Source organism: Corvus hawaiiensis, chromosome 17 (assembly GCF_020740725.1).
Source record: "Corvus hawaiiensis isolate bCorHaw1 chromosome 17, bCorHaw1.pri.cur, whole genome shotgun sequence".
In the NCBI taxonomy this organism is placed as follows: domain Eukaryota; kingdom Metazoa; phylum Chordata; class Aves; order Passeriformes; family Corvidae; genus Corvus; species Corvus hawaiiensis.
Genome location: NC_063229.1, coordinates 8,102,188 through 8,359,334, shown reverse-complemented (window position 1 = coordinate 8,359,334; position 257,147 = coordinate 8,102,188). Strand labels below are relative to the sequence as shown.

The 257,147-nt window shown below is 48.3% G+C and overlaps 11 protein-coding genes and 1 long non-coding RNA gene across 26 annotated transcripts; 3 read left to right on the top strand and 9 right to left on the bottom strand.

Moving 5' to 3' along the window:
* Nucleotides 1–21,238: 21,238 nt before the first annotated feature.
* CDH22 (cadherin 22) lies at nucleotides 21,239–97,953 on the bottom strand. Its single transcript, XM_048321763.1, has 12 exons — nucleotides 97,881–97,953; nucleotides 73,063–74,021; nucleotides 68,895–69,189; nucleotides 59,531–59,650; nucleotides 49,892–50,059; nucleotides 48,773–48,960; nucleotides 47,691–47,944; nucleotides 40,497–40,633; nucleotides 33,309–33,430; nucleotides 32,918–33,035; nucleotides 25,678–25,929; nucleotides 21,239–24,274 (listed from the first exon to the last, which is right to left on the bottom strand). Exons 2-12 carry the CDS (start codon nucleotides 73,285–73,287, stop codon nucleotides 23,736–23,738), a joined length of 2,418 nt encoding a protein of 805 aa, XP_048177720.1. The 5' UTR covers nucleotides 73,288–74,021; nucleotides 97,881–97,953; the 3' UTR covers nucleotides 21,239–23,735.
* A 25,609-nt stretch (nucleotides 97,954–123,562) lies between these two features.
* Nucleotides 123,563–126,639, bottom strand: LOC125334593. Its single transcript, XR_007207176.1, has 2 exons — nucleotides 125,486–126,639; nucleotides 123,563–123,971 (listed from the first exon to the last, which is right to left on the bottom strand). It is a non-coding gene; the product is annotated as an uncharacterized LOC125334593 (long non-coding RNA).
* A 1,321-nt stretch (nucleotides 126,640–127,960) lies between these two features.
* SLC35C2 (solute carrier family 35 member C2) lies at nucleotides 127,961–133,595 on the bottom strand. Of its 4 annotated transcripts, none has more exons than XM_048321599.1 (9): nucleotides 133,303–133,595; nucleotides 133,076–133,226; nucleotides 131,328–131,391; nucleotides 131,034–131,106; nucleotides 130,707–130,875; nucleotides 130,332–130,415; nucleotides 129,827–130,002; nucleotides 128,996–129,125; nucleotides 127,961–128,851 (listed from the first exon to the last, which is right to left on the bottom strand). In XM_048321599.1, the coding sequence occupies exons 1-9, from the start codon at nucleotides 133,417–133,419 to the stop codon at nucleotides 128,736–128,738; spliced, it is 1,080 nt and encodes a 359-aa protein (XP_048177556.1). In that variant the 5' UTR covers nucleotides 133,420–133,595; the 3' UTR covers nucleotides 127,961–128,735. The 4 variants fall into 4 exon arrangements, with proteins under 4 accessions (XP_048177556.1, XP_048177559.1, XP_048177557.1 ...); XM_048321602.1 differs by having other exon boundaries at nucleotides 129,938–130,002; XM_048321600.1 differs by lacking the exon at nucleotides 130,332–130,415.
* A 92-nt stretch (nucleotides 133,596–133,687) lies between these two features.
* ELMO2 (engulfment and cell motility 2) lies at nucleotides 133,688–153,642 on the bottom strand. 8 transcript variants are annotated; one of them, XM_048321596.1, is made up of 22 exons: nucleotides 153,389–153,642; nucleotides 149,143–149,268; nucleotides 148,968–149,008; nucleotides 148,378–148,450; nucleotides 148,020–148,070; nucleotides 146,880–147,061; nucleotides 145,808–145,907; nucleotides 145,461–145,612; nucleotides 142,694–142,772; nucleotides 142,052–142,090; nucleotides 139,166–139,216; nucleotides 138,721–138,843; nucleotides 137,959–138,093; nucleotides 137,425–137,529; nucleotides 137,237–137,345; nucleotides 136,475–136,611; nucleotides 135,989–136,152; nucleotides 135,794–135,906; nucleotides 135,379–135,486; nucleotides 134,969–135,045; nucleotides 134,568–134,645; nucleotides 133,688–134,042 (listed from the first exon to the last, which is right to left on the bottom strand). In XM_048321596.1, exons 2-22 carry the CDS (start codon nucleotides 149,218–149,220, stop codon nucleotides 133,842–133,844), a joined length of 2,196 nt encoding a protein of 731 aa, XP_048177553.1. In that variant the 5' UTR covers nucleotides 149,221–149,268; nucleotides 153,389–153,642; the 3' UTR covers nucleotides 133,688–133,841. The 8 variants fall into 8 exon arrangements, with proteins under 8 accessions (XP_048177553.1, XP_048177548.1, XP_048177552.1 ...); XM_048321591.1 differs by having other exon boundaries at nucleotides 134,969–135,051; nucleotides 153,389–153,640; XM_048321595.1 differs by having other exon boundaries at nucleotides 134,969–135,051; nucleotides 142,052–142,087; nucleotides 153,389–153,640.
* Nucleotides 153,643–153,735: 93 nt separating this feature from the next.
* On the top strand, nucleotides 153,736–156,181 carry SNRPB (small nuclear ribonucleoprotein polypeptides B and B1). Its single transcript, XM_048322271.1, has 7 exons — nucleotides 153,736–153,854; nucleotides 153,961–154,112; nucleotides 154,478–154,589; nucleotides 154,841–154,993; nucleotides 155,353–155,491; nucleotides 155,654–155,779; nucleotides 155,995–156,181. Exons 1-7 carry the CDS (start codon nucleotides 153,852–153,854, stop codon nucleotides 156,030–156,032), a joined length of 723 nt encoding a protein of 240 aa, XP_048178228.1. The 5' UTR covers nucleotides 153,736–153,851; the 3' UTR covers nucleotides 156,033–156,181.
* Nucleotides 156,182–156,608: 427 nt separating this feature from the next.
* DDX27 (DEAD-box helicase 27) lies at nucleotides 156,609–163,009 on the bottom strand. Of its 2 annotated transcripts, XM_048321883.1 has the most exons (22): nucleotides 162,858–163,009; nucleotides 162,638–162,772; nucleotides 162,476–162,535; nucleotides 162,058–162,208; nucleotides 161,642–161,688; nucleotides 161,398–161,484; nucleotides 160,545–160,650; nucleotides 160,288–160,461; nucleotides 159,826–159,976; nucleotides 159,577–159,676; nucleotides 159,326–159,467; nucleotides 159,098–159,251; nucleotides 158,902–158,983; nucleotides 158,649–158,826; nucleotides 158,405–158,511; nucleotides 158,124–158,229; nucleotides 157,932–158,026; nucleotides 157,705–157,831; nucleotides 157,384–157,468; nucleotides 157,115–157,189; nucleotides 156,786–156,825; nucleotides 156,609–156,702 (listed from the first exon to the last, which is right to left on the bottom strand). In XM_048321883.1, the coding sequence occupies exons 1-21, from the start codon at nucleotides 162,951–162,953 to the stop codon at nucleotides 156,810–156,812; spliced, it is 2,274 nt and encodes a 757-aa protein (XP_048177840.1). In that variant the 5' UTR covers nucleotides 162,954–163,009; the 3' UTR covers nucleotides 156,609–156,702; nucleotides 156,786–156,809. The 2 variants fall into 2 exon arrangements, with proteins under 2 accessions (XP_048177840.1, XP_048177839.1); XM_048321882.1 differs by having other exon boundaries at nucleotides 156,609–156,825.
* Nucleotides 163,010–163,079: 70 nt separating this feature from the next.
* On the top strand, nucleotides 163,080–176,516 carry ZNFX1 (zinc finger NFX1-type containing 1). Its single transcript, XM_048321881.1, has 13 exons — nucleotides 163,080–163,536; nucleotides 164,222–166,207; nucleotides 167,003–167,134; nucleotides 167,558–167,703; nucleotides 167,902–168,045; nucleotides 168,503–168,620; nucleotides 168,859–169,094; nucleotides 169,205–169,344; nucleotides 169,669–169,823; nucleotides 170,470–170,615; nucleotides 170,972–171,082; nucleotides 171,804–171,899; nucleotides 173,987–176,516. Exons 1-13 carry the CDS (start codon nucleotides 163,482–163,484, stop codon nucleotides 176,411–176,413), a joined length of 5,892 nt encoding a protein of 1,963 aa, XP_048177838.1. The 5' UTR covers nucleotides 163,080–163,481; the 3' UTR covers nucleotides 176,414–176,516.
* A 388-nt stretch (nucleotides 176,517–176,904) lies between these two features.
* On the top strand, nucleotides 176,905–182,960 carry CCNDBP1 (cyclin D1 binding protein 1). Of its 2 annotated transcripts, XR_007207251.1 has the most exons (12): nucleotides 176,905–177,011; nucleotides 177,103–177,162; nucleotides 177,828–177,907; nucleotides 178,517–178,598; nucleotides 179,062–179,158; nucleotides 179,407–179,480; nucleotides 179,771–179,847; nucleotides 180,478–180,731; nucleotides 181,122–181,182; nucleotides 181,381–181,493; nucleotides 182,155–182,201; nucleotides 182,570–182,614. XR_007207251.1 is itself a non-coding variant. In XM_048321987.1 (11 exons), the coding sequence occupies exons 1-11, from the start codon at nucleotides 176,945–176,947 to the stop codon at nucleotides 182,676–182,678; spliced, it is 1,008 nt and encodes a 335-aa protein (XP_048177944.1). In that variant the 5' UTR covers nucleotides 176,907–176,944; the 3' UTR covers nucleotides 182,679–182,960. The 2 variants fall into 2 exon arrangements, 1 of the variants encoding a protein (XP_048177944.1); XM_048321987.1 differs by lacking the exon at nucleotides 181,381–181,493 and having other exon boundaries at nucleotides 176,907–177,011; nucleotides 182,570–182,960.
* Nucleotides 182,961–183,436: 476 nt separating this feature from the next.
* Nucleotides 183,437–191,398, bottom strand: EPB42 (erythrocyte membrane protein band 4.2). The gene is made up of 13 exons (XM_048321986.1): nucleotides 191,256–191,398; nucleotides 190,460–190,645; nucleotides 189,547–189,777; nucleotides 188,891–189,009; nucleotides 188,069–188,191; nucleotides 187,528–187,702; nucleotides 187,027–187,165; nucleotides 186,536–186,639; nucleotides 185,981–186,223; nucleotides 184,826–185,146; nucleotides 184,218–184,378; nucleotides 183,844–183,977; nucleotides 183,437–183,700 (listed from the first exon to the last, which is right to left on the bottom strand). The coding sequence occupies exons 1-13, from the start codon at nucleotides 191,263–191,265 to the stop codon at nucleotides 183,550–183,552; spliced, it is 2,097 nt and encodes a 698-aa protein (XP_048177943.1). The 5' UTR covers nucleotides 191,266–191,398; the 3' UTR covers nucleotides 183,437–183,549.
* A 4,204-nt stretch (nucleotides 191,399–195,602) lies between these two features.
* On the bottom strand, nucleotides 195,603–209,691 carry LOC125335005 (protein-glutamine gamma-glutamyltransferase 6-like). Its single transcript, XM_048322262.1, has 13 exons — nucleotides 209,549–209,691; nucleotides 206,684–206,857; nucleotides 206,090–206,323; nucleotides 205,464–205,582; nucleotides 204,169–204,297; nucleotides 202,790–202,967; nucleotides 201,834–201,969; nucleotides 201,337–201,440; nucleotides 200,312–200,554; nucleotides 199,438–199,764; nucleotides 198,311–198,468; nucleotides 196,467–196,600; nucleotides 195,603–196,164 (listed from the first exon to the last, which is right to left on the bottom strand). Exons 1-13 carry the CDS (start codon nucleotides 209,553–209,555, stop codon nucleotides 196,011–196,013), a joined length of 2,097 nt encoding a protein of 698 aa, XP_048178219.1. The 5' UTR covers nucleotides 209,556–209,691; the 3' UTR covers nucleotides 195,603–196,010.
* A 2,046-nt stretch (nucleotides 209,692–211,737) lies between these two features.
* LOC125335006 (protein-glutamine gamma-glutamyltransferase 6-like) lies at nucleotides 211,738–226,050 on the bottom strand. Of its 2 annotated transcripts, XM_048322264.1 has the most exons (15): nucleotides 225,985–226,050; nucleotides 225,568–225,770; nucleotides 224,450–224,564; nucleotides 222,358–222,531; nucleotides 221,916–222,155; nucleotides 218,099–218,217; nucleotides 217,711–217,836; nucleotides 217,377–217,557; nucleotides 217,002–217,137; nucleotides 216,524–216,627; nucleotides 216,187–216,429; nucleotides 215,208–215,525; nucleotides 214,091–214,254; nucleotides 213,299–213,423; nucleotides 211,738–212,236 (listed from the first exon to the last, which is right to left on the bottom strand). In XM_048322264.1, exons 3-15 carry the CDS (start codon nucleotides 224,454–224,456, stop codon nucleotides 212,086–212,088), a joined length of 2,088 nt encoding a protein of 695 aa, XP_048178221.1. In that variant the 5' UTR covers nucleotides 224,457–224,564; nucleotides 225,568–225,770; nucleotides 225,985–226,050; the 3' UTR covers nucleotides 211,738–212,085. The 2 variants fall into 2 exon arrangements, with proteins under 2 accessions (XP_048178221.1, XP_048178220.1); XM_048322263.1 differs by lacking the exon at nucleotides 225,985–226,050 and having other exon boundaries at nucleotides 225,568–225,953.
* Nucleotides 226,051–228,169: 2,119 nt separating this feature from the next.
* LOC125335014 (protein-glutamine gamma-glutamyltransferase E-like) lies at nucleotides 228,170–244,974 on the bottom strand. Of its 2 annotated transcripts, none has more exons than XM_048322274.1 (13): nucleotides 244,868–244,974; nucleotides 237,290–237,457; nucleotides 236,748–236,981; nucleotides 236,088–236,206; nucleotides 235,470–235,598; nucleotides 234,368–234,545; nucleotides 234,074–234,209; nucleotides 233,058–233,161; nucleotides 232,346–232,591; nucleotides 231,101–231,406; nucleotides 230,286–230,443; nucleotides 229,946–230,079; nucleotides 228,170–228,556 (listed from the first exon to the last, which is right to left on the bottom strand). In XM_048322274.1, exons 1-13 carry the CDS (start codon nucleotides 244,872–244,874, stop codon nucleotides 228,409–228,411), a joined length of 2,067 nt encoding a protein of 688 aa, XP_048178231.1. In that variant the 5' UTR covers nucleotides 244,875–244,974; the 3' UTR covers nucleotides 228,170–228,408. The 2 variants fall into 2 exon arrangements, with proteins under 2 accessions (XP_048178231.1, XP_048178230.1); XM_048322273.1 differs by lacking the exon at nucleotides 244,868–244,974 and adding an exon at nucleotides 239,175–239,261.
* Nucleotides 244,975–257,147: the final 12,173 nt, after the last annotated feature.

The window sequence follows — 257,147 nt, the reverse complement described above, 5'->3', positions numbered from 1 at the left end:
GGGGCCAGGCAGCCCCATGGGCAGCAGCAGGCAGGGGCACTGTGCTGTGGTCTCCAGCTTTGGGGCAGTGCCTGTCAGCAGGGCAAGCTGTGCCCACCTTGAACAGTGCCAGCTGCTGATGCTGCCAGGAGCCAGCCTGTGGCATGGCAAAGCTGCCTTTTTGCCTGCTACTTGCTTGGGTCAGGGCTCGAGAGCTGCCCAGGGAGAAGCAAAAAGAGGCAAAATGCCTGGGGTGTGGCTCAGGCAGTCCCAGCCCCTCCACTTGCCCCAGAACCTGCACCAGCACTGGCTGCATGACTCCTGTTGAAAGAATCCCACCTGCCTGCGGTCCATGGGGGGCAAAGGGTCAGAGCTGCCCTGTCCCAGGGGTGGCTGCCATGGGACATGAGACTTTGGTGGGGCTGCCATTTCCAGAGGTGGCAGATGGCAGGATGTGCTGATGCTGGGATGTTTTTCGCCATCTGTTGGGTCTAATTGACTTCCTGCAGAAGTTCTTAAAAAAATTAAACCAGTTGCAAGAAGAAAATTGTTAATTAAAAGGCCTTTTGATTAGATAGACAAATATTTACCAATTATGACTGACCCCCGGCCACTCTATTTTTTGTTTGCAAACTCCACAATCAGCAGTTATCTCAGCAATTACGCCTGTGCCAGCGATTCCCTCGTGTAATGCCTCCCCTGGGGGGGGTCCCTGAGTGGTGGGGAGGCCAGTGAGAGGAGGGGGCCCAGTAGTCACAAGGAAGGGGTGAGCTGCCCACTGTGCCCCGGGCATGGCCACGCACCACCCCACCCACACCCCGCTGGTGTTATAGGTGCCCTGTTCTGGCCATGGTGGTTTTTGGTGGCAGCATCCTCTCCTGTGTCCAGTGCCTGTCCCCAGGCAGGCAATTTAGGCTCATGCCACACCATAACGTGAGGGAACATGACTCCCAGCAGAAAAGCTGTTTGTGTTTTTGGGTGAGACTGAGCACACAGCAGGGCTTCTGGCTGACCCCAGTGCCTTGGGACAGGGACACCCTATGCCCAGAGGCTGCAGGACAGGGAACCTGTGCCTGTCCTTTTGTTTGCCCATCTCATGCCAATGGGTCCTGGACAAATCCCATTGCCCACGAAGGGGCCAGGCTAATGTGACCACAGCCTGTGGCACACCAGTTCCCCTCTCTGCAGAGGGCACTGGTGTGGTCACACTGCACCAGGGGATGTGCTGGGAGGGAGTCCTGAGGTGCAGCACCAGCCACACACTCCCAGGGCAGGACGTGGGTTTTAATGTGGTACAAAATTGATGGATGATTCTGAGCAAGTGAATGTTCAGTGTAAATTACCCATGTTAGGCTCCAATCCGTGGCTAATTCATTAGACACACGTTTCTACACAAAAATAAAAAGCCTTCTGCATGCATTGTTCACCAAATGCTCTGAAAAAAAGATGTGGGGAGGCGAGGTAGTCTCTTGACCCACTGTTGAGGTTAAATCCTAATTCTCAGCCTCTCTGCTTCTGCTGCCAGGAGTGGGAACAGCTCCAGCTCAGCCTTTCAGGGAAGTGCTGCCAGCGCCTGCCTGCCCCAGAGCCTGCTCGGCCATGGGGCTCAGAACCCCTCAGAGCACGGAGGCGATGGAGATGAGTGCACAGCATGGCACTGAGAGCACTGGCTGCCAGCTCTTCAGGGAGAACAAACCCTGGGCATCAGACCCGGCAGAGTGCCAGGATAGCTGTGAAGGCACATTCCCATGATGTAGCACCATTTAGAGTCTTATTAATGGAGTGGGAAGGCTAATTGTGATTAAAGTAACAGTGGTGCTAAACAGATAATTCTGCCCTGAATGGCAAGATAGATTTTTTTAAAAAATGAATGAAAAAGGAAAAGATAGAGTAACCAATCTTTAAAAATACAGAGATCAGTAAGTGAGGATTCATTTTTTTTATTAGCACAGGGCTCTCGGGGGAGGCATGTGTCTGCATCCCCAGTGCCCGAGACTGCTCAGCTCATAATAAATGGCACACTGGCGATGCTGGGCCTGCCCGCTGCATTGCCATGGCTACTGCACTCTGCCTCTGCAGAAACTAAATATTGAACAGAGAGCAGGTGTGCCAAGGATCCCAGCCTCCCACACCACTAGCACCATCCCTGTGGGCAGCTGGTCCCCCAGGAGGGAGAGGTTGGCCGGGGACCACCGGTCAGTCTAGGAGGCGACCATCCCTGTCCCAGCCTTCTGGCTGCAGGAGCCTTGACACCTGAGCCAAGGGCAGGCACAGGCCAAGCCTTGGGCAATGGGATCAGCAGGGACCCTTCTCCAGGGAACTTAAAATTACTGCCTGAATGGAGCAGCACTCCTTTTCTCGCCAGCTGCTGCAAGGAGAGCCCACACAGGACCAACACTCAGCAGGCTGTCGGAGCAGGACCCTTCCAGAACCAGGGATCCTCATCCCTGCACTGGCCACAGAGAATATGTGACAGGGACATCCCATGTCCAGCCTCCCTGCAGGGCTTGGCTCCTGATTTCAGCAGATCCCAGGAACCCAGCAGACACCCTGTGGCTCCTTCTCCCCGCAGTGACTGGCGCAGGAGGCAGCAGGAAGGAGTGTACGTATCAGGATGCTGGAGGTTATTGCTTTCATTAATAGCTGTGTGAGAGTGCTTGAGGTGAGCTAGGCAGGAGCAGAGCCCACGTCTCAGAACTGCTCCTGCCTGCTAACAGCCTTCGCCTCCCTTTTGCATTCCAAGGGCTCCCCAGGGCCAGTCTTTGCCCAGCGGCTACCAGACTTCTGCCCCCTGGGTGCCCCTGGGTGTTTTGCACCCCACTGCTCTCCCACCCCCACTGTGCATTTCTGCTCACCCCTCTAAATATTCTAATACTGTAAAAGATCCATCAGAAACCTTCCACTCCAGAGGGATATATATTATCTAAATTTGATAAGACAACTTAATTTCTCTCCGTGTCTGTTACTGGCGATAAAACTGGGAGACTTTTATGACCCGGAGTCCTCTGTAAGATTGTCAGGAACTTATTATACAAGGTATAACTGGATTTCTCTCCACAGATGGCTCGCAGCCATGAGCTGTAACGCAATTCTGCAGCACATTTGGTAGAATAAATGCAAAGAGCTTGTTACAGGGAGTTAGATAAGAGAGACGGGAACACGGCTCTCGCAGGCTAATTCGGCATCTGATCTGCCTTTTTCTCACTGTGAAGGACGACTTGGAAAAGTGCATTTCACACTGAGGAAGGAGCCAAGCCCTTCCCAGAGCCACCTGGGATTGGTGCAGCAGCCAGCACAGTGCACTAAGAGGGACAGCACCCAGCGTGTCACGGCAGAGCTGCTGCCCTGGCCCTTTGTGCATGCCACTGCTGTGTCCCCAGTGCCAGCAGGTGCCTTGCCACGTGGCATGAGGGCCAGCAGGTCCCTCTCAGAAGCCCTCATGGCAGGCTCATCCGTTATAGTTATCACACAGCCCATTCAGGCTCTGACCAGATAAAGACTGGTGATTTTTTATTTACTGATTTTTTATTTCAGCATCCTGCAGGCAGGATGCCATGCAGCACACTCATTTATCTCAATTTGCTCCCTCCCACCTCCCATCCCTAATTTTTCAGCAGAGCCTTGGAGGTGAAAGCCTTATCTCTGTGGCTCTCCTGCACATGGAAAGCAATCATGGCCTCTCCTTGTAGGGGCCCTGGTGGGGCTATTTGCTGTTGGGGCAGTAGCTTTGTGGACTGGAAATGAGACAAATCTCTCTGCAGCTGCTCATGGCCCTGGGCTGGGGTAGACCCTGCACTGCTGTGTGGGGCTGCAGTGGGGCACATGTGTGGGGCTGCAAGAGCTCCCAGTCACGCATCGGCTCTCCAGTGAGCATCCCCAAACAAGAAATGCTTTCCCAAGCTCAGACCATGTTAGAGCAAATGGGAATTGCTGAAACCATCAGGTGGTGACAGCATGCTCCTCTTGTAGCACCCATTCCCCTGCAGTCCCACTGGCTGCAATCCCTGGAGTGGACAGAGCAGACCTGTGCACCCTCCTGCAGGCAGCACCCCGGTGTCACGCTGTCCCCAGAGCGGAGGTTTGCCTGTGCCCTGCCCGTCCCTGCACCACTGCCAGAGCCCCTACAACCATTTGATAAAGCAGAGCTGCTCCCTGGCCCTCGGGCCCCAGGGAATGGCAGAGTCAGGAGCCCAGCTTGGGGCAGAGGCTGCAGCCCAGCATGGCCACATTAATGCTGGGCGAAACATGTTGTTATGTGCATCAGGTTTTGTAATGGAACATGTTTAAAATTCAATAGAAAGAAAGATTAAAAAATAAGTTTCTTATCTAGAGGAGCCATAGAGCCAGTGAGGAAATTATGAATGTCTCGTTGTCCAAGGTTAAAGAGTGAGAGCTGAGGCATGAAAAGGCAGGAGATAAGATGAAATGTTTTCTGTTCAAATGAATGGGCTCCACTCTGCTCCCTAATAAACGATCAGTGTCAATATGACAAATTAATTCTGCATTGAGCTCCACTCAGGGCTCAATGTGTGCAGGGTGGGGAGGGTCCCAGCCACAGCCTCCACTGCCAGACCTATGCCAAGCCAGCCCTGCACAATCTACTGCTCCAGGAGGGTGGTGCAGGAGAGGCCCCATGTCCCTGGCTCTGCTGCCCCTCTCCACGAGGAGGGGATGGGATGCCCTGAGCCCCAGCTGTGTGCTGCAGCCACCCGTGGGCTGGGCTCCAACTGGGAATACTTTAGCCATGGGCAGAGAGGGGGCCACGCAGGACCCCAAGGACAAGGGGACAGGGATGACGCATCCTGGACTGGCAGCTGCGGTGGCTGCAGCAGAGCTGTGCCAGCACGAGGAGCTGCTGGCAGAGCAGCCAGGTGACCCCACGGAAGAGACTGGACCTTTTAAAAGAGACAGTGACAAATGAAGCTCCGTTCCACTTGAGGCACAGAGGAAGGGGACAGGGAAGTGCTTCCAGGAGCTGCAAGCTGAAGGTCACCCAGGAGCCAGATGAAGCTGCCATGGGGCAAGGGGGGTCCAGGAGGGGACAGTGCAGGACAGGAAGGTGCAAGAAGACTGGGACAGTGGATGTGGCACCTGATGGACAGTGCCAGAGGTGCAGACAGTGCTGGGAGGAGAGGGCAGGGAAGAGCTGACCCCACTCTGGGAGCAGGGGGCCTGTGGATGATGCTCCTCAGCACTGTGGTACATACCTGGGGCTATGCCAGCCCTGGCCAGGGTGGCCCAGCCAGACCCACTGTGGTCCTGGCAAAGCCCCCACACCAGTAAGTGATGCTGCTGATGGGGACTTGTTTTCCACTGCAGAGCAGGAACCCAGGGAGGGGAACACTGTTCCTCAGGGTAGGATCCAGGCTGTGTGGCCAGGCAAAGCCCGATGAACCAGCCACTAGCCCTGACACTTTCAAGGCACCATTCCTGCCAGAGAGCAGCCTCCAGCCAAGCCCTGGAGCTGCACCACACAGGGCAGGAGAAAGCCAGCCGTGCCAGGCCAGCAGGTGCCAGCGGAGGCAGGGCCGTAACAGCAGCTGTTATTACCCACAGGAGATCCTTAGTGCAAGACATACTCCTGCAGAAGACAAATCACAGCCGACACACAACACTGTTACTCTGTGTTTATCTCCAGCTGCCTGAGGGCAAGAGCAGGTGAAGTTACAGGAAACGTGGGGTGTCTGGAGCTTAGCATTGCTGCAGCCCTGGGTGGATCCACAGCCCTGTCTGCACTGGAATCACTCACAGCCGGCCTCTGTCCAACTGGCCAGGCACAGGCAGGGACAGAGCAGAGCCCTTGAGCTGGGGAGGCATCTTCATCACTACTGTGGGGCTGGACTTGCTTCTTTTAGTGCTCCTGCCTTGGAACCCAGCTGTCCAAGGAGGATTCCCGTGCCATTGTGCTGCCCTGGCCCCAGCACCGTGGCTGGCATGGGAACAGGGCACTGCAGCAGCCAGGCTGTAGGACCTGCTCTGGGAAGGGTTAACAGCCTTCCACACTGACACTGGAGCTGGAATGGAAAGAGTATCTCAACAGCTGAGATTAAAACAAGAAAATGAGTATAGAAATTATGTTTGTTAAAGCGAAATAGCTAATATAATCCTCAAAGGATTTTTCCTTTTGACTTAAAAAAAATCTAATATCTTCATTTCCATACCTTTTTTAAGCTAATTTGTGGAAAATTAAAATGGTGAACCCACAAAGGCTGCAGTTTAATTGAATCTTGCATCAGCCCTTGGTGAGCAGTCTCTCTTGGATTCCTTGATTAGTTCCCTCCATTAAATCATTTTTGCATCGTTTAGCTGAGATACTGTCTTCTGGCGGGTCTGGGACTCAGGGACCTGGATAACTTAGTCTCCATCTGAGCAGATGTAAAATGACATGCCATGCTCTGGAGAACTGTCTTATTTGGCCTCCCGCATCTGTGGGACTCGCTCCTGTGCCTTGCTGCCAGGGCAGACAGCAAGCATGGGCTGCCCTCAGCACCAGGCCTGGCTGGGGCACAGCACATCCCCAGACACCAGGCACAGCTTCAGGGACTGGAGTGAGCTCGGTGGTGGCAGGATGAGGAGCAGAGGGAGCAGTGCTTGGCACTAGACAGCTTAGAGTGGCTGCACTCACCTGGCTGTGGGAGACGTGGGGTGCAGTAGGGACCACAATGTGACATCCTGGCAGGGGCAGTCCTTCCTCTCTGCCCACCTGGAATGCCCTGAGCACGTGCTGCAGGCACCAGCCCCGGTGGAGCACCAGTCCTTAGCATGGGCAAGCACACAGGATGTGGCCTCAGTGCTGGCAACCACTGAAGTTCTCTCTCTCTCTGCTGAATCCCCTCTTTTTAAGCGTGGATCAATTATACCTATCATGGATGGCTCTTAATTTGGAGCATTTACAGCCTCCCTGTCCCATGGCACAACATGACAGGGGGCCACTCAGTCTCTCTGGAGGCACTGGCAGCAGCTGCACACCAGGACAGCTGGCCTGGCTCTGGGCCCGGTGAGCCGTGTTCCAGCCCTGCCAGTCTCCTGACCCCGTTGCACTCGGACTGGTGGGTGCTGGATGAGCCAGCTCTCCCTTCTACATCCCCTGTGCAACTCTGGCACCTCTCACTGCCCCAGCAGTGGCACAGGAGTGTTCTGATGGCCTTGTCAGGCTATCATGTCCCATAGATTAAAACAGATTTATATAAAGTCCTTTTCACCCCATTAGATTACTCTGGATTAACCTTGATCTCAGTAATAGATGCTATAAATGTAAGTCCCACTCAGGGGGATTTTATCCATATGTTCTTGGAAGGCAGAAGTAGATAAATTCTTAGAGAAGGTCTTACTGAGCGATTAGAAAGATTTAACCTCTTCAGAGCCAGCTGGAGCCGTGTGCCCCTCTGCAGGGCGAGTGCTCAGCCCCACCTCCTCAGGCAGTGCCCCCCAGACCCATCACCCCCAGACCTACGCCGTCTCTCAGGGGTGGGGACACAGCATGTTGTGCTATGTGACCTGACACCCTGCTGCTGCATGGGGCTGCTCTGTAAAGCCTGGACTCTGCACCCACCCGAGAGTTCCCCTGCAGTCATCTGGAGGGGCTAGTGGCCACCAGCACCTGAGCTGTGCTCATGAGCTCTGCATGGCCCCTTCAGAGCCAAGGGCTGCCTGATGCTGCTGCCCCTGATTTATGGCCTGTGCTTTCCTTGAGAGCTTTGTGCTTTTCCGTCAACAGAAGGGCCAAGCCTGTTGGACAGAGCCAGCTGCAGCCCTTCAGAGTTTTGTGGCTGAGAAACAGTTAATGCAAGGAGGGATGAAGGCAGGACAAGGAAATTCAAGCAGCTGTTCCAGCAGAGGAGGGAGGGAGCCAGCACATTGCACTACCCAGCACACGTAGGTGTGGCCTGAAGGGGTGGCAGCAACCAAAATTAATTCCCCATCCCCTCCTGCTGCTGATATTAAATTGCTCTAAGCGCAGGCTGGAGCCAGAGCCAAGCTCAGCTCTTCCAGGAGTCTGACCAGCAAGTTGCCTTCTGCTTGCTGATCAGAGAAGCACCTAATGGAGGAAGAAGAATTTGGCACTGGGCTGGGCTGCAGAGAACTGTCCCTGCTGGAAGCTGCTGTGATCATGCAGCCCGTGCAGGAGAGAGGAACAGGCTGTTGACAGCAGACACAGTAATGAAGAGGAGTCAGCTCTGTGGAGCAGGGCGGTGCTGCAGAGCCACGACATTCAGGGTGCTTTGTGAACACTCCCGGGGTTCCCTGGTGGGGGCTGCAGTGCTGCAGCAGATTGGAGCTGGTGGAAGGGTTTGACTTCAGCGTTAATCACTGACTGCCTATCAGGCTCCTGGCAGGGCTGGGCAGTGGCAGGAAGGGGCTGCAGTTTCACCTGTTCACTCCCGACCCAAGGTGCTTTTCCTTGCTGGGGCATGGGGAGACAGCCCTGATGGACACAGCCCTCTCAGTGCTGCCCACCCACCAGGTTGCATGGGCAGCCTGGACTGCAAATCTGTACTGCAAGGGCACCACTCCCTGGGCTGGGGGGAGGCAGGGAGGTTACCCAGACCTGCCTGCACACATGGTGGATGTACAGGAGGACCTACACTGTTAGCAAAGTTTGATGCAAATATGCGTGGTCAGCAGGTCCCTGCGGCCGGGGCTGCACCTGATGAGCTGAGGCACAGGGACAGACAAGCCAATCCAGCTGGCATGAGCAGAGCTCTCTTCAAGGCAGCAGGCACTGCATCCCCTGCCCTCAAGGGCTGGTGTGTTCATTACTGCAGTGACCTTGCTGCCCCCCTCCCACCAGTGGCCATAGCCACACATATCCCCAGGGAGGGGAAGCCCCATGTCCCTTGGATCAGCCAGGACCTTTCCTGTGCTGGCTCTGCAGGGCCATGTCCTTCCCACATACCACAGGGGCCCTGACCAGGATCTTTGAACAATGACTTTTGCCATGGGAAGAAGCACCAGCCAAGTGATTGCTCCTCATAACCATCAGTGGGACCCGGGCTGATGCCAGCAGCTGTGGAAGGCATCACTCTCAGCAGTCTGCCCTGACCTGCTGCACAGCACTGCAGCACTGGCCCTGCCTTAGTGCTGCTGCCATTGTGAATCTGCAGAGCACCTGTGTGCAGCGCAGCAGGCACCTTGTTCCCTGTCCTGAGGCATGACTCTCTCTGCGGGCTGTGCCGAACTCCATCTCTCTTCCCTGCTGACCCAGCTACTTTGCATGCTCAGCTGAGCCTGCCCCTGACTCTGCCCACACCCCTTGTACTGCCAGCCTGCCCAGATCCCTGTTCTTCCTGGCTCAGGAGCCTCCTTCACGCTGCCACTTGCTGGGCCTCTCCTCAGAATGTGGCTGCCATGGCTACAATTTACAAAGGGCTGGGGAGTGCCAGCTCCTGTGTGGAGCTGGTGGAAGCCCCCTGTGCTCTTGAGACACCCCAATCCACTGGTGCTGACAAAGCGGGGTGGCTATGGGCAGCACAGGGGCTACCTGGATCCCAGCTCGCAGGGAGCAGCTGGAGCAGAGCAAGCACAGAAGCAGCCTCCTTCCTGCACCACCACTGGGGCACCAGCCACGGGGAGCACAGGGAGCCCCGGCCATGCACACCACGGTCCCAGCCTGTGCTCTCCCCAGCCACTGCTGCGAGGTGCCGGGGTCTGTCCTGCTGTGCCCCCCCTCCCAGGGGGCCAGGAGGTCTTACCGAGACGTACAGAAATTCTGCCTGCTGCCATGAGCTGTCACCTCCGATTCTGCTGAATATTTAAAAACCGCCTGAATCTGAAGTGACAAATCCATCATTGACCATCTGCCACTCTGCACGGTCACCCTGCAGCAGTCCCTGACATTTCCAGCTCTGCCCTGACACGAGCCAGTAACTCGGAGATGGAAGGCATCAGCCTCAGCAGGCTGACAGGCGCTGCCCCCCGCCCGCCCCAGGCCCCTTGGCAGCCCACGCACAGGGACAGCCGGGGTACAGGGCCCCTCCTGCCCTTCCCTGGCACAGACTCGGTGTCCGTCTGCTGCTGCTGCCGAGCACACGGCTCCACGCATGCTGACCCCTCTGCCAGCACAGTCTGGGGGACAGAGCCAACGGGACACCCTGCTGAGGGCACGGCCATCCCCAAAGCTGGCTGTGAGCATCCCCCTGCCATCCCTCAGAGAGGTGCTGTCCCTGGGGACAGGGATTGCTGGCAGCCCCACGGGCAGCACTGAGCCCCCCTGCACCTGTACCAGAGGTTCCCCCAGCAGAGCTGAGCGAGTGGGGCTCCATTGTGGCCCCCCAGAAGCCTGTCCCTTCCTGGGGCTGCACAGGAGTCCTGCCACATCGCCATGGCCAGGCAGGGCAGCCAGGCTGCCTCATCCTCTGCACAAGGGCTAGGGCAGATGACTGCTTGGGCATGAGAGACAGCCCGTTCCTGGGCCCCCTCCTATTCCTTGACTGTGCCTGTCCTATGTACATCAGGCAGGACAGCGTGGGATGGGATGGTGCAGGAAACAGGCTGCTTTGAGGCAGTCATTCCCAAAACAAGTGCACGTGTTCATTGCCACACATCCCCTTGGCAGCACAACAACTGCACTCTCTGCTTGGCTGTGGCTGGTTCTGCAAGGTGAGTCCACGCTCAGCCATCCCTCCCTGCCCCACAGGGACCGGTCTGGGGGTCCCCCTCTGAGAGGTGGTCTCCCCTATGGCTGCTCCCCATACAGGATGCATACAGGATGCAGGAGGAGTGTTACAACTACCCACTTTCCAGCAAGGCTGCTGCACCCTTCACACCTGGTTTGGGGACCCGTGGGTGGCACTGCTCATTTGGACTCTAAGCCAGTGGCAGTTCAGGCTCCAGCATGGAGCAGGGGAGGCCCAGGAGCTCTTCTGGAGACAGGGATGCTCTGGGAAGGCAGCATGGCTCTTACACCCTGTGACCCCAAGAAGGGCCAACAGCTCCTGTCTGCAGAGCTGCTCCTGGCAGCTCTCCATAGAGGAACTGTACTAGCAAGGCCACAGAGCTCCTCACCAGCTCTCCTGTGTCCACAGTAGCTCAAGGGGAAGGTTGTGGGGCCAGGTGCCAGGAGACCCCACGGGGGATGCTGTGGGCCATGGCCCTACACCTCCCGTTTGGCTCAGACCCGAGCAGAGACAGCCGGGCTGCGGGAGAGCTCCCGCCAGCCATTCGCTCCGTACTTGTAGCTGGCACAGAGCTGCAATTTACAATCAACCTGCTGTTTGAGCTAATTGTGCTGTAATTGCTGAGCTGTGCTCCCTCCTGTTCCACCAGTGAGCTGCAGTTCTCACACTTCTCTTGGCAAGCTGGCCCATCCACGGTCAGCCCCGGCGCTCAGCTCGCGTGCTTCCACCCCAGCCATGCCCCAGGCAGAGGCAGCTTTCCTCTCACTCCTCTGCCAGCAAGCACCACCCCGTGCTTGGCAGCTGCTGGTCTCTCTACGAGCCCTCACTGGAAGCAGCTGCCAGAGGGCACAGGATGACCAGGACCACGGTGCCGTGGTACACGTGGATGGGCAGGCATCTTGCCAGTGTTTCCTTTAGATTGGATAAAACGTGGGCAATCAGAGGAGCAGAGCAGGCTGTGCCTGGGTTCGGGGAGCGGCTGGATAGGGCCTGGGGTCCCATTGTCCCGTTTCGAGGCAATGAGCTGATGAGCACTAGGGAAGGGAGGTGCCAGGTCATCAATTGTAATTAAGGGACACTGTCACTGGCGAGGTTGGGCTGGTTCCCAGCAGCTCCTGTCACTCCCCCGTGCTGACACCGCAAAACTTGTACATCCTCTGTGCTATTTAAAAATCCCGTCTTTAATAACTCGGAGACATCAGGAACCTGGACGACAGGCACAGGGGGATGTCAGACACCAAGGGGACAAGCGCAAGGGGAAAGCAATTCCATGGGGAGCAGGGGGTGCTGCAGGCAGTCCCAGCCCCACGTGAACAAGCGGGCCCCGGGCTCAGTGTCCCCTCCAGGCTCAGAGCCCCCGGGCTTGCTGCCCCGGGGCTTGGTGCCCTCCGCTGTGCCCTGGGGTGGCCCCCGGGACTGGTGCAGGGTCGTGGTGGGGCAGAGCTGGGAGAACTGCAGGCAGCACCGCAGGTAGCACCGCAAGCTCTCGCCGCTGCAGGCGGCGTGTGCGCAATCAGCGCTAATCAGGTCGCTCACTAATTGCGGGGCCTCCCGCAGGGTGGAGAGGGCTGGGGGGCGCGGAGGGGGGCGGTCCCGCCCTCCCCATCCCTTCTCCTGTCCGGGGCAGGTGTCACATCTCTTGTCAAAGGCATCTATGGAGAGTGGGTGTTAAACACTCACAAAGGCGTTGGGATTCTTTCAAGTGAGAAGGGTTTGAAAAGGCAATTTTTCTGAGAAAATTTGTCCCTCTTCACATCCCAACAGTTTTTCTCCAAGGACACTGTACCACTGTGTTTTTCCCACAAAGAGTCACTTGTGGTCCCAGAAGTGGGCAGCCTCATCCTGCTTGCCGGGTGTCCATCCTGGCTGCCTGGTGTCCCCACGGGATTCCCAGCTGGGAGGCAGAGGAGGTCGGCTCGGCACTGACCCTCCTGGCAGGGAGTCCTGCCCAGCACACCTGGCTTGGCAGGATGTCTGCAGCTTGTCCTCATCATGGGTTTGTGCCTTCAAACCCATCCCCACCTGACAGGCTGGGGCCTAAGTAAATTCCCACCATAATCACACTGAGAGCTATCAAACTATCTAATTTAATTTCTTTGTGAAAATAAATAGCTAAAGTGGCCCTAGGTACATGCATAAATACTTCAGCTTTATGTTGGGCCTGTTATTACTTCTCCCAGCTCGTGCAGTTGTAATGCACACTTAATAAGTACATATTTATTGCGTGTCTCGTCCTGGTGGAAGAGTAGAGAATTTTTGCTGAATAAGCAGGAAAACAGCTTAGTCTGTAATAAAAAAGGGAGGGAGTTAAACAAAAATATGCTGGGTAATTAATGATTGGGCTTTGAATGGCCATAATTTTTTATTAAGCAAGTATGCAAATACGGCGTAAGTGGCTGTGTTAGTATTCAATGGCTTTTTTTCAAATATTGATGGCTGATCTCTGGTAGCACTGTCTCTCTTTTCTTCCTGCCTGTGTGCACGATGATGAGCTAACGTGAGCATTCCTACATGTCCATGTGGGAATCTGGGAGCACGGACCCAGGGAGGTGTGCTGCTCCTGTGCAGCCCTGGGCAGCTCCGTTGGTCCACACACCCACTCATCTCCCTCCTGCCTGCTGCCAGCCGCTGGCTTGGTCTCCGCTGCTTTCTTTGCCTCCCCGATCCGTTTGTTGCACGCTTCATTAATCCTGATAAATGTGTGGGTTAGTGCTGGGAGAAGCAGCTCCAGGGATGCTGCCTCCATAGAGCTCCCTGCGCTCCGCTCCCGCTCCGAAAGGTCGGTGCTGGCACTCATCAGGCAGCCCCTCCACCAGCCCTGGGACAGTGTCCTGCTGTGCAGCTGGCACCTGTGGCTGCGGAGCAGGGAGAGCAGGAGACAGGCACAGGGAGAGGGATACTGGGCCCCAGTCCTGTGGAGCAGATATGTCCCATGCAGAGCTGCTCTGTCCTCAAGCACCCAGCACTGCAGCCATGCAAGCCAGGATGGGCATGCAGGTGATGTAAAGTTACTGAGCTGTGGTCAAAACATCGCTCCTCTAGGTACCAGCAACTGCTGTGTCCTGTGCAGACCCTGAGTCACAGCGGGGCAGCACGAGGGGTGACACAGGCTCCATGGGTAGCTGGCTGCCCCTTCTCTATGAGGAGGGTTCCAAGGGTGCATGTGGCTGTCCCGGGGCTGCCGAGGCAGGAGGGGATATGGCAGCACTATGGGTGTCCCAGCCACAGGGGCCAATCCAGATTTTGGGACTGTTGATGCTGTGACACAAGGGAGCCCTGGAGATCCCAGGGGCTGCCCATGAAGAGCACCAGGAGGTGACTCCCTGAATGAGTTCTGCTGCTCTGTGGTCAGAGAAGTTGGCTTGGTGGAGCGGTTTTTGACATGCCACATGAGCAGACCCTGAGTCCCTCTTCCCATCAGAGCAGCAAGGCAGGGAAAGACACCAGCCAGTGAGGACAGCCAGGCTGCAGGATGTGACAGGGCCATGGCAATGCTGGCAAACAGCAAGCTGATCTTCCCATTAGCCCTCATTAGCACGTGGCTAAAAGACAACACGAGTTTAAATTAAGAAGACATCACAATGGTCCCAACTGTGTTACTGCTGTGCTCGGGAAGAGCCCGACAGCTGCTATTTAATACACCTTCATGATCTGTCAGGGCACACACGCGCTGCACAGCGCAGCGTCTGCCTCAGCACACACATGCTTCTGCATGGCTGCACACCTCCACACGCAGACAGCACCTGCCTCTGCACGTGCCCAGGGCCCTGTGCATGTGTGTGCCGGGGCAGGACAGCCATGCTCAGTCCTGCTGTCCAGGACGTGTCCCTGGGGCAGGAGGTGGTTCCTCCATCACCAGAACACCTTGCTGTGTCTCCATGTGTGTCTCTGTGCTGGGCAATGGGTGAGCCCCTGGTTGCCTTTGTGTGTGGCCACGACACACCTCTCTTGCACTGTGCACTCCTGAGCCTAGGGAGCCAGAAGGAGCCTGTGGAGCTGAAGAGCATCCAGGGTCAGGATGATGGGTGTGAGCTGCCAGGGGAATGGCGTCAATCCGGGGTTGCTGCTCCCAGCATGGCAAAGTGGGATATCAGCACTCCATATTTACACTGCACATTCCCAGCGTGATGCCTGCTAATGACTCCCACTGGCACGGGGGAGCTGGTGGCTGTCATGAGAAGGAAGGAAAGAAAATCTTGTTTGTGGGCATGAAGGGAGCCAGACCGTGTGATGGGAGCTGTAGGGGGCTGATGCTGAAGGTGTGAGCTTGCCCCTCTCAACAGGGACAGAGCAACCTGCTGGTGTCCCACATGCATATCCCACACGGGTGAGACTTGCCTGCAAGCTCATCTGCCAGCCCACAGCTCATTCCTGATGGCCTGCAGGAGCCCAGATCAAAGATTGCACCTGCCCTTTGTGCCAGGACTTGCAGAAGGGCTGGAGTGGTCTGACTGGTGAACAGAATGGGTGGCAGGTACTACACCATGGTGGGACTCACACCAGGTCCTACCAGCCCTGCCAGGTGAGTGAGGAAAGCTGTGCTCAGGGACAGGTTGTGCTTTCAAGGCCACAGCAGCAACAAGCATTCTCAGCCATGGATTGTGAATTTCCCACACATTTAGTGACAGTATTGGAAATGCATTTGAGTACATTAAGCTATTTCAGATAGCATTAACTGTGCTGGCCATGTGCTGTCACAGTGAGACCTGCAGGTGCTGCCCTGGGCAGCTCTGGAAACTTCAGCAGATTGGGAAGTGGTGGGCACTGACAGCCAGGAACTGCTCCTGAGTCACTGAGATCACTGGGCTCCTCTGCCCATGTGCCAGGTTCTCCCCATACATCCATACGTGGCAGTGCCCCAGGCAGGAGCCAGGCACTGCCCCAGGCAGGAGCCAGGCACTGCTCATGGCCCATAAAGGCAAGGTCTGGAGCCTGATGGTCTGCACTCACCTCGCTGCAGGGAGCAGCCCAGACCCCAGCCCTGGGAGGATGGCCTGCCAATGCAGCAGAGAAATTAGTGCGGGGACAAGGCTCAGGTGCCCCTTCATGTCTAAGATTGTGAGTGGGACAATGAGAGGTCATCTCCCAGGGCCCCCTCACTGGAGGAGCAGAAAGCTGCAGCACAGAGCTCAGGGCAGACCTGCTGCCTCAATTATTTATAGGTACCATGGGTAGAACATGTTTTAATGACATTTGTGCTGGAGCTCAGCAGTGCGGATCCGCACAGAGCCAAAAGGAATATGTCAGAGGCTTTATGGCCGGTAAAAGCAGAGTGTCAATCACAGTGGCATGCTCACCTCAGCCCCTGGATCCGCTCCCCCTGCCCTGCGGAGAGCCTGCTGCCGTGATGGATTGATGGGCAAACCCACAGACACACCGGCATAAGTCACCGGGCTTTTTTTATGGGTAAATCACAAGTAATAAGCTTTCTCAGTAGAATTAGAATGACATCCTGGAAAATTATGCTCTGGTTTTACAGCATATGATGGAAAGGCAACAGAGTCTTTGGAAGGGGATGCCTGTCCAACCATCAGGCAGCCATGGCTCGAGGCTGGGCATGGATGAAGCAAGCCTGGCAGGTACAAACTCGAGCAGGAGATGAGAGGGACAGGAGAGACCTGGGAATGTGATCTCTGCTGGACTGCACCAGCTCTGCACATAAGACCCATCCTGGGCGCCAAAGGCCCTGGATGATGGCTGGGTGCTGCTGTGCATGGGCAGTGCTGGCTGTGTGCAGCCCTGGATGGGACAGCCTGGCAAGGAGCACAACTGCCTCTGGATCCCAGCGATGTCTGTGGTGACAGGAAAGGGATGCGTCTCTGCCTAACCTTGTAATCTTGCAGCCAACTTCTCTCTGCAGCTGGTGGGCTAGGGGTCCACAGGTCAGGGCCCTGGCAACCAGACCTGGAAGCAGATCAGATTCCAAATCAAGCCATCTGGACACAACATGCTCCTGCACCTCCAGTGGCTTCCCAGAGAAGAACCTAGGACACAGAGCCGTGACGCTGAAGCACCTCCAGCTCACCAGTGTGTTTGACAGCATGCCTTGTGCTGGGATTTAAAGACAATTGGTCCTTGTGTCTCTTTGCATTTCTGCTCGCAGAGTGTCATTTTCTTCAGAAAATGCTCTTTTGCAATTACTGTGAATTACACATGAAAAGCAAGCAACCACATATTGATTGGAGCCCAAGAAAAGCACCAGAGCCATTTAGAGTAGATTAACTTTTTCTGGAAAACGGTTTCACAGTTATTTAAAAAGATTAATCAGTTCATTTTAGGTCATTTACCATTGTTTCTATGGCCTAGCCTGGAATATCCCTCTCTCCATTGTGGACAGAGCTGATGCCTTCTCCAGAGGAGGAGTGCCAGGAGGAGGAAGGAGGGGTGCAAGAAGACTGTGCTGCTGTCTGGGTCCCTGTGGCACAGCAGGTGCTGCACCATTGCTGCCTCAGGGCAGGGCACAGGGGAACCCTCCTCAGCCAACCCAAATACCTGCCTGCTCCATGCCAGGTGCAGCCAAAGAACAGGAGAGCAGCATTCCTGGGATACATCCTGGGTTATCGCTTGTGCACCCTCACTCTCCTCCTGCTCCCCATGCCAGCACGTTGCAGGCAGAGCAGGCTCCTGCCCTGGAGTATTTCAAAGCATTTTTTTCCTCAGGAAGAAAGCATTGAAGTCAAATGGCTCCTGTGGTGGAATACTTCCCAAATGTCAACACAATCTGTGCTACATTACGGGTAAATGTGATAATCTTAACGCCTGGCTTCTTAATGTCAGTGGCACTGAAGTCTGATGGATTGACAGACAGCCAGAATGACACGCAGTCATAGCTGATAAGGGCTCTCTCCGGGGAAATCACAGCTTTTTAAAGATGTTGGCAGCTACGAGCAAGTACCTTTTTATTTAAAAGGATTACAAGCATTGATTGCACTTCCTGTTTTCTTTTTATCACATTCCTGCACCAAGTGAAGCTTGTGCTGCGAGCTGAGCTTTTCAGACAATTATTCTGGAATAATGAAGGCGTGTCATGTTGCCTGTAATGAGTGTTTTCAATGCCTAATTTGCGTGCAGTGTGAAGGGATTTCAACAGCTGCCTGGCTCCTGGCTAAAGGTGAGTGACTCCTGACCGCGGTGGAGGCGACTGCGGACTGGCTCTGCCGGGGTGGATGGCAACGCGTGCTTCCCCCAGCAGAAGAGGGATTAAAACTCCATGAATTACCGTGGTTCAAACACAAGCTAAGGGGATGTGTTCTGCTTAGAAATGGCTGGTGGCTGTTCCCCCAGTGAACAGCTGGACCAATTCATGCTCACCTGAGCATCTCCTCCACAGCAGCGAGGGAAGGAGATGAAAAATGGATGCCTATAAACCTGCAGTGTAGCTGGACAGGGCAGTTAACAACCCCGAGCCACAAACACTTGCTGTCACTGACTACAGATGAGGGATGTCTAAGAATCACCACTTGGCCTCCCAAGCACGGCCGATGGGCACACGCAGCAGCAGCAGAGGTGGGTGGATGGTGTGACTCACTGCACAGCCCAGAGGAAGCAAACCCCAAGGCACTAGGCTCCTGCTCCTGCTTTTACCCTTTCTTGCTGCCCGATGTCATGATGTTAAATGCCAGATTTGACCCCTCCCAACTGGGTTCCAGTGTTGGGGAGGGCAGGTGGGATGGGATGGGCCATGGGAAAGCCAGGGCTGTGTGATTGCTGTGTGGGAAGCCCTGGTTGTGCTTTGCTGTCTATCCCAGCTACTTCAGATCTGCTGACCCATGCTGGATTCATCTTTGCAAAGTCCAAGGTACTTCCCTAAAAATTTGAAGAACAGTCATTAAATCCACACTCATCTGGAAAGGGATTGTGAGGCTGGAAAAAGCCCAAGCTGGGATGTGTGCGTGACAGATGATGGCCAGCCTGGCTGCTCAGCATGGCACCAGCATCCCAAGAGGACATAGTCCCACTGGCAGCAGGAACACCAGCTCTCCACCACACTGCCCTGGCTGCTCAGCAAGGTGAGGGGTGGTTTCAGCCCTACTGACTGCCCAGAAGCACAATTCCAGGGCCAAGCGAAATTCAATGATTTTGTTTCTCTCCAACTCCTCTGGCTGTGGTGACAGAGCCGTGACAGCTGCCTGGAAACACAGCTCCGTTCCCACCAGTGAGCAGGGAGCAAGAACTGCTGCTGCCAAACACAAAGCCAGGTCATCTCCAGGTATGGGGAACACTCCTGGGATGGGCTGGGAGGCAGCAGAGCCACAGCAAGTAGAGAGCACAAACAGGAGTTCTGTGGCACAGCAAGAGAGCCCTGACAAGACAGAGCTGCTGCCTGCACAGGGCAGAGATGTGAAACAGATTTTGCTGAGCAGGGAGAGTCTGACACCAACCCTGAAGGAAGCTCAAGGGCTTGGTAAATGAAAGGACATAGGGAGATGGGATATTAGCTATGGTGGAGGTGGTTAAAGGAGTCAGCTTCCTGGTGATAAAGCAGCTTCCTCAGAGGATATGGGGGGAGAAGGGATCACCTTCCAGAGCAAGACATCGCCAGTGGGAACGGGAGGTAGAGGTTGATACAGCCTTGCTACATTCCGTTACCAGAGATGGATTTTCCTCCAGGGGGTGAAGGTATCACTGCCCTTTTTTCACTTCCCGTTAACGATCCCAGCAGATCACATCCATCTTCTGCAAATACCTCTCTAGAGGAGGCCTGGACACCTTGCCTTCTGGAGCTTGCCATGGCTCAGTGCAGGCATTGGAGGTGACTGATGCAGCCTCCCTGCGCTAGGGATGGGAAAGGGGCTGCAGCAGCCAGTGGTTGACGGGACACAGTGGCACCAGCCCTGTAGGACCCGTTCAGAATGTGACAGTGGCAAGGGCCACTGTCCTCGGCCAGTACTGCCAGTAGACAGCTACAGGTCACTTCCCATGTGATGAGAACCATCATCTGCAGGCAAGGACTGGCTTCTCCTCCTGCGGAAGGAGGAGGAGAGAGACCTTACCCTGCTCTGCAATGAGGCAGTTGTGCAACTGCTGGAGAGAGAGAAGCTGCTATAGGAAAATTTCCTCAGAAGGGGCTGTGTTGAGGAGGCATGGAGCTATTCAAGCATGTTCACAGATGCTTCTGCAATCAAAGCTCTCAATAATCCTCCTCTTTTGTAGTGAAGGGTCTGGTTCTGACTGGCAATTTGTTGCTTTAAGCTCTCTCCATTTCCCCACAGTACACAAGAAGCAAATCCTCCTGCACAGCACAGGCTCATCACTCAATGCCAGGCACTTGTCACCTCCAGTGCAACGAGCACAGTGACTGCAGACACCTCCTCCTCCTCAATGTGGAGTTCCCAGAATACTCCAGGCCCCAGCCTCTAGAGACCCAAAGTGCCTGAAGTGGGACAGCAGGACTTGGAGAGCTGCTGCTGGATGAAGAGTTCTTGTTGCCAAGGGCCTGGGCTGGAAACCTGGGTGCAAACACTCAGCAATGCTCAGCTCTCTGCAAACAGCAACGGGCTGAGTGTCCAGATCTGCCAGAGCAGGCGGCTGTGAGCACAGTGCTGACAGACTTGCTGTGAGGGGGCAATTAATGGTGATGCTGGCAGAAAAGCTTCCTCAAGGCTGGCAGCTGTAGAGGCATTCATTGTAAGTGTGAGAAGGAAAACCACACGCACATTGAGGTCTGGCAGCACACCTTGTGCCTCTGGAAAACCCTCCGGCCTCAAGACTTCCCCCTTCTGTCACAGCATCCCACTAACTGCTATCATCAAAGGTCACCAGATGCTTCTTCCATAACATTTAGTGAATAGTCAAGGGAGCAGGACGGAGTGGAGGCAGGGGGATGGTGAAGGATAAGGAAACACTCAAATACCTGGGGGAACAATAATCCTGTTTTGGAGCCAGGACTGCAAGATGCTGTTTAAATGACTGTTGCTTTATGGAGCAGTTTAAAGTCTGCCTGTTCTATCTGCTGACCTACACTCAGGCCACCACTGAGTTCAGCCATGTCCCCTCTCTCCGTGCCTGCTCCATCCCTCCATGGTGTGCCATTGTCACACTGATGGGTGCTGGAGCATTTGCAGCCACCTCAGTGAGGCTTCCCAGGCCATCAAGGAAACCACCAGCAACTGATTTCGCTGTGATCAGTCCAGAATGTCATTTATTTACATCATATCAGTATTAAAACTGAGTTTGAAGGAAGGCTTTTCAGCTGCTGCCAGTGGCTGAACGCTGCTGTAACACACAGCATCACCAAAATGAGAATGGGTCAGCTACCAAAGCTGTTGACAACGCCCAGCTACACTGAAGCAAAGAAGAATTATAAAATCCTGGAATAGTTTGGGCTGCTCAAAGCACAACCCAACTTTCTCCTGAAAGGATAGAGAAAACCAAGGGCATTTTTTTTCAGTTTTCTTCAAATTCAGAGAGAAAAAATGACCCTTCTCTTGAAGAAGCTTTTTCTGATGAGCATTTCAATGAAAAATGGGAAGAAGCAAGAGATCCTGCCAGTGGGAGCATGCTGCGGGCGGGGGTTGGCTGTGCCACGACTCATCCTGCTTCAGGCAGCCACCCAGCCCCTCGGGGAAGGCACCAACGGGACCACAATGACGGGGCAACGTAACGAAAGGAAAAAGGACAAAAAAGGCACATAAGACTCAGGCTAGACGACAAGGAAATAATTTATTTCCAGGGCCCAGAAAGACCTTGAAAAAATAACAAGGGCGAGGAAATCAACCTTCTAATTTCATTTGGGTAGAGAAACAGAACCGAAGTGACTCCATCAGACACGGTGGCAGCTGCCGGCTCCTCCTGCGGGGGCGGGCAGGGGGTGCGGGCAGCGCGGCGCGGCCGGACCGCTCGGCACCGCGCTCCTCCCGTATTTACACGTGGGATAGGAACTAAAACGCAAGCGTGCGTGCATGTGCGCCGGGGAGCACGGGCCGGGCAGGGATGGGGGAGAACCCGCTGGGAGGGTTGCTAAACACGTACCCTGTCAGACCCCATCTCCTAGGACAGAGCCCTGCTATTGCACAACACTTGGCTGGAGGAAGGGCCAGTGCCGGAGGGGCCCGGGCACGGCTCTGCAGCCCAGAGGGAAAACACGAACACGTTCCTGAGGAAAGAGAGGGCTTTCTCCGTTCTCCTGCTTGGAGGTGCGGGGTGTCACCTGCTTGAGATGGCGTGGCCAGAGCTGGCACTCGAGGGCCCTGCTGTGTCCCCAGCATCATCACAGTGAACCAGCAGCACGCTGGGCACAGGTGCCAGCCACAGCACCCATCGCCTCCTCGGCAGGACCAGAGAGGCCCTGAGGAGCGAGGAGCTCCTGGTGCCAGTATGAGCCAAGCTGGGGCTCTGCACAGGGGCCGTGGTGGCAGTGGGCAGGAGCAGCCGAGGGCAGGCACTGTGGCAAAGACAGGTCCTGTCCCTCTCTGCTGCCGGGTCTCGTGCTGCAGCCAAAGGACCAACGCCAGCAGCCGGGAAGCAACACACAGTAAAAAAATGGACACGCATGTACATTTACAGTTAAACCGTCTCCGAGGAGAGAAAACAGTGCCTGTGGTTAAACTAAAAGGACAAACCCAATGACAAGCCCAGGATGTGTCAGGCCTTGGGAGACTGTATCGGTTACCTATCAATGATATAACTGATTTTTTCCCAACATGAACAGATAAGGAGCTGCACCAGCCAGGACGGCCTGAGATGCTGTGTGAGGACATCACGCTACAGGCTGTTCAGTTTTCTCTGTGGTAGTTGGCGGGCTGGGAAGGTACTGGGCACCCAGTGCTTTCCTCCAGCATCATCTGCAGCCTGAGGAGCAATGGCACATCCCACTGGCACCTTCCTGACCTGCCTCCCAAACCCAGGGATTACATGCAAAAGCAGTCCCACAGGGAGCTCATGCTGGTTTGCTGCAGGATACTGTGCCAGGGTGGGGACACCGTGGGTACCCCGAGGTGCCACAGACCTGCTGCCCAGCCTGCAGCCAGCTCAGCCCCAGAGCAGTGCCAGCAGGTTCTGGCCTCACACATGCCTCCTGGGAATGGCTGTTCTGTTGCTAATGTTGATGCTTTGCTGCCAGCTGGGTGCAAGCAGGAATTATTCCTCCCAGCCAGGGGCTGGGGTTCTCCTGCACCCTGCAGCAAGGTCCTCCATGGGATGCAGCTCTCCCCCATCCACTGTGGACCAGGGAGCACTGATGTCCTTACACCATTTGGTGACAGCCAGTGCCTGGCTGGGAGCCCTGCAAACCCCAGATCCTGTGTGAGGAGCTGGCAGAGCCCACCTGGGGGTGCTGCTCTGGGCCCCTCCAACAGCGCGCCCCAGCTGCTCTGTGGCTCAGGCCACAGCATCGCACCTCGGTGACAGGTGGGACCATCCCTGTCTGTCACTGGGGCTGTGGGGCACACCAGGACTCCACAGACAATGTCTGCTCTGCAGGGAGTGTTGGGGATCCCCTTCATATCACCAGCACGTCTGTGATCGCAAGACAGGGGTGAAGCAATTGCTGCACTGGAGGGAAGCCTGGTTTAAGGTGAGCGGGCATTCTGTGCAGGATGTGATCCCAGCGTGGCATCCTCCCTCCAACACCATGCCGGCAGCCGAGAGGCCCACGGGGAGCAGCGAGAAGGAAGACTTCAAAAAGCAAGTAAACTTAGGAGGGGAAAATCTGAACAGAAGTTAAAAGCTTGTTTCCCTCTGCAAGGAAAGCTCTTAAAGAAATCAAAGCTCTTTAAATGCTCTGACTCAAGTGACAAAAACAATTTAGACAACAAAAGGCTCCCGGTTTGCTTTTCCTCTCCTGGATGGGGATCACCGAACAGATCTATTTAAATGATAATTTGTGGGGGAGAAACCCTCTCCAAACCCTCTTGAATTAGATTTTCTCCTTCTTAAGTTAATGCGTAGTGCTTTAATGGAGACTGGCTTTGAGGAGCTGAGGACACCCCAGTGGCTCCTCTGGGCTCCTCAGCCTCCCCCTGTGGGTGTAGAGCCCACCCGAGCCGGAGGCAGCTGCAGAGGAGCAGTAGCCCGGTGCCCACGGCGCTGCCTCTTGCCGGCAGCCAGTCTGGCCCAGGGGCACACGATTCCCGAGCGGCAGCTCCCGGCGTGGAGCCCCAGTCCAGGAGGCGCCCGGAGCCCGCGGGGTTGGAGGGGCAGCTAGGACTCCTCGCTGTCCTCCTCGCCCCTGCGCCCCGCGTACAGCGCTGCCAGCTGCCGGAAACGTGGCCCCCAGCCCCCCAGGTAGGAGAAGTCCTGCTCTGAGCCGCTGGACCAGGTGTTGATGGAGCTCAGGGAGGGCACTGGGGAGTCCGAGCCCTCGAAGGCATAGGTCTGGAATGAGTCATAGGGCGGCACAGAGAGGTCCTCATCCGCCTGCTCCACCTTCCTGCAGATATAGTCTCTGAACACAGAGAAGTCCAGGTCTGGGCTCTGCACCCACTGCGGGAGGGCATGGAGCTCGGAGGCTGGGTTTCTGCCCGGGCCCCCCTCTCCTGGCCCCCCACCTCCATCACCAGCTTTGATCTCACTGAAGTCGTAGAGGCTGCGCAGGGCTGACATGTCATAGGCCTCTGTGTCCTGCTCACCACCCCCTTCATCGTTGTATTTGATGACATTGTCCCTCATGTCCTCGTCATCCTCAGAGGTCAGGTGGCTTTTGTGGTGTCGCTTCAGCGTGAGGATCAGAAGGACCAGCACTGGGAAAGGAAGAGACAGTCAGATGGGTGCAGAGTCTCAGGGAAGCTGTGCTCCTGCAGGGTGAGGACAAGCCCTGCTTGGTGGCAGGTGTGGAGGCACAGCACCTCCTGGCACTGGGAGCCCTGCCGGGATGCCAGACGGTTCCCATCAGCCAGGCTCATCAAGCGGCAGCCGTGCCACGTACTGGCTTGGAGGGAGGTTTGCCCGGGCCCCAGGGCAGACTGGGAGCTTCCTTTGCCAGAAGCGTGACCACCAGGAAGCGATGGATAAACACACAGCTGGGCAGACAAACGGATGGGTTCTGCAGAAGATGAGTAGGAAAAGGGGGTGCATGACTCACAGTAGCAGCCAAATGTTGGGTGGGTGAATGTGGAGCAGATGGCACAGAGCCTGAGCAGCGAGCTGCAGCTGTGTCCTGGATCATCATCCATTCAGCCCATCACCTTTAAAGCATCGATGTGCACTTTATTCGTTTGGGCAATTAGGCAGAAATTTGTTTGCACTGCGTTGGAAAATGAAACCAGTGTAAAGTGCACCCTGTGGGAAAGGGTTTTCTGAACAGAGATGCAGCGGTAGCCAGGGAGTGGAGCTGTGCCAAGGAGAGGAGACCTCACCAAACAATGCACTGGCTCCTGCAGGTGTCTGGACAGCCCTTAGAGCCAGCCAGGAGCCAGCCCTGGGGCCAGAGAGGGCGTTCAGCAGCTGCATCCATCAACTGTCCTGCACTAAACCTGAGGGCACTGCAACACCCCTCGCTCAGAGCCCCTTCCCACACAAGCGCACACTCCCTGTGCCCAGTGAAGCTGTGCCAGTGTGTCAGTGGCAGGCAGCAGCATTCCCAGGTACAGGTCCTGACCTGGGCAGCACTCTGCTTTGACTGCAGCCCAGCACTGCGTCCTGCCCACACACTCACACATGCTCTAACGCTGACCTTTTCAGGTAAGAGCACACCTGTGTGCCCCACATCTGCCACTCCTGCCCACGTGCTGGGAGCACACCCCCCCCTCCATCTGCTGTGAGACGCCTGCTGTCGGTACAGCATGGCAGCTGGCAAGCAGCTCTTGGCTCCTGCCCGTCCAGGCAGGGAGCGAGCCAGCAGCTCTCCAGGCTCTGCTGGGCAGCATCACACCTGCCTGGCACGGGGAGCTCTGCTCTGGCTGCCATGTGGAGCCCAGCATGCAGGAGCTGTGGCAAACATGGGAGCTTCCCCACTGGTTCCCCCCAGCAGGGGCTGAGGTTCATGCCCCCATGCTGCAGCTACCAGGGAGGAGACCGAGGCAGAGGAGCCTGCTCTGTGCCCACAGCACTGTGCTCAAGCACCTGCCTGCACACATTCATGTGATGCTGATGGAGTGGAGCTGGGACAGGACAGGAATGACCTGGGGGACAGGCAGGCACTCACCAACCAGAATGAGGACACAGACCAGCAGCGCGATGAGGGCGCCGGGGCTCAGCGTGGCTGACACGACGTAGGCTGTGCTGTTGCAGGACTGGATGGCCCCGTTGCTGTCGCAGCCGCAGACACGGATGGTCAGAGTCCCTGTGCTGCTCAGGGCTGGGGGGCCGCTGTCCACCACCAGAATGGGGAGCAGGTACACATCCTGCTCCTGGCGATTGAAGCCCACTCTCTGTGTGTGCACCGCTGCCGTGTTGTCTGCAGGGAACAAGCAAAACCGCAGCAAAGTCACCCCCACATCAGCCTGCAGGACCTGCCATGAACTCCTCCGTGCTCTGGATGAACAGCAGCTATTTCTGCACCACCTCCAGCAGCTATCTTGAGAGAGCCTAGGGCTTCCCCTTCCTCCATCTCATGGACCCAGCTCATGGCTCCCTGGCAAGGCAGCCCCTCTGCAGTCTGAGTGCCTGAACATGGCCAGCTCCACTCCAGCACGTTCCCCTTTGCCAGCAGCACCTCAGGGCCAGCCTGGCATCTCCTTTGTCACCTCATGGGAGTGGGTCTGGCACAGGAGCAGCAGCACATGATTGTCTGAACCACGCTGACAAACAACGCAGGTGGCACAGAGAGAGGGGAAAAACTTCCAAAAGACCCTCTGAGAGTGGCACAGAGTCAGAATCAGGATAAAAATCAATTGCTGACATGTACACAAGAACAGACAGGGTCTGCAGGTGGCACTGAGACTGCAAGAGCAGACACTGCTTCCAAAGCCAAGAGCCATGGGTGAATGGTCCTGCCTCAGCCAGAGGGCCAGATACCCCAATGATCCTCTGTAACTCCTGAAGGAGCAGGCAGAGCTCCTTCCAAGCCTCCCAGCCAAGTCAGGCATCCTCCTCCCCATCTGCTTACACCCTGCTGCTTCAGGGGCTCAGCTGGCACAGCACAACTCGTTAAGATCCCATTAACACAGCCACTTCACGGGATCCTCCAGGGCCCTGGTGTCAGTGATGAACCCAAGGAGCAGCTGCTGCCGACCAGGAGCAGGGAGGGAGGGCAGGGGCAGGGACTGACACTGGGATTGACTCCCTGCTCAGGGGTGCTGCAGGCTGCCAGCCAGCAGCAGCATGGGCAGGATGGGGCTGAACAGCAGGTGACAATTGCAGCCAGGTGTCACACGCCGCTGCCGACTGTCTGCAGTCTTTATCTAATAAACCATAGATTGGCCCACTCACAGCAAGGTGCTGCTGTCTACGGACTCTCCTCATCAGACCTGATTTCTGCCAGACCATCCCCTTTCTCTAGGAATCAGCTTTTCCACTGGAAAAGACATCTACTGCAACTCTGGCCCTTGGGCTGCTGCCACCACGGAAATTGCTGTATGGATTGGGTGCTGCAGGAGAGCACATGGGGCACAGTGGGGACAGGAGGAGAGCCAGGATGCAGGCATGCACTGAGTGCAGGATGGGGAAGATCCACTGGTCAGCCAGGAAGGAGATCCCAGAGGCACTGCATGGCAACTGGGGCACAGCACAGCACAGTCTCCTGTCCTGCAGGACACCTGCCACTGTGGCTGAGACTCCTGGAGCAGCACGTGGCAGCAGCACCGTGGCAACTGGGCAGAGGTGTCAGGAGGAACAGGAGGCTGAACGAAGTGTGGTGGCAGCAACATCTGAGAGCTGCCTGTGGCCTACCAAGGATGAGCTAGGAAAAAAACCTATTGTTATGCTAATCGTTTGCACAAAGGTAATGAGATCTCATTTGGTGCTGCTCCCCCCTCCTTGCTGCAGCATAGCAGGGAGATATAAATAATGTTAATGGCACCATCTCAGCAAGAGGCCAGGACTAACTCCTAGCTAGCCCAGCTAAAAGTAAGCCTCAGATACCTGGATCGAGTGGAGATAAAACCACAGGACAAAAAGGACAGACCAAAGTGCTGTAAGAGAGCAAGGCTCTGGCCACAGGCCAGGAAGGTCACCTTTGCTGTCACTGTCACACCAGTCAGGTCACTAGCCTGTGATTGGGGTCAGATCCTGGCTCAGAGGATCCCCGAGGACACAGCCCTGCACCTCCGCTGCAGCTCAGTGCAACCCTCACCCGGGGCTGATGGAACACAGCGCTTGGGAACTCTCCCAGCTGCTCTTCAGCACTGTGTAAAAGCAGGGGTAGCACCAAACCTCTCTGGAAATGCAGCAGGAGGCTGGCAACTCCCTTCTGTTTACAGCCAGCTCCAGCTCCTGTTAGCGACCTGTGACAAGGCATGCTGTATTTTTAGAAACAGTCTCTAGAAATCAAGGGGAACTGCACATACAAGTGGCAGAGCAGCAGGCACCAACCTCAGCTCAACCCAGACAGCTCAGGCAGCCCGGCACCACTGAAAAAGAAATATTGCCACCCACCAAGTCAAAATAAAGAAGCTGGTACTTAAATCTAACAGCAGCATGACAGGCAGGTCTGCTCAGAGAAACCTCGTCTCAGGAAGGGGCTGAGAGTTTGCCCCGTGACCCAAAACTTGATGCAAGGGAGTAACAAAAATCACAACTACAAGCACTATTTTAAACATCATGAAACTATGTTTTCTCTCCTGAACAGGGTGACAGGTGCCCTTCCTCCAGGAGGGAGATCCACAGAAATTTCACATGTACACCAATGAAACTGCTCACCAAGGCTAGACAGCCAGAGCCCAGCCTGGCAGGGACCACCTACCTCCAGCACCAAAATGGCTCCACCACCTGCCCATTACCCCCTGCTCCCCACCACCATGAGCTCTTCTCTGTTGGGTTGTTACTCACAGACTTCTGTGTTCCCCTCTGAGATACTCCAAAAGAAGCAGTGCTGCTGCCATATGATTGTAGTCCTTTTTATCACAGATCTGGGAAAATTTTGCCGTGATTGTGGAACATGTATGCTGGAAAATGCATCCAAAGCAACCTCCTATAAAACAATTGTCGTTCCTCTTGGTGCCGTTGTTTCTTTACATGTAGCTGACCCATGGCAGCTGCTTTGGGATGTGTTTTGGTGCAGATTTGTTTGCATTGGCACAGCCCAGGCAGCCCTGGCCTCGCAGTCCTCGTGTCTCTTCCTCCGCAGCAGCTTCCTGCCAAATCCATTTCTGGGGTGATGAGCTGAGGAGCAGAGCTTCTCAGGAGCAGCACTGGAATGTGAGCAGACGTTAATCCACAGCTTTCCTGAACAGACAAGTCTGGGTCTCCACACTTGGTTTCCTGCCCAGTGCCTGCAAAGCTGCAACTTCTGCTGCAGTCACACCATTCCAAAGGCTGTGCTGAGTGTCCTCTGATGCCCCAACCCAAGCCTTCTATTACCACTGCCTTCTTGCTGCACGAATTGACATTTTCTCCATAGGTTTCCTCTGTCACCCTCTCTCTGATCACGCAGACATTATCCTGTGTTACATCACATCACCTTGTGCGGCAGGGCAGGAGGTGGCCCCTCTGTCCACCTGAGGAGCAGGTAGGTCACCGGACAAGGCAGGAACTGATGTGAGCTGAGCACACAGACACTCATCAATACTGCCCTAAGAGGAAAGTTTAGAAGTGCAATACACTCTGGTGGGTAGCTTAACGTCACTAGGAGTAGTAAAATAATTAAGTCTCCCAGACTCCCTCTCCAAAGAGGCTCTTGGCAGCCTCAAAGACAGAACTAATAAATCCTTCTCATAACTCAATCTCAAACAGCGCTAGAAGAGCAGGAGGGATTTTGATGTCCCTTCCCTCTCCCACACTCACAGGGCCCTGTGAGCATCTGTCTTCCCCTTCTCCAGCAGCTGCTCTGCTGTACCCGAGCCTCGGAGCACCGGCTCTGGGAAGGAGCACCCAGCATCCGGCTGGGCCTGCGGGCACACTGCTGCCGGAGCTGCCTGAAGGGAGCAGACCTCCTCCAGTCCCAGCTGGTGCAGCTGGTAGAAGAAACGTCCTGTTTTTCCTTTTTGTCTCTTCCTTCTCGCGAGTTCTCTGGGTACCAGGCCACAGCACCACTGCTTCTCCTTCACTGTTTGCTCAGCCCCGAGGAGATTTGATGCTCTTTTACACACACACCCCACCCCCGCCCGGGTCAAATGAGCATCTGCACTGCTTGTGCTGAGAGGGGCATCCCTGTGGGGCTGGAGGAGGCTTCCTCTATCCTCAGGCAATCCTCAAATCCTAACATTGTGGTTTTGATTGTTAGGGTTTTCAGATCTTCTATCACCCATTACACGCTCTTAATGAGACCTGCAGAGAGTTCAGACATCTGCTTGCTGAGCCCTTGAGCCCTGGAGTCAGTAGCTCCATGTGTCACTCCACATTACCTAGCACTCCTTCCAGGTTGCCAGGCTTGAATGCTTTCTACCATCCCTTCCAACGCAATTAGCATTTCTTGGAGAACACGATTTCAGGTTTTAATTGCCTTTGATCCTGCTGTAATCAATTTTCTCAGGCCAGAAAGACCCAGCAAAAGGCGAGTTAGGAAGCAGAGGATGGTGAATGCTTTTGGAATGGCACCAGTTGGATCTTAATGTGGTCAGCTTCTCTAATTCAATATCTTCCTTTAGTCACTCCATATGATGGGCATCGTCTTCCTGGATCATTGCTGTTGTTACCACAGGTGACATTTATTCCTTGTCTGAGGAATCAGGAAGTGTGTGAGTGCTCCCTCAGACAGAGAAAACGCATGGAGAGACACCCATAAGCAGTAGTGCTGTTTCCAAAAGCCCAATTCTTGCAAACCACCTGTAACTCAGCTATGTGGTCACCTGCAGGGACACCCTTGGTTCTTGTGTCTCCAACCTGGAGCACCAGAGCCAGCTTAGCTGTGTGTGCCACACCCAGGAACCCCGGAGGGAGCCTTGACACTGCTGGCAGCTCACAGCCCCCCAGGCTCCCCCAAGCAGCCCCACCATGCCAGGTGCTCCTGCCTTGCCCAACTGCAACAGGAGTGCTCCTGAGTGGGTGCTGGTCCCCACCCTGTTGAGAACAAGTCACTTCCCGAGGTGGCTTTCTGGTGCCATGAAGGAGCCAAGTGAGGTAGGTGCAAAGCAAAAGAGAGGATTTAAGCAAGAGCTTAGCGAATCCATCTGTGCTGACATCCATCAGTGTCACTCCTTGGCTGCAAAAGCAATATTTATAAATCACGTTTCAAAACTGGCTACAAATTTGTACAAAGAAACAGATGGGCTGGTGGTAGCAGTTTGTCACCACTGATATTTATACAGAGGAGTAGAGACAAGTGCAAGAGGGGTGAATGCAGGAGAGGCAAGCAATGGGGGAACACAAGGAAGGATTCAGCAAGGACACCTGGGAGAGCAGGGGCAAAGGTGAGTGTACCCAGGGCAGTCAATGGACTGGAGAAGGGGGCAGAAATCAAAGGGAGGGAGATGGCACCAAGGCATCCCGTTAGAAATGAGGGGTGCCTCCATCTGCACAGGCAGCCACCTCCGCTTGCTGGGGAAGACAGCACTGCTCAGCAATTGGGAGGGTCTCCAAACACTCTGGGAATAACCCTGCAGCAACAACATTTGTTTTCCAAGAGCAGGAGGCGGGAGGTGATGCCAGCTTTTACTCATTTTATGCAGTGTTACACCACACAAAAATCTCGAGGGATCGTTTAGCACAAAGAATTACCCTGTGCCACAAGAGCCTCATCCCACTCAAGAGAGCAGCAGCTCCAGAGGAGATGGTGGCACACGTGTCCTGCTTCTACTGCAATGCCAGCTCTTGGGCCACTGCTGGTGGACCCCCACACAGAGCCGAGGAGCCAAGCAGCCCCCGCTAAGCCCCACACACCCCCAGCCACGTGCCCTGCCAGACGAGCAAAACAGTGCTGGTGGCTCTGGGATGGCAACCTGGCCATGGCAGACACGCTGGCCCAGAGCTGGGAGCCTCATGAGGGTCTGGGCAGGGATGGACACCCAGGTGTAGCTCAGCATGTTCAAGCACATTTTTGTAAGGTCCTTCAAAGAAAGTGGGAGAAGTTAATTGCTGAGTGTGGGGCAAAATCTTGCTGAGGATTAAAGCCTGTTTACGTCATAAGAAGCAAAGGTCTTCTGAACAGCTGCCCTGGAGCAGAGGGGGAGGGACTCAGACCAGGGACAGCTGTACTACTCAGGACACAAAGCAATATCCAGCCTGGCTACCATCACATCTGAAGCTTTTCTATTTTGACTATCCCTAATAATGCTGAACCAAACTGAGCAAGCAGGATCTTACGTCAGCAGAAGACTCCTTTGATAAGCTCAGAACAAACTAAACCAGGCTTTTGATGGATAAAGCTGCAAAAGCAGAGAAAGAAAATGGTTTCAAAAGTAAACCAAAACCAAAGAAGAATTTCAATGTGGTCTGCTGGCCTCTGTGACAAGCATATGCACATGTGGCTGGAGAAGGTCCCAGTACCTGCAGGGGACCCTGCTGTACCTACTGTTACAATGAGCACCTTAATTCACCCTAAACACGAGTCAAAAATAAGAAGCATCCTAGTAACTACTCTTCTGGATTGTTACTATCCATACAAGTGCAGCCTGACCTGACAGCCTGCAAAGCCCAACAGCAGCCAGGCTCAGCCAGCAGAACCTGCATGGCAACCTATCGCTCACAGCAGCATTGAGTCACCCAGGATGAGCCACTGAGCCCAGGGATGCAGAGAACCCCAGCTCTGCTTGGCTGCACATCCCAAAGGAGAGGATGAGCCTCAGGAAACACAGGAGCTGCACCCCAGAGCCACCACCTCACAGGGAATCAGGCTCTGCAGGCTGTGTCCCAGAGAACCCACCATGGCTGTGGGCTGGCTGCAGCATGGCCCCACTGCCTCCCAGGGCTCTTGAGCTGTTCCCATTTGTCAGGGGCACAGGGCTGGCCATCCACATGGCAGCCCCAAGATGACCCATGCTCCAGGATTTACCTTGGAGAGGGATAAATCATAATGCTCAAAATGGGAGTGTGTTCATCTATAAATCCACATCATCTCCTTGCCTGCAGGCAGGTTGGAGATTTCCCATCAAGAAAGGGACTGAGAGCCCTGAAAATACCAGAGGCTTAACCAGACAGCGTAAGAGGAGCTTTGTAGCTGCTTGCAGCAAGGAATAAAGCTGGCAGAGCCTCCTTGAGGAAGTCCCACCATTTCAGGTTGACAAGAAGCTCTGCGACATACCCGAAGCACCCAGAGCTGGCACAGAGACACCATAACCCATCTCCCTCTCGATGGCCAGAGGTGCTGCTCAGCCTGAGGGATGCTGGGCCAAGGGTACAGCAGGACTTACCCTGGATATCCAGCAAAGAGAAATGGTGGTTGTTGGTGGCCTCAGGCGCCAGCGTGAAGTAGAAACGGTGGCCGCTCTGAGGCTCATCCCGGTCCACAACACTGATTGTCTGGATCAGCTGTGGGGAGAAGGCAGAGGTGAGCACCAGTGCTGCCTCCACAGCCTCTCCCAGGGTCCCACGTGCAGGGTCCAGCCAGTGGCATCGCCGGCTGCAGCCACAGAGAGGGACGAGCCTTCGACCCTGCAGACGGGCTCAGTGGGACCAGCAGTGACTCCCAGTGTGACAGGGGCTGCACAGGAAGACTCGGGCAGAAGGGGACAGATGGGCAGGCTGGCACTGGTCCAGAGCACTGCCTGCAGCCCAAGACCAGGGCTGGGGGACACTCGCTACCTGGCCTGGCTTGGCATCCTCACACACAGCAGCTTCATAGGGTGTGGCGAGCTCAGGTGGATTGTCATTGACATCCAGGATACGGATACGGAGAGAGGCCCTGGACACCTGGGAGTGATTATCTGAAACAGAAAGAGAAGCAGAGCTTCAGGACAAAGCACCAACTGCTGCTATCAGGGAGCAAACCCCCTCATCCCCATCTGTCCAGAGGCCATTGTGGCTGCTGCCAGCTCCAAGGGTCACACAGCACTGCGCCACTGCCTGCCTGTGGCACAGACTGTCTATAGGACAGCAGCACCTGCAGAGCATGGTTCAGCCTCACTACACCCTGTAAAAGAAGCCCAACCACTGGGCTGTGTGCCAAGGACTCCTGAAACACCACCTGATCTACCCCTGGAAAACTGGAGCAGCCCAAAGCTAGTGCCAGCCACAAGGGTCAGCCATCCACTGGTGAGGATCTGTGCTGCAGCAAAACAGCATCAAGATGGGACAGAAAACTTGGATGTGAAATCACCCCCTGACCTGGATCCTGATCCATAGGTGCTCGAGACTGGCAGCAACATCTGAGGTCTGAGAAACAGAGCTGGGGATATGAAACAGCTGTGATGAACTAAGGGCACAGGTTGGTGGTGAGATCTGTCCTTCCACCTCTGCTGTGCCCAGGTGACCCAGGATCAAATGTGCCCCATTGAGGCATGAGGCTCTTGCCCAGGGTTTTTATTGCCATCAGCAACTTGAACTTAAACACAGCACCATCCGCCAGCTGGCATGAGGGGGTCACACAGTAAGATTGAGGGCAGCCCTCTCACCCTGGCTCTCACCAGCCCAGCTTCCCACAGGCAGTGGTCCTGGGGACCCCCCCCCTCCCTTGGGGTTCCCTCTGCTCGTGGGATAGGGCAGCATTTATACCTCCACTCACTGCAGCATCACTGAGCTGCACACACACTGCTGAGGGAGACGGAGCCCGTGCCATAGGATTATAAATCACTCTGGAGGGCCTGATGTTTGCTGAAGCACCTCATATATCTCCAGAAATGAGAACTCTCTCTTACTCCATCTCCTTTGTTTTACCCAGAGGCTGCACCTGTGACAGAACTAATGCTTCTCTCCACTCTCAGGCAGGAGTTCTGCTGCCTGTTTGTCTATAACATTAATACTGGCCCCAACAGATCAGGTGGGGGAGGACCCAGGGGAGAGGAGATTTAGCGCTGCTCCATAATTAGCCAGGAATCTAAGCCCCCTCCCCAGAGCTGCCTTCACCCGGTTCTCACGTTATCACTCCCTCTCACCCAGACCAGCTGCTCTGGTGATTAGATAGTTGTTTTTGGGGGAGGGAGGCAGAAGTCGTGACTAAAAGCCTGGAACTATGTGTTATTTTAAAAGGCATATCGGTGCAGTGAAATAAACTGCAACTGCTTGCAGGAAGAGAGAAAGCGGGAGGCAGCGGGGTGAGAAGGGAGCCCGGGGAGGCGGCGGGGTGTGCGCTTGATGCCCACAAAGGAGAGGAAAGAAAAAGGGTTCAGTTCCTGCTAGAAGGAGGATGACAGCATTTCATCACCCCCTCCTCAGCCCACAGGAAGATGGATAACCATCCCCGCTGCTCAGCTCTGGAGCAAGCTGGGACTACTAAGAGAAAGACAAGGAAAGGCAGAAAGAGAGGAGAGGAAGTAGAGCCTGCAGGGAGGAAGAACCCAGGACCCCAGTGCTTCCCCTTCTTAACTGTAACCCAGAGGACGAGTTCCTCCCTTAGTGCCCCACAGTGTGGGAGCCAGCTGTGAGCAGGAGCCAACCCCAGTGCTGCCGAACCCTCCCCAGGACCTGTTGGGATCATGCGTGCCAGGTCTGGACATCCAGGTGACCCTGAGCAAAGCAGCTTCTCTTCGAGACCACCTCCCACAGCCCCCTGAGGAGGGACATGATCAGTGTGTTCAGAGCCGGGCAGAAGCACGGGGCTGTGCTCTCCCCCAGCTCCAGCCGCGGCTGCCGGGAGCGCTTTGAGCCACGCACGCGAGCGGGGTCACGCACCCGCCTCGGCACAGAGCTGGGGACCCGCACCGACCCCCTCCCGAGCCAGGGCTCACGTCCTGCATCCCTGGGCACAGCTCAGAGACAGTGACCTTTCTAAATGCACCCTGTCATACAAAAGCTCTCCTCTTGCCCCTTCAAAAACTGCTGAAGCCTGAGGCTCATGCTCACTCCTGCCTCAGTGACGGGGTCAAAATTTGACGTGTCCAGGAACATCAAGGTTAGAAAGGCAACTGCTGCACTCTTGTCTACCTTTCCAGTGAGGCACACATCAGCTTCTTTTTAATTTGGCTGTACAATGTATATTTGAAGGTTTCTCAATACTTTATCAACTTCCCTCTTCCTCTGAGCCAGTACCTGGATTTACCAGTGGAAAAAATGAAAAACGGTTGGATGTATTTGAAAAAAGTTATCTTCAAAATATCTGAAATATATTTTCTGTAACAGTGCCATAAAAACTGATATTATGATGGTCAGAAGTGCGATTAAGATTGTTGGAGCACATCTGCGATGAAAGGCACAAAGCACTCAACTAACACAGGGTTGACATCTGCGAGGTCAGAAACTCTGGCCTGTGCTTTCTCTACCTGTGGGCACGCACCCAAAATTCCCCAGCACAGGAACAAAGGCTCAGCAGGCAGATCCCAGAGCCAGAAGGAGAAGCAGAGAGGGTGGATGAGGCTGTGGCGTAGGTGCTGCAGGCACCTGCCCTCTCAGGGCTCTGTGAGCAGCACCTGGCTCGTGGTTGGGGTGAGGGCAGCACGTGCTGGCTGAGGGCAACAGGAAGGGAAAAAAGCCATCTTCCATTGCAGCGTCTCTCCTCGGTATTCCAGCTCAGCTGACTGACATGCAAATTAGTTTAATTATTTCTTCTTCTAAAATAAATTATATTTTGCAGTGGCTGCAATATGTTGTGTCAGGCAAAATTACATTCAATATTTTTAAACTAATTGATGTCAGCCTTGAGAAAACCTGATTGACAGCAGTGAGAAAGCTAGGCTGCTACCTAAACGCTTTCCTAAATTAAAATTAAACATGCCGTTTTTCTGCATTTCCTTCAGGAGTTGGAAGGCTATTAATCTGAAAAGACTGAGGAAAGAGACATGGAAAATACACAGAACAAGAGGGAGATGCTGGAAGCACAGCCGTGCAGTATGGGAGCTCCAGGCTGGTGACTGGCAGCTGCCTTTGCCAACAGGGGAGGAATTATTTCAGAGCCACTGGAGCTGCCGTGTGTGGGGGACGGAGCTCTGCCCAGTGCTTCCACACTGCTGCATCTGTGGCTGCCTCAACACAGCCACCAGCGTGGCTCAGGGCATGCCAGCCAGACACCCCTGCCCCGGTGCCACGTGGCAGAACAGGCAGGGCTGGGACAGGACTGGCAGGGATGGGACAGGCAGTGCCAGGATTCTGGAGCATGAGATGGTCACAGTCCTGCTGCACGGTGACACTCAGGCCAAGAGTCAAATGCTCCAGGGGAATCTTTATCCACATCCCGGAGTATTTCCTTATTTAATTAATCATGTACGTAAGTAATCTGAACAGGACGATATTCTCCTCTTAAATATTCAGATGCAAAACACCAACTTGCCCTCTCCCTGAGTTGCAGACAGCTGAGTGCTCACAGGACTGACACCGAGCAGCCCTTGGCAACTGCTCAGCAATGCTGTAGCTCTGCAGCAAGCAGCAGCTCCCAGAGATGGATGACAGTGCTTGGTCACCCCTGCTGTGGCAGGAAAGGAGGGGACTTGTGGTTTCTGTTGTGCCAGGAACCAGCCCTTACTCCTCCAGACCCTCACACAATCTCACAATAAAGCACTTTGCATATTTACACCCAAACCTCTCCTGTGGAGCTCCAAATCCAGCACATGCCATTTGCCTTCCTCCCCACACACCCAAAAGTGCTCAGCAGCTTGTCTGGATCTGAGGAGAGCCCAGGAGACCATGGGCTGCCACATGCAGCTGGAGCACCTGGAGCAGCCCAGCTCAGGGACACTGCTGGGCACAGCATCCAACCCGCTCTTCTGTGTCAAGACCAAATTGGTACAATACTGAATTCAAAATTTTTACATTAGTAAGGAAGTCAGAAGAGGCAGGAGTGGAATTTATTCCTCACTATCTCAGCAAATTGGGAGAACAAAATGCAGAATAGAAGACTGGGACGTGCCACTCTGCTCTCCAGCCCTGATGCCACAGCTCTGGGGCACAGGGTGTGTTTGTAGCTGTTGGTGCAGCTCCTGCCTGCAAACCAGATTGCTGTGCCAAGGACAGAGCAGGGGCATGCCAGGGGTATGACTCGTCTGACAGGTGGCTGTATCAGAGGCTGGAGCTGAAAACGTGGCTCCCAGCTGAGGGGAAGCAAAGTGGAAGCAGCAGTTAAGCCAAGTAACATATAAATGGCTCTCACCTCTCCTGAGTCCTGCCCAAACTCAGCAGCATGAGAGTCATTAAACTGCATCCAAACACAATGCTCTGATTAAAGCCAGTCTCCAGCAGGAAGATTTATCATCTCAATTACCAGCAGTGGACACAGCAGTCAAGGCCTCATCATTTTACATGAGCAAAGAGGAAAACAGGAAGAGAATCACTAATATTAGCCCAAGGAAGGTAAACAGCTTGCGAGGGAGATGAAGATTTATCTGTGGGAATGCTTGGCCTGGTCCCAGGCTAGATTAGCTGAACAGCCCCCATGCTTCCTGCTGGCTGCCACGCTGCGAGGCCAAACACTCTGCTAGTCCCCGGCCAGCCAAGGCAGCTCCTGGCTGGGGTGGCAGAGCTGTCCCTTGCTCCTCATGCCAGCAGTGAGAAGCCCAGACAGCTCATGGGCACAGCTGGGCACCTTCTGCAGCTTTTCTTACTGCTGTCAGGGGCAAAAACACTCTGATACCCGCAGGTGGGACACACCCTGGACACGGTCTGTGCTGCAGCAGCAGCGGGTGCCAGACAGGGCTCTGCAGGGTCGGGGCACAGCTCCTGTTTGGAGCTGCTCGAGCCCCACAGGCTGTCTGTGGGAACAAGTGCTGCCAGTGGGGCTGGCTGTCCTTCAGTGGTCAAATCCTGCCCAGGACAGGCCCGCCAGCAGACCAGGAGGGCAGCTTGAGGAGGCCACAGGGATGCCACATCTTGTTGTGACACACTCCAGGCCAAGTGACTGGTGCCATGGGAATCAAGCGGGCCCTGGCACCATAGGAATACAGTAGGTACAGTTTCCCACCAGTCCCAATGAGCTGAGGCACCAGGCACAATCCTGGGCAGCAGGACTCCCACTTCTTGGGTTTGTTCCATTCCTCCTGCCAAATTTGCATCTCACTGAGGAAAGAGAATATATGACCACTTGCCTCTGGTGGAGTTGGTGATGTCCAACTGTGGCATCCAGCTGCACCCCATATGCCCATGGTGAGCATCACAGAGCCCTGCCAGCACCCCTGGCCCAGACACTTGTGTGCCAGGAACTGCACTGCTGGATGTGCTGATGCCAGCGTGGAGGCTCTCAGCCGCCCTGCATTCCACGCTCCCACTGCCATGGCTGATCCCACTGCACCAGGCACATCCCAACAGCTGCTGCACAGCCCCGCTCTGAAACCCCTCCATCACTCAGAAGGCTGTACCTTTACAACTGCCCTTTCTGCCAGAGGATTCAGACATAAATTGTACTTTAAATTCAATATCAGTCATTAATATTTCATGATTACAAAACGTTAAGGATAATGTCACTGGGAAGAATGTCTGGGCAGTTAAAACGGATGAGTCAGAGCTCACCATGGGAGAAGTCAGAGCACTGAAGAGTCTCCCTGGCTTTTGAAGCGATCCAGCCTGACAGGCTTCCCTGCCAGAGGGGAGCTGCAGCATTTACTGACTTGTTCTAAAATCCTAGCTATAGCGTGTAAATATTGTCCTTCTGATTCTTGTCACCTCACGTTTCCTGTGGATGCTGAGTTGTGCTGCAATGCCGCCATCCCCTCCTCCCTGCAGAGCCTCCCCATGGAGCCCCCAGTACGGGCCACAGCTCGGCTATGGGCTGCCCTCCCTGTGATGTGATCAGGCAGGGCTCACAACAGTGCCACAGCCAGACAGTGCAGGGGTCACTCCCGTCATCCAGCACAGAGCGAGACTGGGATGCACCACGGAGCCAGAGATATCCCCTCAGGGCAGTGGGGGTCTGGCCAGGGCCACTGACCTCTCCTCTCCTGGGCCATGGGGCCTATACCCTTGCCTGGCCAGAGCGGGTGGCAGGATCTGACCTCTGGGACCCAAGTTAGGCCTTGACCTGGCTCCTTGAACACGAACAGCAGCTTCAACACTCAAGAATGAGCAAAGAAACACTCACAGCAAAGCCCGGGGAAGACTCCTGCCCACAGACAGACAGGCCTTGGCACACGTCAGCAGGGGTAAGGAGGTGCTCTGCAGCCACAGCAGCTCCCTGGTACCCACTTGCAGGGCAGAGGCAGAGCACAGCAGGGCCTAGGCTACCCTGGTGACTTGCACATCCAAAATATGGAAAATTCTGAAGAATATGGCAATGCCTTTCTGTTTCCCAGCATCGTGCCTGGGACATTCTGCTTCCACAGTCCCTTCCCCCTGCTGCAGTGCCAGGACCTCCCATCCATTCCTTCTGTACCAAGCCTGCACCTCCCCAAGCACACAGAAGGCATGCAGAGCTACAAACCCAGGTGCAGGTACAATCTATGAGTCCCAAACACTGAGAGCTCTGGCAGAAGTGAGTGCTGACAGTCCCCCAGTGCCACAGGGCTGCAGCTGACAGGACATCCACGCAGGGCCCATGACTGATCTGGGGAAGGCAGGTGATGTGAGCACAGCCCCCCGGGAGCCCCCAGTGCTGCTCAGCAGGTGTGAGTGCAGGCAGTGAGCTGCGCAGGGATGACTGGCAGAGATGGTGCAGAGATAACACAAATTTGATTAGTGTTCATCAAATATACTATTCGACCATGCTCCCTTATTAATGCTCGACTCAGGAAGAGTATTTTTAGGTTGTCTAGGGAGATGTCAGACTCAGTGCTGCTGCATTTATTTTTCTTTTTTACTTCAGCGTTGATTAACACTTGTGTCTTGGCCACCCCCTGCGATAACAGCACCCATATTCCTCCTCCTGCCCCACTCCAGTTCTGCACAGACCCTGCTCCACACAGCATTCCTCCATCTCACCTGCTTCCATCGCCAGGACAGTGATGTTGTGCCACCCTGCTGTCTCCCGGTCCAGGACCTTTCCTGTCACAATAGCACCTGTTTTGGCATCGATGTCAAAGATCCTCTCAGCATCTGTGCTGCGGTCGATGGCGTACCTGTGACCAAGCAAAAGGGGGAAACCATGAGCAGCTGGATGTGCCAAGCCCACCCTTACCACCAGCCCCAGGAGTACTGGAATCTAACACCACAGGCCCTGGATCACTGCTCTCCTTGTCCTGTGCTGCTCTCCTTGTCCTGTGCTGCAGCATGGTACAGGAAGGCCTGGTTTCTACCAGGCTGCAAGCCCAGAGCCTTCCACTAAAATTAAAACGTGGCTTTTGGTGCATAAAGTGGAACTGTGCACAGACTTTGGATGAGGGGAACAACCTGCTCTGATGGGAAGCTTATGCTCTGGATAAAGAGTGCAATACAGAAATCGTGGGCTGTAACTTCACTTGTGACTCTGGGAAGCTTCAGTGCTGTAGGTTCCGGAAAAGCATGAACCAAGCTGAAAGTGGGCACCCCTGCTCGAGGAGCCCATCTCACCTACTACCCTCTCTCCTGCTCCTGCCCCTGCATCCACTCAAGTGAGAGACCCAGAAGGCAGCACACAGTAGGCTGTAAGCCAGATGTGCAGACACCTCAATTGCTAGAGCTGGCACAAAGCACAGGATCTGGACTGAACCTGTGCAACTGGTGCAGCAATCCTGGCAGCAGAGGAGGGGGCAGCAGCCAGCATCCCCCATCAACACAGCACATCATGCCAGCAGCCCCAAGATTTGCCCTATTTTGAACTTCCCAGTCCCACAAGGAACAGGCTGATGAGCTCCTCCAGCTCAGACTGTGTCCAGCTGCTCAGCAGACACCCATCACAGGCAGTTCCACTGTGCTCCTTCAGCTGCTCCAGTGCTGCCCCAAACAGCCCCTCCTGAGGGTGGAACCCATGTACTCGCTGGGCCACCTCCAGAGGACATGATTCCCACTTCTCCCCAAGGGCAACCCCACAGCTCATGAGGAGTCAGACACCAGGTTTAGTCCTGAGCCTTCACCAGGACACCACAAATCCATGTGGCATGTCCTGCATTTCCAACCATTACACATGGAATGAAGCAAGCCAACATTAAATCAGGCCACAATGAGATGTGAGCTCCTGGGGGAAAGGGCTGGAAGGAAAATCTGATCCAGCTGAGGCCCTCGAGCACAGCCGTAGCACAAATAACACAAACCACCACTGCAATCAGAATTAGAAATCCAGAAGGCCTGCAAATCACAAACAATACAGCATAATGTTATTGTGTACAGCATCTTTCACACACACTGAATCCCAGAGTGCTTCACAGAATTAAATAATACAAGACAGCAAAGAGTACAAAGGATAAATTACCAAAAGGAGGGCTGTGAATAAATTAAAGCCTTCAGTCACATGTCCAACCACAGAAGGAAGATAAATGTAGGGACAAAGCACACTGGAAAGCTGGGGAGGTAGGACTGAGAGGCCACATTGGACAGGAGCAGAGCAAGACAGGCTCCAGGCTAGCAGGAGGTTCAGGACAGGGGAAGTGCTCCACGCGCTGCAGAGCAGTTTTCCAGCTGTGGGTCCATCATCCCCATAGCTCACAGCTAAGGAACATCAGCTCACCTTCTCCATGCAAGGATGACCATAGATGGCCCTGTGCTGTTCTGCCCCATGCCCTGGGACAGCACCAGCTGCAGATGGGAGTGCCTCTGGCAGAGCCCCTGTCCATCCACACAGCTCCATCGCTGATGGAGGCACACACAAAGGCATTCCCACACTGTTTAACATGTTATACAGTACCAGATTACATTCCCTAGCTCTCTCCCTTTCACAGATGGGGAGATGAGAGAGTAAATACAACAGCACGTACTTGTAGCCAAACAAAAACATTCAAAAGTCGCTATCTAAATTGCACTTGCACCCAGCCACCATCTACTAGCACCTATGTAGCTGACTTCCTCTTCCCCCCTTGCATCTAGAGGTGATGGACATCTCTCACAAAAAGCCAGGTACAAGCTCATGTATCTCAAAACCAACTACTAGAGACTGCCTGCATTTTCTGCTCCAACTCCCAGCTGGCAGCAGAGCTTTTACAGGAACACAGCCAACTCCAAAAGGGACAGTGACACTGTCTCGGCATGTACTGCAGCCTCTCATCCACTCTCTGTTCACCCACTGCAAAGGAAAAGGAGAGGTCTGGCCACTCTGAATTGTAGAAATCAGTCTGATGCTCTGCTGGAAAGAGGAACAGAAACTGTGATGACAACACCTAATACCTTTCCAATAGCATAACTGATTTTATATAACTGCTTCCATTGTTCTCCCATATGACCCGACCTCGAACACGTCCTGCATTCCACTCCACTTTTCATACTGTTCAGTTCAAGATGGTACTTCACTCTCCCCACAGCTTCTCTGCCTTCCAAATAAGCACATGCCTGTTTTGATCACACTTCTGTCATTGCTGCATAAACAGAGACATCTGCAAAAAATATCCACACAGAAAAACCCAGTTAGTGATGGGAGACACCCTCAAGCCTGGATACATCTGACAGGGCTGCCTGCCCAACCAGAGGACAGGAGGATGGCAGGGAGTGTTCAGTGTAATGCCACTGGGAACCTGTTCTTATGCTTCTCATTGCTTTGCTGCTGAGGTTGTCTTCTGTCCCTTCTGAATGGTCTGCTACAGACACGCTGCCTGTACCCCATGGCCAGGCACAAACCAAACCACAACTCTGATGCCTTTGTCACGCCTGCTACAGAGAACTGTCATCTTCTCCCTGCCACAGGGAAGGAGACAGAGCTCAGCACACTGCCTTGGCCACATCAGCAGGGCTGACCCTGCTGCCACTCACTGTGACTGTGGAGGTGGCCAATCCAGGTGGGTCTGCAGCTCTCTGGAGATATCAAAGGCCATGGAGGCTCTGGAGCACTAGGCTGGCATGGGAGCTGGGGACTGGGGGGGTGGCGCAGGGATGTCCACCCACCCCCCCAAAGCCACAGCCATAACCTGCTCAGAGCTACAACAACAGACTTCACCTTCCAACAGCTTCCATCTCATCCCACGCTGGAGCAAGCAGCGCTTTGCTGTGCTCACTCACATCATTTTGTGCAACACAACCTTCACCACCAGTTTCTCCACTTCTACTCCAGCTTCATATTCACCCATCCCACTGAAGTCAAACGGTGCTTCTCACCTGGGAAGAGGCAGCATTTAATCCCTCGTCCTCCAGGTACTCAGGGACAGGACCTATGCTCATCTCTCCTGCAGCTGGCTGGTGCTCCGTATCTGGAACCGCAGTCCCCAGCTCTGATTGGGATGCGGACCTTGTACTCCATTTCCCTCTCTTCCTGCTGGCACTGCCTGTTGATGTGGATGTTACAAGTGACTGTTTAATTTCGACAGCTTTCTCAGTGCTCATCTTTCCCATGAATGCATTTCTCAAGCAGTTTGTTTCACTTCTCCCTCGAACACAACAAGAAGAACATTTTATGCCATGTGTTTTGTTAATAGCAAGCTTTTCAAACACTGTATGAAAAGCTTTTTGTTGTGTTTTTTTTTTCCTCCTCTCCCTTTTGTATTGAAGCAGGTTGTAGTTCTTGCTGTGCTGTTGGAGTCTACAAAATGCCCATGTCCAACACGTGTCTCCGGATTTGGTGAATGCCAAACAAGAATATCTCTAAGAACCTTAAATCCCAAGCAACATCTTCCCAGTGCTGATAAAGCCTGGAATGCACACAATCAGAGCACAGGCTCCTACTGCAGAGAGAAAAACAAAAGCCTCCCAATACAGCCTCACACACACAGACAGTCTATCACTGTATTACTTCATACAATGGCTCAGCTGAGAAAAACTGCACTATGCCCAGAAAACACACAGCTAAAGCCAAAAAGCCAACTGGAAACTAAATTTTTTTCTGAAAAGGAACAGTTCCAGCCTTTGATAGGCAAAAAAAAAAAAAAAAAAGGATGGAATAAAATAAAAAGAACCAGACCTTTAGGAGGGCATTTCCCACACTGGTACCACAGAAGGTTTTGTACCCCACAGAGGGTTCATACAGCCCTTGCCCATGCTGAGCTCAGCACAGCTCCCTGCTCACGCACTGGTGTCACTGGGAGGGTGTCCTTCTCTGAGAGGTGGGGTGATCTCCAGGCACCTCCTTGCACCCAAGCAAGCAGCTGCCAGGAGCTCTGCAGCCAATATGCAGCTGGAGTGAGGCAGGGAGGAGGTGCCTCAGGGATACCCCTTCAGTCCTCATGTCTTTGTAACAGGTCACTTCGACCCAGTCCAAATTGTGGGAAGGGATTTGTTCTCAAACCAAGTCACTGCATCCTGTGGGACACGTGGATCACCAAGACGGCAAGGGAACATCAGGCTGGAATGTGCCTCTGGCAGTTGCTTTGGGCACAGCAAGAGTCACACAGCCTTGTTCGTGCTGGCCTGGGGCTGAAAACAAAAAGCCAAGGGCACCTCCCTTCCCATTTGGCTAAAAATACCTCTCAAACCTTGTTACTGGCAGCCTGGTGTCAGCAGGACCTGGAAACCCTGACAGAGCTGATTTCTGCTCTGCTGTCTCTGGCAATCCTTGTTCTTTCCTGCCTCAAGGGGAGAGTGCATCTCAACATGACAGGAAGTTGTGGCTCCCCTATATACAGGCAGAGGCAACACACAGACCCGAGTCCAGGAGAGCAGCCACTGCAGAAGCACAGCCGTGCCTCTGCTCCCACCTCTGGCAGGTGAGGAGCAGGAAATTAAAGGGATCCACTGAACTGCAGCAACTTCAAAGGGTTCATACCAACTTCAAGGCGATGAGGATCAAATGCTGGTCATGCCATCAGGACCAGGTACTCTCTCATGTATCAGAGGTGAAGTACAAGTGCTGGCTTCTTGTGACTGCACTTCCGAGCAGCACACTTGAAACGAGAGGTGACTTACTGCCGTCTCCTGCTGATGGGTTAGTGTCACATCCTGGTGCTGCAAGGTGCTGGCATTAATGTCTGTGCACTGCTTTGAAGCTGTGAACGGCTGCCTACGCAGCAAAGTATTTTATTAAATTACCTGGCTAGCCAGAGGACAGGGAACCAGGAGAGATCCAACTGTACCTTCCTCCCAAGTTGGTGCTGCATCAGCATGACCAACATCAACCTGCAGCTCCACTTGGGTATGTGTTAAAATGGCTGTGAAGGCTCATCCTGCTGCACTGCCACTGCTCGTGACAGCAGGGACTGCCAACACAGAGGGAGTGAAGGGATGGACCAAGTCCCACAGGGAAGCATGGGGGACACAGGATGAGCTACCTGCCCGGGGATAGCTGGAGGCAGGACACGTATTTGAATGCATCAAGCCTGACAAGGGAAAACACATGGCAATTCCCAAGCTGCAGCAGATGCCTGGGAGTCCTGTTGGCTGGGTCCTTGTGTCTAAGCACGAGGCACTGCCTTGCCAGCACAGAGCTCACTGGAGGAGAGACTCCCAAAGCAAAGTTTGGGCTCTCACCATCTTGCTCCTGCCCAGTACTTGAATCCGCTTCTCTCTGGTCCAAGTCTCCACCGCCTTCTGCATAGCATAAAGAGCCTCTCTCCACTGCTTTCTTTTGGTCTGTCTGCAAACAATGCAGCAAGCTCCACAGGGAAGCAACACAAAGAACAAGAAAAAACAAGAATAAGAACAGTTCTGTCCCCAAGGTCCCTTTTCTACAATTACAGATCAGAAAATAAAATCTATATTCTGCAGCACTGCTAGAAACAGTCAAGTGAAAAAGCATGTGCACACACACAGATATGCGGACACACCACTCCTGAAGGGTGTGAGCTGACAGCCACATGCTCAGGGGCAGCAAAGAAAGAAATCAGACATGTAGCCTGACTGGAGAGGGAGCGGAGAGTCACAGGACAAGGTGAGCAGAGGTATGTTGAGAACACATTCAGCACTCAGCACCCACTAGGGTAAGTGGTGCAGCACTCATATACACAGTTCCTGGCACATCAAGGCTGATTTCATTCATATTCCCCCCAAAGTCAACTTTGAGCATCCAGCTTTGTGACACAGTACTCTCTACTAGCTGCCAGGCATCTGTAGATGGCAGCTTTCCATCTGTAAATGCATTTCTGAGCTTTCTAACCATCTCAGTCTTTGTTTCCATGAGGATCAGGAGACCCCCCTCACCCCACCATGAAACAGTGGGTCTCCCGTGGCTGCACAGCACCGAGCTCAGTGCCCCAAACAGGCACTGGGGCATCACTGAATGCAACCAAGTGCTGTAACTGAGCCCTCCCTAGCCTGTCCCCCTCCACCACACGTCCCTATCCCTGTCCTTCCTGGTCTATTGCTGTGGGGCTGACTCCCTGCAGAGCTCTCAATCCAAAGCCAATGCTGCTCCCTGGAAGGGAGTGGCTCCACGGGTGCCTGCAGCCCCGCTGGCACCTGGCACCAGAACACACATTTCAAGGAAATTTTCCACACGTTGAAGATGTTTTCTGAACACCAGATTTTCAACCCAACTGCTCGTGACTCAGGCCAGTTGGCAGGGGCAGAAGGCTGCTTTGTGCCTTAGGTAATAACAATTTAACAAGGTAACAATCTCTTTAGCCACAAATTAAATGGAAATGGGAAATGTCCTGTGCAGATAAGCTGCTGCCTGGATTATGTCCCCTGCCCAAATACAAACTCCTCTGATCTTTGATCCTATGCACACATGCACGCACACACAGCCAGGCTGTGGCTCTGCACCTCCCAAGCCTCACCTCGTCTATCACCCTTCACCACTGTCCTCCTGCCACTCCTGGTGTCTGGCCTGTGTCAGGTACCACTGCAGATAGCTCGCTGTCAGCAGTGAGGACACGCAAGCATCACCCAGCCACCTTCCCTGACACTCCCTTGCACTCACAAACCCATCACCTGTCAGTGACGTATCTGTCGCCTGCGAGACGGCTGCGCTTGCTCGTGCACAGGCTGCCACTCACCTGCCAGCTGCCTGTCCCACGAGACACTCACACACTCGGCCACACATGCAGCACTTGCCACTTTTACCTGCACTCTCCTACCTCCTCTGTCCCAGCCACGGCCACAAGCCCTCCCAGACCACATGTCCCTTGCAGGTGACCCCATGCCCACGCCTGGAAGGGGGATGCTGTCAGGTTCGGACGGCTGCTTTACCGGACAGGGTGGTTCGCTGTGTCCGGGTCCAGGGCAGTGACCACCCCCACGACAGATCCAACATGTGCATCCTCCTGCACCTCCATCAGGTTGGAGGGGGGCCGGAACTCGGGGGGCTCATCGACGTCCAGCACTGAGACGCGCACGATGGTCTGGTCCCGAAAGGTGCCCAGGTCCACGAACCGCGGGTCCACGAACTTGTTGAGGGCCTCCACCACGACAGTGTGCACTTTTTTTGACTCATAGTCAAGAGGCTGGGACAAGGAAAGAGGGTAAGCCACAGCTAGTCCAAGGTGCCCCTCTGCTGCCCCTTCCTTCACCAGAGACATCGGGGCAGTACTAAAGCCACTAAAACCACCTGCTGCCAAGCAGTGCCTCTATAGCAGCCTGGGGGCTTCTGCTTTGCTCTTCTGCCAGCAACACCCACACTGAGGGGGCAGGAGGAAGCATCCAGCCCACTCCTCTCAGGGCTCCTAACAGGGTGCCCAGGCTGTGAGCAGCCAGGATTCACTGGGAAGACAGCACAGTGTGTGCTGCACATGAGCGAGTTTTGATCATTAATCACCCCATTCTTATTTCTACAGGGGAGGCAAGCTGCATACAGTGGCCTTGAAGAACAATCATTCTTTCCTGCCTGTACCAAATATTTGCTTGATTGTTTTTGCCACCAAAAGCAGATACAGTTTAAGTGCTGCTGGTCAGGTACAGGAATTAGATGGGCATTTTTCTCCCCTAGCAAGTGCTGTCAACAACAGCTGTAAGCACTCCTCTCTGCAGTCCTATGCATGGTGCCTCCTCTGCACAGCTTGCTGCTTCACTGCCACCCCCAAGCCACCCTGGGACTCCAGCAGGCACTCTGTGCTGCCCCTTTTCAGCCTTTCCTCCCAGACAGCCCTGCATCTTGCCATCCAGGCAGAGCAAAGACAGGTCTCTCTCTGCATCAGCAGGCACCAAAATGCAACTGCTACTGCTAGAGCAGCGCTCAGAGCATTTTCTTCAACTCAGATTCAACAGCAGCAGTCCCCAAAGGAAAGGGTCCTCCTAGGGACCTGTGCCCTCCCTACTCAACCAACGCTTCTCACCTTCTGTACCGTGATGACAGCCTCTTGGGTATTGCTGTCCGTGGTGACTTTGAACATCTCCACCCCTTCCTCATCCTTCATTTGATATGTCATGTCCGTGTTCTCCCCGACGTCGGAGTCCTCTGCCTTCACCCTCCCGATGGCAGTGCCCACGGGGGCCGTTTCGACAATGCTGAACTGGTACATCTCTGGAGGAGAAATGGGTACCAGGGTCACTGCTTCTGCCTTTGAACCGCCCCCAGCCTTCACAGACCTACCTGGGGCACCTTTGGGCTGTGAGAGTTGCTCAAACCCCACCGTGTCTACAGTCCAGAATGGCCCAAGAGGAGAAGTAAATACACCAGCCAAAAACAAGGGTTGAGGGAAGGTAATTGGGGAGCACTGACATTCCAGGTGCTGTGTGAAGTAAGGGCTGATTTCTCTGCATGGACACTGCAATCAGTGCTGATTCCTTGCAAAGATTCCTTTACAATTTCTGATTTCTAGGAGATGCAGCCTGAGAGCCAAGCCTCCTCCAGCTCCTTCCCTGAGAGCTGCCAGGCCCCACAGTTGGAGTGTGCTGCAGAGCCCACTCCATGCAGCAGGATCACTCTGCACCTTGTCTGGGGAGGGTCCCAGATCAGACACCAGCACCAGCCACAGGCCATTAGCAGCAAGTTGAGAAACAGAGCTGTGCTGTGACAAGGCTGCTGCCCCTGAGCCATGTCACTGTTCTGGAACTGGGGCAAGGGTGTGCCAAGCTCTCACATAGCAGCCAGGAAGCGCCAGGCCAGCAGCCAAGTCCCTGCCCCAGCTCCCAAGGGACAGCAGCATGGTGGGTCTTGCTGGCTTCCAGCTGCTTGGAGAGGGCTCAGGAAAGGGCCAGCTCTGCTCTCCCACTATGCAAGTCATGCTTGCTTCCAGGACCTGCACTGGAGCAGGGATCTGGCACCCACTGTGCTGCCAGGCAGGAACACATTCTGACCCAGGCCCGGAGCTGGGCATGCCACGGTCCTTTGGTATGGTCACCCTGCCAGCAGCTGGAGTGGCCAGGCTGGCTCAGCCTGCAGGTTCCACCCCACCACCCACAGGGAACCAGGACATGCTCCAGTGCCCACCCTCATCGCCAGCGGGACTTACTTTGAGGGAAGCGTGGTGGGTTGTCGTTGACATCAGTGACTACGATGGTGACTGTGGTGGATCCAGACAGGCCACCCAGCTGTCCTGCCATGTCTGTTGCACGGATCACCACCTCGTAGCGGTCCTGTGTCTCACGGTCCAGGTCTGCCACGGCTGTCCGGATCACACCTGGAAACCAGCAGGACAGCTGAGCACAGGCAGGGCCCAGAGCCACAGAGAGGGTGAGGCTGGAAGGGGCCACAGGAGATTACTTTGGACAAGATCAAGACCTAAACAGGATCAGCTGGATCTCCCTCTTCACATGGTGCAGATGGCTCCAGTATTTCACCAGCCTTCATGGCCCTTCCCTGCACTCACTCTGGTATGCCCATCAGAATCATATTTGGCAGTCAGACACAGCACTTGCATCTCACCAGTGCACAGTAGAAGGGACTGTCACCTCCCTTGACTGCTGGGGACACTCTCCCCAGCCACAGCCCTGGTGCTGCTGGCTGCCTCTGCCACAGGAACACACTGCTGGCCACAAACAGCATCTGCTGAACCCCTTTGCAAGAGGTCACATAAGCAAAAGCCAATTAAGGGAAGAGAAGGGCACTGGGGAGAACAACAAGCCCAGGGGGTTGTCAGCCAGCCAGAAACATCCCAAAAATCTTCCTGAAGCCCAGGAAATGGCCACAGGCCCAACCTGCTCCCAGCAAGTCTCCTCATAAAGCATGAAAGAGTCCCAACTGCTGCTTCTCCCGTGGGCTACTGGCAGCTCCCACTGGTTTAAACCCTGGCACAGAGGAGGTTTGTGCGTCTCTCCCGGGTGACTGGGAGCTGGGTGAAAGATCTGTTGGGGTCAGAGGATTGGTGGGGGCAGGAGTCACAGGAGGGAGAGGACTCATCCTCACCCCCACCCAAATGCGGGGGCTGTGCTGGGGCCAGCCTCAAGGTCTGCTCTGTAAAAACCCAGTCTGAGTCACAAAACCCCTCTGGCACAGATCTGCAACAGCCCACTTATCCTGATCTGCTGAGCAGGAGCCAGGCTTGCTGCAGCACCCCTTATAGAACAGGGCTGTCCCCAGCCCAGGCTCCATCTCCAGGTGCCGTGGCCCAGGCACACCTGGGGGAAACCTGTGTGATCTGGAGAAAGGGAGGAGGGGCAGCACATTTCTAAAAGTCTGTCTGCACAAAACCCCTCATTTTCAAATGTCCTTCTAAGTTAAGAGACCAGAGGTGCTGAAACACATGCTCTGTGTCAGAGAATGCACTGGAGCTTAACAAAATGAATGGTATGGTAGTACTTCTTACAAAAGTAAGTCTCTTAAAAACAGTGTTTACAGGTCTCCAGTATTCATCTGGGATTGGGGAAATGACTAGGACTAAAATATAAAGGAATGTAAAACAGAAAACAAAGAGCAGTAAAAACCTGAAACCTCTGCGAATGGCAGAAATTACCACTCACCCACGACTGTTTCATTTAAATGGAAACGAAGTAGAGAAGAAACATTTTGAGGATGAAAAAAAGAAAGAAACGACTCTGCCCTGACGTGGCACGAGGGTCACGAAGGAATGAGTGCTTACATGGATACAAGGTCATTAGCACCACATTCCATTCCCTCTGTACAAGCAGCACCCCGTAACAGACAGGAATCAGCTTAAAACCCCCTCCAGCTGTTTTTTAACATTCCCACAGATTAGGACATTGTTTTATGTTTTCGTAAATCCTCTTTCTTCCAGGGTTTTCTGTTTAACTATCAGCTTTACCTCCTCCTACTGTGAACTGCAAATTCATCTCGGCTTTGTTTCACCAGTAATCCTGCCTGGTGCTAGGGACAATACTGGAGGAGGCTGCTGGAATGGGTCTCCAGTGAGGGGCCTGACCCAGAAGGAACAGGAAGCTCCTTTCTTGCTGAGCAAACAGTAGAGAATCATCCAGTGGTCTGAGCACCTTGCAATCCATTTGCTGATGTGCAGCACATCGAGCAGTGGTAGAGCATCGAAGCTCCAAGTCACCAAGAGCACAGCAGAGGGGAGAGCTGAGTTCCAGCAGGCTGCAAGGAGCCAAGATATGGCTGCAGGGATAGATCCCAAGGCTTCTGCACTCCACAGCCAGCAAGATTCCAGTTTCCCTGTTTGCTTGCCCGGTGTGGCCTCATGCACCTCCAGACAAGGGCTCACACCATGGAGGTCAGAGGCAGTCAGAAATGCCACCGAGCTGGGAGGATTAAATTCCTACCCCTCGCCCTTTGCATGACATTACAGGTGCATCAGGAGCTGGCAACACCGTTCAGGAGACATTTATCACTCCTTCCTTTCTGAAACTAGCAATTATTCCAATGATTAGCATTGCCAGGATTTATTATAAAGACATAGCCACCATTTCAGATCATCGCCATTCTCCAGATCTCGTGGATAGGCACCGTTATCACCCAGTTTCCCCTTGTTCCTCTGTCACTTCAAGTTCTGTAATTACCCGGACTCCCCTGCCTTCAGCCCCATGGATAAGGGAGCAGGTGTTCATTCTGTGATGGGGCCCAGGGTCTGCTCTGACCCCCTCATTCATCCTGGCTCTGCTCAGAGGAAGCCATTTGGCGAGGAGTCCCACTCCACTTCACGCAGAGAGGCAGAGGGGACACAGGAAAGGGAGGCAAGAACATGCCTCTGGGCACCCATCCCAGCCAGGATGGCACCCTCCCACCTGGGCAGCCGGACCAGCCCTGCACAAACACCCAGGGCTCAGGGACCAGCCCCAGCTGCTCGTGCTGACAGGCCTCTCCTGCCACTCCACTGTGAATACAAAACCGTTATTTCTAGGCAAGCACTATCTCACTGAAATTTAAGCAATTCTGTTAATTAACGGGGTCTGAAGCATTTTATAATGAAAATGATTCATGTCAGCACAATAGTGATGAATTGGGATGAGAGGGAAAAAGCTCATGCATTCACCAAGGCTGTAATGACTTAACTGAGCTGCTCGTAATGATATAGTTCATAATATGCCATGCAAGATGGGAGGAAAGTGCTCAGGCACTTCCCAGAACACCTCCAAGGTCACTCGTCCCAACGGGGAGCAAGTCCAGGCCATTTGGCACATACAGAATAGGGCAAATGTCCCCAACCAGCCCCTGTTCTTCCAGCAGCACAAGGCAGACAAAATCTCTGCCTGTGGCTGGGGTGGAGACTGATCAGAAACTCCCTCTCATGGTGTTGTGGGTCTAGTCCATCCTGGAAAACTGGGGATCTGCTGCAGACAAACTGCCCTGTGCCCCAGACCTCCAGGAGCCCCAGCAGGATTGTCACTGGGACACTATTCCCAAATTGCATGGGCCACACCAGGCCACCAGCCCAAGAGTCAGGCTGGTTTTTTCTTCTAGGCTGAGGTACTGCTCACCATTTGCTAGTAGCCATGGCAAATCAAGGTCTCCACACAAGCTATGTGCACATATGGCACTATGGGCACTGCCTTAAACACCCACCAGCAGCAAACCTGCATGGTCCCATCTTCCAGAGCCAAGATAGTCTCTGCTCCCAAAACCTGACCCCCTGGGACTCTGCAAAGAAGCTGCAAGGGATGGTGACAGACCTTCCTCAGGGCTGTACACAGAGCACAGAAAAGTTATTGCTACCATCTCCCAAGATTCACCTTCTTTCCAGATGGAAAAACTGACAAATTTTGTCTTTCCCAGACACTGCTAACAAAGTAAGAACAACCTCGAGCTCAGACTTGTCTCTCCCATTCTTGTCAGTATCTGTTATAGCTGAATAATGTGGACACATGGTGGCATACCCTCTGGTACAAGGCACATGTGGCTTTCCAGCATGATCCAGATTAATCAGTATAATTACCAGGCAAGGGGACACTTACAGCATCACATAAATGCCACTGAATCTGCTCCAACGGCAGACTCTTTTTGGGCGATAAAAACAAAGCAGGACGAAGCACTCAGCAGGTAACTGCCTTCCAGGAATCCCATCATTATGGGCTTTGCTCTGCTCTCAGGTACTTCTAGGTCAGATGTCCACATCCTCAGAGACTGTTTGGACAAGGCACCTTCCAGCTGAGGGCAGAAGGAGCAGTAAGGCAGAAAGTCATGGAGTAACAAACAGGGAGCTATCCTAAGGAGGTTCCTGGTCCATCTACAGCTCAAACCAGGCAGTCTTCAAAGGCAGATGAGATTACCCTGGGCCATAAACAATCAAATTTTTAGTATCTCCAGGGATGGAAATGCCATCATCATGGTGACAAGGCTTGTCTTCCTGCCATTTGGATCTTTTTACTGTGCAAGCCTGAGAAGAGTCTGGATCTGTCTTCTCTATCCCTCTCCTATTTAGCTGGATGAAACAGATTAATTCCTGCCAACAGCCTGGTCAGTTAGATCAAACCCATCTCTGCCTCAGGCCAGGAGTGGCAAGGCACCTGCCAAACAGACTGCAGATTCCTCACCTGTGCCCTCACCTGCCTGCAGGGACATAGAAATACCAATACATCTGCCAAGACACGAGTGCTGCTGGAAGCACACATCCTGGAAGAGGTCAGCCCTTGCAAGAAGAAGTCTTAGCCCCAAGACCCAGCACTTCAGTCACCCTCCATCCCCCCATCCTGTCCTTCAGCTCAGCGCAATTTGGGAGGCAGAAGCTAAAGGTGGTCTGAGTGAGGTATGAGGCACAAGGGTTAGGGGGTTCATGGAGCACCTAACAAGGGCTTGCTCCAGGCTGGAATCAGCCTTGCCCATGCCAGTGCAGAGACAGCACACTCACCCTTCCTTTACCCCTTCTTTTTAGCAGCTAAGTCCCTCATCATTTAACATTAATCCCCTTGGCACATTAGTAGATACACTCTAATTTCCTCAAGATGACCAAACATACAACTTGGTCCCAAATCAGCTGAAGTTCCTGCATCAGTCTGAAAAAAGAGCTGTTAATGTTCAACCTCGCTAATAAGAGGAATCCCCTTAAGTAAACGTGGCTTCTCTGAAGACTCCTGTGCCTCACACTCAGACTGCCTTGTGCCTGTGCACAGCTCTGGTGGATAAAGGACAGGGATGGGGCACAGACCTGCACAACCCTCTGGGCACACAGGACCACACACATACTGATACATGTGTGTTTCCAGGCACCAAGGAGCATTTTTAACAAACTGGCAAGAGCAGCAGAGAAATGTGTTCTGCCCCCCACCACCACATCACACAGATCAACAGCTCATCAGCCCAGCTCAGCGTGCAGCAGGCTCCCAGACACAGCTCCTCTCTCAGTCCAGCTTCACTGCCCCAGGACCAGGGCTGTGGTCTATCTCCAAACACAGCAAGGCTGGAAGGTAGGGATGAAACAACTAAGGACTGAACACAAATAACCATCAGCTTCATCCCAGCAGGCCAGTATCTCCATTCTTTTTCTCCCTGGCATAAAAAACCTCTAAGCCCTTACCAGCTCGGTCTTTGAATCAGGACACAGGCTCTAAAACTCAGGAGCTGGTTTAAGTCATCATAAATACCAGACTGCATTTCAAATACCCTCTGAGTCCTTCTGCCTTTTTCCTGCATTCAGCAGAGTGACAGATTTGAAGAACAACCTCTTCTTTACGGTAAAAAGTCAGGTTCCCTTGCACTCCCCCAAACTGACAAGCTGGCTTTTAAGGAAAACACCAAGCATCACGAAACCTGCAGTGTTACATGCTGTGGTTGCTCTGTAGCACTCAATATCCCTGCAAAGGGATGAACAAGACTGCTGGAAACAGGGGCACCAGGTTGTGGGGTGTTGGGCATTTTCAGGTTCCCTCCCAAGGAAGGCTGTGTGCAAGGGATCACAGGGAGCAGTGAGTCTCCAGCCACGCTGCCCAGGGATAAGAAAGAGCACTGCAAAGGACATGGGAACAGACATGAGCAGGCAGGCACAGCTGGCTGCCAAAAGAGAGATTTGCCCCTATAAAGGCGAATAATCTGCAGTGGTACAAAGAATGCAGAGTGATATAAAGCATCATGAAAACACAGCCCTGGGATTTAAATGCACAGATTTCTCCTCTCACGTAGATGCACTCAGAGTGCCCACACTCAGGTGCCTGTCTCTGTATCTGAAAAGTATCATCTTGAAAGATCTTGGTGAGGATGAGATTCCTGGAGCTGGAACAGGAGCTGTCACTAAACCTCCCACCCTGTGTCACTCTGGGCAGAGCTGGGCTCATGGCCCAGCAGTGGTGAGGGGGGCTCTGCTGTCAGATTAGTGCTCTCACCCAGAGCCAACACCCACCACAGCAGAAGAAGCAGCAGGGCAGAGCTGTGTGCTGGTCGCTGTGAGAGCACAGCCTCCTCAGCAGACCAGGGCAGCCACAGCACAGGCACTGCAGCTCACCTGCTGCAAGGAGCAAGGATTGGCTGCACCCCTTCTGAGTGAGGAAGGCAGCACAAAGCAGAACAAGCTTAATGCCTGCAGGCTCCTGCAACAAGCCACGGGGTTATTCTTATAGCTGGCAAGAAAACCTTGCCTCCAAAGCTTGTGCATACAAAGCTCCCCATTCACACCAAAAAAGCCAGCCTAGACCTTCAGCATGCACAGGTGAAGTTCTTGAACCTGATTTGGGGTACACAACACAAGTTTCAGTCTGTGAAACTGTCTTGGGGTGACTTTATGATGTGTATCCCATATCGCTGCCCTACGCCCAGAAATTAATTCTTGTGGCTTTCTATGCCTCTAAACTGAGCCTGAGAGGGAGAAGGAAAAACTGAGCAACACTTTTTCAAAGCAGTTTGCAGCTTGTTCAAGGTCACACAGAGATAGTGACTTTTTTTTCCCAGCTGCGGCAGGGGAGTGAGGAAGCAACCGGCTTGCTGCTCCTGGGTCAGCTTTTGGCCAGTTGTTCAGCTTCTTTTTCTCCAGAGAGAGACTGAGAGCTGAACTTTTTTTCCCTTCCCTGGAATTTCAGATTTTCTCCCTTTTCTACTGGACTGCTCCAATACCAGAGCACACCAGGAGGACTTTCCACCTAATCTCAAAGCATGAGAGTGGCTGGTGTGTATGACAGAAAGAAAAGCCCATGTGCATCAGCTGTGCTTTCTCTTCAGCATCATTCAATTCTGGAATCTTCCTGCAGCATAAATGCCATACTGCTGCTCCCACTATTGCAGTGGAGCCATTTAGATGCTTGTCTTCCTCCAAAAAGACCCGAGACACTACAGGCATTCAGGACTTACTGAGTGGCAGGACTTGGCATAGCACAGCATCCAGACGGTTTGGGTCTGCCTGTGAAAGGTCCATTGAAAACAAAATCCCAGCTGAACACTACAGCTGGTAACATCCAAGAGCAGGAGACAAAGTCAGCTACACATGGTCCATGTTCTGTACTCAAGCATGGAAACCACTTTTGTACATGCCACACCTGTGCTATGTAGGAGGGTGTGAAAAGAACACAAGACAGGGAGGGAAGAAAGAACCTGTGCTGGAAGGAGTCAGGGGCTGAGGTGGTGTGCAAGGCAGCACATGCATGCATGGACCTGCAAGGAATGGCAGAGAAGGAGGTCAAAACAAAAAAGGGAAATCAAATTGTTCTTCATTACCATATATTATAAGAAATGTAACATGCCAGGTTTTTATGGTTCTTTTTATGGCCATTAATAACAATGGTGGCTCTGAGAGCTACACTGCTGCTATGGATAATTAAATCTTATGCTCAGGGCAGAAGCTGGGCCACCCCGGGCAATCAGACCTGGATTCCCCTGTGCAGCATAAAGACTTATTCTAACAGAATAAGAGTGGGAGCAGGCTGGGGTGTGCTTGGATGGATATGATGACACTGAGTGCCCCCACAGCACTGCTGCATCCACATGGGCCAGCACTGACAAGAGGGGCACGAGGCCACAGCACAGGCTGCAGCCACAACCTGAGCGGCTGATGGGCAGAGCTGCAGCCCTGCTGTGCTGCCACACTGCCATTTGCAATTCAGACACTGCCAGAGTCAGCCCCAACACCTGTGTTAGCAGCCAGATATCCTGGAAACAGACACGCTCAAGAGGGGCCGGAGTCTTCTGCAGACTGTCAGCAGTTTTGCCTTTATGAAACACAAGCAAGTAAAACAGTAGATCAACCCCCCAGTGTACAGAACAGCCAGCTTGAGAATTAAGACACAAAAAGTCAAGGAATCAAGAAGCTTGGATTCCCAAAGTGACATTAATTCTCACCACAGTCCCACAGGGCACATTTTAGTTTATGCCTTAATACAGAGCATTAATGTGGCAGGAAGCTGAGCCTCTGCACGTCCTGGCTTGTGCAATTTGCTCCCAGTGGTCCCTCTCCATTCTAGCAGCCAGACTTCCACTCACACAAAGCTGTCTCAGATTAACAGAATCTCACGTGCACCTGAATTTTCAGTGTTTAGCCTATTGTTCCTACACACACAATATAAAACAAAGCAAATCTGGGAGAGAAGAGAGCCCAGGTGCAACAGCTCCAGACCAAGGGGTGGGTACAGCCCCAACCAGCTGCTTGCTGCCCTCTCCCCACTGCATCAGCCTCTGTCCAGCCAAAGGCATTTTCCACCACATGCCACAGTGCTGATGTCAGGTGTGTGTAGGAGCTCCCAAACTCCGAGATCTGAGCCTTCCTCCAGCAGCAGCCAGGCTGATGGCAGAGCCGGGGCTGGGACCAGCTTCCCCATGTGCACCAGAGCGTTGTGAGGAGGTGCAGGGCTTCTTGCAGATGCAGAGGCTCAGGCACACAGACCTTCTTTACACTCTCCTTACACCAGAATCTCCAAACAAATTTCACTCTGACTTACATAAAAACAGCCTCAGAAAATATCTATCAGCACAGACACAGATCAGCCTGACAGAGACTGGTACTTCAGCCCAGGGGTTGATATCAGTCCATGCCACTGTGGTTCAGCAATAGGGTGGGGAGGACTTTGCTGTCCAGTTTTCCAACACAAGCTGCAGCCCCTCAGCCTGCTTGTCCTTTGACAAATTTTCATTAAACTATGGGCACTTTACTGCATGCTTTGTGCCTTAAATATCTCTTATTAGCATTTGAGTGTCTTCCTCCTTAGCAAGCTTGTGAGGCTCCCATTAAGGGTAATGAGAGTCAAACTCCTGGGAGGCAAGGAGAATATATGCCCCAACATCTCCTGGTTATGGTCTCCTCTAACCAGTATGTCAGAGCATCATCTGCCAGGGATTTATTACAGAGGCATTTTACAACAGGCCCTATTATAAGTTATTAAGGAATGGAGCAGCTTCTACTGTTCTTTCATTAAATATTAATAGAACATTTATAAACCTATCCTTAATTTAAAGTGCTACCTTTAATCAAAGCCCTGGTGATAATGATGCAGCCTTTGGTAAGGCCCCTTTGGTAGTATTTAAACCTTCTACACTGAAGTTTTATGCGCCTGTGGGGGCATCCCTGCTCCAGGCAGAGAGGAGCTCTGGCAAGTGCAGGTGCAGACCAGGCACTCTGGGCTGGCAGCTGCAGATCCTGCCCGCTGCAGGCAGGGCATGGAGCTGGGCAGCAGCCTGAGCAGGGCTGCTGAGCTTCCTCTCCAACACCCCTGCCATGAGAATGCAGCATCAGTGGCCAGCAGGGAGGCACAGAGCTGCTGGGTCACAGCCATGCCCAGGACACACGGCCACTGTCGGGTCTCCTGCCCCAGCCCAGCTGGGTGCTGCTCACCTGTTTTACTGTCCACAGTGAAGTGCTGCTCCCCCTCCAGCACACTGTAGACTACCCGGGCACTGCTCCCATAGGTGGGGTCGTCAGCATCAGAGGCCATCACCTGCATCACAGAGGTGCCTGCAGCAGGGACAAGAAGGAAAACAGAAAGTCAGGGAGGAGTTGAGAAGAGCAACACAGATCTCAGAGCAGAGCCAAACACTGACTGCTTGCAAATGATGAGGGAAAAAAGAACAGCTAGGTGCAAATGCAGCATCACCTCCCCACCAAACACCTGAAAGTCAGGACTCCAGACACTGCTGCAAATGCCTCTGGCATGCTGCAGAGTGGCAGGAGGGACAGAAGGGACAGGATGCTGGGCCATCCTGGGGCAGGGTCTGCTCTCCAGGAGATCACTGGTGTGAACAGCTGGGAGCTTTTCTCCCAGTAGCCTTCTACTGGACCATCTAGGAAGGAGCTGGGGATATCATACTCACACCTGCCCCTCCTGTCAGCACAGAGTGACATGGTCACCTCGAGACCACAGAGAGACCACCCAGCTAGGGCCTGACCCACGCTGCAGCACCACTGGAGCCCACAGACCTGCACAGGGACAACAGCCACAGGAGAGGAAAGGCTTTCACTTGCCCAGAGCCAGACATAGCACCAGGTCCTCATGCTCTACACGTAGCAGGGCAGGAGGACTATAAATTGGATAAAAGTCCATCAAATGTCTGCAATTAAGTTATTGATTTTCAAGGCTGCCTCATTAAACTGGGCACTTCACTCCAACTGTCCCTGTGATGGCTTTAATTTGACATCATGTTCAATTTAACAAAAGCGGGACCCAGGACATGAGGGTGGGGGCAGGAGCAAGGGGGCTGAGATCTAGAGAGACAACAGAAGGCAGGAAGGAAGGGAAGCCTAACCCTACCTCTAGACACCTTGAGAAAGGAGGTAGTGTGACCAAAGCATTGTGAGGACAGGTTACCCTGTTTCATTTCTAGCACCAGACTCAGTGCATCCCTGCCCAGAGGTCAAGCCCTGGCACCAGTCAGTCAGAAGCAGCCTCTGTTCCTATGTCACACCAGGCAGATATGGAGCTGAAACCAATCCAGAGGGGGATGAGAAGCTTCAGTTCCTGGTGCCTTCCTCCTCCCTTGCCAGGAGACCACAAGCCCAGAGCCTGCAGGCAAGCCAGGGAGCTCCTGCACCAGACCTGCCCGGTCTCAGGCACAAGATGAGGCAGCACAGACAGCAGTGCTGCTGTGAGCAGCTGGGATGCACACACTGCCCCCAGTCCAGTTCACTCTGATCTCCTGGAAAGGGTGTTCACTGAGGGAAGCGAGCAGTTACCATGGTTGCTTTTCATTCTCCCTGGCAGCTTTCTCAGAGCTGCAGCTCTGCTGATAACAGGAGAATCCCCCTCATCGGTCTTCAGCAACAAGCTAGTTTGAGTCAACTTATTTATGCTTTGCTGTCTCCAGTGAAGTTATGGTGCATCCCTGCCAGGCAAGTCCAGATTTTACACCACGGCAACACTGGCTCTCTGCCTCGCAAACAACTGTTTAAGAAATACTATTGCTGCATTTCCTCCTCCTCTCCCTGGCATCACACAACTCCTTCAAGCAGGTAAGAGCCAAGGCAGATCACCCCCACACCAGCACTGCACATTCCCTTGGACAGCTTGGCATGTTCCCTTGGGAAGCTTCTGCTCAGAGAGCAAAAAAAGGGACCAGAGAAGAGAAATGACACCAGGATCTCCAAGCATCCCTCTCCCAGCTGCAGTAGAGAAGCCAGCTAGGGATGCTGGAGGTGCCAAAGTTTGAGAATCACACAAAGCAGTACCTGCCCCTGAGAACAAGAGAGGGCTCCCTCTGCACAGCCTGGCAGCAACCAACCGAGAGCCCGGTGTCCACAGCAGCACCCACTCCTGCACCTGCAGCACAGGCAGAGCCTGCTGACTTTGCACAAACATCCCATGCTCCCAGAACCACTTGGTTCCTGCCTAGGGTGAGGAGATTCAAAACTCACCCACAGGTACCCAAGCCCACAGAAGGCTCCTGGCCCACAGCTGCTGGACTCTCCCAAGAACTGGAGCAACAGGGCAGCAGATCCAGCTCCATGTCCCAGGGGTGAGCCCCATGTTTGGGACCAGAGCTTTCTGCTCTAGGGCAAGGGAAACCAAGAAGCACGAGGAGCATTGCAGCAAGACACCTTCACTCAGAGGCAGAGGATGGGGCACACTGCCCTTGGGCTGCAGCCAGCAATGCCAGAGGTGCCCTTCCCCACCTGCTCTCACAGCATCTCATTAACAGAAGAGCAACATCAGCCAGGTAGGGAACACTGAGCCCACTTTGTGCCTTGACCTGTCGCCCGCAAAGGTGCACTGCAGCCTGCTCAAGGTCACCTAAAGGGTATCAGGAATCTATCAGTTCAGCTTTCCAGCATCCTCCCCTAATCTCCACTTATCCCTTTTCCACCCCTCCCCTCCCACTCTCTTTCCATGTAAAGAGCAATGGTGTTCAGTTTCAGCTTAACCTGGTCTCCTCCTTTCTGCAGAGACAAGTTTTCCCTGGCTCCCACCCTGCTCCAATATTAGTCCCTGCTCTCCAAGCACAGCACTGCCCACAGCAAGTACAGCATGTACAGCTTTTATTTAGTTTTCTGGCACATGCCTTAGCCATAAAAGATACACTAAATAAAATCTAAACATCCATCATGTACTCTATCACCCGCCTCCCATAACCAAGAAGCCTGAGCCTGTATCCAGAGAGATAATTAGACATGTAAAATGAGATAAGACCTTGGTTCCTCCCCCGACCAGCTCACTCCGCAGATCAGAGGAAACCAACAATTTTACATAAAAATGAACAGGTCAGTAGGCATCTCTTATTCTCCCTCTGCAAAGGTGTGATCTGGCACAGCAGATCAAACGAACCCTGCTCCCCCCCAGAAGAAAGGGGGAACAAGACCCTCACTTCCAGAGCAATCCTTCCTCCAGCCTAGCTGACTCTGGCTGCCAGCCATCCTCTGGCCCCATGGGCCCTGCCTGGGCTGCCCCCATTCCACACCCTGAGCCATCCTGGAGATCTGCCAGGGACAGCAGCCAGCCCTCAGCTCTGCCAGCAGCATCCCTTCTCCGCTGTGAGCCAGGGTCAGCAGGGCAGGGAGGGGCTGCCCACACCGAGAGGTGCCCACGATGCCCCAGGAGCTGCGGGATGCAGGAGCTGTGTCTCTGCAGGGTCTTATCCCACGAGTGCAGAGCCCAGCCGGCCCAGCCACCCTGCCATGCTGAGTGTCCCCAGGGCACAGCAGCTCAGCCCAGTGCCCTGGATGGGATGGATGGGGCTCTGCAGGGCACCTATGGAATAGCAGTGCAGGTGTGTCCTGGCATCCGTGACTGCCTTCCCACAGGACCCAGAGCCTCTGGGGCCAGTCGCAGCAACCCTGCAGGAAGATGGCTGATAGCTCCAGACCACTTGCTATGCCACTCACTCCAAACACGTTTAGCTAAAAGATGTGTTGACAGGCAAACTCCAAACACATCCTCAAGCAGAGAGGCCCTGCACTGAATCCACAAGCAAGTGGCTGGGACCTGTCACTTCCCCAGGGACAGAAGTACAGCCAGGCTCTGGGCAGGCAAAGAGGCAAATGAGCAGCAGGAAAAAACAACACTTGCTAAATTTGACTGTCCCTCCTCATGGCAGCAGTCACCCTTCCGAGATGAAACCAGGAGCCTCTAGATGCTCTCCAGACCAGCTCTGGGGCTCAGTTGCCACCTTCAGCTCAGGCAGAGACCAGGGACACTTTCTGGCCATGCTGAGAGCCCTTTCTGTGTGGATCTGGCCAGCTCCAGGACAGCACTTCAGCACTTCAGTCCTGCAAAACATCAGAACCCTGCAAGGAGTGCTGTGTCACACAAAGCCACGTGCTCTGGCCTGATGCCAGCGTGCAGCACTTGCATCCCAGGGGCCTGAGTGCCATGGGGCAGGAGGCAGGTGGGATTTTATAAACAATGCAATTCACAGCTTTTGTCTGGCCCCAAACACCTGCAGTGGCTGATGCACCCCAGACACACTCAGGGAGGACATCAGGGGAAAAAAAATGAACTAGAGCAGCTTAAAAATTACTGGAGCAGAAGTGAGTTTCTTGCAATCTTGTGAACATCCTGATTTGGTAGAAAGCCAGGCCCAGAGGAGATTCACTGCAGAGCCCTCACACCCTGCAGGACCAGCCCAAGGGTGATAACCTGCCAGGGGTGCAATTGCTCAAATGTGCTACTGTGGAACTTCTTTTGGGGTGTCTGGGCAGAGAAAGCCACTGCACAAGGCACCCCACCCACTGGCATGAAGCAGGTAAACATGGTGCCATGGGGAACAAACCAAATCATTCCATGAAGAGGCCCAGGTTCCCTGCGGGGCTGCCAAATGCAGCCTGGATGAGGTGGTCTCTTGGGCAGGGCAGTGTTTGGAGCCTGTCCAATGACCTAGAGCACAGTGCAGATAGGGAAGGACTCATCTTACTAAGGACAAACAGACAGGGCAAGCCCCAGCTCCCAGCCACTTGCAGTCCCAGCAGCTTCCAGATACACACAAGTGACTTAAGCACTTTCTAGCAAGGGCAGGGGGGGAAATCAGATTGCCTGCAAGTGTTCTGGCTGCATGGTAAACAAAGTGTTTTTCTCTGCTTCCAGCATGGAGATTAAAAAATTTCTCTTCACAATAATCACTTCTGCATTCAGCCAGCTTTGTGCTGGAGTCAGGGCTTGACCCCAAGTTTCTGCCTGTACAGCCAAATCGCCTCTAATCTGGACATGGTGCTACACAGAGAAATGAGAGTGAAATGCATCAGGGGAGGAGTATGTTCTGATGAAAGCATATGCCTTTCCTGGCATGCTCCTCACTCCAGGCCCTGCCTACTCCCCAAAGACCCCACAAGTGAGCTATGGGCTGCAACACCCACCCTGTGCAACCAACAGAGCTGGCTTACAGGAGGCACAGTGTGCTGGATTTGGGCTCACGCATGAGTGCAGCAGACAGCTGTTAAGCAGACCCCAGGGAGCTCAGGAAAGGAGCCCAAAATACAGCTAATTTTAGCATCTCCCGTAACAAGGTGAAGCTCCTGCAGTTCCAAGGTAGCTGGCTGGGTCCCATCCTACATTGTTCTGCAGCTGCAGGTCTCTCCCTCTGGTACTGGATTCTGCTCAACTCTGATGTTTTGGAGAGATCCACACTGGGGTACCCACAGAGGCTGAGCCTCAGGTGCCAGCACTGATCAGCTTTCAAGCTCTTGGCCAGCAGCCTCTCCCTGAGGTGACAGGACAGCAGTGGAGCTGTGAACAGGGTTTGCAGCTCAGGCCCCATCCTGCAGACAGACTGCTCCTTGGGGTGCACAGCAGTCAGTGAAAATGCTCCCAAGCAGCCCCAGGAGCCCGTTTTCCTCAACCTGGGTGACTCCAGAGCATGGCCTCCAGCCCTGCCCCCCCCTCAGGGGGCTGAGAAGGGACCTCTCTACCCCTCTACAGCCCCAGCTGCCCTCCGTGCCAGGCCCAGGTCCAACTGCCCCTTCTGCACTCAAATGCAGCAAGCATCCCACAGCAGCTGCACTACTGCTCCTGATGCCCCAGGCCAGATCAGTTTTCTAAATAAAAGCCAGTTGCTGGTTTTGCAGCTGGTTCTGCTGTGCCAAGGGAGGCCAGATAAAGTTGTTGGGTCACCTTCCATTTTTGATGTGCTTCTTCTAAGTGCAGGATATCCCTGTGTAGAAAACAATGACTTCCCCAGCCTGGATCATAGGCTGGGGTTAGCTCCAGGCACCACCTCTGCCTTTTACAAATCCCACACTCCAGCCTTATCCTCCTGACCATCCTGCATCTGCCACTTTTGATCCATCAGATAACAACAGCAACCCCTTTCCCTTTGCAGACGTTTACAGTGAGTCTGGATGAGTTCATGGAAGACAGATACTAAAGCTGACTAAACCCCCAGAAACCACCCACAGCCAAAGAAATTTCCAAGCTGGAAACAGATGATGGCTGGGAGAATATTAAGAGGAGCATCACATGTCCTGTGTGTGCTGTTCCTCTTTCCTAAGAATGCACTCTGACCACTGCCAAGGCAAGGTCCTGGAACAAAGAGGCCTTTAGTCCACCCCCAGTCTCACAGTCTCAGGCAGCACGTACGATGTCTACCCAAACACACTGCCCTGGCCCCAGCACAGAGCAAGGGGCAGCTGTGTTGCAAAGCACTCCCAGTTACTCTGAGAGTTTGTGCAGTTCTCTCATTTGTTATTCCTTCTTAGACACTAGGAAATCAAATGACTTTCCCTCCCAATTAGTACTCCTTCATTATGCAAATAATGTCCTTTGATCTGCTCCTGCTGTCACAGAGCGGATCTGACTGTATTTGGTTTATTCCTCTTCACGCCCCAGGAAGGCACCCACCTCTGGGAGCTGGGACTCTGCTTTTGGCAGGGAATGGGGAGTGCAGCTGAGAGCTGCCTTGAGTGAGGACAAAAACCACCCAAGCACAAACCCCAGTGAGGTCTGGGGGGGAGGAAGAAGGTGTCACCCTTAACTTTTCAGGCTGGGATGCAGAGCAAAGGCTTCAGAGCAGCAGAGACAGGGAATGAGCAGCTCCCTACAGCTCCAAGCTGGAGAGCAGCCCTGCCCTTGGAATGGCCCCACCCCAGCCCCTTCCCCAGCAGAGCACAGCTGAATCCAAATGGTGCTGAGAGCACGCAGGATCACCAGCAGGTCCCCAGGCTTTGATGCTGATACACTAATAGCCAACCTTTGTACCCCTGCTTGGCCAACACCAAGCTGGGATCACCTCCAGCCACGCTCAGGAAGGCAGCAAGGCACACTCCCCATTCACTCTCATGAAAATACCCCACAGGTCTAGGGGAGATGCTCTGTCCAGCTCAGAGGCAGCAAATGTCACTATCAATACCAACCACAACAAAGCCACAAAATGATCACAGCTGCACCCAGCCTTGATGCCACAAAAGGAGCACACTCCCACACAAAAAGGGCCTGGTGGGGCATTTCCCACGAGAATATCTTGAATTTCACCTCCCTGGTCCAGCAGCTTCCCATGTCCTGCACCCTCAGCTGTTCCTACAGCATCTGGAGCTGAACTTCTTACACCAGGTCCATGACCAGCCCCATCTATCTCCCAGCTGCTGAACCTCAGAGGGTTGAGCAGAAAGCTCCTTGCCAGTTTACGCTTTCACAGGATATGTCCATCTTGTCTTTTGTGCTGCCTGTTCCTGGGCAAAGCACTGGTAAGCTGAAGGGGAAGCAGGAGGGAGCTGGGGACTTGCAGCAGCATGTGGGTCCCTCCTGCTCTTCACTCACACTGCTGGGGCCCAGGCAGCAGCACCATGGGAAGATGATGTGTGATGCCCTCCCTGGGCCATCTCCAGGGTGAGGCTCCTCTGGAGGAGCCCATACACTCCCCAGGATGGCCAGGCTGCAGAAGGCTTGAGGCTGCAGCAGGCAGGTAGCCTGGAAAGCAGAACAGGCTCTTGGCTCCAGCTCCCCTCTCTAAGCACACAGCTGGGAAATGCAGCCCACGCCGTTCACAGTACTTCTCTTTACTTTTAACTTCCGAGTATTTTAATTTGCAGGAATCGCCTTCTTTCATGTTGTGAAACCGTGTTTCTTTCTCCCTCTGATCTCCAATTTCGCATAGAAACTGTCTCCTTTGATATGTCTTGTTCACATCAGTCTGATCAGGCAGCTCCATAATTGTTAGTGATTTTCAAAGAACTGGGATCCTTGTCTAATACTCAGAGTTGAGAATTCCTTGCTTTTTAAAATGTTGTTCAAGCAAATTAGATTAATTTAATTTCTTTCTTCCCTTTGGGAACAGGATGCCTCTTGCTTTGGTGCCCACATGCTGTCTTTCATTTCTCCAGGAGCATACAGCTATAGTTCAAGGGGTCACTCTCTGACTGAGGGAAGGATTTGCGCAGGTAACTAGAAGCGAAAGGAGAGCTTGGGATGCCTCAGGACAATTTTTTCTCCATACATCAACAGAATCCAAGCAGCAGCAGCTCCTCTGGTGCAGGCAATTCCTGTACATCTGTACCTGCTAGAGGCCACGCACCAGCCTTGCAATATGCTGCACATCAACCATGGAGAGCTGGAGCTCTGTCCTGAGGCAGAGCAGACCCGAGCACCATCTCCTGCGCTCTGCTGCCAGGATGCCTCTGCAGCCAGACCTTCCTGCAGCAGCACAGCAGGACCTGGTGCTTCACCTGACTTGGCCTGTCAAGCCCCTGGTGCAGCTCGGCTGCTCCCCCTGCCCCAGGGGCTCTCTGCAGTCCCAGCACTGTTACTGTCCCCTGTGCTGACTCATCCCCTGCTGACAGTGTTGGGGTCCTGCCTGATCTTCGACGTCAGCCTTTCACAAGCTGTCTTCTACCTGGATGTAGCCTCTGGGAACAGTGATTTACAGTTCCTGCTTGCAGCACATGCTGACACACACAGCCTGCTACAGAGGTAGCAGAGAGCCCAGGGAATGGCATGGACAGAGAACAGTGTGGACAGGGAATGGTGTGGCTCTGGGCAATGCAGCACCAGCCACTCTCACACTCCAGCTGTGCTCAGCAGCATGGGAACCCAGTAACAGGAGTGAGGGCAGCTCACACATCACCTCCCTGCACCCCTCCTGATGCTTGGGTGAGCACAAAGCCAACTGTCCTGCTCATCATCCCAGCCTGGCCCCCAGAGCTTCAGTGAGGTTGATCACCAACACACTTAGAAGGGGTCTGGTGCCAAGGGGATGGGCAGCTAAGGCTTAACACAGGGAAGCCACTTCGGTCACAGGGACATGAATTCCCCAATCCCATCCAACAATGCCTGGCCCCTCAGAGAAGAACAGAGAAGGGCGTGGCAGTGCTGCATGGGGACACAAAGGGATGATGCCCAGGCAGCCCTGGGGCTCAGAAGAGCAGCAAAGCAGTGCACAGAGGATGGCCTGAGCTGGGGGAGAAGCACCACTCAGACCAATCTGAACCACAGGCAGATGTGAGCCCCTTGGCTTGTGAGGGCTTAGTCCAACCCCCCAGCATTGAGGAGGGAGTGGGCTGTACAAAGCCAGAGTCAATGCACAGCGGGCAGCTGGCACCACCACGACCCCGTCCCCAAAGCACGGCTTAGGGCTGAGACTGAGCACTCAGCCAAAGGCTGGCAATCAGCTCAGAGGATTTATCCACTTGCTTTTCTTAAGCCACCTTATTTATTTTTCCCTTTTGGTTCCCTAGCTCTGGAATCCCTGGGATTTGCAAGTAGTTTTTGTGGGGTACAGCAGGCTCAAGGCTTGACAGGAGAGAGGCACAGGTTTCCCAGCCCACATCCTCCCCTCAGCAGACCTACCGACGGGGGACAGCTCCGCCACGCTGCCGATGTAGGGCCCCTCCAGGAAGCGCGGCTCGCTGTCGTTGATGTCCTGCACCTTGATGATGAACTCTGACTCGGGCTCCAGCAGCTGGTCCGTCTGCCGGTCCCGGGCCTGCGCCCGCAGCGTGTAGAAGGTTTTCTGCTCCCGGTCCAGGCGCTCGGTGGCATGGATGTCACCTGTGATCTCATCGATGAGGAAGATGGTCCCTGCGCCCTCCCCGGAGATCGTGTACTTGATGGAGCCGTCTCCCTCATCCGAGTCTGAGTGGATCTGCCAGGGAAAGAGGGAAAGGGTGGGAGCAGGCTGGGGCCGTGCTTGTACCCAACCCTAGCCACCTGCACAAGATGCCCGTGGTCCCTGTGCGATGCCCCTCTGCTCCTGTTGGACTGGAGAACGAGAGCATCACCAGACAACTCCTGTGCACAAAGGAAGGCCCAATAAACTGGGACTTCAGGCCTGCCTTTAGGGCTCTGCAGATCACAGATTCTGCCAGTGCTCACCCCCACTACAAACCAAGAGACAAACCACATCAATAAGGGGTTAGGAGATGATGGAAAAGACAACTCAACTGCACTCCAAAAAAAGAGGCTTCCCTATGGGCAAGGACACAGGACTCCGGCAGTGTGGGATCACCTCTCCCAAGCTGCACAGGTACCTCAACATCAGCATCCATCCTCCTCTACACAACCAACTGCCCAAAGTCCATCCTCATCCACCCGCTTTGCCCCAGCCACAGCCACCCTCCATGATCTGGGCAGCTGGTGCTGACAAGTCTCCCTGCTGAAGAGCCCACACACTCGCTGCACCCCTGTGCTGGGTTTACATGGCAGGGTAACAGGGGGTCACGACATCCCATCATCATGCCCAGAGCCCCATCTGGACAAAATCTGCAAGAGAATGTGACAAATCGGCTCATGTTCAGGAGTGCAAACAGACCCTGAGGAAGATGCCTTTGCAGGCAATCTCTGCTGCTTCATTTTTTAATTAAGACAATGTTTGGAATTAGGAAAAGAAAGGATAAACAGCAGCTCCCCATGGACCAAGACCTGACTGGAATCCAGGCCAGACGTCCAGAGATAATTTTATTGGTGGCATTAAACTGAGTTACGAGGTTTTTACAATCCAGCCACTTATGAGAAATCTATTAACAGTAACTGGACAGGCAGAATGCATCTTGACAGAGAGCAGCATGGGCATTAATTGGGACAATCCATAACGGGACAGGCCCCCGGAAAGGTTTCATCAGCTGCTTTCATTTGTTTCCTACAATTTCTGCTTAGAATCAGCAAAGTCATGTCCCCCCTCCAAAAAAAGAAAAAAGCCGTCCATTAATCGGCTAATGAAATATGAAAATGTTTATGGGCCATTCAATCTTCCAAACTGCAGTTCTATAAACCACCTTTCAGACATACAGCTCTACCAGCAAGAATTTATACCAGAGCTGCCTCTTTTTTTACGATGCCTTCATTATATTTGTCTTGTTAGATACAGTTTATATATTTATTTCATGAGTGAAGGACCCACACGTTAGACAATTCAATGCATTTTGCACAACATTCACAAATTACTGCCCATGGTGACACATCTCTCAAGGCTTGCCTGGAAGGAGATCTTCACTCAGCTCACAAATAGGGCTGTGAGGCCAGCAGAGTCTGGGACCACAGTGATGGCTTTGGCTGCAAATCTGCTGGGGCAGCACCTCTTGGTATGTGCCTATGGGGTGGTCATCCTGCCCTGGCCCCCTGAAGCACCCTGCCCTGGTCTGTGGGGATGGTCATCCCAGCCTGGCCATCCAGTCCCAACCCTCCCCACTGGCTGGTGGAGAGCTTGCTGCCCACCCTCTTCACTTTATCATCCTCTCCCCAGTTCTCACTGCTACTCCGTGAGCTTTTCAGAACGAAGAAGGAGCACCAGGTACAGCACAGGTAACAGAAACCTGCATTTTTCTGCTGAACACCAGGCTCATGATTAATAATTAGGCCAGAGATAAAGCATCCAGCACCACATTGAGCTCTCAGCACATCCTCTTCACATATTTGCTCATTTCTGACTGCTCGGAGCAGACACCAGCATCCCTGCAAACCAGAATGCTAGGAAGAAAAATGGAGCCTGGGCTCAAGGGGCTGCAGAGATTGATTTACAGGGGAAGATTAAAAGAGCTAAATCTGTGCTGCTTGGCTAAACAACAACTAATGGGGGAGGGCTGGATCGCAGACTACGGAAGCCCGAGGGGAGATGCCATGGATGCGGACCACATCCCAGGGATGTTCTCTCCTCCCTGTTACAGCAGGCAGGCTTGGGGAGCACCGCGCTCCCACGCAGCCTCAGGGATCCCACCATTCCCTGGGCATGGCAGGAGACTGAAGTCACACAGCCCTGGCACACACTGGGCCCCAAGAGCCACCCCCCAAGAGGGACCACTCTGCCCTGCCTGCAGCTCAGCCCCCAAGCAAGGACAGCAGTGTCTGCAGAACTGGGACATCCAGAGGGCGGATAAAAGGCTGATCTGTCCCATTTGTTAAACAGGAAAATAGTTTCCTTGTCCTAAAAGACTACAACCAGAATTGTTACAAAGCCATTAATTACATACTAATAATTAAATAAAAATTAAATATGAACAGAGGTGCACATTCCTTATTAAAAGCAATTAAACAGAAAACAGAGATACACAAATAAAAAATGACTCCGGGGCTAGAAAAGAAAGAAAATCAAATAAAAACTAGCCCGTAATAAAGGCGCACTCTGTTTGCTCCAACTCATAAAGCCCGAGTTCATCAATTTTCTTTAAATATTAGCAACTTAATTAAATCTGCTTTTTTCCCTTTAATCCTCTCCTCTATCTAAAATAGATCTGTCCACATGCAGAAGTTTGTAACTAGTGCTGACCCCATAATTCTATTTAAAAAACCCAAAGAAATCCACATCAAACTGACAGCAGCCTCAGGGGAAATTACAGTTCAGAAGAAGGATTAGCTGGAGAACCCAGATTTTATGGAAATGGTATCGGCCCTTCAGAAAGCACATGTAGGTGTGTGAGAGGCATCCACAGAGGGCAAGCCCCAGCTACTCTGCAGGGTGCCCCAGAGCAGCAAGGCTCCGGACCCACAGACTGTGCTAGGAGGGCTGGAACACTGCTGGGGACAACAGTGTCCCAGGCGAGCACTCCATCCTCTCCCAGTGCCAGGAAAAGCCTGGTCCTGTTGGCTTTCAGCTCTGCGGAGCCACAGGCAGTGATCTCAGTGCAGGCTGCCTGTTGTTGTGAGCCAGGCAGGTGATGGGGTGGGTGACGTGGAAAGGGGCTGTAAAATGGGTGAGTTGTAGGCTTCAGTTCATTTGGAGCCGAGGCATTGCCAGGCCTAGGACAGGGCCCGGTGCCTCTGCTGCTCCCAGGGGAGCCATGAATTAGCTGTGCCTGCTCTGAGGGCGGCGGAGGAGCACGGCTTTGAGTGTCTGCTGAAACGGACACAAATCACCACTGAAATCCCTGCTGGCCCCCAGCCAAGAAACCCATTTTCAAGCTCCTCCAAGACTCACGCCCAGACGGCTGAGGCCATCAGACAGCCCTGCTGTACAAGCTCTTGGGCACTTTCCTTCAGGGTGAGCCCATGCCTCCAGCTCTAGCTGGATTGTAGTGTGTTCCTCTGACTGGTCCCAACAGCTAGCACTGCCTTCACCCATATACAAACAACACATCTTCCTGACACAGGGGGCAGCTGCTTCTCCAAAGCTCCCAGAAAAGGATAAAGCCCAGCAACCCCAAGGTGAAATGCTCCTTCAGGCTCAGGACACCAGGAGTGGAGCAGAGGTCCATGTCCAGCCTTCCCAGGAGGTCACACACCAGGGAAGTGTGGTGAGGTCCCACCTACAGACCCAGTCCTGCCCACCGTCACCTGCCAGCAGCTCCCACAGAGACAGGGCTTCTTGCACCCACCACCAGACATCACAAGAACCCAGTACACGACTGTGAGAACACAGATGTAAATCTCGGTGCGTGCTGTCCTCATCTTTGGGAGCACATTAACCTAATCGCAGTCCACAGAGTATTTCTCTAGCCATGAACAACCTTCATGTGGGCCCTCTCTCTGCTCAGCATTGCCAGCATGTCCACTCTGTCAGCCCCATGAAGACATCAGGTCAGCTTACCTTCCCCACATACAGCGGCTCTGTGCCCGTGTACTCCTCCACCACAAAGAACTGATTCCAGACCCAGCCACGCTTCACTCGCCCTCCGGCCAGCAGTGCAGGGTCCCCGGGCTCCCCTAGGCCAGGGCCCTCCACCGCCGTGTGCATGGCCCAGGACCCCAGCTCCTGGATGGTGCAGAAGAGCAGCAGCATGGTCCACGAGAAGCCCTGCAGACCCTTCGCCATGGCACTCTAGAAGGCTGCATGAGCAGGAGCTTTTGGACAGGCAGCCAGCATCCTTTAGGGAAGAGCAGGAGGAAAGTCCACACTAGCAGTGTGCGGCTGCCCGGTCAATGCAGAGCATCCCCGTCCCTGCTGCATGCCGTGCCCTGCAGCCAGAGCACTCCTGTCCCAGCGCAAGTCACATCTGTGACAAGAGGTGTCCCGGACTGCCCAATTCTGGCGTAGGAGCAGTCAGTGCTGGTGCCTTGCAGGCAGCTCCTGGGTCTCCAGAGAAGAGTATGGCAGCTGGCATTTGTCCCCAGGGACAGAGCTGCAGGGCTCTGTGCTCGGCTGCTGCCGGTCTGGCTGGGGAAGGGGGTGATGCACAGCCTGCTTCCCACCCCACCGGTGGGCAGGGAACGCCGCAGCGGCACACGGGGCACTGGCACCCACCGCTGGCATTCACAGGAGGAGGAGAGCTTTTCCACTAATGTTTTCACGGAGGACTTAAAAGGATGAGCTGCTGTGGCCAACGTCTGCCTGTCCTGTGGCAGCCTTGGACTACTGTGCGAGGGGTCTGGCAGTGCAGGTGCCCGGGCCTCATGTGCAGTTCACAAGGCCATTTGTAACTCCCATCTTGAGGAGGACGACATCCCAGTGTCTGGTGAAGGGTCTTTTGCCCAGATGATTCCAGTCACTTCCATTCTCTGCTGGTTCATGCAGGGAGGTGCGGGGCAGTCAGCAGCATCTCCAGGAGCCTGGAAAAGGCCAAGGTGTCAGAGCTGGTGTGAAAACAGGGCCCAGTGTCCCCCCTGTGCTGCTCCTGCAGCCTTGGTCAGTGTCTCCCACCCTGCCCTGCCCCGGGTGCTCCACAGCAGGACCAAGTCCTGCAGGTCCTGCCAGAGCAGGAACACAATAGGGAGGGCTGCAGAGCTCTCAGCACTGCAAACATCTGCTCCAGCAGGGACTCTGAGACCAAGGACCCTGCTGACAAGGGCACCCCCTCACCACATGGTCCTGGCTGCTGAGAGGAGTGATGTCTGTGCCAGGAGGTGTCATTGGTGCCCACACTGTTAGGAGATGTGTAGCAGCACTCCTAGCATTGCACAGCTGCCAGTGCCTGTGCAGAACCAGACCACAGCAGTCCTGCACAGGCAGACAAAGCTCATGCTGGGGGATGCCAGCCCCTGGGTGGTGCAGCCTGTCCAGACACTCCTGCAAACCTTCCCTGCAGAACCTTTCTGTCATCTCACCTCTGCAGCCACAAGCAGGAGAAGAGCATCTGTTCAAGAATTCCCCACCTGGCTGACTCTAAAGGTAACAGTTTGAAAAAGGGCTCTGTTGTAAGCTTCAAGCCACCCTCAAGGCACTAAGGGCTGAGACGTGAGACCTTTAGCCAAGGGTACATTGCATCCAGTGAGCACCTGGGGAGAAGAGGCCTGATCAGGAGATGGGGATGCAGCATCCAGCTCTCCCTGCACCAACGCCCTGAGCTTCCATCAGCGCTCTGCAATACCAGCCACAGCCTGATCTACTCATGAAACATGCACCAGTCTGCAGAATTCATCTCCTGTCAGCTGCTACTCTAAATAGGAGGCAGAAAGAGGGTGAGTGGAAAGGGAAATGATCCTGGACTAGATGTCCATCTACTCCCCATAGAAAGGGATCTGGACCATGCTTTACACAAACCCCTGCGTGAACCTAAACAGTCCCAGCTCTTCAGAGGAGGGATAGCTCCCACATATTTCTCCCACTCTTTCCCTCACTTGCCATTCCCCTGTGTGACTCCACCAATGGGGCTGTTTCCCAAAAAGGGAATGTCTGCTGCACTCTTTCATTTCTGCATTCACTTGTCTGGACAAACTCTTCCCTGAGAACCACAAGGCATCATTCCACGCTGTCTGCTCATGGTTCACAAGTTGTGTGTCACACAACGTGCCCAAATCTATTCACCAAAAGGGCTCACGCACATCCCCCCCCCCCCCCAGCTAAGATCACTCACACACACTGGCCTCTTTTGTCTATTTGTGCCTCATTTATGTGCACACACATTTCCTCCCCGTGCACACACACTATATTCCACTCACACATGCACATCAGCTGTCACATGTGCCAGCCCTGTGTGCTTCATGCTCCAAGGAAAACAGGGTCTCCAGTGTATTTTCATGTTAGCAGCCATGGTACAGAAGCACTAACATTCCTCCCCACCCCTCCTCCCTGCCAGCCCATTTATTATGAAGACATTTCCACGCCAGCCAGGTGAGGTTGTTGGCAATGCCACGACTGGGTCTTGCAGCCAGACCTCCCCACAGAGAGAGAGAAGTGCTTCCTCTCCCTGCTCCCAAAGGGCAGCTGCACTGCTGGTGAGGATCCCTATCAAACACCAGAGTATTTAACACCGGAGACTTAGGGGAGCAAGATGACCTGGAGGTGGGTGACAGACCGAGCCATCTCCTCCCATGCATAGGGTAAAGGAACTTCATGGATCAAATGCAGAGATCAGGGTCCCTGCTCTGGCCCAACAGCGCCGAGGCTGCCTGACCCACACCAGGCTCCAGAGCAAGACACTCACAAGAACAGCACATAAGCAAACGTGCTTTATCACGCTTAGGTGGGTATAGAGAAGATAAATACAACAAGGCATTGTGCACCACTGTCACAAACAGCACCTCTCGAAATTGTCATACCTAGGAGATCTGTGGTTATTTTGGAGTAGGTTACCCACACAGTGAGATATGTCAATAAACTGAACAGCACAAGCTGTGCCAGAGCAAGAGTTCCAGGTCAGCACCAAGGGCAAACAGTAAGTGTGGGAAGAACACCCTATCCAGCATCTCTGCCCTGCCACTCTGCAGCACTTCTGCAGGCAACACCTCCGGTTGTATCCAAAGTCTGAGTACAAATGAGTTGTAGCTTGTGAACTCAACTGCGAGAAAGATAATTTTAAAAAGAATCCATCTGCATGTGTTCTCAGGACAACTGTGTCAGCAGAGCCTTGGGGAGAAGCAGTCACCACCTGCTGAAGTCTCCCACTCTGCCCACCCAGCATCCTCTCCTTGCCATCCAGGAGCAGATCCATTTATAAAGTCCTGCCAGAAGCCTGACAAGGCAGCAATGCCAGTGCCAGGGAGCAGTTCTGCAACACTGAAGGCCTTCTGAACACATGGGGAGGCTGAAAGAAAGCCAGTCCAATGGAGCAAGTCCTGGCACCACAACCAACGTCAGCATCCAGGGTCTCCAACTGAGCTGGCACATGAAAGCAGCACATTCCCACTGCCTCCAGTACATAGCACTCAGAGCACACAGCTAACAGAAAGCACCAACACTGGCTCCATGACAGCAGTAGGAGCCACCTTCATTCCCCTCATCACACCATTTCACACCTTAGTGGCATCTGATTTCCTCCACAACACAACTACCCCAGCCACACACTGTAGACAGCCCTGTGCACACAGGAATGGCACTGCTCCTTGTTCAGAAATGGACACTGGGCCTTCTCTGTCAGCCTGACCAGTTACAGCACATAAATGGAAGCAGCACAATCCCAAACAGTATCAATAAACCAGTAAAAATAACAGTTTAAATGCACACACTAAAGCAAGGCAGGAAAGAGGAAGTGAGGGCAGAAGATGCTGCAGTGGGCGAGCTCCACTTGAGCAGAGCAGCTCCCTGGCTGGCAGACAAGCTGGCCCACAGTTCCCAAGGCAACTTGTTCAGCCCTGTTGCATCTGAGCACTCCACAGAGCAGATTCTGCCACGGAGAGGAGAGTCCTGCTGAGCACCCATGGGCTGGGCTGCGTTGCTGTGGGAAACACAACCTTATGTATAGAGTCTCAGCTATTATGCTGTTTTTTATATTAACCAGATTTCTCATCTGAACTCATGCGGTTTGCTGGTGACTGTCTCACGTGTCCCAAGTTCAGCTACTCTCACCTGAGCTGTTTGCGTGCTCTCCCTGTGGGCAGCAATGCAGGTGCTGTAACCCGAGTTGCCTCAGCCAGGTCCCAGACATCAAAACCCAACACACAACCTGTGGTGACCTCCAGTCACCTGCACCACAAAACGCTGACCCAGAGACACCTCTGTAGCCAGGCTCATTACCACAAACCAGATTCTTCTTCTCCAGTGACAAATTCTCAGCCTGCATCTCTTCTGTGACGGCTTCAGGGTCATGTCTCTCCTCAGTGTGCACACCCTTCTTTCCAGCTGTCACATCACAGACCTCTTCCAGAGGCTGCAAATCCAAGAGCCCCAAGTCCTGCTCATGCCCTTGCAGCAGCAGGAATCAAGGCACCCCAGAAGGTCCCATCCACAGGAACCAGGACTAGCACAATATTTATTTCCCTGTGTTATTAAAAACCTTTCACCAACGGCTGGAAGTGCCACTTCTCTCTGCCTCACGTGAGCAGCAGGGCCATAAATAACCAGTGGGAGCTGCTGCTGCAGCCAGCCCAGCCCACAGCAGCACACATGCACCCACATGGCAGCATGCCCAGCACTCACCACACCAAGCAGGTTTCCATGCTGAGGGTGAAGCACCAGACCCTCACAGCGTCCCAGGCTCAGGGTGATGTCCCCTCTCCTGCTGCTCTGCCATTCCCACTTCCCAATTATCAGCAAAATTCCCCCCTCCCCTCAAGAGCTCGTGCAGTTTGTTGGTGTGCATTTGGCACAGCTATACTGTACATCATGTTGACAGTAGAAATTACATCCTGAGCTTATGTTTTACACTGTGCTCTGTCAGAACTCACCGCAGCCCAGTGATCAGGACAAATTGAATAGCATCCCGTCCATGTCAATATTTATTTCATCTTACAAATGCAGGCTGATGCAGGAGAAAGTGGGCAGGGGGAGGGGGAAGACATGGGCAGGCAATAGCACACCAGGATAGCACTGCCCAGTACACCACAGTCCTACATCACCACCCAACACGGCGGGGCCAAGGCAGAGGAGCCCAGGGAGGACTGTCCCACCCAGAGGCCAGGGAGCATCCCTGGGAGCTCATGCAGTGCTCCCATGCACATAGCTCTTCTGGAAGGGTTGGCACACCAGTACTGTTCCTCTGAGACAAGCCCTAATAATTCATAGAAAATATAGAACTGCCCACCAGGTACCAGAAGATGCAAAGGAGGGGAAAGAGAGCCCTCTCTCCTCAACCCTAGCCTGCAGCCTCAGCAAACATGAGCTTGGATGTCCTGTTTGGCTCCTCACTCCTCCCAGCAGAGTGGTACCAGCTACCAGCACGAGCATCAGGACTGCTCCAGCTGTTCAGAACAGCCACAAGGATGCTACAAAAGCTGCTGAGGATCAAGGCAAGAGCAAGGCACTGCTTGTGCCACCCTCTAGAATGGAGAGCCACATCATGAATACCAAGCACAAGACAGGAACTTCTTAAAGCTTGGGCTTTCTTCTGCTTTTCCATGGCCCTTCCACACCCCAGAGGACACAAGGAAATGAAGGCTGCAGTAGGAGGGTTGCTGATCAGAGACAACAGCTCAGTCCCGACGCCCATGGTCCTCTTGCTGCTGGATTAGCTGCCTGCAGAATGAGTTAGAGCAGCAAGAAGTGCACAAGTTTCACACCAGCTTGTTCCCAAAACATGCAAACCTATCTGGAGACCCTTTCTAAAGAGTGGGGCCAACCTCCTGCGCTAACCAGCCCCCTCCATTCTCTGCCCAGCCCTTCCTGACCCCACTGTGCTTTTACCTGAGAGCTCGGAGGGTGTGCACTGGCTCCAGCACCATCCACACATGTCAGCTGTGTCACCTTAAGGGAACAGCTGAAGCCACGTGCAAGCACAAGAGCAGCTCTGGGGATCAAATGAGCGCCAGCTCAGTCTGCCTCCATGGGGACCCCACCTGCCTCAAATCCAAGAGCGTGGGCAGCACAGCAGCCCAGCCTCAGACAGCCCTTGCTGGGAGATGGGGCAGGAAAAAGCCTGCAATTACTCCAACAGCAATTCTTCCCCAGCGCTGCCCACAGTGCAGCACGGGGGCTGTGACCACGTCTCCTCCTGTTAAACAGGATTCAAATCTGCTTAATGCTCCCCTTCCTGGGAAAAGGAACAGGCTGGCTGGATAGAGCACACTCCCCAGATCTGTTGTATGGAGGTAATACAAGCATGGCAAGGCTGCTGCAAAGCTTTAAGATGGTTCATAATCTCCAGGCCTAGGGCTAAGACATGAACTCAGGCTCTCTGGAGCTCACTTTCTTTACTGGATATTGTAAGACAAGATGAGGCAAAGATACCTTTATTTTTCTTTTATAAACTTCTCCTCAAAATCTAGAGATGAGAGATGAGGCAGTCTTGCCAGACATAAAATACTGTCAACTCCAGGCCAGGCAGGTGTTTCACAATCAAGCTTCCAACATCCCACACGCGCTCTCTTGACAACGTACGTCAGTACCACACCAAGCCTGGACCATTGCACCTTGGCCAAGCACCCACCCCTATCCCCACAACTTCCCACAGCTCCTCTCTAGCATTCAAGAGGCACCCCGGGATTACCCCCTTGGGCTGGACAATGGAACGGCCAGGGCACTGAGCCCTCTGCCCCACAGGGAGTACTCTGAGGTTTTAAAACACCAGGGACCAAGAACACAACCTGGCTGCAGCTCCAACTTGCTCTGCATGGCTGCAGCCTCTACAAACCAGTGTCCCTGGCTGGAATACATGAACACACATCACTAATTCTGTAAGGGATGGCAGTACTGCTGAGAAAAAAGGTGTGGGATGCCCACTCACATCAAGAGAGTTGATGATCATAGCCACTGCACTGCAAGTTCCCATTCCACTGCAGATCCCATCAGTGGCATTTAAGTCTCAATGTTCACATAAAGCTGGACAAAGCACCAGAATACTGGTGCCACAGAGAACTGTAAGCTAGACAGGTTTCTGCCACTGCAAACTCTGGAACCCTCGTTGCACCCTCTACTGAAATGGATCCTGCAGAAGACAGGTTCTAACTCAGTGTCCTTTCCAGAACACCAACAAATATTGCCAATCAAGTGAGAGATGGCTAGAGATATTAACCTGGACAGCATATAGCATCACAGTGTGTACAAATGCTGGAAATCAGTGGCCAAAGGATTCAAAATTATAGAGGCTTTTGAAATAAGATACTCAAATTACTTTTATCTTTACTTACACAGTGAAAGGGCCATGTAACCAGTTACCAGATGAGCATATCCCAAGTGCAGGCCCAGACCATGCAAGGCAATGTTTGGTAGCAATCTGCCCTTTCAGCAAGTCTTCAGCCCTGGTACAGTGCACAGAAGACAGACAGACAATGATAAAATCAAGTTCTCTCACTGATGTCACCCTAGCCTCAGCTTTGACAACAGGGCAGAAAACCCTTAACCTGTAGTAAAAGTTTAGTCATGCTTATTCTTGAAGTAAAACTCTGGATTTTCTCCTTCTGCTTCCTTGGAACTATTCTCCCAGCAAGGAACTCCTTCATCTGCCTTTCTTCTCAGATAAACTTGCACACAGTCGAGAAAAGTTCTTTTTGCAGAGGAATGTGTACCTACACAATGCTCAGGTCTGTATGACTAAACATTTCTATTCTCCCTTCTTTTTAAGTTGCTTTAAGTTTAATTATTGTCCCCTTTGATGCTGCCTTGAGAAATTATAATAGAAGAATGAGGCAACTGCCAGAGAAGGAGCTATTCACAACCTTTTGACTTCTCATGTTCAGTAACCTTCTACTATCAGACACACTGGGAGGAACAGTATTTGTTAAAGCTCTTACCCAAGCATTGTTTGGAAAGAAGTATTTTCAAAGTTTAGGAGGTTTTTTTTTTTTCCTCCAAATCTTCTCTAGTCCAAGTTTCAAAGAAATTTTAATTGCAAAGAAAATCTCAACATTTGCCCTAGGGAAGAGGTTTTTACAGCCATAACGGTCTCGCTCTGCAGCAATTCTTCTCCAAATATGGAATTTTCATGCCTTGTCTACGTGAATACAATACTTTTAATTCATCTTTGAAAACAATCTCGGGGAGGAGGTGGAAGCAGGCATCATAGCATCTCTGTCACAACTTCTGGGATGGACAGAGCTCCTCCTGCTGTGGTGAGAGAGCACCAGAGCTCAGAGCAAGTAATTAATTTTAGGATCTGGAGAGAGAGCTGCATCTGAAAGTCATTCCCTTACAAACACCCTGTACAGAGTCAGAAGGTGCATTCCCAAAAGAGCTGCATCTTTTATGCTCCAGCACATCCTGAGGAGCTAGAAGTGCTCTCGTGCAGTGGGGCAGAGAACCCTCACAAGCCTCCACTGCCAGAGCTGCACGTGTGGCACAGTCCCAGGACACCCAGGGACCACCATCACTCCTCTCCTTGCCTCCTGCTGCCACTTCTTTGGGCCCTGAACACCAGCAAAAGTGACAAGAAAGGAAAGGCGTGAGCCCAAAATGGGACAGGTGGAATCAAAGCTGATGGCCCAGGCAATGGGCCATTTGTCTAGGAATTAAAGGACAAAGTAAAATAAAAAAGCACAAAATGGAATTCTTCCACTTTGACAAATGTGGAGGGAATTGGGTTCTTTTAAGCCAATGTTTGGCAGATGCATGAATTATTTATCATTCAATATTGTGTGATTAAATGGAAAATTGAAGATGTTCATAGCTCTGTCTGCAACTTTCTACCTCTTGTGAAAGATTCCCCAAATTCCTACATAGAATAACAAGTGGGTATTATAGTGAGTCAGAAAGGTTCAAAGAAACCTCCTTCAATTTGCTTCTCAAGGTTCAAGGTCACGTTCATACTCAGTCCTCTGGTGAAATAAATACTATGGCAGCACACATCACTTTCAGGAAGGTCTCTTGCTGCTGCTCACTCTTCTTCCCTATACATCTTAATCCTCTTAGCAATTTTGTCCTTGGAAATCCCTCAGTCTTCATGACAGGAGATCTGCAACCCCTCTTTTCAGAACACATGAGACTGAGGAAGTCCCTTCCCCTGGCAGCACACTGTCATTTTGAGACTAAGACCAGGCCCCCAGAGGATCCTCCACAATGAAGCTGAGAGGTTGTGAGGGAGGACAAGAGAGCAGCAAAAAACCAGGACAAGACCTGGGCGGTTGCACCTGCAGTTTTCACAGTACTTTTCTGCAGTGTAAGAAGATGATCTGGTTGTGCACAGCCTGGGTTAGAAGCTTGTACCAACTTTCTGCTGCAGATACCTCTTTGGGTGCTTTTGGTCCAAGCTAAGTGGCTTCCTCAGCACCGCAGGACAAGCCTGCAGCAATAAACAGCTGTTAGAAAGGTGGAAGAATGAGTGTAATTAGTCTCCTTAATGCCAATTTCAGCCTGATCTCTCACACTTAAGAAAACTGTTACAACGATTTTTTTTTTTTTTTCAGAGGAGCTCATTAAATAAAAATTAGAAACAAGATAGTGTAATAGGTAAGAAAATTATTTCTGCAACATCCTGCTGAAATCCAACACTGCCCTGCCTACAGACAGGCTTTTCTGGTTTGGAAGAAGATGCTCCAAACCTTCCTGCTCTCCAGGAATTCCTAAGCACCAGGAAGAAAAGAAGGAATCTGGGTACCACAGGAATTTAGGAACCCCGAAGCACAATGTTGCACAGCCTCATCCCCCAAAGAGGAAGCAAATATGCTTTGCTAAGATGCAGCACTGTGCAGAACACTCCACCACAGCTGGCAGAAATCTCTGGCAGCTGAGTCTCCAACACAGGCAGTACATTTTGGCCAAGTCTGTTTGAAAGGCAGCATCTCCAAGAGGAGCACAGCAAGGAGAGAGGTTGCCCAGATGATCAGAGCTCTGCTATGTCCCTTCCTGGGTCCCTGAGGCTGCACGTTGAGCAGAAGCAGGTCAGCAGTGAGCAGCGCTCTTGAGAACAAGCACCAGAGAAATGCAGCCCCACGGGAGGCTCTGGGTGGTCACCTGGCAGACACTCATTCAAAGCAAAGCCCACCTCCCCCTCACAAAGAACAACCAAGAGGGACCAGAGCCTCTTGCTGGGCCAGGGACGTACACACTGGAGCAGATGTGCCAGGAATCCCTCAGAGCACAGCGTTTGCCCACGAGCTGCAGATAACTGCCTTCTCCAGACTAAAAGACTGACCTCCTTGTAAGCATCTTCCAGACAACAGCAACAGGCTAAATTTTGCATTCAACCATTAATGAGTGATGCATTATTTATTTGGAATCATTTGCTTCATTCTACTAATCACATCACCACTACCAGCTCCTGACAATGAACAGTGCTCAGAGTCATGTCCCAGGAGTCAGTCGCTGCCCAGAGCAACTCAACCCGCAGCTCGGCAGCCTCAGGGCTATTTCACCTCCCCGGGAAAAACATCCAGGCTTTGCCGAAAGCTGCTCACTGCCCTGCAGACACCACAAGCCACATATCCTCTGATGGCCAGCATCTGGCACTCCTGCACACTGCCCCATGTCCAGAGGGAGCTGCTGAAACCAGCTCCTGCCCCGCAAGGGCTCACATGCAGTCAGAAGAAACCGGCACCACACTCACACTCCTCCTGCCCTGAGCCCTTCCTGCACTTTGAGCCCAACCTCCTGTCGTGGTTTAACTTCAGAACAAGGTAACCACTATGAGTTTCTGCCAAATTCACATGCCAGGCCAATGGCCCAACGTGGGCCCCACCAAGAAGCCCTCCCTGCCAGGGCAAACAGCCCCATAAAGAGGACACCCATGGAAACCAGACACCCCCAAAGCAGCACAGCCCTTTGTCCCCTCTGTGCCACAGCCCAGAACATCCTACTTCTCTCCCCACAGGCACTCCTGTGCAGGCAAAACCCACACAGCAGAGAGCACGGGCTCCTTTCCCCAGTCGAACCAGTCCTTTGGGAATGGACCAAGTCAGCATGGGAGCTCTGGAGACAGGGACAGAGAGATCACCTGTCCCAGGTCACTTGCATGCAAACAAAGAAGCATTTTAGCATCCTGTCTGGTAGGATCAAATTTTTATATCCTTCCATGCCCACTAAATTCTGTTCACAAAGACCAAGTCAAAAAAAAGGAAGTCAAAGCCTTAATAAATGCTGGAAGAGCAGAGAGCTCACACCAGCTCCTAGCCCAGCGTAGCTCAGGGATTATCTAGGCAATAGTTTATTTTTCTCTCCAGTATCATTTTCCCAGCTTGATTTCTACTGTCGCAGTATGATGGTTTCACCCCATTAGCCTTGCTTAAAAAAGTGATCCCAGGACTGTGAGTGTTATTGCCCACATAAATCAGGAGGCTTTGAATATGGAGCACCTTTAAATAAACAGCTGATGGAAGTGAAGTTCCGGGATCATTATTAATAGCTTTTCATTTCTGTGTCCGCTGTGCTGTGACATTCTTTCCCAGCAGAAAGCCTCCGCTTCCTATCCCCAGTACATCTGATCCCAGGAGTCCTCCAGTCAGAATGAATGACTGTACCTTTGTGTTAATTGCATCGCCCATTCCACAAACGGAATACTAATATTAACTAGCAAGAGGAGGAGAGTTTGCCGACCAGGAGTGATGGGACAGTTTAGAGAGAGACACACCAGTCCCACTGCCTTTTCCTGGGCTGGTCCTTCCTCCTTCCCTTGAGGAAGGGCTGATCCTGGATCTTCCAACACACACCAGTAAATGCTACAACAGGTGACAAGGTCCTGTTCCACTTCTGTCCTGTCTGATGTGCCTTGTATTGCACAGACACCAACTTTTTCTGCTCTGCTAGCAATATTATACCTCTCACAGGCCTCCTGCAAGCAGAATGATGCCACTGTCCACATTCCAAACAGCTTCAGGATGAGTCCAAAGCGATACACACTCATGGAGAAGCAGCCACCACAGAGCAACCCCAACAGTACTTACAGGTGCTGTTCAAAAATCTCATCTGGCCAGATCCAGTTTATTTTTCACCAACATGACTTGCCCAGAGAGGAATCACACTCCTCTTCCACCTTCAGCTATCAGGGACTCTCCTAAGTGCTGCAGGCAGGTACACAGCAACCAGGGGCAGACATAAGGGCAGCAACAGCTAACATCACCCACTTCCCCCTCCCACAGTGGTGAGCCTCATCTCATCAAGAGGGACCTTGGCCACCCGCTCTGGGAGTCCCTGGCTTTGCTCTCTGCTGCCAGCACTGACACACAGGTGCTCCCCGGTAGAATTCCCAAAATCTTCATGTGCAGGACCCAGAGTTGCCAGTCCTGCTGCATCAACAAATGACATCATCCCCCAGGTCTGTGGCTCAGAAGAGACACCAAATTTCTCCTTGGAAAGTGTGTTCAGGCTCTCTGAGGCACTTTGCCCAAAGAAAGAAGGAGATGATCCTGTTGACAGCCAGGTCCAACACAGTGACCAATGTAAGTGCTGGCAAAAAGGCTCCACAGTGGTCCACGGTGCCCAGGAAAAGGGCTGGCATGGGTGTTACAGCCCCTCTGCTCTTTACTGCAGAGACAATAACAGAGGGTCCTGCTGCTACAGCCCACCCCTGTCTCCTTCTACTGTTCTTGAGTCATGACCCTGCTTACAGGCTGTGCTGCTCAAAGAGAAATCACAGGGAAAGCAAACATCCCAAAACAGCCTGTTGCTGTTTGCAGGGACAGACTTTGCAACAGACATTTGCTGTATATAAACTCAAAGGGCTGCAAAGAGCAGCAAACCACAGGAACAGGTGATGGCTTTTGATTTTACTGCTTGCTCTTTTCCCAAATCCAGCTCTCAGCAAGGAGATTCGGGACACAAGCATAAATAACAGAAGGTTCACCTATGAGAAAGCTAAAGTGGAAGCATCAGAAAACTGGAGTGTGGTTGAGCAAGGCTGAAAGAGACCACTACACACAGGATGTACATTCCTTGGAGGACTTTAAGAGGGACAAAAAGTGTTAAATGTGTCTCCTGATTTCAGAGCCCTTTGCTATCTATGGTCTGAATGATGATGGACTAGCACAGCAGAGCTACGTCCTTATGACAAGTCAGCGAGCCTCTGGATAAGATTTGCAAGCCAGATAAAGTGCCAGCCTTCCTTCTGCAAGAAACTCTGACCACTTTGTCAAGTGAAGAAAAAGATTTGATTCCTCCTCTACCATCCCTCCCCTGCTGTATTTGCAGACTGTGAACCAGCATCCAGCAGCCACACAGGGCCCTCAAGCACAGGAAATACAGTGGGTATCACATATGCAAAGCAAGACAGCTCAGTGTATCACTAGAAACACTGCTTTCCAACCACCAGACTTCAGCATCCCATTGAAGCATCACCTCTCAGCAGAGGCCAAATGTGCAAATTGCAGTTGAAAGGGAGAACATTTCTGAAAGCTCGAAGCACGTGAACACAGCAGACTGGAACAGAATCTGCAAGTAGCTTCACTTTAATGTCACTACCAAACCAATGGCACAATGAAGAAGGGACAGACTGAGAGCCCTGGGAACAACCACTCTGCTCAGCACAACTGATAAAGGGAGATTAATCATCCAGTTCCTCCATCAGGCACAGTGGTTCAGGGCTTTGGTGTAAAACTCCATCAAACAAGACCAGCGTCTTCACTTCTGACATTCCTGGATGGACAGAGGACACAGCGTGAGGTTTTGCACAGGCCTTATTTCACAATCGAGCCCTTTGCCTCTGACACTCCTGGAAACAGTGAGACTGTAAGAATCCTCTCAAGCCAGCACACAGGCTTTGAAGGGTCTTTCCTCATGTATCTGCACAAAGCAGGGACCTTGGGGCCTTGTACATAGGTTCTAATGTTATTATTATCAAAAGGAATAAAGAGGGACATGGTGAAGCAAGAGGAAGCAAAGCAGCCCAGGAAACAAAGAGAGAAAGAGAGAGAGATTACAGCAGCAACAAGGAGGACAGAAAAGCAAATGGACAAAGCGCACATGAAAGAATAGAGCCAAGGAGATATATATACACATCAGCAAGCAGGATTGTGCTGGAACATGTGAGAGTGTGAGCATGCAGGAGAGGGCACAGACACTCACCCAGGCAGGTGCAGCCATTTGCAGCTCCGAGTCCTCCTGCCCCACCCCAGGATGGCAGCCTGGCATGGCTTCAGCAAGGGATCTCTCTGAGAATGCCTCAGGGCACATGCAGGACTCCCCTGACCCAACCCTGTCCACTTGGTACAACAGCCACACTGACAGTGAAAGACCCTCACAACCAAAAAAACTGATAGACACTGGCTCTGAGCACCCCTGACTCTTCCCCAAAGCAGCTCCGTGCTTGAAAGAGGGAGAACTGGCAGCACACATGTACAGACACAGCCACTTCCCTGTACAGCTTTCTCCAGCTTTGTCACCCTCACACACATTGACCCTTTGCATCCTGCTCTGGCACTACACTGCAGACCTTTGCTGGCAGTCCCTTTGTCCTCTGGGCCGCTTCACTCCTCCCTCCTCACTCCTTTCTAGCTCCTTTTATGACAGTCATGTTAGAACCCATTCACACAGCCCCAAGTCCCCAGTGCAGAGCCCACCACCCCCAATCCACGCAGTCACTTGCAAAAGTGCTGAAATCCCAAACCATTCATGCACCCGCTGTGTGCTGCCACACCGATCTCCAGACCCCCACTGCTCCAGATGGACACTGGGCTGTGTCAACCAGGAGGACTGCAGGACAGGAGGACGTGTTCCTTTGTGTCCTCCTCTCCAAACCACCACCTATCTCAGGCTGCTGGGCTGGCAGCAGCCTCAGGCAGAGTTTGGCCATTCAGAGCCAAGCAGTGTCCAGCCAAGAAGTCATTCTACCCCTCTTGCCCCTCACCTATCCCATCACACCTCACAGTGACATGACACCAAAACTCCCACCTTGAACACACAGTCACTGTGATTCCAAAACAGAAAAACAAGACACAGCTGCCCTGAGCAGGGCTGATAACAAACCTTTGAGAGGTTCAGGACCAAACCAGACACGAGCACTGCATCTGGGCAGTCCTCAGGCCCCCATGGTGGAGAACACCAAGAGCATTCACTCATGAAACAGCTTTCCTCATCTTGGTACACAGAGGCACAGAATTCTCAAACACAAAAACATATAAAACATATAAAAAAGTTACCCAAAACTCCAGGCATTGGCTAGAAGAGGACAAAGGAAAAAAAATAGCTATTTCTATATATACTTGGGAAGCACCAGACAGCATAGTGATGGACTAGATATAAAAAAGATAGAGATGAGTCTCAGTCCCAGCCTTTGATCGCTCACAAGGGAAATGCATGTGCTGCCTTCTGGAAACCAGGACCAGACATTGTGTTCTACCTCTGCCTAAGCCCAGCTCAGCTGCAGTTTAAAGAAAAGGCCTTCCAGCCTGGTGCTTCACAGTCCCTCCCTCTCGTTTCTATTTCACAGCAGCTTTTCACAACCCCAACAGTGCTTACAATAAGCAACACAGGCTCAGCTGCAGGATTTTCTCCTTCTGGGACAGCCTAAGGTTTGGAAAACGCCTCCCTAGAAGCACCAAATCTGACCGGAGCCTGTGGCCAGGAACTGAAGGGAGATGCTGAGCAGCAGCCCTGAGCAGTCACAGGTCAGACCCTGTCCTGCCAGCTCCAGCACTCCGAAGGACTGAGGGTAATTTACACCAGCTGAGTGAGCAGCTCATCACTGACACACAGTCCTGCTTACCAAGGCTTGCTTTCCAGCACTCCGTTGTTTCTCCAGCTTCTCCCAAGACACACCATGCCTGGCAGTACCCCAGGAAGTGCCATGCCTCTGTCCTGGACAGCCTGAGTGTGCCTTGGCCATCAGATCCACAGGACAGAGGCCCCATCTCCCGCTGCCCAGGTCTGACAAGGGCTCTTTGCCAAGGCATCTCCCTCAGTACAAGCACTAAAAGGTGTTTAACTGTCCTGTACTGGGTATGGCTGGGAGGGAGTTAATCAGCTTTGCTTGGTGCTGAGTTTTAGATTTGCCACCAAAACAAAACTGGTAACACACTAATATTTTAGCTATTGCCAAATAGCGTTTGCAGTGTCAAAGCCTTCTCTGCTTCTCACCATGTCCCCCACTAAATAGACTGGGGGGGGCACAACAGTTTGGGAGTGGATGACCCAGACCAACCACAAAGCTACCCCATCCCATCTAACATCATGCTCAGCAATAAAAAGGGAGAGGAGGGATCTCAGGGGGGGTTTGTCACCGTTAGCTCAGGAACTGCCTGGACATCAGTCTATGCACAGAAGGCTGTGTGTGTTTGCCTTTGCATCCCTTGTTTTCTTCCTCTCTTCTTCCACTTTCACTTATTAAACCATTTTTATCTCCACCCACACATTTTCTTGCTTTTACTCTTCCTTTCCTCTTCCCATGACCCACTTGGGAATGTGGGAGTGAGTAATTGGCTGTGTGGGGCTTAGCTGCTTACCAAGGCTATCCCACAACAGGCCCAAAACACTTGGCAGCACCATTACAGGCCATGTTCACAGCCAGAGCAGAGGAAATCAGACTGAACCCTTACAAATGCATTAACCAGAAAGCAGCAGCTGTGGCAGAGTGAGAAGCTGCCATTCTCCTTGCACAACACTTTGAGCCTCTCAGTCCTGTGATGTGAGCTCGCATCTCCAGTTCTGGAGCAGCAAAGCACCACCCCACTTCCCATCTAATCCACTAAAATACATTAGCACTCTAGGTGCAAAACCAATTAAAGCCTCAACTGATGGTTCAAACATCCTTCCCCGCCAGACACGAGTCTCCCACTGCACAAAAATGTAAACAGCTTTTTCAGAGAAAAATCCTTAAATGTTCACCTGTGGTGGCTACTCCAGCTGGGGAGGGTTCAGTGCTTGCATTCATTTCATACGTCCATTGCTTTGTAGTACCAAGGATGGGAGCAGCATCATCTGTCAGCACCACAGTCAATCCTCTAGGCAGGACTTCACAGCTCCAGCTCAAAAGCCCTTGTCTGCCTTCACTAATTGCCAAGTTCTGGGCAAGGCAAGGAGAGGCCACGTCTACATCTGCAGGGTCAGCCACAGCACCTGGTCACTCATGCCACGATCCACGGGGACTCACAGGTGCAGCCCCAGTCCTTTGCATGCCTGAGGATTGTCCCCTGCCCACAGGCCCAGCTGGCCAAGGCACTGGCACCAGCCTCTGCCATACCTGCCTCGGAGGCTGCTCCTGTTTTGCACGGCCATAGGAAGCTGGGCCAGATCAAACCCACCCAAGGGTTCACCTGAGAGATGAACCTGGGCAACAAAGCAAAGAGGAATTTGGGAAAGACACAGTCATTTCTCAGCCTCAGCGAGACGAGCAGAGCCATTACCTCGTGGAGGATCCTGGTTCTCAGCTCACCTCTCACAGCACCTTTCAGATTAATTGGTTAATTGGCTCGGCGGGCTGTGCATAGGAAAGGAGGAAGGATGGCTCCCTCTGCCGGCACCGGCCCGAGGAGGAGCCCCCCGCCCGTCCCCCGTCCCTCCGGCACCAGCCGGACCCTGGCCCTGGGCACGGCTGACCTCGCACCGCCACAACATCCGAGAGCTGCCACGGGAAGAATTCCCATCTCCTGCGGCACAGCTGAGGATGTCCAGCGAAGGGGTGCCCTGCCTTGGGACGGTATTACCGCAGCAGGAGTTATTCTGCAAAAAATACCGTGCCACTGGGAAACAGCCGGGAGGGCTGTAGCAAACGGGTGTTCAGCTGACTTTTAGAAGTTTAAGCAGGGATGTAATTTCTTAAGGACTCTGCTGATGCTCAGCTATTCCTACCTGCCATCAAAAGGTTTAGCTGTATTTCATAAGTGGGAAGGCAGCCAAGTTCAGAAAGCTGGTGAAGTCCAGCTCTCAAAGCAACCCCCTCCCTCACCTGTCCGTCCTCGACCTTCCAGACTCCAGTGGCAGGGGAAACAATTCCCTCTCCCACACAGGCACAACGCTGTCAGCAACAGCCACATGCCTAGTTGGAGCCATAACAACAGGGAAGAAAGCACATTTCCACACAGCTAAAAACACTGAATTGTGAAAATACAGAAAGATCCAAGGGTAGCTCTGGAGTTTGGTAGTGACAGAGGAGGGGACAAAGCAGTGTTCTGTCCCAAATTAACAAGATTATTTGCTCAGTGTTAGTATGTGCACAACTCAAACTGCTTCTCTCCAGAGAGGGTGATGAGGACAGGAGGAGGTGCTCAGAGCTTAGGAGCCACTTTTAATGACAAGGATTATTGGAGAAACAGCATTTTGGGGATTTGGGATTCTGGGAAGCAGCTGCAGTAGGAGCAGAGGGAGATAATCCCAGTGTGACAGACAAAGACACAAGGAAGCAGGACTGGAGAAGGGAGTGCAGCATCCCCAGGCACACACAGAAGTTACTGTCTGGCACGGAGGAACAGCCATTCCAGAGCAGGAGGCTGTCAGAACAAGGGCTTGGCCCTTCCAGCTCTCTTCCCTCCTGGGATGGCCAGACCAGGATGGCTTCTCTGGACCAGCCAAACCTTTATCTGTCCTCCCTGACTCTGGCCAACAGTGGGGCCTCAGAGCCAGAGGATCCATCTGCCTCACAGGCTCCCATCCAGGTGGTCAGTCTCCCTGGCCAGCCTGTGACCTGTGAGCAAACAGGCAGCAAGTGGCATCCAGGCTCTGCCCAGGAAGGCAGCAGAGGGGCACCGAGGGGGCAGACCCAGGCCAGCACCAAGGGGACACACGCCCCAGGGTACCCAGCTCCAACACCTCTCAGGTGGGCATGGGGCTGTTCCTAGGCTGGGCTGGGGCCTGCCTGCACACAGCTTTCAAGTGCCAGAGCACAGGGAAGGGCAGCAGTGCTCCAGAAGGAATCCAGAGACCAGCAGGTGTCACCCACAGAGGCTGCGCTGAGTCCCCAGCACAGCACTGGCGATGAAGCTGCCCCAAGCCTGTGGCTGCAGCACCCAAGAGGGGCTGTTTGCTGCACAGAACTGCACACAGCCCACGTGTGGGAATGAGCTCCCTCCTGCCAGGCCATATTGGGACCACATCACACCCTCCTGCTCTGACTCCGTTTTGCCATCAAAACCTCAGGGAAGTGCCAGCTTACCAAAGCAGCGTTCAGATCCTGTGCTTGCTCCTGCAGCTGCTGTTTCCAAATGTCTCTCTCACAGCCTTGGTTTGCAGGGTGCACACTACTACCTGTACCCACATTCACATGTAGGCTCCTGCCAAAAGGCATTCAGAGCTTTCAAGGCTCCATTTATTGCCCAAGATGTTTCTATGGCGACTCCCTTCACATCCCATCATTGGCTGCAGAAAGCTTCTGGCCATCAGCAGCTTCAGGTGAGTTGAGGGTCTCAAGCTTCAAGCTTGTTAATGCCACTGGCTACAGTCAATTGGTAAGAGATTAACAAAACCCCACCTGAATAGGCAGTGGTGAGCGAGACAGTGTCAGCAAGTGAAGAGGAGCGAGCCCATATCTCCTTCCCCTGGTGTTCTTTGAAGTACTGTAGCAGGGAGGAGCAACAAAGAGGGGCAGGGGGTATCTGCAAAAGGGTATTGGACAAAGAATTCTGCTTTCATGATTCTGTGAAGGACTTCCCAGTCAGCAAAGCTCACAGAACTGCCATAACCAAAGCACAGGACCACTTTACCCCATGCACTGACCGGCCCTGACACACCACTGGCCTAAACTGAGCTAGGATGCCCCCAGCTCTGCTCCTACAGGCACCTAGCTAAATGTTCCTACAGGGCAGCCACAAATCCGTGGCTGCTTCTGACAAGCACCAAGCCCAGCACCACCTCCATCACAGCCACAGCTTCCATCATGAGCCAGGCAGGGCCAAATTCAGCACATGTGACAGCAGTGACAGTGCAAGAAAAGCAAGGTTGCTTTGTCTGGGGAGCAGACCCTGTCCACAAGAGTGTGATAGCAGTGTTAACAGGCACTTAGCCCAGAGCCTCAGTCCTGCAGAGTGTGAGCTAAGGCATGGCTCTCTCACAAGAGATCTGAAATTAGGAAGTGCAGCACTGAGTAGAGTCAAAACTGAATGAGTTCTGCTGGTTTTTTTTCCCCAGGCTCATGGATGGCCCTGCCAGAGGGGCAAGGAAGTGAGTAAAAGCAGGACAGCAGAACAGGGCACAGCAGGCAGAGAGAAGGCAAGTGCAGATTTCCCAGACAAGAGCAGGAGGGCAGGACTGGAAACACAGAAGTGCTGCCCTTTCTTGAAGAAATGTCATTATATTGCAACGAGTATTGCAACCTTGCCTTATGTTTAGTGAGCTATCCTGAGATGGGGCACCCAGCAGAAAGGAGACACTTTCTGAAAAGCACTTTGATTTTCAGCTTGTAGGTGTAGCAGCAATGAATGATCCACTCAAATCCAGCCCTTGGGCTGGAGCAGATGGACCGGCTTTGGGCTGGAGCACAGATGGACCAGCTTTGGGCTGGCTGCTTCTCCTATGCCCAAGGGCACAACCACACCTGCTCTCAAGAAGAAAAATGCAGGGGCCTCAGCTTAGCAGGGTCTGTCCCCCACCTTTTACTCAAAGATGCCTTCTAGGGCCCCTGGGGAGAGCTACCCCCAGCTGGCACTGGCGTGCACCCTCACCACCACCGAGGCTGGGCCAGAGCAGTGCAGAAGCAGCTGAGACAGCACTCAGAAACCCAGTGTTTGAAGACAAACACCATGCCCAGCCACCAAGGCACAGGCACCCCCAGACAACCCACATGCTGTGAACAGTGTCTCCTTGTGCTCCCACCTCCCAGCAGAGTCCTGCATCCCCGTTTGCCATACACGCACCAGGAAACATCGATAGCTAAGGGAGCTCTGAGGCTGCTGGGGGCCCCACACCCCGCTGCTAGCTACCGCCTGCTCAGGCCCACCGTGTCCCACAGGCCCTCAAAGGAAAAAACAGAAGGTCCTGTAGTGCTGTCAAAGAGCTGAGATATGCATTTGCAAGAATTCCAACCACACTGCAAGAGGATCTGAGGAACAGCATCACCAAGAAGTCCCACAGCTTCTGTCAGAAAAGAAAGAACCTAGACCCTCTGCAGGCGTCCCAGTCAGCCCTGTGGGATAACAAAAGGCAGACACTGCTGGAGAAGGATCCACTTTTGCTACCCGGACATTGTCCTGCAGAACCAGTACAAAACTGCCATCAACAACCCTTCCCCAACAGGATAACACAGAACTCCCTTCTTCCTGCCACAGCACAAAGGACAGCGAAAAGAAAGAAAAATGAAAGAGATACAAAACCAGCCTAAAGTCTGGACTAGTCTCTGAAAGCAGAGTTGTTGCAAAGGATGAAACTGAAAATTACTGTAATGTGCTGTATTCCTTTTATGGACTTTGCAAATAATAGAAAGTGATGACTAAATGAAAAAGAAACTGTGAACTCACTGGGAGGATGGGTCTCTGCAGTGGCTGCCGGCAGGAGCAGAGCCCCACGTCTGAGCCCTCCACAGCTCTCCAGAGCAGAAACTAACCCACAAACTGGGCAGAACTGCAGAGACAGATGTCCCACAGAGCTGAGCAGGTAGTGGGCACCCAGCCCATGCTGGGTGAACAGCTGAGTCCAAGTCAAAACCCATACTCCAGGTCTGCAGCAATTTGCTGCCCAAATCCAGCCACAAAGTCTTGGCTTTTCTGCTGGAGTAGAGCGGGGACTTCACAAGCAAAACAGCTCACAGGGACATGCAGGCATGAGCCCTGTGAACGCTGGAGTAGCCAGAGCTCTGTGCCTTCACCTCCAGCCCAGAGCGGCCACACACAGAGCCCTGAGTGCAAAGTGACACAGGTGACCCTGCTCACTGCAGAGCAAAGAGCACACGGGTGCTGAGGGCACAGGCAGGACATTCCCAGAGCAACAAAGGATCTGAGGCAGAGCTGGTGACATCCCTCCCCATCGGGCACCCCTTCCACAAAGAAACACCATGGGATAAACTGGTGGTAGAGACAAAAGAGATCCCGAGAACAGCAAGGAGCTGTACACCGTGCCCACCTACAACCTCGGGCAAGGCATCTGGTTGGGATTCACACCCACCTCATCTCTACATGTAATTTTTCAAGACAGCAGATCACTCAAAAAGGCCTGTGCCTCGGGATATGTATGGACTTATCTGCAGAGAAGTGTCATTGCTTGTAAACCCAAACGCAGTTGCATAACCACATGGTTAAAAGATAATGACACAAATTCATACATGGCTGTATCCTTATGCACAAATTCTGTTTAGCGACATGATGTCGGAAGAACCCAAGTGTCACCACACCATTTCTTTTTCATGCTGTTTTTCTTTACTTTTAAAATATAACAACTAATTAACATGAAAAAATATGTAATTGTACTTTAAAGGAATAACGGCAGATTAAATCCTACCTGAAGTCCAGTTTTGTTTCAAAGCTTTCATGAACAATCTAATCCTTCTAACGAAATAAAGTCCATGGGTTGAAAAAGGGGTTTCAAATAAACAAACATTCCCTCTGCAATATTTGCAGCCAAATTTTACTGCTATGGGATAGTGACTATGAGGACAAAAGTAAAATTTGCTACAAATAAAGCCTTGCAAGCTCAGTATTATTTTTAATGTGCAAAAATACCCGCAAAAGTGGACCAGACAACATAAACAGAAAACGGTACATTGCGACCCTTTTATCAGAATCCTTACACACAAGAAAGAACTATGAATTTTTAAAATATGACATTGCATTTAATTCATTAAAATATCATATCTTTTGGTATGGAGCTAGGAAGAACAGGATTTTAAGTGTTATTTTTAACCCAAAGACAACCTTTTCTTTCTTGTTGTTTTTTTTTTTTTCTGGAGGCCTGCTAGCTTCTTTTGAAAAAGAGTTTTAAAACTGACCTTGTTCCAGTAGCCACTTCTCTGTCATAGGTATGAAATCACCATATCATAATATAAAGTGTCAATGCACCAAAAAGCAAAGGGCAGGGGTTTTTTTTTTAGGCAGGAACAAAGCTGGCTTTTTTACCTATGAAACAGCACATACTTTTTCTTTCATAAGCCCACCAATTTCAGCACTGTATTATTCAGCAACCGGCATTTCATACAGAGACCAAACCTCACTTGATCTGACCCTCACCTCACTGGAGCAGAGACGTACGTGAGACAAAAGTCAGCACAGAATCTGGGCCAGCTTATTCAGATTTCAGTGGGCTCTACCCTGTGCTGCTCTCAGGGTACTGTCAACATTTCAGGGAATTCATCAATGAGCAGCAGAACCACCTTTTGGCCTTGAACACAAACAAACACAGCACCAGCACGGAGAAACCGTTTCAGACTCAAAGCCAGAGAAACAATTTATTTTCAGTATTTGAAAACTGATGTACCAGGACAATGATCTCCAACCCCAATAACTGTTTGCTGCAAATACTCCTTACTCAGTGCTCTTGAAAGAGGTGGAGAGCATCCACCAGGGAAAACCATAGGGAAAACCTGGCAAAGCCCAGGCATGGAATCTATGAGTGCAGAGACTGCAGGCTTCAGCCATGCTCTGTGCATTGGGTACTCTGAAGAGACAGAAACAGGTCCCAAAGAAACAGTAATGAGCTGAGATTTCCTCAGTGGTATGCAAGACTACGTTGCAACACATGGCATTTTAACAGCACAAATACCAGCCTAGGAGCAGGGACGGAGAGGCACATCCCACCATTTATTTCCTCAGGCCATGCAAGCAAGCTCTGGAGAACCAGAGCTCTGGTGGAGCCACCCATCCTTCGTAGCCCTCTCAGGTCCAAAGGCTTCCCTGAGGTGCACTGCACTGTCTTATGAAGTTATGTCTGAACTCCTAAGCCTGCCCCTCCTTGCCGCTGCCTACACCATCACTCCTGTAACTGGTCTTGTTCATGCATAAAATGAGGTTAGATGAGAAGACAGGGCAGATTTCCCCAGACTGTGCAGGATGTTAAAACTGTCAGAAACCAAACAAAAATGAAGAGGCATCCACCGCGTCCCTCCATTCCCAGACCCACGGCCAGTGCCCGCAGGAGCCCAGATGCCACAGGGTGGGCTCCCCGGATGCCCGGCGAGAGGCACCTGGAGTGGCAGCACTGGGCCAGGGCACACCAGGGAGCAGATGCGGCTGCAGCTCTCGCTCCCAGAAGGCCTGTGCACAGCCGGTTGGGAACCACATTTTAAATGAGGAAAGTGCTAGTTTTAGAACAGTTATTTTTAGTTTGTTGTTAGAAAAAAATGTGGCTCTGTGAAGAGAGATGTTACCCGGCCGGCTCTAAGGGCTCCCGCTGGGTTCCTCAGGCATAGCAGCCACACATCCACACGCGCCCCAAGCAAAGCCCGCGCAGAATGGGCACGGAATGGGCACGAACGCTCTGGTCTCAGCGAGAGAAATGGGGAGATGGCTCTTGGGGAGGAAGGAGCCCGAAGAGCATGTTTTAAGATACCCCCGGTTAAAAAAGGAGCTGCGGCTCTCCAAGCATCGGACTGCTTTAATTGGAGGGTGTGCTCCGACCCGCCGCTGGCGGAGCCGCGCCGGAGGCATCAAACCTCTGGCTTCGCCCGCCGACACCGAGGAGACCGGGGCACCCCGGAGCGCGGGACTGCACTGCCCGAGGCGGCGGCGACCCCGGGGCCGGGCCGAGCCCGCGCTCACCCGCGGGGAGCGCCCGCCGCAGCCCCGCCGAGCGGCGGCAAAGTTTGCGGAGCGGCGAGGGACGGAGAAGTTGGGCTCCCCCGCCGTGCCCGCCCCGCCGCCCCCCGAGCCCCCGCCGGCTCTTACCTGGGGCGGTGGCCGCGGCGGCTCCCCCGCGCCGGGCGCTCGGCCTCCCGCGGCATCCTGCGCGGCAGCCGGCGGCGCGGCCCCCGCAGCCGGGCACGGAGCGGAGCGGAGCCCTGGCGCCCCGGCACGGAGCGGAGCGGAGCGGAGCCCCGGCAGCCGGGCACAGAGCGGATCTCAGCCTCGGCAGCCGGGCACGGAGCGGATCGCAGCCCCGGCAGCCGTGCACGGAGAGGAGCGGAGCCCCGGCAGCAGCGCGGAGCCCCGACCGGCCGCGGCGAGCGGAGCCGGCTGCTGGCACCGGGCGGGCAGGGCGCGAGGCGGGGCGCGGGCGGCGGGTGCGCGGCGGGGGCTGCATGTGCGGCGAGAGCCGCCTTCCTCCCCCTCGCTCCCCTCGCTCCCTGCCTGCCTCCCCTCCTTCCCCTCCTTCCGCGCCAGCCCAGCCCAGCCCAGCCCTGCCCAGCCCGGCCCGACCCGGCCCAGCCCAGCCCAGCCTCTGCTGGAGACTCTGAGAATGCAGCGCCGGGTCTGCGCCCCGGCCCGGCCCCGGGGCTTCCCCTAGAGACCCGCCCTGGGGATCCCGCCTGGCCCCGGCCCGGGGCAGCGGCCCCGCAACCCCGCGGGCTGGCGCGGCCCCCGGCGGGGCGGCGAGGCTCTGCCCGCAGCTCGGGTCCGCTCCTCATCCTGCGGTGCTCCCGCCCCGGGCGCCCGCGTCGTCTCCGCCACCCCAGTGCCGTGCCGGCCGCCCCGGAGGCGGGAGCGAGGCGCGGACAGGGGCAGGGGCACACCTGGCCACCCCCAGGTCAGGGCCAACCCTCCTGTGCCCGGTGCTGAGAACTAACTCAGTGCATGGAGCACAAGACTGAGCCGGGGTGCCAGGACATCAGACAGGTCAGGGACAGAGACCCCAGTCCACGCTTCTGCTGCCTTTGACTGGTGCCAGACATGGATGGCCCAGTGGCATCATGGCAGGAGCTCTGTCAGGGGCTCTGGGCACTGCTGAGGCTGAGGCTGGGGCTGTCAGACCCCCTCCTGCTGTGCACCAGGGTGGCCATGACGGTTAGCATCCTCAGCACCCACCTCAGGTCTTCGGTGCCTTCTCCAGAGTCTTGCTCGAAGCATGGTGGGCACTGTCCTGGCCCACCAGCACTTTGAGGGTGCAGGGGCAGAAGTGGCAACACAGCTTGTTGCCTGCAGTAGAGTCACACACCAGCAGCAGGATGCTGGGTGTACAGACCGTTCCGGGCATGATCAGGACCAGTGGAAGGTAGAAGCAGGGAAGAAGCTCAAGGCTGGTGAGACTGCAATACTACTTGGGGACCGATAAATCTGCTCTTGCAAGTCAGGTTTTAGTCACAGTGCAGGCAGACTCCAGTGGGACATTTTCCACTGCCCAGAGACTCACATCTTACCTGGAGAAAACTCTCTCCTGTGTCCACAGCATTCTCTTTTGTTTGGCCTTGGAGTTTGGCCCTGAAAGGAACACAAGAGAACAGCAGAGGAGGGAATGCTGTTTTGCTCCCTTTGTACAGCACCTTGCGTACAAGGCAAACAAATCCTCTGCTTGGCCAGTTTAGGTCAAGAAACAGTAGTAACCTGGTAGCAGGTTATCCACAAACTACCCGGATTTGGTGCTTCCTGCACAGGCAGGTGGCCTGCAGGTGAGGGAGAGGTGGGTGGAAAGCAAAAGAGAGGTTGATAACCACAGCATGGATCCAGGAGGAGTGGCTCTTCCTTTCCAGGACCAAAAGATGAGCAGGACGCAGATCCAGCAGCAGGCTCCAGCAGCTGTATTTCCCACCTTTGCACTGGCTGGCACAAGGCTTCCCACCATCCTACTACTGCGTGACTCCCACCCTAAAAGGCAAGGGGGCCCTGAAGACATCCCAGGAAATGCTCCCTTATCAGCCCCTTCAGACACAGAAGCATCTAGAAATGTCCTCAATCCCAGTGTGAGACTGAGAGACCTCCCAGCTGCAAGCACTGCTGCCAAAGTAGATCCCACTTGAGCCTGATGCTCTTGTAGGGAAAGGAGCAAAGCCTGGAGCACAGCTGCTCTACTGCTAACACAGTCTGCAAACAGAGACCGTGTGCTCAGTGCCAATCTAGCCCTAGGACAGCTGCGAGGCTCCTGAGCCGACAATGACACTGGCACTGGGAACACCAGATCCTTTCCCTGGGACAGCTAAGAGGCCACCTCTTACAGTGCAGGTGGAGTTGAGCCCACCTGGCTGAAAGCATCCTATAAGGTGGTGTGATACTGGGAGGAGATGGTCCCAGAACTTGTCTGCAGTCATGGTGCCCTTTTCCAGCCTGTTTTTGCTAAGACTCCCTTATTCTGGAGACACAGAAGATTTGTCTCTCCTACCATTGCCCTCTCCCCTGTGGCACAGCAGCTCCACACCTGATCCAGTTGAAGAAGTCCCTGCTTATCACACATGGGTTGGATTAGATGACCTCTAAAGGTCCCTTCCAACCCAAACCATTCCATGAATCAATGATTCCATGCCCTCTTGGTGCTGCCATGCAGGTGCTGATAAGGCCAGGCAGCCTGTCCCAACCCAACCCCCAGACGAGCCCTGGAGGACACTGTAACAAGGTGCTTTATGACAGTCCTTCCATGAGACCTGAAATCAGCAGTGCTCCAGAGTATGCCCAGGTGACACAGCAGCAGGGGCCAGGAACCACCGTGGGGAAGGAATGGTGGAGGATGCAAAGCAGGAGAACTAAGGACCACCCATGACATGATCACTCCTGTTGTGAGTGTGGCTCCCATGAGCAGCCTCCACAGCTGTGTCTCACAGCCTCTCACAGAAGCTGACATGTCACTTTCATGTCATGTCATGTCTTCTATTCGCAGTGACAGAAGGATAGATGGGTTTTCCTCTGACTTTGCTGCCATCCCCTTTATCTCCATGGGAATTTCGTCCTCATCTGGCTTCTCTTTTCCTCTTATTCCCATCATTGCTTTACCCCAGCATTTAAATAGCTCTTTTGTATTTTTTAGCTCTCCTCTACCTGCAGCACTGTTCCCTTACTCTGATACACTCTCCCCATCTCACTGAGCTCCAGGCCCCTTTGCTTTGCTCTCTCCCTATCTCTCCCTTTCTTTCTGCTGGTGCCTTGTTCCTTTTCTTGTTGTGATTTGTCTTCTCTGCTCTGTCCCTTTCACTCATCTATTCTCCTTATCTCTTTTTGCTTCTTCCTCTTCCTTTTCCCAGTCTTTGCACTCCCCCCCTTCCTCTGTGTGCCTTTGTCTGTAAGGAGTTGAAAGTTAAAAGCTTTTCCAACTTGATCCTGAGCAGCTTTCCCTGGTGCTTTCATCTCCAAAACACATTTGTAAAACTGCTCAGACTGAAGAGCCATGACATGAACAACTGAAGAAATATCAGAAAGAAACAGGACTCCCAACATGGAATAGAAATCTTCCTTTTCCAAAAAAATCTCTCTGTTTCACTAGCGCTGAGGTTTTCTCTCCACAGCTCCTTAAAACGCAACATAAAACCCATTTACCAAAACATAAAACCCATTTACCAAGATTTCGTTTTCCTGGCCTCATCCTCCTTCCTGGAGATTTCAGGTCTGGAGGGGGTAGACACAGCAGTGCCTGAGAGGTCCCCATCATCTGCCAAAAAGTAGCTGTGACCAACCTGTTCTCCCTCCCCCATCTCTAGCAGGTCCTGCCAGGTGTGTCAGTGCTGTATCACAAACTGCTATCCAGCGGGAAGTGCTGGTCACACCAGGAAAGGTGCTCTGGCTCTTGTCCAGCCCTGCTCCTACTCTTCCTTCATGCAAAGATGTCAGAGACCTGGCAAACTCTCCCAGCTGATGTGTCACCAGCTCCTCTCAGCTGCCAAAAGGTGTCCTTTCCTAGCTCCTTCTTGTGTTCTGTGCAAGGTCCAGCAATGCTTGTTTTGGGTATAGCAGCTGCAGACCACTTCAGGGAAATTCAGGGAATTGATGCTTTTAAGCCACTTTGCTTGGTGCTTCTGATGCCATGATGATTTTTTGCCTTTTTCTTTTATACCCCTGTTATACCTTTTTACAACTTCTGTATTCTTAGTGCTTTTTGCCTACGTTCTTGGGCTTGTTTGTCAGGCTAGGAGATATTACTGTATCCAGCAGCCATAGGGAGGAGAGGAGAGAGATCCAGCAGGCAGGAATTGTGCAGCGAGATTGATTTATTTAATTATTTTTAAAACTCTTTTATAGACTTTTTTCTTCATAGTCTAATTGGACAAAGGATCAGCCACCCCCTGGGGTAATTGGCTAGAATCCTAAAACATCCATTGTCAAAATATTTTTCTACTGTACCATAAACATAGTTCTACAAGGTCACAGGTGTTCATAGTTTACAGAACTCTGCTACTATCTTTGTGAGAAAGAAAAGTATCTCACAGGCCTAGAAAGAAGCAGGAAAATTTCTTGCTAACAGCATTTTTGTATCCACAAGGAGACTCAACATTTTAGAAGCTTCGTAGGGAGGGGTTAGTGTGCCCCAGACCCCAAGGTCCTCTCCAGAACACATTCTGTAAACCGAGATAGAACCATCCAGGGAAGGTTCCTTGGGGAGGTGGGCTCATTCGAGCCCCTCACTGGGGAATCTTTGATAGATCTGCTAATTAGTAAGACCTATAATGTTATACCAGATCTTTTGGGGGGTGCATTGTGGTGTGCATGGAGGTGCATTCGACCTGGACATGTACACCTAAGGATCCTTAAAATAAATACCAAGGTAAAATCCCTTTTTCCCTTCTAACCTCGTTTGACTCTTGATTTTAAGATTTTAGGAAAAGGCATCACTTCTGTGCAGCCTGTGCTTTGCAGGGCTCATGTGTGAGGGCAGGAGTATGGCCAATCTTACCTGTGACCAGTGGCAGGAAACTCCAGAGTTACCAGTATAGATCTGTGCTGTGTCACATGGAGCAAGCCCAAGTGCTGTCTGCTTACTTGGAAATTTGTTGCTGAGAAGCCCATGAATCTTGGCTATTCTCACAACTCTATGAGAGATTAATCTTGCTAAATCCTCCTACTCCTTCCCTATTGGAGAAACAGATTCAGCACAGGACAAGCTTTGTGACTCACCTCTCTGTTGGCAGAGCCATCTCCCATTAATCTAACTCCCTGTCTAATGTCCACATTTGGCAGGCAGGCAATCCATCTCCAGTCCAGCTCTGTCCAGGATCCAGCTCCCCTGTCAGTCAGAGCTTTCCTAATACTGGGTGCCCTGCAGGGCTTCTCCCTGGCAGGACAAGGGCAGTCTGCAGCCCACTGCCCAGGATGACAGCAGGGGACAGAATATGGGATGGATGGGCACTTGTTAGGCAAAGCACTCCCTGGCTGCAGTGGCTGCTGGGCTCAGCACTTGTCCAGCAGAGCTGTGTTCATTCCCTGACCACAACCCACCTCGTCTCAGCAGAATCAAGAGAGATGCACACAGCTCAGTCCCAATAGCCTTGCTCTTCCTGGGGGTAGGATTCAATCTGCTGCCCTCCAAAATTCACCCTGAAAGGGACTGAACACTGGGTGTCAGGACTGGCAGAGAGGGTTTTGCTCACAGAGCTGCAGCTCAGGATGGCATGAAGCTGCATGGAAGCAATTCCCCCTGCCACACTCCCTGCAGAGGGTCCCTGGGAGGTCACATTTGCTCCCACTGTGCTTTTCAGCCACTGCTTGCCAGCTGCTTGTCCTTGTCTCACACTGCCTGTCTCCTGAGGGCTGCAATGTGGGATGCCTCGTTATGTGCCCAGATTGCCTCCTGCCTTTACCTGGATGCTGCTCTGGCACAGGTTTAGGATGTACCCCACAGGCAGGTTGTACCACATGACTTTCTTCATAGCCCATGGCTATGGGAGAGGTTCTGCACCCCTTAAAAGGTCCAGCACCATGGTTCCTGCTTGAAATAGGGGCATTAGCTGAAGGCAGCAGTCCTGTGCTCACACAGGTCCTGCAGAGCTGGGGACGCTCTGTAGCCATACCATAGAGTGTGTCCACGTGAAGATGGAGGTGACACAACATGGCTGTGAGGGACACAGCCCAGCACTGCCCTGTTTGCTGGGCACACCTGAGCCAAACACCCCAAACTCTTGCCCAGAGCCATTTCTCACATGCCACCCTACTTAGTCAGCCAAATGACCCTGCCTTGCTGAGGTTCTTCTGTGCTGCTGTGGGTCTTTTTCTGGGAATGTTCCCACTGCCCCACAGATTAGGCATTGCCTGTCACCACAGCCTGGCAGCTCCCCCCCATCTTTATTCTCTCCAAGTACTGTGTCATTTGCAGACTCCACGGTGTCAGCCTTGTGATTAGATTCCAATGCCTTTATGAATAATTTGTTGCGCAATTATAAAGCAAATATTTAATTGAACTTTATGTAAAATTGCTTCTGCCTCTGAGCACTGAACCCCAGTTTTGGGATAGGGCGTTTCATGACCCCATCAGGCTCTGGGTGCCCTGTGATGAGGCAAGCAGAAAACTGCCAGGCCCCCTCCCCAGCAGCCTGTGCCTGCTTGCAACCTGCTGGGCCTGGCCCCTCAGCTGAGCCTGTGAGGTGACCATGAGGGGGTGGCTCCACAATGGCCCCAGAGACTGCTGCAGATGCACCAGCTGCAGGATTGAGGTGAGCCTCCCTTCCCTTGGGAGTGTGTCCTCAGGCACAGGCAGGAGATGTGTCTCCCTCAGCTGAGCAGCAGAATGAACCAGCTGGAGCATTCCCACAGTGTGACCAGTGCAGTGCTGGAAGAGCTTAGCATGAAGGATGTCACTGTGAAAAATGTCTTTGTGACACGTGGATGGAAGTGAGGTTTCAGCACAAAGATAAGGACAGATGCAAAGACACTGGATTATCTTCTTTCCAGTCCTTTCCCTTCCAGGACAAGACTGGAGTACTCAGGTGGAAACCTGCACTTCAGCTGACTCTTCAAGGGAGGGAATTCCTCACTGGCCATGTCTCAACAGCATGGGGCACCAGTCTGAACTGATAACAGGAGCTTTAAGACCAGAGTGCCCATCCCAGGAGAGGCTGCTCAGCACATGCAAGGGCCAGTGGTCTGTGCAGGAACACTCTGTACCGTGACATCACCCACAGGCTCAGCTGGAAGTGGCTAAATAGGAAGGGTCTGGACACACCTCGGATTGGCCATAGCATTGCCTCTGCACAGGAAAACATCTATATCAGCAAAACCAACAGAACTGGATGAAATCCTAGTTTATCATGGTCTGTAAAAGAGGCTGAAGTGCCTATTTCCAGTGAGGCGAATTTGAAATTGAAAGAGGAAAACGAGTGCATTGAAGAGATCAGAAGCTCCTTTCCAAGCGTGTATCTGGTGCAGGTAATTGCTAACTGACCTGGAGGGGCTCTTGAAATTGACCTAATGCAGCAGAATCTGCTGCTCAGAGTGGCTCCAGGGCTGGGGACAGCATGTGCTGGCACTGTCCCTGCCGTGCGCTGGCATGGGAGGACAGCTGGGCAGCGGGGGGCTACAGCATGGGAAAGGGAAGGCCTAAGGCTCCCCCCACAAGTACCTCAGCCTGGCCAGAGCATGTCCACCTGGAAGGGCCTGGTCAGCTGCTGGAAGCTGGACACTTGTCCTTGCACAGGGCAGGCCCGTTTGCAGTGATAGAGGACCCAAGGCTTGGAACCAGGCTGGAGTAGCTGTGCTGGCACACTGGGAAAGCAGGGATGGATGGGGAGTCTGGCCAGAACTTGGCAGCTGAGGCACTGGATCTGGACAAGGTGGGAACTGGAGTCCCTGGGAGGGTGCAGAATGCAGTGTGCCTTGCTGACACGAGGGTGTGGTTATTGGTTTCTCCTCAAAAGCCACAGTAAAGGATGTCAGTCCTGTGTGGGAGCCTGGGAGTGTTCCCATCCCCAGCAGCACTCTCTTGCCTCTCATCTCAGCTTGGGCAGCCCTTTTGCTCAGCTCTTGCTTTTATGGCTACAGATGAAGCAGCACAGCTTACCCTTTGGCTCCCAGCTACACGTCCCTTGCTGACAGCACACCCCAGGACCAGGTCCATTAGCTTTTGCCCCTGGCAGCTTCCCTTGCTTCCCAGCCCTTGTTCCTTTTCACTCATAGGCATTAAAGGTTCCTTTCAAGGTACACCTTTCTGCTTCCTCTGCAATCCAGACATTTCTTTAATAAATCACATCTGTACTGGCTCTGTGATGTCTATTTGGCTTTGAGCTTTCATCTCCACTGCTTGTTGTGCCCAGCGTGAAGTGCTGCCACTCTGCCTATAAAAATTGGTGGCTGGGGCAGTTATTTGTAGCAGTCATTCAAGCATTTGCTTTACTGGTCCAGGCCCAGACTGAAGAAAGGCCAATGACAAGTGCTTGGCTCTGCTACTGGGCAGGCAGACGAATTGCCCCTGCTGTGGGATATGTTCACAAAGCGCCCTCCTTTCAGTGGCACAGGGACTTATTCCAAGCTGTTTGCTCCCAAGACTTACATCTAGACACACAGCTCACCACCTAGGCATTGCAAGAGAGTGGATAACTGAAGCTATGTCCTAGATATGCAGTATTAAAAAGATAGGGCAAAGAAAATGAAGAAAGGCAGAGGCTGGGGCCATCAGGTCTGGGCTGCACCCAAGGATCTGAGCTAGATGGAAAGCTTAGGACCAGGGCTAACTGGCAGGAGGATCATCATACAGCCTCCCTTTGTCCTTCTCTCACTAGCCCACACACAGGCAGGCACACTCTCTCTCACACACACTCTTCTGCAGCCCTGAGGTCATCCAAGGGCAGAGAAAAATGGGGTTCAAAGCAATTACAATCTTCCTATAACAATGACAGGAGAACTGTGGTGCACTGAAAGTCACAGTCTGGCAGCAAAAAGCAGTGGAGAGGCTGTAAACTGGAAAACAGTTGTTTATTTCTGTTACTAGGGTGGTCCTTGGACTCACATCCCAGAAAGGAAGAGCGATGTGAGCACGTCTGGAGTACCAGCACGCTGAAGGATGTGCACTCTGGGCTGGGAAGACCACCATAATGTGGCTGGGAGGGACAAGCAAAGCCCTCCTGTACCCAAGGGAGTTGGTTCAGTGCCTATGTCTAGGAGGTGCAGCATCAGCCCCAGCTCTGTTTATCTTTCATCACACCCTGTTCCCTCTGACTCAAATCCTGCTTGGCCACCACCCCTATTAGATTAACTGGCAATATATGTGCATATGCAGCCAGTTCCCTGGCTTCGTTCACCCATGGCAGTCCCACTGCACTGAGTTTAAAGTTACACTTTCCTTGTGCTATTTATTGTCCTGCTGTTGTGACTAGCAGGCTTCTGTAAGTATATGACAGAGTTCTACAGCTTTTCCAAAGTGCAACTGCAGGAATCTGAACCTCCCAAAGACATGTTGTAAATGCATCATGTGGAGCTCCTGTGCTCACTCAGTTACCAGGATCCAAAGAATGAACCTAACTTTCTAAAAATATTACTATTTCCAAACTGTGCACTTGTGTCTTCCTACTACATTTCAAATGGTCCAGTACATATATTTTTAGAATACATTCAAATACAGTCTATCACATCCCTTGAGCACATAACTAAGTAGTCACCTGTTTAGCTGTTGTACGCCTGCTTTTCATTTTGCCAGGCATAGTGTCCTACTAACCCACCTTGGAATTGTTGTTTTCCTGGAGTTAGCTATGGCACAGTCATGGAATGGCATCTCTCAGCTGTTTTTACCACTTCAGAGTGTAAAGGCTATGAGATGCTCTTACTGGCCCAAAATCCTCCAGAGCCATGGCTATGGCTGCAGCTTTTATGAATACACATTCCGAATCACATTTTTGCAGGCTCTTACAAGGATATGGCTTAGGGCCACGTTTCTTGTAACTGTGAGTTTTCTGGGAAATACTCCTGTTTTCTGTAGCTGCTGCATATACGTTGCCAGTGATGATTTCTCCTCTGCAGTGGGTGTTCCTCTGGGTGGGCAGAGGAGCCTTCTTGCCCAGCAGACTTGTACTGTTGCAGCTTCTGGCTCTTGTGCATATGCTGGTCTTTCCTGGTGTGCTATTGCCATATGCAGAATTTCATACATTAGTCTGTGTTCACAATTCTCACAGATCCTCAGCTCCGAGGTTTTACTGCAGGTCTTTAATTCTGTCACATATTGATCGACTGTTCCTGCTTGCTTGAAAAGGATTGGAAATGTTAAAATGATTCATTGTTTTGTGGGATACACAGTCGCATTTTGTTATGTTTCTCTTACACGTTCCTTTCCTCCTCCCACCAGCAGCACAGAGACCAGGGCTTTCGTGTTAGTGCTTCTTTCATCTGCATTAATTGCTAAGTGGATCTCAAACTGCCTGACAGTTTCCGTTCTCTACTGCATCCCAGCAGGGAAGGATTTAATGCTGGACCCTGTGATACGCTTGTTAGTTCTTTCAAGAGCTCCTAGAAACCACTAAAGTTCATATTTAAATTTTGTCAGAGCCACCTTGCAGAGAGAAGTGTATGTATGAGGAAAGATTGCCTTCATTGGGGCTGAACCAGCGCTGATAAAAGTGACTTAGCTCTGAAGAGTGAATCGCAGGGAGTTAAAAATAATTTCTTAGAGTATCTTCCTGTGGCCCTTGTCCTGAGAATTAGCAACGAGCTTGGCATTCTGAAAGCTAGCCCAGAGCCCATCACTGGCAGCACAGCCCCTGGGTGTGGGAGGGAGTTCTCTGCTCCAGACCCTGTGCAGGTCAGTCAAGCAGAGGCGTGTGCTGTGCTCAGCAGAGCTGAAGGAGCCAGTCTGTCCTTCCTCTGCCAGCATCTGCAGACAATCGGCTGGTGACCCTCGAGGCACCCCCAGCAGCAGCCAGCCAAGCACCCAGCTCTCCAGCAGGGCACGTTTGCCCCTTGCCTTCCTCGCTGTGCTGCAGGGCTGCCAGGACACTCGTCCTGGTTTGGCAGTGACCCCTCCTGGCACTGCGTCCCTCCCACGGGCAGGGAGGTCAGTCCACGGCACACACAGTGACCCTCGTGCTGGTGCTGGGAGCTGCCTCGGGGCACAGCAGAAGCCTGGAAGGGCAGCTGGGTGAAAATGGGCCCTTTGCCCCTGTGGTGCCCTGGGACCCCCAATCCCCCAGGCTGCCAGGATCTGGATGGCCATGCCCAAGCAGGACCATGCCATGTGCAGAATATGGCTCCTTAGGGAATCCTTGGAATTGCCTTTGGAGAAACAGCAGCAGACTGTACCTGGGGCAGGGATGAGGAGCAGGCTACACTTGCCATTTCCTTTTCTTAAACTTCAAACGTGCCATCAGACGTAAATTATTCACTTGTAATCCCTGGTGCTGGCAGCAGCTCAGAGAGGATCCGGCTCAGGTGATAAGAAAGAGGAAAGAAAAAAGAGGAACCCATTAAATTTAAAAACCTCTGAGAGTCACAAAATCAAAAAATATATTCAGGACAGGAGCCAGGCCAGGACAGGGAAGCTGGGGACCTGACACTCACAGCTCTCTCAGTAGTGGGGTACCATGAAAGACAGGGCTTGGTGGTTCTGAGTGCTCAGCTGTGTTACCTCTTCTAACTCCTCATGGTTCTTTGTCCTGTGTCTGTGATGAAGATGGAAAGAGAAAAGAGCAGGAAACACATGCAAAGGGAGTAGAGCCATGCTGGAATGTCCAGCCCAGACTGAGAGCAGAACCCTGCTCTCCAAGGATACAGTCGGGGGATTCCCTCTCCACAGCCAGACCCCTAGCTCAATCTCCCCAGAGAAGGTGTTGAGGATCCCCAAAGTCGAGGTGTGGGAGCAGCTGTGTTACAGCGTCAGCAACACTCAGCAGCACTGTCCCCAGGGACACGACCAAAATGCCCAGAGCTGCCTTGGCTCCTGCAGCATACTTGGAAAGCTTGTTTACTTGGTCCTGATGCAGTTACCACGTTAACTGAAAACAGAGAGCAGCTTCTGGCAAGGCATGGGCTGCAGAGAGCTGGAATGAAAAGCATTTAAAATGTTTCGCTTCACCAGCCTGGCTGCCCCTGTGCCCACCAGCTTTGGTCTGCTCCTGCAGCAAGTGCTCCATCACCTCTGAAACAAACTGCATCCATCAGGGAGAAACACTCCCATCTCAGGCTTGGAAACGCATCCTGGCACAACTCCCCAGGAGCCAGCACCCCTCCCCATCTGCCAGGGACTGAGCAAGCTGCAGGCACTGGAGTGATTGCTGCTTTCCCTGTGCCGTGCAGGCAGTGGCACGGCTGCAGCCCAGCTCAGCCTCCCCAGCACAGCCAGTCCAAGCCCCACACGCCTGCAAGAGGGTCTGACTACAGGGTAGTGGACACCCACTTAGCTCAGCCCTTCTCAGAAGTTCAGGGGATAGCTCTGGGAGACACAGAGGACATGACAATGTCCTGGCTCAGTCTCAGTGGCTCTGCAGACACAGAGCTTGGCAACACCACAGGGGAGGTGTTCATTCTGAGCTCTATCCAGGCTGGTGGGCAGCTCTCCCTTCACCTCCACGTGCTGCCAGTGGCACATTGCAAATGGCTGTAGGGAGGACAAAGAGCATCAACGCTGACACAGACCATGTGTGCCAGGAGATCCCTGCCCCTGTGTTCAGTGCCCTGGCAGACCTCAGCAAGGCTGGGGGGAGGACTCAGAGAGGACTGCCCCTCACAGCAGTTGAGTGAAATGGTGGCTTTAGAGTCTCAAGGATCTCGTGCATCCTCTTGTCGCTGCACACCAACTCTCCATCCTCAGTGCTCTGGACTTAGACCCAGCCCCAGATCCAGACCCAGACTAAGCTTTGTGTCTCCAGCCTTTTGCAACAAAGCTCAAGCTGCCCGAGCCGACTCAAACCTCAGGACTCCCTGTCAGCTCCCACCTGCGTGACTGAGGTGAGAGAAGGGGCTGCAGATTCTGCAGGGGCTGCACCAACCTGGACTGGAGGAGGCAGCCTGAGACCCTGCAAGGAGATCAGCTGCACCTCCTGCCTTGGCTGCACCTCCCGTGATGGCGATGGCTGCCGGCACCTGCAGGGAGTGTGGATCACTCCTCAGAAGAGCAGCCAGATGGGAAAGGTCTGTGTGAGTCTGATAACGGCGCCTGCTTGGCTCCCCTCCCTGGCAGGCCTGCACGGGGCACACAAGTGCCTGTGTCTGGCACTCCAGGAAAGGAGGGGCCACGTGCCCCAAGACCAGGCTGGCATCTCTGCCCTTGAGAGCCCCCAGCACAGCTCCTCCCGCTGGAACATCCCCAGGGAGTTCAGAGCAAATGCTCACCCCCACGGTGAAGGGTAGGTGGGAAGTGCATCCCCTCAGTGTGCTCAGATGCTTGGCAGGCTCTGAGCCAGGCTCCTCGTGCCTGCAGCAAGCACAGAGCTGGGGGCTGGGGCTCAGAGTGCAAAGCCAGCACCTCTTCCCTAACAGGGCTCAGGGAATTTGTCCCTGTCCCAAGATTCACTGAAGGGCACACCCTTGCTGGCTCTGCACCGCCCAGGGCAGGGCAGGAGCCAAAGGCCAGGCAGGTGCTTTCCTGCACTTGGATGCCAACAGAGAAGCTGTGGATGTGAGGCGTAAAGCCAGGTAAGAGAAAAGAACAAGGCAGTGCTTGCGGCAGGAGTGCTGAAATCCACTATTAAACTACGCTCTAAACTTATTTTTAAAATTCTCTTTCCTCTGCAGATGGTGCAAACAAAGTGCCAAGTAATCTGCCCCCACTTTTCTGCACAGCAAACAAGAAGCCATCACTGCAGCAAACCAGGTGGAAGTGGGCACCTTCAGCAGCAGGCACCAGCCCCAGTTCATTCAGTCTCCACCGAAGACATCTCATCAAGCAAAGCAGCTCTACCCTACTTCACCCGTGGAACCAGCACAGCACCAGAGCAAGGCTGGGATGCCAAGCAGACTGGGGAAAGTAGGCGAGGATGGAGGATGTTTCCTGTGTGCAGAAGGGAGAGAAAGGCTTGGGAAGTCTCCTGATTCTCGGGGACCATGGAAACCACTGGCAACAGGACAAACAGCAGGGTCACTTCTAGTTCAGCAAAAGTTCACGCATGCTTCTGCATCACAGCTTGCTGCCTCAGTGCTGGCAATTCTTGGAATTTAGGTGGAGGATGAATGTGATGGCAATGATAAAACCTGGGCTTTTCAACCCATTTTCACACTCAGGGCCTGTGAGATGGGCTTGACTTGTTAGGTAGGTGAAGAGACCACAATGATGGTACCAGGGAAGGAGGCAGAAATCAAGGCAGAGAGTGATGGCTGTGATCAGTCACATGACAATCAAAACAGAACTTGGCTTTTGCTCCTGCAAATCTCTCTGCACCCTTGTTTGTTATCAGCAAATCCAGAATCAGCCTCCATCCCCTGCAGGTAGGAAAGGAGGTGAGAGGGATCAGCAAAGCATTGCAAAATTGGTTCTATTTTTGCATGCACAGAAGGAACAAAGAATTGCCCATCACCTCTGTTTCCCCCTGACAGCAGGACTAGCACTGCCTGGGCCAGCAGTGCCCAAACCCTTGGGTTGTACTGTCCTTGGCTGCAGAGGCAATACAGGCCTTTCCTTGGGCATCCTGGCACTGTAGGGCCATGAATATCCCAGGGACATTCTGGAACCACTGGCTCCTTCCTGCTGGAACCTCCCACGTCTTCCTGGCTTTTCTGGGCAACAAGGCTGCAGCTCCTGGTCTGACTCCACAGCCATGGCTGCACTCAGCTCCTGCTCTGCAGCACCTTGGAGGGCAAGAACAGCAGTCCCCTTCCCCGAGGATGGGTGCAGGGGTTACTTCTGCACCAGCCAGAGAGGCTGATGTTCCTGCCCAGGGCTGATGCCTCGGTGCTGCAGAAGCCCTGTGCTGACATCCAGACCCCAGAAGAGCTGTGAAGAGCAGCTCCCCACAGACACTGCACCCCATGGGCCCCACTCTTCCCCAGTTCTTCATGGCCTGGGGTTGTACACATCCCAGCAGCCCATCCTGCCCTGGCTGCTCGTCAGGAACAAAGCCCTCTCCCGAGCGGGCTGGGCTGCCTTGCCTGTGACTAAATATTCAGAGGCACTGTGCACTAGCCCTTTGATCAGCAATTTATCTCTCCATGCCACAAGTTTCCTGGAGCCTGGCGTTTCCGGCCCGTGCTCAGCCTAGGTCCCAGGAGCCTCGGAGACAGGTGTGAGGAATTAGCTACAGGGCCTAATGCTCTGACAGGAACCAGCACCAAAAGCAGGGGACAGAGTGTAATGTTTATTACATTTGAAGCAAAGCAAACATGTGGCCTACTTATGTATCTAGAAAGAATTAATTGGGGAGCTCCACAAAGCAGCAGATTATAAATTAGAATAATTTTCACCAACTTCAGCCCATTCATCTTGTTTCACACCAGGCCTGTCAGCTCAGCCTGACGCGGCCGAGTGCAGCCCCAGGCCCAGCTGCTGTCTGCTGGCACGGGAGGACTGTCAGCAGCCAGCCCCATGGGCACAGCCTGCCAAAACCCATGGGAAGCGTGTGGGCTTGAGCCAAGGCACACACCTTGACTGGAAACAAGCTCAGAGCCTTAAGAATAGCTCCAGGGGTGCTGAGTGCCACCAGCTGCCATCTGCAGGGGTATCCAGAGTGCTCTGCTCCAGGGAGTGGCCCAGGGACAGCAGAGGTGCTGGGCACCCACCTTTTGCTCCTCCATCCCCCTTCACTTGCTGGCAGCCTGCAGAGTGGTGAGGGCCTGGCAGGGCTGTGCACACATCTCCTTACGCATCCCACCCTGGTTAGAATTCCAGATTATGAGTCAGGCTTTCCTGATGTGACATAAGGGACAACCTCAGGCCAAGGTCAGGTGGAGAGCCCTTTGCACAGCTTAGAGGTCACTCCCAAGGACATCGCCCATGATGTGCAGGTGCCTACCAGAGCTGCTGGGAATGTAATGCTCTGCATGCCCAAGGCACTGGGGGCCTTGGACTGACACTTTGAGGAGGGGTAACAACCCCTTTGCAGACAGATTCCTGTGCAAGGAGCAGCAGGAATCACAAACTGGCAAAGCAGCTCATGTCTGAGGTCCTCCAGCTCCCCCAAAACCAGGCCCCAGGAAGGGTCCCAAGGGGCCATGTCAAAAAATGACCCTGAGGCATTTCAGGGATTCTGTCCTGGAGAAAAAAAATCACCCAGACTGTATCCCAGATGGCAAAATCTCACTGGCACCTCTGAAAGCAGTGGATGAGAATAACACTGATTTGGCCTATCCTTACAGATTCCATGGGGACAGCATGCAAAATACCATATGGATGCTGGGATCATTTTGCTCCAAAAGGTCACCTGCTGCCTTGCTGGAAGAAGTGTTAAAAGAGCCAGTGGAAATGACTGGGCAATGCCTGTAAAGCAGGATCCATCCCTGGAGATGCAGTTCAGGTCAGACCACTGCCACCATGATCTCAACTCTCCAGCCCTTCACAGTGATCAGGGGTGGACAAAACCAGAGGTGGGATCAGAGCCTCAGCACCCACCGGTGCAAATGAGAGCATTCCCAGGAAGGTGTCTGCAGGGCTCCAAGGCACAGACAGTCAAAATGTTTTCCAGAGGGAGCAGCAATATCTGTCCCAAGAGTTCTCCTAGCCTGTGTTGTGTCTCCAGGGGGGCCAGGAATAACTGCCTTGAGCATGCAGGTGTAATGCTCCTCCTAACACTCTTCCAGACTCCAACAATTTTCAATTCAAAGAGACATGTGCCAATTTGTACTTGGTCTTTTCCACAAAACTATCCAGAAGCAGGAGCTAGCATGCTGGCAAGGGCTTCAGAGATGTTTGTAACAGTCTTGTCTCAGTTGACAGGACTTGAAAAGCTTCATCCCATGGCAGGGACTCTCATCAATCTGTTTTTAGCAGCTGAAACAACCTGCACTGCCACGGGAGTTGTCAGGCTCAGGAAGCCCACCAGAGTCCACTCTGGCAAGTGGGTGTGATCAGGGTGGGCAGAGCCCTGCAGGCACCCCAGCCCAGAGGCTGCATGACCCCCACACCAGGTCCTGTCCAGCTGCCGTGTCCCTCCTGGCTCTGGCTGTGTGGAGAAGCCCAGGGCTTCCAGACAGGTTCCAGGTGAGCAGCACCTACCCCTTCACTGCTGCTCTGTCTCCTGCAATGCTCACTCCACACCCGGCCAGCTGATAATTTGTGTTAGAGTTTGTTCAAATGTCATTATTAATTAGAATAGAAACACTATTAGCAATGTTAATGTATTCCAAACCGTTCTGCACGTTGGCACCATGTGAAAGCAGCACTGGGGCTGAGACCAAGGCAGCAAAGCCAGGCCTGGGCATGGGCTGAGCCAAGCAGTGAACCAGCATTGTCCCTCCCTCAGCACTGCTCTCCCTGGTATGGCTGTCAGGAAAAGTTGGACTGAGACAGATTTGTGTCTGTGTGTGTTTGGGAATCATGACCACAGAAAGGACCCAGCATGGGAATTCTAGGACAAGAGAGGGAAACAGAGAAAGGAGCTGAGGCAGGGGCATGGGGTAGCAACAAAAACAAGTGTAAAGTGGATGAATTATTTACTGCAATAAACAATTGTGAAGTCACTTACTCTGGCTCTGTGCATCCTAAATGGGGGCTGCAGCGTTTCTCACATCTCCCTAGTGTGCTGAGTGATTTTTTTGCAATTGGATGCATGAGGCTGGGGTAATCTTATAAGAGACTCCAGAAGATCAGTTTAGTATTGATCATGTGCTGAATTTAAAGGCTTTCCACATCCATCTGCTGCTGCTCCTCAGGTGACAGCCCAGCAGAGATCTGGGTGCTCACTGGGCCCCCGCACCCCAGAGCAGCCTCATTTGGCTGCAGCCTGTGGCTGGGCTGATGCCCAGCAGCACGTGAGGCCAGGGCATCACACCAGAGCTCAGTTCAGGAGCTAGCAGAGTCACAGGGCAGCTCCCACCGAGCCTTTTGATGAAGTCCCTCAGAGGATCAGTCTGCTGGTCTGCGGAGCCAGCTGGTTGTGGATTGCAGTGGATCATAGCTCAAGCCCAAAGGGCCCCATCACAGGGTGACTTCCAGGCCAGCAAGAGCCTGGAAGAACATCAATCCTGTGCAGACAAGGTGACAAGAACAGGGACACAGAGAGGCAGAGCACAGGGAGGAGTACACATGGAATAGGACCTCTGCCCATGTCTCCGGTGTGTGCTTTGGATCTGCAGGTCTTTCAGGAACATGACTACAAAGGGTGAGCTCAGACTCCAGAGACAATGGCCTGGCAGCAGGACAGTTGCTGTGACACACCCAGAAATGTGACAGGAAGAGGGAATTCAAGCATTATGGGACTCTTGGATATATTGCATCATGATGAGGTTTTAGTTTTTCTTTTACTAATATACAGATTGCAACTCGTTACGGAGCCATGAAAGCTGTGAGCCATGTTTTCCAAATTACAACCTGCTTTACAATGCTAAAACATCAAGTGCTTTTTGCAAAACAAGAAGAGTTAAATATAGGAGAAATCTACTCATTTACTGAAATAGGAGATATGCAGGGCATGAAAACAATGACTCCTCCAGGTCCATATTTACTCAAAAAAGACCTGTATTCAAATAACTCTTATAGTAAGTCACTGGCGTACTCACAGAGGTTAAGTGGCTGAAAGTAAGGATACAACATAAAGAAGCCCTCTTTATCAGCAGAGAGAGCACATCAGGTGCTTCTTCAAAATTCTCAGGCAAAAATAAGAGTCCAAAAATCCATTTTGCAAAGCTGTCAGCTGGAGTGAAGTGGGGCTGAGCCGTTGTCAGCTATGGGCAGCTCTGCAAAGTGCTGAGACGCAACACTCATCACAGGGCAGGGCCCAGACAGGACCCCAGTGCACTGTACCTGATAGGTGCTTACATGCAGATCTTAATTCCAGACACTGATAAGGCATCCAATTCTTCTGCTGCTGTTGTTGTTGCTGCTGTTGCTTTGTTTTCAATAGCTGCAGTTAAACATTTAACCTTTACATTGATGGGATGACCTAAACATGTTTCTCCAGGCTGGTCGGCAGCAAGGCTGCCTCACAGTGAGCAGAAGGATGCCTCTTCCTTTCAGCCTGGCAAATCAATGTGCTGGGTGGCTGGCAGACTTGCAGGTGTCCCCTGCTCTGAACACATGGAAGGGCCTCAAAGGTAAGGTACAAGCATTTCTCCAGACTGCCAGGTCTAACAAAGAGATGGGCACAAACCTCCGTCTTCTTGGCAAGCAGAAGAATAGCAGCTCACAATTTGGAGGCTGGCTCTGGCTGGTTCTATCCCGTGCCTGTGGCTCTGCCAGCAGCTGAGGCACCTATTCATCATCCTAGCATTTTGGATGGCACAGAAAGAGTTACAGGAAGGAGCAGCAGAGGAACTGTGAGTTAATATGGTCCCATGATTTTTACTACTCTCAGAATATTAAATTGATAGCCTGGTACCAAAGGCCAGAAGTGTCACCTCTCAACAAGATGAAATCTATGTAGCCTGTGGACAGGGGAAAGCCACAAGATTTATAAAGGCATCCATAAAATTAACATTTGAATGAGCTTGTGGGAAAAGAGACCATGAGCTGCAGCAGCAGGTTTGCAAGTACCTGCCACCTCTGCTTTCAGAGCCCAGCAGGCGCTGTTGACTGGGTGCACCCTCCTGCACCACTGCCTGACCAAGTGGGGCCTCAGAGGTGCTCCTTTGCCAGAAGGAGATTGCCAGGAAGCTTTTGGGATTTGAGATGGGCATTTTGGTAGTGCCATGGGGAATAAGTGGCAAGGGCAGGAACCAGCCACATCCCACACCTCCTTGGGGGACCCCTCCCTGGTGCTCACAGTGGCTCAGACCCTCTCTTCACCCTCAGCTTCCTGCATGGCTCAGTGTGTGCTGTGGGGACAAGCACCCTGTCAAGGCTCCATCCCACTGTCCAGGTGCCCAAGGGCTGTCCCTCAGCACAGCAGAGACACTGGACACTCAGCATCCCAGCAGCTGTCAGGGTACACAGCTGCTCACACAGGGGTCCATTCAATGTTCTGCTACACTGCCTGTAGAGCCAGGGGCTGGGCACTTCTGGGCCTCCACCCTTCCTCTGCACAGCAAGGAAAATACTCCAGTCCTACCCAGAACTATGGCCATGGAGATGTTGGGGCACCTCTGCTCTGGAGACAGGCTGAGACAGCTGGGGTTGTCCAGCCTGGGCAAGAGAAGTTTCTGGGGAGGCCTTAGAGCCCCTTCCAGTGCCTAAAGGGGCTCTAAGAGAGATGGAAAAGAACTTTGTACAAGGGTATGAAGTGACAGAATAAAGGGGAATGGCTTCCCAGTGACAGACAGCAGGGTTAGATAGGATATTAGGAGGAAATTTTTCCCTATGAGGGTGGTAAGGCCCTGGAACAGGCTGCCCAGAGAAGCTGTGACCACCCCATCCCTGGGAGTGTTCAAAGCCTGGTTGGACAGGGCTTGGAGCAGCCTGGTCTAGTGGAAGGTGTCCATGCCCATGACAGGGTGTTGGAACAAAATTGTCCTTAAGATCCTTTCCAACCCAAGCTATTTTAGGATTCTATGGCTCCACAGACCTGCTGTCATCCCATAGCAGAGTGCTTGGGGGCCACACACTCACCCAGACCAGCCGATGCTGCGTTGCACAGCTCAGGTTTCTACCGGCGGCTGCCGTGGTGCGTGTCACAAGGGTGTGAGTGCTCAGCCACGTGTGCCGGCTGCGGGCGCACACACCTGGCGCAATCGGAGCCATTACCACGCTGCCAGCGGCGTGACTGCCGTGCAATTAAAGGAATGAAATGTTTATACAGGAATAAATCTGTGTTAATGAGCTGGATCCTGCGCCTGGCGTGACAGGCTCTGAAACGCAGCAAGGAACATGGGAGAAGGGAGAAGGGAGAAGGTTCAAATGTGCGCTGCTCCCAGCCAGCAGCCAGGCCCGGGGAGGGAAGTGGGGAGGGAAAGGGAAGCAAAGCAGGGCAGGTGGCTGATGGAGCACAGGAGCCACTGGTTCTTTGATTTCCCTTTCTGATTCCCTGACAAGGAGTCAGCAAGAGAGACCAATCCCATGTCAGGCTGGCTCAGGCTCAGGAGGTATTTGAGCTGTTTCCTTCCCTGGGAAGGGAGTTGCACCTGGCTCAAAGGTTTAGGAAGAACAGAAGCAATTTGGATGGTGGGGACATGCTGCTTTGGGCCCTTCCACCTGGATGGCCTGTTCAAAACCTTTCCTGCTCAGTCCTTTCCTGAAGGTAGCAGCAGAAGCTATGCAGGAGGAAATCCCTGTGCAGGTCATCCTTGCTCTCCTCCATTCCTCAGAAACACTGCACTAATCCCGGTCGCCTGCCTACACGGGAAGCCACGGAGACACAGAATCCAATTAGCTTGAAATCCTGCTCTGGCTCCCGCACAGCATCTCCCTCTCACAGAGCCGTGGAGCTGCAGAGATAAACAGTGCATTAGGATTCCAGTGGGGTATGGCAGGAAGGATGGCTTTGGAAGTGCAGCACCAGCCCGGAGAATGAGTGAGACACCCAAGTACCTTTCCCAAACACCTCCTTCCACCTCTGCCTCACACCAGCTCTTCATCCTCACTCAGCCTGCAGCACCATTCCTTCAGCTGAGCCTGGCTGAGCAAGGTGGGAGCTGAGGGCTGAGGCCAGAGCTGGCTGGTCCCCAGGCTGCTGTACCCACCCCAGGGACTTCATCTTTGCTGTGAGAGGAATGAGTGGCCTCCAGAGCCTCCTGGGGGTGGCCAAGATGGCATCAGGGCCAGTGCCAGGGCCCATCTCCTTACCAGGGTATCTCTGTGCCCAGAAATCCCTTGAGAACCAGCATGACAGATCACCCTTAGCTCCCTTGTCCCTCCCCCAGCAGGGAATGGCCCTGCATGGCTGGCTCTCCAGAATGATCCAGGGGACAAAGCAGGTCCAGTCCCACAGAGACAGTGGGAAAAGGGACTGAAACAGGCAATCCTCCCCTGGGGAAGCCAAGCACAGCCTTTAGCCAGGGCCAAGACGAATGCAGGGGGTACCTGTTGCTGATTCTGTGCCAGACCCTGGCTGGTCCTGTGGCAAGGAACCTTCTGGGCCTGATGCTTCCACTGCCAAGCCTGCTGTACTCACATTCCTGCTTGCACCCACTGTAAATTACCTGCTTTGCATTTTGCAGCAGCAACTTAACAGTATTAATTCATTGTGTTCTGTCTTTAACAAACACCATTATCATATCACCAGCCAGGATTATGCAAATACTGCAAAAGGAATTATTTCTCTCCCCAAAGTCACCTTGATTTATCAGTTTTAACCTAAAATGAAATAATAAGTTGCTTTGGATAAACTGTTAAACACATGACCAGACATGACCAGGAGTCTGTGATGGCCCCATAGGGCACCTGTGCCCAGCTGGTGACCCTTCACATCGACAGATGACACAGGGGCAGCTCTCTACTGGTCCCCACTGAGTGCAGGTGCACGTGGACCACGAGCTGGGGAAACAACCCCCTTGCAAAATACACCTGGGATAACTCCATGGGTCCATTCCCCAGGCACAGGGCCCTGGGGAGGACAGAGGCTGTGATAAAGTATAGAATCATAGAATCACTAAGGTTGGAAATAACCTCCAAGATCATCAAGTCCAACCTTTGACTAAAACCCACCATATCAACTAAACCATGTCCTAAGTGCCACATTGATTCACTTCTTGAATGCTTCCAGGGATGGTGACTCCATGACTTCCCTGGGCAGCCCATTCCAGTGCATGTGGGGCTGGGAACAAGGAAATTTTCCGAAGCTGCATTAAGGATTGCCCTGTGGTTGCCACTGGTCTGCCCCATCCCTGCCCCTCCTTTCTAGACCACCGCTGCAGGTTGAGCCCATGTCACACATAACAAACCAGTGTGTTCTCCCACACAGCTGTGGATGCTGCTAGGGATCAACAAACAAACCTGCATCCCACTCCAGAAATGAGCTCTGTAACAGAGCCCTCAAACAGCTTAATGCCTTTGGCCATAATTCCCTTTGCTGCAGAGATAAAGGCTCCCCATCCCTCTCATGCTGCTAGACCTGACCAGAGCTGTCCCTCAGCATATGAGGAGGCATTTGTATGATTAAAGGTAACCTTTGTTCCATTATTTGTCAGCAATTTGAGCCAGTCCTTCAGCAGAGGGCAAGAACAGCACCCTAGCAAGAAGAGAGGACTTCTCCTCTTTCTTGGAGCAGACAGCGAGACTCTGCAACCTGAGTACAGCCTTTTCTTCCAAGAGGAGCCAGGCCCTTGGTTAGTGCTTTGCCCTGACAGCCAGCATTACTTTAGGTGTTCCAGCTCAGTGCAGAGGGGCTATTCTGAGAGAGAGATTCGCTTCAGATTCCATTAACTAAGGACTGTAGCTCCGTAAGAGTATAAAAAAATTTCCCAATTAGTTCTAAATAATTTTTACTTTCAAACTCAATGTGTTCTGGCAGACAAAGAATCAAGGGCACCAACTGTGTGTTGGAGCAGCGTGATTGCAGGTTGGTGAATTGAAAAGCCATAGACAGGTGGATACTCAGCAGCTCTTGTGCCTATGGCTCACATTTAATTCTAACAGAGGATGGGAAATTCCTCAAAAAAACCATACTGTGATGGAGACAAGGAAATTAGGCACCAGCAACCTGTGGTAAAATACAGCTCAGTAAAAGATAATTATCTCCAAACACTGGGAAAAACACCTTTAAAGGAGTCCTTGCACTGTGGCTGGACATGATTGCTGGCACAGCTGGGCTGTGGCTTGCAGTTTGCACCATGAGAAAGGGTTTGATCAGCTTTCAGCCTCACCCATTATGGGCCAGAGAAGCAGTGAGCCCCCGAGGTTTTGTGGGGACAGAGCTGGGGACAGCCTGGCTGGTGCTTGTGGTGTGCAGAGACTGTGAGGAGGAACTGAAAGAGCCACCTTGGCCATCCCAGAACAGAACCTGAGTGTTGGTGGGAGAGATGCCTCCACCTGGCATAGCACAGACCAGGGCTCAGGCTGCCCATAGTCTTACAATCACACTCATTCCTGCTCTGATGTGTGCAACGTGGTCCCTCCTTGATCTCTTATAGCTCCCTCATCTTCTCTGCCTCTCATCCATCCTGGCCCCAGCTCCTCATCACCAGCTCTTATTTCCAGCAGCACCTGATGTTTTCTGATCATTTTACACCTTCGCTCACGCTGTCCTAAACCAGGTTCTGCCAGGCCACCACTGCCTTTGCAAGGTTGGAGGGAAGCTTGGAAAGAGGGACTACATCCTCCTGGCCTTGAGAATCCAAAGGATGAATCTTCCCAGATGTAGCCATTCCTGCCCACCTTGCAGCTGGGACAGCCCCTCTCCACAGACACAGACCCACTCAGAGCAGCCCCCGCTCTGCTGAGGATGGGGACAAGGCAGGCCAGAAGCTGGGAAGGTGGGTGCAAAGCTGGAGCACAGGAGGGATGCAATGGCAGAGACCAAAACAGAGAAGGCAATTCAATTTTCAGAGGCTGTCCCACCAATTCAGCTCAGAGAGATGATAAGAAACCCATTTCCAGTGATAGGCACCCTAATCCCCAGCCATCCTGCATTTCCATTTTTGAGAGGCGCTGTTTCCAACAGGGAGGCATTTTCCCATCTAGGTTTGCTAGAAGGGACAGCAATGGATTAAATACCAATTTTTCCAGCACTGTTTAACTCCTTCTGTGCCTTCTCCTGCCACTTACGCAAGTGCTGGATCGCAGGGCAGTGGAATGACTGCTGTGCTGTACCCTGGAGCAGGAGCACAGAGCTGGAGGCCTCTCCCAGGCTCTTCCCAGTGGCCTGCAGTATGAAGGGGCAGGGAAGAGGAGAAGAACATGACATGCATCAGCAGTGCAGGCAGAGCAGCTTAGATCAGGAATTTATTATTGCTTAAGGCAGGAGTCAGACTCAACTGCAGCACAAGTCATGCAGCTAAGTTTACAACCAGTGTCAAAACCATTAGGCAGGTCTAAAGTGCTGCAAGACTGATTTAAAACCACATTTGGAGGAAAATAGGCACCTAGAGAAAAAAGGAAGCAAACTATGCAGTGATGGCCATGCCTCTCACATGCCTCCGATCTTCACAGTTTAAGCATTGTGGTCCAGGTGAAGCCTCCAGGTTACTGGACAGTAGAAAGGCAACAGCAGCACAGATGCTGACTTCCACATCAAGCAGGACTTCTTCTGTCACTGGGAAGCCACTAAGCCACAGCATTCCTTGGATGCCAGCACAGCCTTTCCCCATACGCCTGTAGCCAGACCCATATGCATTTGTACCAGCCATCCCAGTCCTCTTCCTTGTTCCACTGCCCTCACCCTGAGTTAAGTGTCTCCATTTATCCCCATTTCCTGAGCTCAGGGCTCCTACCCACTACCTGAACCAGTCCTTCAGGGAGCTGATGGGCCCGAGACTCTCAGTCCTGCATCTACAGCACATCTTTTTACCTCGGCATCCCACACAGCAGCTCCCTCCCAGACATGATAAAACTCCCACCACAGGGTAGGAATAAAGCCTGAATGTTCTGACTTAGCTTCTCCAAACCCCTCCTTTGACCCCAGCTGTGAACTGAATGGTTTTTCTGGGAAGGGGAGCCCCAGACAGGTGTTGCCTCACAAGCTGATGAGGCCCCTGGTGCTGAGCTTGCAGGAGGGGGCACTGACTGTAGTCAGAGCTCTCCCACCATTCCACATGGTTCCAGCACCAACCACAATGTCCATTCATCAGCCACTAAACAAATGGAAATTTAAGGGCTCATGGCTCTGTAACACAGAAAACAATTCCCTGGGCATTTTTATGGCGCTGTAATTTATTGGATCAGAAATGATGAATGGCAGCAGGAGGGGGCAGGGCCCAGCACAGAGGGGAGTGCTGATGCAGTGGAAACCAAAGAGAGATGTGTAGCTGAGGGCAGGGAATGGGAAAGCCCCCAGGATTGCTGCTGCATGGGGCTGGGGGAATGCCACCATCTACAAAGACTAATTCCCTCCCACACTTTGCAACCCCACCATTCAGAGCAGGATTTGTAGTAGAGGCTTCTGTAAGAAACACGCACGTGAGGAAGAACAGAGTTGAGCTCCGTGCTCCTGAGAGGCACAGCCTCAGGCCTCCCAGGCAGCCCTTGCTGGCAGCTTTGCAGAGTCAAGGCACAAGGAAGAAACGTGAAAAAAAGCTTCATCCCTGGGGAAAGAGGAGCACCTGGTGGAAAAACAGAGCGTAAACGTGAGCACTACAGCTCCTCCCCCATGTAATCTCCCAGCTCTGGAGTCTGAGCTGCATTCAGCAGTAATTGAAACCAGGCTCTTTAACACAGGTGCCAATTACTGCCTATTAATGCGAGGAGCACTGATAGATACAGCAATTACCTAGCTCTGCAAGGCTGGAGAGCACAAAAGAAGATGAAAGGGCTACTTATGCCACTGTAGGTCTTGTAGGACAGCTCTCTGCCCCAGCAAATCTCTAGTAGTGTTAGCCTGGGCAGGTTCTTGCCCTCTAGATGCATCACCTGAGTGAACAACATGCTCTTGCCTCAAAGAAGGGAACGATATCCTGGGGTGCCTTAGGTAAAGAACTGCTAGCAGGTCAAGGGAGGTGATTCCTGCCTTTATGCAGCACTGGTGAGGCCACACTGCTGTGCCCAGAGCTGGGCTCAGCACTGTAAGACACATGGACATGCTAGAGACCAGCAAAGGGCCATGAAGATTATGAAGGGCCTGGGAGCCCCTCACGTGTGGGGAAAGGTTGATAGAACTGGGACTGCTCAGCCTAGAGAAGACTCAGGGGGAAACTTGTCAATGTAGATAAATACCTGATGGGAGGGTGGAAAGAGAATGAAGCCAGGCTCCTTTCAGTGGTGCCCAGAGACACGCAATAGGCACAAACTGAAACACAGGAGGTTCTCTCTGAACACCAGGAACCACATTTCCCCCCGAGGGTGACTGAGCCCTGGCACAGGGTGCTCAGAAAGGTATGGAGTCTCCATCCTTGCAGATATTCAAAGCCATCTGGACACATTCCTGGGCAGCAGCTCTAGGTGGCCCTGGTTGAGCAGGGGCTTGGGCAAGATGATCTCCAATATCCCTTCCAACCTCAATCATTCTGTGATGGTGATCTCCAGCCATTCAGAGTCTTTGTTTTCTGCCATTTCCCCACTTCACTTGCCCAGCTGCTTTGCCTCCTCCTCTCTGCTCAAAGCCTCCCCCATTCTTTGCCTTCCTGGGGGCGATGTGGCAGTGAGGAAGGGGACTGATGCAGGCATACTGTGGCAATGATGGCAAGAGGACAACGGTTAAGTGCAATTCCCAGAAAAATCCTGCAGACATCCAAGGCTGTGAACATCAAAATATGCATACTGCAACAATGAAAAAAGCCAGGAGAGCCTCAGTGCAGCAGCAGGGGTATCAGAGTCAGAGGCAATTATTTGCCACTGCAGAGATTGCAGATGAATGTGAGCCCTTTAAAGCCCCAGGCTGGCAGTAACCAGCATTCCTCCCATTTACACCCTGAGCTCCCCCTTCCCCACCTCACAAGGCACCAACCCCAAGCCACGTAATTAATACTACAGAGATGTTCAGCTGATATGAGAAACGAAGCACATCTTGAGGCAGCCCTACTGCTGTCAGCAGGCCCCATGTTGCTGCTCTGCCTTGCTACTCCTGTGTGTTTTGGAGACAGGCTTGCTTCCCCACAGTAAGCCCACTGCTGTTACATACCTTGTTTGCTGGGCAGAGCACCAGAGGAGTGCAGAGGGGTCTGCAGGGACACTTTCTCCTTGCCCTCAGGATGTTTACAGTATTGAAATTTTAGCAGGAAGCCAAGCATCTGTTCTTCAAATAAAGAGGTCTCCCAGGGGGATGTGTGGGGAGGCAGAATCATCACACATGTAAACACCTGGTCTTACAGGCGAGAACAGAGTTTGCGGAAGGAGCGCAGCACCTCTGAGACTCGTTCAGCTTTGCTTCCGCTGCTTAATTAGTTCAAACACCATCAATATTCAGGGACAGCCCTCCCTTGCCAGGGTGGCTGTGTCGGGGTGGGGCTGGCGCGGACAGAGCAGCACAGACACACCCCTGAGCCTTCCCCAGCAAAAGAGCTCGTCTGCCTGTGCTGCTGCAGCACACATGTCCCCGGCACTGCACTGCTCCAGAGCCCTTCCAGGACATTCAGCCCTCACACACTTCCTTTGAGGAAGGGGGCAGAACCAAACTGTGCCACACAACGTTTGTCTGTACTGAAAGCTACTTTCCCTGTCCCCTAAAGCAGCCCCTGGCTTGGGGCTTGTTAGAAAATGGTCTGCACAAGCAGTGAGCTGCACCACTCCTCTCAGCCAGCCACAGGAACCACACTGTGGCACCAAGAGACCTCTTAAAGGCAGGAGATAAGGCCTTGTGCCTGCACACACGGCTGGGTGTTCCCAGGGTTTCCCATCCCGAGCCCACTGCATCAATCCAAGCCTCAAACAGCTTCAGCACCACCAAGAGGCCTTCACTACCATCCTGTCCATACTTCCATCCTCCCCCTCCTCAGTAGACTCCAGTCTTACTTCTTCATGCCTACAGTTTGTACTTCAACAATACCACTACAAGATTGTGCATTCTCATTTATTTTGTGCCAATGCTGCACCACTCCTGTCTCCCTCTTCCAAGTCCTCCATCTTTGCACCTTTTTCCATTTCCAGCATTTTCAATGCACAGTAGGATTTTTTCCTTATATGAAAGAGGGTGGGCAAAGGTTCTTTCTCCTTTCATTAAATATTAGTGCCCATTCAAGCAAGATGGACAGTGTTCTACATATGAGCTGTGCTACTGCTTTAATACTCTGCTGCACTGCCCTGCACCAGCATAGTCCCACCCCTCCCCTCCCAAGCTTTCCCACAACTCTGCCCTGCTCCAAGAGCTCCAAGACAGAGCTGGAGTTCTAGGGCATCACCTCTGTCTTAAAAAGGAAACAAGGCTGGAAGCAACAGACTACATGGCTCTACAGGTCACAAGCACAATCACATTTCATCTTCAAGCACCATATCTGGTGTAAATTCTGGCCTGAGAATGAAGTTCCCTTTACCTTGGATTTACAGGGACCTGAAATCTCAGTCTGGGAGTCACACAGCAGAAGGATGCCTGAGGTTCAGTTATAGAAGAGTGGAAAGTGAAATGAAAGAGCAGCTGTGATACTGTTGAACACAGATCACGTGCAGAAAGCACCACTGCCCCACATCGAGTACAGAGTATTTGGGGCTTGGAGCTCACAGCTATTGGCAGGGTAAACACGGTGAATCCTGCCAGAAGGATCACAAGTCCCAGCTATTGGAAAATCCAGCTAGGGACAGATCAAGTCATTCTCAGCTCCAGGCATTCTACTTGACGCACAAAATCCCTTGCTCTGCCAGCCTGGTGTGGACGTGATGGTTCAGTAGCTTTACATGAGGAAGCTGCACCACCTGCTGTCTGGTCTGAAGCCAGTTACCAGAACATGATCAAAGATGATCACTAATAACAAAAGTTTTCTTCAGAACCAGTTTTTTACAGGACGTGCTCTTGATTAAAGTCATCAAGAAAGACTTCATATCTGAAAACGATGAAGCAAGATCAACAGACGGACTGTTTAGTCAAAATGGTTCAAGCTCTCAAACAGAATATGAGAAGTTCACTTTAATAGCCAGCTCCTGTCAGGATAAAGATTGTACTGTTATCCCTTTGGGAAACTCTGTCAAGTTTTTTCCACTCCAAAAACTACAAAAGCTAGCACTGAACCAAACTTTGAAAGATGTGGAAATTCTGCCATGCAAAAAACCAGCCCCCTGCCCAACACCACTTGAGGCTTAGCAGCAACGAAAATGACATCTTGAACCCTGCTATTCCCCCTTCCTGGACTGCAGCACTACCTGGTCCAATCAAATGGGGCAAAGAGATAAGATTCTTACAAAAAGCCACAATACTAAAAGTCTTCTTAGGATATAGTGCATGAAGACAGACCAGTCAGTAAGTTCTCTTGGCTGGCATAAATATGAGAGGCTGCAGGAACATCTCCCTAATTCTAGAGATCAGTGATAGCTGGGCTAGTGTTTTGTGTGCCAGGCCTTATGGGCATGCAGTAGCAAGGTCAGTGCAGGACTCAAAGGAAAGGAGTTGAGAAGACAAATGACCTCTGCTTGATGAAGCATAGGTACAGAATGTACAGACGAAAGCAAATCAGAAAAACACTTTATTTAAAAAGCAAAAAATCCCCCCCTCAAAACCCCACATACTTTCTGATAAGCTTATTGCTCGTTAGATCTCCTGTGACACTGCTCATTCTCCTCTTGGCCTATAGCACCGGAAGTACTCTTGCATCCCTGTCTTCCCTCCGACCAACATCATCTGGAAATGTTCATCATGTTCAATTGGTCCCAAATATCAACATTTAATTCTGTCCTTACTATGCACACAGAACATGGAGGTCACCAGGCACAAAGGCTCTTTCTCACTGGGACAACTCTATGGATTTATACAGTCATGTGATCCCACCAGGATGGAAGTTCCTAATTTGCAGAAACATTAAAAAAAAAAAAAGAGAAGGTGTATCTACCTTCTCCTTTGCAGTCAAAACCTAAACAGCAGTAAAATCATCCCTGAACCACTCAGCCTGCAGTCCAGACATGTCCATGTTCATTCTACAGCTCATGGTCTACACTCTCAGTAAACAGCCTTCAGGATCCCCTAATAGACTTTTTACAGCTTTTCCCTGTCTCATCACGCCATTCTACATCCACTGAACCAGGGCTTGTCTTCCAAGTTCCTGTGAAAGGGATATTGCCTGTTTCTTGTGCAGCATCTACAGATCCACACTGTAGCAAAACAGCAGAATTCTCTCACCAGGCCCTGGCTCTGCTCTGCGTGGTCAAAGAATCTTTTGGACCTTCCTCCTGGATAGCTGTCAGGCAGGTTTGGTAAGAACAGAGCAGGTGGCTTTGTGCTTCATGTTCAGTCAGTGCTGTTGTGGGGTTTCAACAACCTCTTCCTCAGCATGTTCAGGGTGGCGCAGCAGCAGCTCCAGGTCAGGGTCAGAGCTGGCCTCTTTGTGTGGCTCCAGTGCTTTGTCACCTGCATGCAGACAGCCTGTTTAGTGACAATCTTGCTGGCGTTCCCACCAAACCTGGCGCTGTCAAAGAGCTGGAACCAGACACAGCTCCTAGTGAAGCAATGAGAAAGCCTACAAAGAAAGAGAAAGTGATTTAAAACAATCACCTTTGGAATTCATGGCTTTGAGAACAACGTGAAGGGAGATTCCCGACAGGCAGACAGCAAAGCCCAGCCAGTTCAAGAGACTGAGGTGGTCTCCCAGTAAATGTGTGGCAAGGAATAAAATGCAGATTTCCTGTGGAAACAAAAAACCATGACAAGTGGCAGGGCAAGACCTGAGCAGATATGCATGAGACATTTTACAGCTGAAGCCTAGATCAAGATGTCAGGCTGCTAAATTTCTATCAGCATATTCTTTCATGCGCACAGAGTTCTAAAAACAGTTTCTAGAAACAAACAACCTGTCAAACTGGGATGTGGGATTTTAAGTCATCTGACTGCATAGCTCAGTTACAGAGGAATCTTGCAACTTCTGGATCAGAGCAATTTCACGTATCACAGTTCAGCTCAAAAGTATGTGTGCTGGACCCCTCTGAGGAGGGGAGGATGTGCCAAACTAGGTTACAGAGATAGCTCACACCAGTGGTTTGGTCACATGCAGGTCTGATGCAAGAGCTTGCCCTTCTTAGCCCTCCTTTCTTCCACACCATCTGCTACTCATGAGGGCCATGTGTTTTAGTCTATCCCACATTCCAACAAACTTTGATCATTAATGGTATTTTTTATAGTACAGCCACTAGTCTCTGGCCCTTTGCTGTCAGGGACCAAGAGACTTCACTGCAGAGACTGCAAGGCAAAGCATCAAGCTCCTGTGCAAGGAGAACAAAAATAACAAGCAATGATTCCTAAGGATCTAAGGAAGCTCCCACCACATAAAGACCAATAGGGATGACTCAGTACTTGCCTTCTAGTATTAGCACAGGAACCATGCCTTACCTTAAAAATGCCAGCAATGGAAAGGGTGAGGCTAGATGTTCTGGAAACCAAGAGGAACTCAGAAAAGCCTAGACCAAAGGCAAGAATTCCACCCAAGAACAGCTTCCCTACCAGAGAGAACAGCATTCCTGCTTCATGGAAACGGAAGAGCTTCTCTGATATGGACAAAGGCAGGCCTAGGAACAAGACAATGAGTAGCAGAATACCATTCCCACCTCCCAGGATTCCTCTCAATAAGATTGAGGGGGTAGGCTGCTCACATTCCAGTATCATGAGGATGTGGAGCCAGTTCTTCACAGCCCTTACTTCCACAAGTGTGGCAGGCAACTACTTCTATGCACTCTTTAAAGTCCTGCCAGCATAAGATAAACCCAGGTCTCTAACTACTTCGCAGAGTTCATAGCTGTTCACTTATCTGAGTGAATTATCTCAAACAACAAACTGCTACACAATCTCCCAACCACTCCATAAAGCTACCCCTGCTTTCTCTAATTAACTCACGCACCCTCAAACACCGCAAAGAGTGGGAAGAGCCCCAGGAACATGAGCGGCTGCAGGTGAAACATGATATCAATGGGATTCTGGAGCCCTGAAAGAGGAGAATCAGTAACAGACCAGGTAGCAACAAGCCAGGGAATAACACAGCTCCCAGAGCCTTTATTAGCACCATTCCTGGACATACACCTTATTTGTGATGCCCACACCTGTGCTGCTGCAGACACCAAGCCACCTTCATTACCCATCAACAGATATCCCGTGCCCAAGGTTTCAAACACCTTCCCTTACATGAGATGTTTTGTTTCTGCAGCAAGGGCTATCACCTCTCCTTATTCCCCTCCCTGTTACCAGCACCACCACCCCCTCCTAACACCCTGCATACCCAGTTCAGCCTTCTGCATCAGTATCTGTGTGAGAGTCCAGCGAATGCCCCCCAGGAAAGAGGCACAGAGCACCAGCACAAACCCCTGTGCGTTGAACTGTGTGGACTTGTAGGTGAACATGAAGAGTCCCCCAGCGATGAGCAGAACCACCAGCAGCAACGTCACTCTCTGCAGGAGAGCAAACACGACAGACACAGGCACCTCCTTCCTTTCAGATTCACCCACATAATTGCATCATTCCTCTACTTACACGTTTCTTGTGCATGCACTGCCTATTTTTTCCTGGGTCTGACCTCCCTCCCTAAAGCATTGTGTGGGACCCTTACCATTTCCTCCAGCTTGAAGAGCAGTGAAAAAAGCAGGATGAAGAGAATGGCAGAGGATTTGGTCATCGTGTAGCTGTAAGGACCAAAATACACTGTCAGACTCCTTCAGTGTAGCTCTTCCCATCAAAGTATTATTAGGAATCAGATCACCCATTTCTACATTGCTATGAGCAAACTATCACAGACCCTGCATGCTGACCCCACCCATCAAACACCTATTCAAGAAACAGACCCTGGCAAAGCACTCTCCAAACCCCACCAGAGGCTCCCAGGGAACGTGGTGTTTGTACTCACAGGGAGACAGTGACGTACAGGAAGCTCCAGTTACTCAGCCCAATATCCAAGGAAGTTGACAGAGCTAAAGAATCAATGAAAAAGTCCTGAAGTTAACTGTCTTCCATGACATTAAACAAGCCCACCACAAAACCCTGCTTCATGGCCACAAACATAGAGAGCAGAGCAGAACCAGGGGAAAAAAAAAAAGCTTTCCTCAAGTTAACTCTTTAGAATCAACATAACTCATATTCTTAGCTCTTTATGTTTCTGTCCTGTTCCCTGTGAGTCAAGTTTGGCTCAGCATTGCTCTCACTCAACATGCATTACAAAAAAGCCAGAAATAACTCTTGCCCTCCTGGTGACTGAAAGTGATTGCAGTTTTGCATAAAATCTTTCTTGAATGTATCAGAGCATGGTAAGTCCGAGGGCCACTGCAAGAAACCTGAAGAAGCAACAATTATCTGCACACAGCCCTAATCCTGATGCAGCTTTCGGTACAGTCTGTTCTCCCTTTTAGATAAGTTTCCTACCACAGGAAACAGTGTTACTGATCCAAGGGCAGGCTATGCTGAAAGGTGAAATTACTGCAGATGTGGAGGAAGCATTTTTCAAGAAACCATGGGGCATGTTATATGAGGTATTGCAAACCTTGCCAGAGATCATAGAGCAGATGCTGTTCTGTGGGAGCCAATACAACACACAGCCAAAGAACTGCAAAAGTAGTTACAGTTCCATGCTCCAAGTAGGAGCTTCACTTCTTGGCCTCAGGTACAGTTCTGTGTGCCATGAATGAGGAATTCTCTACCAGGCTCCAACCTGAGAAAGATGCTGAGTTAACATAAACGTAAGCATGGCTTGATACCAGTGTTAGAGAGAAAATGCTACTTGCAGAGACAACTTATCACGGTACTGAAGAAGGTTCTCAGTGTTTGTTCTCGTGCCAGTGGCACCTTCAGAAAGACACATTCTGTGTGGCCTCCCCCTATTCTCACACATCTTTGTAATGAGCAATGAAGGTAGTAGGTCTCAGGCTGAATCTTAAAGTTGCATCTACACCTGCCCTGCACCTGGTAGGGAAACACAGGGGCAGGAGCGAGAGCTGCATCCCACGGCTCACCCCGTCCCAGGGAATTGGCTCTGAGCACCTCAGGCAGACAAATGGCTCTGGAAGCGGCCAGAGTGCCATGGGCACCGCCCGAGCAACCTCACAGAATCATAGAACATGCTGTGTTGGAATGGACCCATCAGGATCATTGAGTCCAACTCCTGGCCCTGCACAGGACACCCCAAGAATCCCACACTGTGCCTGAGAGCATTGTCCAAATACTTCTTGAACTCAGTCAGCCTTAGAGCTGTGACCACTGCCCTGGGGAGCCTGTTCCAGTGCTCAACTACCTTCTGGGTGAAAACCTTTTCCTAACATCCAACCTAAACCTCTCCTCTGATTCAGCTTCGTATGTTTACTTGGGTCCTTTCACTGGTCACGAGAGTGAAGAGATCAGTGCCTGCCCCTCTGCTTCCCCTCATAAGGATGCTGAAGACCACAAAGAGGTCTCCCGTCAGTCTCCACTTCTCCATACTGAACACACCAAGCGACCTTAGCCGCTCCTCCTAAGGCTTCCCCTCCACTCTCATCACCATCCTCGTGGCTCTCCTCTGGATGCTCTCCAACAGCTTAATGTCCTTCTTATATCGTTGTGCCCCAAGTTTATGGCCCGCTCCCGCTTCGCCGCCCCGGCCCCGTCCCCTCCCGGTCCCGGCCGTACCTGCGGGGGCGGCCCGGCGGAGGCAGTCGGCCCAGGACAGCGCTGCCCGCGGCCGCCCGGAGCGGCAGCGCGCCAGGGCGCGGGCGAGCGCCGCGAGAGCGAAGATGAGCAGCAGGTGCAGCAGCGTAACCAGCAGCGGGAACGGGAAGCTCTGCGGGACCGACAGCCGCTGTCACCGCCGCCGCCCTCCCGCCGCCGCCACCCCGCACCGCCCCGCCACCCCGCACCTTCATGAGCCACTTGTTGTAGAAGGTGATGCCGATGGAGAAGCCGTAGTAGAGCAGCACCAGCGGCGCCGCCAGCGCCGCCCGCCCCAGGGCCGCGCCGCCCGCCCCCGCCGCCATGCGCCCGGCACCGCGCCGGGGAGGGAGGAGCAGGAGGGACCGAGGATGGGGGCACGGGGAGATGCCGGTGAGGGGGCCGCGGCGGCGGGGCACGACACAGCAGGGCAGGGCGGGGGGGGCCGCGATGCTGAGCGGGCCGTGGCGGCGGGGGAAGCGGGGCCGCCGGTGACGTCGCCCGGCGGGGCGGGGGAACGAGCGACGGTGCCTGAGCGGGGCGGGCGCGCAGCGGTGACGCTCCGCGCAGGGCGGAAAGAGGCGGAGGCGGCGGCGGCGAGGAGCGCTACTGGTTATTATTGGAACCGATACAAAAGGCGGGCGGCGCCGGGGCCCCCGGCCCGGGCCCGCGGCACGGCAGCAGGCGGCGGCCCCGGCCGCACGGCCCGAGCGGGCTCGGTGCAGGCGCCGGCGGCAGCGCGGGGCGCTCAGCCGTAGTGGTACACGAAGTCGTAGCTGCTCGGCTCCTTGGGGATCGGCGGCGGCGCTTCGGGGATCTGGATGTTCTCCAAGTCCAGGAGCCTCAGCTTCATTTCCATGCTCAGCAGCGTGTCCAGGTCACTCTTGGTCAGCTCACTGGACATGTCCTTCCCCAAGAGAGCATTAAGCCCATCAATCCAGATACAGTACTGTGGAAAAGAAGGGGTAATTCACGACTCCAGGCATAAGTGATACCTTATGTTGAATCTTTTCCATCCATGCAAAAATCAGAGAACTTCATGACAGGAAACACTGGAGGGAGTTAATATGTAGGGAAAAAATCCCAGCCGTAACCCCAAAACAGCGCCCACAGAGATTTCCAACAGAAGTTACAAGCCTAGAGGAAAACGTGAACCCATGGCTCTAGTAGAGGGACAGGAGTTTCCACTGTGGCATAACAAATGAAAAAAGTAAACCTTTTCCAGGCATCATAGGAAGAAAAAATGTAGCAGTCCAGACTAGGGGAAATTAGTGTGGGATTTTTTTTTCTTTTGAAATGAAAAAGATAACTGAGGGAAAAAAAAAAAGATGGTTCATACTAAGCATCACCAACGTATGCTAAGAATGAACCTGGTGAGAGACATCCTGCTTGAGTCTCTAATGAGAAGCAACCAATCCTTAATCTCTGAAGTTAATTGCTATATATTCTACTGCTTAACCACTATGTTCCTTACCTCATATTTATTAGGTGCAATGAAGTTCAAGGTCTCATCGGGATCATATAATATGGAGAAGGCCAATTCTAACACTTCCTAAATGGAAAAGAATCTTTCATTCACCAACTCAACAAAACATGGCAGCACCTTCTGCCTGCCTCCCTGAGAGAGCTGCCTTGCTGCAGCTCAGCTCACTTTCCCATATTGGTATTCTGAGCAATTCTGAAGAGACTACAGCACAATCACACCATGCTCACAAGCTCCTTGCAGTCACAAAGCAATACTAGGAAAGGGCCCAGACAGGACATGGGGTTTGTACACAACACACCTGCAGCGGAGATCATTCACTCCTGTTGCTTGCTTTCAGTCTTAAACACTGCAGCATTAGATACTAATGACAGCAAAAAGGGAGCACTTACCTTATTCTGTTTCAGTGCACTTTTCTCCTTCATATGTGGACAATCCTTCCCTGTGACAATGGCTTTGATGTCTGCAACTGGAACTAACAGTGAAAAAGTGAAACTCCCAAACAAGCAATCCTAACCAGGAAAAGACAGAACTTTGTCTTGTCTTTGCAACAGAACACTTTGGTTTTTTAGCTCCTTAGTGCAGTTTTCCAAAACACATTATCAGTAACACATCCCTGCAGCTGGCTGTTAAAAAAGAAATACCAAGCAATTCCAAGAATGGAAGAATCTGGGCAATGACCAGAAGTTGGTATCCCCTCAGTCAGGGCTTTGGCCATAGCTCTTTCATCTTTATCTAGGATTATACTCAGCCTCTAGACAGCAGAGCACAGAAGAGTGCACAGCCTGTAATCAGGACTCACTTTTTTCTTGTAGAGATTCAAAGGTCACTTCCCCCTGGGCATTATCTTCCAGATCTCCATAGTGTAGCACCTTGTGATTCAGAGCCAGGCGACAATACCAGAATCTTTCTGGAACACACACCAAGTACAGTAAGCTGAGCAAGATCATTCACATAAGATCTCACAGCCGCTACATTACAGCCTCTCCACCCAATCCACCTGCTGGCCCAGTTCCTCAGCACAGCTTCTTATTTGTGAGGGGTTGGCTGTATTCTTAGAAATACACATCTGTGCCATCCCAAACTACTGGCTGACATGGACAGCCCAAGTAACCAGCTTTTCTTTCTGGCAACATTCGTGCCGACAGATTAATTAATTAGATCTTATTTGCTACAGTTCTTCACATGAAAAAATACAGTAGACACTGTCACCTCACCTTGTCTTCTGCGATTTCCAATTTTTCTAAAGCTACTTCCCTCACAAAGCCTGTTCAGGCGCTGTTGCTTTATCAGCTCCAAGATCTCAGGCTGGATTTTCTCTCTCAGCTCCCTGGCAGTCAAATATTAAAGAATAAGCAGAAAATGGAGATAATGGCAAGGACAGAAGGCAATTGTTTTTGTTAGGCACATACACAATAGGTGGAGACTGGAAGTCATCTTGGCTCATTCTCTCCGACTGGCGTAGCCGCAGAATCTCAGAATAGCTCAGGCTGCGCAGTTTGCTCTTGAACTGGTCCAAGGAGTTTGGTTTAGAGGGGAGAGCCCGTGTGATCTGTTCCCTAACGACCTGCATAACCTAAAGAGGTGGTACAGGAAGAAAACGAAGTCACGTTACTGCTGCTTAATGGCAGCAGAGAATCAGGGCACAGCTCAGTGGCAGCAAAGAACTGACATGGGATAACGGGCCAGGAGTATCCATGTACTAGTGACTTTGAAGATCCAGAAGAACCAAGAATGACCTCAGGTCATACCAAATAAAAGTTGAGTCATCCTCCTTTACAGCCCATATCAATCCCGTCACATCTTCTGCGTCTTACTCTTTAACCAAATGTACAGGCTGAGTGAACATGTGCTGATCTACAAAAGATTTTACAAAAATATCTCTTCTCCACCCTGACCTTATTAAAATCTTCTGCTGTCGCCCTCATTTCTTTCCAGGTCTTGTTCAACAGCTGGATACAGATGGCAAACAGCTCCTCAAATGCACGGTCATGGGTGAAAAACATGGGGTGATAGTCGTTCCGGCCTTCATTGGCTTCAGAAAGAAACAAACCACAACCAGGTAAGCATACTGGACAAAAGGTACTAAGAGTAACTAAAATCCACTACAGTGACAGACACCCGATGGTGTGCAACAGTACTTAGTCCAAGAGATTAAGACAGTTCAATACTTTGTCATCCCATAGATAGTTTATCGATGACAGCAACTATCCCCACACTTCACCATGCAGACCTCTGTGACTCATGCCCTTTTCATCCTGGTCCCCCAAAAACACAGTATTTCTCACCTTCCTCTGGAGGAATTTCTTACAGTGGTTAATTTTCTCAGAACACTGTTCTGAGACTGTCAGAACAAATAAACTTTTCCCAAGTACATGATGGTTTCAAGACTAATTTTTTTATGCAGCACCCTCCTGAAGCTCTGGGAAGTTGAAGCTTTCTGCTTGTATCAGTTTTTCAGGAGAACCACTGAACACACACCAAAATTTCTTACTTTATTTCAATAGCGGTATTATCACTGGGACACCAACAGTGCCAACTCCAAGCTCCCCCTGTCCTTACATGGCAGAAGTGAGATCAAGGTACAAATGCTTATGAATATTGGTTTCTAGAAGCATCAGCCCAGCAACCTGTAAAGCTGGGTAATAAATGGTACTTACGGAGTTCCCCAACTTGTAGGATCTCACAGAGCATCCTGGTGAGCTCAATGGCACTGCGCCCAAAGGGACACTCGTGTTTATCTTCTCGACTGCTGTTCTCCAGAACAATCTACAAGAACAGGATGCCACACACACTAAGAAGAGCTGCTGGGGTGTTGGCATCTCTAAAAATCAGCAGCTTTACATACCCTGATATAGGTGTCCTGATGAAATTTGGCTAAGTAAAGCATGTTGTCCAATGCCAGCATCCCAGGAGGAGTCTGTGTAAAATCCATGGCTGGATTGATGTGATTCTGTGAAAAGAGTGTGTAGAAAGAATCCAAACAAATTAACTCAAAGAAATTGTGTGAGAACCTTTTCTGAATGAATTTTAAACCACCTGTCTATCAAGCACTCCCTCACATCTATCCAAGAGACACCTGCTGACAGTGCTATCCAAACTTTCTAGAGGAGAGGTTGATTCCAAGTTCTTCATACTATAGTAAGGAAATGCACCTATGCTAAGGAAATACCTCCAGAGAACACCTAATGAACCTTGGCATTTAACCCATCAGCAAGTTCATAATGATCTTCCCCAGAAGTGTGAGTGTAACAATCTCTAAACTCAGATGCTGAAGTACAGTAAAGGAAACAGCTATTTCTGTTCCTTATTTCCCCACAACTCTGATGGAGATTGCTTAGAGTGCCTTCCCAAGGTTTACAGTCGCTCTCTAGATACATACAGTGAATCCCAGCATCTTGTAGTCCTTGGTGTACATGGCTTTGCGTTTCTCTGTTCCACCGCCAGGGACAGTGTTGCTGTCAGACTCTGCATCAAATGCAATTCTTCTCAACTCAAAGATGATGTCTCTCTGTGCCTGAAGGACAGAAGGCAGGGAAATGGTAACGTGATCAATCACTACAGCAGTATTTTCACATAACACAGTCCTGCATCTCTCTTCAGAGCTCACACAATGAACAGAGAGAGATGCCAAAGGTCATAAATACTACGCACAAAGAGGCAATCCATTTCAAAATGGCAAGTTTCAGTACAGTGGGTAATGCAAAATATTTGTATGCATTTTTCTTTAACTGTAAGTTTAGTTACAGGCAATTTCTAGGCATTCAGATAATGCTATGGCATTTCTCATTAAAGACTGCAATACAGCTGAGTAGTAGACACCTTAAAAATGCTCACTTTTCCTCCTATACTGCAAGGAAATGGATAAAATGATGTGCCTTCCATAGAGGCAAAGTAACTGGTTTGATAGCTGGCATCACACCGGTCAAGAAAGGAATATATGACTTTCAGTGCCCACTTACATCTCCGAGTCCCACAGCATGCAGTGGGATGGTCATGAGCATACCCTAATCCTAAGGTTTACAATGTGAGGGGTGAGTCTGAACCTTTATGTACCATCTACTGCAAACAGTGCTAGGGAGCTCAGGAATAAGGCCCCTTGTCTATTCCATTCTATCAGATCTTATTCAGCTCTAATAGTGACCTGATCATTGGGATCCATCTTGGTCATCATTCTCTCTTCCAGGAGATTAAAGGTCAGGACCTGTAGGACGTAGAGCTGATGTGCCATTTCCGTTTTAATGGGGCGGTTTCCTCTGATCACATGCTGCAAAATAAAGGAGAGGGTAGAAATTAAGAGAATGCAAATAAAAGCTGAGGTATTAGCCCTAGGCATATGCCAGACTGCATGTACATCTCTCTATATGAAGATTGAGTTGTTTAACCTCCATACTCCACCAGAAGCATAATTATAATGCTCTGTAAGAGCAGAAAGCAGCATCCTGATAACTCCCTTTTGAACAAGTTTTGCCTTTGAAAGAGTCCCTTTTCTGAAAGTGCCCTGAGGGCAGCAGAATTTACACTATGCATAAGTGAAACCTTCATTGAGAGGACATCAGGAAGCACTCTGTCATTCCAGACATACTTACATTTAGGATTATAGACCTCAGGTGCTTCTGGGCAAATGCATTAGCCATTTCCTGTTGTGGAATTTAAAGATGAAATAACATGAGTGAAATATAAACAGAAAGCCCACACCGTGTAGAAAGGAGAAAATGAAGGAAGCCTATGAATTGGAGACAGCATTGGCACACAACAAAGTGCTTTTCTACAGACTGTCAATTTACCATGGCAAATTACCACAACTCATAGATGGCTCCCCGACAGAACATCACTAGTGTGGAGAAAGGCACTAGCATAAAATCAAAGCACAGAAGCAAATTTAGCTTAATGTTGGACATCAAATGGTACTTCACTATTAGGAGATACACAGTGGGCTGTGCAGGAAAAACCTGCCGTCTACAAGATCTTCCTCCAATTAGCATTTCATGGCTTCCTACACCAAGGCAAAACACCCAAGATAACAAGGACTATGAGATGCAGGTTTCAGGCCTCCTCCCTCTCAAAAACTCTCCCCCTGAAATTTATTTCCTTTATCCATCTCTAAAGAGATGTTCAGAAGTCAGCTTAAGGACAATTTGCAGAAGCATTTCAGTTTACAAAAATACAGGCTAGTAATTTTCATGCTTAGAGGAAAGCTTCCACTTTCCCTCTTGACTGCATGGCTTCCTTCTCTAAGTGAAGAGGGTTTCCCAAACATCAAGTCATGATGACAAACAGTCACAGCAGATGCAAGATGCCATCAGTTCCAGCAGCAATTATACACGCACCTGCAAAAACCGAACCTGTGCTTTCCTTGTAAATTGTGAAGATGCACTGGCCAATGTAACAGTGACCTCACTACCCCTGCTAGGAGAATGGCACAAGTGCTAATGTCAAGTTGAATATTACCATGAGTTTGCTGCTACAAGCAAACTCTTTTGGATAAGAAAAATCTGTTGGGCATTGTATCATCTGGAAGAAGTCCAAAAGAACTGAGATCTCTTCACATTCCTGTGCAGTGCAGATTGAGAATTGGGAGCAGATGTGGAGTCTCAGACAATTGCACTCAATCAGCTGTACATGATGAGCAATCCAAGACTTTTCAACTGCTCATATCAACATCACTCTTGACAGAGTAAGAAGTCTGGTAAAATGTGTGCATTAACCTTGTTCCAAGTCCCTGTTATGAGTTTTGATCCAGACAGAAACCTCCTAAACCAAGACAGTGACTGACAGCCAAGCCGTAATGGCTGTGAGTTCAGCAGCACTCATGTTACAACCAAAGTGAGTCAGTGCTTGAGTGGAAGGTATCTAAGGAGCATCTAGATGAAGTAGGAGGTGTTTTCAGAGAGAACACACTGCCCTCTGAGTCATTATTTTCTACTACTATTTGTGAGATGTAGCACTGAGAATAGGACATGGCTCTGTTGTTAGGATTTGCTCATGCATGCGACACAAAGAATCCTTTCTCTGAAGGAATTGGTTTGTACATGGGATGGAGTTAACAGGTGACTGAAGCAGATAAGAAGTGGGAAGGACAAAGACAATTAAACAATTCTAAACAGCATAGAAAGAAGCATGAGTACACACACAGTCTAACCACTGCTAAGGGATCTCTAAGGCCCACTGTGCTGCTTGATGGTCACAGAACACAGAATGATTTATGCTGAAAGAAATGTCTTGAGATCATCTAGTCCAACTCTGCTGATTCAAGCAACATCAGACAGATCTGGTTGCCCAGGACTGTCCAGCCAGGTTTTTAGTATCTCCACAGATGAAACTCCATAATCTCTCTGGGTAACCTGTTCCAGTGTTTGACCACTCTCATATTTATGTTGTGTGTCTGTGCACGTGTTCATGTAGAATTTCCTGGGTTTTAAGCTGTGCCCACTGCGTCCTGTCCTGTCAGTTGGCACAACTGAGAGAAGTCAGGCTCCCTCTTTTTTATTCCCTTCCATCAGATATTTAAACACATAAGACCTCCCTGAACCTTCTCTTCTTGAGGCTAAGCAATCCCAAATCTCTCAGGCTCCATTCGTACAGAAGATACTCCAAGTCCCTTATCAACTTCATGACCCTCTGTGGTCATTTGGATTGTGTTCAAGGGAGGGAAAAACAAATGAAAGATCCCTTGAAATTTTGTTTGCTATGAAGTCTACTATCTTTGCTGAATTACCAACAGAGGAGTATAATTTTTCTTATTTTCATGTATTAAGCATATCCATTAAGTTTAGAAATTATGTAACATTTACTGAGATGGCAGTTTCCACTCTGAAGGCGCTGCATCCTCAAAAAAAGTGGAACATTCTCTGTGCCATGCAGAAAACCAAAAAACGTACCAGTATCTCAATACAGAAAGTTCCAAATCAACCTATTAACAAGAGTGATGACTTCCCTGGAGTTAGTACAGGGAAAAAAATATTCTTACACTACAATTCTCATAAGGGAGAAGTCAAATTAGGCAGAATTTATGCTCTATTCCCAAGTCAGCATCAAGTTTCGTGACTGCTCTTCACAGACAAACAGCTCTATCTTTAGAAGGATGCAGCTGGATATGAAACTGTCATTAACACAAGTGAGATTTGGGGTATAAACTCATGCTGCAATAAGTTTAAGGAGATTCAGATTGCTAAAGGACTGGTTCCAGTTCTACAATTGGTTCACCTGGTCAGTCTTGCAGTATCAGTTTCCTTTTATGACCATCTGTATGACCTTGTGTGCACAATAAGTCATTCGGGGTTTCTCCTGCTACTGATTCTTCTCCCCTCCACAGTCTGAGTGCATCCCCAGGAGTCCTCCCGCCCTTCTCCCTAGGTTCATCCACTCTCTGAGGCCTGTGGGCATCATCCCTGGGATACAAGGAGGCACAGCTAGAGAAAAGCTAACATGCCTAGTTCCCCTACATGACCAGCCCCCAGGCTTGAGTTACTTACAGTGATGGGCAGGTCTAGTGGGTTAAGCAGCTTGTCCTGCTGGCAGAAAGCAAAAAAAGGCACAAAGAGAAGCAGACAGGATTTAGCTTAGAGTCCAGGAATAAGGCAACAAACAGGGCACTAGAGAAGAAAGACTTAACACAGCAAAGCTACACAATACACACATATGCACATCTTACAGGTAGCTGAGATCTTGGGAGTTTCCTCAGACCAGGACAGTGTTTCATTTCTCACATTTGCCAGCAGGAATATCCCCCTATGACTTAAGAAAGGTCCCTTTTTGGGGGAGAAAGAGGTGGGGTGGTTTTTTTTTTAAGTACATACAGCCCCAAGGAGTCTACCCAGCCTACCTCTCCCATACATAATTAACTTAAAAAAACTTCCCATGCTGTCTGGAGGATTACTTTCTGTCTCTGAAGGTCTTTCAGAATCCTTTCTGAGCATCTCCTAAATATAGATGTGTGCTCCAGGACACATCATTAATGGGATGGTACTTTTTCTCCTCTGTTGCCGTACTGAAACAGCCACTCAAGTTCTTGGCAAGGTCTGAGGTCTACCTTGCCCAGACAATATGATTTCTGAGGCATAAACAGCCAGGCAGCAACCATTATTCAGGTTTAAAGTCAAAAGGCAAGAACAAACCTGTCTCTTGTCCTCAGGTGCCTTCAGGAAGAGGGCATTGATCAAGGCAATGGCATATGTCTGAATCTCTTGGTTTGAGCTGCAGAACAAAAAAGGGAGGCTTTGTAAGGCAACAGGCAGTATAGAGTATTACAGCTTGGTGCTTTACCTGCACCATGAGAACACTGATTACAGCTGTCTTGCATTTTCAACAGACAAGCAGGACTCATGTAAGCTATGCTCATGATTCCCAACTCTTCAAAAGGCTTGCAAAAACCTGAGAGAAGTTCGTGACTGACAGGTCCATTATCCGGGAGACAGAGCAGACTGCAGCCCAGCACTGCCAGTTTGTTTCCAGTGCTGAAACTATCTCTGTTAAACCTGGTTATAGTACAGTCTGCCACATGGATACAGCCTGAAACTTGTATGGAGCAAGTAATTTTTCTCCCCTATGCCAATGGAAGCCACCAAAAGCAAATGGACCTAAGGGGAAAGAATGCTTCACTGAAGAATTTCTTCAGGTAAAGGGTGCTTAGCTCCATCCTAGGTCACACACAGCATGTGGTTTCAACTGCCATGTTCAAAACAGCACAAAACTAGGCTTCTAAATGCCAATGATATTATTCTGCCCTCATCCTGATACTCTATCAAATCCAGGTTTGTTTCTTGCAATACTCTCTTTCTGGTAGTACACCTTGGCTGGACACCAGGCGCCTTCCAAGCCACTCTATCCCTCCCCTCTTCAGCAGGACAAGGCAGGGGAGAAAACAGGATGGGAAAAACTCAAAAAAGGCAGCTTAATAAAGCATAAGTAAAGGCTGTGCATGAAAGCAAAGGAAAACAAAAGATTTATTCTCTACTTCCCATTAGCAGGTGATGTCCAGCCACTTCCTGGGAAGCAGGGCTTCAGTACAGACAGCAGTTGCTTTGGAAGACAAATGTCACAGTAACAAATGCCCCTCATCCCTCCTTTCTCTTAGCTTTTATTGCTGAGCAGATGTCATAAGGTCAGTTTGGGTCAGCTGCCCTGGCTATGCCCCCTCCCAAGATCTTGCCCACCCTCCAGGGTACTGGGTGAGGGGAGGAAACATTGGAGAGACAGTTCTGATGCTGGAGCACTGCTCAGCAGCAGCCAAAACACTGGGGTTTTTATCAACACATTTTCAGCTCTCAGGGCACAGTACAGCAGTGTGAGGGCTGTTCTGGGGAAGTGAACTTCATCTCAGCCAGACCCAGTGCACTCTTGCATCAACCTCTTCTGATGAACAGAAGCCCAGTGTATCACCTAAACCAACTTTTGTGCATGAATATACCTCTTTTAAAAATATTTTTTTTATTTAACTACACATGTAGAAATAAATTTTTTATAAAAGATCTAAACCCAATACTTCTTTCAGCTTAAATACCTATTTTCCTCACTTTGACATATCTCTGGATAACGACCATATTCTTTCTTCTATTGCTCCCTTCCATTTTTTTTTCATTTTGGTCAATCTGCTGTACTTCAAACATGCAAATCTCCATGCATCATCCTAGGTTTTTCTTGGGCCTCTGAGCTGCACAGGTCTCTGAAGTCTGTCATTCATTTTGCTCTCCTTTTCAGGGTTGTTGCTCTTTTCATCACACTGCTTGCTTTTTGACAAAGCAGAACAATTTTTAGGTTAGTTTGTCCTCTTCTAACTCATCTCCTTTGGACTTGTTTCCATGGTCATGTTCTTCCAGAACATATCCTCTGTTATGAACTGTTCCCTCCTGATGGTCTTGCCAAGAAAACCACCAGCAAATCCTGACTCACCCTCCACCTCCCTTTTCAAAATATTCCCTGCATAGATGCTTTCTTAAGTGACCAAATGTGTTCTGGAAGCACTTAAGCACACAAGTTTGTGTCTTGAACAAAGATAATTTGCTTAAAAAAACTGCACAAGTGTGTTCAATGTTGGGACCAAATCTGTGTTTGACTAAATCCAAAATAATAAAGCTGAAAGAACATATACTCTTTGCAGAACAAAGCTGCTGGAGTGTTCAGGAGAACTTGTTCAGCTTTTCTGTTAACCAAATTCAAATGTATAAACATTCCAAGCACACAGTGACATTGATGCAATACTTTGTTTGCCCTATAATTTTGTTAACCTACTGTTCACTGATTAAGGAGTGAAAAGTACAAATAGTGCTTTTCCACATGTTCAGAATTAAAAGGCTTGAAAACCCAACCTACTCAAACTCTAACAATTACATGCTGGTTTTTTATATGGAAGAGTAGAACTGACCCAGACAAACAGCCCTAAGAGACAGATATTAATTTGCCAGTTTGTTTGGAAAGAGAGGAAGGAGATGAAGCAAGTTTTTATTCCCTTCAAGCAAGAAAAGCAATTGTTTTCTGCCTCAGTATGCAGGACAAAACCCCGAAGATGAAGAGCTCTTAGCTTCTAGTGGAGACAATTTAAGGAGGGGTAAAAGTGACAGACAGCTGGATGAAGAAGCTTTGGGAAGTTTAGTGAAATGCAGGTTTGGTCCTAGCACTGAACACACTTGGGCAGTTATTTTAAGCTAAATATCTTTGTTCAAGACTCATGTGCCCAAGTGCTTCCAGAACACAGAACATATTTTTATAGGATCTCACTTTTTAAAAAAAATCCATTAGAAATCTTAAAGGTCAAGTAAGTTGTCATATTGGTAATGCTTAAAAAATATCATCTTTAAGTGTTTCAAATGTAAAGTGATGTATTTTAAAATAAACAAGCAGTCAAAAAATGGGTGTAAATCACACCATTGCTGGGTGGACACTCACACTTGCAGGTGAGAAATGAGCTGTCCCACGGTTATCTCCTCTGCAATCTTCTGGTACAGAGTCTGGCTGTTGAGCACCATGCTCTCCAGGATGGCCAGGGACCGCTGCAGGATGGACACATCCACCATGGGCTGACTCACGTACCCTGCAATCTAAAAACACAGGAACCAGCAGGTCAGCTGGTGCCCATCCAGGAGGCCTTGTGGTGAGTGAGACAGGGCTCAGAAAGAGGAGTGCACTGTGTTCTCAGAGAGTACTTGGCTTCTCAGAGTCTTTTGCTTGTCCTGAAAGATGCATTAAAGCATGAAAAGAAATAGTATCCACTCGCCACCTCCACCCGAACTCACCTGTTTGATGAAGGTTATTGAGACCATGTCCCAGGAGACAATACCGTGGTCCATGAGCTCCAAGAAGGCAGTCAGGGTGAAAGCCAACATCTCACTGTAACTGAGAAATTGAAGAATTCAGTTACAAGAGATCTGCTGGCAAGAAAAAAAAGCCTGCTCAAGCTAGATAAGCTGGGTAAGAGAAAAATGTCACCACGTTCTCCTAATAAAACAGTTTGGCACCTGGGGGAGCAATAAAGTGTATACATTTATGCAGATAATTTTACTGCTTTGTGGAAAGGTATTTTATTTATTTTATTTATTATATATTTAATATATTTATTAAATATAAAATTTATTTTATTTAAATATTTATATTTATTTATGGAAAGGAGAGCAGAGCTAGGGTAGAGATACCAGCAAAGTCACATTCAGTAGCTGCAGTCAGCAAGTCCAAGACAGACTAAAAAGGTATTTTTTCCTGGTTACAAGCACAAATTAAAATTAGCAGCAGTAAGTGCCTAGTCCTGCCACCAGAGACTCACAACCACCTGGATCAGTACTTGGCTAGTCAAAGGAACAAATATGTTTCCATATCAGAAGAAAAACTAAGGAAAGTTAATTGTCCTTCTCTAAATATTGGGACCTGACTTGAAATAAAATGAAAAGCACAGCATGAATTGTGGAAAATTTAATACATAACCACAAGACAGAACGATAAAGGAGACTGAGGGAAAGATTGCAAAAAATGCCAAAAACACCTTAGTTGCTAATATGTAAAAAAAGCTATAAATGTTATGACAATAAATTATCAAGACTTTAGAAGTACTTTCAATGAAACATAACAACTACAGCAGGAAATATAAGTGAATTATTTGCATCATAGTTCACTGTGAACGTGCTTGAGGAAACTTCCAGATCAGATTGTGACTGTCTCCTCTGCTGCCTCATGAGGTTTAGCAAATGACTAGAAAGACTTTGCTCCACAGATCAACATTTGCTATAAGGTTGGTTGCTTAACGCCACTTCAGCAAGCAAAATGAGCCCCTTATTCGAGGCCTTCTTCCAGAGTCCTGGAATAAAGGAAACTTACTGGGATAGAAGCTTGGTCCCACTCTCCACAAGCCGTGTCAGCACTGTAATCCCTTCCATGTTGATGAACTCTGTGGCAAAGGTGACGTCTGCTGAAAGTTTCGCCAGTTCCTTCATGGCATCCAGCCGGGCTTCCATGCTGTGCGACTGGATCCTCTCCATCAGCTGGCGAGCTGCCCTAGACTGCCAGGAAAGAGGGATGGTGCCAGTTACAGACCAGTCACCTGCAGTCTGAGTCCTGCCAGCATCAGCATTCTGTCAGAAGCCCATGGGTGGACAGGGAGAGCAGAGCCAGGATAAAGATACCAGTAAAGTCACATTCAGTAGCTGCAGTCAGCAAGTCTAAGACAGACTAAAAAAAGGCTTCTCTCAGCAACAGTTACAGCCAAGCAGGAGGTAAAATGCTATTTTACATATTAGAGCAAATGCCTGTTTTTCTCCTTGCTGAGGTGAGTGGAGGTGGGTATAGAAATATGGAGCAACACCATTAAAGAAATACAGTATTAATAAAAAGTCTCATAGATTCAAAGAGAAGCACGAGCACATTTTGTGTATCCACAAGACATTCTGTAAGATTTCTCAGACACAGATCAATGACATCCTCTTAATTCCCTCTTGTCCAAGTACCTTCTCCCAGTTCTACTCACCCTCAGCTCTATGCCACTTGCACAAAAAAAGTTTAAGAATTTAAATAAAACGAAAGCTGCAAAAGATGACTTTTGAGGTCACAAGAGCAACACTTCAGCAGGAACAACCTCCTCTTCATCAAATTTGTCGTTATATTAATTTTTTGCATTCAGTCACCGGAACTGCTGCTTTCTGACTGACCCTGCCAAGTGCACTCATACTGAGAATGCATTTGTCAGGTGTTTCACAACATCCTAATCTGGGAGATGCATTAAAACTGTAGACTGGATTTATTTACAGAAAGTCCTATAAAAGGGCAGAGCATCCAAAGGAAAGACACACACCACAGCCAGGATGGAAAACAAGGAGTGCGTGCCTCACTGTGTGGAACGGCCCACAACAAAGGCAACCCCCCTGCAATTTGGGGAGAAGGAGAAAGAAAAGCCAAGAGGCAAGAAACAGCCTGTCATCCATGGAGAGTTACTGAGAAAGACGGAGGTGAGGAAGCGTTTACCGGGGAGACTGCCAGCTGTAGGATCGTTCCATTCTTGATGTCACAGCGAGTCTGAAAGAAAACAAACTGTGAAAAAGTGGGGGGGGAAAGAACCCAACCAGATCTACAGCGCCCATCTGTATGCACAAGTAAAGAGGCTCCCATGCCACACAACCCTACTGAGGGTACCACACCTACAGGCATGCAAGGGGAGCAGTGCAAAGCTCCTCAGCTGAACGGCACCATTTGAGTCTGAGTCTCTCTGAGAGCAGAGATGCTGCTCCTCAAGGATTAGTGCCAGCATTGTTCTATGACTCTAGTCCAAGGCATTCTGCGCTCTCACCCAGGACATCAACAAACTGCTGCCTCTCACACTGACCTGCTCTGTGATGTACAGCTGAGGACCATCAGCATAACGCAGCGTGTAATACTCAGGGTTTGGCAACGACCACCTGGCAGAGGAAGAAGAAGGATACATTAAGCTTCTTCCTCCTCTTTCTTCTGGCTCTCAATTAGGAAGTAGAGCTTGATCCCAGGAAGGTGCAAAAGAACTTTCAAGCAAAGCTTTAGCAGGGGGAAATTAGGTCTCCCAAAGAGGAGAGAAAACCTCTCTTGAGGAGAATGTGGGACTTCAGCCTACTCTAAACTCCATGGAACATCTGAATAGGCCTACACTTCAAGAACTGCAGGATGGGCCAATCCTCAGAGACACTGACCCTAGGGCATAAAAATGCATACACTTAGAACTGGAATAAAAAGGAAGGCCCTCATTTTCAAGGAGCTCCTTTTTTCAAAGGAGATCCTTTTCTTCACAATTTAAACCCCAGCCCATTCCATGGCCAAAACTGGCAGCAGGCAGCACAGACTGTGCTAGCAGCACATTAACAAGCAGCAGACTTCCACAGTAACCCAGCAAGATGTAGCAGCAGGACAGACTTTCTCCACAAGGGTTCCCAGAGAACTACTCACCCATCACAGACCTCCTTGATGATGGATGCAAGAGGCCTTTTCTAGAACAGAAAGAGAGTCCTCAGTAGTCGTGTTCCTCTCAACCAGAAAGGAATACTGCCCATTTCTATGCTTCCCACATTCCAGTATCAATGCTGGGGTGCCTTTCCTCCCCCACCTGGTTACCATGTCTCACCTGATCTATTTCCAGCAGCTGGGCATTGGCACCTGGCCACTCAACAGCCACTTTCACAATGTCTGAAGGTGGTGGCATTGCTCCAGACTCCTCCAGGTGCCTTTACAGCAGCATACACCTCCACACCTGTTAAGAGAAAGGATAGTGAGCATCTTCTCTGAAAGCTATTTCACTTGCTACATTGGATCTAACACCAAGCTTCAAAACACCTAAGACGAGGTTTCCTGGGCCTGATAGGAAACATCCAGTATTACCAGTGATCAAGGCCTCACAGAAAGAGCATGTTGTGAAATTGTATGCCCAACCTCATCACCCAGATATACTTCTGAGAACTTGCTGGGGCACTCACAAGGAGGAGGATCACTGATCAGCAAAGCCCCATCTGCCACCCACTGTCTGTACTAGCAGCTCCGTTTGCAGCTACTGAAGCAGCAGCTCCCTAGGCTCAGCTGCAGTCTGTGAGTGAGAGCAGGAACAGACTGCCCAGGTTGCCTGCCTCCCATGGGCTGGTGTTTACTGGATGCCCCATCCAAATATCTCAGATAACTTGATCCACTCAGGATACCCGAACAGGCCTTTAGGCAAAGCAGCAGCAGCTAGCTTTATCTTATTCCCTTCCTGCAACATCATAAATCCAAAACATGAGCATCCATCACAGAAAATAAGGTAACTCAGCACTTCCTCTGGAAGTCTACTTTTCATTCCTTTATCTGCCTTTCAGAGCATAAGCTTGTGTTCAGGGTTTGGCCCCAGTCAGTAGTCAGTCATTTGTGCCCAGAAAATTGGACTGCATGACTTCCTGCACTCCTATGACAGCCAGATTTGGTCCACTCTACCACTCCACCCCTTGGGAAGTATCTGGCCACCCAGATTCAGAATTTCATGATATTCTGGAAAGTCTACCCCAACTGACAGAGATGGCTACACGTCAGTACTCCTGGCCTTCTCTTTCTGTTTGAGCACTAATCACAAGAATGGCTTGCATTTTCTTAAAACTCATAAAATGGCTTTAAGACTAAACACATCTCATGCAGAAAAGTGCCAGTCAAGTTAGGTTCAAAACAACATCTCCAACCTTTCAGATAAGCAGCACACATTATCTGGCCTTGGAAAAGCAGCAGACTTGGGGCACAAATGAGGGTAACTACCAATATACAACCAGTACTCCCCAAAGAGCCCAATTTGTATGACACCCCCAGACCTGCAGGATATACAGCTTTCTATGTATTAAATCTAGAAACAGGCAGGCAGTTCCCAAATGGTGTGTGATTTCCACTCACTGTTCTCCAGCAATTAAAGGCTATGATGGCCTAAACCTGAAATCCTGAGAAACGTTAGTCCTGTGCAAAAGCACACACACAACATCCCCAGTTACCAGCCTGTAATAACTGAACAGGTAATTACCTCTCCCACGAGCGAGCCAATTCTGAACCACAAAATATCTAAATCCATTCAGTGTTCAAGGCACAGCAAATACACAGTGAAGAGACAAGGCTCAAAGATTACTCCCAGAGTATTAAGAACTGAATTTGCAACTTTTAAAACTAATTTACCCATGAGTAATTTTGCATGAGTAATTAGCATCTAATTACCACTTCTCCCTTCAGCCACTTGCAGTACAGTCATAGTCTTTTATTTGTATTGCAAGTGGCAAGTTGCTACTGAAAAGTACAAGGAAATACAGCACCTTATATGCCAAAACAAAGACATCCAGATTACTAGAGGTAGAAGCATTTACAAATCTCTAACTTGTCTTTTCCCACACAAAGAACAGGCCTCATTCAGAGAGGGGAAGTGCCCATTAAAACAGAAGCACTGCTATGAGGGGAAATCCTGCAGAAATCATAGAACAGTTAGGTTGGAAAATACCTTTTAGATCATGAAGTCCAACCACAAATATAACACTGCCAAGTCCACCACAAAACCACATCCCTAAGAACCATATAAATGAAACAGGAGGTTCATGAAACAGGAGTTTCATCCCCAAAGAAGTACTGCAGAGGCACACAGCACCTAAAGGTCATGCACTCTACCTGCAGCTCCCCTGATATCCTCACCACCAAAACCAGGGACCAACAAAGTTGTATTGCCCTACTTTGATATCTCCAAAAAAAAAAAAGCTCTCAGCTGCATACAAACTCAAAGTAACTCACCATGATATTTAAGACTTATTTCTGCCCCAAATTTCTTCCATAAATGAGCACCCACTCATGACTGGCAACCATGTTCCCTATTCCAATCAATATTCAAGGCACAGCAAATACACAATGAAAGAAACAGAGCTTCAAGACTGATTTTTTTTTTTTTTTTTTTTTGCACAACAGCACCACAGAGCAGAAACCACAGAGATATCTATCAAGGCAGAGATTTGAACATCAAAGTGACTTGGCTAAAGGAGAACCCAGAGAAGTAGGAATTAAAAATTTAAAAAGGCAGGAAACTCTTTAGAACAGTCTTGGGCAAACAATGGTTTGAAGGACCAACACAGATCAATGGCTAAGGAGAAGCAGCTTTCCAGAAGAGAACAAGGAAGACTGGACTACAAATACAAAGGGTACTTCAGGTCAGCCTCTTAACATGAAGTTGTCTGCCAAAAGCACGCTTTGAAAAGATTTCACTGCATGTCTGCAGACAAGAGGGGTGTCAAGATGTTTGGTTCTACAATGGATATTTTGCAGTGCAACAGTCATAGAGCTGATAAAATGACTTCAGAAGCTCTTGTGAAGAAGCACAGACCATGATGTTGCATAATTGTGATTATCAGTCAGTCACTTATGTGCATGCTCTCACAGCACATTCTTCTCAACAGCATGTAAACAGTTTCTCACAGTTTTGTAAAGGGAGACAGAAGCAAAGCTAAAATCCATCAAAAATTAATTCAGTCTGCTTCTGCAGAGTGAGACCTGTCATACAAAGCAGTGGTGCAGGGGTAGCTGCAGGGCAAGGAAAAATCAGCAAAGCCACTAAAACCACACTATTCAAAAGACTTCTGAGAAGCTCCAAGCTAAAACAACTAGAGTATTTTAAGCAGAATTTCCCTATTCACAAACTCAATCTTCTTTTCATCACAGATAGAGAACAAAGTGTGCTGCACACAGAATGAAAATGAGGAGGATGAAAGAACATTCCCTGAAAAAGAAAAGCTGCCTGGTAGAATCCCCCAGTCAACAACTGAATAGCAGCTTCTGAAACCTGTAGATGCAACAAAACACCCTTGGCAGTCCTCAGCAAGTCCCCAGATGGTACCAACTGGCCAAGCTAAAGTTGGAAGTGACGTCGGCAGAGGGACTAATGGGACAGGTGGGCAGAGAAGACACATCCCTTGGCCAAGCAGCATGAAAGGGTAGGAGATAACAGAGCCCAACCCGAGGGCTATGCAATTTTCAATGTTACCTCACTAAAGAAGCGATGAGAAACCAGATAAACCTCTTGATAAACCAGAGAGCCAAATGGCTCAGATTCCCTGCCTCTGGAATCCTACATTCCTCCAAAGGCCTTCCATGGCTGCACTTTGGCTGTAAAGCACCAAGCCTATGGGCCCTGGTCACGCACATTTCAACACAGTACACCAAAGACCATCGCTTGGCAAAGACAGAAACTGATAGCAACAGGCAAAAAGAGAACTGCTTTATTATTTTTACTCAGTCTAGCGACTTCAAAGTCGCCAGCCAGGCGACAACCCCTGAAGCTTGGCCCAAAAAGCAGTTCAAGGCATTAAACAATAATTTTTTGCTAAGCACTACCCGTGCTGTGCCTCGGCTCCCGAGGGAGCAGCGGCCTCGCCCTTCTCGGGGGCTGCTCGGCCCGGGCGCGGCCCCGGGGGCAGCGGGGGCGGTGCGTCGGGAGCGCGGCACAACCGGAGCTGCGGCGGCGGAGCGGGGCCGGGGGCGGGAGGACGAGCCAGGCCGGAGCCGGGGCCGCCGGCAAGGAGGGCGGTGGGCGCGGCGCCGCAGCGGGCCCGGGAAGGCAGCAGACCCGAGGCGCTCCACCGACGGCTGCAGCCCCCAGTCCCTCTCCTTTCCCCTATCCCTATCCACGCCCTCGCCCACCGCCCGCGCTCACCCGACCCCACCGCGGCCGCTCCGCGTTCCCGCGGCCCCGCCGAGGCGCTGCCGGCGCTGGCACCGCCCCTGGGCGCGTCATGCGCCCGCCGCTGCCATGGAGACCGCGGGGACCATGGAGACCCGACCCGCCGGCACCGCCACCCCAGCGCACCCCCCTCGGCAGCCGAGTTAATGCCGCTAACCGAGCGTCCCCCGTCCCTGCGCCCCTCCTCGCCTCCGGGGCCGCCGCGGCGGGGCTCACGTCAGTTCCCCGTGCCCACGGTGCCCCGCCTCCGGGAGCGGCTGCGAGCGCCAGGGGCCGGGTGCGCAGGGGCTCATGCAGGGCAGCCGCTCCGCCGCTCGGGCTGGCGCGGGGCTCTGCAGCGGCGCCGCGGCCGCGCTCAGCTCCCTCCGCCCCGACAGCGAGCGTGGGGCACGGAGCTCTGCGCAGCCCCCGCCCCCGGCCCCGGCCGCCCCGGCCCGCCCCGGGAAGCGCGTCCGCGGCGCGCCGGAACGGGCGGGGCCCGCGCAGCGCGGGCGGAAATCGCCGCGGCCGCGCGTAGCAGCTTCCGCCGGGGCCGGCGGGGTGGAGGGAGCGAGGCAGCGCGGCGGGAGCAGCAGCAGCAGCAGCGGCGGCGGGGGGGGGGAGCACGGAAAGCCGCAACCATGGTGAGTCGGGCGGGTTCGCGGGGCGGGGAGCCCGCGGTGCGGGAGCCCGCGGTGCAGTGAGCCCCGCTCCGGGCCGGCCCGCGGGTAACGCGGCGCTCTCTTGCAGACGGTGGGGAAGAGCAGCAAGATGCTGCAGCACATCGACTACCGCATGCGGTGCATCCTGCAGGATGGGCGCGTCTTCATCGGCACGTTCAAGGCCTTCGATAAGCACATGAACCTCATCCTCTGTGACTGCGACGAGTTCCGCAAGATCAAGTGAGCGGTGCGGGGTGCCCCTAGCCTGGCTCCCCAGCGAGGGGAGCCTCGGGGCGAGAGCCGGGACACCGATGGGGCATCGTGTGCTGCCGGCTCCCGCAGAAACAGTCATGGGTTTAGTCTCGTTTCTCAAATCCTCAAACTACCAAGGCTTAAGGGGCCCTTTGTTTCAGTTCTTTTCTAATATCCAGCATACGTGATGCTAGTTGTAGCAGTTTAGATTTCTCTATGTACTTAGTTTGAGGCATATAAAAATGTACTCCTCTCTGGAGAAGCAGCCTAATGGTGTATTTGTAAGCTCAAAGAGCAGCATTCATTCATTCATTCTGTTTTTTTCTTATGCTTCACAATGTTTTTTCTCACAGACCTAAAAATTCAAAACAGCCAGAGCGGGAAGAGAAACGAGTCCTTGGTCTTGTGTTGCTTCGAGGGGAAAACCTGGTGTCCATGACGGTTGAAGGACCACCTCCAAAAGATGTAAGAATGAGCACAGAGCTAAGGAAAAGGGGAAGGGAAATCTAATGAATTTTCTTCTTTTCAGGGGAATGCTACTGTTGTATTGTAGTAGACTTCCAGATGCTCTTGTGACTAGGTCCAACAAACTTCACTGCAGGAAGCTCTAATTCCTTTATGGGCTTGGACATTTAACTGGACAAAGGACGGGTGTGGGCATCTCCAGGATATGAGGACTTGTGATAAATCTTTCTTTTGGGGGGCTCTGTTTTCAGACTGGAATTGCCCGGGTACCCCTTGCTGGAGCTGCTGGAGGACCTGGCGTTGGGAGGGCAGCAGGGAGGGGAGTACCAGCTGGTGCTCCCATGCCACAGGCTCCAGCAGGATTAGCTGGCCCTGTCAGAGGAGTGGGAGGACCATCCCAACAGGTGAGATACTGTGACCTATGTGGCTTTTATTTTTTGGCACCAGTGAGATGCGAGAAATTGGTGTAGTGGAAGAATTATAATCTTAGTTTCTGTTACCACAAAGTTTGAGCCTAGTAAGGCTTTTTTTGGGACTAGATCTCCCTAGGTACTGTCCTATATGACAGAAGAAGAGGCTTGAAATAGTGCAGATTCTCACATGTAATTCAAGTGGTATCCATTGATTTGTGTTATAGGTTGTAGCATTATTTAGTAAGTTAAGAGAAGACATGTAATTTTTTGAAGGGGAATTTCAATGTTATTTTTTAGTTATTATTATAAAGCAGGTGCTGTTTTCCTGAGCCTGTTTATTTTGTCTACAGGTGATGACACCCCAGGGTCGTGGAACAGTTGCAGCTGCTGCTGCAGCAGCCACTGCCAGCATAGCAGGAGCCCCAACTCAATACACGCCAGGGCGTGGGGGTCCTCCCCCACCCATGAGCAGAGGAGCCCCTCCTCCAGGTAGGAATTACTTTGTAGAGCTCATGTTTTGTTGCAAAATTGGTGATAAAGTGGTAATTACCTGAGTCTGTTGAAAATCTGGTGTTATGGAGGATATCCTGATACCCAACTAGTGCTTGAATATTCAGCTGGATTTATGTGGTTGTTTTTCTCTGGCTTAAGGAATGATGGGACCTCCTCCAGGCATGAGACCACCAATGGGCCCACCCATGGGAATGCCACCTGGCCGAGGTGCTCCAATGGGAATGCCCCCCCCAGGCATGCGGCCACCACCCCCAGGAATGAGAGGTGAGCAGAGGTTATCCCAACTGCCTAGGAGCTCTAAGAAGCCATAATACAATGTTTGAAGGGTGATGCATTCAACTCTCTCCCGAGCTCTGCTAGTTGTCATAAATGCTTTGGTGCCAAAAAGGGGTGCTATGGCTACTTTGAGCATGGGGAAAATGTATTTTTTGTTTAGTCTTGCTGCTGCTTTTCTCTTCAACTCTTTCCTTTATTCCCAGGACCCCCTCCACCTGGCATGCGCCCCCCGAGGCCGTGAGAATTCTGTAATGTACCTCTGAACTGGGAGAAGACCAAGGAAGGGGATACTGAGCAGTACCACCTGTCTAACCTTTGTTATGTATATTTTATATCTACTGCTGGTAATGTCTGCCCTTTTTAATAAAGTTGGAAAACCTAGTATTTGGAGTCACTGTTGTGCTGGTCTGTTTATGTCAGGAGTGTAGGCATTACTTTTTAATGCTGCACTTGGGTCATCCCAGAAAAGCAGGTTTGAAGAAAAATGCTTAATTTGTATGGACAGCTCAGAAATGAACAGTTGGCCTGTGTTCCTTATTAAGGCATAACAATGAAATTGAGCAAGGCTGATGGGGAAAAAAAACCAGGTAGGGAGAGCAGAGATGGGAAAAAATTAAAGAAGCCATCTTTGTGACAGGTAGTTTGAAAAACCTTTTTTTCCTGTTACAGAAATAGGTTATGGACCACAAAAATCCTTTTCAGCTCTATTAATTATTTGAGATCACGTAAGTATATGAACAAAGCATTGTCCAGTTTTTGCCAATGTATGTGCCACCTTTTAGTTGTTCCAGCTATCCATAAAACAGAGTAAAACCTCTTAAAAGAAAAATAATCCTTTATTGCATGGGCTGCTACAGATGTTTTCAGTCTTCAACCAGGCATTGACAAACATCCCAAAGTTATTCCAGAATCTGAAGAAAAACGTCAATTTTACTGAAGTTAATCTCCTTGCAGTACAAAAAACTGAGGGCCTGTACAGTGTGTCTGAAATTACCTGTTTGGTAATTGCCAACAGTTCTTACTTTCTCTTGTACCTGAAAGAGAAGATAATTGAAATGACATTCCATCAGCCCAGCTCTCAATGACAGATGAGGAGCAGCACGGAGCATTTTCTAGGCAAAATGGTCTCCCAAGTAGGAGCCTAGGAATGTGCTGTTAAAGGCACTATCCTTGATTACCCCCTGCATCAGACCTGCCGTAAGTGGGTACTGCAGAACCAACAAACCTTTTAGCAAGGGCCTTTAAACAAACACAAGAGGAGGAAGAAGAAGAAAGCAGAAAAAAAGCCCCAAAACTTGAACAAGAAAGTAAAGGGAACTATACCTGGACTTGGATTTGAAGTTTCCTCCTTTCCTGCGCTGGGCAATACCCAGGCGTTTTCGATCTTCAAATGATGGGCTTTTGAGAGAGAGGGGAGGGAGGAGAGGTCAGACAAGTCACAGAATTATAGCAGTAGGACACGTACTTCTCAAAAGAACCCTGCCCACTTTTTTTCCCCACTGTCAGTCAAAGTATCCCTGAGGAAGTAGAGAGATGCAAGCAAATTCTCATCTACTACAGTCTGCACTAACGTAGACCTGCTAAGACCTTACCCAGCACGGTACTGCTTCAGAGCCTTCCTGCTCGTGTTGGTCAGCTCTTCGTCAAACACAGACAGTTTCTTCTTCTTCTTGGGACCTAACCAACAATAGTCAGAACATTTGTTGTAAATGGAAGGCCACAGCATCATCACAGTACTCTTGAACACAACAATTAGCCTAAGCATGAGGCAAATGACTGCAAACATAGACCCTTGGCCAGCACTTGTGGCCATTCCTTCAAAGATCAGTGCTGCCCTCTGTACAAACTAATTTAACTATTTCTAGCAAAGTAAGTGACATAAAGTAAGTTAGCTGTAAAACAAAAGTCTCTACCTGCTGGTGCTGCTGCTGGTTCCTCTTCTGGCAAGGCTCTGGCTCTCTTTGCTCGGCGATTCCTCTTTGCCAGCCGCTCAGCGTACATTTGAGATTTCAGGATTTCAAACTGTGACCTTTCCTCAGGCTGAAAGGTGTTAAAATACAAGTTTCAGTGATGTGAAGCTTTGCTAAGGGAAAACTATGATAGTCCACCCAGGGTCTCACTTGTCCACAAAGGAACTCACTGTCATTTGGGCTTTTTTCTGTGTGTCCTGTACAAATTTCTTCCTTTTCTTTTTCCCTCGTAATGCTAGGTCAAATTCCTGCAGGGCTTTAGCCACTGGAAAGAGAAAGAAAAACAGAATAACTTCTTAAAGCACAGAGCAGAGGCCAGCTGCAGCTATAGAATTTAACATGGCAACAGCGTCACGACTCACATTTCTCTTTCTTCCTCTCCTCACGGGTCTGGAACCAGCTCCGCTCCACACCCTCACTCCCAGTCTCTTTTTTTCCTGTCTCCAGCTGCTTCTTTGCCTTGTTGATCTGTGATAATTCAGGCAAGACGTGAGCTCATGGTGGCTAAAAAATACTCCTCTCTCAACAGTTCCCAAGCAGGAACTGAGAGATTCTTTTCCCTTTCTAAAGTAAGCAAGTTAAGTACACTTAGGGTGACCTCAGAATGGACTATATCACACCAGATATTTAAAAAATTGCTTACCTGGGCCTCTGACTGCTGCATCTCACGTTCCTCACGCTCCAAGCACAGAACTGCATAGATATCTTTCTCTAGATTCTCGATCTTCTCCCGAAATTTCAATATGACATCTGAAAACAATACCATGTGAACGTCAGAGGCAGCTCATGCAAAGTTCATCTTGTTTTTCAGCACCTTTTAGTGTCCCTCTGTACCATGATATTCCCTGTTTACTCTCTCCAGCTCTTTACCTTAGTGAAGCACATACCTTGGGGGAGGATTCTGGCTTTCACTGCTGTTTTAGCAGTCTTGACAATCTCCTTCAGCATCTTGCGCTCTTCCTCCCCCACAAGTGAAACTGAACGACCAGCCTTGCCTGCCCTGGCTGTCCGACCCACACGGTGGACATAGTGTTTGATGGTGTTAGGCATGGTAAAATTGATTACCTGTGACAGAAACAGTGTTAACAGGGAAACAACATGAAAGGCCTCATTAAAAAGCTCAGTATTTCAAATACTCACTGTTTTAACACCTTCAATATCAAGTCCACGTGCAGCCACATCTGTAGCTACCAGGATATCAATCTGCTCATCCTTAAAGCGCCTGAGCAGAGAAAGCAAATGCATTAGCAGTGAATGCAGCTATCTACTTCCGTCCTAAAACTTCCAGCTTGGAATTTCTTTTCAGGCTAGGCTTGCCAACTAAGCCTGCTAATACCTGAGTGATTCCAACCGCTGTGTCTGAGAGAGGTTCCCATGAAGCTCCCCAACCCGCAGGCCCATCAGTCCGAGCAGGATGTGCATGCGGTGAGCTTGCTTCTTGGTCTGGGTGAAAAGCATCACGTGATCTTGGAATGTTCGTGTCAGCAGAGCTGAAAGAAAGTCCTCTCAGAAGCCTGCTCCAAAGTCACTCACTGATTCCAGCTTGCCTCGGCTTATCACTGACCTGTTACAATGGCCTCCCGGTCCCCCTCCCGGTTGGGTCTGATCCGGATAAATTCCTGCCGCAGGAAAGGCGCAACATCTGTGTTGCTGTTCACAAAAATTCGGACAGGATTTTTCAGGGAAACGGAAGCCAAATCTTTAACCTACAAAAACAGGTTAAGAAAAAAGAAGTCCACATGATTTCTGGTAACAGACCTGACAAACTCCTATTCAACTTCCTGCCTCAATATGCTTCTCAGCAGCTTGTCTTACCTCCTCAGTCATTGTGGCAGAGAAAAGCATTGTCTGACGGTGGTGGGAACACAACCTGATTATTTCCTTCATCTGTTCCTCAAAGTATTCATCCAGCATCCTACACGGGAGAAAAACAGCAAGGTAAGGCAGCTTCACCTGGGCCTAGCCAAGAAACATTACATAAGGCTGGACAAGGACAGCCTGATAGCCTGGGGAAAGGAAGGTAGAAAACTGCCATGTTTTTCACTGCTGTCCTGCTTACCCTACCTGTCTGCTTCATCCAAAATCAGCACCTCAACACTGCTCAGGTGGAAAGAAGGGCAGTTGTGGAGATGATCAATCAGTCGCCCAGGAGTGGCAATAAGAATGTCTGGTCCCGAGCGCAGAGCAGCTTCCTGAGTCTTCACATCCAAGCCACCTGAAAGAGAGGGAACACAGACTGCTGACCCTCCGAGCACACTGCAGCAGAGTACATGGATGCATGTTATCTGAGGAATGGGAAGCACCTCAGATTAAACAACATCCAAAACCAGAAATGACCCCATATTTTCTTTCTCAAAAACCAGTAAACAAGAACAGCACAACATTGGAAAGCAAGATTTTAAACCACAGTATGTCTACTAGAAGCATAATAACCATACAGCCTCCAGTTTTACAACACAGAATTCCCAGTTCCATATAGTGGTTTACAGTGAGCTGTACAGTTCACATAAATTACTTAACACTCACCTACTGCCAGGCAAGTTGTGACACTGCTGAACTGTGCCAGCTGTTTTGTGACAGAGTGCACCTGAATACCCAGTTCTCGTGTTGGCACCAGAACCAGTACACGTGTTATTGGAGCTTGACGAGGTTTGTAAATCAGGCGCTCGAGGACAGGCAAGATGAAGGCAGCTGTTTTACCTGAAATAAAAAAGTAAGAAGGGTTACCAATTATTGTGAATAGCTGATCCTCTGTTTCTAGAGTGCCCTGTTCAACCCCCTACCTGTCCCAGTGGCAGCACAAGCACAAATATCCTTTCCCAGAAGACCCACTGGGATACAAGCCTTCTGAATTGGGGTTGGTTGCTTGAAGCCAAGAGCTGTGATTGCCTACAAAGGAGAGAGAGCAATTAAACTCTGTCTCTGATATGGCCACACCATGAGTACTGTGTCCAGCTCCTAAGTACAAGAGACATGGACATACTGGAGAGAGACCAACAAAGGGCTATGAAGATTATGAAGGGCTTGGGAGCACCTCACATATGGGGAAAGGCTGACAGAGCTGGGACTGTTCAGCCTGGAGAAGGCTCAGGAGCAAACTTGTCAATGTCAATAAATACCTGATGGGAGGGTGGAAAGAGGATGGAGAGAGAGACAGATGCAATGGGCACAGACTGAAATACAGTAATATATGTGTTTAGGTTCCTTCTAAACACCAGGAACTGCTTTGTCACCTCAATGGTGACCAAGCACCAGCACAGGGGGCCCAGAGAGGTTGCAGTCTCCATTCTTGGAGATATTCAAAGCCATCTGGACACATTCCTGGGCAGCAGCTCTAGGGGGCCCTGTTTGAGCAGGGGTTGGACAAGATGACCTCCAAGGTCCCTTACAATCTTAACCATGCTGTGACAAGTCCCACTCAAAATGGTGTCGATACATTCAATCTTTGACACAATCAAAGAACAGTTTCCATTAATCTGTAATAACAGCTCCTAAAGGACTATCACACTAGCTTCCAGATTATTTCCTTGTCAGAGAGGTTGCAAAGCAAAGAGGAATTTGACTGTTCTAATTGGTGGTAGGGAGGCTGTTCAACATTTTTCAGAGTAACATGTAATAAATCAACCAGGTAAATACCTTTAGCAAAGGTCGTGAAAGATTCATGTCCTGGAATGACAAGTTATCATCATATTGAGAGGCATCTTCAAAAAAGCTCTCTGGTTCCTAGAAACAGGAAAAACAACAAAACTGGAACAACACAAGCAGCAACACAACTTGTTATCAAAAGGCTCTGGGCTGGTTTTTGAGCTACCATTTGTTAACCAAAGCGAATTCCTCCACAAGAAATGCTGGAGAAATTTGACTAGTTTTTAACACTTACCACTTCTCCCTTTTTTGATCTCCTCTTTTCCTTCACTTTGACCTTGTCTGCAGAGAAAGAGAAATGTGACGGGAATTAACAAGCACAGCTAAACCCATAACAAGATGCTGTGAACTGTCCTAACCTTGTAACCTCATTCTTTTTGCTCTCAACTGAGATATTGAGGGAGAAGCCTCAGAAACAAGTAGAGGCATGGAATGGAGTAAAACTGCCAAGTAAATATCCTTCTTCAGGGATGAGTTCTGTTATGGCTACCATTCAAAATAAGCTTGATTAAAATCAGAAGGAATGTTGCAGAAGGCAAACAAAATATAAAAGATTCTTGCCCACTCTCAGCAAGGCTTCACTACAGACTCTTCTCCAGTGAGCCAACACTATGTCAGATTCTTGACCATCTCTGTGTGTACTGCTGATACCTGCTTTTGCGAAGATACTTTCATCATCCAGTGAATACTCAGACTCCACATCTTCTTCATCCCTACTGCAATCCTCACACTCCTTTTTGGTTTGATCATCTTCAGCCTCCGCATCTTCATCTTTCACTTTTGCTTGTTTAGCTTCCTTTTCCTAAAAAAAAATTATAAAAATGTTTTAAAAAGAAAGGATGAAAAAGAAACTTCAATCCTTCATGAGCCTGTGTTTATAATGAGCCCATTCACAAAACCATGATTTTGCATAACTTTAATAATTAATAATTCTGCAACCTTATCCATTCAGCAACACATCACATGTGGCAGCAAACCCAGCTGAAGTGATGAGCTGCAGCCAGAGCACTGTGGCTGACGGAATGGCCAAACACATACCAGTCTTTTCAGCAATGAGAAAGACCCTGACCTGGAGCTTCCTTTTCTGTCTCACTTTCTCAATCTTCTCATCCAGCGTCGTAGCTGCTTTCTAGGCAGAAAATCACAACAGGGAAGCTGTAAGAGGAGCCCAGGAGAACAGTGCGTGCTGTGGCCTCTGGCGCCGCAGCTCCATTCCGGCCTCAGGCCTCACCTTGCCGCGGAGCTGCCGCAGCGCCGCCGTCCAGGCGTCCTCCCCGCCGGCCTCCGCCTCCCCGAACACGAACTCGGCGCTGAAGACCCCGCCGGAGGGTCCCCGCCGCCTGGGGCCCGGCGGCCGGCGCAGCTCCTGCGGTAACACCCGTGAGCAAGGACCGCGGCCCGGCCCCGCCGCACCGCCCCGACCCGCGGCTCCCGCGCCGGCCCGGCCCCACCTCCTCATCCTCGGAGTCGCCAGATTCGGAATCCACGGGCACCACGTCCCCCTCGGCGATGGTGCCCACCAGGCCGAGGCTCTCCAGCGTGGCCATGGCTGCGACCCGGAACCCCGCGGGACACGCGTGCGCTGGGCAGGGCCGGGGGCCGGGCCGGGGGCCGGGCCGAGCTGGGGGCCGGGCCCGGGTGGGTGGGCAGAGCCGCGGCTGCCCCCGCCCCGCAGTGCCGGGAAAGGTAACCGAAACCAGCCGTGCCAGGGCCGGATAGGTGGTGACTGGGTGTGTTTCTCATCCTTTGCGCTTCCCTACTCCGCTTTCCCTTCCCGTGGAACCCGGAGAGAGAAGGAGAAGCTACCTTTCGGGGGCGCTGCCGGCCGGTGACGAGAGGCGGGGGCTCTGCCCACCGGGCGGGACTTGCGGGGAATTGGAAAGTGAAACTTTGCGGGGAACTGAAAGGGGAGGTACTGCTGGGTGTCGGGGCAGAGCCGGCGGCTCCCGGGCTGTGCGGGGAGCGCAGCGCAGCATCGCCCGTGTTCGGCGGCAGGAGCGCCACGGCCCCCAGCACCCAGAGCTGCCCTCGCCCCGGAGAGCTGGAACAGACCCGGAGCAATCCCCGGCCGGGCGATGGAAGGTCCTGGGCAGGAGCCTCACACCCGGCACCCCCGAGGTGGAGCGAGAGGTGAGGGTCCCCCGGGGAATGCAGGGCAGGAGCGCTGGGGGTGGTGCTGGTACAGAGGGATCCGTTACTCCCCTGCCTGTGTACAGCGAAATTTTCTCTCAAGGCTGAGTTTCAACACTTCTTTATTTGCCCTTGGAGTCTATTTGGGGCCCTGATGCGGTGATGTGTTGCAGCAGCCTTTTGCTATTTGTTCCTGCTAGCAGAAAATGCTTCCCCGAGCGTCCTGTCGGGAGGCTGATAAAGACTGCGGGCTGTGCTTTCGGCTGCTCCGAGAGGCGGGACTTTGCCCAGAAGCTCCGTGTTTTCAGTGTGCTCTATACTGCCAGTTCAAGTCAGCTGTGGCGTCCTCTGTCACCATTTCACTAATGACTCACTCTCGAGGAAATGCTGTCCTGTGCAGAAAACTATCTTTCACCTTCTTACTTCTGCTTTCAGTTCTGTGGAGAAAGGTTTTGTTTTTTGGTGTCTTTGTAGCTCAAGGGAACTCTAAGCATGGCACTCTCTTTTAGCAGTTAGAAAAAGGAGTACAATTGGAAAATCTGTGTGGAAATATAACATTTTTTAAAATTTGATGTCAAATTATCAAAATATGCTGACTATCAGGTCAATATGCTTGTTCATCTTTGTTGAGAGGCATGTTGATGTGGTTGATTTATAATTAACCATTTTCTTCTCTTTTTTTAAGGGCATGCACTTCATTTGGACACTGGAGGCAGAAAAAGAACAAATAAAGTACCAGGCCAGGCACCTCAGTTAGGGGAAAACCTCCAAGACAGTAATGATACTCTTCTACTTGGGCAAAGAGAAGAGAGATTTGGCCGTTGGGTTTTGAAGGCTCCTCAGTCAAGTAAGAATGAACCAAGAACCCAAGGTAAACAGGCCAACAGTGGAGCCACAGCTACTGAACAGGAGAACGAGGGAAGGACAATGAGGTATCAAGGTGGACAAACACATAAGAGGGGCAGAGGACCCTGGAATGAGCAAGAAAATGCATTTAGGGGAAGGAGGTGTCAGCTTGGACAAGCCCGTGAGAAGACCAGAGGACCCTGGAATGAGCAAGAAAATGGAGGCAGGGGAAGGAGGTATCAAGGTGGACAAGCTCAGGGAGGAGCTAGAGGGGGAAGGCTGAGGAGTTTGTGGGAAAGTGAAGGTAGTAGAAGGAGGATGCAACCTCGGGAGAATCCTCATTTCTACCAGAATGCTACCCCAGGTGGTGCACACCATGCTGAGCAGCCTCGGCAAGCCAGAAGGATTGGCTATAAATTCCTTGAAAGTCTACTTGAGAAAGACCCCTCAAACGTTGTCGCCACACTTGCTTCCAGTTCTGGGTTGAAGGAACTTCTTTCCCAAACAACTATGAACCACAATTTCGTTCAGCTCATTTGCCAGGTGCTTCGAAAAGCATGCAGTTCCCAAATGGATAGACAGAGTGTCCAACACATTCTTGGAGTTGTGAAGGAGTCCAACTTTCTCAAGATCTGTCTGCCACAGTATGTGTCTGACATGGTGATAGAAGTAGTTCCTGCTGTACGCCATAAGTACCCCGAGCATATCAGCAACATAATTTTACTTCTTCAGCACCTGATAAGTACTTTCCCAGCCAGCTCTGTGCAGAAAGTTTCCATTCTCTTGACACTCTTGCCAGCATCCATAAATGCCCTGAGAGTTTCTGGTGTGGACATCACAGAAGAGACAGAGAAGAATCTCAATAAAGTCCAGATGCTCATGCAGCATCTGCAGGAGAAGAGACGTGAAGGCACACTGAGGGCTGATAACTGTACATTTATGCAGCCTCAAGATGGGCAAGAAGAAAGCTATCGTATCATGAGCATTTATCCAACATATGATGAGATACACGGTAATGAGAAACCTGTTCTACGTCCCAATTTTGTTTCTGGAAGATATGAAAGCACCAGCGTTTATCTTGACACCCACTTCCGACTTTTGAGAGAAGACTTTGTAAGGCCTTTAAGGGAAGGTATCATGGAGGTTTTGCACAGCCTCCAGGACAGAAATTTGAGAAAGAAAAAATTTGATGATATCAGGATCTATTTTGATGCACGGATTATTGCTCCACGTTGTGCCTCAACTGGTATTGTTTACAAGGTCCAGTTTGACACAAAACCATTGAGGTCTGTAAAATGGCAGAATTCTAAACGATTGCTATATGGATCCCTAGTCTGCATGTCCCAAGATCACTTTGAAACATTCCTTTTTGCCACTGTTTCTAATCGTAATGCTGAAGAACTTGTCAATGGAATTGTGGAGCTGTGTTTTGATGCAGAGAGCCAGGTGCTGCTGGCAGAGGTTCAACCCTCAGACTCTTTCCTCATGGTAGAGACAACTGCCTACTTTGAGGCCTATCGGCATGTGTTAGAAGGGTTGCAGAAAATGCAGGAAAAAGATATCCCTTTCCAGAAGTACATTGTGGAATGTGATGCACAGGTGAAGGAGCCGGCATACCTGACAGAGGATACTGCCTACAACCTTGCACCCTTGATGAAGACTTCATGTAAAGAGAAGTGCCCTGATAGCTTGAAAAGTGTCTACATTCTAGATCCCAATCAATGGCTTTCAATGGAAGCCTTGAGATTAGATGAGTCTCAGATGCAGGCATTGAATCTTGCACTCACCAAGGAGCTGGCTATTATCCAAGGACCTCCTGGCACTGGTGAGAAATATTTGCTTAAAGACTTTGTAACTTAAGAAGTTCTCATTGATTCCCCCAGCTAGGGAGATTAAGTTCAGAGAAAACCAGCTGTACTGTCTCCAAAGCTTTAGTCCTGTGGCTAATTGATGTTTGAGTGGCCCAGTTAGTGTGAGCTGTGGAGTCAGGTAATATTCTCAAATACCCACATCTGATCTTTGCCCACCTAGATCCAAGTAGACACCAGCTGCACTGTTGGCAGTGCTTGTATATTGGGGTGAAGACATTTTCAATCATCTTTGAGAACATGGTTCCTCTTGCTGTGCAGTGCTCTCCTACTTGGCTTCATGGCATGTTAGAGCATTGGGAGCATTCAGCCATGAATCATTGTGTGAATAAAGTATTACAAGATGAACTGTAATGGTTTGAAATGGTACCTGAACTCAACAAGCACCACTGCTTGCATTCCACTAGTATGTGGATGTTTCATGTGCAGCCAAATGCATCATGTATGATGCCAGTATCAGAGTGGGCTGGGGGATTCAGTGGGAGAGAAAACCCTGTGTCCAGGTCTGTTGTATTATCCAAAAACTAACATTCTTGCAGACCGTGGCCTTGCTCAACTACAGGCCAGAAAGTCAGTGTCACGCTACTTTGTCTACATTTTGTAAGCTAGTTACCCCTGGGGTCAGTTCTCTTGGTACAGACCAGATTGGCAGCCTGGAAAGAAGTCTTGTATCTTGTTTTTGATGAATTCTATGTTTCAAGGCACTCATAGAGGGTGGATTACCCTTTTCTGATTTTGAGCTTGTTTTGCAGGGAAGACTTACGTGGGTTTGAAGATTGTTCAGGCTCTCTTAACTAATGAGCACGTGTGGCAAAGCGCTTACCAGAAGCGTCCCATCCTTATAGTCTGCTACACTAACCATGCACTGGATCAGTTCTTGGAAGGTAAGAGTACCTGCGAGCTGGATGGTTTGGGTTGGAAGGACCTTAAAGATCATCTAGTTCCAACTTACCTGCCATAGACAGGGGCACCTTCCACTAGACCAGGTTGCTCCAAGCTTTGTCTTGCCTGGCCTTGAACACTTCAAGGGATAATGCATCCACAAATTCTCTGGGCAACCTGTTATTAGGACCTGTAATTAAAAACTATACTATAACTCTTAAGTCTGCTCATCGTATGGCATGATAACCTGCATTTTGGTTTGAATATTTCTAGTGACTCTAGCCCCATTGATATAGATTTAAAAAACTTCACTCAGAGCAAACCATTGTAGGATATGCAGTCAAAGGGTGTTTCTCCTACCTCTTGTTATACTGCTGAAAACTGAGCTTGGCCTTTTATTTCTAATATTTCTCTTTCATTCACAGGAATACTCTCATTTCAAAAAGATGGGATAGTGCGTATTGGGGGCAGGAGTAGCAGTACAGTCCTGCACAAATTCACCTTGAAGGAGCTGAGGAAGCTTATCTACAGATTCGACTTCCCAGATTACCTCCCCAGAGACTATGAAAATGTATGTGCAGATCTCCCTGGAGATGCTGGGACTGGGTTGCCTGTGCGTTGGAGGAGATAATAAACCTCCCACACACCTGGCCTTCCACCTTGTTTTATGCTGAATTTGGCCTCTTAATTCTTGTGTCCGTTTTTTGTTCTGCTGTTAGTGAACTTTGTTTCTCTGTGACACTGCCTCCCTTCTCTTTGTTACGAGTAGATAATGAGTGAGATGAAAGAGATTGAGCAGAAGCTGCTTGAAGGAGCGAAGCGGTTGGAGTACACGACCTACGCAGTTCTGCCTGAGGACTACTTGAAACCGCACATGGCGCCCCAGCACTGGGCCAGCCTGGTAACGGCGCTGGTAAGAGAGGTCTCTTTCTTCTAAGTCAAGCAGTCCCGATGCATGCTTACTATCCTTTCTGCTAATGGGTCTGAGGTTCCCCCAGCACACATCTTTTTAGCATCAATAGCATCATTTGGTTACTGGGCAAGTAAGGGAGTGAACAGGAAGCTGTGCCAAATGACAGTAGTCTAGACAGGCGGGGCAAGCAGGGGCTTTGAATGTTGCTCCTTTAAACTGCAGAGATTCTAAGTGATCTTTAGCAGCATAAAAATGCAAGTACCCAAATGAAAGCTTCTTAAATGGAAGGGGAGGAAGGGTGCCCTTTCTGAAGATCAGGGCTGTTTCGACTTTCTAGCTCTGGAGGGTCTCTTGGGGAGACTTGTCCTTGTTGCCGCTACTGTAAGGTGCTGCTTTGGCATCATCCTAAGACTCTGAAGTGCAATAGGCCTGGCTGATTTGACTTTCCCTGTATTAGGAGGACACTGAGTTATACCACATTGGTTCACGACACTCATTGATTCTGGAGTGGCTGGGACTTGGTGTATCTGCTGTCATCCAGAATGCTGAAGAGGATATATGGGATGAAAATCCAGGTAAAACAAAAAAACCAAACACTGAAAAGACACCCACCCCACATGCATACTCTGAGTGTGTTTACCTAGGCAGTGTATGTGTGCCAGAAAAGAGACACTGCTACTTAACAAGCACAGAATGATGTGTGATACTGTGAAGGAGTGGAAAGAAGATTAACCCTAATGTCCACATAGTGATCTGACTGCTGCACTGATGGAGTGGCTGTGGCTTACTGCATGTGACTGGTGACTCTCACAGGTAGTCAGCAGGAAAGAGAGGGAGAGGGGGAAGATGAAGCAGAAGAGGAGCTTTTGGAGATCCCAGAGATGGCTGACCTGATTGAAGCTGAGAGAGTGATTGAGGATGAAAAGACAGCAAACCCTTGGAGAAGGAAGGAGGAAGATGACAGAGCTGTTCATGGACTAGCCAGTGCCATGTTGGCTATGAACCTGGACCAGGAAGAAGGAACACTGCATGAGACCATGCAGTGGGAGGTAACTGCATGCATTAGCGTGACTATGTAAAGAATAACATGGGGATGCTAATACAAAAGAATCTTTGTGCTGTAACTGCTTATTGGGGAGCTTTTTTTTTTTTAATGCAGGTAACTCCTGGTCAGAGGAGGAAAATTAAGCAGAAGATAAAGGTTGAGCTCCGTAAAACAAACACAATGACAGAGTTAGAGGCCAATGCTATTCAGGATGTGTGGCAACTTGACCTGAGCTCCCGCTGGAGGCTTTACAGGTGACAAAGCTATTTTGCAGGGCCTGTCAGGCAAGTGTTTCCTAGGATTGTTCCAGTTTGCAAACTGTGTCAAGCCATCATGTTTCTGCCTGTATCTGTTCAGCTCCTTGTTTGAACATGCTTGTTCTTACCTTCCTTGTACTGCATGGGAAGCAATGTCATCCCCTGCATTTGTACATGTACATTGTACATGTAAGTACAGATGGTAATAATCTGTATAATAATCAAAAGACACGGGGGAAGTTTTGAACTGAATCCAGTCAGAACTTGTGGATCACCATCCTGTTTTCCTTGCAGTGTGTGATAATGGCACTTTCTTCCCAGGCTTTGGCTGAAGACTTACCAGGGTTTTATTCGAGAGGACATTCTGGAGCATGAACAGCAGTATCAGGCAGCAGCAGAAAGACTGAAAGAACTGAAGCTGGAGCAAGATCTCTGCATTCTTAATGAGGCCAGAATTGTGGGGATGACAACTACAGGTGCGGAGGAGTTGGGAAGCAAACCAGTATTGTATTGCTTTAAAGAATGTTTTTGCTGAAAGATTACTATCACGTGCTGCTTCACAGCCTGGGCCAGGCTCTGCATTAGTCTGGAGGCTTTTTAATCTCTGACTCCCTTTGCAAACAGGGCTGTTGTGAGAATTGTTAATTAGTGGCGTGAGCAGCTTCTGTGCCCTTTTGCACTTCCCCCGTCCCAAGCAGCATTCTTCTAACAGACCTGCACCACCTGTGCCTTAGTAAGGCACAGCTAATATCTATTGCTATTCCTACAGCACCTTCTGGAGATGGTAGTGTCAAGGTCATTGTGTCATTTCCCTTTGGAGAGAAAATTTAGGCTTATTTATGTGTGTAGAACAATGTATTGAGTGTATATTTTGTCTGAAGAGAGCATTGACAAAGGACCAAGGCAGGCATAGGACTACCTGCCTTTCTTAACAACTCTTCATATAGAAGCCACCCCTGGTATAGTGCTGTTTTAAAATTCAAAAAGCTGAATGTTGAAATGGGGAATCTTGGGAAGAATTCCAGTCTCTTCTGAGACAGAGCCTACTCCTCTCTGTGAAAACTCTTGTCTTATTGCTTGAATGTAGTTATATCCTAAGGCTTATCTTCTGTCCTTGCTCAGGTGCTGCCAAGTACCGACGGATCTTGCAGTACGTAAGGCCACAAATTGTCATTGTAGAAGAGGCAGCAGAGGTGCTTGAGGCTCACACCATTACTACTCTGAGTAAAGATTGCCAGCACCTCATCCTCATTGGAGATCACCAGCAGGTAACTTTCATTACTAACGTCTCTATCTGCTGTGCTAATGAACAAGAACCGTATAACCAAACACCATGTGGGAAAATTGCCAAGGCTTTTTTCTCCCCAGCTTCCACAGATACCACAGGTCCTGTCTCCTGTAGTTTTAGAGTACAGCTCCTGTGGGACTGGTGTTCTAGTTTAACTGATACAATTTTACATGTGCTTTGATTGTGACTGTATCTAGCTTTGATATTTAGCACTTTTGCAAGAATCCAGTCTCTGGTCTTTCAGTGGGGGACCAGTCACAGAAGATGGGAGTGAAAAATCCTACTAACACATAGGAAAAATGCTAAAACATGGACCTCCTATCCCTTGCCTTTCAGTTGCAGCCTAGTGCAAATGTATATGACCTGGCCAAGAACTTCAACCTTGAAGTCTCTCTCTTTGAACGTCTGATCAAAGTGGATTTCCCCTTTGTCTGTCTGAAGTACCAAGTAAGGAAGAGCTATAAAAAACTCCATGGCATTTGTATTTAGGTTGTTTTAAGCTTGCAATACACTTAAGTTTATATTTCTACTGTAAGAGCAGCCTAAAAGAAAAGAATATACTATCTAACTTCTGAGAAGAGTGGTAGGAGCTGTCAAACTGACACAGACAGACTTCCAGTGTATTTTCAGTTATTTAGTGATATTGTCCACAGCACTGTGGTTCTCATGTTTTCGTGTGAGGAACATGGTTTATTGTGGCAACTGAAGCTTCCAGAACTTTGCAGAGTGAGACAGCACAATTCTTCTCAGGCTGCTTCCTGCTAAATTGCTATAATCCTCTATCTTGGTGCCCGGTGAAGTTAATTCTACCACCGGCAGTCCTGTATTAAAGGCACCTGGAAGAGCTCATTTAGTAGTTAGGGTGAAGTGCTGGCTTTTGTTATCTATAAGTGTGCTTAGATTTGCACCGAAACCAGCATTCTTGTACAACAACCTTACCAAGTGATTTTCTCGAAGATACTCTGCTACTACCACTCCTGTAATTGCTGGTGGTGTCAGCAATGGGGTTGGGGAGAGCAGGGATTGGGAAGTACTCCCTTCTTATCTCTTACTGAAAAGTCATCCTTGTCTTGTATTCAGCCACAGTCTGTACAGTGGAGCAACAGAATATTGACAGGGAAATATGGTGCTCCTTCCTCAAGACTGATAAAACTATTTTGTGTTTCAGCACCGCATGCGCCCTGAAATTGCCCAGCTTATCAGTCCTCATATATACCAAAAACTGGAGAACCATCCTTCTGTCTTGGAATATGAGAATATAAAAGTAAGTTCTGCTTTTGTCCCCTGTTACTGGCTAAATGAGTTTCTGTAAAATACAGTGTTCAAGGATTTCAAACTCTTAGGTCAAATTCAGTTATTGAAATTTATACCTGAATCAAGGAATTATGTGATATAGAATTAGGCAAGCAATCTGTAGTTCTTCTGGCATTGGTGATGGTGGACACTGGAAATGGATCCAATACCAATGACTTTAAAAGAACGGTAAGAAATGGAAGGAGGAACAAACGAATTGTAGGAGTTTGAAAGCTAGGAAGAAATCTTAAATGAAAGACTTAAAGCATAATATGTGAAACTCCAACATAAGATAGGTGACTGAATTACTGGAACCATTTTTTCTTGGTTTGGGCATTTTCTCTGTTTGGGCATTTTGCCAATAAACAACATATGCAAAGAAAATCTATGCAGCTTACAAGTATAAAGTAATCACTTATTATCTAACATGCACAATAAACTGCCAGAATTTAGTAAGTTAGTAGAATGCTTGCCTTGGGTATCAGTCAGAAGCATCAGTCTTTGCTTCTTCCTTAATGGTACTGAGTTTCCATCTTAACACTCACTCCCTCTTTTCTGATTTGTATTTCCTCATCCTAATCAGGACTTCATGTATCGCTCTGTTGGTGCTTTTCTTGCACCTTTGAACTATTAAGAATCATCTCTCTGTCTGTCATTTTCCCTTGCATATCTTGCATAGTCCTTTTCTGCAGACTCGCTCACAGCTCTCTGTCACAACTGAACTGTTTTCCCAGAAGTCTGAGCCAAGGTTACACTTTTACAGTGATGGCCTTGGATCTCTGAAACACAAGCCACTGAATACCTGGGAGAAAGACTGGAGGCAGTTACAGAAATAGGGTTACAGTAGCCTAGCCTATGTAAATCTGTCTTCATAAAAAACCAGTACTAATTAGTTAAAAGTTCTTTAACTCGATGAGGTAAGCATACTGAAAACCATAGCAGAATGCTGCAGTTAGACAAGAGAAAATTAATAGTGAAGATTTAATTATTAGAATAAGCTATCTGAAAAAGTGGCAGGTCCTTTTTGGTATCTTGAAATCCAGATCAAGTCTTTGTAGAAGATGATTTAGTTAAATAAATTAGAAACCCAAATAACCCCCCTCCAAATTCCAACCAACCAAAACCCCAACAAACAAGAAAAATACCACCCAAAACACACAATGACTTGGGAGACCACCAAATTTTACCCCATTTCTCCTACAAGAATCTATTCTAGAGAACCTTGTGGTTCCATCTGGCCTTAAAACAAACTTGAGATACTAAAAGGCATCAAAATTTAATCTTCCCAGCTAGTGTAATAACCAACGTAGGTTCTACTCCACTGGACCCTATGCCACCATGGACACCTTGGAAAACCAGAGATCTGTGTTTGATCTACAAAACTTGTTCTTTCCTGTTAACATCAGTCTCTGGGTTTTGGCAGGCAGAACAATAATTTCTTATGGGTAGAATAATTCCAGTTAATAGGCAAAAAAAAAAAAAAAAGAGTCCCTGCTACGTCAAGACAAATAGAATTTTGAACAGGTGAGCAGTCACCATGAGCTGGTAAGTGACTACTGGAGTCATAGCATTCCTATTTTTTTCTGGTGAAAAAGAAATCTTCCTCGCTGCTTTGTTTTTAATTGCAGCAACAGAGGAGGCATGTCTTAGGCAAGTGCTAAGCCCTGTGCACTGGTAACTTAATATCTTTTTCCCACAAGGCCAAAACAAGAAATTGTTCACACTATGAATATGCTTTGAGAAATGTTACTAACACTTCATGTTCTCTTTTGTATAACCTGGAAAGGTACAATAGAAACATCTCTGGAAAGATAGGGAATAAAATCACCCACAGGAACTGATTTCATATTAGGATACTGAAATGTTACCAATAATCTGAAATGGGAATTTGATTAATAACCTATGGAAATTTAAGAGGAAGTCACCTAAGTACACAGTAACTGCATACTGTAGTCATCTGTTTAAAAGTCTTCCTGTGAATGGATAATCAGAGGCATAAAAACAGGCTGGGCAACAGAAACTAGAATTCTCTTTCTGACATCCTTCCTCTTGTTTCAGGGCGTCTCAACCAACATCTTCTTTGTGGAACATAAGGTTCCTGAGCAAGAGATCCAGGAAGGGAAAAGCCACCAGAACCCACATGAGGCCCACTTTGTAGTGGAACTGTGCAAATACTTCTTGTGTCAGGGCTATGAACCTTCTCAGATCACCATTCTCACTACTTACACTGGCCAGCTCTTCTGTCTGCGTAAGCTCATGCCAGTGAAGATCTTTGAAGGTGTGAAGGTTCATGTAGTAGATAAGTACCAGGGAGAGGAGAATGATATTATTCTGCTGTCACTGGTGCGGAGCAACAAAGAGGAGAGACCTGGCTTCTTGCAGATCCCTAATCGGATATGTGTGGCACTATCCAGAGCTAGGAAAGGGCTCTATTGTATTGGAAACATGAGAATGCTTGGCAAGGTTCCTCTCTGGAACAAGATCATTCAAACCCTTGGGGAGAATGGTCACATTGGCCAGTCATTGGAGCTTTGCTGTCAAAACCACCCTGAAACCAAGACACAGGTATCTACAGGTGAAGACTTCAACAGAGTCCCGGAGGGAGGCTGTAGCCGTCCCTGTGAGTTTAGGTTGAGTTGCGGACATGTTTGCACAAGGGCATGTCACCCCTATGACCCGGAGCACAAAGAGTACCAGTGCCTGAAGCCTTGTCAAAAGGTGCTTTGTGCAGATGGGCACCGCTGCCCAAAGTCATGTTATGAGCCTTGTGACAAATGTATGGTGAAGGTAAAGAAAACTATTTCTAAGTGTGGCCACACGCAGATGGTGCCATGCCATATGCCAGAGAGGGAATTTAAGTGCCTAGAACCTTGCCAGAAGAAATTAAACTGTGGACACACATGCAGGAATTCCTGCGGGCAGAAATGCACAGTGTCATGTACTGAACAGGTTACAGCCAGACTGAAATGTGGCCACAAGCAGAAAGTTGCATGCTGGATCACTACGATGGGACAGGAAGAGGCTGTGAAATGTGAGAGTAAGTGTTCTGTCACACTGGCATGTGGTCATGTATGTTCAGGTTCCTGTCATACTTGCTTTGGAGGAAGATTTCATAAGGCATGTAACAGCCCATGCACGCGTGTCTTGATCTGCTCCCACAAGTGTCAAGAGCCTTGTACTACAGAATGTCCTCCTTGTCAGAAGGCATGTCAGAACTATTGTATTCACAGTAAGTGCAAAAAGAAATGTTGGGAAAGCTGTGTTCCTTGTGCTGAGCCATGTGAGTGGCAGTGCCAGCACTACCAGTGTACCAACCTTTGCTCTGAGCCATGCAACAGGCCTCGCTGCAACATTCCCTGTGCTAAGATACTGCCTTGTGGTCATCCCTGTGTTGGACTGTGTGGAGAGCCCTGCCCAAAGAAGTGCCTTGTTTGCGACCACGAGGAACTCACTCAGATATTTTTTGGCTTTGAGGATGACCCAGATGCTCGATTTGTACAGCTTGAAGACTGTGGCCATGTCTTTGAGTCACAAGGCCTTGACCATTATATGGATGAAGATGATGATGTCGTCAAGCTGAAGGTATGCCCTATGTGTCAGACACCCATCAGAAAAAATTTGAGATATGGCACCAGTGTGAAAAGGCAGGTGGAGGAGATAGAACGGGTGAAACAGAAAATCCAAGGCCCAGCACAGGAAATTGAGTCTAACAGACAGAGACTGCGGGCTGCGCTGATGCAGAATGGTGTTCTGAGGAGTAATCTATACTCTAAGTACACCATGTTGGAAGATAAACTAAAAGCTTCTGTTCTCTCCACAAAGAGTATCGGACTAATTGAGAACCTGCTTAATTTCTACAAACGTGTAGCAGACCTAACTCATTCTATGAACAAAATTGATGAGACTGAAAGGAAGGGGCTGAAAAAGAGGCTGGATGAAGTCCAAGAATGGCTGGATAAGCAACGCATCGGTTTTACAGAACAGGAGCTTGCTGACCTGCAGTCTGAGATCCAGAGACTGACTTATTTGCTGAGCCTCTTGGCAAGATGCAAAGCAAGTAGGACGATACCCGCAGGCATTGCAGTAGAGATTTACCGTGCACGTGAGATCCTGGAAGGGACAAAGAAATTCACAGAGAAGGATGAGGCTGCAGTGAAGGCTCACCTGAAGAAGATTGAAGCTGGCTTGCCCGTGTCAGGACTGGGGATTTCTGAAGCTGAGCGGGTGCAGATTGTCAGTGCTATTGGCTGTCCTCGTGGCCACTGGTTCAAGTGCAAAAATGGACATATCTATGTAATTGGGGAATGTGGGGGGGCAATGGAGACGAGTACCTGCCCTGAATGCCATGAAGTCATCGGCGGCACGAACCACACTCTGGAGAGCAGCAACAGCCTAGCCTCGGAGATGGATGGGGCAACCCATGCGGCCTGGTCCGATATAGCCAACAACATGCTCAACTTCGAGGACCTCCGCCGGCTGGTGTAGAGGAGTGTGAGCATCGCTTCTTACCACAGAGACGCACACAGGGGCACAGCCCCACTGCTTTCCCCGTTTGCTTCTTCTCTAATAAAGTGTGTATCGCTGCGAACCGGCCTGTGTTGTCTCTATGGGGCGGGGCTCTCTGTGGGGCTGTCCTGTCTCTACGGGGCTGTGTTGCCTCTGGGCGGCTGTGCCGTCTTTGTGGGGCGGGGCTGTGAGGAGGGGCGGTGCGGGGCTGTGAGGGGGTGGGCGGGCGGGGCTGTGAGGGGGTGGGCGGGGCGGGGCTGCGGGGCGGTGCGGGGCTGTGAGGGGATGGGCGGCGGGGCGGGGCTGTGAGGAGGGGCGGGCGGGGCTGTGAGGGGGTGGGCGGGGCGGGGCTGCGGGGCGGGGCGGGGCTGCGAGGAGGGGCGGGGCTGCGAGGAGGGGCGGGGCTGCGAGGAGGGGCGGGGCTGCGAGGAGGGGCGGGGCTGCGGGGCCGTTCCAGCCGCTCTCGGAGCGGACGTGACGCGCGGGCCGCTCCGGGGCCGCCCCGCAGCGATGGAGGCGCGGGAGCCGCTGCGGGACGTGCGCGGGGCGCTGCGGGCGGTGTTGGCGCGGCTGCGAGGTGCGGGCCGGGGCCGGGGCCGGGGCCGGGAGGGGATGGGGCCGAGCTGGGCCGGCTCCGCGCGGGCTGAGCTCTGTCTGTGCCGTTGCAGAGGGAGAGCCCGGCGAGGGCCGAGAGCCGTTCGAGCTGCCGCGCTTCTGGGACGCGCTAGGTACGGGCGGGGAGCGGCCGGGCGGGGCCGGGGCCGGGTACCTGCGGGGCAGGGTTGCTATCCCCTGCGGGTCTCCAGCTGTGGGACGTGCCCTCCGTCATGGAGTGATGGAATCATCAAGGTCGGACTGTGATCATCAAGTCCAACCGTTAACCCAGCGCTACCTCTGTAACCCCGAAACCGCATCGGTGCCAGATCCAGCCTCCTAAACATCCCCAGGGCTGGTGACTCCACCATCTCCCAGGCCAACCTACTCCAGTGCCTGACCACCCTAACTCTGGTAGCCAGACACTCCCAGGTGTGGCGAAGCAGCGGCCGATATTGAGCTGTTGATACAAGGTTTATAAAGGTCTGTGTTAAAGCCTCCTGGCATATCCTGGTGAAGGGGTCATGAACCAGGATGCAGACTGGGGTTCTGGTCATCGCTACCAGCCAAGTGAAAAAAAAATAGAGAAAAAGCAGACGCAGGACACAAGCAATATGCATGGCACAAATGCACCAGGAAATTTTTCTTTGTAGTGGGATTTGGTTATGTGTTTGTATGGCTCGGATGTAATGGTAAACAAGTAGTAGCATCAGAGCTGTTGCTCATCTGGCTGCTCTGTTCTGTTGTCTTTTACCCAAGTTACTTTCTCTTCTTTTGCTCCCATTGGATTTTTTTTTAGGTCAGACATTCCAAGTAACATCACAGGAAGCTACAAAGCTGAGTCTGGCATTCTCAAGGCCTCCACTACCTTCTTCAGAGGTGAGAGAAACCCTCGGCAGACTATGAAATTGCAGTGTGTGTGACAAACTTCAGGTATTTCTTGGTTCACTTGACTAAATGGGCTGCATATTATAGAGTGTATTAACATAATCCAAGAACTGCCCAGAGAACTAATTTCTGTGAGATAGAGAGACATACTAAATAGAAGTATTCTTATATTCTTTAACAGCTACAGCTGGTTGCTGATAGAGACAGAATATTGGCAAATACAGACCTTAGGTCTAACAAAGAATATGCTACATTTTTGCCATTAATTGAGAGAAGTTTATCATGCAGGTGTTTGGAGGAGAAAAAAAAAAAAAAAGACCTCCAGTTCAGAATAATGATCCAAGTTACTTTTTCCTGTCTGATGTATGACCACCCCACCAGGGAGTGTTTTGTTACTAAATCATGAGGCAAGTTAAAATGCATACAGCTTGCTTACTGGGCCTTCTTCTCATGCTATATTTGTTTCTCAAGCAGGCTGGTTGTTGTTATTCTTCCCTTTTCTCAAAGCAGTCTGAAAGCCAGTGATTGCTTGTGAGGCTTTCTAAATGTGGTGCAGCTGTGTGCTACTCATGGGTGATCCTTTTGCCTCTCCATTTTCAGGATTGCCAGAAGCTGAGTGAGGATGTCCAAAATGCCATTCTTGCAGTTGCCACAGTGTACTACTGGCTCCCCAAGAGCCAAGGTGAGACAGTGAAGCAAAGTAGTCACCACTGTGTAGGATGGTGGTTCTTTCACCATTACTGTATAGAGAAACCCAGTATTTCAGAGCCTAATAAGAGGTCTGGTATCAGCGAATTTTAATTAGAATGTTATCCCATTAGAATGTTATCAACTATTCTGTAGACTTTGAACATGTTTATGAGTGAACTACTTATCTGTCTGCTGCTGCAGGTTTCCATCTGTGGGAGAGTGATAATGCAGGAAGTTGTGTAGTTTGATTGAGCATTGGAATTTATGAGGTGTTGAAATCCTTGTCCAGAGTTCTTTTGGAACTGGGAAGCATTTTGCCTTCTTCAAAGTACTTGTAACTTCCTTTATACGGTGTATCCACACAAGCAGAGCAGTCTGTCTGTTCATTTTCAGCAGTTGCTTTCTGTCAGTGTGACTTTGTGACAACTTTCTTTCTCTTTCTCAATTTCAACCAGGTACTACTCTTCGGAAGATGGTTCGAGATGCTACCACTGAAGTAGTGGAGGGGATGATCCAACTCACAGACACCATTCTCAATGCTCCAGTGGAGAGGTTGTAATTTTCAATCACACGGTTCTGTGATTTTGTGATAGTTTTTGGGAAAGAAGGGAAGAAAAAGTTACAGGTGTCCTTGTTAGGAAGCAGCAAGGGCTTTACACACGCATGGCATAGTAGTGACAAGCTGGTTGGTGATATCTTTGCAGCAGAGCTTTTCCTAGTGTGAATTGTCTTTGGTGCAGAAAATTAAGTCTAGCACGGTGGTGTTATTGACTAACTTTGGGGGTTTTATTTTGTTTCAGCTTGTCTCAGGAACAGCTCATATCAACTGGAGGTGTGTGGGAGGCCTGTGAGCAAGTGTCTAAGCTGCCACGAGGTGAGTGTTGTAAATGCAGAGCAACAGAACTAGGACATGTTGTCTTGGAATATCAACAGCTTTTGCAAGGGCATTCCAGCTGGTACAATGAAGGCCAAATGACTCAAAAACTTGACTGATTTTGAAATGTATGAGCTTGGTAACTAGGTCAGATTCTTTGCATGACAACAGTGCAGCTCTGAGCTCTGCAAAAAGTTTGATCCTACAGTGACTGCAAACCTAGGTGAAGGTTGTTGCAAACTGATCAGAAACGGTGGGGTGTCACAGTTTTCATCCTTTTGCTTTTGCAGATAACCAGGCAGCAGTTGTGTCGGCTCTGGCTGCATGTCTAGGTGTGGTTAAGGATGCTGTGGAAGAGATGGAACATGTAAGGAAGCCCCTAAACCTTAGAGGAATCTGCAGTGGTGGATTCATAGACTCAGAATATTCTGAATTGGAAGGGCTACGCAAGGATCATCGAGTCCAGCTCCTGGCCCTGCACAGGACAACCCCAACAATCCCACCATGTGCCTGAGAGTGTTGTCCAAATGCTCCTTGAACTCTGGCAGGTTTGGGGTTGTGACCACTTCTCTGGGGAGCCTGTTCAGTGCCCACCTACCCTCTATGGTGGTTCAGTGATGGAACACAGGGATTATTTTACATACAGGCTTTAATATAAATTTGTTCTGACATGACCTAGATTATTGTTTTATGCATATATTTTAACAAGTTTTTATTGTCAAGACTGGTTTACTTTGTGTAAGATTTCCATAAAGCCATGTCTTGCACTGGGGAGGCAATTTAGGGTCATGTAAAAATGGCAGTATTCACCAGGTTCTTGCTGTTTGCACTGTTAAAGTGGTGGATTAGTTTTTCTTAATCCAGTCATTTTAGGATTAACCAACTGAGATTCCTCCATGAATTATTTATAGGATGTCTAGATTATGTTTTCCCTTTCCTCCTGGGTATTGCTGGAATTGATGTTAGCTCTGGGTTTTCAGTGCCTCTGTGTTCTCAGGCACTGGTGGAGGGGCAGGATCCCTATGGGGACATCATGGAAGATGAAGAGCTGGGCTTTCGGGGCAACAGAGACACATATTGGTCAGAGGCTGACCGGCAGCTGCTCAGCTCCTGCATGGGATTAATGAAGGCTTCTAAAGCTTGCCTGAAGAAGGTCTTGGCTGCAGTGAAGGCCCATGGCAAAGCTGAATCGCCAGAGCAGATTGCTCAGCTGGATGACCTGGCAGACATTGCTAATGAGATCAGTCCAAGGTAAGCAGGGCTCTCCCCATGCTGCTTTTCCCACTAGAGCAGTCCAGGTCTCTCTTGAGGTCTTGAGTGAGGAGTAGGAACAACCTTTATGATACTGGAGCTGTGAGTGGGTGGTGGACACAGGCATGGTAGGAAGACTATTATAGCATAAACTCTTGAGAGTTGTGTAGGTCAGGAGAGGAACATACACTGCAGTTTGGGGTGGAGCTGTGACCATGTCTCACTCCGCAGTGAGAGAGACACACAGGTGACTGAGAAGTAGGAAGCATCCCATAGGTACAACTGATATCTCACTGTTGCTCCTGACTTGCATTCAGGGTGGGTGCAGGCTTCAACCAGGATCTGTGAGTTGTGAACATTTCTTCCATTACTCCTCTCTTTTCTGACTAGTGTTGATGAGCTGGCACTGAGCATGTACCCCCCTGTGAACCCCTTGGCTGTGCGACTTAATGTGAGTATCTGCAGTACTGATAGCTCAGTATCTGACTGTCTGCATGTGGGACAGTGGCCTGGCTGTAAGGAACGGGAAGAAATCAGATTGGAGGGGTTATGGGACTGTCATGGAGAGGTGGGTGTTAGTGACTGCCTCAGTTATAATTTCTTTGGGATGAAGAGTGCCCTTTGTTCTTGCACACTTAACTTCCTTCAGGTGGAAACACATTCTTCATCTGTACCTCTTCAGGGAAGAGCTTGGCAACATGAGGCTTTAGCTCTGAACTATAATCATAGAGATTTCCAGTGACAGAACCTCAGGAAAGCAAGGTCTGTGGCTGCCTGTGTACTGCAGATGTACTTTTTTCCATGGGTAATGCAGACTTGCTCAAATAAAGTTATCTATGAAATTAAACACTCACTGTAAGAGTTTATTTAACCACTGAAACAAGCTGCTCAGAGAAGCAGTGGAGTCTACATCTTTGGCAACACTCAAAACTTGACTGGGCAATGCTCTGGCAACCTGGCTGAATTTTGAGACATCTCTTGCATCATAAATTAAGTACAAATCTCCTCATATCTGAATTTTTTTATTCTTAATCCTGGTTTCATGCCTTTGGCCAGTGGCTTGATGTTTTTGGAATAAAAAAGAATTACTTAATATCAAATTGCTTTAAAGCCAGTCACTTGTAACTTTGTACTCTAATATCAGTTTCCAATTTCTAATAGGCTTACCTTTTTTTTAAAAAAAGCATTCTGATGTATACTTTAAAAACAGCTGTTTTTTTTTTAACTTGTCACAGCCAGCAGTAGATTGGGAGACACTTCCAGCATGGCAGTGATGGATAACTCCATTCTGCATCAGGATCCGTGGCAGTTTTATTCATTCATGTCTCTTGGGCATTCCTATATTCCTTTCTTTTCCAGTACTGTTCAGACCCTACTTTTCCTCAAACTTGGCTCACCTTATTTCCCTTTTGTTTCTTTCTAGGCTGCTAAGTTGACCTCAGTATTAAAGAAAGTCTTAGAGATTGCAAAGTGAGTATGAGCTACAGTTCTCTAAGTGTGTGTTCCCTGCTATGAAGGTTGATACCTTTCTGCCTCATGGCAGAGATGACCTATTTCTAGACAGTAGATGCTGGCATTTGAAACAATGATGATGCTATCTACCCACAAAGGGATGGGAGTAAGAAAAGGATGCTAGGGGTGATAGTGGTTCCCTTATTTTGGGTTTGGGACTACAGACATGGGGTGTGGGTTTTTCCTTGCTCAAAGCCCTCTGGGGCTGGGGCAGCTGTCTTTTAGTGCTGTGTTTATTCAGCACTTCACAATCCCCACGTGTTGTGTGGATGCATAGGTATAACACACCCAGGAGGCTTCCCTAATGAATTTCCTCACTTTTGCAGGACAAGCCATGTATGTCCACCATCAGAGGAAGGCTGGGTGCAGTTTCTTACTGGTGCAGTAGATCACAACATGAACAAAGTCAAGAACTTCACACAGGGTCAACTTTAGCTCTTCTGTGCCTACGCGTGTTGCTGCCACTGGCTATGGCATCTGCATTTCCAGTGAACTTTGCTGTTCTTCAGCTGCTTGGAGAATGATGAGAACAATGTAGGAGAGAGCTTTACTGCTGCTTGGAAAAACTTCTCCAGGAAGCTGCCCTTTTGCCATTGCAGAAGGTGTCATTTTGCTTGGATTCTTGGGATGATGCAGTGCTGCATCTTAATGTGCCCTGTTCTTCAGACATTACAACTACTGTGGGGTTCCAAGAAAAATAAAATATTGCTAGATTTACATTAGTTGCTTTATCTGTCTTCAGAAGGCAAAGAATATACAGAATGAAAGGGTCTTGCTTCTTTTGCAAGCAGACCAATGAATAATTATAAAATGTGCTGCGCTGCTGCTATTTCCTGTCTAACCTTAGAGAGCAGTGAACAAGCTTTCTCTTTTTTATGTCCTCAGAAAGCAGCAGAAAATATTGTTTACTGCCTTACCAAGTCAAGGATCAGTAGGGGGAGAAGAGTATATCCCTAGAGACATGCTACATCTGTCATCACTTTAAAGTTCCAGGATATCCTTTACTTTGTCACAGGTAGGGCAAAAGACTAAGCGCTGGTGGGCTCAGCACAAATGTGGTGAGAAATGCAACATCTGCTGGAGCATTCAGTCCATCTTTGTCACAGTGAGGTTCAACTTCTAAAACTGGAGAGTGGACATAGTGGCAGATGGGAGAGAGTTGAGTTTGTGCAAATAATCAAAATCAGACATGGTTTTAAATATAACTTTTATTAAACTGTTAACATCTATGCTTGTCTAAGATCAGGGCACAGATCATGACCACTCTTTTGTAAGCAGAACTGCAGGACCTGTTCTGAGTTGGGCTTCAGGCAGCAGCAATGTTGGTAGTTCTGTAGCTCTTCAGGTTCTGGAGCTGGAGGCAGGTAAGACATGCAGTGAGTCTTCTGGGCCCTGCTCGGGTGGGGGTGAATGGGATCTGCAGCTCTTGAGTGCTTTTAGCTTGCACAGAGCCCAACCTGAAAGGAAAGAAGGGATTATACAGGAATCACACCTCTTTTGCTTTTAGTTTCCTGGGTCTAGGATATGCATTTGCTAGACAGGAATGTGGTGCCAAAAAGAAAGAAAAAAACAGTTCTTGGATCAGTCAGTTTGCACTTACTTGTAATTCCTTTGTCTGTAAATGAGCCCCTGCCCTGTGACCGCTATCACACACTGCTCCAGGGGTTCCATGAGGGGGTTCTGGAGGCTGATCTTTGCTGTGCTTGGCTCATACTGTACCATGTTTTCTGGGAACTGTTGAAAGAAGGAAATGAGCTGAAACTGAGAAGAAAAGATATTCTTCTATGATTAAAAGGAGATGTATAATTTTTCGGTGCCTGAGCTACCATTTGCCCGAAGAGGCAAAGTCCAGCTTAATTTCTTCTGCTCTGGTTTCTCAGAGAGCCCCTGAACCCAGCAGAATTGTTTTGCTGCTTATGTCTATGAAAGCTGTTTTCTCCCTACTGCAGTGGCAGAATGACAGCCCAATCTTACCTCAATGGTGAGAGGGGAATCACAAATGCTGATGTCTTCCTGTGCCAGGTACATGTAGAAGGAATCCTCATCTCTCAGCACAGCAGTCAGCCTGAGCAGATGGTTCTCTCCCAGCTCTTTTCCAAACCATGTGTAAGGCACAGAGACCTGCAGGTTGTTGACTGGAATAGAGTGGTGAAATAACAGATGATGAGTGCAGTCTGGTCTTTTCCTGCATGACACCTAGGAGTGTTCAGTGCCCAAAATTGTGCTAAAAGCTGCGGTATTTAAATGCTTAAGCGACCCCAAGTGGATTTGCAGATTGAAAATCTCTAAGGTGATGTTGCCAAAGTGTTTCATTTCACAGAATGGGTGAGGTTGGAATGGAGAATAGTGGACCATCTGGTCCAACCTCCCTGCCCAAGTAGGGTCATCCCAGGGCACATGGCACAGGATTGTGACCAGTTGGTTCTGGAATATCTCCAATTAGGGAGACTCCACAATCTCTCTGGGAAATCACCTAGAACCAACTATTCAGCCAACCTTTTGTAAACCAATGGCTAAGAGCCTTTTTCTGAAATGAGAGCACTAGAGGACTTTTCTAGCCATGCACCCAGCAGAGTCCTTACCTGAATTACTTTGGAGGTTAAAATGAAACTCTTCCTTCCAAAGCTGGGCAATGGGCACACCATTATAATGCAGAGCCTGGATCCCAACTACCAGGTGAGTAGCCTTTTCACCACCACTGTGGTTAAACACTTCAATGGAAAGTGTAATGTCTTGTCCCAGTTGCAAAGAACTACTTGACTGGAGGTGGATGAAAAGGTTAACTGGCTCTTCAAGAGCAGTAGGAATGGAGATAAACTGTGTGGTGATGCTGCTGGTGGTTGTGTCAAGTTCCTTCATATTTCTGTAAGCTTTGTCAAGTACTTTTTTTTCCTGGAGAGAACCTGTCACAAAAATAAACGAAGCACATACTTTAGTATTCTCTCCTGTTTACTAGTGAGAAGCAGCAGGAGAATGGCGTTGATTTCTCTTGGTAGTACTGGAGATAACTGTTTCTAAGAGCATAGAGAGATATCCATTTGTGCTTCTGGCTGGATCAGTTTGACAGCTTCAGCTGACAGGGTATGCATTGGATGTACCTGACAGATTCTACGTGGGAATAGTTGTCATAGTTTTTAAAACACCTTGGTGCTAACATCTCTCAGAGTAGAGGAGGCAGCTGCTTTTTGTTGCTGTAGCTAAGGCACAATTCCATGTTCCTGTGTGCAGAGAAGTTGCAGTTATCTCCTGCAGCCATGGAGCCAACAAGCCACAGGTTAAGATGGGGTGGTAGGGTTGGGCCAGGGAAACAACACTCAGATTCTGAAAAGGGGAGCTACTTGTCGAGGGAGAGATTTAAGCAGTATCTGAGAGCACAATGGTCGTTTTCAGAAAGCTGGAGTCTGAAATATATCTATCTATATTACAGAGGTAATGGGAGGCAGATGGACAGTGCAGAGAGAACAGAAATCAGAAAAGGTTTTCCAGACATGAAAGTGCCTGGTGGAGAAACACCTGGCCTTCAGGAGACCTTAATGCCATTAAGCAGAATGAAGTTTGGGTGATGACCTCTGCTTTGGCTTTTTAGGCAGGAGAATTATGTGTTCTTGTGCCACTGAAGAAGGGGAAGCAGTGACAAGTGGATGACCCCGGTGCTGTGGTTTGGCTCTGCTCTAGTCTTTTACTCCTCACTTGTAACAGTGGCAAGGAATGTGCTCAGCCCCGTGCCTGCCCCATACCTTCAGGGTACTTGTAGTTCTGTGTGATGTCCTCACAGCGTTCACTGCCCACACTCTTGGTGCTGATGTTGTTACCGGTGTATTTTGTGCCGCCAAAAGCTGGCTTGAGGGTGTCATCTGCTTTGTGTATCCAGACCTGACACTTGGCATTGATGGCAGCAAAGAAGTAGCAGACATCATAATCAACTTGTGTGTCCCCTTCCTTGATGGCATGAACAGGGGCTGGCCCACAGAAGGATGGACCTGAAGAGAAAATGTGGCTCAGTTAAGATTCAGGTGCTTTCCCTACTAAACCAGTCCCTAGTTTAGACCCATACTGGTGAAGTATCTAGTTTAGGAGGACATTAGGAAGCAGTGATAGAGCTCTTAGAGCTATACAAGCTGCACAAACCAAACAGATAAATAAAGATTTTGTGCCAAAAGTCAACAGGGTGAGTGAGTTGCTGTCCTTTCCTGTCCATTGGAAGATGGGAAAAGGAGGAGTATTGAACTACTTTACTCGCCCCCTGCTTCACTTCTCCCTGCTCTTGCTCAAGCCCATCTCTGATACCTTACCTTTGCTTTTTTCCTGGCAGGTGGCATCCAGTGCCTGCCACCCACTGTACTCTGGTAGCAAGTCTGTCCGAGCCATCCAGCATTCATTCCAAACATGGAAGGTCCTGCAAGAGACAACAGCATGAGCTTATACCAAGGGACTGAGCCCTGAGGTACAGTAAAGCTTTTGCCAAACTACAGCCAGTTAATGCTCCTTTGAAAGAGGTCAGTGCACATTGAGAAGAGCAGAGGTCTGTATGGAGAAACAAGTGGAGTTTCTCCAGCTGGGCTGGGCTGTCATTCTTCCTTTGTAGGCCCTAGAAAGAGGGCACTCTTGAGTTTGGGTTGCAGCAGTTTATCAAGAACAGGCCTTGTGGACAGGATTTCAGCTGAGCTGTCTCCTATCACCTCACTTTAGCTGTTTTACCTCTTTCCTGTCCCCCGTGTTTCACTTCCCACATCCAAGTATTGTCTCAAATTCTTGCTTGGGCCCTGCCATGTGTTCTTCTTACCAGACATGAGCAGTATTGTCCTGTGTAAGCAGTGTCCCATCTTCATCATAATACTCATCCACACTCAGGCTGCTCTTGGTGTTGTGAGCCCACGTAAAGCCAGTGACCACCCTGGTAGGAATTCCCAAGCACCTCAGAACTGTGCAGAAGAAAGAGCTGTGAATCAGTTGTGCATCCTCCTTAAGGGTGCCTTGGCTGATAGATGTAGAGCCTCTTCTGATGCTAGGCCTGTTAGGAATGGCACCAGGCCTGCTGTTTGGACTTTGCAAGAGGCGTTGCTCCCTCAGGAAATAGGATCTCATAGATGCGTTCAGTGAATGGAGGTACTGATACTCCTATCTCAAAGGCAGTGATGCTGAGTGTTGATGAGGAAACTAAGGATTTGCCTCTCACCTAAACATTAAAGGTTATGTTACTGGGATCTGTGTTAATCCAGGCATTTGGGCATATGCTAGAGGTCCTCTTTTGCTCAACACAAAAGTCTTTGAAACAGCACTGTACCTGAACACAGGACTGCAGCAAACACCCAGCACCGCCCATAGCAGACAGGCTGGAATTTTGATGCAATCCACTGCCGGAGGATGGGGCTGCTTCCCAGCCATGTGGAAGGGGGTATCCCATTAGAGTGTTGCCCAGGCTCACATTCTGTCAGGCATCTAAACTCATTGCAGTTCAGCTGCAGAGAAGGAGATGAGAAAGATGTATTCAGGAATTCCCTCTCTTTGGTAGGTCCACCTGATCCTGTTTGTGACAGCTACTCCCAAAGCAGAGGAAACCAAGAGGACTTTTTTTGTGCAAAGCATGAAGGTCATGGCTGAGCAGAACAGGTGCAGCAGTCTCCTCTGGGATTTATTCAGTAAGTGCACTTTCACTGCTAAGAACCTCCTGCAGCACTACTCTGCTGAGGGAGTGTCAGGACAGGCTGGAGATGGGCAGGAGGTGTTGTTTGGAACAGGCTTCCTCTTTGGTCAGTGGTTTGGCCTGACCTGGGGTTGAGAAGGTGCCCCCTGCTTGGGTCAGGGCTGCTCTCTGCCTTCCTTACCATGGCAGCAACTGCTCGGCAGACATGGACGGGGTTCTTGCGCTGGGCAGGATCCTTTTTTCTTTGAAAGTGTTCCCCTAGAGCCAGCAGTATGAAGCAGATGTCAACCATATCCTCCTCAAACTGAAACAAGAACATGTAATTTCAGGAAATTCTCCATGAACTTCTGTTCTCTTGAGTCCCTACAAAGGTTTGTGACTGTGCAGATTTTTTCTCCCTTTCTGCTGGTAGTTTTAGGTAAGTGGGCTGTGAAGGAGAGATTAGGAAGGGGAGCTGAGGACAGACCTCCAGCTTTATTGAAGCTGGGAAATGCATCAGCATGATACTGTGTCCCCTGACTGAGGGAAACTGATGCTTTTCTGGAGCACTCTCTAGGTTGGCACAGAGGTACTTTTATGATCTGCTGGCACTAAAGTTGAATAGAATCCCATTCTAATCATTGGCTGTGTCAGATGGCCTTGGACAAACAGAAATATCTATTTGTTCTCACTTTACCTGTTATATAGAGACAGTACTATTGAGCTCTGCTAAATGCTTTTATACCTGTTGATGAAAGGAAGGCACACAAAGCTCAGATACAGATCAATGAATTTCTTTATAGAGGACAGCCTGAGAAGGAAGCTAAAATTACATGTAATGGGTTATGGGACTTCAAACACAGGTCCCTGTTCTCCTGCACAGTCTTAGACAAAGGTAGTGGGTGCAGAGAACATGGAGATGGACAAAACTCTTTCATCAGAGCATCCTGTACACACAAGATAAATGCACCCTTCCTCTGCTGGTGGCTGAAGAGAGCACAGACATATTGGACCTCTTGCTTACCTGACTGAAGTCCCAGGGTTGGGCTAGGACTGTATTTTCAGTCCCCTGGTAGATGATGCCATCTTGGTTTAAAATGTACTCCTGCCGCTGTGCCTCATTAGCCAAGAACACCTCATCATCTAGAATAGTGGAAAAAAAAGCATCAGGAAGAAAGCATTCCTGGTCTCAGATGCACTTGCATCTCTCTTACATTAGCAGATTCCACTGCATTTTGGCAGTCCCTGGCATTCTGCCCTGAAAAATACCACAGATAAGAAAGAAGAATTTCATTGTCATCTCTGTTTCCTTTTTCAAAAAAGGTCCTCCAGATCCAGGCTCTTGCACTAGCTGGCTCTTCTACTCTCCTGGCTGGTAACTTCTCTAATACTAAAAACCTCTGTTATAGGAAACACTTCGTCAAACATTTTTCCCTTAGCAGAAGGACAGGGCTCTGGCAGTGGAGTACTCCAGGGAAGGGACAGAAGTGCTGAGGCAGGAAACTTTGAGCTTTATGAGCCCCTACCTCTCCTGAGGTGCTGTGAGGAGCAGGGCAGGAGTGGCAGGGAGCTCTGGGTGAGTCAGCCCCAGCCTCCCTCCATGGAGGCAGTGCCAGAGCTCCGAAGTTTTTTTTGTGAAATGACTGATCCCAGCCTCCTTTTCTTTTTCTGACCACCTACCTCGGCACCAGGGATTAAAGAGAAGGGTGAAGTTGCCCAGGAAATGGGAGGATTTGGAGGCACGTAAAAGCAGAGTGTACTGGCCAATGGGGGCATTGGCAGGTGTGTTCACACACAGGGTCCAGAAATTCGGGTCCTGTTCCTCCACTGCTGCACTCCACTGCTTCTGGTCTCCCAGGCTGGAGATGGGAAATTCAGTCTGGATTTCATCTGCTTTGTAACGATGTGATCCTGCAGCCAAAGAAATTTGGTTGTGTTTATTCCAAACATTGTGTTTATTTCTCACATGTGCAGACTGCAGGGATCTCGTCTATCTCTGGAGCCATAGCTGTCCTTGTGAGAGGGTCTTGACCCTTTAGCAGCTTAATGCCTACTAAACCTTCCTAAGGTCAGTATTGCACTCAGGCTTCCATGTTTGAAAGTGAGATGTGCTTTCCTCAGATTTGTAGAAAGCAGGAATGGCTAGAATGGTGCAGACCTGCTGTTTCTGGAATTTAGTGTCCTGCAACAAAAGTCACAGCCAAGTGCTCACAATATGGTAAAATAAGCTGGGGCTGAAAGATGCTGCCCTTCTCAGGGGTCTCACTAGAAAACACTTTGTAACAGAAAAATCTGTAGCAGGCCAGCTAAGTTTGAACATTCCTAACCCAGGAGAGATCCTGTGAGTACTTGCAAATCATGGAATAGTGAACCTGTACTGGTTATTGTGCTGCAGTGTCTCTTCTGGAAGGGATCTATCTGGTTGTGACCCTGCAGCAGCACGAGACTTTACTTTGCCTTAGATAAACAGTCCACTGGCCTCACATCTAAATTTGGGCACCCCTGCCCAGCTCTGGAGATGGCTTTTGCCCCCAGCTCTGTTCTTCAGGTGGGGGGAGGTGCAGAGCTCTGGTAGGTTTGGTAATGGCATTACCTGTCTGTACGATGAGGAAGGTCCTCTTCATCTGCTGCAGATAGTTGTGTACTGGAGCTGAGAAGCTCACAGTGATGGTGAATGGCTGTCCCCGCCTCACTATGAGCCTTTCAGTGCTGATTTCTTCTGTGTGGTGGTTTTTGTTGTTCTCTGGGATCATGAAATCACATTTTTTCTTGCTCAGACCTGTAGTGTGAGAAGATACAGAATGAGTTTGGGGCTATGAGCTGCCTGCAGTCGGGCTCTGAGCCACATTTTGGGACACAGAAACAGCTGATCAAGTGTTTCTCCACTCAGACATTCTCCCCTTGTCTTTGAGCCTTTCTATCCAATAATGGTAGGGGCCCTCACTCTGAGCTTTGTTCTGCTGGTGTTGAGCTCCCTTTGCTTACCCCCGACATCATCTGGTGCACTGGTGCCCTGCTCCAGGGGCTCAAACACTTGGTCATCTCTCTGTTTCAGTTGTGTAGTCTGGCTTAATTCCTCCTGCCCCCCCCCATTCCCTATGCTGAGGATTCACTTACCTTTGCTTCCAAATCTCACCTGTCTGCCTTAGCTGCTTCTCGCTACTTCTCACACTCCTCTCAGACATCCACACCAGCTTTGGATTGCTGTGCCTTTTTGTGCAGTCTGCTGTGCAAACTGAGCTCCTTAAACCTTTAGAGCACTTGACTCCTGCCCTGTAAGCTCAGCTCTTCACAGGCCTCATGAGCACTGTCTTGGAGCAAGAACAGATGTTTCTTCCTGGCACACAGCTGGCAAATGCTCGGAACTAACAAAAGTGATTTTTGCTTACCTTGGCCCATGGCTGGTTCTGGGTACCATGAAAGTCTTCAGCTTCTGCTTGCTCTGCTGGGCAGTGGCTCCTTCCTCCAGCTGTCCTAAAAACTGTACTCTTGCAAAGTTGTTTGCTTGATTTCTTTGTACAGGGTGGGACATGGTGTTGCCACCTCTCCAGCTTATCTGGTGTGCAGATGTTGAGGACCCTTTTATCTCTCAGGCCACACTGAAGACACGCTACAAGACGAGGTGAAATTACACAGCAGGATGCGAAGCATTTAGAGACAGCCAGTGACAATTCCTTCAAGAAGCTGTGCACTGGGGACCCCAGAGCAGGAAATGTAAATCTTAATATGGCTCTAAACAATGCACAGAATGCACTTCAAATGTAAGTGTTGGAGAGCTGCTCTCCAACATTGACCCCAAGCTACTTAGATCCTAAACCCTTCAAGGAGTTAAAAAAAATAGTACATCCATTGCTCTTGTGCCTAATTCAGAAAAGTGAAACCACTTCAAAATAAGAAAATGTGTTAAAAGAAACAGCTAGATTTGTGTAGCCTAGTGCAGATTATTTAAAAATGTTGTGCTGGAGACTTGGACTAAATACATTCTTAAGGTTGCTGTAATATAAAAAGAGCGTCACTGGATTGATGATAATTGGTCAAAAGTCAGGAAATAAGATATCAGAAATGAACAGCTTTCACTGTGGAGTGAGTCATCAATAGTTTTGCAGAAACCTATGATCTCCCACAAACTCAAGAATAATTTGAGAAGTTGATCACATAATTATAGTCCTGTGAGTTCGGTGTTTTTCTTAGTATTTCCATATTAAACTTCACAATTGTTTGCTTTTATGCATCATTTAAGCTAAATACAAACTCTCTCAAGTTTCAGGTTTTTACAGCATAGCCTTAATTGCATAAATTCACTTTCACAGAATAATTTCAGAGTCGTTGAGGTTGGAAGGTACCTCAGAGGTCATCTTGTCCAAGCTCCTGCTCAAGCAGGGTCACCAAGAGCTGCTGCTCATCTCTTGTAGTACTGAGCCCAGCTCTGGGCACAGCAGTGTGGCCTCACCAGTGCTGCATAAAGGCAGGAATCACCTCCCTTGACCTGCTGGCAGTTCTTTACCTAAGGCACCCCAGGATATCCTTCCCTTCTTTGTGGCAAGGGCACAGTCCTGCCTTTCGTGAGCTTTGAGTGCTCTGACTTTTATTAGGAAGCCTGGAGGTCACCAGATTTGCAGAAATTGGGGACACTAAGAATAAGAACATCGAGGAAATCTTCCAAAAAATTCTGTGCTTACTGTCAGCATACATTTTTCGGTGTTAATTATATGTTATTTTTGTATATGTCTTGAACTTGTTTCTTACATAACAAGCCAAACACAGTTTGTGACTGCTGATTTGTGCTCTTTCAACCTATGCAGATTGTAAACTGATTGTGCTCAAACTTCTGACTTTCCTTGCATGATCAGTGTTCTTAAATGCACCTTTGCAGTATATGTGTGAGTTTTGAACCTCTAAATCAGAGTGGTTTAGATACAAGGAGCTATTTATCCCATCAGCGCTGCCTTGTAATGACTCTGTATACACACAGTACCATCTCTTGGTCAAATTGGCAACTGCAAGTAAGATTTCCTGCATAGGATGCACTTCAACTGTGAGCAGAGACCTACTTATTGTCCTTTTGTGTCTTTCATGACACTGAAATGGGCTAAAAAAGCCCATGGAGAAGGTTAACACACAAAAGAGACTTCTGCATGTAATACTCAAGTGCTGGTACTGGCATTCCATCTGGTGAGAATGGGCCCCCTGTCCCCAGGCTGTGCCTACAGCCAGGGCTGCCCTGTTCCAGGTGCAGAATCCAGCACTTGCTTTAGTTAAACTTAGTTGGTTTTGTCACTTCTATATCCACTGCATCCCTGACATGCTCCTAGAAATCTTAAGGAAAAGTAATCCATCCATAAGATCCTTGGAAGTGTCCGTCCTGCCTGGATATTATTTTATTATCTTTAAAGTGTGTAGGGGTACTTGTTGTTACAGGTCCAAATATAAATCCATAAAAACTTTATTACCTTTAAAAATAGAAGCTTAAACTGTTTTGTGAGCATCTTTAATAATTGGGTCTCTTTCTGAGTGTAGTGATCAAAAATTATATACGCCCAAGTTTCCCTTTTATTGTGTCTACATTTCCAGCTCTGGCGTGGAATACCCATGAGTTAGATAGGAATTTTCCTTTTGAGGGGAATTTCTTGTTGCTTTAGAGCAATAAGAAATGCTTATACTGTGCATTGGGTTTTGTCTTTTATAGCAAGCAGTGCCTTCCATATTCAGTACAGGAGAGTGACAAACCAAGAGGTAAAGCAGTGAGGCTTTGGTGGCAGAACAAAGTCATTTGAAATAACCAACTTTGGCTATTTCTGGTTGATTTTCTTTTTTTTAATCTGAATCAAAAAGCTTGATTGATGGGGAAGAAAAATTCACCACCCTGGAGGCTGATTTCAGGGTCTTTCAAGACCAATTCGTGGTATGAATATGTCATATCAGAGAGTGCTCAGTGGATTTGTTTTTGGAGTGATCAGACTGGAATGAGGGCTGGCTGGGTCAGCCTCTTGGGCATGCTCACATTTAAACTGCATATTTATAAAGAAAAATACTGACAATTAGCCATATTTTACTCCACCAACTCCCATTGACTTCTGACCAAGGGCTGTGTAAAGATTGTAGGTTTGACAAAAGCAATTTAAATCCTTCCTCGGGCACTTACATGTTTTTCTCTGTAACACTCATTAGTGTAATTGGACAGTTGTCTCACTTCTCATGCAGGAAGAATGTATTTCTCCTGCATGGCACTGGCCAGATCTGCATTTTCACACTCAAACTGAGCTGGGTGTGGTTGCTGAGGGCAGATGAAAATGCTGACACTGTGAAAACCCAACGAGTGTTGCAAAGCTTGGAACTTGGCACAGGCTCTACAGCGCTGGTTCCCCTTTGAACTGCAGGCTTCCTTTACAGATAGTTAATTAGGATGAGGTCATTCCAAGCTTGTGTGACAAACACTGTCTTAAACAATTGCCTGGATTGTATTTGAGAAGGAATACTGAAGGAATTTCAGTGTTTTGGCTGTACTGTGTGTCAAATGTAATGTCAGTCTGCATTCTTGCAAGATTTAATGAGATTTTCTGAAATACCACCACTACCTCAAGGCCTTTTCTGAGGCTAATGAAGGAGTGTATACCCTGACTCTCCAAGATCCTGCAAGACTTAATTGATAGGTACAAAGCTACCTATTCCCCTCTCCTTTGCCTGGAGAAATCTGAATTCCTGTGTGTATGTGTGTGTGTCCTTTTCAACCTTCATTCCAGTCTCTCTGGGCTGACTAGTTTTACCAAGCTTCCACATCCACTGTAAGTATATGTGTGGGTGGCAAAATGCTGTAATTGATGTAATAAAATAGGACTTTACATGTTTTGAAGATTTTGTTGGCTTTAAATCAAAGAAATATTTAAATGAGTCCTCAGTTTAATCTGTGTCACAGGGTCAGTTTGTGTGCATGGGACATTCATTCTGGGGGAAGTTGGTCCTGCATTGCTGGACAGTACTGAGTGTCAGGAGGAAAAAGTCAAATTGTCTCTTAGGAGCATTCAGATCTTTGCTATATTGGCTTGTTAACTTTGCAAGGAGTGAATGGACAATTAGGGATTTAGATATGGGTGGCACAATGGCTCCCTCATGAACGATGATCTACTTTAAGCAGCTTTGTGGTATGAGGATGAGTGACTGTTAATTGTGAATTTTCATATGTCTTTCTGACGTCCTTCTTTTTCTGCTTTTGTACTTTTTGTAGCTTCTCATTTTTCCAGTCATCAGAAGAGAGTTCTCTTGTAACACTGCCGTATCTTATTGCTGTATTTCCTTCTAGCAATAAGATTAACTGATGCATTTAATTCTAGAATTTAATTATATCAGCTACTTGGATAGTACTTTGTCTATTACTGAATAAAACATATTTAGTGGATATAAGCCTGGAGAAGAGAAGGTTTCAGGGATACCTTATAGCCCCCTCCTGTGCCTAAAAGGGACTTGCAAGGAGGCTGGAGAGGGACTTTTCGCAAGGGTATAGGGAGATTGGACAAGGGGCACTGGCCTTAAGCTGAAGGAGGGTAGGTTTAGATTGGATATTAGGAAGAAATTCTTCCCTGAGAGGGTGGTGAGTCCCTGGCACAGGGTGCCCAGAGAAGCTGTGGCTGCCCCAACCCTGGCAGTGTCCAAGGTCAGGTTGGATGGGGCTTGGAGCAACCTGGGATAGTGGAAGGTGCCCCTGCCCATGGCAGGGAGCTGAAACAAGATGAGCTCTAAGATTCCTTCTAAATCAAACTATTTTATTATTCTGTGATAATTAAATTACATTCCATGAAGCTTATAAAACCAGTGATTTTAAATTACGTTCCTTGGAAATCCAGCTGCTATTATTGCTACAGGCTCTAATGCTGAAAACCATCACATTTGATCCTCTCCTTCAAGTTAAATTATATAATGATTTCTACTAGTAATTGTATGTGTGAAGGCCCATAAAACAGGCTAGGGAATGAGAAAGGTGACACTGTCTTTACAGTGCAGTGTGTAGTACCTTTTTATTAGTTTCCGTTCATATTACGTCACTTTATTTTGGCTGAGCAATCTGCATTTCTGTGCTTGCAGTCATAATAATGCATGAACACTGCTCCAGCCTCATAAACAGGCAAAACTGAACTGTTGTACAGGTTATATCACTGAGCAGGAGCCACATCAAGCATCACAAATCCCTTAATGTCTGAAAAATGGGTGCAAACCAAGTCCACCTGAAGCTGCCTGGTGCCCCTCCTGTAGGGAATGATTTCAAATTGCACTGTTGAGGTCTCCATAGGGGCCATTCTTTCCACACTAAAAGAGAGAATGCATTTGTAAGTTAAAGCAGCTGAAAAATTCTTGCAATGTATTCTTCTGAGTACCCAAATTTAAGACTGTATGCCATCACTCCCTGAGCATTCTGTAACTCAAATCTTGGCAAAAGAGGTGCAAAAAACTCCATTTTCTGTATGGAGAGCACTGACATTGTGGCATTTGGTCCAAGGTTGGTGCAAATGAAAGTCATGAGGTTGGCAGAATCTTTTTTAAAAAAACCCAATGGTACTCCAGATTTCCCACCAGAGTGGATGAGTTACCAGCCAGAAGCATTTACGTACTGGATTCGGAGTTGCTCTTTGAGCAGGCCACTGCCTTCAGCTCTCAGCACACAGTCTGTCACCACGTCAGACAGAGGGTTGGTAAATGTGACCTCCACATTGACAGGCCTGTGTACTACAGCTGGACCAAGGACCTACAGAGAGAAAACATTCTGCTCAGCCACACCATTAGTCTCATGTCTTCCTAATGCTTTTCTCCTTTCATTCCCATTGCAAACCACTTACCCTTTTAGGATCACCTGGACAGGGAGGAGCCAGGAATTAGTTCACGTACATGTTTTTGGGCAACAGAGTTCAGACTTGAATGAGGCATCCAGTGTGGCTAAGAATCAGCAAACTGCTGTAGAATCTACCATTTAGTCCCCTTCTTAACTAGGTCAGTTTGTGGTTTCAGGTATAACACAGTATATGATACTCATCAGAGTGAGAACAGCATGAGAATACAAGTACTAACTTGGCATATATGGCTAACTACTGGAGGCACCTTAAATTAGCTTTAACTAGGCTAAATGAAAGGTTTAGGATTGGAGAGCATGGGAGGTTGTGAGACAGAGGTGAATTGTGGTGTCTCAGGGAAAAGCATGCAAATTAGCAAATAAACATATTCATTACCTTATTTTGGCTGAGATAGTGTGGAACTGGTATATCTGGTACATCTTTGTAAATAATGTGATATTTGTTAATGTAATTGAGAGATCCATCAACCCAATTGCATTTCTCTATTACTGTCTCCATGTTTATAGAGAAGTTTCAATCAACAGAAACATAAATGCTTCTTAAAACTTCATCACCGAATTGGAGTAATATAACCCAGGTGCCTGCCCTACATAAACTGACTCTGTTTTTTGCATAACACAGCACAGAGGCTTTTTACAAAGTCCCACTAGAACTTGGTATTCAGAAATTGCCAGACCTGCAAAAATCCACACTTTTTACTCCTCTGTGTGACCTTGCTTTTCTTGTATGCTACTGACAGAGTGGTTCGGGACAGCTAATCTAGTCTGGAGGCCCTGAAAGACTCTGCACATTACCATATTCCCTCTATGTTATTTACAGTAAGATAAGCAGATAGCATTTGATCCCATGTGCAATACAGCATTTAAATGTGCTGTCCAAAACCAGTTCAGCTCGTTTATGTGGATGTGATGGGCCATGCAAAGCCAGGACTGTCCCTGGACAAACAGAGTGCAGGATCTTTCCTCTAGACTAAGAACTGCTTTTTATTCATTGTAAACATTTGTCAAAAGTCAGTCAAAAGTAAAAAAAAAAGCCTTCAGTTCTAATTAATCACTTGGGAAGTGTTGCAGAAGGTGAAAAGTGACACTTATCCTGATACAGTTAAAGAACTTTCTTTGAATATTGGTAATAGAGAGACTTACAGCCTCAGGCATTATCAGCTGGTCAGTGAAGATGTCTTTGGTAAAATCAGTCTTCCTAAATAAACTGGAAGATATTGATCAGACTTTTCTAACAAAAGGGGAGGTCTAAATATGGATGAGATGTCTTTATCTGTCTGTATTATTCTGCCTGTCCCTCCTTAGGTAAACTTACCTTGTAGCTGTTGTAACACTGAGAACTTTATCAGTGCCACGTTAACAAGCACTGGCAAGAATATCCCAGCACAGCTATGGCGTGGAAAGATTTGCTTTTCTTTAGTGTAGTTCATTTCATTTCATTTGTTGTTGTCCATTTCATTGGCCTATTACTACAGCAACAAGATCCAATCACCCTCAGACATGATTTCACTTCCCATGCTCCTTCCCATGAGGAATAGACAGAGTAGGGATTCTAGTTGCTTCTTCTCAGCACATCTCTCAAGGGTCACAGAGGGGACTAGCTTTTACCTTTATGGTGAGGAAAGGATCCTGCAGTACAATATCCTTCTCAACTAGAAGCGAGGCTCCTTGTTTGATTTGGCACACAGCAGTCACTAGGATCTTCCTGTCATCCATCAGAGAGTTTTTATACTGGGAATAGAGGATCTTGAAAGAAATCTCTTTCACTGGAATGGAAATGAAAACAAAATTTCCCTCTCTTCTTTTTTTCTGAGTACCAGCTATCTGTACGATACCTGTGTTTTAAGGAGCAATGCTCCTATCACCCTGGGGCTGCACATTTGTGTGTGCTGACACCAACAGACAGGAAGGATGCTTATGGTATTTACATAAAACACAAAATGATGAGGTACAGTTTGGTACCTGGACAGATCTGAGGATGGATATATGTGACAGTCCCTGCTGGTGTTTTTCTCATTTGTCTGAAACTGGGCATTTATTGCTCCTTTCTTGCAGAGAGGGCAGAAGTGAGAAGGTTGGGTTGGTTTAAATGCCCTTGCAGATGCAGCTGTTCAGCCTGTGCCTTGCACAATCAGAGTCTCTGTGTCAGTGAGGAAGGCAATGGAACTCAGCATACTGAGAAAAGGGTTCTTCCACTGGAACTGTGGAATGAGTTCTAACACATTACGTATTAGCTTGAGAGGGTAGTTCTATTCATCTGTGCTATGTCTCATTTTTCAGCACTGTCCCTGTAAAAGCAGGGCAGAGACCACTCTCTGCAGGTGGCACAGCTCTTCCTGCAGTTGGTGGTTGCTGTTGTGCTTCTGTGAAAGTCATAGGCTTGTCTTTCCCCCTTTAGTCTTTGTGCTTTGCTTATGGACAGCTGGCAGCTCATTAATCTCCAGAGTATGTCTCTTAGTTGTTCTCTCTTAGCAAAATAGATCATAATGTAGCACCAGTAATGGCTGTGCTGGGTCAGACAAAAGGTCACCCTGCTCAGTCTCCTTTTTGCCAGTGCTCAAAAGCAAATGCCTAAGACAGGGCAAATATGTGTTTCTTTTCCCCTGAATAGCCTTGACCTCCAGCTGTTTGCAGGTCATACACTTCTTGAGCCATTCTTTATTTCCATGTGATCTGACCACAACCCAAAACTATGTCTTGTTCAGTAATAAAAGTTGTAATAAAATTAAAATTACCTTCTTCAGATCCAAGTTTAATAGACCTATGCAACTGCAAAATTTCTGCCTTGGGTTTTCTGGTGTAGAGAATGGCTGAAGCCTTAAGTTTAACTTTTATGGTCTGAAAATCTGAGATCAAGTTTCTGAGTGTCAAGGTAAGGAGGATGTCTTGGCCAATTACAGGAGATGCATCAAGGAGCAGTTTCCCTGAGATACTGGGGGTTTGTGCAGGCTGTGCCCTTGAAAATCCTCTTCTGGGTCTTGGAATTTTGGTTCTTTTTCCAGGTCTTCTCACACCAAGCAGCTTCAGTGCTTTCTTGTATACCTGCCTTTCTTTCAAGGATCCTGCTTGGAAAGATACCATGGTCAGAGATCTCATGCATGTACTGGATATAGTGCAGTGGAGCCATGGTTGATCTCAGCAATTTAGGGAAGCAAGAAGTGCAAAGATACTCAAGAGGAGAAAGTGAGGTCTAACCTTAATGTGAATTTTGGCACAGAAGCAAATAAATGTATGTGGCCATGAAGGCTGGAAAGTAAAACCAGCCCATCAGCTCCAGGTGGCTGTTCATGGGCACCTCTGAGAAGCTGTGGGCAGTAGAAAGGTAATTCTTGGGAGAGCTCAGTTCTGTGTCAGCTGGGGCAGTTGCCATCTCCTCTGAAACTGAGAAGGGTGAATAACACCTTTTGCAGAAATTCTCCCCAAACAGCTCTCCAGAATGGCTGTTGTTTCAATTGAATCAATATCAGCACATAAGGAACTCTAAGAAAATTCACAATTACTTGGCTCTAGAAGAAGTAAAGAAATTGAGTCAGTGCTCAGTCCAACAGAGGCCTAAATTCTTTTCACACCTGATCATCAGTGGCAAAACTATTGTAATAAGGAATTTACCTTCTGGATATTTGTAATTAGCAGTGACATCCACACGGGAGTTGGTGCCCACTGCTTTGGTGCTGATAAATTTTCCAATCTTCCTGGTATTAGAATAAATTCTCTCTTTTCTTTTCTTGCTATAGCGAATCCAAGTAACACAGTCAGCATTCACTGCTGCAAACACAAATGGGCTGTCGTAATCCAGGTTCACATCCCCTTCTTTAATGGCTCTGGTGGAGGCAGGACCACACTGATAGATGCCTGTATTGGACAGGGGGAAGTTGAACAACATAAATCCTCATGCTGACAGCAGGAGGGAGAGGCACTCACTGCAAAGACACATTTGGGAGAAGTAAAACAACATAAATCCTCATGCTGAGAGCAGGAGGGAGAGGCAGCCACGCCAAAGACATTTGGGTCAAGTGCACTGTTTTCATGTCTGTGTAAGATGGTAACAGCACGTCCAGAGATTCCACATGCACTTTCTATCAAAAGGTGGGGCTGCAGAGGAGGTTGTTAGGGAGAGCTAAAGCTTCTGATGATGTGTGCTGTGAGCAGTGTTCTCACCCTCCAAAGGCTGCAAGGCTGCATGCAAAGCTGTCAGGTGAAAGGAGAGGAGAGGATGTGAGGGATGTGAGCCGAGTCAGAAGTACAGTCAGATTTGAGATGGGAATCAACAGTGCTGTGTGTGCATTGAGAAGAACCAGGGAACTAAATTTGTTAAACCTGGTGGTGGGGAATGGGACTGTGTGATGTTAGGACCTAAGACAAGCAAGGGTGAGATCAGTGAACTTAAGATGTGCTGGCTTTTGTGGAGGCAGAGAATTGAAATTCAAAAAGGAAGAATTGCTATGCTGGTCAGCAATCCAGAGGCTGACAGAAAAGCTCCCTACTGGAGATTGATGTGGGTATTGCTTTTCTTGTGCACCCAAATTAATGCTACATCTACAGGGAATATACAAAAGAGAATTGTCCTGAAATTTCCCTGGCAATCTTTAGGAGTAACATTATCTACAGGTTTTTTATATTTACAGCAGAGTTACCTTTGCTTTTTTCCTGGGGCGTTGCATCCAGAACCTGCCATCCATCATAAAAAGAGCCGAGATCTCTTCTAACAAACCAGCTTTCATTCCAGACATGGAAATTCCTGTAAAGGAGGTAGAATACTGAATATCTGATTCATACAATGCAAGAAATAATGTTAACTGTGTGAATTATAACTCCTCTGTGGAGAGAGCAGCTGGTGTACTCCTTACATTAATACCTCTTTCCCCCTTTTTCCAGCTTTTTGGGTTATACCTCTGAGAAATGTTGGGATGTTATGAAAAAGAAATATTAGAAGGAAAATACTTCATTTCAGCTTCATTTCAGAGTCAATAATTCAATCCTGGACATTCCAGAACAAAAAGCCAAACGTCTGGTGTGGAGTTTTATATCACTGGGAGTGTGAGGTTGGGTGGTTTTTCAGGAGCATGATTCTAGATATTTTAATTAGTGGGGAATATAATGGAAGAAATATTAAAAATATATGTATATTTACCACACACTGTCTTCACTCAAGTGTAGAGTGTTTCCAGACATGTCAATGTACTTATCAACACTCAGGTTTAGATTCTTGTCGTGGGCAGAGTTGAAGTTTGTAATAACACGAGTAGGTATTCCCAAGCATCTCAGTACTGCAATATAGAATACCATAAAAGTTCTGTAAACCTATTTTACAGTCATTTAGAAAGTGTTTTTCTTGGTCAAACAGTCTACTGTATGTTTTCAGTGGTGAAACAAACCCTTAGAAATTTCCCCCCAGATAGGATGTAAGTCACAGTCATTGTGCAAAATTCCTTAGAAGACACTTCCACTCACATGACATTCTGAGCTGTCATGTGCTTTTTTAATAAGAGTTAGATTCACATATTTATTTTAATCTTTGATTTTTCATCCTGTTCTTTCTCCCATTTTCTCTCTGTTTGTTCCTCTGTTACTTGCTTCTTTTTCCTCTTGCTGAGGTAGACCTCTCAATTTTCCTGTGTATTTTCCTCAGAGAGACTCTTGTGTCTCAGAGCAGCTCTGACTGGACACTGCTAGGATGAAATGTTTTTCCTGGCTTGCAGCTCCCTTTATGGGTCCTCAGAACTGTGACTTGCTTTTGTGTCACCAGCAGATAAGACACAGTAGTAGAAGACTGGCACTGTGAGGAGACGGACTTAAAAGAGTGCTGGTTTTCTTTGTATCCTAGCTTTGAAACAGGAGACCTTCCTCTTTTCACCAGCCCAGCCTGGGAAACCCCTTTGGTTTTTGTTTGATTACTCACAAAGCTGGTGTGCATTATTACAACCTGTAAACTGAAGAGAGAGATTAACCCTTCATACATGGAGAGCAGAGGTTCTTCACTCTCCCTGTCAAAGCTGAAACAGCTTCAACAGTATTGTCACAAAGTTCAGACTGTAGAACTGGTGGTGAGCTGCCTCTGTGGTGTCATTTCCATCCCTCCCTGTGTACCTGTGCACGTGACTCCTGCAAACACCCAGCACTGGCCGTACCGGACTGGTCTGTACCTGGCCCGGTACCACTTCCGAAGGATGGTCACGCTCCCGCTCCATCGCAGGGGGTTTGTTCCTGAGCGGTACTTCCCACTCCACTTCCCTTCCACTACTCCTTTTTCATCATTGCTGTTAACCTGGAAGAGTCCTTCTCATGAGAGAATTAAGCATTTACAGGAAAAGAGAGAGGGAAATAGTTCAAAGTGACCCTGTGGGTACGACTGTTCTCATTGACTGGGTGGTGGGACAGAGTATTTGAATCTTAGAATTTTGCCTGCTCAAGGGCCAGAACTGGATCAAACCCAGAGCAGACTGTAGAATCTGATGATTCAAAACTGCCTTGTTTTCAGTACAAGTGGTCCCAAATGTACTGACTGACACCTGTTTACATTTTCTCTGTTTCATCTGTTGATCTCATTCCTTGTATGTTATTACATTGTTGGACTATGCATTCAGTGCTGCTTCACATTCTAAAGTGATTTATATGGAAGCCTTGAGAAACCCATTTTTTCTGTGAAAATGTGCAGATAGTACTTATAGCTTGCCCAAACTTGTTAGATGTGGTTGCATATATTTGTGCACATCCATTGTAGAGCCCTGTTTTAAGTGTCGTGTGTGGTGATACAGAAAGCAGTAAGTTCTTTTAAAATTTTTTTTCTTAAGTATTTGTACTTACAGTAATTTTGTACATCTGAGAAGAGTTGTTTACTTTATGTTGAATCTGAGAATGCCTAAATTGAGTGCTGTCTAAAAGACTGGAAGGTATCACAGCTATAAAGGAGGAATCTCAGCTAAGGAATGTGGTGAGGCATGTATTATTTATAAAATGGCAAACTTTTCAGCTGCTTAGTTGTGCCTTTATGTGTTTGTGAGGATGGGTGTGTGCTGAGAAGCTGTAACTATTTGTTGCAGGAAATGCATAAAAGCCTCACTGAACAAATATCCCTTAAGTGAAGAATGCTAAATTCAGACATTAAATGCAGCCGAAACAGCACTGGTTTTCCAAAATATTTCGTGCTTCTTTTGGTGTTTGAAAAACTTAGCAAGTGATTTCAGAATAGACAAAGGCTTTCCAAATTAGTGAAAAGATCTAATGGACTGAAAATCTGTTAGGAAAATACATCTGAGTTTCAATGTCCCTCAGAAGTTCTTGGAAACATTCCTTCAGTCATGAGCAAACTCTTGGGAAGAAGAATAAATATCCATTTAACCTATTTTGTAGCTATTTTTTGCTTGGCCACACCTATAAAACATTGAGGAATTCATACTCAGGCGTGAGTGTGCATTGGAGTTTTGTTGGTAGGTGCATTTCCATCTGTAAGTGCTGGATCACTTTACCATGGCACTGATAACCCTGCTGACATAGACAGGGCTGTTCCGGTTGGAGACGTCCACAGCTGGGTCCTCGCGGTGGTTCAGGCTCCGATCCAGTATAGCCAGAGAGATGTCAAGGATGTCCTCTTCAAACTGGAATCAAAACAAGCAATATATCAGAGGCTAATTTCATAAGTAAACCCAAAGATAAGCTCCCCACCTATTTTCTTTCCCCTAGCATGATGGAAGATGCTGGGAATAGAGGCATTTTCTGTACTGTTAAAGAAAATTGGGGCAAGAAGAAAATATAACCATTAGGCTGCCAAGTGTCCTTAGTATTTTAAAGATGTCTGTGAGCACAGTGTGGGGCCGTGGCCACTGGCATTCACGAGGGCATTACATGGCCTGGTGGCACAGACAAGACCAGTGCAGGTCGGGCTCGGCAGGGGTCACACCCTCCCACAGCCTGCCGTGCCCCTTCAGGTACCCATCTGTTATGAAAGCTTTATTCTCGTGGGCTGCCTCCACCTCATATCAGGTGATCTGAACTGAAAGAAACCCACAAAAATAATTATTGTGGATTAGTGTCACCAAGATGCTGCTTGGGCCCAGAGAATGCCCCAGTGCTTGGCTGGATAGATGTGGCCAGGTGAGGATGGCCCTTGACCTCTGAAAGGAACTCTGGCCTTGTTTCATTTATTAGTGTCAAAGCAGCCACAGGATCAGGAGGACCAATAGAAATGCTGTCTGCAAATGCTGGTGCAGTTGGGGGGCATGAAGTGGCCAGGAATGGTTCTGGCTGGCCTGGGGAGTTGCAGGATGGCTGTGTGACTGGAGATGGGCTGACTGACTGTTTGCAGCAGTTACACTTGGAGGGCCAACCTGGTTTTCAAAAATTCCAACATGAGTTGTTTCAGCTGAGTACATTTGGGGTATCCTTTTACTGTCTGCTGCCCCATTACTGAACAGATTGCTTAAATATTTATATGTATTGGCTTTGCAATACCCAGTGGCTTTCTTTGCTCTCTACAAGGGCCAAAAAAACAAGTGCAGTTTTACCAGTTTGTGTAACAGGCAACAGAAAACTAAAATTATGCTTTGTTTGTTTAATTTCTGTATTAGCACATGCCAGACAGGGAAGATGATCTTGATGCTGCTGTCTGTAATGTATTGATAAGTGAGATACATATCTGCAAGAAAATCTGAAGTGAGCGAGGAATATTGAGCTCTTACACTATGAGATAATGGGGTTTTCCCCTCAGAGCCTATTTACCCACTGCTCTGATTCTGAAAGTTCTGGAAGAGGTGGTGCTGTTTACCTGTCCATAGTTCCAAGCTTCTTGTTGGATATCTTTCTCCAGTCCCTGAAATATGATTCCACTGTCATTCAGAACATACTCCTGCCGCTCCTTTTCATCAGCCATGTAGACATCATCATCTACAAGCAGAACGAGACATGATGGCTGGAGGGAAATTGTTTTGCTGTAACTGAAAATCTCAAACAGAGGGCAGTTCTAGGGAACAGGTGAGACTGCCCATGCATTCAGGCTTAGGACTCCCTGCAACACATCTGTAATCATTTAGAGAGTGAGTAAAATAGGCATGAAATTCCTTTCAGGGGAACTGACTGTGTTCCTGTCCCTTCACTAAGCTCAGTATGTGTCTCTCTGGTGCATGTTACTTGTTTTACAACTGAATGCAAGAACCAGAGGAAAAAAGTTCTAGGATGAATATTTGGACTATTTACTGCCTTTGATTTCTTATCCTACAAGCAAGAGTCTGGGTCTTTGATGCCTTGCAGCACTGAAGAAGGGACAAAAACTTGATCCTTGATGCTGAGCAACAAACCAGCTTTCTGTAGCTGTATTTGTCAAGTACAGACTTCACTGTGACACCCAGGCTGAGACAATGAGTTATTTGAAGGATGGGATATATCAGAGCATACCTGGACACCAGGGATTGAAGAGTAGCACAAACTGGCCCAGGACTTTGGAAGAGACCTTGTTCCCAGCCAGGACCTGGAGTTTGAGTTTGTATCGCCCAATGACAGCATCGGCTGGGCTGAGGATGGTGAAGTTCAGGCAGCGAGGCTCACCGGGCTCTTGGGTTGCACTCCAGCCACTGGCACCCTCCTCAGAAAGGGTAAATATGGCCTTGGTCTGCTGGGATGGAGATGGTCCTGCCAGAGAGAATGGATGAGCTGGGAATGGTGGTTTATGAGAGGTAGAGGTGAATTATGTTCAGGGACCAGAATGAAGATAACGTGAAGTATTGCAGGGATGTCCTTAGGAGCAGAGATACAGCCTTGGTTTTGGAATGAGGGTGGCTGCTGCCTTTCTTTTAATTATTACCCTGTCTCTTGCCTTAAGGTATAGCTCAAACCTTAAAATGGAGACTCCTAAGTCTAAAAGGACAATGAATCCTGAATGATACAGGACAAAGCTTAATGTTTCAAGAATGGGCCATGTAGACCTGTAAGGCACAAGTATTTTGGAGCTGGCGTAACCTGGATATGAGATGAGTGCCATGGGGAGATTACCTGTGCTTGCAATAAAGGTGAAGTTGTCCCAAGATTGCACTGTTGTTTTGAGGTTCAGAGAGATGCTGAAGGGCTGCCCTCTCCTCAAGATTACTTCTGTGCTGCTGTAATCAGAGGTGTGATGTGCAGCTTTATTTAGCTTGGATTGCCAGTTGACTTTTCCTATTTTTAGGGCTAGAAAGACACAAGACATGTTAATTAAAAACATTGTCCTTCAGACTTGCACACCTTTTCATTGTGTCTAATGTACTAATTTTATTATATTTATGTATAGCTGCCATTATGTGCTATAGGAAAAAAGAAAAATCCATTGTTATTAAAAATTGAAAAAAAATCCAGGGAGTTAGATGAACAACTAAACTACCTTTTCTGTCAGTTTCTTTCAGAAAGAGAAAAAACATTGAAAAATTTGAAATTCAGAGAATTCGTCTTTGAGTTAAACAAAAAATCAAAATCTTTTGTGTGTAGATAAGACTTTGTTAAAGTCTGAAGAGACTGTTCTGTTCCTCATGTTCCTGCTCTTTTTCTGTGGTGATATCTAGTTCCCATAGTGTTTTACAGATTTACAGAAAGAAGTATTAAAACTCTCATTAGGAAGTGCAAGGCTGATTCTGGAAACACTGCCTGACAGTGAAGGTTGGTATCTTTACTGTGGAACTTGCTTGTTATCTTCTCACATATCTTGTATCTCAATTAATTTACAGTCTTGTAGCTTGAAGCTGGGTATTATTTCACACTCTGTTGGGAAAAGATTACAAGCAGAGGAGTGGCATATCTCGAGGCAGTGCTATGGGTTGCTCTATTGTATCATGATAGGTTGCCCAATGTTGAAGATGGGGCACTGAAGCTCAGATTACAAAAGCTTCAAGCTTTCTCTCTCCCTGATAAATTAAAAAATCCCCACAACAACAAACAAAAACAAACAAAAAAGCGGATTCCCCTATGAAAACAGCTGTTTGGAAAGTGCCCTTTCTGAGTATGATATTCCAGAGGAGTTTCAGTTGAGGAAAACTTGCTGCTCTGACTAGAGCTTGTTAACCCTGTGCAGAATAATGGTGCTGTAAGCAACATTTCCATCATTTCACTGAACCAAGAAAGAGGCTCATATCTGAAAGATTCCATAGGATTCTACTATAATAATAGAGAAGGTGAGATTTGAGTTTTCTGCTGTGTTTGCAGCACGCAGTTACATTCTGTGAAGGCTTGATAAAGGTGTAATTGTACTCATTTTTCAGCTTTTTGGAAGAAATGTGCATTTCCAAGGCTGCAGTAAAGGCCTGGAGCAAGTGACTTTCCTCTAGTCTGTGTGCATAAGAGTGTGTGAGTGTTTTTATTTAAGGGTCTTGCTTCAGATGTGTCATCTGGAGACAAAAATTCCACTGGCAGGAGCGTGGTGTTTGGGTCACATGATGTGAAATGCCTGGAAAGCGTGTCGCTTGCATCATCACTTCATTTTCCTGGCTTAAACATGTTTAATTGAAAGGGACCTATGGATAGCATCATTCCTAATATCAAGTCCTCTAATTTAAGAGTGACTTAGAAGGTGTTTCTGAAGGAAACTGACTTGGGGTCAGGGTTTGAAAAGGAGTCAGTTTGCCTTGCTGCACTTTATCCGTGTGTATCCTGAATGCCCAGGCTCTGTGGCACCACGTGTTGTGCAGGGCTGCAGGAAACTGAGAGGATTTTGCACACCTGCAAATCTCATGGCATAGGGGATTTAATGGCCATGGGCTTGGTATTAGTGACACACTGATGTTAAAGGACCTCAACAGTGCTGCTAAAGACTGTCAGAGTAGAATGTCACAGGCAGACAGGATGTCCAACAGAGGTAGAGGGGAAGTGTGCAGAAGTAGGAAAGATAAAGAAAGCAGTGGCTAGCATTGGTTTGCTCTAACAATTTACTGCATTAATAGTTTGATTTGCCTTGCAAAGTTCATGGTTACACAAGCATTTCTAGAGAATATGTGCAGGAGATCAGAAAAAAAGTTCTGTATAAGGGGCAAGAGTACAGTAAAGCTTGATGCCAGTCTTTTGTCCACATGAACCTCAAATTTATCCTTGTTTTGATCTTCACAGTTTTAATTTCAGTCTTATAATTTCTTTTTCTTCTTTCAGTGCCTGTTAGGAAAACTTATTTTCTAGAATTCTGTCAGTGTACAACTGGCCAAAACTTCTAAAAATTTGTTTAGGTGTCTATCCTGTATTGGACAGACATTGGGAGCATGCTCAGAAGGAAAAGCCCAGTGGTCACTGCTGAAGATGCTGATCATGGTGCACACAGGGTTCTCTTTGCCCTTGACTGAAAGATGAAGCTGTAACAGGAAAACCTCTTTAGGCTAAACTGTAGGTAGAGTCTGTGTGTGAGTATTCCATGGTATATGTGTCTAACTTGAGATCTTTACAGTCAGTATCACAGTGAGCACAGCGAGTGCAATCCCATGCAGACAAAGAGCACTCGGCTGGCAGAGCCCCTCTTGGGAGTCCAGAGGCCACCAAGTGACCTCTCTGAGGCCAGACTTCATTTGATCTTAGAGCCTGGGATTTCCATGTAGCAGTTTGATGCCCCAGTCACTAGCCAACAGTGATTAGATGGCTGCAGAAGCACTGAACAGAGCAGTTAATTGATATGATAGAAAAATATTTTCTTACTCTGCTTTTCTGTGTTACTGGAAAAAAAATGTTCAAGACCCATGATAATAAAAGAAAAAAGAAAATCAGTTTTAGTAGAAAAAACAATAAATACACTTAACCTAAAAAAGCAAAGCCTCCTGAGAGAGCAGCTAGATGTAATTTGTTTCCTCAGTAAATACTGCTCATCTGGATTGGAAGAGGGATGTCTGGAGCCATCAGGCTGGATGAACTTACCTGCCATAAGGATTCTTTCTTCTTTTCCGCACTTGTGCGTAGCTCAGGTTATGGTTACAAAAGTGTGCAAGAACATTCTAAATCCTCTTCCACCAGCACCAGCAATGAAAGGCTCAGGACTGGACTTGGCTACAAGGGCTGGAGTTTATACAAGCTGGGTGTGACTTGTGGTTGGTAGTTACTGTTTTTGTAGTGATATCCTACGTGAGCATCCACTGATGACTGCTTTAATTGCACAATCTTGAATCCAATTATCCTTATGTAAAACTGGTGAGTGACTGAGGAAAGATGGCAATCAGTATTCTGGTATTTTAGAGAGGAAAGCATCCCAAATTTGATCTAATGAAGGAAATATTAAGTAGGCAGAAGCAACTTAATTTTGGATGGTTTTGTTTGTGTCAGTTTAGGTTTTTGGGGACTGTATGTACAGAGGGCAAGTATAGACAAATGCACCTATAGTACAGCACAGCTATGTGGGACATGGAGTGAGTGATCTAAGTCGATTTATAATAATTACTGTTAGTGCCAGTAGCTTTTTTTCCCCACTTTTTCTTTTTTTTTTTTTAAGACAGATCTGTCTGAAGATCTTCCACATAACTGCATATAATTCGTTCTGTCTTTGCCACAACATTGCTATAATGCTTCCTTCTCATTACCTGTTTCTCACGTGATTACCTATAATCTGCATTTCTTCTGTAAGGAGCAACACGTCCTGGGGAGGGGGCATTGTTGTGCAGTCAGCTGTGACTGGGAACTTGTGTTAAGTAAAGAGAAGTGTTTAATGGCTGCCTCTGCTTCTAATAATTTTTCTTTGTAGTTTGGTGTTCATAATACATGCACGTATTTTAATACATGCCCACAGTTTCTCAGTAGATGTTTTGCATGGCAAGGTTGGTTGGGCCCTGGAGGAAGCCACAGAGCTGCTCTTCTGGTGTGAGCCCTGCCCACTGTAATTACAGGCACTCTCTTCTCTGCTCCTGCAGCTCCCTCCTGCCCTCTCCTCCCTCATAGTGTGTCACAGCTTATCTAAAAACATGTCCTGCCAATTTGTCCCAAGAGTAGGTTGCAGACTGCTCTGGACTTCCAGTGGACTGTAATGAGGAGTGAGGTGTGTTAGGAAAAGGGATGATCTCTTATTTTCCTCACCTCTACCTTCTGCCTTGTGTCTTTTTTTCAGTTCTGTTTTCTGTTTTGTTTCCACTTTCATATCAAGATTGCTGGGAACCAGAAAGGCAAATTAATTGCCTGCAGTTTAAATACGTTTTATAAAAAAGGAATCTAAAGTGGTTTTTTATGGTTTCTTTTGTGGTTTTTTGCTGTAAAAATCTGTGATTATATCTGGACCCCTCAGGCTCTGAAATACTATCACCTGTCACACAAAAATGCCCATATCCATAACTCCTGACAGCTCTGTGGTTCAGAATTTTCAGCTTATTAATTCTGCTTTAAACTTTTCGTAAGTCACACAGCAAATATAAATGTTCAGGCTTGGCAGAGCTGTTTGCACACCACGATTGCCCCACATCCTGCTCTGAGGGTGACCTGGCAGCTCCTGTGCCTGGTCAGTCACTGTCACAGCAGTGCTGGAGCGGCTGCAGGAACAGGGAACCCTTACAGCTACTTGCAAGTGGGTTTCAGGGGAGACCTGGTACCTGGAAATGTTGGGATTGGGAACCCACAAAAGGGGCTTCTGTCTGCAGACACTGACAGGTGTGGGGTCAGGGCTGCCCTGAGTGAACCACACGGGGAAGGTTTGAAGGCAAACGTATTCCTTGTCTTCAGTGACCTTACAGTGGTGAGCAAAAAGAGCTACTTACCCTGTGTTGCTGGGCTGCCACACTATTGCAAAACTCTCCCCGTGGTGCCTGGGACTCTGTCAAGCTGCATAAGAATTAAGTTGCTGTTTTGAATATGTACATGTGTTCTCCACTCTGTGACAGGCCTGTGCCCACAGGCTACAGAAATACTGCCATGGACCCCAAGCATTACTATTCCCAGCCTTCCTAAACTTTTTTCCTCCCCATTCATGGAACTACAGGTGTCACAAAATACAGAAATTAGGTAAACAATGCAGGAAATGTTCCACTCTTCTAGGTTAGTGGCTTGTGAAATGAAGAAAAAAGAACTTTGCCTTAGTCTTGTGATTTCTTGTAATACTCCCATGGAATGTATAAATCATTACAAAACAATACAGTTGAGAATGATTTTTATTTATTGCTGACAATTAGAATGTGGTCAAAAAGAGATTGTATTAATGATGAGGGAAGAGTCAAAACTTGGAGCTTAACAGAATGAGATTTGAAAACAGTGAAACTATTTCTACAAAGAAGGGGCTTCGTTTTTTTCTTTAGTCACTGTGGGGAAGAGAAATACAATTAGAGACTAAATAATTAAGCACTATGAAAGCAGACTTGATTCTATTGCAATGTAAGAGGTCACCAATTTTTGTGCAAATTTCCTTTCTGTCATCACTGTTCCTGTACAGAGGAGAGTATCTTGCTGTGTTTATGCTGAAATGGAAAGTTGATTCCATCACATTATGCAGGTGCTACGGCAATTGTTACAAATCCCTTAACGTGTGAAAATTTGTCACAAGAGAAGTCTACTTGCAGCTGTAAGGGCCCAGCCCTCCGAGGTGTGAATTCAAAATAAATTTTTGATCTCTCCCTCGGTGCCAGTCGTGCCAAACTGAAAAACACAAGAACAGAAAAAGAAAAAAAAGAATGTCGTTCAGGCTTGCATTGTCTTTTGTGAGATTCCCAAGAAACAGAACTGCAGGATATCTAAAGCCCCAACAATTATTTGAGATCCAGCCTTGGGTTTTGAGAATTACTTAGGGTTTGAGGCATTGTGTAGGCTAAGAAATGAGAAAGGACAGTACCATCTTCCTTTACTCTCAAATGGAATTATGGAAAAGAGAGGTGCTATGTCACAGTTCCATCTTAGGGCTGGATGCAAATTTGGATAGTCAACACAAACTCACAATAGAAAAACTCTGATGTCAAAGGTCAGCGCTCTGTCCAATGCCTGCTTGGTTCATATCCCTTTTGGCAATAATGATTTTTCTAATGGCCATTGTGCTTTGGCTTGTATCTCCTTTTGGCCTAAATTGGCTTTGTCTTTTACTGGAATAATGTTTTCCTTGTTTTTATGGATTATTATGTCCAAATAGTTCCACAGCCAAAGCAAGTCAGGCTGTCTTACAATAAAAGACACTTTTAGGAAATACAAACTACTGCTCAAAACTGAGCTGATCCATAAAGCAGCAGAGTCCAGAGGAAAAGAGAAAAAATAACAGAAGATTTTGCTTTTATGTTTTGAAAAGGCATGATTTTCTCCTGCTTTAAAGGACAACAGAGCAACTTTTTGTTTGGGCTGAACCAAGGGGAGTGTCTGACTTGTTTGCTTTAGCCTAGTTATCTTTTTGTGGTGTCAGGGTATTGTATATGAAAATAGAAAGAGAAAGCCAAACTGTAGAATAAACTGCAGAGAGGCAAAATAATTTGACATGTGCATTTGCTTTCCCAGAAAAGAAGAATTTTAGCAGGTTTGAGTTGTTAAAGAAGTTCTATATGGAAAAAACACCACATGATTAAGAAATCGTATGTATGTTTGGTGGCATTTTTGTTTTCAGAAATAGAAAATATAAAAAAGACAATTCAAGTGCGATTTTTTTCTTTCTGTTTGAGAAGTTAGACATGCTGTTGGTCATGTTGGAAGCAGGGAGTAAATGCTGCAGCTTCTACTTACTTTATCTTGACCTGTTGGTTCATCAAAGTCACCAGCAGGACGCAGCGGCTCACAGGCTCCGGGAGGGGGTTGGCGTAGGAGATCTCCAGAGACACAGCTTTGTTCACTACAACCCTCCGAGGGATCTGAAGGACAAAACACATTCCTGGTCATTCACTGGTTTACACTTTCCTGGAGTCAGAATTCTGTGGAGCTGCAAGTGGCATTTAGCTGACAAACATTAGCTTTCCTAATGTTTGAAGCTGGATGTGGCTTAGCTAAATAGTGCTGTCAAGCTGTCTGCAGTATTTTGTGCATAATTTCAGTGAAACAGAGCTCTGGCTACACAGACATGTCCCATGAAACCTGTCTGATCTTTGGGTTGCTGAGTAGTTTTTTTCTTTTTTTGGCATATCATTGATTAGGATTAAAGTGCTAAAACAGTATGAACTGGCTCTAGCACTGGTTAGAGTTAAGGGTTTAAATCTGTATTTTGGCAAAGTTCTTTAAGGACAACACAAACACTTGCCAATACTTGGAATGAAAACAAGTACTGTGGAACATAAGGCAGTGGCTTGTGACTGGGAAAAAAAGAAGGTAACAGAGCTGTTCTGAAAAATGGGGCAGATTCAGGCCAAGGTTCAGAACTGGCCTCTCATGTCCCTACTTTCTCAATTTAAGCAGGCAGAATTTTGGAACAACATCTGAAATGGCAGCCTAAAAGTAATGCATTTATCCCCAGATTCTCATCTTAAGATCTGAGCTCCAGATCTTTTAGTGTCTGTTCAGAACATCAGGGAGAAAATTGTTCACCTTAATGATGATGTTTGTGTCCTCTAAAATGATTGTCTTCTCCACCAGCAGCCTCAGCCCGTGTGTGCGCATGACTTCGCACAAAGCAGTGACTTGGATCCTTTTGTCAGTAGTCAGATATCTTCCATAATGAGTATAAGGGATCTTTACCCGGATTTGCTTCCCTGGAATTCAGACATATATTTAGGAACCATTATATTTTCAAAGAAAGCTACGGAAAAGAGTTATAATTAATTACTGAAGAGAAAAATGATGGCAGTGGAATTTGTTTATATTTCCTTCTTGTGAGACTGGTTGTGTATTTCCCTCTTCTGGTGACCTTTTTCTACTTTAACCCATTTGACCCTTACAGTTTTGAATAGAGGATTTTGGCCTGAAACTGAGGGAGTTTGCTCATCTGCATTTCACTGGATTCCTGACCCTTTGTATTTCTAATGATTAGAGGTATAACCATTTTAATCTATTCCGTCCTTATATCCTCTTTATTTTACCTCAGTCGAGAAGCAAGTTTGGGTCAAGTTTCACAGAGATCCTTTTCAAGTGACCTGGTCAGCTGCTCATTGTAGTCCTACAACTTTTCTGCTGTGTATGGAAAAAATGTTTATCTTTGTAGCCCCTGGGGATGAAAAAGATCTCTATAATAATTTCAATAGTCTTGACTCTTCAAAAGAGAGACAGAGTTTCACTTTAACTTTTAAACTTTTTCCTAGTTGATTTCTTTTCATGTGTTGCCTGTTGAGTGCCAGAAGGCACGCATCAAATTTTCTTTATTTGTTAAGAGTAAGATGTGTTCCTGTGTAATAATCACCACACACACGCACATATATATATACATATAGAAACCATGACACATACACATATGTATAGTGCTGCTTCTGGAACTATAACATAAGTGTAGCCTTCTATGTAACATTTCATGAGACATCCAATTAATGCTTGAACTAGTAAAAGTTTTCAGAGGGAAAAAAATAATGGAAAATGTACTCATAAACCATGCTATGAAGAGGTGGAATGAGTAGATGCACTACAAAGCTGATATAGGTATGATACTGATGTTTCTTCCTTCATGAGGCTAGGAAGAGAGCTATATTGGCTCCTTAGGGACATTAAAAGTTACCTTGTTTAGGACCAAGCTCCACAGAAGTGGCTGCCTTCAGGATCTCTGCCACTGCTCTCCTTGTGTACAGGATGGTTGAGGCACTCATGTCCACCCTCACGCTCTTGCGGTCAGAGGAGAGGTTGCTGAGGACCAGGATTAGGTTAATGTCTTTGCCAAAAACTGGAGGTTCGGCCAGCTTGAATTTCCCAGCGATCCCAGGGTTTCTCATTGTCTCTGAAGGTCTTCCCTCGGGGGAGTTTGTGCGTCCTTCTGTGACACTTGTTCCAAGTATCTTAGCCAAGGCCTTTTTATAAACTCGTCTTTCCTCAGAAGAACCTGGTGGAAGCAGAGAACCAAGTAAAATTCTACTTTTGTTGCAAATGCACTTCCTCTGTGTAAAGGCTTTCAGACCAATACAGGGTAACAGCATCACTCAGAAATATGCAGTACTTAAAAGCTCCCCATATCTTCATTAAGCCTCCATTCAGATTTTTCACAAGGGATATACGGTTACGAGGTGAATAAATCACTAAAATGAAATATGATGCATTTGTATTTGTTTGGGACGTCAGATTTCTTTTTCTCTGGTCAGAACATGCAGTAGTGTGCTACGTGCTACTCTGCTTATCTGACAACAGCCAGCCTCTGTATTAAATATGGTTGCACTAAAACACTGAGGAGTGAAACCCTGAGGATTTGTCTGCCTTGGGTAGTAAAATGTATTTTATAGCCCTGTTTTGTGTATGCATTAAATTTTACACTTCTGTGTAAGGGACTAAAGTATATTTTGTATTTTCCCTTAATAAGGAAGCTACTAAATGCACAAACCAGAAATATAACACTCACTGTATTAAGAAAGCAGTCTGAGAACACTGGCAGAAATATCTTCTGAAGGCGGGGGAGAGATGCTCAAACAAAGCAGGTTACCCATTCTAGCTTCCCAGCACCAAGGATTCAGTAGGCAGTAATAGGAGATAATTTGTGATAATTCCTTTACCTTCTGGATATTTGTAGTTAGCAGTGACATCCACACGGCCATTGCTGCCCACAGCTTTGGTGCTGATGGACCTGCCAATGATTTCAGTATCACAATAAACTCTTTTCTTAGTTCCATCATTGTATACAATCCATCTGTTGCAGTCGGCGTTCACCTCTGAGTACACAAACAAGGTGTCGTAATCCAGGTCTACTTCACCTTCTTTGATGGCTAAGACAGATGCAGGGCCACACTGAAAAATTCCTAAAATGTGGAAAAAAAAAAAAGGTTATACTTTATTAGTTGTGCTCAGTTTGGAGAAGGACTCTTAAGTCAGGCTGAGAGCTTATGCTGTTACCTCTGCTCTGTTCTTGTGGAGTTGCATCTAAAACCTGCCACCCACTGTATGATCTTCCCAGGTCTGGGCGAATGAACCAGCTTTCATTCCAGACATGATAATCCCTGGAGACAAAGAACAATGTCTAAAAAGCACAGTAATACAGAGTCATGCAAACTTTCAATTGGAGAAGTGTAGTGAATTTTTAACAGATTTTTCTAAACTCTAAACTGAGACACAAACTGTCAAGTTACAGTACCTCTTTCAAAGGACAGATTTACTGCCTGCTTTTGAGGTATGGACCTCAGGGCAGGGAGGGAGAACATCATGAAGTATGTTGTTTGGTTGGTTTTTTCCCAAATGGATGTCTGCAGTATTAATTTAGATGGTTGTATTACATTTTGCCCACTCAATTGCTTTTGTACTACTAGTGTTCATGTTTTTAAGTCTCCTAAATCCTCTCTATTGTTGTTGGTGAGATGGAAAAAATTATATTTACCATGTGGAATCCTTGCTGATATTAAGACTCCTTCCAGAGCTGTCATAGTACTTGTCGATACTCAGATTTCTATCCACGTCATGGGCAGAGTTAAAATTTGAAACCAAACGAGTTGGAATCCCCAAGCACCTCAAAACTGAAATATATTTTATAAAAAAAACCAAACGAGCAAGAAATGCAACAGAACCCACACAGCCTTAGTTCAATGATTACAAATATCTGAGAAACAAAGTGTCTAAATATTTTGTGATTCTTCAGCATTAGTGGTCTTCACAGCACTGTTCCTCTTGTAGAAATTATTGCTTTGTGGTTTTGATAAAACTGGAGGTCACGGATGCCTCCATTTCACCCCAGTCCTGTGTTCTTACAGCTTACCTGTACACATCACACCTGCAAAAACCCAGCACTGGCCATACTGAACAGGCCTGTAGTTGTCCTGACGCCATTTCTTGAGGATCACCACGCTGCCATCCCATCTGGACGGGTTCTCATGCGAGTGGAAACTTCCTTGCCACTTTCCCAGGAGAACTCCATTGTCATTATCATTTCCATTGATCTAAAAAGGAGCCAATGGACAGAATGCACGAAATTAATTGTGTGTAATGCACTATATCTAGTTTATTATATTGCTTAGGATGCAGGTGGCTGAGTCTCAGTGGTGCTTTCTGCTTTCTCATGTGGGATTTGGGTTAAGTTGTCCATTTCTTACCATAGAACTGATTACTCGGCCCACATATTTAGGATCTCCTCTTCGTGACACATCCATGGCTGGGTCCTGACGATAGTACAGGCTCAGATCAAGCATGGTGAGGCAGATGTTTAGAAGATCTTGAAACTGTGATCAGACAAGATAATTTTTTAAGAAAATGGGTGGTTTCACAAACAGAATTAAAGGATTTTCTACTGCAGTTCCTCCTTTCTGAGATATTCCAGCACGGAGGTGATAGGGACAGTGGGGCACACTGTTAGACACACTGTGAGCAAACCACAAGTAAGGCTACCCAGATTTGTACAGTCGTTATATTAACAGCAAATAATGATAAGAGAAATGCTATTGGAGGCAGAATGAGAGTCCAGATGAATTCCTTGTGACTTACCTGTCCATAATACCACCCTCTTGCTTCAATGTACCTTGCATTGCCCACAAAGATTATTCCATTTTCATTTAGAACATATTCTTGTCTCTCATTTTCATTGGACATGTAGACATCATCACCTGAAAACCAAGTTGGGCAGACTTAAAGCTGGGAATACCAGCAACGTTTCAGAAACATTTTTGTCTTGATTTAGCAAGGAGAAAACTTCTATTTGCAAAATAGAATTGTTACAGCTCCATGAACAGGTACAGTTCAGTGATAATGTCTGTTATTGTATATGGCCAGGGGAGGTGTGGGGGGATGAAAGAAGGATCCATATTATATTACTTAACTTTTTTCCCCTACTTTTAGGATATCCTTGTGCATTATCTAAATGTCCCCTATCTGCACATTGTGTTTTTGTGAGGAAGGTGGAGAAAAGTCCAGGCTAGCTCACCACATTTTTCTGTCTTCTCAGGGTAGTTAGAAGTGGAACAGATATTTGAAAGGAGCCACACAGATGGCATTTTTCTCTCTTTTCCAGATGTATTTGCCTTGTTTTAAGATTCCTAAATGAAGACTTTTGCTTGACTGATCCAAAGTTCTATCAGGAATGTTACTGGGATAACCTGCTCAGCCATTCACTTGGATTTCATTGTTCCTCATTGTTTTTCCAAGTTTATGGCACAGTTTGTAGCTGCTATGAAAGCATTGGTTCCCACAGAGGTTTAGGTTGGTCACTCTTTAGATAGCAATATCTGCTTAGCTTTGCTTTTAATTCCATAATGTTTAAAAATATTTTCTGAAAGGTTCAGGATTTCAGGAAATACATACAGAAAGATCAGTTTTTCTATTTTATTGAATCAACTTCTTTACTTTCCTATAGGAACTTCCCATCCTTCCCTTCCTGCAAATAAAAAGATTGCAATTTATTTTTAAAATTGTATCATGTGATAAAAATCTATTTTTGTGGTTGTTGTCCACACTTTTTAAAAATAATATCATTGTTGATTCCTGAGGTTTTGGGGTAGCATGGACATGGAGACCTGTGTGCAGTTTCAGGGGCTGCCCTTCGAGGTGTGGGCCAGTTGGAAAGAATGGGAGGAGCACTGAGAATGCTCAGCATTCCTGAAAATCTGAAGTGTGAATTAACTCAGAATTATTTTAGGTAGGGAAAAAATGGGGGTGAGGAATGGGGCAAGCATTGTAATCAATTCCAGAAATTCTTGTGAAGAGAATGGGGCAGGGGGAAATAAAATCTATTCTTGGTGTCTGTCATGTGTAGGATGAGGAATTATATGCTACAGTCAAAGCAGGAAAGATTTGGTTAGTTAATAGGATAAAGTTCTAATAGAATGGCTTGTGTTTAATTGGAGGGAATTGCCAGGGGAGGTACTGGAGCTTCCCTAATGGCTGGTCATTAAGAAGGAATTCAAGACCTGTCAGGAATGACCTAAGTGCTGAACTGAACCTGCCTTAGAGCCCTGGTGTGAGACTAGATGACTTTCTAAGATTCTTCTAGCCCTGTGAGTTGATTATTCGGAGCAATCTAAATGTCCTTGTATAATCAGCTGAAGAACATTTCCTTTTTTCTAAGGTTTATGTACTCTCAATAAACCTTTATAGCTTGCTAAACTAGAATATTTTTTTTTTGGTCCAAAAGGTTTTTCATGTGTTCATTTATCCTAGTAACCCTTCACTGAACATGTTTTAATTCTTGTCATCTCATCCAAAGGCATTAACATTTAAATCTGACTAACTGTTTTCTCTTACACAGCTTAAGATTGCATTTTCCTTTTTCAGGGCCATTTCACATTGGTTCTTGTTCTTTGATTAACAAGGGCTTTTGCATTCCTCATGATTTCCAGATGATAAGTCTGTCACTGAAATCATTGTTATTTCTCCCTAGAGGTATGGTCTTCTGTTTCCTATTACTATATCTTATTTCTTCTCACCTTCTCCAGTCTCTAAGGTCAGCCAGTTATTTCTGTGTGTTGTCCCAGTCCATCTGTTCATGGACAATGCTGTTTAATGTCAGCATGTCAAAGTCAGTGATGAACTATTTGACCTGAGTGTTTTTTCAGATGACACTTAAGGATCCACTCTCTAGTAGCTTTTCTCCAATCCAGTGCTTTTCCTTTCTCTGGTCCTGACTGTTTTCTTATAAGTAGTTCTTTTCTGGTATTACAGTTGATGAACTAATTTCTGTATTCCCCAGCTTAAAGCCCAACCTCCCACCTGGAACCCTATCTACAGACCAGATTTGCCATTTATCCTTTGCCCAGAAAATAAATTTCCTATTTCCCTTCTGCTATGACACTTACAGTAGTGGGAACATACCCTCAAACTGAATCTGTTCCTGTTTTTCAGGATCAGGGAGCTATTCCAACTCTGCAGAACTTATTCAGCAGCATCCTCCATTCAGCATTAAGGATACTCCCTTTTATCTGTCAGTAGTCATTGCATCATCTGGTAAATCTGGAGGACTCTTCCACAAAATCATTAGTTTAAAATTGTAATGGGCACAGCTTAGTTTTTCTCAGTTTTCATCCGAGAAGAGTTTGGTCTCTTGGGTACCATTGCTATGCTGGTGTTCCAGTTCAGGAGCTGTCAAATATTGCTGTCCCTCCAGTGTGGTTTCCCTCAATTACAAGTTACACACAAATTATTTTTCAGGGGCTTCTGGGGAGGTTTTTCCCCTCAGGACTGTCTATGCAGAGATGGTCTGAGTTTCCTGAACATATTTGTATAATTATTTCTGCCTTCCAGGACTTGCTGGGCTAATTAGCAGCTTTTTTCATCTTGGCTATTGACGTATTCCTTAGTGGCTCTTGACTAACATATGGTCAAGGGAAAAAGTAGTGGATGAGTGTGGCTACTTTTCTCATATAAGTTGTTTACTCACTGGGATGGCTTAGAGTTCTCTTCACTCTAGAGTGTCATGTTTTCAGGCCAACCCAGGTTTCTAGACTATTGCAAAGTTGCAAAATATGAGGTTAGAAATTTGCAGTCTCAGGATGTTGCAGAAGAAATGCAGAAATGAAAACATGGAGCAACAAGAGTTGTCCATTTTCAGCCCAAAATGAAAAATATGGGAATTGGACAGGAGCCAGCAGTGTGTGCTTGTAGCCCAGAAGGCCAACCACATCCTGGGCTGCATCACCAGAGGGGTGGGCAGCAGGTTGAGGGAGGGGATTCTCCCCCTCTACTGTGCCTTTATGAGACACCATCTGGAGCACTGCATCCAGTTCTGGGGTTCTCAGCACAAGAAAGGTGTGGACCTGTTAGAGCCTCCAGAGGATGCCACAGGGATACTCCGAGGTCTGGAGCCCTCTGCTCTGGAGACTGGCTGGGAGAGCTGGGGGTATTCTGCCTGGAGAAGAGAAGGCTCCAGGGAGACCTCATTGAGGCTTTCCAGTACTTGAAAGGGGCTTATAAAAAGAAGAGAGAGCAACTCTTTACATGCACTGAGAGTGATAGGACAAGGGGGAACTGTTATAACCTAAGAAAGGAGAGATTAGCTGTTAGGAAGAAATTCTTTACCAGAGGGCAGTGATGCACTGGAGCGGTTTGCCCAGAGAAGCCCTTGTCTACAGAAAAAGTGATCTGCTTGTTTCTGAAGAGTCTATGATATAACCCCATAGCACATTTTGTTAGGGTAAAAAGGAGGTGGGGTGGTGGCAGCAGCTTTTTAGTGTAATGAAACCAGATCTCTGAGCACACAGCTGAGATTGCAGCAGCTGGTGACCCAAAGAGAGACAGCTTGAGGGAGCAGCTCTGTGCAGGTAGGAAAGCAACAAGGTCAGTTGTGTTCGACAGCAAAGGCATTGGCACCTACCTGGGCACCAAGGGTTGAAGAGTAACACAAACTGGCCCAGGTATCTGGAGAAGATCTTGTTCCCTGAGGTGACCCGGAGGGTGAGGTTGTATCGCCCGATGACAGCATTGGCTGGGCTGGTTATTGTAAAGTTCATGGATCCAGAATCGCTGGGTCCTTGGGCAGCACTCCAGCCACTGCCCCCTCCCTCAGAGAGGTTAAATGCAGCCCTTGTGCGATGAGATTCCGAGGGGGATGGCCCTGCCAGAAAGAAGGAGTCACTGGTTTCCATTCCAGAGTGTGGTTTCAACATTAACCTCACACTTGAAACTGAGCATTCTGGGGTGCGGGAAGCACTAAAAATACATGCAGAAAAATTGCCTCCCTAAATAGAATAAGGAGACAAATGCAAGGAATAAAGATTATAATTCTCTGACGATGGATTAAGCTATGGGAATGTTACCTATTTCAGTGACAAATCCTAGGCTCTCCCCATTCTGCCTTGGTCTGTTAAAGTACAGGGTGATGTTGAAGGCTTGTCCTCGCCTCACAGTCAGCTCGGTGTTGGCATATCTGTTGGTGTGGTGGTTGGCTGCATTCACTGATGGCTGCCAGCTGATGTGTGTTGGGGTCAGATCTGTAAAACACCAGAGAAGTCACAAAGAAGCAACTGGCATGAGGTCATTTGCTGTTTAGTGGCATGATGAGGTTACTAAGAGCAATTACCTCTTGTGGGAGGAAGTACAACTAAAAAGCAGATGCCCCATTAAATTAAGTCTATTGGTCGGTAATAGAAATCTTTCCTTGGGTTTTGTTAAAGAGCCCTCTTATAGAGTACTTACGTACTCCTGTACAGTGCTGGATGCTGTTTTACCACTGGACTTAAAAAAAAATTTACAGGGGCAAATTGGTGTCATTTCATAATCAGCACCAAATAAAGTGGCCTGTAGCCCCTCTACATTTTAAACATACATATTTTTAGGATCACAGGAATGGCAATTAGGACATCTTACTTTTCCTGCTTAGATTCTGATGCCATTTGGCCTAGATGCAAGGAAAAATGCATAGTGAGAGATCATCTGTCTTATATGGGTGAACAAGAGGTATTTGAGGACATGCTGAAGCTTTTGACAAATCAATCTGTCTGGATCTAGCTCTGTTCAAGGTGACAACTGGACCACTGGCATTCCTGTTCTAGTAGGCAGTAACTTCATGTCACAGAAGAATTCTGACCTGCAGTGTGCTTGGAGTTCTCTCATACCGTGTCCTCCTGCACATTTGCTGTTATTATGGGCTGTGGTTTAAACCCCATAAAGTGGTTCCTGACACCTCAAATACTAAACTACCTTTATGACAAGCAAATATGTATATGATCTTCCTTGCAAGATTGTTTTCCCTTCCCTGTTCTGTTGCCATGCTCAAACCTGAGCAGTTATGCTGTCTTTGGGAATGCTGAGAAGCACCTTCTGTGTTTGGGTCTGCCCTGGGAGACTCTACAAAATACGCCTGGAGCATTGTGTTTCAAGTTTTGACAAATGCTCAGGGCAAGAACCTTGGTGAAGATTCCTCCAAGTAATTTTTATTAATGTCAGTATCATAAATGCAACGAGGTTGGGGGTGGGGGGAGTGGGGACAGGATGGGGGCACATGACCACCACCATTTTAAAGGGAAATCAAAGGAAAACAATAATAACAACAAAAAGAATAGGATGGAAAGGATGGATTAATGCCTATGCAATATTATTGTAGGGATCTTCAAACAAGCTTCTAGGGCACACCATGGAGCTTATCAGTGAAATACTAAGTCAGATCTGAAACAATATAGGTGCATATTAAACCACAATTTACACCTAATCCTTGAAGAAGCGATAAAAGTAAAACTAATTTGTGAAAAAAAGTGTTATAATTAAATTCAAGGAAGAACTGGGGTTTTTTTGGTAGTTTAAGACCACAAAGAGGTAATGTGAGAAAGTACTGATGGACTGAAAAGGAGAATTTTTAGTATGAATAATGGGACAACAGTGAACTGCAGTTAGCTGCTGCTCTCCCTGCAAAGCTGATTTGTAAATGTTTTTTCCATTAAATGAGGAAGAACCCTGCTTTGCAATTGCCCAGCTCAATAATCATCTTCATTTTAACCTTGAAAAAGCAGAGATACTGTCATTACTCTTTTCCTTTGGTAGGGCTTTAATGCATCTTTGAATTCCCATCTATAGGTTCCATGCTCACAGCTCCATTAGAATGGATTACACAAACTTTTTTTAATACCAATCATAACACATCTCTGAAAAAGCATTTTAAAAATGGTGGTTTTTGAAGTAATGAAAATTTCTTTTCTCCTCCCTATCCCAATATCCTTTGTTTAGCTCAAGAATTACTCTCAAGTCTTAACAATAACAACATTAAAATTTTGAAAAGGAAATGCAAGAACAAATTACAATGTAAAATATCCTTCAGATAAGAAATCTGAGCAGATACCTACAGGGCATGAATCCTGAGGAAACAGCCCTGAGTAAGTACCTGCTGAAGGGAAACAAATGACTTGCAGAACTCACCTGCCATTCCCTCAGCTTATGAGAATTGCATACAACTTCCACTTTGTTCTTCAAGGATGTCCAAGTCAAATCAATCATAAAAAGAACAAACCCAGCAATCTTTTTGTGCTGTCAGCTGAAATTTGAGAGAAGGGAGAGGTACTTAGCAGTTGTTATTAATACCTGTAAAGTTGTCAAACGAATTAACTGGTTCCTATAATATATGTCTGTCTAATGCCAGAGTTCCTACTCAACGTGGGTGTAATTATGGGAGGAGATACCAAAATTATTTACTCAGAGGAAATGCATGCTCTTGAATCCCAAGACAAAAAGAACTTCCTACAAAGATAATAGGTGTGCCATGAATAAGTTATCTTTAAGGATGAGGAAATGGGCAGCGTGGTGGGATGTAAAAGCTGTCTGAAGGAAAAAGGAGCATTTCCTGATGACTTAACTTCCATGTTGGTTAATATCACTTCTGGGTTTGTCCAACAGCTGTGGGTTGGTTTCAGAGGGGTTTTTTTGTCTAATATTATCTCCACTACCCTCTGACATATAAAATTATAAGCTCCCACTAGAAACAAATATCTGTTTACCTGTTAAGTTAGCTCCATCTATTAGTATTTCCCAGAAGTTTTATTTCAAAAAGAACTTGCAAACTAATAACTTTGAGTACTTTTTGTCAGCACAAACTTTAAGCCTTTCTGTTTTAAAAACCCTTACTATATTTCTTTTTGGATTTATGAATGTATTTATTTTTGGTTTTGTACCATCACTTTGTAAAAGAGTACAAGTAATAAAATTATGTAGTTTTGAAGAGGATTATCTCCTTAAGATTCTGCAGCCCCAGTGATCACGTTTTAGCACTCAGTAAAGACTTAAAAATAAATTAGTCTGAATTTTAAGTTACAGTGAAAGAAAAACAAACTAAAAAAGCAGCAAGTTAAGCTCCAGCAGCTGTTTCTAAGGTAGATTTTACAAAGGCTTCTTGTACCTTTTTGAGAAACTTTGTTTTTGTACTACAAAGACTAAGAGCACTTACTAATATGACAGTCATGCCAGCCAGCCCTATCCCAAAGAAAAACACTGAAGCTTTTCCCACTAGGCAGCAGTATCTGTCACAGCACATCTCCACTTACATTATAATTCAGCAGTTCTTCCTTCCCTTGGAAGTTTCCAGGATGTTCAGGCTGTCAAGACTTGTTCCGGGAATCACCTCAAATGGGTTTGATTGCTCTCCAGAGCTATTTCAGTTGGTTTTTTTCTCCTTTCTTTAATTCATATTCCTTGGAAACCATAAGAGCCACAAGCCTCTGATGTTACCTGATCTTCACACACAGCCCTAGTGACAAACCGCATCGACCAGTTCTTAAGTTCAGGCGTTCAGTACTTACAGTGATTGCCTCAGATGTTACACATTGCTCCCACTGGCATTTGACTATTTCCTTTCTTCTTCCTTACTCCTCACATACGTAATTAAGTCTCAGAACACTTTTTCTGTCTTGGCTGCAACCACCTCCTTTACCTCTGCAAGGCACGCCCACAGTGGTACTCACCGAGCCACCAGAACCTCTCTCAGACTGGCCTGCATCCCAAACTGGTACCTGCCAGTCTCACCTTCACCACAGCAAAGCACCAGCAGCTGCTGTTGTAATCCCTTTGGAATGCAGCAGTCATGGTTCCTAAGTGACTAATGGCTGAAGGTTGTCACAGGTGTTTTTCCTAACTCCATTCCACCCACCCATCATCCAAAATGGTTCAAAAGACTTTGTTCCTCTTTTCTCCTTGTATCATATTCTTGGAATTGCCCTTCAATTTGCCAACTTTCAGGGAAAAATTTTATGATTTCATTCATCTCCTTAACAATTTTGTCTACTGTTCATATGCCCAGGGTAACTAAATCCACCTTATCTTTGTCTTGTTACTACTTTTTACTAGAAAGAGGAAAGCAGCATAAATTCCACAAAAAAACCTCCCCATTTCAGAATCTCTTCTGTGAGTCTGTATTGGAGTTGTCTTTTAGTTAGACACATTAACTTCATGTGCATGGAGTGTTGCAGGGGAAGGTCTGATTTAAAGGTTTCTCCTGTTTCTGCTCATGCAATTCACTTGACTTTAGCACACTCTGGGTGTTTCACACACACAAGAGATGTAAAAAGAAGTCATTAAGCGTGTATCTACATTCTAAACTCAAGGCTGTGCTTGAGCTTGAAATCTACTGTGGTTTACTGTAGCCCAGAGGAGGCCACCAAGACAATCAGAGGGATGGAGCCCCTCTCCTGTGAGGAAGTCTGAGGGAACTGTGTTTCTTCAGCCTGGAAAAGAGAAGGCTTTTGGGTGATTTAATTGTGGCCCGCCAGTATCTGAAGGGAGCCTACAAGAAAGATGGAGAGAGACTATTTACAAGGGTGTGGAGTGACAGGACAAGGGGAAATGGCTTCAAACTGACACAGAGTAGGTTTAGATTGGATATTAGAAAAGAATTCTTCCCTGTGAGGGTGCTGAGGCCCTGGCACAAGTTGCCCAGAGAAGCTGTGGCTGCCCCATCCCTGGAAGTGTTCAAGGCCGGCTTGGATGGGGCTCTGAGCAACCTGGTCTAATGAAAAGTGTCCCTGCCCAAAACAGGGGGATTGGAACTAGATTATCTTTGAGGTCCCTTCCAACCCAAGCCATTCTATGAATCCATGATTTACACAATGAGAACTCTTGGCTCTGGCAAGCCTTGAGGAACATCAGGAAAAAAGAGAAGATACTAATATGGGTGCCTTGCACAGCCTCTCTGCAGCTCATCCCATTTTATGTCCATAAAATACTGACATCCTGTGACTGGCAGCAGGAAACCAGGGCGGCTGCAGGTGCCCTTCTAAAGCAATTCTGCAGGCTACAAGGACAAAAGAACTTTATAACCAATCTGACCTTGGACTCCTGAACAGTGAGGAGTCCCTGTGACAAGTCACAATACCCTGTGTAGTGTGGTGGAAGTTGGGGCACAGAGTTAAGATTTTATTGCTTCCTGGCCCAGCACTGCAATAGAGCAGCAGCTTGGCTTTCCAGCCACTTTACCTACACAGTCATTTTCAGTCAGAGCTTGACATACTCTTACACAGTTATTGCCCATAAACCAAGTCATTCACTGGGCTACCCCTACTTCACTGGAACCCATCATTTAGCTTGTACCAGTCCTCCCATAAAGGCTTTAAGTTTGCTTTACTAAACTCGAATCTAAGAGATGATTTTCTGACACATAATCTATAGTGAAGGACTCCTAACTGTTCTCAAATCAAAGTACCCTCAGGCTTAAGATTACCCTGCCTTTTATTCCCAAAGAAGACTTTCAGCAAGTGCAAAATACCAACATGCTAAAATATGTACACTGAGCTGGGCAATTACCCCAATGTTTGATGAATGGCTCTCAAATTGGACACCACCCAAATTCCTGTTGAACATTTCCTATGCCTCATTTGGTCACTGTGATTTACCAAAAAAAAAAAAAAACCAACCCCAGGAAAAATGTCAGGACAGAGTTTGTAGCAAAGAAGGCAAAGCTAAATGACATAAATTGTGCAAGTCACCCTCACTCTTTTCTAGTATCACAGTTCCAGTAAGGAGAAACACTGCTTTGGAAGTCCACTGGATAAGGTTTTCAATATGTAATAATGAGTTTATGAATGTTTGTGCAGAGACTTCTGGAGCCAGGAGGATTTAATTCCAAAGAAAGCCACACAAAAATCAGTCTCTAAGTAGAAGGTAAAATGTTCTTTTTAATAACATGGACACTCAAAACAGTAAATGAAGAATCAACCATTCCTCAGTTTATTTAAAATTACAATGTCAAATTGCAATGATTTGATGTTGGTGACCCTTTATCAGAGGAAGTGAAGATTTCTTTTGCTGATGATCTCATTGTTTTCTATACAAGATTTCTTATCACATTTTGTTCAGTTTATACACACACAGACCACTCCTTGTATATCTTCATGTTAGTTAATCACATTTACCATCTTAAAGGTCTTGATATCTGCAAATTTATCACAGGAGAAATTAACAAGTAGATGTTTGGGACCCGCCTCAGAAGGGATAAGTTTAAACTTGGTACTGGATTTCTCACTGGCTTTCAGTGGTGGTATGCTACAAAAAAGGAAACAGAGGGAAAATATAAGTTGAAAACAGGCTTATGCATCATGCTTGAGTTTCTTCACTAATCATCTTTCACCTGGAGTAAGAATTCTTATCACTCCAAAGTAAGATGGCCATGAAAAGACCACACATGACTTGGCTATCTGATAAGTATTTAAAGCCTCAAATCCATACATTAGGGCTCTCAAAAATTTGTTATGCAGTAACCCAGATAAGCCCACAAAGAGGGACATAATAATATGTGAGATAAGACTTCATGCAGAACAGAGGGTGTAAGACATTACTCAATCATTGCAAAATATAATCTGAGAGCATGAAGAATGTTAATTCCAATGCCTGAATTAGAATAGATTATAGCACCAAGAAAACCTCGGTGTTTACAGAGCAGGAAATTTTGAATGGAGGTTAAAATGTTTTACACCAGTGTATTTTGTAATTCTTGGAAACTCTTGTTAATGTTTTTCCCTTACCCTGTAATATTGTCTTGTCTTGCCTGAGGATAAAATTGTATGGGATAGACAACATGAGGCTGGTAAATTCCCTCAGGAGAGCTCATAAATGATGGGATGGACCATTCCTAATTGCTCAAGTGCAAATGGCAATGTTAAGTTGCTGTGTTTGTTTGTTTGTGTTTGCTTGTGTATTCAGTTGAAGAGCATGTTCCCATATCCCAGGTATTTTCCAGAAATAACTGCCTTTGTTAGGATTTGTTGATATGCTAAGCATGGAGCAGACTTGGCTTTGTGCTTTTCAGAGGTCCCACCCTGTGAGAGCACAACCTGTGTCTAAGCAGTATTAATTTTTGTTCCCAAAGCTGAGACTGGTGTATCTGCTTTTTACATGTATTTCTACCTGTCGGATATAAATATAATTTGTTTAGAATGCTGAGCACCCAGATTGGCACCTGCAGTCCGTTTAATAAAGTGAAAAAAAAAATCCTTGTTAATATAGGTTGTAATTTGGGTAAGTATGGACAGAAATAGTCATGTATCCTATTGTTGGCCTTTGATCAGAACAAGAAGGTGCAACCTGTCTAGCCTATAGCAGAATAGACAGCCTCAGCAACATTTACAGCTTGGGTAAGCATGAACTTTTTTTCCTGGAACTGTGTGCTCCTGCTAGATAGGCAGGAAAACAAGTTCTGTCCAATTATGACAGCAATTATTTGACCTCCCAAACCGTGGAGCCAAAGCCCAGCCTAGATGAAGGGCTGGTTCATTGCTGTGTGCTTTGTTATGAGATGTTACACACTGAGTGGCCTCCCAAGTTACAGCAAGAAGAAAATGATGTCTCATCCCATAGTCCAGTTCCAACTCATCCATGCCCACATTCTTGCTCATGTATCTTTGACAGCAGAAATCAGACGTTTCTCATACTTACCGTAACTCCAGGATTCCTCGGAGCAGGTCATTGCCTTCCACCTGCAGCACACAGTCCTTCACCTCTGTATTGGTAGGATTGGTAAATGCCACTTCCACAACCACCTCTTCATTCACTTTTGCTTCACCAAGTACCTGTGCAAAGAAAATCCTTGTGAGGCCAGGTTCTCAGTGGTCTTTTCTATCTGAGCCTTTTCAGGCATCAGAAGAGGAGGTATTAGGAGATGCTGTGATGGACCGTGGCAGAATGTGAGCAGAACATTTCTTTCGGGAAGAAAGTGCTCATAAACAGCTCACTTTCCCTTTTCTCTGCCACTGCAGTTACAGCAAAGGAAATTTACCTGTATGTCGATGGCAGGATTGTCCAGGGTGATGTTTCTTTGCACGAGCACTTGAATCCCATCTTCTACATGACACAAAGCTGTGACCTGGATTGTTTTGTCTGTAGTTAACTGCTGCTGGTATTCAGGATACTTTATCTTAATGGGAAATTGTTTTTCTGGAAGGAAAAAAAAAAAGGAATTGGTACATGCTTTTATAAGCCCACAGAGCTTCATACTTAACATTAGTATTTTCCTTTTATGCTGTCACTAGGACTAGGAGGGCCTTCAACCATCACTGCCAAAATTAATTCATGCAAGTCTATCAGTTTGCTTTAGATAGATCGTGATTTTTTCAATGTTATCCCTTCTCCATTCCCTATTACTGTATTGCCTGGCTTGTTTTCCTCCCTATTGCTCTGAAAGATGCAACAGTGGGAGTTTAAGGAGTTTACTGGTGCCTCTCCAGAAGTTAAGTTACATACTAAAGAAATTAATTATTATTTCTGCTTCTTGCTAATGACTTGAAGCCTAAGATTAATACAGGATACTATCAGTTGTGATTCAATGATCTTTCACCTCACTTTAGAGATGCTGATATATCTCTTATCCCAGGCTCCTAATGGTAACATTTTCCAAAATGTGAAAAGTACCTGGGAACATGATAGTGGGACACATGCCTTGTTAATGTATGTGCAATGTAATATTTTTCTCAGCCTTTTCTTTGTAGGGATTTAAGATTGCTGTTTGTTAGAGCTTTTTCCCCCAAGCTGACCAGCCTCCAATGCCCATTTACTGATAAAACCATTATGATTAAAAGTTATTTGAAAAATTACCTTCCTTTGGAGCCAGAGTGACAGATATGGAGTCCTTCCAGATCTCATTAACTGGTCTTCTAGTATACAGAGTACTCCATGCAGTCATATTTACATTTACAGTCTTAGCATCAGATTGTAAATTTTCAAGAACCAGAAGTAGGTTGAGATCTTTTCCAACTTCTAAAGAGCCAGCCACCTTGAATTTCCCTGAGATGTCAGGCTTCTGTTCAATTTCCTCTTGTGTCGGTGCTGTAGGATCAAATTTATCTTCAAGTCCTAGCTTCTTACGGGCTTTTTTAAAAATATCTCTTTCTTTTGCAGAACCTGTCAGGGAGAGCCATGAAAATTATCCTCAACAGTTAACATGTATCTCTTATTTTACATGGCTGCTGGAGACAAGCTAGAAGGACGTAGTGTCTGTATTTAGAGATAAATAGACCTTCTGTTTTCCACAGCCATACCTCATTTTCTGGATCTGCAGTCAGTAATGTCACTGTCCTTCTAATAACTTTTTTTTTTTAACATAAAATCTTAAGTCTAAAGTTTCTCTTTCCCCATTTTTATCCCTTTTTACGGCTGTAACATTTAGAAATGTGAATTTTTATTTGCTAGTACAGAGAAGGCCCCAATGTTGGGGAAGGCTGATGGCACTGTGTGGTGATTTGACTCTGGCTGGCAGCCAACCATCCACCCAGCACCTCATTCCCCATTTCCATAAGAGGGGAGAAGGCTCATGGATTGAGGTAATGACAGTTTAACAGGGAAAGCAGAAGCTGCCCATGAGCAAAGGAAAAAGAGAAACACAAATGGGCACAATCAGACCCAAAGGACTGACAAGGTGCTGTGCTCTTGGACCCTTTGAAAGAGTTTCTTCTCCTGGGCCTAAGTGCTGGTTTAGCTTAGGTTTCTGTAACAGGCCTTTCATCCTGCAGACAAATAACTGAACTGTAGCCTAGTTCTCACTAAGCAGAGGCAGACATTGCATGTCAGCAATAGGCAGATGGAACAGTAAATGCTTTCTTTGGGGATACTTGGACTTGCCTTATTTACGTCCCATAAAGCAACTCCATATCAGAAAAGGCAAGCCAGTATTTTTTTCACTCAGTACCTTTTCTTCCCTCTTCTGTACGAATCAAATAAATAAAGTATAAATTCTGCTCCTACTTTATAAAAGCACAAAATTTCCCACAAAGAGACTCCAAGTTTATATACTTTTGGGAATGAAGCAGCTGTGTGATCAGAAGAACCAGTGGTTTTACTTACCTTCCTCATATTTATAATCACTGGTGACATCTACACGATCATCTCTACCAACTGCCTTTGTACTGATGGAGACACCAATTTCTGTAGATTTAGAGAATATTAAAGTTTTCTTTCCAGTTGCAGAGTCATAATTCCAGTACATACAGTCTGCATTCACTTCTGCAAACACGAATGGGCAGTCATAGTCCAGATCTACTTCTCCTTCTTTGATGGCATACCGTGAGGCAGGACCACACTGATAAATTCCTACAGCATCAAGGAAAAAGAATTCAGGCATTATTAGGTCTTTGACAGTAAGCAGATTATTAGACAGATATTTATCACTGACTCCTGAATTACCCAATGCTGCTGTCCCATTCAAGCCCTTTCATCCACATAAACCCTCATACCAGGCCAGTCATCAATGTATCTTGTGTTTATTCTGAGAGTACACTTGATTCTTTTATATTATGCCTTAATTTTCAATGGCCTTTGATACCTACGTTGGAAATACAGGAATTGCTGTAAAAACTGCTCCTGGAAGTCTAGCTTCTTTCTTGGCATCCACAGATGATCTGAAGCTAATGCAACCGATAAAGTATTTTCTTCTGCAGCTATTTCTGAGCAGGTTGACAAATTGCTTTTACAATGATTTTACTTTTTTTCCTCTTCTCTCTAAAAGTGACTGACTTTATAATTTTTCAACATTATTCCTGAAATAAAATTTGAATACCTCCACTTTGTTCTTGGGGAGTTGCATCCAGAACTTGCCATCCACTGTATGAGGGGCCCAAGTCGTTGCGTGTAAACCAGCTTTCATTCCAGACGTGGAAATTCCTGTGTGCAAGAATGAACAAAGTAAGCCACTAGTATGTATTCATGAGTTCCTGTCCACATCCTTTAATCAGCCATTTTAGTTAAATGGATCAAATGCCTTCATTTGCACAGGTTCTCATCTGAGACTCACCACTTCTACCCTGACCCTGACTACATTAACTAGAAAGGTGCTGAAAATTGCATTGTGGAATAAATATAAATGCTCAAGGGCAGAAAACAAATTTGTGAAATTATACAAAATGCCATGAGAGGCTATTCTTCTCCAAAAGCTATGGGCCCATGCACTTCCTTAGTTATAGCTGGTTTCCTTCTGGCACAATGCTACAGTTATACATGTCACTTATATTTAGAAGGGGTCCAGAACAAGAAGGGGAGTAAACAGTCAAAAAATGAGGGACTACTGCTCTTTGCTGAATGCAAGCTTGTTTGAACTGCATTTGATGCTTAATAGAAGCAGTAGTTAAATTATTTTCACTGCAAATGATACCACTACAAGAAAAGCAAAAAAAAAAAAAAAAGGCAGGAAAGCTGTCTCTGTTGAACTTTTACAGTTTCATGTGAACTGGTTTTGAAGAAGAGTTTCAAACTAGGTTAAGTCCCCACTGTTTGATACATCCAGTGCAATATTGCAAATTTTCAATCATCTGTGGTGTCGTATCTGTAACTTTGCCTGCCCTGGCTTCAATTAGCTGTTGTAATTTGGGTCACAATTCTTTCTTTAACTGAGAAAGAATGAAAACACCAAGTCTGGTACTATTATTTTGTAGTATTTTTTTATTGATCGTCTCTGTGTGTGTAGTAGTTTTTAAGGCAATTTTTAAGAAGATAAAGCATTTGCCATTAGAAGCTATGCTCTGCACCTGAGGACACTATAGGCATTGACAAGCTCTAATATTAAATATTGAGCCTTACCATATGCTGTCAGCTCCCCTCTCCAAATGATTTCCATCTGCATCATAAAACTCATCCACACGCAGATTTTCATCTGCATCATGGGCAGAACTGAAGTTTGTAATTGTACGAGTGGGAATCCCCAGACATCTAAGCACTAAAGAGTGAAGAGAAAACCACAGTCAGGAAGCAATATTTCTGCAGGTTTCATATAGCATAATAATGTCTTCAGAGACTTCCATATAGGAAGTATTATTAGTGCTTCATTTAACAGAATCTGTGCAATGTCAGTCATGTGTGTGACATAAAACATACCTGTAGTCAATACTGCTGCAAAAACCCAACATTGTCCATATTTAACAGGTTTGAATCCTGATTTCTTCCAGCTTTGCAGGATTTCACCACTTCCTGTCCAACTGCTGGGATTTTTACCACCCTCATATTTTCCACTCCAGTTTCCTAGCACCACCCCTAGGTCATCATTGGCGTTGACCTGAAAAGATATTCACTAAATCTATGATGAGGTAAATTAAGAGTTTACTACCTGTCTGAAAGGGGCCTGGGAGTTACAGAAAATGCCATATTGAATTTGAGCCAACAGTGCTCCCTCCTCAAAAAGGGAAAGCTCACAGTAGACAGCACTGGGAAAAGTGTGACCGGGAGGTTGAGGGAGGTTGTTAACTCCCTTTAATTATCCCTAGCAAGGCTGTGCCAGGAGTCCTGTCTCTAGTTTGGGGTCTCTCAGTTCAAGGGGATGTTGAGACACTGAAGAGGACTCAGGAGGGAGGGCTACCCAAATGGTCAGGGGTCCTGGAGCACACAATCTACAGGGAGAAGTTGAGTGCAGTGGCCTAGTTCTGTCTGGTTAAGGAGGGTGGGGGGAATGTAAAACCAGCTTAAAACCATTTGAATGTGTGTTCTAACAAACCTTTCTCTTTTATATACCAAGAGGCAACAGCAGAAAGCTGTAGCTTGGGAAAATCATATTTGACATAAGAGACAAATTCCTCATTAGGAGGGTAGTGCAGCTCTGGACTGCTCACCCATAGAGGTGGCAAATCCATGGCTGAGCTGATCTACAGTAGTAGTACAGAAGTACCACTGTACTTCCACTTCAAATGGCTGGCTGGACTAAAGACCTCCAAGGAACTGGTCCCTCAACCACCCCATGTCTTATATTTTCAGTTCGACTCCTGGATATCAAAGTGATAAGTATCAGAACTACCCCAGAGGAGATAAATCTAGGAGGCTCAGATCAGATGACCATGTAGGGGTTTCTCTGGCCCATACTTCACCACCCATAATATCTGGTGCATACAGAGGCCTAAAATTCTCTAAGAAATGTCTTCATATTTACTTTCATTGACTACTTTTAAAGGACACTTAGTAGTTTGGACTTTTTGAACATGTTGCTTACCATTGCACTGAGAACACGGCCCAGATACCTGGGGTCATGTCGGTGAGATACATCAGTGACAGGATCCTGACGGTAGTATAAACTTCGATCCATTATGGAGAGGCAAATATTGAGGATATCTCCTTGAAACTATGGTACAGAAATAAATCAGTGTTGTGGAAACACAGATTAGTCTACAAAAAATCAGGATGCAGAGAGCCATATAAGGATTGAATGTTTTTTGTTAATCACCAAATGAAGTGCTGCAGAGCTCAGCCAGGCATTACCATATAAAAATGTGGCCACAACAAACTCTGAAGATCAGAAGTCACAGAGCTTTTCAAAGCTTGTAATCTGTGGACTCGAAGCCTCTCAAGCATTGCTACAGTACTTTACTACTCTAAGGCTACTTAGTCTTAGTAAGGACATAAAGGTGTCTGCTGGCTGCACTTCCAAGGTAGAACATGGACTAGTAAATTACAAATTCTCGTATTGATCAGTGAAACAGGGCTTGGCACAAGTGCTGATTTCAACACCAGAGTCCTGCACTTCATAGATATGCAACGAACTGGAAAAAGCAGATGACCCAGTTCATGCAAAAACAATATCTGGTGACCCAGTTCATGCAAAAACATTTACCTGGCCAAAGTTCCATCCAAAGCTGCTGATACGATTTTTATTGCCTGCAAAAATTATGCCAAACTCTTCTAGCACATATTCCTCGCACTCAGCCTTGTTAGGCATGAACACATCATCACCTGAAAAACCAAAACAGAGAGATGTACAAATATGGCAGGCAAAATAAAACAAAACCTCAGGAGTCTTGCTCTCTGTCTATAAGAGTGCTAACAGATAGCCACCCTTTGCTGTTCTTGCTGCTATAAACAGATCATGCAACTCGGGATCTTCTACAATTAGAGAAAGGGGTGGGAGGTGTCTGAGTGAAGAGGGAGGTATGACACTGCCAAATCTGTGAGAAAATGGTAAATATGACTCTTTTTTTGGTTCTGTAGAGGCCAGACACACTCTTCTAAACTTGTGCAGCAGGAGGCAAGCTCTGTCAAAAGCAGAACTTTATCTTTTAGGACAGTGAGCTCTTCAGTGTGTATATGCTACAGAGCTGATTTTTCATACCAGAAGGTCCTAAGAAACTGTTAGACACATTTTTTTTGGTCACTGATACATTATGTTGTCAATGTTCAGCTGCTATATTAAAGTATAGATCAAATGGAGAAGCTGCAAATGTTAATGAAGCTAAAAGCAACTTTGGTCTTTAGAGGAATTTCGACATGTTCATACCTGAAGACCAAGGGTTAAAAAGCAAAACAAAAGTGCCAAGACTTGCTGGAGAGGAGCTGCCAAGTTGAACACTCAGCTTGTAACGTCCAATGACAGCATTATGCGGGCTGGAAATGGAGACGCTCACAGAGTTGGAACTGGTGGACTGTAGAACTGCACTCCAGCCCTCCTTGCTCACTGTGCTGGAGATACCAAATGTGGCCAGGGTCTTGGTTGCCTTTGAGGGTTTTGGACCTTTTAAGAAAAACAAACAACATTTCTTTTTCCATGCCTTGCTGAAATAGAGATTTAGTCATCAACAAACTCAGCAGGGATGTAGCCCTCCCCTCAGATGAATTTGTGCCGTATATTGGCAACTGAAGGAAGCTGTGGCTGCTTACTGAGGTAGGAGTAATACAACAAACACCTCACACAGTTCCATGGCTATGTGAGCGAGCATGTTGGCTCTGAGGTATTCTCTTGCTGCTCTGTAGTGCATATAAGGCCAAAAGAATATCCTGAGGCAGCATTACTCTCTCTGTGAAAGAAGCTGGGGGCCATACCTGTTTCTGCAAGGAATATTAAATTTTGCTCAGGCTTTTCTGTTCCATTGAAGGTGATACTGAAGGCCTGTCCTCTCCTCACAATCAGTTCTTCACTAGAAAATTTACTTGTGTGGTGTTCTCTTGCATTTTCTTTCAGATGCCAGTTGGTACTTGGCTGCGTTGCAGCTAGAAAAAAATGAGAAGAGCAAGAAAACTTGAGGGTACATCCAAAGAAGAAGGAGCACAAACACACTCTGAAGAATTGCTTATTACTTTCTACAGGTAACTGGTAACCATGTGAGGCTTCCACCAAAATTAAAAATAATTTAGATGTGAGCTTTGTTTTTCTTAAAGAGACTCCATTTTGCATAGGCTGTTAGAGATTATCTGCATAATTAAATATAGGAGTAGTATATCCTGTACTAAAGGAAAATCAGAAAGGCATCTAAGAGAAGAGAAACCTGAGAGAATTGAATATTTGTGAATTACTTGGATAAAAATCTGGCTGAACTCAATTCTATCAAGGTGTCATTCATTCTGACATGGTGTCATCCTAACAGAGGCACAGCCTTGGTGCCTGTGAATGAGGAATAAAGAAACCTGACTGAGCTGGAAAACAGTTGTGTATTTTAAGCCATGATGCCATCTCTAGCTCCATTATGTCCCACAGCTGCCACTGTTGGAAGCACCTAACAAGAACATGTTGATGGACACTGGGCTGTCATTGGCGCTGGGAGAGGTGGCAGAATTGGAGAGAGGACACTACTAAAATATGCTGTAGAAAGTTCTTGCATGTGAACTATGGCTTCAATCAAAGGCCAGAGAATAAGCATCTGAGATTGGCTTGGATCTGACATCGTCAGAGCCTATGGAGGGATTTCTAGTAAGAGATGGCTTGATGGTTTAAATGAAGTGCAGAAGTACAGAAGAAAAAGATTTTTTCTCCTCCTGCAAAGAGGGAGAATAGGGAAGAGTAAGAGTGTGGTGCTTAGGAGTGGAAAATTGTTACCCTGTGCCATCATTGAGTAAAAAAATAATCATCCTATGTTCAACCAGATTTATTAATGTAAAGATTTTTTTACAGCGTGGTCTTAAATTTATCAAGTTCAGACAAGCCTTAAAATAACTACATTGGTAGTTTTAGCAATGTAGTCACAGTCCAAATGGAGAGGAACATGGGTTTTTTACAGTATTGATGCGAGAAGCATGAATGAGTTTCTGAGGAACATATCTACTATTAAAAAAAAAAATCTTCTGCAACTTAGCGGTGAAGCACATCTATTGTAGAACGAGCTGAGGGCTCAGGCAGTTTTGCCTTTAAAAAGGCAGGAGTTGGAAAATCAACATGGGATGATTTATAATAAAGGTCAGTTTGCATATCTATAAATATTAGCACGTGAGCAAAAACCCACCACAGCAACAAAGCAACTGCTAAAAAACCCCCCAAATTTTTGTATACTCTCTGCCTTAACTTCAGGTTTCAGCCTTCTCTGCTCATTGCAGCCTTCCTCAGCCTTTGCAATGATACATTCTGCTTTGCTTCTTTCTCTCATGTCAGATTTGTCAGTCTATCATTTGCACTTTTCTGACAACTCCAAATAGCTGCAGACTTTCCCCTCCTATTTGCAAAATACAACATTTTTATGTCAGTTAATATACCTGTGCTGCCAAACCTTGTTCTGATAAGCTTGCTTTTCCCAAGCACACAATAAATGAAAAAATGCAATTCCCGTGAAAATCCTTCTCCTGACTCTTGATGGAAGAATTTTCTATTACTTTTTTCTTGGATCAAAACTCCTTAGAGAAGTAGTGATCTCTCAGTGTCCATTGCAGAGCTGAACATGATGTATGGATGCAAGAAAATAACTAACAGCATCACGGGATGGGCTTCCCCCTTGCTCACCTTGGCCCATATCTGATCAATACGTCCTCTGTAGGCAGCTTCTGAAGCTTCCTCTGAATGGCCTCCTCTACTTCTGCTGGCTCAAGGAATGACTGGTGCCTTTCACTTCTTAAAATCTGTTTGCAATGTTTCCTCTGGGGGTGGAGTTTGAGAGGCTGCCTTTGCCCCCAGCCTTGATCTGAGTGGTGGGGCTTGACGATTTATTTTTTATTCATTTTTTTCTTCTCTCAGTCCTCACATCCTCATCTTGTTTCCTTGAAACTTAACATCTGAAGCTTGGACAATATTCATTCCTAACAGTCTGGCCACTTGTTAAGAGTTTTTCAATGTATTTAAAGTTATAAGAACTTCAGCGTTTAGCTGCTTTTCTTGCTACTATAATGATAGAGCATAACTCCTTCTTGTAAAACACTGTTTTTAATTTGAAATACTTCATGAGCAATATTTACAGGGACATTTTCTTTAAATTAATTCCCTAAATCTGTTGTTTCGGAGCTGCTTGCCACCGCCCCGCCCCCCCCCCCCCCCCCCCCCCCGGCATTGTAGTAATTTGAAAACAATGACCAATCTATTGTCTCTGCCTCAGGTCCAATCAGGGCCAAATTTAAAGAACCATTTTTTCATTTATCACATGATTTCTGTTTAACTCTGTTCAATAGACAAGCACTCCATGTCATATTTTCATGACACACTACAGTGACAAAAGGTAAGTACAGTTGTGACTTGTGATATAATATCTATCATTGTTTTCAACTGGTGCACTACTATTTTTTCATAAGACATCTCTGACCATGCTATCGGCAATGCAAATTTATGCACAAAAATCCTCCACTTAATTTCAAGGAGAGTGAATTTTTTTTATGCTTTGCAGGTGGCTCCCCTTTCTATTAAGAAAGAGACTAATTTTGATACTTTTATGGAACTACCTGTAAAATTTGATAAACTCAACACACATCTTACAGATACCTCTCAGGGATACCCATCATGCTGGACTGGGCATAGCTGTACACGTTCCCAAATTCCATCATTTTAGTTGGCTGGGCTCAGCCTTCAGTAGCCCAAATTGTTCTGTTATCAGGTTTGGATCACATTTAGAAAGTCTAGAATTGAACCTTGCTCAACCCATTTCATATACAGACGTGTTTCATTCCTGTTTCTTATAAAAAGGTGTTGTTACAAGAAACAGTTTTTACCTGGCTATGATTCAGACCTCTGCTTTGAATCTCTGTTCATTAATTGTATTTAATCTTAAGAGGGACCATGGTTTATCACTTGCAAAGCCCAATTGTGATAAGACTAGTTCTTAAATTTAAAATGTCTAGAATTTGATTAGAATTTTTGATGTTAAGACATACTCTCCTATCCGTAATTTTAAATACTGTTAAATGTCACACAAACATTTTTCAGAAATAAATTTTCAGAATAAATTTAATATTTCAGGCTATCCTTGGGTACACAGCAAACCGTTTTTCTTTGATTGGAAGGTTAGTTGCTTTGATAGGAAGTTAGTGTTGAAAGAAAAAGAACAACAGTTCATTTATGCTGGCAGACAGTATGTCAGGAAGAACAAGTTGTGGCTGTTGTGTCAGCTCCTGGTGTTTATTCCCAGCTCAGCCTAAGTTGCCTTGCAGGCCTCTGGTGTGCTTTGTTTGTAAAACAGATGAATGATACACACTGGACCTTTGGATTAAAGATTATGGGCAAAGGTTGAGAATGAGGGTTAAATTAATGAGAAATACTAACACTAGTCAGAACACACAGTCAGTCAAGCACAATGCATCTGACCCAGGCAGCTTCCTGGCCAAGTAGTGTTTGCAGAGCTTGAGTGGTGGCTGTAAATGTAGGGACTGTACAGGCAGGTGCTTGAAATTCCATGGATAGCAAGAGAAGACTCCTTTGGACCTCAGAAAATCGAAGCTACAAGCCACCTTACTATATTGTTTCATGTACCCAGAAGAAGGTATATCAGAATCATCTTTTGCCGACTGGTCCAGTCATATAATTCGTAACATCCTTTTCCAGTAATACCCAGATTTTTTCCCCTCACCTCAGTAACTGTTAAAGAAATTAATATCTAGGACTAAGAGTTTCAGCACTGAACAGTGAAGGATATATTTGGTAACAGTCAAATTCCCCTCAGTATACTCCTTTCTCTCCTTCTTTCTAATGTTTTCTTTCACACCAAGTCTGTATGAATCCTCAGTGATACTTGAATTTTATGAAATGTCACCTATTATTAATTGTGCTTTTGTTCAGGATGGGAAATTATTACCTGTAATAGTCTATCTGCTCCTATGTTCTTTCTGAGCACAGCTCTTTTTTAACATATCCCTAAAGCATCATGCTGCAACCACATGGCCATGACTCATTGGGACCGCCTCAGTGGACTTGATGATCTTACAGGTCTTTCTCAACCTAAATTATTCTGATTCTGTGATTCAGTATCCTGAGAAGTTTGGGCTATTCTATCTCTTATCACATCCCGTTTTTGAATAATTAAGCAAGAAATTCCACCAGCAGCCTCCACTCCTGCTATCCTAGATACAGGAATTCAAGGGGTTTTCTACAGCTTTGCTTTATTTATGACCCAACTAGGGAGAGGCCTGGGTCCCTGGAACAGTGGTGTGGACTGACCCACATTAGTACTTTTCAAGACTAGAACCACCTGATGTAAAATGATCAGGTCCATACGGAAGAATATTTGGCCAAGATCTCTTCTGAGCCTTACATATTGTCCAAGACATACTTCTTATTTTCTGTCTTCTTCTTCCACGCACATGGCTTAAACAGTAGGGACATTTGGAATGGAAGCTTGCAGCCTGCTGCAGCCTGAAGCCTTCCTGAAGTTCCTAACTCTTCCTGAAGTTTGACAATAACCTTCCTTTGAAGACAGCAGAACTTGGCACAATCATCTTCCATATTGTCTGTGTAAGAAGGGTACCCTGTTAGCTGGGCTCAGATCTTCTCTTGAGATCTTGGCTCATTCTAGATGAGATGGCTTCTTCAGAAGGGAGGCTGACAGTGACATACTAGTGACATGCACTAATATCTGACCTTCAAAAACTACCATGGGACCAGGACAGAGGAATAAGCCAAACTGGCAGTGCAGAGACTGGGATGAACCTATGCTGGACTCTCCTGACAGCTCCCACATAGTCACACAGCACCTATTATTTATAGCCTATGATACTGAAATGTATTTCCCTACCTCTCCCATCTTCCATTGGAATGGAGTAAAGACATTATTTGGAAGTTTTAACTTCCAGTTATTGCTGCATACTCATCATCCAAGAATATCCCTGTGCAGGCTCCCATCACGGCCCTGCTCTGCTCCTCTCTTTGAGAATCCAGCATGTTGTCCCATTCTGCGGGCAGACGCTCCCAATGCTAATGCACAAACAAGATGCTTGCAGGTGTAACTCACGCCTTAATTGTAATGACACTGAAGCTTAAAAGTGACAGAAAGAAGCTGAGATAATTATTTTCAGTGTGAGACTATGAAACAAATTGTTAAATTTTTAGTAGCAATAGTGGTGCTGCAGACTATCAAAACCCTTTTAAAAACCAGGCAAACTTAGAGGAACCTTTTAGGTGCTTTTCCCTTTTCTTTATGCAAAACCTTCTGGATTCTGTTAAAGCAGGTCCATTAGAGACTGGCCCACAAATGCATAAAGATTTTCTGGGAAAAAAGGTGTGTCTGTCTGCAGGATGTGTGTCAGGGGATGGGAGGAGTAGGGACAGAGGAAGAGAAGGAGTGAAAACAGCTCTGTGCACACACACTGCACAGTTTTCAGCAAGCCCTCACAGTTTTTTGTATAAAAAATTGTGCATGGTACCATGAGGAGCATCTGCTTGCAGTTCTGACATCTCCTGCTGAGCGGGGGCTTGGGTATTTCTTGGATGCTGGGTATTTCACAAGCAAGTGCTGATCGTGATCAGGAAATACCAGTTTGTTTGTTAAATGCTGTATTAAATGCTTCTTGCATTTCATGCAATAAGAAAATTGTCGTTGAGAAGGATAGACTGCTGTCTGAAACTTCAAGAGGAAGCTTTGAGAGAGAGCCCTGCTAAAATGTTCCAAGTTATTGGCAAATCATTGCTTAAAAGGAAGTGTTACAATGCAGAAACAATTGGTTTGTGGGTTTTTTCCCCCATTGCTGTAGATGAAGGTTTTAACTGTCCACCTTACTGTATAGTTCTTTTGTTAAGAAGAAGGATTTTTCTACTCAGTCTAATATTTCAGCTTTGCCTATCAAATTGTGTTTTGCTATTTATTTAAGCTCTGCTTAGAGGAGGAGATTTATGAAAAAATCTATAGCCCTGTGCTGATTGTATGGACCCAATTCCCTCCTAGCCTCAGTTCTGCTCTTAAACAAGTAAACATATAGATGGTATCACACTTAGCAGCTGCACTCAGATAGTCATTAACTAACCACTACCAGGCCAGACAAACAGCAGATGCTGTGAGGGATGCTGGCACAATGTCAAGACAATAACAGGAATTATTTCAGATAATAGATACATGGATAAACACTTGTGTTCTAAGAGTTTGTGCAATCACTTCTCCTAGAACTGTGAGAATGGGGTAACTGTGCCTCCCTTAAACTGCATGAGGGGAAAACAATGCATGTCAGTTCTGCACGTGAGCCCCTGATCTGTGGATGGTTCCTTTTTATTATTTTCCTTAGCTTGAAAAGCCTAAGTCACATAAAGCTAGCACAGCATGTGCTCTTCCTAGCATAGATAAAGTAGCATCATCTTAAAGTCAGGACTCATTTTATGCATTTATGAAGAGGACCTATTAAGAAAGTTGGGAACAAACTTTTAGCAGGGCTTGTTGCAATAGGACATGGGGTAATAGTTTTAAACTGAAGGACTCAATTTAGATGAGATACAAGAAAGAAGTTTTTAACACAGAGGGCAGCACAGGTTGCCCAAGGAGGTGGTAGATGCCCCATTCCTGGAAAAATGCAAGGTCAGAGTGGATGGGGCCCTGAGCAACCTGATCTAGTTGCAGATGTCCCTGCTCATTGCAGGGGAGCTGGAGCAGATGGCCTTTAAATATCCCTTCCAACTCACACTATTCTATGATTCCATACATTTTTATACAAGTGCCAGCAAGTCAGGCCTAAGTGAGTACATGGCCAATCTTACTAAAAGGTATTAATTTAATATCCTTTCTCCTAAGACTTCACTGCTGGACTTCTGTTTGCTTTGTTTGTGTTTTAAAGTGCCTTTGCCTTTCACGCAAATTTTAAAAAATAGTTAAAATGGCACGACTGACTCTGGATCTGCAGGAAGAAATTCAGTCTGTAGTGTATCCTTCACATAAGTATTGCTCTTAACACAAGATTCATTCATACCTGACCTACTCTTTGATTCATTAAATTTCATGCTAAAATAAAGCTTGCAGTTTGCCACAACTTCTGCTCTATTTGCAATTTTACAATATTTTTAATATTTAACTATAATATAGCAATGGATGGATTATCTTCTTTTGCTTGTTTGCTTGTCTTTTGTAAAATTCAGAAAAGAAGAACACTGAAACAACATATGCATAATTCTCAAAATGTTTTGTACTTCGACAATCAGAACCCTTTAGAAAACAACCCTGCAGAGAAAGCTAACACATGGTACATTATTCACTTTCCCATTCCATATGAACAAAGAGACTTTTTTTTTTTTTCACTTACCAGCCATGCTCCTTTGCTCCTCTGTGCCTTGGACTTTGTATTGCTGTGAGCAACTGTAGACCTATATGATAAGACTTCAAGCTCTGGCTGTGTTGCAGCATTTATAGGGAAAACTTTAGGCCTCTCCTTATGTCCAAACCAATTATAATTCACATTAGGTGAGTGAGGCAGGTAAGTCATACCAGTGGTCATGTAAACTTCCTAGTAACCCTATATTAGCTCATGGGCTTTAAGACACTGGACTTGTGCAATTCAGGCCATTTATCCAGAAGGCTGATGAGATGCTTAGAAAAGCAGAGCATTTAATTGCATACCTGGAATCCAGAATTTCACATGCAATGATGCATCACTCGGCTAGGGATGTTTTTTGAGTCAGTATAAATTAATATCTCTTCCCAGTATGATCCAAAGTTGACTATTCATGCAATAAAAGTACACATTCATAATCAAATCCCCTCCCTATGAGTGTACTCATAAGTCTGGAAAAAAAACCTCAGAACTTTTCATTTGCCTCATCCGTCCTTTTTTGGGGATCACCACAGTAATGCTTTTGTGTCAGCCCCTCCTTAGAGTCTCTGTGAATTATACTAATGGTATGAATGCTGTATTGTAAGCTAGTAGTAACTTGACAAACCACGGAGCATTGAATAGCTTTGATGAGTGGATCTTGAGCGGTAACTCTCCCTGCACAGAGAGAAACTTCATCCCCGTAAAATAAAATGCTCATTTTGGAGCAAGTACAAATTATGACTATAATTTGTGTTTCAATGGTGGTTACTCATCTAGTTTCTGACTATAAAGAGAGAATAATAAATGTTAAAATATCTTCATCAGCACATACAGGAAATCCTAAAGGTACGAAGAAAATGAATTTGTCAGAATGACCTCATAATATTTCTTTTTTTCAGGCTAATCCTTCATTTTCCATATCAGTACTAGCAAACTGATCACAGATCTCTCTCTCTTTTGCCCTACACATACAGGAACTTCTGTTTCCTTACACTTATACAGACTTGAACAAGGTATTTTGCCTCTTCATTATTACTTCATCTCGCTTATCTACAATGACGAGAAAAGACTGAAGCAATCTCAGGAATGTCAGTGCTTACCTTGAAGAACTTGAAGGGTGGAAATTTCATAAGATCAGAAAGGGGCAAGCACAGTATCTGTGTATAAAATGGGGCAAGAGGCATGAAAAAGAGCTGAGAAATTACAGTTGACATCAACTAGTGTGATGCAAATTCCTGGAGAACACTGAAAGACATAAATTTCTTAGCATCTAGATGAATAACAGCCAGCTTAGATGTGCCAAGAAGTCAGCTGAGCCCATCAGAGGAGAAGAAAGAAGTGTCATCTATCACCACATGCTGACTTGGATTTGCAGCAAGATCCCACAGGGTATTTTCAAAAGTACACTTTGGAAACACTGATTACACAAGATTTCTATTAGTTAACTGCATAACTTGTTGTTAAAAAAACAAATGTTGCATTGCTTCAATGGATCACCATCAAACTGGAAGGGCATAGTGGCTGAAGTGCCATTAAAAGCTGCCTTGGAGCATTGACATTTTAAATATGCTCTTTTCTGTTGTTAATGTTGTTCAGCTGAAGCATTATGTTAGCCCAGGGCTAATCTCAGCTGGATAATGTCAAGACTACAGAGAATGGAGAGCTTAAAAAAAATAGAAGGATCAAGCTGGATCAGTCTAAAGCAGAGACAACTGCAGAGATACGATATTTTTGAATATGTAAAGTGGTTATAGAAAGAGGAGGCCAACTGAGGAGTCATGGTCTTAAAACTCTAGCCTTTGACTGAAGACTCTGAACTGAAACATAAAAATGTTGGCAGTGAAGAAAAGTGTTTAGCTAGACCCTCTGTGTAGGCTGTAAAAATGTTAATTTTTTTTTCCATAGAGATTAAGAATAGCTTGAATGCACATTTGTCAGGAATAACATATGTGTGTAGTTGAGCTGTCCTTGAGGCATTTATTTTAATGTCAAAGCTGTGACAGTGACACTTTTCCCCGCATTGCTTGTTGTTGGCACCTGATGCTGAAGTTCATGGTGTAGAGAGCACCTCAGCAGGGTAATGAAGCATTCTGCATCCAGTACTGATTCAGTCTCATTTGCCTTGGTTTTCCTCAGTTGCTGTGGCTGACTTACCCAGTGAATACACTTCACATTGTGTCCTATGGTGAAGGTTACCAGTTTCCGGAGTACTGTGACACACAAGCGTGCAGACTGTGTGTCACATTCATCTTAAGAACTGCTTATTTCAACGGAGTGATAAAATGTTTTGCATAGAAAGAGGGGGGTTAGCACTGTGTCTGTCCAGTATTGCATCTGCCAGTGTAAGCCAGTTCACAAGCATCACCTGGAAGCCTCACAGCAATCTTTCTCGATTATCTTGTGAAGGAAAAGTCTGTCCCATCTTCTGTCATTTGGTCACTTGTTCCCAAAAGAGGGAAGTTACAGAACTGACCTGAAAATAGCCGCATCTTTTTTTTCTTTTTTTGTGCAGAGAAAAGCCACCTCCTTTTTAGAATCCATTAGAGTTCATTGGTTTTTCATACCTTAGAGCAATGTGTTTCACATGCTAATTATGAGTTGTGTAAATAATGTTCTAAACATTCCCTTTCTTCATTTAAGATCCACTGGTTCTTACATTGTCAGGATTAAAAGCTACCAAGGCTTTGCTTTACTTTATTGTTCAGTACTTTGTATTTCTCTATGATATCATGTCTTATGTTATTATATTCCTCCAAATTATATAATATCAGACTTTTCAGTCTCTTTTCATGCTGATACCGTAGTTTGAATATGTTGTGCATTTCTGAAACTCATCCAGTTTCTTCTGTATGCTTTTGTGATATAAATGAAAAAGAATTGATCCTATAGGGAAAATACACTATCAGTCAATTGGTGGCAATGATTTTTAGTATTTCCTGATCTATTTTCTATTAATGCCACTTTTGTTTGTTAGTTCAGCATTTGCTCAGCTTAGCCCACAAGACGGTGATTGTTCATCCTGTACAAAGGAATTATGTCACAATAAGATATAAAATAACAAGCCTGGACAAGATGTTTAGCTGTGTGGATGGATAAAATGGGTGTATTGGAAACTGAGTGAAGAGAGGCTGCACAACAAGCTGATGTGTGAATTCCATAATGTTAAAGGAGAGGATTGGAGTGTATCAAATGAACTGGCACGGGATTTGTAAATAGGGTGCTCAGAGAGCTGGTAACCACAAAGAAAAAGCTGCAATGCCTGGAAAGGCAAAGGAAACAATTGTTTGAGATGGAAGAAAATACTGTTATTAGAGAGAATGCAAACAGTTGTGAAAGACTAAGGAGCAGAATTAAGGAGATCAGGAATTGGGATGGAGCACAGCTGGAAGTGGAAAGGAAGATGAAAAGTTGATACATTTGAGATAAAAGAGAAATAGAGAAATTAAAGATGGAAAGTTAGGCTATGGGAAAGAGAAAACCAGACATTCTGGTATCTTATTCATGGAAGAAATACTCCCCTAGAAGAGGAGAAAGTGAAAATAATGAAGGAAAGTAGAGGTGAGTTAAAGATGGAGAAAACCGATCTAGAATGATGGCTTGGTATTTATTAGAGTGCAAGAAGAGTAAAACTGAGGAAAAGGAGAATGAAGTCTGAGGAAATGTTATCAGAAGGAGGTATTGAGGGAAACTCTAGCCTGGGGATGGCTGGGAGGGATATGAGTATGAGAGAGAAAAAGGATCTGGGATAAAGGAAATGGAAGCTTTAAGAGAATCAAGGACCAAAGCAAGGAAGAAAAGGGGATAGTGAGAAAAAAAGTACAGAATCATTATATATATAAATACTGTATTTCAATGGCTTCACTGAAATTCAAGATGCTCTCTAAAATAGTTAGCAAACCTTGTGTAAGACATCACAACATGCCCATAGCTTTTCCATGTTTTCCAGTTGCATCTGCTGGTGTAATAAGCGACTGTTCCATCCTTCAAATCTTGTTTGTTGTGTGAACTTGGACACAGCAACAGCACTGCTAGAATAGCTGTGGAATTTTGGCAATGCTGAATCTGTGCTGAGAATTTAAAGCAAGACTTCACCTGAGACCAAATGCTTGCATCTCTGTCAACACAGCCTTTGACTCAAGGTTAGGCATTCCCTTCTTTCAGCAGGAAATCAGGTAGGAAATCACACATGCTGTGGCTGTGCATAACTAGGATGTTTTAGGAAACGTTCCACAATTCTCCAGCTCCCTTGGCAGTGGACTGGTGAGGCTCTAACAGTCTGCAAAGCAGGAAACTGCCAAGGACAGAGGCTGCTGGGGAGTCAGCAAGATGCCATTGGGGTTTTTTTGCATCAGAGTGTTGGAAAGTCCCAACAGTTTTTCCTGATGCCAAGCAGGATACACCCTGCCAGGAGTGCCAACTACTGTGGGATAGGGAATACTCTCCAAGAAGCAGTGGTTGCCATCCACAGCTCTGTCACACCAGTGGTCCCTTTTCTCCTGGGCACTTCCCACAGCTCTATTGTGCATCTCCATCCCTTTCCTTATTCTGTTTTCTTGCAGCAGGGGCAATCAGACAGGCACTTACAGATTTAGAAAGGCTGGAACTAGATCATTAGGAGTTCACCATGTAGTTCCATAGTGGATAATTGTGCCTAATGCTGACTCTGAAAGAGAATTCTTTGGAATATATGAGTGCCAAGAAACAGGTCCTGCCCACAGTATACTGGGCTACAAACACTGTATCATGGTTTGGGGAAGGTTTTCTCCCCAGTCAGTGGCATAGAATTAACCTGAACTACCCAAACCTGTTCTGCAGAACCCAGCACTGTACATTGGAGCTACCTCTGTAGCTCATCTTTACTCAGCCACACAACTTTGCTCAGTTTCAAATCAGACTGAAGATATTTCTGGCCACCAGTGACCTGGCATCTTATTTAGCTATGAGGACATCCTGTGCTTGCTTTGAGTTCCTCCAGGAAGAAAGCATTTGGTCAGTGGGGAATGCATGACTATGGCTAAAATAGAGTATAATCCATTTAGGTCCCACACTAGACTCAATCTATGAGTTGGAAGTAAGAGTGAAAAAGGTTTGGGGAGAGATCGGAAACATGACAATCAAATGAAGGCACTTCCTGAGGATTAATCCCAAGGCAAGAGATCAGGCTATATTTTCACTTTAGAGACTTAAGTGAGTCTCATTGCCTTGTTTGTTTATTTCAGGCAAATGAAACTTCTCTAACATGAAGGTAAGTTTTTCCCATTGTAAGACAATGGTGGCAGCTCTCATTAGAACCATGAGACAGCTTCAACAGCAGAAGCTTACTGTTTTGGACAGGATTTACTTTTGAAAGTCTGAAGGCACTTTTAACTGTGAAAAAGGGGAAGAGGCATAGGTAGGTCACATGTTATGGCTTTGATACTATCCATTCTGTGTCCCTGAAAACATAATAATTTCATAGCAAGAATATCCATAATACTATCAGCTCACCTTGAACACTTTTAAAAAAACCTTCTTTTTTCCCTAAAACTTACTATCTGAAGTGAGTAGAATTAATATTTTACAGCTGGGCAAACTGGCAAGATAGGTGCCATGATTTGGCACTGTAAGTAGTGTGTCTTAATCCCATCCCACTACATTACTGTCAGACCTTTTGTCCTATAAAAATGTTTCCCTTTGGAATTTTTTTTAGCAAATAATTTAATAAATGATACTGCACTAGTTTATCCTTTGTATTTAGCAGTATAACCACTGGCATGACCTAGTGGCTACACACAGAAAGAACAGGTCCCTGGTGCCAAATACCTCACCATTTTTAAACTGCTGCTGTTGGTGATAACAATAACAACATTGACTATCGCAAATGATTCTGGTTTTTTTCTTTCCATTCAATGTAAAATAATTTCTGAGAAGCCTTGAAATCTTCAGGGCTCTAAGCCCTGCAGTTTCTGTTCTGTATTTGAAATTGGGTTTCTAAGCGTCACAGATTCAGGTAAACAGAAATACTCATTTTCCTGGCCCTCTCTCTGTTCAGGTTGCTCATATTAGTACAGCAGTGCATGTGTCACTGTACACAAATGTTTAGGACATTTCCTGTAATTTCATACTCAGGGCTAGTTTTGAGAAACCAACTTGTTTTAACAGTTATTTCTTCTTTGTGAACCATGAAATAAGAAGTTATTGGTGTAACAGCAGAAATTGTAAATGTGCCAAGTCCCTTCCTTTGGGCAAAAGGGGAAAAAAGTATTGCCTCAAAAAGACAAGCCATTTCAAGCTTGCCATGTCCTCACTTCCCTAAATAGTTCTCTCTCCTTTGACATTCTTCTGTAAGCACACACTATTAAGTTTTCTTGAAATTTTTAAACAATCAGCTGTGAGCAGCTACTGATGTAAAACAAACATAGCAAAGCTAAATGTGAGACTGTATAGAAGGGGAAGGTGATTTTATTTTAAACAAAACTGATTTCAGTCAGTCACACTTATCCTCCTGCAGATTTCATTCAGTCAGTCTTTCATACTTGTTTTTCATACCTGCCTTTTAACAAGGACTAAGATGTGTATGTCTCGCTAGTCCAACCAGGATTACTTGTGGTGCAACTGAGGACAAAGAATGCCAGTTTGGGAGTCATCAGGTTTCCTGGGTTCTTTTTGTTGGGTGACCACATGCTGACTTTGGAATTACGTTTTGTACCCTTCAGAGACCCAGGTCCATGAGTCATTAAGTGATGTTATTGATTGACTGCCTGTCCTTTTGTCTCCTGTTCTGTGAAAAGTCTGTCTTTAGTTTTATTTCTAGACAAGGGAAGTACATTGTCTCAAACGGGTGACAAGCTATAGAGATCCTGTGCTAAGGACTGTACCTCTCACAATGAAGTTACACTTGGATGGACTTCCGTGCTGGTCATTCTGACAGAGCGGCACTCATTCCCAATGAAAGGCCATCAGTGTAAACTAGCTCACTCACTTGTTAAAGCATGAATGGTACTTGGGGTTTCTTGGTGGCTTTTTAGTCGTGAAACTCAGTGCTATGAACACTTTCAGAAGGAGGACAGTGAGATGAAACCTCTGGAATGACTGTAAATATATTGGTGCTCTTTTGTATACTATTGCTCCATTGAGTGTTACCCAATAATAACAACAGTTCTATACAGGCTTTCGTAAGAGGACTTTCTGAATTCAGGTACTGGTAGCTTTGTTTGAGAGGGTCTGCACTGTTCTTTCAGCTACAGATGTGGTTGTGGTTGAATAATGGCCTACAGTTCCTGGAAGCTCATTAAATATCATCCACATTGTAGGCAGTTAAAGACTGAGGGTGCTGGGGTTTAGGCATGTTTATACGAGGGTTTGAGAGAAAATATCGAATAGTAGAATAACACTGAAACAGAATAAAACCAATATTTTATGGAAGATGTTGCACGTGAGTGTAAGATGATCCTACCTGTCTAATAGTCAAAGGTGCTGTATTTAATGTGTCCAGAATTTTAACCCTCTAGTGCATGATGGTGAGTGATGTATTAGGACCTTTCCTTTAAGGGAAACAAAACAAAACAGGAAAAAACCTACCACCATGCTAAAGAGAAAAAAAGCACAAACATAACTTTAACAGCATCTCAGTTACAATGAAATGTAAAGCTTATCTGTTACAGGGATGCAGCCAATGTGAGCAAATGTTAAAAGATAACAAACAAAAAATCTGGGAACATATTTAGCACAGCCCTGTATCAGCTGAATCTCCTACACAAGGAAGTGTTCCAACCTCCCTAACTCTGATAACTACTGAGGATAATTGTTGATTATTTCTGTCTCCCACTTGCACCCTGCCACTATTGTTACTTGTTGTCTATCTTGGCTTCACTTCAGATGATTCTGTTTGTAATCTTACCTGCATTTGCTAAACCAGAAAGATACCATGCTTGGTTTTTAGATTGTCATGGCTGGAGTTGAAGACACCAGACAAACATAATCAAACTAAAGTCATCAAATCAAATAGATCTGATGGAAAGTTGCCTCCATCTTCAAACAGGAGAAACCAAGTTTCTTCTGGTGATTAGGAGAGTATGTCACTAACATATACTGCCAAGTTTGTATATGTAACACAAAGTATGATCCATACACATATATTTGTGTGTGATGAGGCATTATCCTTTAAAAGCTACAAGGCACCAAGTTATTATCTGAGGTAGATGGTTGTCAAGTGACCAAGGCTACGGAAGAGGAAGTGGGAGAACTGTCCAAATTATAAAGCTCAGAGATCAATTTCAGTAAGGCTCAATTATTGCTACCCCAGGAATTGTAACTGGGGAAATGGGAAAACAGATAGCTAGAAGAAAGGTTAAAGCTTTTTGTCAAATAAACATTATTTCTTCCCAACTCCAATTTAAAGCAGTTTTAGGAGAATTTAAATCTTCACTGCAGTGCAAGATAACTTTGCCAGTATCAGCAGACTGCAAGGAAAATTACTGGAAGGACTGGAATGGAGCTGGAACTTGGCATTGAAGAGTCACAGCTTCACTGGGCTACCTGTGCCAGTGTCTCACCATCCTCTCAGTAAAGAATTTCTTCCTAATACCAAATCTAAACCTATTCTCTTTCACTTTTAAACCATCCTCCCTTGCCCTGTCACTACATGTTCTTGTAAACAGTCTCTCTCCATCTTTCTTGTAGGCTCTCTTCAGGAATTAGCCCTACAACATTAGGGAATGACTGCGCATTGCCACCAAGAACTACAGACTCGTAGTGGACAGAAAGAAACACCTGGAGCCAGGAATGGGTCTCCACCCTTTGCCTAACAAAATCTGCAGACCTTTGCAAGCACCATCCGACGGCATGAGCAGTCAGCAGAACGTGAACAAACCCCCTGCACAAAGGCCTTCGGAGCTCTAAGCTGTAACTCGAACCTTCGATCGGCGCCCAGGCTCATCCAGCCCTGCTCCAAAGCTCTCACCTGTCGGGACACGCTGCCCGTGTGGGGCACTGCCCCACTGCACACACTGCCCCGCCTGGAGCCGCCCCCGACCCCAAACCCTGGCTCGGGGTCCCCGCTCGGGAGCCGCGGCCGCCGGCGCTGCGCTGCTGCCGCCTCTCGGCCTGCGCGCGGTACTGCAGGTGCCCGTCCCGCGTGGCGCAGCCCGGCAGCGCAGCCCGGTGTCCTCCGTGCGGGCCGAGCGGGCCGCATCGAGCCCTCGGCAGGGGCAGAGAGCGCCGCAGCACCCCCGAAATGCTGCTTGAGAAAGAGCTGACCAACCACGGGTCCCGGCCCATCCCCTCACCCCAATAACTGGCCACCCTTACCATCGAAAGCATTTAAATACACGCAGCGAGATGTATGGGGCTGTACTCCCACTGCCCTGTTTTCTTCCCCTCCTTTTGACTCTTCTCAACTGCTTTTAATATAAATTCCCTCATGGATTTCCAAGCAAAAACAATTAATGTAGTATTAACAGGAATGGAAGAAGAAACTGACTCTCAAGCATTGCTCTACACGAGGAGGGCACATGGAAACTTCAGGGCAGTCTTTGTTGGCCCTCAGACTTGATTAGTTCATATTTACAATCCTTTGTTTCATTTAAATGGAGTTTTTTGTGATTTATTTCTAATATATCTTCAGAAATGTAGCCCTGGCCTGCCAGCACAGACAGGAATTGAATTAAAATAGGCTGTGGCTTGGTTCCTGGCATTTATTTACTGTTCTCATAGTAAACAGCACGTTATGTTGTTCACAATGCTTAATAAACTCCCTTTTTGTTAAGAGTGTGTGTGTGTACCACCATGCCCATGCTGAGAAATCCCCCGAGCGCAGGAAGGCGGGTGTGCAGGATACCAGTGCCAGCTGCATGCTGTGCCCTGGACAGAAAGAAACACCTGGAGCCAGGAATGGGTCTCCACCCTTTGCCTAACAAAGGCCTCGGGACCTGTGGCTCCCACCAGGGTGGGGAGAATCCATCATCCAGGGACTCTGAAGAGCCCCAGACCCACTGGAGTGGGTACATAGACTGTAAAGGTATAAAACTCCAGGGATTACTTTGTTCAGGGTCTGTGTCCACAGGCACCAGCCTGAGCTGTTCCTATTGTTGTACCTTTCAATGATTAAATTACTTTCCCCCTGAAATTGAATACCTGACACTACCAAAAGAAACCTAGGGTAAGAAGTGTCTTTAACACCTGTGTGCATGCATATTTATAACAGTAAACTTCTCCTCTGAAAGCGCATGTCGAGATGGTGGGGTGCCCCATGTGTCACTGAAGGGACGTAAGAGTCACTGAGGAGAATGTGGATGTGTCGTGTGTCGCTGAGGGGACATAAGAGTCACTGAGGGGAATGTGGATGTGTCGTGTGTCGCTGAAGGGACATAAGAATCACTGAGGGGAATGTGGATGTGTCGTGTGTCGCTGACGGGACATAAGAGTCACTGAGGGGAATGTGGATGTGTCGTGTGTCGCTGACGGGACCTGAGGGTCGCTGGGGGGAATGTGGATGTGTCGTGTGTCGCTGACGGGACCTGAGGGTCGCTGGGGGGAATGTGGATGTGTCGTGTGTCGCTGACGGGACCTGAGGGTCGCTGAGGGGGAGGCGAGCGCGCCCCGAGGGGTTCCCGCCGCGCCGCCGCCGCCGCCGCCGCCTCCTCCGCGCCGCAGGGGGGCGTTTCCCGCCCGCGCGCGGCGGCCCTGCCCCGCCGGTCCCCTCAGCTGCGGCGGCGGGAACTCAAATCCGCTGTGCTCGCCTCTCTCAGCGGGGCGCCGGGTGGGCTTCTCTGGGCAAAGGTCATTCCTGGCATTCCCAGGGCACCTTCTGGGTGCCCTGGCTGGCTTTGCGCTGGGCGACCTCCTTGGAAGCAGGGCAGGGTCTTTGCTTTTGCTGGCCTTTTGCCGTCGTGCTCCTTCGGCTGCCTGGAGAGAGGGGCAACCCTGTAAAGAGGGTGAGAGCCCCTGTCTCCACACCTGAGGGGGGAAATGGAGCTCTCCGAGCCCCCAGCCTACCCTGGAAGCAGGGCAGGGCCTTTTCCCCAGCCTGGGCCTTGCCCCTGCTTTCTGAGAACTGGAAATACTTGAAACTGTAAATACACCTTTTTTTTCCTTTTGTGTTTTCTTTTTTTTTTTTTTTTTTTTTTTTTTTAATCTGTGTTCATAAGCCTCCCTTGTTTGGTTTTGGATTTTTTTAAAGAAATCTGATGGTTGTTCTGTATAAGTGAATACTGGCCAGTATTTATTATGCTTTCTTTGGTATTTGATGAGGTAGTGTGTAGGAGTGTGACAACATATCACACTGATAGTGCTTGCATGTAGATGCAGTAAGCCTCCTGAAATGGGATGAAACACTTTAAAAATAATTTAATCCATCATTGACCTCTGTCACTCCCAAAAATGCAATAAACCACAAAGTTTAGAAGAGAATTGGAAGAGAATTGTAAATTAGGTCTTTCCGTTTTGGGTTACTGCAGGAAACACAGATACTCCAACCTAAGCTCTTATGTCCATTTTAAATTAACTTCTAAATCTTTAACAGTGCCATTCTCACACCACTTGAAAGAAATAGTTTTTTTCAATTTTCTAATAAGGGAATATATTCAGTTCAGAAAGTTATTCTGATTACAACAGTTCACTTTGAATATAAATGATAATAGCTCCAAAAGCTCAGACATACCTTCCTGATTTTTAGTGAGCTTTATAGCAAACTGAGTTTCAATCTGACATATCAAAGCTCAAGGAAATCACATGTGCTTTGTGCAAGAGTACTCATTCTGAATGTCACGGGGTGTTGACAAAACTTTGAAGATATCTGGTCATCATTTGTAATGAAATTAGAGGTGAATTTTGAGGACCCATATGCTTGCCTGTTCTCTATGAAGTGTTGCTATGCATATGGTGAGCTTTTTTTAGTGCATATTGGAGTTACGTGTGTGTTGCAGGTGATGGCCGCCTTGTGCTTTCTAGTAGGAGGCCCAGTTTATTCAGGATTTTCTGTGTGCTGCTGCACCATATAAGAACCGTTTACTTCTAGCCTGTGTCTTTTTTGCCACCTTGACTAAGATCTGCTACAATACTTGATACTAAACTGTGACTTAAATGGCAAAACACGTCCGGGCTGAGAATCAGCAATGATTTCAAATGCTTCGTATTTTCTTGTCTTCATAGAATTAAATTATTGCAGGAGTTATTTGATGTGGATGGAGGAAGATCATGCCTTAGGAATCTCCTCTTTCCCACCAAATCCTAGGACTGATGTTCCATGGGGACCTCACTAAAAAGTGGCTTTCCGGCTGTAGTGTAATGTCCC

What these genes read in the sequence shown, in the direction of transcription:
- CDH22 (XM_048321763.1), bottom strand. Translation starts at nt 73,287, where the DNA reads ATGGCGAAGGGTCTGCAGGGCTTCTCGTGGACCATGCTGCTGCTCTTC. An exon ending in CACTGTGGACAGTAAAACAG is followed by an intron (nt 50,060 to 59,530) that starts GTGAGCAGCACC and finishes GCTGGTTTCCAG; the next exon opens with GTGTGATCCGGACAGCCGTG. An exon ending in CTCTTTGCTGGATATCCAGG is followed by an intron (nt 25,930 to 32,917) that starts GTAAGTCCTGCT and finishes TGTTCCCTGCAG; the next exon opens with ACAACACGGCAGCGGTGCAC.
- SNRPB (XM_048322271.1), top strand. An exon ending in AAGGACCACCTCCAAAAGAT is followed by an intron (nt 154,590 to 154,840) that starts GTAAGAATGAGC and finishes CTCTGTTTTCAG; the next exon opens with ACTGGAATTGCCCGGGTACC. An exon ending in TGGGAGGACCATCCCAACAG is followed by an intron (nt 154,994 to 155,352) that starts GTGAGATACTGT and finishes TTTTGTCTACAG; the next exon opens with GTGATGACACCCCAGGGTCG.
- ZNFX1 (XM_048321881.1), top strand. Translation starts at nt 163,482, where the DNA reads ATGGAAGGTCCTGGGCAGGAGCCTCACACCCGGCACCCCCGAGGTGGA. An exon ending in ACTGGATCAGTTCTTGGAAG is followed by an intron (nt 167,135 to 167,557) that starts GTAAGAGTACCT and finishes TTTCATTCACAG; the next exon opens with GAATACTCTCATTTCAAAAA. An exon ending in TGTGGGGATGACAACTACAG is followed by an intron (nt 169,824 to 170,469) that starts GTGCGGAGGAGT and finishes GTCCTTGCTCAG; the next exon opens with GTGCTGCCAAGTACCGACGG.
- CCNDBP1 (XM_048321987.1), top strand. Translation starts at nt 176,945, where the DNA reads ATGGAGGCGCGGGAGCCGCTGCGGGACGTGCGCGGGGCGCTGCGGGCG. An exon ending in GCGCTTCTGGGACGCGCTAG is followed by an intron (nt 177,163 to 177,827) that starts GTACGGGCGGGG and finishes ATTTTTTTTTAG; the next exon opens with GTCAGACATTCCAAGTAACA. An exon ending in CTGTGGAAGAGATGGAACAT is followed by an intron (nt 179,848 to 180,477) that starts GTAAGGAAGCCC and finishes CTGTGTTCTCAG; the next exon opens with GCACTGGTGGAGGGGCAGGA.
- LOC125335006 (XM_048322264.1), bottom strand. An exon ending in ATCAGCAAGGATTCCACATG is followed by an intron (nt 216,628 to 217,001) that starts GTAAATATAATT and finishes CTTTGTCTCCAG; the next exon opens with GGATTATCATGTCTGGAATG. An exon ending in AACCAACAGGTCAAGATAAA is followed by an intron (nt 212,237 to 213,298) that starts GTAAGTAGAAGC and finishes TGTGTTTTTCAG; the next exon opens with TTTGGCACGACTGGCACCGA.
- DDX27 (XM_048321882.1), bottom strand. Translation starts at nt 162,953, where the DNA reads ATGGCCACGCTGGAGAGCCTCGGCCTGGTGGGCACCATCGCCGAGGGG. An exon ending in GCGACTCCGAGGATGAGGAG is followed by an intron (nt 162,773 to 162,857) that starts GTGGGGCCGGGC and finishes GTGTTACCGCAG; the next exon opens with GAGCTGCGCCGGCCGCCGGG. An exon ending in ATATTGAAGGTGTTAAAACA is followed by an intron (nt 158,827 to 158,901) that starts GTGAGTATTTGA and finishes TTTCTGTCACAG; the next exon opens with GTAATCAATTTTACCATGCC.
- EPB42 (XM_048321986.1), bottom strand. An exon ending in CTTTAATCCCTGGTGCCGAG is followed by an intron (nt 189,010 to 189,546) that starts GTAGGTGGTCAG and finishes CCACTATTCTAG; the next exon opens with ATGATGAGGTGTTCTTGGCT. An exon ending in GAACTACAAGTACCCTGAAG is followed by an intron (nt 185,147 to 185,980) that starts GTATGGGGCAGG and finishes TTTTTGTGACAG; the next exon opens with GTTCTCTCCAGGAAAAAAAA.
- SLC35C2 (XM_048321599.1), bottom strand. Translation starts at nt 133,419, where the DNA reads ATGGCGGCGGGGGCGGGCGGCGCGGCCCTGGGGCGGGCGGCGCTGGCG. An exon ending in ACAACAAGTGGCTCATGAAG is followed by an intron (nt 133,227 to 133,302) that starts GTGCGGGGTGGC and finishes TCGGTCCCGCAG; the next exon opens with AGCTTCCCGTTCCCGCTGCT. An exon ending in GATGCAGAAGGCTGAACTGG is followed by an intron (nt 130,416 to 130,706) that starts GTATGCAGGGTG and finishes CTCCTCTTTCAG; the next exon opens with GGCTCCAGAATCCCATTGAT.
- ELMO2 (XM_048321591.1), bottom strand. Translation starts at nt 149,220, where the DNA reads ATGCCACCACCTTCAGACATTGTGAAAGTGGCTGTTGAGTGGCCAGGT. An exon ending in ACAAGATGCTGGGATTCACT is followed by an intron (nt 137,530 to 137,958) that starts GTATGTATCTAG and finishes CTCTTTTCACAG; the next exon opens with AATCACATCAATCCAGCCAT. An exon ending in TGGAAATCGCAGAAGACAAG is followed by an intron (nt 135,487 to 135,793) that starts GTGAGGTGACAG and finishes TGTGTGTTCCAG; the next exon opens with AAAGATTCTGGTATTGTCGC.
- LOC125335014 (XM_048322273.1), bottom strand. An exon ending in AATATTCCTTGCAGAAACAG is followed by an intron (nt 236,982 to 237,289) that starts GTATGGCCCCCA and finishes TTTTCTTAAAAG; the next exon opens with GTCCAAAACCCTCAAAGGCA. An exon ending in AGGGGAGCTGACAGCATATG is followed by an intron (nt 233,162 to 234,073) that starts GTAAGGCTCAAT and finishes TCTTGCACACAG; the next exon opens with GAATTTCCACGTCTGGAATG.
- LOC125335005 (XM_048322262.1), bottom strand. An exon ending in TGCAGGAGTCACGTGCACAG is followed by an intron (nt 201,970 to 202,789) that starts GTACACAGGGAG and finishes TCTATATTGCAG; the next exon opens with TACTGAGATGCTTGGGAATA. An exon ending in TAATTACAAATATCCAGAAG is followed by an intron (nt 199,765 to 200,311) that starts GTAAATTCCTTA and finishes CTTTCCAAGCAG; the next exon opens with GATCCTTGAAAGAAAGGCAG.